We start from the raw sequence: 237,104 nt of genomic DNA, 5'->3' as shown, positions 1-237,104 counted from the left end.
CCATGAGGTGGAGATGAAAGCTTTGGAGATGTTGAGTTTGTACAGGAAGCGGTGAAGCAGCTCGGGGAATGCTCGGCATAAACACACTGACCGGAGCGTTAATGTGCTCGAGCGGTCAGATCTTACAGTCTCAGAACATTGTAAAGCTCTCTTCAGACTGGTTACGCTGCACACATGGAGATCTCCAGGATTTTATTCCCATCTCAATTCATCGTGTCAAGGATGGTGCGAATGAGTGCGTGGAAAGATTACACCATGTTGTACCTGAAGCAGTGGAAATAATCGCAGTAATGTCCTGTCTTTCAAAATCAAAGGTTATTTACAGGATAAAGAGACTCCAGGGAGTCAGACTTAGAGGAGGAGGTGTGGCTTTTTACCTGTCAGTCCTAATGAAGGTGTGGCTTTATACTTGTCAGTCTTAGAGGAGGAGGTGTGGCCATTATACCTGTAATTCTTCAAGAAGGAGGTGTGGCTTTATACCTGTCAGTCCTAGAGGAGGAGGCGTGGCTTTCCCCCTGTCAGTCATAGAGGAGGAGGTGTGGCTTTTTACCTGTTAGTCCTAATGAAGGAGGTGGGGTAACAACAAAACACAAAATAATAAAATTCAGACGATGTTTTAAAGACTCTTCCTGGGTTTTTAGTAGTTTTAGTTTCTCTCACAGGTCAGCTTCAGTTCAGAACTTGTGTAGAAATCATCACGCGATTAACATCATTTTTATCCTCATTAAACCATTCCTGAGGCCTTGAAATGTGGGCAGAGTCATCCAGAAAGAGGCCCTGCCCACCAGGATAGAAATGATGATTCTGTGTGTTGTTGATTTTGTCTTTTGTAGGCGAGTGCGTCCTCCAGAGAGCCGTTCTGGTGAGGAAGAAGCTCTCGCCTAAAGAAGGAGGAGGCTGGCTCTCAGGAACTCTGTTCTGCACACATTTCCGTGTGGCCTTCGTGCCTCAGGACAGCGCCAGACCAGACGTGAGTCGCTTTTACACCTGAAGAAACGTGCAGATCAGTTAGCGTAATCAGCAGCGGGTGGGTTGCGTGACTAGCGTGCATTATGCTAACCAGTCACTGGGTGTGAACACGGATGAATCCTTAATCTTCCTAACAGCTCTGGCCTTTCCCTTATCTTCCTTTCACGTCCCTGATGAAATTTCCCGCTCAGATAACGCTCCACCGATGAACTGTTTTGCATCCCACTGCTGCTCTTTATCTTTATCTGCTTTTCCTTTCTCCTTTTCTTTAGGACAATGCCGATCCAGTGCTGCTCGGAGACCATGATGTCGCTCTGGCATCCATCGAGAAGGTCGTGGCCGGTAAGAAGGCTCCAGGTCAGATTTTTAATCATATTTTTTTCTGCGTGGGTTATGTTTACGTTTCTGGTGCGTTCTCTGTTTCAGTGGGACCGTCCCGAACCAAACTGGTGACCCCTAACTCCTCTCTGAAGTTCACTCCTGAGGAACTGGTGCTGTACTGCAGAGACCTGCGAGTCCTCTGCTTCCTGTTTGACAGACTGACCCCTGACGCTCAGGCTGTGGAGGTGTGTGTTCACTACAGTTACCACATGCTGTTGCTAGCAGTGTATGGTGTCTGGAGAGTTGATACAAGTGTGTTTGTTATTCACAGTTGGTTAAAGACTATGTTTATGTTTAGGTTTAGGTTTAGGTAAGGTCTGGCATGGTCGGGAAGAGTTGGTAGCAAAAAATATACTAATACTTTTTTGTGATATTGTAACCAAATAAACTAATTTTTATTGAGGAAATATGACTGAAAATTTGGGACATTTTGTTTTGGGTAATTTTTCTCACTGTAACGCCTTCAGTGTAACAGATAAATATCAAAAGAATCAGTGTGTAACTGATAAAAAACACTTTCTGCCCTCTTCCGCATACATGAGCTGACGGATGGCTGTGATTGGCTAGTGCTGCTGTGATTGACAGGGAAGAGAGAGTTTGTCCCTCCCCCCCACAAAACACAGAGTCTGCTACAACTGTTATATGTCATTTTCTGAATATATTTGACGACAGAATTTATTATTAAATGAATTCTAATGTGTTTATTAATGAAATCTTAAACACACATTTTTTCCCCGTGTAGATTACGTACACCATCGCCAAGACGTACCAGCCTCTGAAACCCGGTACCATCCTGTCCTTCCAGAACGCGGCGCTTGGGAGCATCGGTGAGTGAAAGTCTGCTCTCGTGATTAACGTTCTCCGATCATCTGACCTCTCTGCTGTTTACACCATGTCGCTCTTAATGCCGAGAGATCCCTGTGAGGTTAAAACGATCCAGACAGATGATCAGAACAGGAAGTCTGTGCCAGGAGCCTCTGAGCTTCCTGAGTGCGCACTGATTGTGTCCTTGTTATCATTTCATATGCAAATAAAATCGTATGAAGACACGTGAGCCGAGCCGAGCAGCTCTCCTCTGAGTCTGAGCGGCTGTTAAGCAGCTGAATAATGCAGAGTAACACGACCTCCTGGCCTTTACTCACCCCCAGGGAGCTGTGTGTGTGTGTGGGGGGTCAGATTCTTCACACTAGTGCCTCCATATTGTCACAGTAGCATCTAATAGATTTCACGCTCAGTCTCTCTCCATCTGCAGAAATGAAACAGTTCTTGAGCAACCGGAGGCGTGACCCGAGCATGAACTGGTACGAGAGTGCGGCAGACTGGGAGCAGGAACTGGAGCGGACCGGAGCCACTGGCTGGAGGGTCAGCGCCGTCAACGACCGCTTCGAAATGTCCACCAGGTAACACAAAACTTCCCCTGAAACCATCTGAGAATAATTCCAATCTGACATGAAATTTGATGGATTAAATAAGAAATAAGTCACTGGTATCTTTTAAGGGATGATGTGTGTGTATTAGCGCCCTCTGCTGCCTGTAAGGTGAATTACAGTGTTATGGGATAAGCAGTGACCAGAAGAAAGAAGGAAGGAAGGAATGAAAGAAGAAAGGAAAGAAAGAAAGAAAGAAAGAAGAATGGAAAAAAAGGAAGTAATTCCATATTTCATTTGTTTTTTTCTCTCCTCCCTGACCTCCAGTCTGTCCAGGTTTAACGTGGTTCCTCAGAAGGTCCTGGACACAGAGCTGAAGAAAACATTCGCACATTTTAATGAGGGTCGCATCCCGGTGAGTGTGAGCTGGACCTGGAGTGTGTGTGTGTGTGTAGGATTTCACAGTGAAATCAGAGTAATGTCTGATCTGATCTGATCTCTGTAGCGCTGGTGTTGGAGGCATCCACGTGGCAGTGACCTGCTCCGTATGGCCAGCTTTCAAAACAACATCTACCACGAGAAGGACGATATCCGGTTTGTAGCTGTTACACACACACACACACACACACACCACAGCCTTAATGCTCTAAATCTACCTTTAAATAAATGTATGTGCTGGACCGTAATAATCTGCTGTCCTGGGCAGGAACTTGGAGCTGATCCTGTTTGGCGGTCAGACGCAGTGTGTGGTGGTGGACCTCGGGGATGAGATGCCTTCTCCTGCAGACGTCCAGCTCGCACACACACGACTGCGGTCACTCTGCCTCGGAGGTGAGGAGTTTACAGAGCTGGGTTAACATCTGATTCTTAAACCAACAAACCAAAGGGAGGGATGGATGGATGGATGGATGGATGGATGGAAGGAAAGGAAAGAAGGAAAGAAAGGAAGGGAGGAAAGAAGGAAGGAAGGAAGGAAGGAAGGAAGGAAGGAAGGAAGGAAGGAAGGAAGGAAAAAAGGCATGCAGAAAGGAAAGCAGGACAGAAGGAAGGAAGTGACAGGGAATAAAGGAAAGAAAGAGGGAATGAAGGAATTAAGGCAGGAAGGAAGGAAGGTAGGAAGGAATGGATGAAAGCATGAAGGAGGAAGTGAATGAAGGAAGGAAAAAAGCAGGGAAGGAAGGAAAGAAGGACGGAATGAAAGCAGGAAGGAAGGAAGGAGGGAAGGAATGGATTAAAGCATGAAGGAGGAAGTGAATGAAGGAAAGAAAAAAGCAGGGAAGGAAGGAAGGAAAGAAGGAAGGAAGCCAGGAAGAAAGGCTCCATGTGTATAGAGATCTTTAAGGACTGGATGATTCTTTCAGACTTATATTTTTTATTATAATTCTATAAGAGGTGTATCATTTTTCTCCATGATCTGTCTTTAGTGTTCCAGCACATGAGCAGTTTCCCGGATTCTTCTAGAAGTTGTTATTGGTCTGAGTGAGAGTGCAGTGTGTTAAGTCAAAGGACATCAGAGATATTAACGGCTGTGGTTTTGTTCTTCTGTCCAGAGCGAGAGTGATTAATGAGGACAGATTTGTTCCTCACGGGTCACTCGGTCTGTTTAAAATCCACACCCAGCTTTCTCACACCGGTGGTGTTGTTGTTGTTGTTTTTGTTTTTGTTGTTGTTCCTCTGTGATTTGGGGTTAAAGAGTGTTTATGAGGTTGAACACATTCTGTTATCTGTTCAAACAAGTGAATGAGCTGTTACTATAGAAACGATAACTTGTGTGTGTGTGTGTGTGTATTAAATGACTCAGTAATTTCGTCTCTTCCTGCAGATATCTCTTCCTCCATGTCCTCCGTGCCGGATGATAAGTGGCTGTCCACTCTGGAGGGAACTCACTGGCTGGACTACACCAGGTACGAGGACTCAGCCCCGACCCGTCTCTAACCTCCGACTCCCTGCGCCGTTAAAAAAACCAAACGTTCACATTTACAGCAAATAACTTCCCTGTAATTAATTCCTGCCTCATGCTCTTTATTAGCTCGAGTCACTAAACGAATTAAGGAATGAAAAGCCAGATGGTCCTGATGGAGCAGTTCTCCACAAACTGCCTGTGAAAATAATTACATTCAATCTGCTCAATGATGATATAATAATATTAGGGAAGTTAAGTGAATTGACCACGTTCTCGGATAATACAGGAAAACTGGTCCAAGTGTGAGATTCCAAACATTTTAAAAGCATCCATGTAGAAAATATATTATTTAATAACTCAGAAATCAGCATTTCTACACCCAGTGTATGAATATTCATGAATATGCAAATTAGATTCCGCCCCTGTCTTCATGCCTTCCCTAGTAGCCTGAAGGAAGGAAGAAAGGAAGAATTCAGTTATACACAGAAAGAAAGAAAGTAGGAAAGAAAATAAGAAAGAAAGAAAGAAGAAAGAAAGAATGAGTGACAGAATGAAGGAAAGAAAGGAAAGAAAGAAGGAAAGAAATAACTGAAGAAAGAAAGAAAGAAAGAAAGAAAGAAAGAAAGAAAGAAAGAAAGAAAGAAAGAAGGAAGAAAAGAAACAAAGAAGGAACGTAAGACAGTCATTACAAACTTGAGCTCCTTTGTAGCCCCGCCCACAATTCAGTTATACAAAGAAGTTTGGAAAGTCTTTGTTTTAAAGTGTGTGTGTGTGTGTGTGTGTATGTGCATGTGTGTGTGTGTACGTGTGTGTGTGTGTGTGTTTTTATTAGGTGCTGTCTGAGAAAAGCTGCAGAAGTGTCCTGTTTGCTGCAGAGAGGTCAATTAACCGTCGTTCTTCAAGGTGCGTCTTCATGGTTTCAATTATTTTTAAGAGATAAACAGAGAGACGTTTAGACTCGTCTCCTCCGCTCCGAGTCACTCAACTCCTAAAAAATACCCTGGTGATTTCAGACATATAAGCGTAATTATTCATTTTCTACGATCTTCAGTAAACCTTTAGAAATGATCAGGTGAGTGAGTGGATGTGAAGGAAAAATAAACACCACGTCATTCCCAAAGCAACCACAAGAGGGCGCCGTGCTACAGGAGGGAGTGTTTCACTGACGAGTTCCACAGCTTTTCATTTCCTTTTGCTTTACTGTTTTCAAATGTTCTTATTACAGCTTGTCAAATATATATATATACACTATTCTCATATCACAACCCATTGTCACTTTTATCATTAACAATCTGCACACGCACACACACACACACACACACACAATTGGTCTGGTTCTGGATAACCAGCAGAATTTTCATGAACACCTGAATGTCTAAACATCTGTTTGAAATGTTTTATAATAAATCTGTTCTTATCCAGCTTCATGAATGAGGTGTAACGACGTACAGATGACATTTCAAGAAAGAAAAAAAGTAGAGGAAGGAAGGAAGGAAAGAAAGAAAGACAGAAAGAAGGAAAGATGAACAGACATCACAAACTCAAGCTCATGTAGCTCCGCCCACAATTAAGTTATACACAGACGTCTAGGAAGTCTTAAAGTCTTCTGTTTTAAAGTGTGTGTGTGTAAACACCTGGTGAACTATATAAGAATAAATCTTTTCATATCCATCTTGATGAATGAGGTGTGTAACGTGTGTAACGTACGGATGACATTTAAACCCTCTGAGTCATTAACACACTGAGCGGTGTTGGGTCCTGCAGAGCCAGAGGATCGGGACATGAACTGCGTGGTGTCCAGTCTGGTGCAGGTGATGTGTGACCCTCACTGCCGCAGCGTTGCTGGATTCCAGAGCCTCGTGCAGAAGGAGTGGGTGATGGCTGGACACAGATTCCTCAGCCGCATCAACTACCACAGAGACAGCGACAAAGAGGAGGTGAATTCGATTAGATTGCCATTCTTTTCAACAAATCTGAATGAAGAGCTGATGTGGAAGAAAATAAGAATGTGTGTGTGTTGTGTGTTCAGGCTCCGATCTTCCTGCTCTTCCTGGACTGTGTGTGGCAGCTGTGGGCTCAGTTTCCAGCCCGTTTCCAGCTGACTGAAGCCTACCTGCTGGCCATTCATGACAGCGTCCAGCTGCCTCTGTTCAACACCTTCCTGGCCAACTGTCAGAGAGAGCGATGTCGCCGATCACAGGTACACACACACACACACACACTAAACCAGGTCACCTACCATTTGCTCAGTTGCTCAGCCTTGCATCTTAGCCCTAAAATTTGGATGTGTGTGGAGTTGAAAGAGAAGGGCTTGTCACTGTAATAGCAGTTCAGCTGATAAAAGTTACTAATGCCCCCTTTAATATATACGAGTATACACTTTTTTCTTTCCAGCACTTGGCTCCGAGCTACACTCCAGTAAATGGGCTGAGAGAGTTGCCCCGAGGCTCGGCCGAGGAGCCGGTGGACCCTCCGTACCCCCCCGTGTGGGACTGGGCCCTGCAGTACAGCAGCCAGAGACGGGCGCTGTTCACCCAGCCTGTGTGCCAACCTGTTTCCCCTGCACCTGTTCTCAACGGCAACCTAAACACCAACCTGGAGCCCGAGTGGGTGAGTCTACAGGTGGTGTGAGGATATTTTGGTGAGGATACATGTAGAGGAGCCTGTAGAGGGCTATATGGGTGAGGATACAGGTCAACCAAAGGATTGTCATGTGGGTGGGCATTTGGATGGGCATGTTGGTGAGAGTACAGGTGGACATGTAGAGGGGTTTGTGGGTGTGGATACAGGTGGACATGTCGAGGGGTTTGGGTATGTAGAGGGGTTTGTGGGTGAAGATACAGGTGGACATGTAGAAGGGTATGGGTATGTAGAGGGGTTTGTGGGTGAGGATACAGGTTACCATGCAGAGGTGTATGGGTATTTAGAGGGGTTTGGGTGAGGATACAAGTGGACTTGTAGAAGTATATGTAGAGGGGTTTGTTGGTTAGGATAGAGGTGGACATGTAGAAGGGTTTGTGGGTATACAGAGGGCTTTGTTGGTGAGGATACAGCTGAACATGTAGAGGGGTATGGGTATGTAGAGGGGTTTGTTGGTGAGGATACATTTGGACATGTGGAGGGGTATGGGTCTGTAGAAGGGTTTGTTGGTGAGGATACAGCTGGACATGTAGAGGGGTATGGGTCTGTAGAGGGGTTTGTTGGTGAGGATACAGCTGGACATGTGGAGGGGTATGGGTCTGTAGAGGGGTTTGTTGGTGAGGATACAGCTGGACATGGGTATGGGTCTGTAGAGGGGTTTGTTGGTGAGGATACAGCTGGACATGTGGAGGGGTATGGGCACGTAGAGGGGTTTGTTGGTGAGGATACAGCTGGACATGGGTATGGGTCTGTAGAGGGGTTTGTTGGTGAGGATACAGCTGGACATGTGGAGGGGTATGGGCATGTAGAGGGATTTGTTGGTGAGGATACAGCTGGACATGGGTATGGGTCTGTAGAGGGGTTTGTTGGTGAGGATACAGCTGGACATGTGGAGGGGTATGGGCATGTAGAGGGATTTGTTGGTGAGGATACAGCTGGACATGGGTATGGATATGTAGATGGGTTTGTGGGTGTGGATACAGCTGGACATGTAGAGGGGTATGGGTCTGTAGAGGGGTTTGTTGGTGAGGATACAGCTGGACATGTAGAGGGGTATGGGTCTGTAGAGGGGTTTGTTGGTGAGGATACAGCTGGACATGTAGAGGGGTATGGGTCTGTAGAGGGGTTTGTGGGTATACAGAGGGGTTTGTTGGTGAGGATACAGCTGGACATGTAGAGGGGTATGGGCATGTAGAGGGATTTGTTGGTGAGGATACAGCTGGACATGTGGAGGGGTATGGGTCTGTAGAGGGGTTTGTGGGTATACAGAGGGGTTTGTTGGTTAGGATACAGGTGGACATGTGGAGGGGTATGGGTCTGTAGAGGGGTTTGTGGGTATACAGAGGGGTTTGTTGGTTAGGATACAGGTGGACATGTGGAGGGGTATGGGTCTGTAGAGGGGTTTGTGGGTATACAGAGGGGTTTGTTGGTTAGGATACAGGTGGACATGTGGAGGGGTATGGGTCTGTAGAGGGGTTTGTGGGTATACAGAGGGGTTTGTTGGTTAGGATACAGGTGGACATGTAGAGGGGTATGGGTCTGTAGAGGGGTTTGTGGGTATACAGAGGGGTTTGTGGGTGAGGAAACAGCTGGACATGGATATGGGTATGTAGATGGGTTTGTGGGTGTGGATACAGCTGGACATGTAGAGGGGTTTGGGTATGTAGAGGGGTTTGTGGGTGAAGATACAAGTGGGCCAGAGGATGGGCATGTGGCGGTTATCTGGGTCATTATTGCTTGTGTTGAGTCATTGGATGCTAATTAAAAATTTTAAACTGTCCTAGTTGGGCAAAGGTGCTCTTTTCAAACCAGGCCAGCTTTAAAAAAAAACAACTGTGCCAAATTTAATTCCCTCTCCTAATTAAATTCTCAGCCTGATTAGAGCACCTCATTTTCTAGTTCATAGTGTAAAGTAGCCTCTCAATGCCTTTCTTTTCACTGTACCCCCACCCCTCTCTCTCTCTCTCTCTCTCTCTCTCTCTCTCTCTCTCTCTGCTCAGAGTGACAGTGCTTTAGGCTCAGTGTTCCTGCTCTCGCGTGGTGTCTTTTCCTGTCCTTCTAACCTGCTGCCGTGGAGAAGTGGAGGAGGTTCAGGTTCCTACAAAAAGAGCCACAACAGAGCTCCATCCTGCGAGGGCCTTCCTGCTCTAGAGCGCCTGATCAGAGCCGAACCGTTACCCTCCAGCCTCCACGAACCCCACGGGCCTCTGCTGCCCCTGCTCCTGGGGCCCTGCGTGCACATCTGGAGGAACTGCTACCTGAGAGGGGCGCTGCATGCGCAGGTACTCACTTTATACTTTATTTAAAATAAGCTGCTTTGGGAGATAATACTGTGAATGTCCAATGAACCTAAACTAGGAGGGTCTTTATAGTGACGTTTAGGTAAATATTAAATATAACTCGGTCAGTGCTACTAGTTAAGCTTAACATGAAGGCTAGTTAAGGCACAAAAGTTAAGCATAATCTACCTATTATCCTAGTTAACATTTCAGATCATGAAACCTGGTCACCATAGCCGAATATTTCAGTGCACATTTGCACCATTTTAGAGAACATAATATTATAAAATGCCATTTTTATAGTTTATAATTATACGTATAATGATATATATTGAGAAGGTTTATTTTAATGGCTGCTTTAAAGAGCAAACTATTACAGATGAAATGTAATACAGACGCTCAACTACAGGAAAACTACATGAAATCTAATTAAATCTGATGGACAGACCTTGAAATATTTGTTTAATATTTACAGTTTGCTTTGTTTTTATTTTACATTTCGATGTTTGGTTTGTGAAGGTTATGTAAAATATCTGGCTTTAGTAAGACGATGAGAAACCCTGGTCTGTTTTTAGGCTTTCACATACCCGATGTCGTCTAACACGAGGCACCCAGTGGAACAGCTGGCATGGGAGGTGGAGAACCTGCGAGAACGCCTGGCCCAGGCCTCTACGGGCCGTCCTCCAAACCGCAAGAGACAGGAACACCGCCGCCTCGGCTCCAACCTCAACCAGAATGCCAACAATGGCACGTTCCTCTTCTCCTCTTCCTCCTCTTCTTCCTCTTCTTCTTCCTCTTCCTCCTCCTCCTCCACTTCCTCCTCCTCGTCCAGAAGCTCTCATCAGGAGAGTCCGGGCCGTGTTTCCGGACGTTCCGGCTACAGCGACGGACCCAAACACACGTTCCTGTTCGGTCGCCCTGCCGCGAGTTCTAGTGCCAAACTGCCCAAGAGTAGTGGCTCGCTGGGGCACAAGCCTCGCTGAGCTTTAGGTAGGAGAATTAAACCATGCACAAGGGATCAGATTTTCTCACAGGACCAAGCGTTAGAAATATTCCACTGAATACAAAGCACTTTCCTTTCCATAATCAGCACACATCTCTGCCATGGGGTAAAATCTCGGTACTCCCATTAGAGGAAAAAAGCACAGCATTCTTTTATCCTGAGTATTTAATACAGAGTAACTTCCATGTATATAGGACTTAATATTATATAACTGCTAGTGGAGTGTGGTAGTGTGTAGTATACACTGCTTTACATAAGTATTCACCCTCTTTGGACTTGTTTCATGAAATGAAGCTCGTGTGAAGCATGCTGATGGTAGCATCATGTTCAGAGCAAACCTCAGACTCTTGGTTGCACCTCACACTTTTGTTGGAAATCCTCCTCTGGTGGTTGTGCCATATTGTTTTCATTTCAAAAAACAGGTCTAATGTTTAATGTTTAAACCCCGATTCATCCTGTTCCAGAACTTTCTCCCAGATCTCTCTTGGGTCTTCTGCTAGGTTAGCTAAATGCTAATTTAGGTGTGTTTATATCCAGATCACATGACCCTTTCATTTCACTGATTTTGCAAATAATGTCAGAGCAACTCAAGCACAACCATCACGTTTTATCTGTAAATAACGCTACTGTTATTTCTCCTTACTTTATGAATTCAGGCCTTTCAGTGTGTTTCGGTTCCTGGTGTAAGTGAAAGGGGGTGAATATTTATGCACGGCACTGTAACAGTGACTATTGTAGACGATTTCAAGCACATTTTCACTCCATGCAGTAGGATGTAAAAGGATTTCATCATCATTCCTCCTAACAGCTGCATGTGAGCTGTGTTCATGAGTTGTGTAGCCTTTTTACCAGTAATTGTGCAGTTCATGCCAAATATCTGCTTCCAAAGGGAATTCTTTTTATCTCCACTAGATGGTGTGTGTGTGTGTGTGTGTGTGTGTGTGTGTGTACGTGTGTGTACGTGTGTGTGTACGTGTGTGTATGTGTGTGTGTGTGTGTGTGTGTACGTGTGTATGTGTGGTCCTTGAGGACTTAACCTGAATAACATGAACAGGTAAGAGGAGGAGGAAGAAGAGAAGGAGGTGTGTGTATACATGAGGTACAATTCAGTGTGTGTGTTTAACGTTATATTACTTTAGTTCCAGTATTAACTATAAAAGGAAACACAAGTTGTCATACATTATGTAAATTATTTATGACTCTGTAATTCATGTTGTTTTTGCGTCAGAGTTCAGTGAGAGCTCCGAGTCCTGTGATCATACCCGGGGTGTGAGGCGGTGTGTGTACGGACCGGACGATCAGACACACACCTTTAACCACCTAATGTTTAACGAGTTTGTTTGTATTGTCATTTTTATATTTGTTCATACTGCACAAAACTTTGGTACTTCGTCTTTCAGTGTCTCAGCATACCTGCGTTTACACACACACACACACACACACACACACACACACATATATATATATATAGAAGAGTCAAAAAGTCTGAGAGCAGCCTGAAAGCACGAAATAAACAGAATTCCAAACATGAGGAAATGTAGAAAGTCTTACAGATTCAGTGTTCTACATTTTTGCTCTGTTTCAAGGTCACTACTTAAACTTGAGAACATTCGCGATATTGACCATATAATCTCCGTCGCACAGAAAGGTCAGATTTACTTCCAGCCTCGTCCTTCGAGGATGCCTTCGATCCGTCCGGTGCGTTACGGCGAACCGAACTGAAGAAATCCATGCAAATATATCTACAGGTTCTGATTTCATAATTGTGGTATTAGTGCTCTACTCTCAGACTTTTGGACTACGCTGTATATTTAAAGAAACAACTAAACATTTGTTTTGATGAAGATGAAGATGAAGGTTGTGTAAAATGCTGCCACTGTGTACAAAGAAAGAATTTGTCACATTTGTATTATCTTAGTTGTACTTGAAATCCAGGAGAAAAGGTACTGGGCACTGTAACTCTTCAATAATGATAATGATAATGTGTTGTAGTAAATATAAAATATAAAAAAACGCAGTGCCCTTTGATCTAAGTGTCTTTAGTACGTGTGTTTACTGCCACGCCTTTGACCCAGCACAGCTTTATCAGATGCCTGACCGTCTGCGCTTACAGACGCAGCTTCCTCTCGGAGGAAATGACCGAGTTGCTCGTTCCTCCTAATTGATCTTCTGCGGCCATTTTTCACAGGCCCGAAAGCCAGCGAGTGAGTTATGGCGGTCGTATTGTGTGGCGTTCCCACACGGCTGGCCGGTTTGTTTATCCCCAGCGCTACAGGAAAGAGAAACTCATTTCCTCTTTTTCCTTTTTCTCTCCGATTCGTATCGGCTCGCCTTAGACGGGCAAATCGAGACCTCTGTGACTGGAAAAATTCAGAGAGCAATTGTAGAAAAAAAAAACAACAAGAAGCTGATAACGTGATGCGATTTGTGACGATTTTATATTTGTATGAAAATAAATATTTACACCATCACTTTACAAGAAGCATGAGGTTCATCATCAAAACTCCAGTGCAAAATTTTCTCAATACGGTCATCCACAGCACAGGGTACGAAACAGTCACAGAAACACTGAGAACCAAAAAAAAGGTCTTCAGGTCATAGAAATCAAGCAGAAAAACACAGAAAATAGACTGTGAGTAAGAATTAAAACACTTTGTCGTGCTGTTGAAGGGAAATAATAAACGACATGATGGTGTGATGAAGAAGCCGAGTCGCTGTTTCGAACCCTGATCGTTTTCCTAACAGCGCTTCCTGAAACCTGAAAAAATACCAAAATATTACATTTTCATTGGCTAACACACAGAACAGTGCACTTTTTATCCCGTTATAGTTACATTTTACTGTTATGGAGCGTCCATGATAAGGAGTTACTCGTGTTCTAGCAGCTATAAACAGACGTTCCCTCACCAGCCTCTGTTTTTATCCTCTCAGTGAAGATCAGACGAAAATGGAGTAACAGAATCAGACCAGGAGATTCAGAGTGAACTCGTGAAGATTACGGCTTTACACCTGATTGCTGAATAAACTTCTGTTTGCCTCTTAATCTGTTTATATATGGAGCATTTGTTCAGAATAAGTCCCTGTGAATGAGCTGTTGCTATAGAAACGGTAACGTAACAGAAACCTGCGCTGCTGTCAGAGCTGCGGTTAAAGGAAATAAATAAACCAATCAGAATCCGGAACTCATCGGCGCTGAGGTCTTAAATGATCTAATAATAAGGCCGTCACTTCACAATGGAAACGCGATACTGATTTCTATATCCGTCATCCGTGACGCCATGGAGGCGGGTACTACGATCAAAACGGGGCGTTCACTTCGGCTGAAACGATCACGAATCACAACATTTTACAGCAAGAAATGTCTTACCACTATTTAAAAAATGTTCCACTAATAATTTCACTATACAGCTCTAACGATTCGTGTCCACGAATGTTCTCCAGCTAGCTAGCTTTGTTTTGTTGTTAGCTTGTTAGCAAAGATCCTGTTGCATATTCAGGATTGCAGAGTAATTACAGTTTGTCCATTCATTGGTCAGTGAATGGGCTTCTGTTTTGCGTTCTCCATGGGGTCCGTTCGCTGTCTGGTGAAAAAAACAAAAAACAAAAGAAAGCTGTGAAGGTTTAGTCCCGCTGGTCGTCTTTGTCCTCGATCAGCCGTCTCTGGCTCCCCGTGGGCGAGTAGTCGAAGCCGTTGAGGTGGCGCAGTGACCTGCAGACGGGGCAGGGGTACTCGGACAGACCCTCAATGTCCTCGAAGGCCATGTTGACGATGCGGACGGTGCAGGGCTCGCAGTACAGATGACCGCAGGAGAGGCGTCTGAGACGGGCAGCGTAGGTGATGCAGCATTGGCAGTGAGGGTCCCGAAGGTCCGAGCCAGGAGAGAGACTGCCGGTCAGAGAGCTGCTCTCCACACTCGACGCCTGGCTCGAGCCCAGCTTCATGGATGACCTGAGAATGGAAAGGTATTTATTTTTTATCACTTTTGCTTTAATTCTAATCCTGATTCCCAGTTTTGTAGTTTTTGAAGAAAAAGAAAGTGAATTTGAGAAGCAGGAACTCTAGTATTTCCTTGACCCCACTGTTAATGGTTTATAAATCCAAACTCTACTGTAGACACAGGCACCGGTATTCCTGGTCTTGAGGAAGCCATTTTGAAAACGTTTCAAGAAGAATTATTCACATGAATTTGGAGTTTTATCTTATAATAAATAAATGTGTTTTTACTCTGACTGAGACCGAGATGAATCCACCTCTGGGGGTCAACCTGCAACCGGGTCTCAGCTCAATATATTCAGGCCTATTTTTAAAGAACAAAGCTTTGTGATCAAATCCAAACACAGTAACACTGGTCTGAGTTTTAAACATGGACAATTACGCAATCTCCTACAGCATGAAACCTCCTACATGGAAGTAAATGTAAAGCACAACAATCACGCTGGTGTCATAAAAATCATCATTATAGTGTAGAGCATGGATTAGCGAAGAGTCGGGCTGCTAAAAAAATCTACTGTGTGCTACGTAGTGAATAAACATGACCAAGAATTGGCTCACAGGGCCGATGACCATCCACAGACCACAGAAGTGCTCAGCGTCAAGCTACAAGATCCTGATGCTTGTGTCCAGAAAAGAGAAAAGACGTTAAGAGACCGCACAACATCAAATAATGAGATTTTTATTAAATTAGGGGCCCAAGTGTTTTGTTGAGATTTGTAATCAATCAATCAGACCTCAAGCAGCTGTAACTCAGGAGCAGTTTCTGAAGAATTTTGGGGGGTGGTCATAGATAAGGTGGTCATAGATAAGGGGCGTGGTTATGTTTAAATAGAACACGTTTCTCAGAAACTGTATTTCCGGCTGAGTTGAACACAGTCACGCCGTATCTTTCTGCTAATCTGTAAACAGTGCTGCCTTTATAAGCTCCAAAACATGGCTGCCATCAGACAATCAGATCTTAGCAGATATGTTTCATATGATCTAGAAAAACGTCACACAACTCTCTGTAGATGTGGAGGACATGTTTGTGAAGGCTGGACCCTGCAGATAGACTGATTATTTATTTTATTATCTAACTTCATGTTCAAAGGTTAGCATGTGAATAGCTGTGAGGGAAAAAAGAAAGCATATTTGAGTGGAAATCCATCGTCACCATAGAAACAGGTTAATGAGGAGAGAGAGAGAGAGACAAGGGAATAAAGTAACCCAGTTCCTAATCCGTATCCTTATTAACCTGCCTCTTTATCTGATATTTAACAAACCCCTCCATGTCCGATCTGACGCGAGATCTGACCGGAAGTTCACGCGCTCACCTCTGAGATGAAGCCGGGGTGCTTTTCAGGCAGTCGAAGCTGAGCGCGGAGAGAATCCTCCAAAACATGGCCATGCCTCTTTCTCTCATCACAGCGAGTGATCCTTGCTTCCCAATTCCAATTCCAGCTCCAGCTGTTCCTGCATCCAGATGTGGGCTAACACTCCTCGCTCACAGAATGCGCCAGATGAGATAGATAGATAGATAGAGAGAGAGAGAGAGAGAGAGAGAGAGAAACGGGTCGTCGGGAAATCAGTTCACGGATGTAGAGCGAGAAAATTCCGGATTCAACCTTGAGAGGCGCGAGGATGACGGAACTCAGAGCTGTGTCTCATTCGCATCAATCTCTCTCTCTCTCTCACACACACAACGTTAAATTCCGGCACGTCTAAAAACACACTCTTACACACACCTGAAAAGTTTATCTTTGTGTTTAAAGGCTCGCGCAAGTGCGCATCCTGCACTCATCATCACCATTCACCGAGAGAAAGATTTCCAAATCTATGAAAAAAAAATCTGATCTCATCCTTCATCTAGCCTATACGCTGGAGGATGCGTAACCATGGCAACCCCGTGAGAACGCGCCCGCTGTCTCTGACTTATGCGCTTTGAGACGCAGCCCAAATCCGTTTGCGCACGAGCCCTCCATCCAAATCCAGGCCTGAATCCGCAGCGCGCCCACGACTACATTATATTTAGCTTCGTCTCTAGAATTTATAGCGAGGCGAGAAACCTGTTCCTCAAGTGCAGCAACACCCAGAACATTTCACAACACTTCCGTCTGGCGCAACATCTCAGACCCGACCTACGAAATGCCTTCACTTCCTCTACCCTAGCTGAGGAGGGTGTACAGGCTGCTGTGGTTCTCTCTCTCTCTCTCTCTCTCTCTCTGTGTGTGTGTGTGCGCGCATGTGCGTCTCAGCATTAGAGCTTAACACTGATGATTAGCTCTAGATACGTGTGTTAGAAATGAAATAATTAATTAATTAATTAATTACGTGTGTGTGTATGTGCGCGCGCGCGTTAAAATGCCTGTTCTGTTCCTATTCATTTTCACCTCTTGAAGGAGGAAGTGCTCCAGTTTCAACATAACAATAAAACTTACACACACACACACACACACACACACACACACACACACACACTGCAAGCACTCTTACACAGTGACGTCAAGTTATACACACGTGTGTATAATAACAAGTTTACACGCGTCTATAACGTGTACTTGTTTCTTTAATAGGTATATTTCTTGAAAATATATCTTTTATAAATATATAGGCTATTAATAGGCCATAATTTAAAAATAGAGGAAAAAAATATGCACATTTTAAAGATCTTGAAAATGTGTTCCTTTTCCTCAGAGTAATTAATACAAATAAATACACGTGTATTTAAAAAGAATCTAATCTAAAAAAAAAACCCTTATCATCCGGCTATTTCTGTTATTATTCTCATAACCGTTTTACATAAGAATGATGTTTATTAAGCAAAGGGAAATGATTTGTCTATTTCTGCCGTGGAAAAATTACACAATGAGTCATCGTCTTTAATGTAGAGTCACGCCGACACAGATCCTTTCGAGGGTGCCAATATTTCTGCACCTTGTGCTCTTACGGTGTAAACACCATTAAATCATGTTCATTTGATATTTACGATGTTTATACTTAATCTTGATTTAAAGTCGTGTCAGATGAACTTTCTTTCTGCATTGTGATTGGATGGTCAGAATAAAGAACACACACACACACACACACACAATGGACAAAAGATGCATAATGAAATTACAAGGAAAGAACCCTGAGGAACAGGGAAACGCAGAAGAACCAGTGAGGAAAGAATCTCGTTTATCGCGTTTGTGACGCAATCTCTTCACCTCAACATCCAATCACACGCTGATATGCAATTGAGTATGCTAATTAGCAAACAAACAAATCCGAATTGTTCACAGAACAAACTTTTTTTCCCCAATTATCCGAAAAACCTGCACGAAAACAGAGCACCATTCAGTAACGTGTTTTTTTTATATCGAGCCTCTTAATTTAGGCTGCAGCCCCCCCTGTTGTTCATCTGCGGAACTGCACCCGCCGATTCCATTAAGATTAATGAGCAGGTTCTGCTTCACAACACTTTATTTGTTTTTCCCGTCATAAAGATACGGCGTTTTCGCCTTTTTCACATGATTTTAGTTATTAGTTTAGAAAATATGAATTATTTCCGGTCACTATGTTTACATTTCATTTGCCTGGACCCCCAGACATGGTGTAGAACGTCAAAATAATGTTTTGATTTTCTTTCACAGTCCGTAAATACTCTGAAAAGCAAAAAAAAAAAGGATTTCACACACTTACATTACGAGACAAACATTACAGAAAAGATCATTACAGTTTATTAGGCACTGCAGAGGATATTCGGGATTATTGTAAAGTGATAAACTGGACATTTCAGACCCAAGCTGTTGCGCAGGCGCAGTAGCACTCAGGCTGTAAGAGCGCGAGAGTTTCTCTAAACCGTCCTGCTTGTTTCCGAACTTCCTGTTTATTCCATCTACAAACTGTATACTCTGTTCCAGTTCATCATCTTTATTAAACATCTGCATGTAGAGGAAGTAACAGCTGCAGGGATTAAACAATAAAATCGAAATTTTGCATCAGAAACCAGTATAAGGAATAGATATTTATTAGATCTTTATTAGACATGTGAATATAGTTGGGTGCAAAAGTTTGTACACCCTTAGGATGAAACGAGGAAGAGGATAACCTTCACCCAGGTTGCTTATATAAGAAAAACATTAAAATATAAATAAATATAAACACAAAGAAAACACTTTTTTTCAGTTTCTTAACATCTCATGTCTTCTCTACCTTGTGCTCTAGCCTCCTAGCTTCTTTCACTGTCCTCATATCCCTTATTTATATCACTTATAAGATCTTCACATGACGAAGGATGGGAATGTTCCAATCTTCCCAAACTCTGTTCCTAAACATCACCAATGAGACACTAGAGAGAGACAGAGAAGCTTAGGACAAAGCTCTGGATTTTGGAATCTGTTGTCTAAGTTGTTAAAGATATATTTCTTTATTTTTTTATTCTCTTAGAAAGTGTGGGATGTGTAAAGCCATAGCTAGCCAGTGTACTGGCTACAGTGTACATATATTTATTTATGTTGTATTTAATAATCTGGCCACTCAGTGTGTGTTCATGTCAGGAGAGAGGTTTAGAAGTATTGTGTTCCTCCTGTACTGTTGTTGGTCTAAACACCAGAGTTGTGATATAAATGTTTTTTATGAGCCCAGAATTGTGATGATGTCAGGTGTGAGCGGCGCAGCAGTGACATGCATGAAGCCTTATTTAAAACCCGGTCACATCGTCTCACAGCCTGTTGCTAAGCAGTGATGAGAGCAGCAGCAGCAGCAGGCTGAATCCGAGCCGAGGCTGAAACACTCGTCCTTCAGCTTCACGTTCACGTCTCTCACCTGTTCACCGTGTCCAACCTCATGCCGAGATGTTAGAGCACCTGCCCTCTTCCCCTCTTCCCCTTTAAACACTAAACACTAATGACTGAGGAAGTGAGGAACTCTGTCTGAATCAGAGGCAGAGAAACAGACCAGGGTTTGATGTGTAACAGCCTTGAGTTCATTCAGCTGAATCATTCCTAATTCCGAATTCAGTCCAAATCTCTACAGATTAATTACCATAAAAGTGCCAGAACCTTCCACAGAATCCTAACCCATGAGTCAAGTGTTCAAGTTGCAACTTCTGGACACAAATATGATATGATATGAATTGTGATCATAAAGATATACAAATCACCAGAACTGACTGGAGGATGTGTGAAGAGTCATGGTTAAAGATCAGCCTGGGTTCATTCTGCTCATGCTGGAACATCTGAGAAAGGATATTAGGCAGCAAGTGAAAATTTTGTCCTCAAAGTTGATGTGTTAGAAGCAGGAGAAATGGATAAGGATTTCATGGAAGTGTAAGGATTTCAGCAAGTTTGACTAAAAGGGTCAAATTGTGATGGCTAGACCACTGGATCAGAGCATCTCTTGTGGGGTGTTCCCGATCTGCAGTGGTCAGTATCTATCAAAAGTATCCTGTAAGCCCTGAGGTGTGGCCCTTGGAGTCCCCAGCTCACAACTTACAGGACTTAAAGGATCTGCTGCTAACATCTTGGTGCCAGATTCCATAGCACACCTTCAGAGGTCTAGTGGGGTCCATGCCTCGACAGGTCAGGGCTGTTTTAGCAGCAAAAGGGGAACCAACACAATAATAGGCAGGTGGTCATAATGTTATGCCTGATCGGTGTATACTGTTTCATGATGCTCCATCCATATTTTTCTATATTCTATATTCCATTATGTTCAGATTTTAGCTTTTCATTTCTCATTTTCTCTGCTTTTCGATTTTTGACAATGATTAGTTTCAGGTTTTGTTTTCAGTTTCAAGCCTCTTGTGTTCCCAATATTTTCGTTCCCAAAGGCAGAATATCACCAAACAAAAACTAAATAAATTAAATAAATGCAATTATTCTTGTCATTGTTACATTTTGTTATTCTGCTCATGAGAATCTATTAAAGCAGAAAATTATCTTAAAACTCTAAAAACATTAGAACAAAGGGGACAGACCCTACTAAACAAACAAGCAAACAAAACAAACAAGCAAACAAAGCAGGCAAACAAATCAGGTAAACAAACAAGCAAACAAAACAAACAAACAAGCAAACAGGTAAACAAAACAAGCAAACAAATAAACAAACAAGCAAACAAACATTGTACTATTACTATTACTTGTTTGATTTTGTTGTTGATCAGATGCATGCTTTATTTATTTTATATTTGTTATTCATTGTTTTATATTTGGATCATGTGCAAGATCATGCTAGCAAAACAAACAAACAAACAGACAGACAGAACAAAAAGCATACTAAGACTACTATTAATACATTATTATTATTATTATTATTATTATTATTATTATTATTTGTAGTAGTAGTGTTGTTGTTATTCTTGTATTATTATTATTTGCTTGCTGCCAATGACTCTGATTTATTAAAACAGAAAATGATGTTATATGAGAATTAGTTTTGTTGCTGTTGATGATATTGAAAATTCTGCTGCTGCTGCTGTTGTTGTTGTTGTTGTTGTGTATGGCTCTGTGATATCTCCAATGCCATTATTATTTTTTTTTATCACACCTAACCAGCTTTACTGTCACGTGCATTTCCCCTGTGCGTGTTTTTTTTATTTCTTTATTTTCTCTCTCAATCACCACACAGAAGGTTCTCCTTCCTTTGAGAGGATGAGGATGTGCCGTGCACGAGACACGATGCCTGCAAAGCCCTGCACCAGCCTCCATGACCAACGATGCGCGCGCGCGCGCGTTACGCATGCACACTACGCAGGGCGCATCATTCAGTGTGCATGTGCACAGAACATGACACTGGTGACGTCGAGCAATGCACACTGCGTAGTATGTTAGTGTGTTATGTATGTAGAACGACAGCACGCCACCAAGTACCAGGACGTAACCATGGCGGCATGTCATAACACCTTTATAATACTTCACACTTTAATTGATTAAGCGAGTGTAGTACAGAAATCTAACAGCACTCAGTTATAAATATTCAACTTCTACAAAATGAAAACGTGTGTGGAATTATTAAACACGAAGCTCTGAATAATGACAATATAATAACATAAATGGAAAAAAAACAACGTTTATTGCGCCTTTGATTCGTCCCCCCCCTCTTCTGTGTCAGAATGGTACAGTCCTACGCTGGAATAGAGGAGGGAGGAGGGAACTCTCGGTGTTGTAGGGGAGCGTTGTTCTCCTGTTACACGGGTAAACTGAGGACCCTAGGCGTTAAGCAGACATCACACATTTGCAAGAAAACACTCCATTTCCAAATAAATCAATCCTCAAAGAGAGATTAACGGGAAGACATAAAGAAAATAAGACACCAAACATCCAGGTAAGTGTTTAATGAAGAGGGTAATTGCTGTCAGATTTCAGCCGCTCGGTCCAGCTAGAATTTCTTTAAATAATAAAATTGGACTCTAGAAATAATGAGAATAGAAATAAAGTACGCGTGTAAAGCATTTCATTTTGGGGTGAAAAAACGTCAAAAAAGAGGGGTCTCTTAATAATAACAACGATTTGTGATTGATTTTTTTTTCCAGATCCTAAAGAATAATTCCGCGGTATTATAATCGATTCATTTCTTCATTATCATTAGCGTTCATTTCAGAGCCGCAGTCCAAACATGTTTACACACCTTTACTGATTGAGAGGATTAATTAAACAGGTTGTTTTATGGCATTAATTGGACAGAGAACCCTGAGCCTCGCCCCTGCCTTCACCTTCGCGCTGGGGCAAAAAATGTCGAGCTGAAATCTCCGAGCTGATGCTCTTTTGTGCATGCATGTTCATAACGGCGTTATAACGCGCGATAAGACGCGTATTTGCGTGTGTCATGCTGGAAAATGCGGCTTTTTTTTCTTGGTTGGTCGTCATGACGCGAGCAATGACCTTGCAGCAGCAGAAGATGAAGATGATGATGAAGAAAATGGATGCATTTTCTCCCTAGACGCAAAAGCAAGTGTTTTATTATTATTTTTATTTATTTATTTATTTTTTAAATGCTGGTCATTTCGGTTTGCAATTGTGTGTGGTGCTTTCAGGAGATGGAGTAGAGGTGTAGAGCTGTAGGGATGGAGTCAGGATGCAGTCACGATTCTTTGGCTGATTGGAGGAATGAATAACGCGCCAGTGGCTTTGCCTTCTGCTGGAGTGGCCTAAATGGATGCACTGCATGTGAATAATGGAGGTTCATGCTTAATGTCACATCATGATGAAATATCAGCTAGTGGTATTTGACAATGGGATTGCACAAACTGGAACGCTTTCCCATTAAGAGCAATTGGATAGTTGTGCAGCCTTTTTTCTTTTTAAACATCTAATCATCATCTTGAAGATGCATCATCAGTCAGCTTGAATCAGGAATCATTCTACATTGAATTCTTTGATTGCAATTTCTGACATTTTCACATAATTGTCATGATTTATCGACTGATTAAATCTCAGGAGGTTTTCTGTATCTCTGCTTTGATGCTTGTTTAAAATCAACCAATAGGAAGACGCTAAACTCACCGTAGCGGCGGCTCCATTGGAGACGATGAAATGCAAACCAAACATGCTAATGGACAGAAGAATATCCTTTTCTCTTCAAGCACACACTCTTTGTATTTCTATGAGCCTGTTTTCTACATGAGAGGATATCCGGATCATGCCGAGTGATGATGTAAAGCGAGAACGTCTCTGTTTTTAGTCGATCGCAGGTCTGTTGGTGGAAGATCTTGGTTGATGTTTCTGGTAAAGAATTGAAATGAGATTTGTTCAGCATCTCAAAAACCACACACAAGTCCATGAAATGTTTTCCTGGAAAGCAATCATTTCATATCTTTAGACTTCACTGACATTTCCATCGTGTCCATATTTGGAGAAGAGAAATTCAGAATAATTAGATGGTCAGACTGATTACATTCATTTTTCTTTATCAACCTGTATGTACAGCCTCAACAACAGGTCTGATTATCAGCTCTGGAAATAAAAACCTAACAGAAATATGCACTATGACATTCTGGTTTCGTGCCTCACTGCTCTCCTTCATGTGATGTATATCTCCCGCTTCTGTACCCCATAAATACACAGTCTTTACCTTCACTTGCTCTTCGTTGTTGGTGAAAATAATCATATTTTTGATCATTAGCATTAAAATTAGAAAAGCTTGGAGCCTGTTTTTTATATAATCCCCAAAACTAGCAGACTCACACAGAACCTTCATCCAAAACCGTGTTCTCAGCAACCTTACAGCTTTCAAAAATAAGCAAAAAGAATCCCTTGGAGGACATAAAGTTCATTACGGCGTTCAGAAGCACTGCTGATGTTTCCCCATATGAACCCTGAATCTCATTACACCTGCTCCTGTTGAACGCTCGTTCCACACATCGATCTGATGAGCTCCGAGAGTACAGAACCGTCCAGCTGTTCGGCAGCTTCCTCGTCTTCCCACTTGAGCTCCTGTGCGCCACAGAGCCCCTCCTGAGATGTTTCAGCTCTCGTGCTCAGAGATTTTGCTCTCACTGTGATGCAGCGCTCGACCGTGTAACCTTGAGAGGAACCCTCGGAGGAGCCATCAGGAGAAAGCATGAGAAAGCTCCTCACAGGCTGAAAGGGCTCTTCTGGATTCTTCCAGAAGGTTCCTGGGGATCATGTGACGCTTGGAGATGTCTGTTGGTTAAAGCTGTTTCATGATCTGGGTAATGTCGGGAGACGGGATGGTATGGGAGATCAGATCTGAGGGATTGGATTTTGTAGGTAACAATATTAGATGGAGATAATCAAAAACAGAACCTTGGTGTTTTTTTTTATGGTTTAGTGCTGTGTTTTTCAGGCAGACTGAATAAAAATCAGGAATTTGTTTTTGCTGAAATGGCTAAAATCAGCTTGAACACTGCATTGGAGAGATTGGTGCTGTTTTATTTCAATCATCTAATCCCTTACACCGTCTCTGTGGCCTATAGCAGATATCAGCTGGATCTTTCTATTACTGTTGACCTTCATGTGACCCTCTTGAACGTTTTAAACTGCCCAGCAAATTGCATGTTGCTCTGAAGACTGCGGGTCTGATTTACCTTCACAATACACAACGTCACAGAGCAGCTTTATAGAAATCCGGGTGAATGTTTCGATCCCTAATGAGCCGCTCAGAGGGGGCGGAGCCGAGTGGTGTTCTGAGCACGCATGTAATCTTTATGGTAACAGCAGCAGCTCTAGAGTGTTTTTGCTAAGAATATTCAGCTATTTTGGGAATGTGAAATGTTTTGGAGCAGGAGGTGAGTCAGAAGAGCTCGAGCTCCAGGCAGAAGTAGAGCATTAAGATGAATCAGGCGAGTCCCGGGGGCGAGAGGAGCCGAAGCCGTTCCCGTGGGTGAAACACGCCGCGCCCTGAGTAAACGCTTCGCTTCTCAGTCTGTGTTGTAACGAGAGCTTGTGTAAGCCTGAGGCTCGCGAAAAAAACCTCGAGAAACCCTCATTTTAAAGATTGTCGAGAAGAAAGCTCGAGCGTCTTCCACGAAACCGTCGATTTCTTACGGCATTATAATCCGTGCTGCTGTGTTGATTCCTGCATCACCTCGCAGTGAAACTCGCAGCAATTTGCAGAACTGAACGTGCGTGAAACACGGGGAATAAAACAGTCGCCTGGGCACCAGGGATAAGCAGATTACGTGTGTGGGTTATTAGCTATTCTGCATTTTCTCAGAGGATTAGTAGGGTCAGTAGACAGGAAGTCACCAGTGATGATGTCTTCTCTCGTTCAACAAGCAGATAAAAACCTGCTCGTTATTAACTTCTTTATTTGGTATGTGTGTATTTCATGGACATCAAAAAATACATGATGTGATGAACGCTAACCCTAGTAAATAATAACGACTGTGACTATTTGCATCTTAATTAATGAGCTACTACGCTGTATATTATTATTATTATTATTATTATTATTATTATTATTATTATTATTATTATTATTATATTACATTAGCTACCGTGTTTTAGATGAATTAGACTAGCTAATGGGTTAGTTAATGAATTTATAAAAAGTTATAAAATGCTTAAACATCCAGAATCTCCCAGATGTTGGAATATTTCCTTCAAATATCGCTATATATATATAATTCATTACCCATTACCTGCAATAAACAATTGTTGTTAGATGTTTTAATATAAATAACGATTTAATAATGCACCCAAAATGGTTAAATTTAGTATTAGGGGCGGAGTTAGACATCATTGCTAACATACTGTAACCTTATGACGTTTTATTTGATTCTGATTAATGTTGTCAGTCCTCTCTCTCTCTTTTTCTGTCTGTCTCTCTCACTCTCTCTGTTTGTCTCTCTCCCCTCCCTCTCTTCCTCTCTCTGACTGTTTCTCTCTTTCTGTCTCTCTGTCTGCCTCTCTTTCTCTGTCTGTCTGTATCTCCCTTCCTTTCCTCTCTTCCACTTTTTCTGTCTCTCCTCCCTGTCTCATGGAATGTTCCTCCATTTCACGATCTATCTCTGTTGGTCTATCTGTCCTTCTCTCTCCCTCCTCTCTCTCTCTCTCTCTCCTCCCTCTCTTACGACATTTCATGATCTATCTATCTATCTATCTATCTATCTATCTATCTATCTATCTATCTATCTATCTATCTATCTATCTATCTGTCTGTCTGTCTGTCAATCTGTCTCTGTGTGTTTCTCAGTCTGTCAGTCTCTCTCTCTGTCTCTCTCTTTCTGTTTCTCTATGTCTATCAATCTCTTTCTCTCTGTCTGTCTATCTGTCTTTCTCTCTTTCTCTGTCTGTCTGTGTGTCCCTCCACTCCCTCTCTTCATCTGTCTCTTTTTGTCTCTCTCTCTCCTCCCTCTCTTACTGTACCTTCCTCCATTTCATGATCTATCTGTCTGTTGGTCTATCTGTCCTTCTCTCTCTCTCTCTCTCTCTCTCTCTCTCATCATCACATCTTTTCTCTATATTAATTCTGCTGTAGTTCCTGAATAACTCAAAACCAGAGCCTCTGGAGAAATAAGAGAAACGGAGTGATAAAAAGTTCAGATCTTTATTTTATTACTCTAACACAGAAAGCTGATTTCAGTCCCGGTTGCATTTCCTCCAGCTTTTATTCCTCACCTCACCTGTGCACACACACCTGCCGCCAGCCGCCTCCCCAAACACGGCCTGGGCTTTTGTGTGGCTTTGTGTCTAATGTAAATAATTGTGACGAAGTTCAGGGAGATTCGATTCGGATTCCAGTTTATTATTCAGGTTTTTTTGGTTGTAAAGCTGGAAGTGCTTTATTCAGAAGCTGATTCAGGAAAGGACCGCTGTGGAGTTCAGAGAAAGACGACGGCGTTAATCTGACTGCTTATACGTTTAAATACTGACCCTGTACCTAATACTCACCTTAAACCATATCAACTACTAGTTATGATTTCAATAAATATGAAAAAGTTCGAGAGTAGACATTATAGCCTTTGTAGTCGTAGCTACATTCACATCACCGTGAAGAAAAACACTTTTTTGTCCATTTTGTGGGCGTCTGACTTTATTTGTGTTTCATAAGATTGATTAAACTACATGACGTTTAGTTTGAGTCGCTTTATGCCTCAATTTCCACTCTTGTCTTTTAATGTATTTTGTGATATTTTTAAGCGAAGATCATTTCCTTGGTGTTTCAGAGCATGGCATCTTGTTAGTAAATTTGAATATTACATATTTAAATGTTTAAATATTGTTATCTACACCACGTAATTGCTCATGCACAAATTGAAAAATTCTCATATTTTTTATTGATTTGAAAACAAAAGCAATCTGTAACCATAATTACGTTTCTTTATTTACGCCAGACATAGCTAGCTTTGGCTGACTAGCCTGCACTATGACTGAATAGCTTAGCTTCATCTCTAGACTAGATTCCTGATTCAGATGAAATAAAGATGAGGAAATTAAGGATTTAAGCGAATCTGCGAATCATGTAAAAATTTTAATAAAAATTAATCAATTTATTTTAAATTAATTTAAAACCTAACCTTCATCTTCAGGTGCTCATCAGATTCATTTTTCTGATTGGTGCAGAGGGGAAAAAAAAGAGCTGCTTGTATGATTATAATCCTCTGAGCCGGATTTTTGGGGAAGTCGAGATGAAAATGAATCCAAAAGGCGTCAGCAGAATATTCAGCGCTAAATCAGTAGAGAGGATGGTCAGGCCGGTCAGGGCGGCGAGCGTTTCCTGGGGTGCGTTGAGTGGAAATGGACGAGCTGTAGTCACCATGACGGAGCGATGGAGCGTGTCCATGGCGACAGCGAGTGCAGAGAGCGATGAGAGACGAGTGCTGCCTCCAAATGTCCTCTCTCTCTATACGAAATCATGACACCGGATTTCTTCCACTCAAGGTCTTTCTGCGCTTTTTCACGGCTGTGCAGGTGAAGCTTCGTTTACAGCAACCTGGACTCCGTCTTTAACATCTCCTGATGTGATGAAGCACCATTTAACCTGGAAACTTTCTTTATAACTCAATGAATCCATGAAAACGTGAATTTATCAGTTGGAAAATGGTTTTAAGGCATTTCAGGAAACAGTGCTTCATTTCTGTGACTTTTATCCGATTTCCACAGTTAGGTTTTTTGTTTTTTACCACCGAATTTTTCAAATACACAAACTAGCGTCCATGCCGATGGCTAACAGACATTAATCAGGTTCGAACAAACCTTCAAAATGATGTCAAACTAAAGGAGCTAAAAAAGAGGATCCCATTTTAGAGGAATATTTAATAAAATAGTGTTAAACATTTATTGCCTTCATTTCTCTGAAGAAATCCAGACGTTTCATTCTGTAGCTGTTGACTGACATCAGACATGTTGTACTGCATGTCGTTTGTAACGCCTTGTCCTCGTGAAGAGTTGTTTCGTTTTTAATCGTGTCGTTATTTTTGGCTGAAAGCTGAAAGTGCTCAGTGCTCGCAGGAGTGAACTGCTCTCGCATGCAGCTGTTTCTCTGCTCTCTCGCTTGTACGTGTTGTGCTGGAAGCTTCTCAGTTTGCCGCCTGTTTGGCTTCATTACATGTGAAATACGATCAAATCTTTATTATTTCGACACCAGGTTTATGTCACATGAGATCATGTTGTGTTGGATGTCGGGCATTTTTACGAGTATACATTCGAATTCAGGTTGTTTCTTACCATGCCATCACTTCCTGCACATTATAGCAGCTTTAAAGGTGAAGTCGTTCCTTCATCTGAAGCTACTTAGACACCACTTAGTATACTCACACAGAAGTAAAGAATGGAAGACGGCTTCGGCGTGTGGTGATGATGTCACAAGTCGTGCCTGGGGTCAAATATGCGTTTCGAAAAACATAAATCATGTAATCAAGTTGGATTAATTTTACTTTCATTTCTGTGATCGCAAAATTGCTGAAGGAACTGATCACAGCTTCGGATCTGACCGTGACAAAGAGCTGACACTGGAGACTCCTTCCATTAGAGTTACATAAACACGTTTAAAGAAGACTATACCATGTCAACAATTACACAGGATTCTTTGTTATATTTAACAAACACAACACATTTCTATTCTGTAGCACGTCTCCGGTACAGGTCTTTGTGAATGAGCTGTTACTATGGTAACGGCAACATATTGAGTTAGGTTGTCTTTATTTGTCACATATACATTACTGCACAGTGAAATCCTTTCTTCGCATATCCCATCTTTGGAGGTTTGGGGTCAGAGCACAGGGTCAACCTTGATACAGCGCCCCTGTAGCAGGTTGGGTTAGGGGCCTTGCTCAGTGGCCCAATGGTGGTAGCTTGGCGGTGGAGCTAGGGCTTGAACTCCGATCTTCCATTCAACAACCCAGAGTCTTAACCTGGGTTATGCCCCCAATACTGTCAGAGCACTGTTTTAGAAAATTAATCAAATTTTGGGTTCAGTTGTGAGACAGTTTGAAGGCGTTTAGAGATGCGTTAGTAGAGAAAGTCAATTAAAATGGACTTTGTGGTGCCGAGGTCCTCTTCTGAAGGACATTTCCATCCAGCTGTGTGGAGGACAAGGAAGATGATCCGGATGGAAGGTGGGCATCAGATGGTGTGTGTGGGTGTGTGATGTGGAGTTGATGGTGGGATGCTGTGACTCATCACAACGCTCCGTTCCAAATGATGTTCGACACCATCGTTCATTATGCGAGTTTTTTTTTTTTTTTTTTTAATGTATACGTAAAGCCTCAAGCATCGCCTTTTCTCCTTTTCGTCCTTCTGGTTTAATTGGTGTGATGTGACTCACCCACCCACACCTACAGTCTGGTGCAGTGTGGAGCTGATCTGTGGTTTTTCGGTCTGAATGACCGTGTGCCTCCACATCCACCCCGTGCATCTGTAACCCCCACCAAACCTCCAACAGCAGGATGATCAGTCTGATTAGCTAGTTCAAAGAGAAAGGCGTCTCTGACCAGGTTAAGCTCTGTGTCCTGTCTGGATTATCCTGTTTGACATTTATGTGCTCGATGGAAGCCAGTACATATTTTATACCGCATAATATCTGATGGAAACATGCGAGTGGCTTCGGATCTGATCTGTCTGTCACGTCGCATTTTACAGAACAGACTGGAAAATTATCGTTTATTAACCAATCAATACATTCTGCTCTTATAGGTGATTATTTTTCAGCATCAGTCTGGGCGCATTTTACCAACAACACACGTAAACATACTGCAGGTCATTTAAAATAAAGCCACATTACGGTTCTACATCCATCCACTGTTTATACCCGCTTTATTCCTAATTAGGGGAGCCTATCCCAGCACACATTGGGCAAAAGGCAGGGGTACACCCTGGACAGGTCACCAGTCCATCACAGGGCCACACATATAGACAGACAACCACACACACTCACACTCACTCCTATGGGCAATTAAGAATTACCAATCAACCTGTACAATGTACGTTTTTGGACTGTGGGAGGAAACCGGAGTACCCGGAGTAAACCCACACAGGCACAGGGAGAACATGCAAACCCCACACTCCCTGCCTGTTCGAACCCACGATCTTCTTGCTGTGAGGCAGCAGTGCTAACCACTAAGCCACCATGCTGCCCTATGGTACTACAGTATACAGTAATACTGAAGTGACGTGAGAAATCAGTCTAGTTTGTAAAATGATCTACAAATAAAAAGCATTGTTAAAAAACGTACTGCTAGTAGTTGTCATGGTTATGCAGAAATCGCTGATGGGTTACTGCATTACCCATCAGCCCCTAGCGTGTCACATGACCATGCCACCCTCCTAATGTCTCCTGATCCTTCATACCTGAGTTCTGATCACTTCACTGTTCTGGTTGTTTGTATTGCACTTTTTTTTAGGATAAAATCTGCACTGTTGTCTAATTTAGAGCGGTGTGCATTTATTGGGATAGACTCTGTAGATCCAGGCTATGTATTTAACAGCCCTTGCTTTGTTTTTTTTGTTTTTCCCCTTTCCTATTGGATTTGGCTTGAGTAAACTCCACTAATTGGGAAATCTCCCCCTGGGTTTCATCCATCTGCCCAGCAAAAACCGACAGATTTCCTGTGTGTGCATTCGGAGGTAAATTTAGCTCAGATTCCTCCGGTGTGGGTCTCATGCTCTCGTCACTAGATTATGATCTTTACCGAGTGGCCATTTAAAAAAATAAATAAAAAATCGCACTTGAATTTTCTCCCACTTTGGCCATTTGTCCATTTCCACCTCCTGGCTGGCTCTCCCCCGGCAGACGACAGCGAGAAAGCCCGGAGTGTGAAGGCTAACACGTGCCTCCTCCGGGACACGTGCAGACGCCGCATGAGACTGAGAGTGTGAATTATCGCTACGGCTAATCTGGAGCGGCTCACGGCGGCGCAGGAACATCGTGTTTTTGTCTTGTAGATTCTTACGTACTGCAGCTTTAAGAGTGCACTCACTCCGCATCCGGAGCATCCGGCATCCGGCTTCGGCTCTGATCGGATGATTCGTCTTTTTTCAGCGTTTTTCCATGAAGAGTTTTCTTGGGTTGTTTGCAACCTATGTTTTATTTATTTATTTATTTGCTTTGATTCAGGGCTCATTCCTGAGGTAAAAGGTGTGTATTAGTGCTGAAAAACATCCCAGCATTCCTATCAGCTGTATTAAGGAGCACTGTGTTTCATGGAGAACCCTTATAGAGTTATATGATGATCACTCTCCGTCTCCGGTTTCCTCGCTCCATGTTGGGAATTCCCGTCTGGCATGGTCTGCTCCCGGATGAGCTCCTCTGAGATCTGTCAGCTGTACCGGTAGCTGATTAATGCACACTTTGGTGCAATGACTCCTTTTTTTCTCCCCTCACCTTCCCCTTGTTTGCATCCAGAAACGTCGATGTCGTGTTCTTCTGTAGCCTGCCGGGCGTCTCAGAGAAGCTCTGCTGCATTCCCAGAGGCGCCATCAATGCAGCTTAAAAAAAAAAAAATTGGATGACATAATTAGGTCTTTAATCAGCGCTAAACGAGAGCTGGCGCTTCCCACCCCAAACACGACCGCTGCTTCACGATCGAGTCAGTCCTAATGAGGCGTGCAGGAGACGCTTCCTCTCCCCGCTGCTGGACTCTGATCAGCTCCAGTCCTCATCACTATCAGCTGGAGGACCACAGAGAGAGAGTCTCCTTTATAACCTGAGGTTTGGCTCAGAAATAATAAAATATTGGAATAAAGTGCTTGACGGAAGCCGGGGCAGAAGCGATCTGACATGATGGCTGCACCGAACGGTCACTGTAGGATCTCTCGCTTTTACTTAGCGGCTCTGATGTGTTTCCTCGAGTCTAATTGAAATGTAAGCGTTCCACTCAGAGGAAGAGGACTGCTCCCTGCTGAGTCATTAACACAGAGGATGTCAGGGAAGCAGCAGAGCTCTCTCTCTCTTTCTCTATCTCTCTCTATCTCTCTCTCTCTCGCTCTCTCTCTCGTTTACGGTTTCACATCATCAGACCTGGATCAATAATGATCAATAATGCATTGGGTGTATAGATCAGACTCTGGCTTGACTTTGCAGGGCATTGAGGGAGATCAATTAAAGTGTCGCTCTGAATCCTGAGATTCGTTTCATTTTAATAACAAGTGCTAACGAAGGATTCAGAAAGATCATTAATCGTCTCTTTCCAGCTTCACTCCAACGTTACATTTCATCCATCAGAATATAGAGTCACAAGAGATAAACTCCTCATGGACATCAGACGCTCAGACATTAAAAGGTACGAGCGCATAAAGAGTAATGCTTTTTTCCTCAGAATGAGTTAAATAGCTCAGGCTGATAATCTAATAGCGTCTGAATTATCTACTCGCTAGCTGCTAACGTTAGCTGCTGAACGTTTGTTTCTTGTGTGTAAGGTTCTGACTAAATTCTCACTGCCTCTGCAGAGATACACGTAAAAAAAGATTTTGGACATAACTTATTAGCGGATTTTGACATGTAGTTAACATTAACTAGCTTGCTAATAAACCTGGCTAGTGAATATCATCACATAACAGATAGTTAACATTAAAAATAAAATCAATTTTACACAAAACACTAGCTACATTGCTAGCAAACCTGTTTTGACTAATAAATGTAGCTGCTGGTTTACACAGTCTATCATTAGCTAGCCTGCTAGCAAACCTGGATAACCTGGATGCTTTCATTAGTTAAAAGCTAGCTTTGACTAATGTTAGCTAGCTTACTATTGTTTGGTTTCAGTTCTCCAGCTAAGGTGAAATAGCTAATAGCTAATGCTGAAGAGATTACTGCTGAGATGCTGACATTAGCGTAGCTTATATTGCTGTTTTCTGGGGTTTAAAGGATACAGAGCCAGAATGTAGCTAATTTTATTTCAGTTTTTATGGAATTATGTTTAAGATGTCTGAAATCCTGTGATTCTGTGTGCGTGTGTTTTTGTCGAATTTGTACTTAAGGGTGCAGATTAGCTGCTTTCTCAGTAATATATCATGATGTTGAAGTAGCTGCTGAACAGCTGCAGTGCGGGTCACACCTGTCGGCCAGGTAACCAGATGGAAAACAAACAGTAGCCTGATAATAAACGGTGTGTGGAGATGAACGTGTGGAGCGTCGGACGTGACGTGTGCAGACCAGCCTGAGGGGTTACGTGAGAGGAAAACCAAACAGAGCTGGACTTCGTAATAAATTATTCATAATCACAACTTTCTCTCTAAACACGAGCGTAAATACCAAACACCATTCCACTTTTTCTTTCTTTCTTTCTTTCTTTCTTTCTTTCTTTTCTTTCTTTCTTTCTTTCTTTCTTATTCAATTTATTCATCTCTTTATGTATTTATGTATTTATTTATCGTAAAGGGGTTTTATTTTAACTATTTTATTATTAATTATTATTTCATAATTTTAAAAAATTATTTAATTTATCCACCCACTGCAGTATGTTTGTTTTTATTTCTTTATGCTAACTGTATTATTATTATTATTATTATTATTATTATTATTAACTATCTATCTATCTATCTATCTATCTATCTATCTATGGTAACTTTATTATTATTATTAGTAGTAGTAGTATTAATTATTGTTAAAATATTTTTCTATTTTTCAATCCACTGCAGTATTTATTATTATTATTTTTATTAATTAATTTTTTTTTCTATTTATCCACTGCAGTACAATGCTTCTATTTTTTTTATTTACCAACACCAGTGCTTTTACATCTTTATGTATTTTGGATTCTATTTATTTATTATTTATTAACGTATACATTGCTATTTGTAATATTTAATTCGAAGGTAAATGTGTTAATAACGATTTATGAAATGGATCTAAATCGATTTAAATAAACAGCTGTGTAGATTTTTCAGTCAACATGTGACGTCACCGTAGCTCAGCGCTGTGAGTTTTCTTCGTTGATAATGGCCGAGGACTTTTCGAGGCATGTTTAATAAAAGCGCAGTGCTGTATTTTGTGTTCAGTTATCAGTGGAACGACACAGGGCCAGTTATCTTAGCGATACGTCCGCTGCTCAAACACACACTCGCTGAAAAGAGCAGCGTCGTCGTGTTGTCCTTTTCTCCCGGAGACGGATGAGGGAATCGTTTGGCCGCCTCGTTATCTCCAGGTGAGTGGAGAATACCCAGCATGCTCACCGAGCTGATGAGCGGTATGTGTGGAGAGGAAGACGGCAGTGACACCATCTCCGGTGACATGAATGAGTGAGAGAACTGAGAGAGAGAGAACAAAAGACAAGCGGAGAGGTTGCATGTACATCACAACAACACCTCGGCGATGAGGCTCTGCTTGTTTTATTCACCAAGAACAAGTTTATCTTCACTTCCCACTGCGAGATTTTTAAATGCTCTGGTTGTTCATGATGAAGCTGTCAGATTCATCCAGTCCTTTAAAGAGTAGAGAGAGAGACTGAGAGAGAGAGAGAGAGAGAGACACACACACAAAGAGAGAGAGAGACATAGAGAGAGGGAGAGAGAGAAGAGCAAGAGACTGGGAGAGAAACACACAAAGAGAGAGAGAGAGAGAGAGACATAGAGAGAGGGAGAGAGACTCAGAGAGAGGGGGGGGCAGAGAGAAAGAGAGAGACAGAGAGAGAGACTGGAAGAGAAAGAGAGACTGAGAAAGAGAGGGACAGACAGACAGACAGAGACTGAGACAGGGAGAGAGAGACAGAGAGACCAAGGTCACATGCAGGACTTCGGCTTGCTCCAAAAAAACAAACAACCAAAAAAAACCATATGCCCAGTCGATGGTCCTCTGAATAATGAGGCTGGATCAGACGCACGACCCTCAGAGATTTGTTTTCACAGCTCACAGCGCTTTAATAACCAACACACACACACACACACACAATTCATCAATTCAGTTAATAACCCTGACCTTTTATTTCACTGAAACCATCATGGATCGTACACAGTGACTGCAGACGCAGCTCCAGATATTCATTCATACACAAGATTTCATTCCGTTATCATAAGCAGCCTCGCTAATGAGTGGCCTTTTAATTAATATGCTGTGTACAGTAATTAATAGCAGGTTGAACCCATTAGCAATGAGATATTTTCTATTATTTGTTACTGAGCTATAATGTTTACATTAACTAACCAGGTTAGCTAGCTAGCCTACTGTGTGCACAAACTTATATGTTTAAAGTGAATCTGGTATCAGCGCTACTTGATAATTAGCATTTTTTTTACTGTCTTAAAGGCAGTGATAGCTCAAGTAGCTTAAGTGGTCCTTAACCCTCTTTACTCCAGGGGGCGCTGTATCATGGCTGACCCTGTGCTCTGACCACAATTTTCAAATTTGGGATAAGCGAAGAAAGAATTTTTCTGTGCTGTAATGTATATGTGACAAAAATAAAGGCTTATGAATGTAAAAAATAATAGATGTGTGTTGTGAAGTGAAAGTAAACACTACAGAAGCCAATTGTGCGTCCTTTCCCCTTCGGTGAATCGCCTTTTCAGCCAGTTCTGTTCTGATGCTTTTTTCCTGAAAGTTCTTTTGTGTCTCGGGTATCAACATAATGAGGAGTCAGAACTAGCATCTCTGTGCATTAGCATCTTAATTTAGCCATGTTTTATTGTTGGGTTCATGCAGTTCAGGAGATAAATAACACACCTTTTGCCTAGACTGTGTATCTGTTTGAAATGGATAGTTCGTTGTATTCAATAATATAGTATTTTGTGTCTTTCTGCAGGTGACCAACGCTGTCGAGGGTTTCCAGCTCCAAAAACTCCTCTGCTACAGGCTAAGGGTCCTTCAGTGACTTGTCACAGCACAGATCTCATCAACATGGACGAGGGCTACCGAGACCGATCGGCCTTCATTAAGGGCGCCAAGGACATCGCCAAGGAAGTGAAGCGGCAGGCAGGGAAGAAAGTGGGCCGTCACGTGGACCGCATGGCTGACGAGTACACCAAGCGCTCGTACACGCGCTTCGAGGAGGATGACGACGACGATTACCCCGTGCAGGCGCAGGATGGGAGCTACTACCGGAGCAACAGCCGCGCCAACGACGACGATGATGCCGCGCACAGTGACTCCACTGAGGGCCATGACGAGGATGATGAGATCTACGAAGGCGAGTACCAAGGCATCCCGCGACAAGACTCGTCAGCTGGCAAGGCCGACGGCCAGGCAGCCGGAGCGGCGCGGGTGCAGCAACGCGACTTGGCGCAGTACGAAGGCGAGAGGCGCAAGGATCAGGAGGAGCTGGCACAGCAGTACGAGACCATCCTGCAGGAGTGCGGGCACGGGCGCTTCCAGTGGACGCTGTACTTCGTGCTGGGCCTGGCGCTCATGGCCGATGGCGTGGAGATCTTCGTGGTCGGCTTCGTGTTGCCCAGCGCTGAGAAGGACATGTGCCTGTCGGAGCCTAATAAAGGCATGCTGGGTAAGTCATCTGTCAGTTCATTTAAGGGAGAGATGGAGAGTGGAAAGATGACCGCAGCATCACACATAACTGAGGAAAAAAACACACTCTTAGGAGGTGATGTTAACGGAAAACTATCAACATGGTTTGATGAATCATTACGGCACCACTCTGTGAGCTAGCTTAGCTGATTTTGTTACCAACGAAATGGGTGGTTGTTATGACAACAGTATATTTCAGTCCCAATTTGTTTGTTATTGTAAATTTGGTTATATTTTGGCTAGAACAGAGCTGTTATGACTGCAATAGGTTTATTTCTGTTACTGAAATCCCTGCGATCTTGAACTAGTGACCTAGCACAAAGCTAGCTGACTAGCTACTGTATGAAATCTAGAAGGGAATTACATTCATGAATATTCATAAATAAATGATGGTAAAGATGTTTCTACAAGGTTTTTAAAAATGTAGCCTGCATTTTTCAGAAGCACAGATGTTCTTTTGCCACATCTGTATGTCATCTGGTACGTCATGTGGTCATATTCTTTACTCTGTGTAAATATAAAAGGCTTTAATTCTGGAATAAAGGGCTGTTAAATTTTATTGGACCAACATGAATAATTATATTTAACTTTAGTCGGTGTAAAATCCTGCTAGAAATGTGTTGTAGCTTGTAGAGGAAAAAAAAACATCATTAGCATACAATTCACAAGCGCTTTTCATTAGCAAGAGGAAATGTGGAAAGCGAGCGTATTTCCTCAAGCTGTTGCAAATTATTATTTATTTATTTATTTTTTGGTAAAACATGTATACCCGCACATATTTATTTATCCGTCCTGTGCCAGCTGAGATCTCAGAGCGTAGTGGACGGTAAATTCCTGCAGGCTGATGTCCGTTCCCATTTCACGCCCAGTACACCATCTGTCAGCTCCATCCAGGGGAGAACACAGAGCGAAGCACACGACTCTCTCTCTCTCTCTCTCTCTCTCTCTCTCTCTCTCTCTCTCTCTCAGTCTCGCCCTCTCTCTCTTTCTTTCCCCCCTTTCTCTCTTTCTTTCTCTCTCTCAGTCTCTCCGTCTCTTCCTCTCTCTCTCAGTATCTCTCTCTCTCTCTCTCTCTTTCTCTCTGTCCCTCTCCCCTTCCTCTTTCTCTCTCTGTCTGTCCCTCTCCCTCTCTTGCTCTCTCTCTCTTCCTCTCATTCTGTCCCCCTCTCTCTCTCCCTTCCCCTCCCTTCCTCTCTCTCTCTCTCTCTCTCTCTCTCTCTCTCTCTCACCCCCCCACCCTCTCTCACCCCCTCTCTCTCTCTCCTCGACAGTATGATGACGCATTTGGAGCTATAATTAACCGGCAGTAGAGGAAACGTTTCACAGAGCCACGGTGCTGCAGTAGGAGAAAATGGAGATTATTTTGTTAACGTCGTCCGTTACGGTATAATTAAACAGAAACGTTTCCTCGCTTTACGTTCATTCATGGGGAACATGTGAATGAATGTGCTTCTGTTCCCCAGCAGAAATTCTTTGTGTTTCTGTGTATCTTGTACGATACGGTCACTAGAGTAATATTCCTGAGGTTTGTGTTGTTTTAATGAATAAACCTTTCACAGTCAGTAGGCAGGAGAGTCGGTATATGAAGACTATCCTGTGATTTTGTTCAGCTTCCTGTATATGTAGTATACAAACTCAACGTCCATTTTATTAGGAACACCTGTACCTTCCAGGTTTTAGCTAATCAATGCAGATGCTTCTCAGAGGATTTCAGTTAATGTTTACTTCTAACTAACATCAGATTGGAGAAAACATTTGGTGCGACTGCTGGTGCCAGATGGGCTGCTCGGAATATTTCAGAAAATCTTCTGGGAATTTTCACACTCTACAGTCTCTAGAGTTTACACAGAACGGCTTGGAGGACAGAAGAACTGCTGACAGGAAGTCAGGATATGGTGACACTATCCAATCAGAACGAGCGAAACGGTCATGCCGGAATTTCCGTCCTCTGCACACACACACACACACAAATCGCTCATCTTCAATTCCACATCATCTCACACACATCCACTGCACTGAGCTCGTTTATTGCCGACTCCTGCTGTTTAGAGATTCATTTATGAGATTAAACTCTGTAGAGGCATCGTGATTCAATTCGTTATTAATTCATGCTTCCAGAATGCATTTCTAAATAAATTCTTTAGCAAATTAATCTTTTATAAACTTCTACGTCTGTGTCCCTTCTCCCAGTGTTTCCCAGCGCTGCTTTTAAAACATAATATTATCATTTCTCTGTAGTATAATGTGCTGTAGGTTTGAATATATTGGTAGGAGAATGTGGGACATGGAGCTTCCAGGCAGGAGGCAAAGAGGAAGGCCAAAGAGGAGGTATATGGATGTAATAAATGAGGATATGTAGCTAGTGGGTGCAAGTGTTGAGGATGCAGAAGATAGGGATAGGTGGAGAGAGATGATTCGCTGTGGAGAAGGGAAAAGCCGAAAGAAGAAGAAGAAGATAATGTTCTGTAGGATGTTGAGGAAATCAAGTGAAAATCTACTGAAATGCAGCTAAATTATTTAGTGGAATAATTAAATGAATAACGGACACTTCTGATTATCTTAGATAGACTTTGGTCAGACCTTTATACACTATATTGCCAAAAGTTTTGGGACACCCCTCCAGATCATTGAGTTCAGGTGTTGTTTTTCAGGGGTTGGGCTCGGCCCCTTAGTTCCAGTGAAAGGAACTCTTAATGCTTCAGCTTCATACCAAGACATTTTGGACAAGTTCATGCTCTTTGGGGATGACCCCTTCCTGTTCCAACATGACTGCACACCAGTGACCAAAGCAAGGTCCATAAAGATATGGATGAGTGAGTTTGGTGTGGAGGAACTTGACTGGCCTGCACAGAGTCCTGACCTCAACCCCATAGAACTAGGTAGATAGATAGATAGATAGATAGATAGATAGATAGATAGATAGATAGATAGATAGACAGACTGTAAATGACTGCAAACCTCAGGACATATTGTTATAGGAAAGCCAGGATCAGTAAAGAGTATTTTTCTCTAACAGCAGGATACAGAGTGTGTATGAGAGCGCTAGGAAGTCATCAGTAAACACATTCTCGTCTTTTCCCTAAACCCTGACACATGAGGAGTGACAGCGAGGTGACACGCCGCTTCAGATGGCTTGTTCTGTTTGTGTTGTCGATGAACGAGTGCAGCACATTTGCTAGGTTACAGAGGTGGAGCAGAGGGAGAGATGGAGGAGCTGCTACAGTTCACCGAGCTCTCTCTCCTCAACCGCAGCCAATTCCCTGCAGAAAGAGAGAGAGAGAGAGAGAGTGCATTTGCAGTACAGAGGAAAAAAAACACTATAAATAGCATTGCACCCTTCTCCCTCCATCTATTTCTCTCTCTCTCTTTTTCGCTTTCTCAGCCTGAAGCCTCCCCAGTTTTCTGTTCAGGAGACTCATCTGCAGTTGTCGCTCGTCCCCACCCTAACCCCCACCCCCCCTCACACACACACACTTTCTCTTTCTCACTGTTGTCCTCTCTTCCTTTTTTTCCTCACACCGGAAGCTCGGCTGTTTCTACACCCTCCTCTCCTTTCTTTCCCTCCGAGACTCAATCAGAATGATGGAAGTAGCCCCACCCATTTTTTGTTTGTTACCAAGCAACAGCTCAGGCTCTGATTGGCTGTGTAGAACCCATCACTGCTGTACTATATATATATAATTATATTATATATATATATAATATGCACAGATTCAGTCTTTTATTTTTCAGTTTAATATTTTCCTGATCCAGTTTTCTTCTTGTTGTACATTTAAAGTAAAAAATTTAGACTTGCAAAATCAGATAATTTACTGCAAATTATATTGAGTGTGATCAGTTATTCCTGTGTTTGTTTTATAGCATGTTTATAGCATGAAATGACTCTGAATTATTCAGCTATAGTGATGCTAGTAGGTGTGTAGGTATGAGAGACACAAGCAGATCGTGTGAACAATATCATTTTAGTGTTTTTTGATGATTTTGGACCAGTCATGTACAAATATTTACAACGTTGTAGATGTGATCACTAACCATTTCATGTTAATTAGTCATTATATTTCTCCTATTTTTTAATTTTTTTTTGTGACACCAACAAAAATATCCATCTATATAAAGTTTTATTTAGGATTCCAAAAAATGTTTCCTTTTCATTGCGGGCTCTAACTATCACCCTTTTAGATTCTTAGGACTCATGTTGGATTCTTTAAATCTTTAAAATATTCATAGATATAGACATTTTCTCAGAATTTATATCAAACCTGGATTCTACTCTACAGAATTTCTCTAAATAATCTTAGCCATAACTTTTATTTTTAAAAGTTTAAACTGCAATAAAATAAAATATTGAACAAATATACAGGAAAAATTGTATAGTGAACAATTTGTAGGTGTCTTTGATATGCTAGTATATTCAGACGGAGGTCCAGATTGTACTCCTTTCCCATTAATATATGCAAAATAGCATGCAATAAGATGAATAACTTCAGAAATTCTGCAGTTAATCTGTCTTTTAATTCAAATTGATGTTGTTCATATGAATGGCGGGGGTTAAAATAACTATAATAAGTAGCCGTGGGTTATAAGAGGTCCTGCGATATGCAAAAATATAAAGACTATTTAAAATATCTGCTGTGTGATTGATTTCCTACAGTGTAACTGTTTATAGAACAGTCATGAGCTGTGTGTGTGTGTGTGTGCTCACGACTGTTCTATAAACAGTCACAGTGTGAGCCCTCAGATAGAACGTGATCTAGTTAAAGCTTCTGTTTTCAAATCTAATATTTAAGCCAATAATCAGACCGGTGCAGTGTATAAAGATGCAGATCTCTCAGACAGATCTACAGTATAGGCTCAAAACCTGCCGTGATGCCTGACAGAAGGCAATCGAAGGACCTCCAGTCAGAACCCACACGACACATCAACACCAGCTTATTGAGCCTTATTGAGCCTTATCTGCGAGAAAAAAGGCCTCTTTGCTGCATTGCGGTGATGGCTATCTCTCTCCTCTTGTCATCCCCGGCTCTCGTAGCCAAGGTGAGAGAATGACAATGTGGTCAGCTGCCGTGCCAGACGAATTCCCAGCTCCACAGCCTTCAGAGTCACCTTCATGATCCTCCCTGTAGCTCTCACTGTGGCTGTAGGACAACAACAGTCTCCAAGACACAATCAGTCTCCTCTATATATATATATATATATATATATATATATATATATATATATATATTATATGTATTATCTCTGAATAATATATAAAACATCACATTACCATTTAAATCAAATGAAAATAGCACTCTAAAGGGGTTTTCAGTTTATACCTGAAGAGGAAAAGGGTTTCCTTTTAAAAATAGGACCCATTATATAAGCTAAAATTGTTAGTAAAACAAAGAAGAAATCATGCTCCTTTTTTCTCACTTATAATGTAATTAATTGCATCCAAACATGTACATATTGATTAGTTTACAAGAACGTATTAAGAGAAGTGCATTTCTTGTTGAGTGAAAGGATATTTGTATTCCTATCTTCCGAAACCTCAGACGAGCAAAATGACCCACAGCAGTGACAACCTGACAAATGCGACTGATTTAAAAGCAGTAAGATTGTCAATAAAACACTCAGCCAGTGAGGCACACTCTGTTAGGGAGGGTGACAGTATGTCGATGGAGATGCTGCTGACCTCTCAGCTGATATGCTGCCTGTGTGACTCACTGCTGGACTTGCACCCCAAATCACACGATCAGCAGGAATCCAAACCACTTAAATGCAGCACCATACTTTCAGCAAAACTTTCAAGAAATCGATGCTCTCCAATGCAGTTTTTTTGAAGTGGACTTGAGGTTTATATTTTTTTACACTGGAGCCTAAAACTTGGGTGTAAGCAAGCAGAGAATATTAATGTCATTACAGAAGCAACTAAGATCTTAGTTGATCTAGGTGCACCAACAGCATTGGTGGTCCAAGTGGTTAAGGCTCTGGGTTGTTGCCCAAAAAGTTGGGGTTCAAGCCCCAGCACCACCAAGCTCCACTGTTGGGCAACTGAGCAAGGGCCTTAACTTTCTCAGCTGGGATATGTGAAGAAAAGAATTCTGCTGTAATGTATGTGTGGTGAAAATAAAGGCTTTGTACCCTCAGTTCTTATTCTTTACAAAGTGGACATCCAGTTCAGTTTGATCCAATATCTGAATTTTCACACCATGGCCTTTAGTTAATGTTCATATAGGTTGCTAGGTAACATTGTGTTATGTTTAATCTAGCCTCTGCTCTCTCTCTCTCTCTCTCTCTCTCTCTCACTCTCAGGACTCATTGTCTACCTGGGCATGATGGTGGGTGCTTTTGTGTGGGGAGGTCTGGCTGATCGGATTGGCCGTAGACAGACTCTGCTCATCTCTCTCTCCATCAACAGCGTCTTTGCTTTCTTCTCCTCTTTTGTCCAAGGATACAGCTCCTTCCTGTTTTGCCGCCTGCTCTCTGGTGTTGGGTAAATATACAACAATCACAAGATCCATTTGAAAGAACTTCATAAGCAATATGTGTTATGACAAAGTAAAGGAGAAACTTTTATATCTGTAGAGCTAATGTTTTTGTACAAGTTTAGAACTGTTTATCCTAATTTTTCCTTCTGAATACAGGATTGGAGGGTCCATCCCTATAGTCTTCTCATACTACTCAGAGTTTCTGGCTCAGGAGAAGCGTGGTGAACATTTGAGTTGGCTCTGCATGTTCTGGATGATTGGGGGAATTTATGCTTCAGCTATGGCCTGGGCCATCATTCCCCACTATGGTAACTATTAAAACCCTTCAAATACCATCAACTCCTACTATGGTAACTATAAAAAGCTGTCAAATACCATCACCCCCACTATGGTAACTATCAAAACCCATCAAAAACCATCACCCCACTATTGTGACTATCAAAAACCATCAAATACCATCACCCCCACTATGGTAACTATCAAAACCCATCAAAAACCATCACCCCACTATTGTGACTATCAAAAACCATCAAATACCGTCATCCCCTCTATGGTAACTATTAAAACCATTCAAATACCATCATCCTGACTATGGTAACTATCAGAACCCATCAAATACCATCATCCCCACTATGGTGACTATCAAAACCCATCAAATACCATCATCCCCTCTATGGTAACTATTAAAACCATTCAAATACCATCATCCTGACTATGCTAACTATCAAAACCCTTTAAATACCATCACCTCCACTATTGTAACTATAAAAACTTTTCAAATACCATCATCCCCCATTATGGTAACTATCAAAATCTTTCAAATGCCATCATCTCCCACTATGATAACTCTCAAAACCCTTTAAATACCCCTGTCTCCCACAACAGTAACAATTAAAATCAATAAAAAATAACCATCCTGACTCTGGTAACTGTCAAAACCCATTAAATCCCATCATCCCTACTATGGTTACTATCAAATACCATCAACCCCTACTGTAGTAAATATAAAACCCCTTCAAATACCATCACTCCCACAAGGCTAAGTATCAGAATAGTAGTTTCCTCTATTAAGGTGACTATGGCAACCCTTTACAAACATCATGCCCCACAACATGATGAGCATATTTTGTACCTTAACATAAAGATCATAGAGGAGGTAGAATACATTAAACATTTTGGGAATACACTTAGACCTCAAGGACTCATATTGTATCACTAAGTATCCACTTGCATTGCAATTCTGCCTCTACTATTTCCACCATCCCGCAATAGGGTCACAGTCTGTTCCTCATCCTCTGAATGCCACCATCACATTGTAATCTGCCACTAAAGTAGCACTCATTAGTAGAATTATCGTAACAGTAAACCCTTTTTCCATTAGGCTGGAGTTTCCAGATGGGCTCGGCCTATCAGTTCCACAGCTGGAGAGTGTTTGTTCTGGTGTGCGCGTTCCCTGCAGTGGCTGCCATCGCTGCCCTCAACACCATGCCAGAGAGTCCACGCTTCTACCTGGAGGTCAGTGACTCAGCTCAGCTTTATTCTAAAAATAACCTTACATTTATGTAAATGCATTGAGTAGAACAGAGTAAAGCAGGTTTCTTTAAATCAGAACTATTTATGTCATTTATATTTTAAGAATAAAAATGTCTTTTTTCATACTAGAATGGGAAACATGACGAAGCCTGGATGATCCTGAAACAAGTTCACGACACCAACATGAGGGCCAAGGGCTACCCAGAGAGGGTCTTCTCTGTACGTACAAGTCACTTGCCTTGAAATGAATGTTTGGGGAATTTTAAATACTTCTAATATTAATTATGCATTCGTTCTAATGAGTTTCCATCTGTCTCTTATGATAGTGATGGAGATCAAAGTGACATATTATGTAAACTTTAACTGGTTATATATTATAATAGTCAAACTGTTGTTTGATGTGAAATATTATGTGTGTTGCCGTGGTTACTGCTTGTGCTTTTTGTGGGTGGCGGAGGCCTGGGGTGAGAGGTTTGTTAAGAAACGCTGTGTTTAAGAAATGCGGTGAGATGAAAATCTGACCATAAATGGATATTCTGATTAATAAAGTGATGAATGCTGCTGTACCTCCAGGTGACCAACATTAAGACCGTGAAGCAGTTGGATGAACTGGTGGATATGGGAGATGATACCACAGCCTGGCACCAGCGCTGGAAGCTCAAACTCATTAATCTGTTTCATCAGGTACAGCACATAAACATAAGATGTATATCACATACACAGGATGAGAACATTAATACAAACATGTGCCTTGTAGCTGCACCATTAAGCTATTGTTAAAGAAAAGTCTACAATGCCACATGTGCTGACCAATCATAATCAACAAAGAAATGAAATATTATAACAGTCGTATGTGCATTTGCACATTGGTCTGTCTTTTATCTAGTTATATTTAGCTAGCGATTATAGACCTAACACAACCCCATAAGCATATTATTCTAGCTGGATAGTTTATCAGTGATTTATGTAACAGAATATCCAGATTGTTTTAATGTCATATCATTGTACTTGTGTAGGTTTGGAGCAACTTCCTGACTGTTTTCAATCCAGAGTACCGCCGTGTCACCTACATGATGATGGCTGTCTGGTTCTCCATGTCATTCAGGTAGAAATTCTGAAACACAAATGGAGATCCATAACCGATCTGTCTGCATGTCCTTTACTGGATGTTTAGTATTTCACTGTTTAACAACTCCCTAATGGTAAAAATTTGCTTAACGCTAGCAGAGGCAGCTTAGTGTGCAAATGTGATAATGCTAATAAGGTGTTTTTTAATGGTTTGCTTACTTTCTTGCACTGTTAGCATTGGCTATTGCTGTTGGTTTGCATTTTGGCTAGTTTGTTTGTTTAAGTTAGCACAACCTTCTATGCTAGTATTAACTGTTAAGGGTATCTTGTTTATCAGTGCCTCGTTCTCCTTCTCAGCTACTATGGCCTGACCGTGTGGTTCCCTGACATGATCAAATACCTTCAAAAGCAGGAGTACAACTCACGCACTAAGGTCTTCATCAAGCAGAAAGTGGAGCACATGACCTTCAACTTCACCCTGGAGAACCAGATCCATCGTCATGGAGAGTACTTCAACACCAAGTAAGCACGGCAAAACCTCAAACTCCACGTAGCTGAAGCTTTTCCCAGATCACAGAGACATTCTTCTGGTTTTATCATAGATTTTTGAATCTCAAGATGAAGTCCATGGTATTCGAGGACTCCCTGTTTGAAGAGTGTTACTTTGAGGACATCACCTCCACTAACACCTTCTTCAAGAACTGCACCTTCATCGCAACCCTCTTCTACAACACAGGTCAGAATGAGGACTTTTTTTTACCCTCAATCTGTCTCTGAAATCCCGTTCACTCTGCTGTAATCACCTGGACAGATATCATACAGAGTAAAACTGATAGATTCAACCCTCGATCTCTGAGGTTCAGAATCGTTGAATAGATGACGGTCAGCTGATGCGCTTCTCCATCAGTCAGAATGACCTCATTCAGTGAAGCCGTGTATTGCAGAGGGAAAGGTTTCAGGTATCCTAGCAACACTGCCTACTTTTCTGTCTGTTAAAGAATGCAAGAGACTGCTGCTGATTCGTTTTCTATCGAGAAAGCAGCTATTTTGATGGAAATTGGAAAGCGTTCTCATCATCAGAGAGCATTTCCAGTTTTTCTAGCACCTCAGGTCAACATTCTGACATACATTAGCTTACCATATATATCCATACTATTTATAGATCTTTCAAGCTAGGCTGGATTTTATTGAGCAAGCTCAATTTACGCTTGACTATCAGCTAATAGCTAGCTAAATCTCACCCAAGTGAGGATGAGGTTCCCTTCTGAGCCCAGTTCCTCTCACGGTTTCTTCCTCATATCAATTCAGGGACTTTTTCCTCGACACCTTTGCCTCAGGTTTCTCATATTTCTGTAAACCTGCATTAAAACAATGTAAATTGTTAAAAGCGCCATACAAATAAACTGATTTAGTGCAAATTAAATTTTATTACTATTGCTTGTGCTTGACTTTAGCTACGATTTAGCTACACAACAGGGTGTATTTACCAAATGTATTTAATTTAAGAGCTGAGTTTTTTCAACGCGCAAAGAAATGATTGAATCATACAGAATATGTTTATGTGACCTTAAGTGTTCATGTTTGGCTATAAATCTGAACACTGGTGCATTTATGTGTATAAGATTTACTCTGTTTTGCTTCTCAAACCCAAGGTCACAATAAAAAACAAAAAGTTTGGAAGCTCTGCTGCCTAACAGGCCATGAAAGCTCATCCTCACTGATATTAGCTTTCCTTTATTGCCCTCGACAGAGGTTTATTGGCAATTCATTGCTAGTCTAATACGGTTCCTTTCTTCTTTTCAGATTTGTTCAAGTACAGGCTGATCGACAGTCGCCTCATCAACAGCACCTTCCTGCATAACAAAGAGGGCTGCCTGCTGGACTTCAGCGATGAGAATAACGCCTACATGATCTACTTTGTCAGTTTCCTGGGCACGCTGGCTGTCCTGCCTGGGAACATCGTGTCCGCTTTGCTCATGGACAAAATTGGACGCCTGAGGATGCTGGGTGAGCGAGAGAGTTTCAGAAATGTGTGTTTTTTAGCATTGTGCGGTGGATGTTAGCTAACTTTCTGCTCTCCTGCAGCCGGCTCCAGCGTGATCTCCTGCGTCAGCTGTTTCTTCCTGTCGTTTGGGAACAGCGAGTCGGCCATGATCGCGCTGCTCTGTCTGTTTGGAGGAATCAGCATTGCGTCGTGGAACGCCCTGGATGTTCTCACAGTAGAACTGTACCCATCTGATAAGAGGTGGGTAAATTAGTTGGTTTGTTTATTTAAATCGCGATTAATAATAGAAGGCTTCCAATGTCATAAAAATATGATTGGGTTTCTAATATGGCACAAGATTTTTTAATTAAGTGTCTATCACAATAGATGCAGATTAAATATCACACATGATCAGATTAATAAGGGCTGTTGGTGTTCTGGCTGCTCCTCATACTCCTCGGTGGGTTTGCTGCAGAGCCTCTGCAGTATCGCTTCCTCTTCACAGCTCTTTGGGGGAATGTCTGAAAATTCTCGTTCAAAACATCTGAAGTCCCAGCAGGCCTGCCACTGAGTAATAGACATTATGAAGTATGAAGATGTGTAATGGCTTGCGGTGCGTTCTGTCTTGTGTTAAACAGCACCCCCTTGTGGCCAAACCGTTTATTAATAATCATTTAACAATTAAAGTAAAGTGTTAAGAATAATTAACATAATATAAAACATTGTATTGATGTGTTTTGTTAATTACCAAGAAATGAAATGACTTATGGTCATAACCAGGTCATCAGGTAACCAGGTTTGTGTAACAAACAAAGCTAAATGGTCAGCAAAACCAGGCTGATTCTCAAAATCTGACCTTTCGGATCACTCACATTCCCAAATATATTGTAATATTATTCCCATTATCCATTTACAGTTAACTATAATGTTGTGGAAAATTTGCGGAACACGCTAGTTCCTGTTCTCAGTTACTTTATAAATCATTCTCTCACATTTTTCTCTCTTAAAGAAAACAAAACAAAACAAAAACACGCAGTTCATGTTACTGAAAAACCGTCAGGTACAGTATAACCTCTTGTGTCATGAAGAGTTTCCTGTCTCAGAAAACTAAAAAGATGACAGGGTTCTGAAGTCACAAATATCCTTCACTTCTACCACTAGCCATTAAGCTAAAAATAATATTTTCCTGACAGGAATTTTATATCAGATTCATAAATGTCCATAGTCACTACGTCTGCTAATCGAATCCAGATAGCTAAATTCAGCTAACCTGACAGGATTCACTGTTAATGCTAGCCTGAGAGCTAACTTAAGATAGCCTGTTAGCTAATCTGAGCTAACCTGACAGGTTAGCTAAGAGAATTTTTTTATTAATTTTCGTAAAGGTTAATAATGTTCACTGTTCATTTTTAAACCGCTAACTAGAGCCTTGTCTTGACAGGTAACATGAACTGTCCTGACAGGATTTCATGCTTTTTAAGTCCCATACGTCCTTTATTGCTAATCCTAGCAAGCTAGCTAATATGTGCTAATCTGACAAGATGACAGAGGGTTTTAATCGTATTTATAAACATTGCTAATATCCACTGCTAACTGTAGTTGGCTAGCTAACATTAACTGACTTGACAGGATTACTGGAAGGATTTTTAATTTATTTACCTCAAGTTTAGTATTTAATTAGCATTTTTATTAACTTATACCACATTAACTAGCATTCATAGATTAGCTTTATAGTTGGTTGCTCCATCTGAAATAATTCCTCAGACAATCTTAATGTTTTTTAAACTTTTAGTGAATTAGCCTGTATGTTTTCTGCACAGCTTTATATTTAACTCTAAACCCTACGTCACGACGGTGTCCCTGTTTTCCACAGAACTACGGCTTTCGGGTTCCTGAATGCCCTGTGCAAGCTCGCCGCTGTGCTGGGGATCAGCATCTTCCAGTCCTTTGTGGGCATCACTAAAGCCGTGCCCATCCTGTTCGCCTCGGGCGCGCTGGCGGCCGGCAGCTTCTTGGCGCTGAAGCTCCCGGAGACAAGGGGTCAGGTGCTTCAATAGTGCAGCCTCCATGCCAGCAGGTGGAAGCCTTGAGTTCGGGAGATTCCCCCTGCAGTGTGATCCAGACCCCCTAAATCAGTCACATTTTGTCAGATTTGGATTTCTAGATGGTCTAAAATTTCCCCTTCGATTTATTCAACATGTTGACGGCACTAATTAAGAGGTTAAATAGTCGGCGAGATGCCAGGAAACATCTTAATCTCGTCTCTCATCCAGTCATCGGAGCGGATCGATGTAAATGTCCATGTATCAGATTCATCACTTTTAAAATCCCCTTTTATTTGACATATCTGTACCTTCAGGTGACGCTAGTCCTGACCCTTATAATCAGCGTCCTTACAGGGAGAACAGAGGTCATGCGTGTGTGTGTGTGTGTTTGTGTGTGTGTGTTGAACAACTGCCATTTTAGCCACATTCCAGGTTGTTTTGTAGTTTGTTTGAGCGTGTTAACTGGACAGTGATGAGTTTGCCCTTTAATTTTCGTCCACGGCGTTACAGTGAGGTGAGAGCGTGTCGTCGGTCAGTCGATGGATCTTTTCTGCACGGACAGTGTTTGCTCTTAGTGTGGTTCTGGTGGTTGTCGTCGTTGTTGGTCGTTGTTGTTGTTTTCTTCCGCTCACAATGTCCTAAGAATTTTATTTTTCGAGCGACTATTGAAATCGTACAAAAAGTCTATGTTAAAAAAATAAGATACATAGCGATACGAAGAGGAATCTTTTTAAATTCTTTTGGAAAGCGTGAGGGCATAATGAAGAGTGGAAGCAACAGTATGGGAAAAGAAGCTCCCCATTCACATCCTAGTGACTTTTTGTGCGTTCACAATATTTACGTTGTCGAATATTTAGTAGTTAGTCATCATTCCTACGTTAAGTTTCTTAAACGTGCACAAATTCTCGTCTGCCAACGTTGAAAGGGTTTTTATTTTAATAAAAAAAAAAATGAATAAAAAAGTTGAAAGGTGAAGGGGAAAAACCATATCAAGCACAAGAAGGTTTGATGAGACTATCAAAAAGGGTTAAGGTTTATTTTAAAAAAACTGGTGTAAATGCTGTACTGAATATAAATATACAGTTTAGTCTGTCTGTCCTGAACACACTAATGGCTCATATTCAATATAGAAATATATATAAATATATAAGGGAAAAATTTTCAGATGCTGAAATGAACTTTCCAGTGAAATAGTACCATAATGTCTTAGCTAGGTTCTACTCGATGTTTGTATATATATATATCTCAGTTTGCTAAGGTAATATTTTTAAACTAGACAAATTCAGACAGTCGATAGTAATGCAATCCGCGCATCACGTGACGTCACGTCGGTGACGCGTCTGTCGTCTTTTCTGTTCTCACAACGATGACGGTCATGATAACGGTGATGCAGTACCCTAGGTGTGTGTGTGTGAGTGAAAGTTCTTGCATGTGAAACATCGAGTGTTCCACAGATTTGTATTTATTTAATGATTTATTTATATGAGAGTTTGATTTTATAGTATTTTTTACTGTGGATGTCTGTAGTCTCACACGCAGGGTGAAGTTTTTACTGTCGTTTAACGTCGTCACAGAGGAAGAAAAAAATAATAATTTACTCGGCGCCGAGGCGACATTTTAATGAACATTCAAATGAGCAAAAAAAAAAAATTAATAAAAAAATAAATAAAAATCCGGGTAAGAGCGAAGAGCACACAAATAACGAACACAGAAACACTTTTTCTCCCCTTTTTAGACCTGAATGAGTTCCATCTGATAATCTCCTTGTAATGACTGCCTTTCCACAGATCGTTTAGCAAAAAAAAAAAAAAACAACAACAACACAAAGACGCTTCTGTTTGCAGGTGACACTCTTCTTTACTGCCATTTTGTAGGATAGCAGCCATATTCTAGATGCACTCAGTAAAAACAACAGGTATAGCGTAAGAGGTAAGACGCTCTCCTTCTTTCCTTCTCTTTTTTTATGAAGCTCATGCTAGCTTTCCGGTATCTGAAGCACAATCTAACATCTCCAGTCCACTGCTTACGACCGGATCACGCTTAAAAATCACACAATTTATACAAAAAAAAAAACGAATCTGCTCTGTCTTTATGCTTAGAACATGGCACAACATGGTACCAAACAAATGAAATGTAGTAAAAATTTCTAGAATAAAGGAATCTCCTCCTCGTCTATATCACATCTTCATCACTTTATGACAAGAACATAATACGAGGCTCAGAAACTCAGAACAAACAGCATTAAACTCTACCTTTCCTTCTCCTTAGGTAAGATTTCCAGCTACACTGCATGCACCATTCAAGCTAAAAGATTTATAGGGTCCACCTGAGCATTGAGGAGAAAACCCTTATCTCTGAGAGCATCAGATGCAGCAGGTTCCTCTTGCGGTGCTGCGTGTTTACATCATCGATTTGCTCATCTTCACTACACGCTTTATCCCGCTCGGGTCACTGAGGGTTAAATGACTCATTAGTTTAGATTCCAGGAACTCCAAGCAACTAAATTCATTAGAAAGTGTGTTTATTAATAAACCCGAGCCGTGTAAATACAAGAGAAAACAAGGTGTGTGTACATCTCTATTAGAAAACTTTATCGGTTTCATTTCATCAGCTCAAAATGGATCAGAGTATTTTCTGTGATCTAGAAATCAACGAGCAGAAGAGCTGAGATACGACTACTCTTACCGAATTATCATCCAAATAAAAAAAAGACTGTTTTTGTTTATGAAATGTAAAAATAAAATGATCAGGGAATCAAATTAATGTGATTTGAGCTTGTGTAGAGAAAAACTGACATCAAGTGACATCATGTGAATGAAAAAAAAACACGTGAAAAAAAACCAAACAAAACACACATGAAAGTGAGAAAACATGAGAAAGTCATATGGAAAAAAACGAATTAAACACGTGAGAAAGTCATGTGGAAAAACCAAATGAAACGTGAGAAAGTCATGTGGAAAAAAACAGAAATAAAACGTGAGAAAGTCATGTGGTAAAAATTTTTATTATACACGTGAGAAAGTCATGTGGAAAAACAAATTAAATATCTGAGAAAGTCATGTAGAAAAAAATCCAGAAATTAAACATGCAAGAAAGTCATGTAGAAAAAATCCAGAAATTAAACATGCAAGAAAGTCATGTGGAAAAAATCCAGAAATTAAACATGCAAGAAAGTCATGTAGAAAAAATCCAGAAATTAAACATGCAAGAAAGTCATGTAGAAAAAATCCAGAAATTAAACATGCAAGAAAGTCATGTAGAAAAAATCCAGAAATTAAACATGCAAGAAAGTCATGTAGAAAAAATCCAGAAATTAAACACGTGATCTGCAAATGAGAAAGTCATGTAGAATAAACAAAAATAAACACGTGAGAAAGTCATATGGAAAAAAAAACTAATTAAACACGTGAGAAAATCATGTAGAAATACTGAATTAAACACGTGAGTCTAAAAACAAAAACCCCAAAACAGAACACGTGAAGCACGTGACATTCTGCACTGGCGTTTTATTCACTGCCACGTTGGCGAAATGATCGAAACATGGATACGTGTTCCTGTACAGCGTGTTCCTCTAAAGCCTCACGTCTTTGCCGTCTCCACACCACCATGTTCGGTGTCGCTGTCGTCCGCTGTCCGCTATCGAATTGCTGAATTAGCCGATCTCAGTGGTGTCATGACCGACCGATTTGTACGTAAAAGAAACAAAACAAAACAAACAACAACAGAAAAGTCCTGTAAATTGTGAATCTCGCCCGTTCAGGTTGTTTCTTTCTTCCTTTTCTTTGGAATGTCTTTTTGTTACAGGGTCTTTTTGTATTTTTCCGGAAAGCGCTCACTTTAGTCGCAGTCGATCGCGTGTGCAAAAAGAACTCAAAGCAATAAGTGACTGACGTGTTTCTCGGCTCCGCCCACGCCCCCTAACCCTGCCCCCTTTCTATGACGATCGGGATGAAGAAAGCACACTGAACACGAAAAGACAGTGACATGACACGTGTAGTGAGTGATTAAAATAAGACGAAGGAAGAAAAAATTAAAAAAGAAGAAGATGGCTGTATAAATCTCGCCTGTACGAGGCCAGTGTCTCTCGTTCTACAGATATACCACAGGTCTTTTGATGCTTTCTTTTGTCGACTCAAACGTATTGCCATCATTTCAATGTGACGGAGTTGATCACCTTATCATCGTACTGTGCCGTAGAGGTTGTAGTTGTTTGTATGTAAAAGTATAAAGATGTGCAACAATAAAAAAGAAAAACACAAATTGAAAAAAAAAGACCAAAAAAATATGGTTTAACGTGAGAAATAGAGTGCTAGTGTATGTTTGTTCATTTTTGTGCTTCGTTCGATTTTTTGTACGTGAGAATGACCATGACGTGAAGACGTTATCATTTAATATGGAGACTATTTCAATGTTACACCAAAATGGTTGTGTATTACGGTGTGTGTGTGTGTGTGTGTGTGAGAGAGAGAGAGAGAGAGACTTTTTCAGTCATGCCGGGAATTTTACTGCAAAGTCATGGCAGTAAACAAATCCTGGCCTTTGATGAAATGAAGACGTGCGTATGAAAAATAAACCTGTGTCATGGAGATGAAATGATTTGCCGTTATTGACTTGACGAAATCAGAGGTTGTGTTTAAAAAGAAAAGGTATTGTTTATGATTATTTATGACTTGATGGTATTAAATTAAAAAGTGCTTTCCGGGTTAAATCGCTATCTTCTGATAGACAGGTGACGATATCGCCTCAGACGGGTGTCATTTTTTCATACTTTCATTTTTCAAATCAATTCAATTTATTGGTATAGCACTTTTAACAATGGACTCAAAGCAGCTTTATAGAGATATAGAAACATAGAGGGAAAAAAAGTTATTTTATGAGGTGACGGTGGTGAGGAAAAACTCCCTGAGATGATATGAGGAAGAAACCTTGAGAGGAACCAGGCTCAGAAGGGAACCTCATCCTCATTTGGGTGACACTGGACAGTAAATAATGTAACTGTAACTGATTAATGTCCTTTCTACAACCACAATCAACGGCCCATTAGGAACTATGAGGTCAGTGTAGTTTCTGAGGTCATTATAGACACTAATTCCTTGCTGTCGTAAGCTGACCGATGCGACAGCAGTTCAGAGATGGTGTGATAGTCTCCAAGTGGTTCTGTCCACAGCAGTCCCCTGGGTCACAGACTGTCCACACAGATCCATCCCCAGCAACAGTGAGCACCACCAAACGACGAGACTCCGACCAGGGGTAGAGCGTCTGGATGGATCGGGCAGGTCCGGAAAGAAGTGGTCACACTGGGAACTCAGAACACTGGGAGCTCGGGAGTGGGATGTTTAGCTCGACAAAGAAAGACAGAAAGAGAGAAAGAAAAATATGTATGCTTGTGATCATGTGATGTTTAAAGACAATGTAGGTTACAGTATGTGTAAAGTGCAGGCAGGGACTCCGGCAAATGAAAGCTGTAAAGAGAAAAACGGAGCTTGAAGCTCGATCAAAGGCAAAGGATGGAGATACAAGTCATTAGGAAAACCTGTACACCTGCACACACATGCAATTATCTAATCAGTCAATTAATGATCTAATCAGTGAATCAATGATCTAATCAACCAATTAATGATCGAATCAGCCAATCAATGATTTAATCAACCAATTAATGATATAATCAGCCAGTTATCTAATCAGCCTATTATTATCTAATCAGTCAATCAAATATTTAATAAGTAAATTAATTATCTAATCAGCCAATCAATTATCTAATCAGCCAATTAATAAGCTGATCAAGAATCAATGATCTAATCAGCCAATCAATGAACTAAACAACCAACTAATGAGAACTGGTTCGAGCTGACTGGACATCTTTGGCAACTCAAATAAACTCAAATAAAAGAGCATCTCAAATCTGCACAACACAGTGAACCTTGATCAGAAAAACATGTCAGCCTTCAATAATCTCTGAGAACAGAAATCTGCGGCCCCAGACGTCACAGACTCACTCAAACTGGTCAATTTCAGATGCACAGCTTGACCATTTTCATGAAAAAAAAAAATGAATTGCTTTCTTATTTTTACACTTGAGTGTCTAATATAGGACACCTAATGCCAGCTAGCTGTATAATTATATTTATTTATCTTCATATTTATGCAACACCTCTTTATATCTTCTGGGATATGATCATATCAGGGGTTTTTTGCGAAATCTGGAAATTTAAGTTTTGAATATTTTAAAAACAAACACTTCAAAGAAATGACCTGGAAATGGCCAAAAATAGATCAAATATTCCTGCAGTTAGAGTAGAGTGTAATCTAGAACATTCTAGATTGGTTCACCATCAGAGCTTGTTTATTTTGTCTTTTATTTTAAAATTATACCTAACCAAAATGGCAAAAAGATATTTGGAATAATTTAACAACAATATAAATTCTTATTTATTTTACAGTAATATTATTATTAATATTATTAATATAATACAATTAATAACAATACAATTATACAATAATATAATAATACAATAATAATAATAATAATACAATAATAATACAATTAATATATTAATATAATACAATTACAATTGTATAATACAATTCAGTTCCGTTGTATGGCCACACGGTGGCAGTGTGTGGGGTTTTTTATTATTATTTTCCGGCACCGCAGCAGCGAAGAATAACAACTGAGTTTGTTGTGCGTGTCCGACTGAGACGACGGACGAAGTGGGTAAAAAAGTCCGGTAAGAATAATATTTATGTTGGGTTTTAATGTTTTATTTAAATAATTTAGGGTCGAAGTTTTTCTCTTCACGGTCAATTTCATTGTCGTTAAAAATGTGAAAGTCGGTGGCTGAGGTGGAAAAACAGAAAGTGACAAATGAAATGAGAAACAATGCAGACCGTCACTACAATAATATAATAAAAAAAATAAAGGCGAATTCCTTATTGAGACTGATTAAATGTGTTTATATGCATATGTTTGTGGTGTTGTTTAGTGATTCTGGTGGTCAGTGTGTCCCGCGCTGACGTCACAGGGTGGACACCGTCTTTACTAGCTTCTTTTCTTACTGCTAAATTTTCAGCGATGTTCAGTGTCAATGTTGGACTCAAATTCCCAGAATTCACTGCAGCTATTATTTATATGGCACAGCTGGACACCACGTGCCCACAGTGGTGTTCCTGCAGAGGCTCTGAGGCTTGATCTTTTCTAGACAGAGACGAAGTAAGAGCTCTAAATCACACTGCAGCTCCATTTGAAGGTAGCCGAACTGCACTGTGGGTAAATGTAGGGAACAACAGCAGAATAAATCTACTGTTTTAATCTTTATGGTCCTTGCAGGTCTGACGTGGTCGTCCTCTCGCTCCCGGTTTTTGCCGATGTTGTCCCATGTTCGCCGTCTCGTCCATTCCTCCTCCGTTGCTCTCTCCTCTTCCAGACATTCATCTGCTTGTCACATGGAAGCCGCGTCCGCTCGGCCGGTCGAGACGTCCATTCGCACCAAACTGACTCAGGCTCTTGCTCCGGAGCACCTGGAGGTGCTGAACGAGAGCCACATGCATGCCGTGCCCCCGGGCTCCGAGTCACACTTCAGGGTTCTGGTGGTGAGCTCTCGCTTCGACGGCTTGTCTCTACTGCAGCGCCACCGACTGGTCAATGAGACCCTGAGCCACGAGCTAAGCACCAGCGTTCACGCTCTTGCCATCCAGGCCAAAACGCCCCAGCAGTGGAGCAGTGACCCGAGCCTGGCCAAGAGCCCGCCCTGCCTCGGAGGATCCAAACACGACAGCACGGTGGCAGAGAAGCTCAAACTGGGATCTGACTGATCTGATCCTGAGAACTTATGGGGAATGGAAACACTTAAAGATTAGTTATTTAATAATGATCCGTTTTAGAGAGCAGTGAGGAGCTGTTGTTTGTGTGTGTGTGTGTGTGTGTGTGTGTCCATGTTTTTTTGGACTTTAAACACACCACACTGAATAAAAGTGTAAATTATTACAATGCTGCTTTCCTTATCAGTCTGTTTTATGTGCTCTTCTTTACGGATATTCGCATAAAACTCAATAAAATATTTGTGGGGAAATATCTATGCATTCCTGAAGTCATGTCTATGTTGTTATCAATGACCTTAAAATAAAATGAATCAAATAAACGGGCGCAAGCCCCACCTACTTTGAGCGAATTGGTTTGATTGACGTGGTAGATGACCAATCAGCGACACACTAGCGCCCCCCCCCCCGTTTAAGTGCTTAACAAAAAACAAAACACCGTCAGTTTTTTAAACAAAATATTCTTTCTTTCAAACCCTTTCTGACCATAAATTAATTTTGATTTATAAAATTCACTTTTTTGTTAGCTGTTAATTCTGAATCATAAACTCTTAGTTATATGACTCTAATCTACTGTTATGAATAGATGTCCCTAATGTTAGCATGCTAACAGCTAGCCCGGCTCACGGTTATATCAGAAAACAAATGAACTCCTGAAGTAATTGAATAATCCTTGTCTAGAGACACTGGGCATCACATTATGTAATCTCTAACATTTCAGATATGTAAAAACTCTTAAAACCCAAGTTTAGGTTTCTATCTTTATTTGTACCGAGGAATTATTACAAACCGGAAATGGAAGCCGCCATAGCAGCGACTGGCATAGTAGCAGAGCTGTGCAGTTTGTCATAACATTTATACTCTGGATTTTATGTTTAATATCACTCTTTTTGTACAGTGTTTATTATTTTGGGTCAAATTGTTGCTTGCGGTAAAGCTGGAAACAGAAAAGTGTACAAAAGTTGTTTTTATCCACTTGCTGTCACCTTTCCCTCCACCAGGAGGCGACATAGACCAAGATTACACACTGATAAAAGAGGCGCTCGAGCGCTGTAACTTCATGAGCTTTATCTTCATGACCAAAGAAAAACCTCATTAATACTACAGGGATTTAATGATGTTTCTATGACAACGAATTTAGTTAATTTACAGACTCTAGGAGGAAGTCTACAGTCCGGGAATGTTGCTTATTTGTGTAGCACCAGTATCTCACACACACACACACCTGATATTTTGTAGGAAATCAAGCACTGTGACCCGGTTGGTTTCTAGTCACCTAATTCCAGGAAATATTTATTCTGAGAAGATAAATCGATAGAAAGTTTTAAATGACCTTTAGTCATTAGAGTTTTGACGTGATCGTGACTACACGTGGAACTTGTTAAGATTCTGTATGAAACTCTACTAAATAGAACTCCTTTTGTAGCTAAGAACCTTTAATTATCAGAAGAAATCTGCAAGAACCATTGAAGAACCCTTTTTTCCTGGTGCAAACCTGCATTTAGACGGTGTAGCTAAATTCAAAAACACTTAGGTTAGCTGTATTAGGAATATAATTAAATACTAGTAATGTAAATAAAAATGTAAGGGGATTTCAGTTGTTTCTCTGGAGGAGCTCTTAAATCTTCTATATAGAAATCAACGCAAAGTGTTCTCCTATTAGAAATTGTTTTAAATAGAACCCTTAAAGGGGTAAGTCTGAGGTACAAACTCCAAATTATGGGTCATTTACTTTCTTAATACGTAGAACATGCAAATTAAAAATGTCTAAACTGTCAGGGTAAGGGTTTATTAGGGTTCTTTATAGAAGGGGGATCTGTGTTTATCCAGGGTACTTTAGGTATTCATTAGATAATAGGTTACTTATAGGCTTCTACCTAGTATACTGTTAGAACAGTGTGTATGTGTGTGTGTGTGGTTAATATTAATCATATGTTTGTTGAAGGAAATAAAGTTTAAAATTAACAATTACAATTACAATTAACCAAAATTTTGTTGTAAAAGGGGAACTAGGTGGAGAACGACAACTGGTGTGGTGGCCTGGCTAGAAAAACAATATTGTGACCATTTTACAGCTTTGTTCATTAGTGAGAGAGAAGGAGAGAGAGAGAGAGAGGGAGGGCCCGGGGCCTGAGGCTGAGCTGACAGGTTAAAGCAGGGAGCCATGAGCACACACACTTCACTCCCCTCAGAAAAATGTCTGATTTGTGTATTCGGTGTCCAGGTGCTGCTGAACGCTCCATCTGGGTGACAGAATCCAGAGCTTTAAACACAGGTGGGCTAATTTTACTGCCCTGATGGATCCATGCAGCCGGACGAGGGGTCACACCGGGGCCGAGGCTGTGCTAAAGAACACTTAGCCATTATCTCACTCACTCACTCACTCACTCACTCACTCACTCACTCACTCACTCACTCACTCACTCACTCACTCACTTATTTATTTATTTATTTATTTATTTATTTATTTACCCATAAGTTTTATTTATTTATCTATCTATCTATCTATCTATCTATCTATCTATCTATCTATCTATCTATCTATCTATCTATCTATCTATCTATTTATTTACCCATAAGTTTTATTTATTTATTTATTTATTTATTTACCTATAAGTTTTTTAATCATTAATTAATTAATTTGTTTTTGTTTACTTGTTTTTTGTTTGCTTATTTACTCATTCAATATGTTTTATTGGTGTGTTTCTTATTTATTTATTTATTTATTTGTTCTTTTGTTAATTTTTTCTTATTTATTTATTTATTTATTTATTTATTTATTTATTTATTTATTATTTTTTATTTATCTATTTTTTTATGTATGTATGTATGTATGTATCTATCTATCTATCTATCTATCTATCTATCTATCTATCTATCTATCTATCTATCTATCTATCTATCGTCTTAAATGTACAACCATTAAGGCTTCTACCATGAATGGTTCCAAATAGAACCCTTTTAAGAGGCTAAGAAGATTGGGTTTTTATTTCTCAAGACAGTATTGCTGAGGTTCTAAAATTTTTTAATATTTACTAAATATAAAAAGTACAAATTTAGAACCTTAAGCAAAGCCCTAAAGGTTCTATGTGCAAACCTTTAAAAACAGGTTCCAGGCAGTGCATAAGTGTGCAGTTTGGGAACCTTTTAGAAGATGAAACCCATAGAAACTTATAGAACCCATTTTTCTGATGCGTTACCTGGGTACTGCACTGGTACTTGCTGCACGCACTCTCTAAAAGGTTCTTTATAGGTTTTAATTAAAAGAGAAATTTCTCCAAGGGTTCTACTCAGGAAACCTTGTGGGTTCTGCACTGCTATGGCTCTATGCTCTGTTTTTGTTTAATTAAGAAGCCGCTTGTGTGTGATTGTGTTCTAGATTTTGGTTTCTGCGGAGTCTCGGCCTGAAGGTTGAAATGAAATGAAATAAAGCCTTGCGGATGGGAACCCAGGCTGGGAACCGGAGCATCAGTGGGGCAGAGTGATGGTGCCAGGGCTGGGATCCTGCCTGGCGTGTCGTTCCCGTGAGCGCCCTGATTTACGGGCCATGCTGCTGGATCTCGGCTCCCCGAGCATCGCTGACCTCCAGGATCAGGAGTCAAAAGGTTAGAGACCGAGGGGGTGAAGGGCACCAAATGGCTGTCTGAAAAAAGCCCCTCCAGGGCCGGGGCCGTCTCCACGGAATTGACGTCTGTAACTTTCCTCGGTCACATGTGCTGCTCGCATGCTGCGGTAGGCCAATGGCTTTAACATTTGCCGCAATCATAAACTCCCGATCTCTGCGATTGTGCTGTTAATTACAAAAGCAGTTTGTTTCTCAGCGTGTCACAAATGGCTCCTGTGTGGGATCCGGGCTGGATTTTGCGTCGTCCTGTTGTGTTTTTTTTAAACAAAGCGATTGCTTGAACCAAACCTGCGTGAGATGTGTTCTTTGTGAACAAAATAATTACATTCTCATGAAAATAACAGCAGAATTCACCGGGGGGGGGGGGGGGGATTCATCAGCGTGGCTGTTTATCTGTTTTGTCTTTTCGTAATCAAAGAAAACAATCAGATTTAAGGTGATGGAAACAGCTCATTAAGTCCTTTAGATTAGAAGGCTTTCTCCCGGTCCGGCTGTTCGGTTAACGAACGCAGCTCCTGAATGAGAGGCCACGAAGAGGAAGACAAAGGCGAAAGGACAGGCGAGACAATATCCTTGTGTGGGAGAATTAGTTACACTCAGTAGTCCAAGTATTCAAAGCAGAGAGAGGATCAGAGAGGATTAGGAGCAAAGTCCACACAGGTGGATGGAGGAAGAGTCACAGGGCACAAGCGTACCTTGTTTAGGATACAGAGGAGTGATGGGGGAGATGCGGACGACCCTCTCGCTCTCACACACACACACACACATACACACACACACACTTGTACACACTCTGATACAAACACTGCTACACACACTCTCATAAAGCTGTGATAATTCACTCATAACACAAAAAAAGTACAACAGCAACAATACACAAAGAAAAACACTTTTTTAATAAGTCTGGAATGCATTTTGTGAATTTTTTAAATTCAAATTAAGATCCAGTTTATCAGTTAATTAGAATTAAAATAAATTTTATTTATTTTATTCAATCATTTACATTTTATTCAATAATTAATTTGTATTTAAATGATTAAATAATTGATTAATTTGTCAATATTTTTTGCATGAAACTTAAAAGTATAAAATGTGAAAGTGTGTAATTGTGCACTGAATCAAACAACCGGCGAATAAACGAATAAAATTCATTCATTCATTCATTTTGGATGAAAGTGTGTAGCATTGATTCATTAAATAACTGATTACTATGTTAATTACTAATTAACAAACTGGGTACTAATTACATTGAACTGGAAATTAAATGAAGTTGTTGGTGAGAAGATAAAAATAAAATTAAATCTAAAAAATAAAATTATATATTTTTTGGAATGCACTTAAAATAAATGATTGCTAGTAATAATAATAATAATAATAATAATAGGAATCGTGTGTTCACCTGTAACTCCCTGGTTCCGGTTGAGGGCGTGTGGGTGCAGTCAGCCTGAGCCAAGGGGTCAAAGGTCACACCCCGAAAGTCGGCCCAAACCCGAGGCTTAATCTCCTGTAGTCCAGATGCATGATCTGCTGAAAAGAGCCCACTTTGGCGGAGACAAAAGCGTGATCTATTGTTTTCTCTGTCAGGCTGTGTGATATATTCTATCCGATGCAACACGGGACAAAAACGGCCCGGCGATTATATAAGCGCCATCGCTCTCCTCCCATGCTGCGTCTGCCGGAGATGTTGCGGACAGCGGGCTGTTTGACCTCGCACTCTTCTGGTCTTTGTTCCAGATGCCCCCTGTTTTTCCACCTCGCCCTGAACCCGCCGCTGCTGTGTTCTCTTTCAAAATAAAGCGTCAGGGGCCCTCCAGTTTATTTTCATTAGGCCTTTGAAACGAGACTTTTCAGAGGGCCGAGGAGAAACCGAAGAACGCCTTAATACGGCGATTAGGAGGCAAATAAAACATTGGAGCTGAAGAAAGACGAGGTCGCCTGAGGGTTTACAGCGTTTTTGCGCTTTAGCTCATCCTGGTGCGGTCAGAGATCAAGCGTGCTGCTTGTTCGATTGACTGATTTGGATTCTCTGCTAAGTGGGTTCTGTGCTCTGTGTGGAGAACTTCAGGAACATTATACAATATTCTAAAGGCATATTACACACACACACACAACCCACTCCACGATTAGCTAAATGATTTGATATTGATCTGTATAACATGATTCGGGATAACATGTCTAAACCCCCCCCCCCCCCACCCCACCCCATCCCATTGCCGTCAAGCTGACAGCTGATAGAAGACAGATCGCGAGCGCAGGGTGATGCACTGACCCCTGACTGGGTCTGTACACACGGCGTGTTTGCTAACATGAAGCTCATGTGATTTCACTTAAGCTTTTCATTTCTTCACATCATCGTCACTGCTGTGTTTCTCCTGCTGTCCTGATCCGACTTCTTCCACTCCGTCTCATAATGTCTGCAGGAAAAGAATTAAAAATCCAGGGACCAGAGAAATCGAAATATTTAAGAAATTTCCAACAGGCTTCTGAGTGAAGTGAAGGTGATGCGTTCTTGGGAAATATATTAGTGTATAAATATAACTATTTATCCTAACATTCACTTAAAACACAGAGATCCTTTTGTGGGTCAGAAATGAAGAAATGACTGCTTTGTTGGAAAAATTTCAAGAGTGTCTCATGTCACATAGGCAGCCATTATAATTATTCACTTATTATTGTTAACCACAGGTTTAGTTTTAGGATTTCAGGTTTAGGCCCTGCCCACTCAGTGCTCTCGAACCACAGGGTCATAATGGTCTGCTGATTATTTTCTCATAACCACACAACCTGGAGTGAATGCAGTTTCTCCAGCGATTCTCCACTAAAGAACAACAGCATCTATTTTATCTGTTTATAAGTAATTCATTTATATTTAACGTTATTCGTTATTCATCCATGAAACGAGCCAGTTCTACTTCTTGCTTTGTTCTAGCGGCTATAAACATTCACACGTTCTGTTTTCTTTCTCTCTCTCTTGAAGTTTAAAGACAAAATAAATAAATAAATAAATCCAGCAGCTTGTCGTCTTACTGAGAAACCGCTGATGAAGACCTGATGAAGGAAAGCTTCTCCTCTAACACTGGAGACTCCTTCCGTAAACACAACATAAATGCTTATCTTCTTATAGAAAACTTCACCTGCTGATCAGAATCAAGAATTTAAAGCGCTGTGGGATAAAAAACATCGCCAAGAGAGTGTATTCTATTCACCTCAAACCCTTCAGTCCCAGCCCTGAGGAAACGATGATCCATGGAATCCTAGTGATTGTCGTATTCCATGAAATTCTATTACACACACACACCCACACACACACACACACACACACAAAAAGAGCTGCGTCTTGTCTTTAACTTCCCTCCAGGTCTCTGTAGTGTGCTTCCTCTCCCGCATTCACATCACAGTAACCAGGCACCACGTCGCTACGCTCCATTGCTCCTGCGGCTCGGATGCCTCTCTCCGTCTCATTCACACTCACATCAGGAATCTCTGGGGTCTGTTTACTAAACACACCAACAAGCTTTCTCAGAGACACACACACACACCACATACACACACACACACACCATACACTTACACAAATACACACCACACACAAATACACACCACACACACATACACACCACACACACACACATTCACACCACACACACAAACGCACAGCACACACACCAACCACACCCACACCCCACACACATACACACGCATCCCACACACATCCCATCTTGGACACTTCCCCTCTCTCTCTCTCAAAACACACACACACACACACCACATATATGCACAGATCCCACCTTGGCCACTTCCCCTTTCAACAGAAAGTCTGTTCATTTTTTCATATTAGCACAGTTCATACAATATGGAAAAAAGTTTTTATATTTTTTTGTGGAAAATTCACTGGTCCACTTTCTTTTTCTTTCTTTCTTTCTTTCTTTCTTTCTTTCTTTCTTTCTTTCTTTCTTTCTTTCTTTCTTTCTTTCTTTCTTTTCTTTTCTTTTCTTCTTTACTCTATACATTGCGTCATTTTCTCCAGGTCTTCATCACTTTTTCTTCTATACTTTCTGTTTGATTTTTTTAAAAATGTTTCTTCCCTGAAATCTGTAAATCTGTACTTTAAATACTAGTTTATGTTTTCTGTGTGTGTGTGTGTGTGTGAAAATGAGAAGCAAATATGATACAGTGGAGTATATTGCCTTATATGGTAGATTATTTTCGTTCATTTGTATTTGTTTTAAAAAATAAATAAATAAAATCTATTGTTTATGGCCCAGAATTTATTTATTTTTTTCCACTAACCAACCGTTCAGCACCCTTCCTGATTCCTTGAGTCCAGCGTGAACATTAAGATTTTTGTCTTTCGTGACTAATTCCTCAGAGCTTTCTTTTATTTCTGCTGTCCACTTCCTTTGGTAAATTTTGGCCTCTTTTTTTTCTCCTGATGTTTACAACACCGAAGCCGTCTCGGAGTCGCCAGCTGAGCGAGAGCGTGCTGAGGAATGACATCTTTCTGCTTTAAGTGCCTTGCTCCAGCACGACCAAGTAGGTCAAGAGAATCGACATGAGGTGAAGAGACTCACGAGAGCGTGAGGAGAAGGTCAACCGTAAAATCCCCCTCACACACTCACACACACTCACACACACACACACACACACATAGCCAGGATCCTGTCTTCCTTCTGGCATCTCTCTCTCTCTCTCTCTCTCTCTCTCTCATGGTGTCCATGGCGTCATCATGGTGGCTGCTCAGATTGTGAATGTTTGTACTGTATCATCTCGTCAGAGACTCTCAGAGACAGTAAGGACGGAAGAGAGGGGAAGAGGGGGGACATCCTTCTACCCCGGACGGGGCGGATGGACGCGTCGACCCTGAATGTCAGATGTCAACAGTGTTTGCTTAATTGCTTCAGTGGGTGCCAGTTTCACTCAGGAGGTGTTGAGTGACGCGTTCGTGGTGGGAAAAGCTGGAAAACTTCAGCGCAATTCAATTAGGGAATACTGACGAGCTGGCATCATGAAAACGCTGCACAGATACACTGTAAAGCAGTGTCATAAAACACTTCTCAGTTGCGTGTTTGCTTTTCTGTAACAGGAAGTGACGGCCTGCTGTTGAAGAGCTTGACTGATTTCACAACAGGAAGAAGAGCTGAAGAATCACCTCACCGGCGCAGGATCTAAACAAACCTTAGCGAAGATTAGCGAACTAACGTAAAGATCAGAGAGGGAATGTTACTGACTCGTACGTGTGTGAAGATCACAGGAAGTGACATATTCCAGCGTATTTCATATTAAAGGGATTGAGATGTGAGATGTTCCAGCCTGCACAAATTTGTCCAAATGAATAAACTCTGGCCGTTTTTTCTTCATCATTTGATGATTAAAACTGGAACTGAGGCAAAAATACACAGACTAATGGATATACTCTACATATACATAAATATCTGGTTCTGAAGGGCACTTAATTGGATGGACGGAAAATTTCATTCATGAGAAACATTTGAGTGATTTTCAGGAAGTGATAAAGAATATAATTTTTCAGCAAGAAGGTCCTGGGTTTGAATCCTGGGTTTGAACAGACAGGGGCCTTTCTGTGTGGAGTTTGCATGTTCTCCCCGTGCCTGTGTGGGTTTACTCCGGGTACTCCGGTTTCCTCCCACAGTCCAAAACTTGATTGGTAATTCTAAATTGCCAATAGGAGTGAGTGTGAGTGTGTGTGGTTGTCTGTCTATAAGTGGCCCTGTGATGGACTGGTGACCTGTCCAGGGTGTACCCCTGCCTTTCACCCAATGTGTGCTGGGATAGGCTCCAGCAGATCCCCGTGACCCTAATTAGGAATAAAGTGGGTGTAGAAAATGGATGGATGTATTGGTGTTTGTTATATAAACTATATAAATAAAAACGGCACTAAGACACCAGTTTTAAGATCAGACGCATGGTAATGAATGAAAAGTTGCTGTTCCATTGCAGATATAAAAATTTGGGACGGAAATGTCTTTGTCTTTGCTGCACACATTGTAAAAGAACATAAAATCACACACCTTTAACACTTCAGCAAAACGTTACTGATTATATTTGTGTTTTTGCTGAAATACAGAAGCCTATCTACCACCGTGTGTAAAGAATCCCAGTGTGTCTGAGGCTGAAGATGAGGCAGGAGACTTACCTCATCGGCTAACGCACTAAAAATACCTGTTGCTGATTTAAAAAATTGTCAGTTATCCCAAATTGGATCTAGCTCGCTAACAAAACAAGGCAGTGAAGCGTATTAGAACAGTTGAATTATCAGTAGAAATAATCTGATTAATGAATAACGTGGAGCGTTTGCTCCTGAACATGCAGCCATGTCACGAAGATAGAATCTTCTGGAAAGGAAGCAGTTTCAGTTTTTTTGTGGGACGATGGAAAAAAAAGTCATTTGCTGTGAAGGAGCTGTCACGTCGAACGGCAGCACATGAGCCAGCATTTTTTTTTTTAAAGAGGGCGTGAAAAGAGGGAGTCGGAGAAAGATGGTGGGTAGAAGCTGCTCCTCCTTTAACTCTGGAGAAAGAGGATGAAACCTGTCATTAGGAAGGTTAAATGAAGAAAGCCCTCGGTAGGGTGGCTATTGTCGCAGGACAGAGAGGAGGGCCAGCTCTTTAGGGCCTTAAATAACATGGCCTGCTGCATTGTCCTGCGCTGAAAAGGCAGAGGTGAAGGGGGGGGTGGCTGAAACAGCAGTCAGCAGCGGGGATGGGCGCTGGCAGGGGATCCACCATCCTTTTTTTTGTTTAATTTTATTTTCATCTCTTGTTGTTCTTTCTTTCTCGACAGCTCATCCAGAACCGGTTTTAGAAAGCTCTCTGAGACGCGCCATCCTGGGGGGAAAATCATCTCTCTTGTCTTTAAAAAAAGGAGTGAATTCACTTGTTCCACATTTAAGCCTCTCCTTAAGGCATGAAGCTCTTCACTTCAGCCTTCCCTTTTGTTTAAGGATAAAGTGACAATTCCAGAGGCTATAAAGGTCATCTCATTATGACAGAAATTATATATATTATACCTATGTAATGATAGTCCTGCTTTAGAAAAAGGTCATGCCTTTAAAACAAAAAAAACCCCAAAAAATCAGATGATAGTAGAGATGTGAACAGGCGCTTGGTTAGTCTGCACTCCTGCCTTTGATCTATGAATAATTACTTGACGGATTACAGACCGACTTTCACTCAGTGACCGCTGATAAGAGCGTGATGAATTCCTGCCATGAGGTTTGCATTTGTAGGTGTCAGGTTTAAGGCGAAAAAAACAAATATGCACAAAATGGCCAAGGAAACGCAGCAGAAATGCTTGAAATGGTTTCCAAATCAACCAAAATAATGGGTGAAATATTCCTAAAAAGTTTTAAAAAAAAAATCCTTCCACTACCAGTGAAGCAATTGGTAAGTATATAAAAAAGGCAGTGAAGATCGGAAACGTGTGTTTTCAGCTCACAGAGGGCAAAATTACGTAAAACTTTCTGATAATTTGTTATAGATGTAACTATAAAGGTAGCTATAAATTGATAAATCAGGGTGTGCTGTTATACAAAAACATTAAACTTTAGGTGATAGCAGTAACTTCATCACACCAGTGCAGTGTTAATTATTTTCCTCTAACAACACAACAGTGTGTTACTGAGTTATTGTTACTCTTTAATTTTTACACATTTTTATTAATCCAATCAAACTAAAGCTATATATTTTTTCTTGCATTTTTTTTGACACCTTAGGTTTATTTTTTTGCTTACACTTACATTGTTTTAAGGAAACGAGAATGTGACCAAAGCAGGATTTTTTTTTCTTTGGAGGACATTGATCAGGTTAAACCACCTGTTAGTGTTTAACTCACCTTGTGTCCACTTTTCGCTTTGTTCACCATGTCTGAATATTAACTCTGGACAGGGGGATGTTTCTGTACCTTAGTTATCCTAACAGAAAATTGTGTGATCAAAGTCTGTATGAAAGCAGAGCAGATTTATATAAATTCTTTACAAAAACCTTGAGGATGTTGGAGAGGTTGTGTATTGAAGAAAGCTTTTAGATTCCTCACTGTTTTTTTTTTTATTTAATTTGAACAGAATGTTGAGAATTAAAAAAAAATACTAAATACAGGGGTGTCAATACTTAAGAAATAGTGGTATGTTTGAAAAAACAAAAAACAAAAAAAAACAACCCAGATATGAGTTTAAAATTTTTATGTATAAATTCCTGTTAATTAATTAATGTTTAAATTACTTATTGCAAAATGTATTTATTTAAATGAATTTATTATTATTATTAATTTTGTTTATAAATATATTGAATATCCAAAGAAATTATTAAACATTTCCTATTATGAGATTATTATCAATTAAATATAAGATTATTTATTAATTTTTTTTTAGAGGTTTTTACATATTTACATGCTTTAAATTTTTCTTCTTTTCAGGCATTCTTACAGATCAGCATTTTTTAAATACATAAAGTTAGAGATAATGTCCAGAAACAGGTTTAATAATTGTATATACATATTTACATATATTTTATATATGTCATTTAATAATTAAGATATTTTTTTCTTTGCTCATATGTCATTTTTTTGCGTCACTCTTTTATTACCTACAATCAAACATGACAATTTTTTAAAAATGTTTTTTATCAAATGTGCCAGTAATTCTGGCATACATTATAAATGAAAGATACTTTTAAACAACTCGAAACCCCTTCACTTCAGCTGTTTTATCCTCACGACAAGCATGACCTTTGTATATTGGGAAATGCTCCTTGGCGAGATATTAATGCGACGCAACGTATGACGTCCTTGAAATTGCGAAACGTTACATTAACCTGCTTTTCAGCGTTTTCCAAATAAGATGCAAAGGTCAAGAAAAGGTCTCCTAATCTGTCTCTGCTGGGAATCTCACAGGCTCACATGGGTTTGTGACAACTTAACACTCTCCAGCTCTACCTGAATAGGCCGTAAACCTATTTGGACAATTAGTGACTCCATTAGAAGGCTTTCTCTCGGTGCTGGCGCTCTAACGGTTCGAGGAGCACAATAAAGTGCAGGCTGAGATTCAGATCCCAATCAGCAGCACCCACGGTTTTCAATAAAGACCCTGAAGTCATCAAAAGCTCATTCTGGAGTCATGCAGATACAGCAGTTTGAGTGTGAACAATAATAATAATAAAAAAGAGAGAGAGAGCAAGTCTTGTGTCCTTCTGGTGTTTATCATTAATGGAAGTCTTTAGTAGATGAATAACTGGATGACAAATTGAGGACGGACTCAGACCTTGTTAATGAGTACAGGGACAAAAATGCAAAATGAAAGAAAGACTTCTGGTTATCTCAGCATTGTGTCAGCCGGCCAGCCGAAGCCATATCCGACAGTCTCGTTTAAAAAGAACAGCAAATACTGTAGCGGGCGTTTAAATAGAGGACGGCTGTGCAGAGGGAGGCTAATCACTTTCCCCGCTGTCTTCTCATGAGCTAGAGTGAAAGATCACAGCGTTAGCAGCAGGGCTAGCCCGCCGTGCCTCACTGCTCCACCCACTCCCATTCAGCGGCTCCTAGGGTGGCTGTTTTGGGCCGCCGCACCATTGATGCGGTGATGGATGGCTTCATAAAGCTGCCCTTCTCTCTGAAGGAATGCCATGGTCCTCTCCCTCCAGGCGGGAGGCAGATGCAGAGGCTTCCCCTTTCCCCAGCTCTTTCCCAGGATTCCCCTGGGAGGGTGTCAGGCAAGAACCTGATGCTCTTATTGTTAGGAGATGTGGGCTCAGGCGGTCTCATCCCACCTCCACACCCACACGGCAATTGGGTTATGCCAATTTGACAATGTGTGTGTCCGGCCAGCTGCAGGTACGTTAGACTTGTGCGTGTGCTTGTGTGCAGAGGCCATGTGTGTTTTCCTGGCACTAACCGAGATTGTGGGTTATTTCTCTCTCTGCCCGGAGGCTGCTGGAGCGACGGCTCACTGCGGTTTGACTCAGAGACTCCATTCAGACCGCGGCTCCGTTAGCACGGGCGTAGAAATCGGCTTTATTGAATCGGACACGGTCAGGGGTTTAGGGAAAAGGATCACGGGGGCCTTTCTCTCATTGATTTGCCACAGTTAAGAATCCACCACGCTGTGGTACCTGGCTTGAAAGGACATCCCTAAACAACAAAATAAGTCAAAACACATGGTGGTCCCGGCATGTTTCGGCTCAAAGATTCTTTAACAAAAAAAAAAAAAAGAACTGCTGCAAGAGAACGCTTGTGGTATCAGAGTGATAAAAAATAATGACACTTTTATATATGCCAAAATCCAGCTGGAAGACACTAGAAGGTCCTGACCGTAATAATTCCAAGCGATACAGGGAGAAGCCACAAAAAGGAAAAAAACAGGCCACCACGACGCGATGACGCAGTATATCAAGTTGCCTGACACTTCCTCAACAGTCAATGTGTTGTCGAGGACATGAATGGAATTAAAAACGCAGCGCGCGGCGGTTAAGCAGGAACTTCTCCGAGCCTGTACAACAGGCCTTTTCAGGCAGCTTGAACACATATAACATTGTAATCTTGCAATCAAAGAAGAAAATGACAGAGTGGCCAGCATGCGCGGGCAGTAATAGTCCGATGGTTCATAAAGCGTTTTAAGAGGCTTTTAAGTTGCGCCGGGCAGCGGGGCAGCTGAATAGAAAGTAGGGGGGGACAATGATTTTAAAGTGCTCCCTTGATGTCACAGACTATTACCCAGATATTACGAGTAATTATGCCGTGTGAGTCTCACAGGAACCAGGGTGTACATGGGTAGAAGCGGTCCAGAGAGAGTTTGTGTGTGGGTGCGTAGGAGGGAGGGTTCACAAGAACAGGAGATTTTTTGTGCTAGAGAAAGAGAGGCTCGGACACTTCATCTTCTCTTCTCTGTGCTGCCAAAAAGGCCAGAGGTCAAATGTCAGGGCGATTGAAGAATTCCAAGCTGCATGCCGACAGATCAGATTTCGGCAGCGGGGGAGGGGAGGGATCTGCCCTAAAGGGATAGGTGCCTGTATATGTGTGAGCTTGTCCTAACAGCTTTTTTGTTTAAGGCATCTCCGTGATCTGGTGACTTCTGAGGTTTCACTCAGAAAGTTGTGAAAGCTTTTCTCAAAGAGCACGAAGTTACCAAGGCTGGGGGGACCGGTTATGACTAGAAGTTCATAGAACTGTTGAAAATAAAACTGGAGAACTTTTTAAAACTTTGGATTGGTTTTCAGTTTAGTGCAAGCAATGACGTATGTGTGATAAAATCTACACTCAAGCCTTTTTTTTATTGTGAACTTGTCTTGTGACTATTACAAGAACAATGAACATGCCCTATTGGAATGATTATTATACTCTATATCACTTCATGTGTTTTCTTTTTCTATGAGAGTCAAAGCTGGTGGAATTTTTGTTTGTTGAGACTCTGAGGTAATATGGTAATATTTTTTTAATGAAGGTGTGGTCACCATGCCAAAGCTGAACCTGATATCTAGATCTTGGTTAAATGTTTGATGGAAATGGAAGAAAAAGTCTCTGCAAATTTGTGTAATGTGACATGGGTTAATAGTATATCCATGTTTCAATGGCAGTGACTCCATTATGTCCTTCGACGTCATTCCAAGTGCACTAAGATTTGGTTCTTGTTGACACAATGATATAATTCAATAGAATTTTTTTTCAATTGAAAAGTCTATTGCGTCTCAGACACACACTTTAACAATAGTTACTACAAGTTATATATCAATTTACCCCAAAACACATGGCAGCACCACAGGTTTTAGTCAGACCAGTTTTTCCTAAATATGACAGATATTAAAGGGATAATGGGATTAAATCTGCTAAGTTTCCATGTTTTGAACCCACAAGTTCCGATGTGCACCGTACGTTTTGACGAAAACACGACTGCCCTTTAGAAGCAGGAATCCCGAAGCTGAACTCTAGAAGAATTATAATGAGTGATGGTGGTTTTATAGGATTTCACACTAAATTAGCTGAATGAAAAGCTACATGCCCTACACCTCCCCCTGTCCTAACCTTAACTCTTCATTACTTTTTATGTCAGCTGCTTTGATGGACTCCACTTTCAAATGGAAACACATACGTTTGTAATTCCTGGTCCTGGATCTTGCTAACGATATCAGTGCAATTTCTTTACATTGTCATTTTAAATGCTTATTTTTTATTGGGTTCAGATGCATTGTTCAGGCTTTAATCCTCTGGGAAAAGAGCATTAGTGAATCCTGACCATAAAAAAGGTCACTATTTTTGACCCAAATGATCTGTGATTCCTCTACATTTAGACTTAATACCTTAATACCAGGCAGTGCATGTTCAAACACACACACACACACACATGTACTGCCAGTGTGCAGTCTGTATAATGAGCCGTTTTACAGTATTGCGTCTTTAGTCTCTTTCATTGGCCATCTGCTCTTTACATGGCTACAGGTCATTAAAGACTAACTGTTGACGAATCCTTGGCTTCTCACCAAAATCCACCAAGTTTTCGAGCTTACTAACTAATAGGACACTTTGTGGAAGTGCAAGGCTTTGATGCTGGTCTATTTAACAACACGGCCTTTCCATGATTGGGGTGAGAATTGGCCAGCATGGTTCCAGGAGGGAAGTGTAAACCATGGATTAGCCGGACTAATGGCCTCTTACTTGTCATTGATGTTAATTGGTGTTAATTAGGGCTTCCAATACACTGTATTTTTCTCTGTATAGCTGTGTTTTTTTCCAGGGGGTTGTTCCACGATGAACCTTTTCATACTTGTGCTACATGAGTGGCGGATCGTCATCTGACAGCATCCTTCTGTTTGTGCTTCTCTCATTGTCAGAGGCAATTTGCTCTCGCCACACTGACTTCCATTTGACAGGTTTGATCTTCACAACCATCCAAGGGGTCACCTTTTAGTCTTTGTTTTTGGGCTTAGATCCCAACCCCCCGAAGCCATTGTACCCATCATCCCTGTTTGTGTTTCTCCTCAGCTGGGTTGCATCGTTTGCTCAAAATCTTTCGCTCCGTAATACAGCGTTTTGTCAGTTTGGTTAACCCCCTCGCCTTCTCCACTGACTTGATGCTTCACAATACACAGTACGATGAATTGATAAACAGGCACCAACAGGCGTGTTTGCTTGTGCAGGGGAATGCAAGCTCTATTTGTTGAATTGCAATTGCTTGCACCAACTCGACAAGGCCTGTTTAGTGGGAAAGGAGGCCCCGGTTTGGTGGATTTCTCTGGTCAACACCTGGTATCACTTTATTAACCCCTCGTCCGTCGCGACCCCTGAACACTCGGGAACAGCAGGGCCATCGGGTCGGCCCCCGTGGACGTCAGGGCTGCCTTTGAAGGGGGGAAATGATGCCCCACATTGGAGCCTCCATGATGACTTTACCAGTACCATGACCTATCTGACCTCTTCCCCCCTCGCCTCTCCCACAGCTGCTGGCCCCCACCAGCCTCCACATTACAGAGAGCCAGAGAAAGACTCAGAGAACATTGGAACGAGCATTGGAAAGGGGGAGAACGGTAAAAGGTCAACCGGTGGTCAGAAGATTTTTATTGGGATTGAGAGGGAGCTGGAGCAAGGGAGGGAGAACACGTTAAAGACCACCGTCTGAGAATTTAACTGCAGGGAATTTAGCTTCGCCCTTCGCTCACCAAGTGAAGTACAGATCAGTTTAACCCTGAACCACGAGGAAGCATCAGAATTTGGCTTGATCCTTTCACCCGATCCCCGGTGTCACAAACACGCTTAGCCGCAGACCAATCAGCTCATTGTTTTTGGTTATTGTGTGTTGATTTATTTATATAAGTCATGGTCATCTCACAGGAACGCTCTTTTGCTCTTCAATCACAGATGGCATAATATTATTAGAAGATAAACTTGACCCAGATAGAATCCCACATCTGAGATCGCAAAGATGAGCAGAAAAGTCATTCTTCCCCATTGTATTCAGGTTCTTACTCATTTCCTGTTCTTGGCCTTGTTATCTCCTGGTGGATACAGGGATGACATTACCAAAGCCACGCTCCTCAAGATGTATCGGTGCTACGTGTTAGCGACAGTCCAGTCCTTGCTGCACTTATAACAGTGAGAAAAACACAAGGTTATCAGCAGACCTGACCCTCGCTGTTGCGACTGCTCACCATGGCTATAGTGCCACAGTCACAAGGCTTTCCCCCTCTGGCAGACCTGCTGGAGAAATTTACAGCCTGATCGCATGACTGCAGTCCTCGGGTAAAAATGCCATAAACACTGCATTATGGTGAAGGAGGAGGGGGACAAAGCAAATCTGTTACAGCCCAGTATTCTTCCTTGTTAAGTTCATTGGTCACAGTCATCTTGCCTGATGATTTATAATGGTATGTTTTTGCTCTTGCGGCCTGCTTGCGGTTTCAAACGTTTGGAGTTTGCACAAGGAAAAGTGAACGCGTTCAAGCACATATACTGTAACTCTTCAGGAAAGGAAAAAAAAAAGTTTTCAGTGACGAGTGAGACTTTTCACAGCTCTGTGGGAACCTTCACCCATCGGTTCGACTAATGATTTCAACATGGGACTTAAAGATCTTAGTTAACAAAAGTAATAACCTCCACCATTTATCTCTCTTCTTTCTTTCACTCGCTCTTAGCTGTCTCTATAGGCATCTTTTTATGGAGCTGACATTCCTGGGTTGGCTGAAACAGAAGCTCTTGTTTAGGAGCCACCCTCCCATCCAAAGCCCCTTTTTTATCATCTTCCTAGTTTTGGAGCTTGGGAGCAAAGGTCAAGACCCCCTCCAGCTTCAGAGACATGTTAGGTCATGCTAGCCACATGCTGTACTGCTCCCTGTTTAGTCCTGAAAACGCCGAGTCCACGCCTTTACCGAGAGCTATGAGTGCACGCATTTACAACAACACGTTAAGAGCACTTTAGTGTCAGCGGGTCAGTGAAACTTACACGTTTTTAATTTTGGTGCTTCATTTGAACAACAAATCATTTTGCCGTGTTAAAATTTCATGTTACTACTAAAAATGGCAGGTTTAATTAATTAATGAATGCAGTCACTGTATAATGGTCTCATTTCTATATTAACAACATTATATTATCTGTGTTTATTCTGCATGTTTGGAAGGAGTCTCCAATATCAGCACAGATAAGTTCTCATCATCTTCAAGAGAACAGGATCTGACCTGCTTCACAGACGTTCCACAACATTAAAGGTGCCTATAAACAAATACAAAGCATACAAAAGGCTAGTTGTGGTATAAGAGGAATAAAGTCATTTAGGTCATGTTTGTAGCTTGAACAATTAATCTACATGATAACTCTTGAATCAATTCGAAAATTGATTCAGTTTAGAATTGAATCAATTCGTCAATCAATTAAAATTCTGTTTGATAATACTGAAAATTTCCTAGCTCCAGATCTTCAATTCTATAATAATAGATAATAATATCCATACATTTTCTCTTATTGTTTTCACCTATTGTGAATATATGCTCTGAGCCAGTGAATGGTGGCCATGGCGTTTAGGTCATTTGACTGCCATTGCTCTAGCTGAATCAGCATCAGCGTCATATCCGCCCTCGCCATGAAATATTATGGATTTGGATGCATAAACAGGAATTTTCCAGAAAAAAAAACTGAAGGGAAGCCTCCTAACCCTAACGCAAGACCCCTCTGAATATACAAACAAATAACTAAATAAATCTGGAGGTTTCTGGCTGGAGGTTAGCATCTCTACAGGAGGTCAGTACAGGAACAGATAAATCTCAGTTAAAGACGCCATGATTCTCGGTGTTTAACCTCTTAATCAACCCCAGTCGAACAAAGGAAGGAGCACACTACGCCTCGAAATACACACTGTGCACGTTCATTCAGAACTTGCCGTCTGTAATTTAAGCTACATTCATGGACTTCATACGATCCTAATTACACCAGAGTGGAACATGTCTGCCTATTGAACAGACATCCGTTACAGCTGATGCGTTAAAGCGCATGGCAGTCGAGGTTACATAGTGTGTGATTGTTGCTTTTATAGCTTCAATCCCATCTCTAGAGGACACGAGCTACATTTCAGTGGTTCGAAAAAACACTGGCTTATTGCATTACAACAGAATTTAACTTGAACTTGTTTACATTGTGTATTTATATAGTTTTCACATCTTTCTCTGCTTTAAAAAAAATATATAATTATTATTTTTACTATTACGGTTACAAGTGGCTTTTTAAAAATATACTCCAATAAATATTCCAGTCTCACACACACAAAAAAATTTACTGATAGCATGTTGCAGTGGCTGCATGGACCAGATGGTAAAGGAAGAATAAGCTGACGCAAACACACACAAAGCGATTAGCTGGAATTAACCACAACAACAGCAGACTCGGCAAATAAAAGACAGATTTATTGTTTATTCTGATATATATATATATATATATACATTCTTATCGAGCTTGTGATGATTAGAAAAAGGATTCAGAATTATTTCAGATTTATTTTTATTATTGCAGTTAGAAAGATAGAATACATCCATTTTCCACTGAGAGGATGACGAGGATGATTTTAGCAACTTTAGAACACAGTCATTAATATCATTCAGTTTGGAACAACAGGTCCAGAAGATGAACTTATGTGCCACGATGGTTGTTCCTAACTCTTCCTTCTGGATCAGGAGAGCGAGCCCTGACTTGCTTGTCATGCAGTGTCAAAGGCTCCATAAATTATCCAGAAAAACCAGTGGCCTTTGCATTTCCTAGGCTGTTCTGTGTGTCCACGTTTACTCCCTGACCCCATTCTTAGCATCAGCGTGCCAGTTGCTGTGGTCATCCGTCACCCCGCAGGTACTAACCGCTCTTCCTGATTCATTCATCATCACGCCATCAACCCTCGGCCTGAGACGCACCTCGGATGACATTTGATTAAAAAACATTTTATCTTTGAATACATTTATCAACGGAGGATTAGAATTCTTGTTGGTTTGTTTGTTTTTGATCCGTACAACTACATTTGCATTTAGTTTACTGTTCGGAATTCTGATTGTTCAGAAAAGAAGGTGTTGATTAATTTAGATTTACTTTAATATTAATGCGCTTGTATCTAATATGTTACTGTTACCATAGTAACATCTCAGCTGATTCACAAAGACTTAAATAAGCAGATTTTGTCAAATGAAATGGTGAAGTTTATGTAACATTTACGGAAGGAGTCTCCAGTGTCAGAGTTAAAGCTGTAACATGAGAAATTCTTCAGGAGAAAGGAATTTGTGGTTTTTCTGTAACAAAAGTTGCAAGGAAAAAAAAGACTGTTGAGGGAACAAGTGTTTCTAGCTGCTATAACATAAGTGATAACAGAAACAATTCCACGACATTAAATGCCAGTATCAATGTATGAAGTGTGTGATGCATTATTGGTTAATAAATTAAAAGTGGAAATGTAATTCTGGGCAAATTGCTGCAGTATAAAAGGAATAAAACACTTTGGTTTGATTAAAACCACTGGTTATTCTACTGGCTGTATTATTCCTGATAATTGATTGTGTGCAAACGATTGCGCTCACTTACATCACTCATCATACATAAGAAATACTCAATATATTAGATGTCAGGAGAAAATCAATCCGAATTTATTTTTGACTTTCTTAGCAGCTTGCACTGTATAGAATTACACTTAATCACTGGCCTCAGCTAAAATAATGCCCTTAGTCAGTACGAGCACAGCCTGCGGAACGACCTAATAGCAAGTCAAGGGGCTAATTGGACAACAGGTAGGGTTACATGTGACAACAATTAAGCCAAGCTAAAGGCCAACAATATAGCCCCTGGCACTAAAAGCTCTGTGCTCAACAGGGGCAGTCGTAAAGTGACATTTTTTCCCCCTCTTCCACTCTTTAACTGGGGCCTGTATGTTCCTTACACACAAGTCGGTTATTTATTTTTCCTTCATTTATTGAGATTGAGCTCTCGGCCTTTATTTGATTTGTAAATTGCAATCTTGTGACAATTGTAATAAATACATGCTGACGTTGTTGAGAATTTACCATGGCCACTAAAATAGGATTGAATGGAGGGGAAAAGAAAAAAGTGCAGAAAGTGCAGAAAGCAGGCCAAAGTACATGGTTCCTGGAGCTTTCCTCGGTGATTTACACGCTTCCAAACAAATTATTCTCTATTGACGTAGTTACCAGAATTTTTTGTATCATAAATTTTGGAGTATTAAACTTTTTTTAGTCAATCGAAATTAGCGGCTATGTTACTCATTTTGTCTCAAATGAGGTTTTTTGCTGACACAATAATTGTGTAATAGCCTCTTAGTTAAGTTTGTCTAAATGCAGAGCAATTATATGACACTTTCTCAGTTCATGAACATTTTCGATTCCATTGCAGTTGGCAAAACTGTAGGATATTTACTTTAAAGCAAAAAAAAAGAAAAAAAAAAGACTAATAATCTCTGTAGAATTAAACTTGGATGTGTCATATGGGTCATTTGAAAATAAATAGACTATTATCTGCATTGCTGTAGTTTAAATTCTTCCCAAAAACTGAGCAATGTTTTATTCAGCATTCATTCTGTATAGGCCTGCTATTGGTTGAGGTGTAAACTCAAGGATATATATGGATAATTATTAGGTAACACATTTACAACACGTTAATCAGTAATTTAGACTTTCTTTCCCCCCTCAAAAACCCGAAGTACTCAGAGATTTCTATCTTGATTCTCGGCTTATTATTTATTAGTTTAAACAGTCGTAGCGTCATTAACAGGCATGGTACTCTTTACAGCGAGCCCTTTGTTGACTAAAGAAGCGTCATAACGTCTCTAAACTTACTGACAAAACCAGCAAGAGGGGTCTGGACTCCTGTCAGGCTCCAGTCTCCCAGGGTGAAAGGTTTATTCACCTCCGTTTGGTCAAAGAAGAGCCTGCGTTACACAAACAAGCGCTTTTGGCAGCAGGACATCGCCTTTTCACCTAAAAAATGAGAGAATAAATCAGGGGGGAAAATGATTTAAAATTACTCCAACACGATCACGTGATTTGATTATTTGATTTAAAAGAATATGTTTTAATTGAAGAGGAGCTCATGGTAAAGAGCTCAAAGTTAGAAACTGGAAAAAAATACAACTATATATATATATATATATATATATATATATATATATATATATATATATATATGAACTATAAATAAGGACCAAGCGTCTATCTTCTACCATCAAATCGCCTGTTATTTTTCAGTCTAATCGTATTAACAGAACTTTAGAAAGCCGCCGCTGTCCAATTGGACAATTCCACTAACACCAACCAATAGCGCATGACTCTTCCATTAGGCCACACCTACTAAACGAGGGCGTCGAACCCTAATATGGTGAGTGCCTCCTTTTTTGGAGCGCAGTGGGCGGGGCTTTGGGCAGCCCCTGCTGTTTAGTGTCACTTTCACCAAACTCGGAACTACGAGAGAGGTGAACTGAACTGACAGCTGGCGGATGAGCTGCGCTGCTCCTGCGAAGAGCTTCTCATTCTTCACGCAGAATCTCAACACTAACGGATGTTTCCATTCCAGCATTCGCGATTTGTGGACTGAAATCTGTTTTTTTTGGGTTTTTTTACATTTTTTCCACGTGCCGGAAAAAATTCCGAGGAGCGCACATGTGAATTTAATTACCTGCTCGTTTCTGGGTGTTTTTTTGCATGCATGTTGGTGTGTTTTTTTCACGCGAAGCTGTTGTTTCCAGATCAGTTCCTTTACCACCTTCATTTGGTGTCATTTTTGTCCGTTTGCGAGTGCAGCGTTTTGGCATAGAGCTTGGACTGAGAGTCACTGAAACTTTTGCGTAAAGTCGCGCTGTGTTTGTGAGAGCCGCGGACACGGACAAGCGACTGAAAGATTTGCGCGTGCTGAGACTGTGTGACTTCCCGCACGGAGCGCGAGCAATCGTTGATCATGTCACCGTCACGCGCGCATTACAAACCTCTCGACAAATAAGCAGATCAAATAAATAAATTCAATAAGAAATAAATACATATCTATAGCTCTTGCGTTTGCATTTGAGTTCTGTGCGGATTTAAATCTTCGAGGGGACGGATTCTTTCCCTCCTGCCCGGGCGTAAAAGGAGTTTCACCGAGACGTGCATCTGTACTTTAACACCCTGCTCTACAGGATAGCATGGCAATGGTAGTAAACCAGTGGCAGGAGAGCATCGCAGCCGACCCCGGCTCTCAGCTGCAGCTGTGCGGCCAGGAGCCCGGCGGCGCACCGGCTACCCCGTCCGCGTCCACGCCGGGTAACGACGCGCTCGGCGCGGACAAGCTGGCCAGCGTGGACTGCATGGTGTGCGGAGACAAGTCGAGCGGCAAGCACTACGGGCAGTTCACGTGTGAGGGCTGCAAGAGCTTCTTCAAGCGATCCGTGCGCCGAAACCTGACCTACAGCTGCCGGGGGAACCGAGACTGCCCCGTGGATCAGCACCACCGCAATCAGTGCCAGTACTGCCGCCTCAAGAAATGCCTCAAGGTCGGCATGAGGAGAGAGGGTGAGTGCTGTCCGAAGCCGCTCTATCACTGCTTAAAATATTAAGCTGTGATAAACAAATCAAATAAATCGCTTCATAATAAGTAAGCAAAGAAATTCACGAAAATATTCTGCACTAGTAGCCTAATAGTGAAATAAAAAAATTCAGTTTTCAGTGACCTTTCTAACAAATCACACTTGCACAATTAGTTCCTTAATTTTTAGTGAATATTTGAACAGTATGAGCTCACAGCCTTTAAGAACTTTTTTAAAAAAACTTTATAAATATAATAAATATATATATAAAAAATCGTTCAAGTTCCGGTTTGCCTGTTAATGATCTTATTATGTTAAATAATGTTAGATGTTATTTCCTGATCCTCTCCAAGCTTTGAAGAGATGCTGTTTGAGTAAATCTGGACTGTATAAATCATGATATTTATACGAATTATAATATTATTAAAACTAATACAAGGTACATGACATCCAAGGGTTCACTAATATGTTCTTAAAACTAAGCATATAACTATATTACTATTTAAAAGAATATTCAGAGTATGATTTAATATATCATAGTATAGTATATATTGTGCTGTAATAGTGATGTCATTTCTAAATGTACTGCATTTTATCCTGTAACACTACATCAGGGCTTATCTGAGCTTACTATCAAGTGCCCTAAAATGCCTCTGTGTAAAGCTTTAAGTGGACAGAAAAGGCACTCTGTGCTGATTAAGTGGAGTGAAATGTCACTAAAAGTGTCTGTCGTGTCAAATCTCCGTCTCTCCACGAGCCACGCAGCTGATGATGACGCATGATGGTTTAGAGATGGAGGTGTTGACTGCGTATGGATCCGGCGTTAAAGTTACTTTAAAACCCAGAAGTATTTTTTTTTCCTCACACAGGGATCCCTTTTGTTTTCGCATTAATTATGCTGTTTTGCTTTCCTGACACTCCAGCTGCTACCAAAGTGCCCCAGCAGGCTCCATTTATTGTATTATGTGTATTATGGATGGCTCAGTTGGAATAAAAGAGACACACATCGCCAGCGACGCACAGATTTCAGCTTCTTTAATAGACTATATTGATTTCAGATAAAAAAATCAACCAGGTGCAGTATGATGTGATAGAAGCTGGCCGGGTTAGATTTCAGTTTGACCTCCAGAACAGATAATTTTTCAGATTATTGTCAATCAGTTTGATTTGGGTGAATTATCCTCATCCTCACGTTCCTTTCTTCTCAGAACATTTATATATATTATTTTCTTTTCTTCTCTTATTGTTTTATATTTTCCACGTTTATACACATGATCTGATTAAGCAATAAAACAGAACCAGATCCAAAACATTCAGCATGCATATATATCTATATATATATATATATATACTTCCCCAATGAACAATGTTTAAGCCAAGATATACTTAGTTCTCAGCTATAGACCACATTTTGCTTCGATCTATATGCAAACTAAAGAGCTTATCATATTACTTATAATAATTAAGATGACCAAAAGTGTGCACAAAAGTTATAAAGAGCTACAAATACACTAAAATCCCTCAGTGTAGAGAAATCTTACAGTTTTGCTTTTGAATATTACACAACAAAAATTAGAAATCTGAACTGATTTTTTTTTTTGTCCCCCCGTACGTACATGACAGTTTTGTGAAAGCAGATTTCTGAACATCGTGCGTTTCGTTCACGGAAGAGGAATTCACGTATTCTAGCCAGAGGGCTAACGTCCACTGAAATTCTCCTCATTTGTCCATTGACATTTCTCAAAGTAGCATTGTTCACTCTCAAATGGTGTTTTTTTTTTTTTGGTGCTTAAGTTTCCATTAACACACCTTTTATACTGTATGTCTTGATATTTATTTATTTTATTTTATTTTTTTTTATTTATTTAAAATAAGGTTAAAGGTTACTTTGGGAAGCAAGCTGTAGAGGACCGAACTGAGAAATGAATTATTTACAGTTCCATCACTTTTGTGCTCACAGGATGCTGTTCCACTAATCCAAATGAATACACATGGCATAAATTTACACAGAATTTAAAATGTAATACATAAACCACTGACTAATGATTGGTGTGTTTAGGAAATCAATAAATAAATAATTAATTCATAAAATCTAGCAATTTCACAAAGTCTGAAGTGTCTATAGTTTATGCAAATCTGATAGCAAAAAAATGCAGGAATAATGATTTCTTAATTATTTTTAAATAGGTCTTGAGAATCTAAAGCACACAGATAAAGCATGCCTACATGATATACATGAATTTGTGTGTAACTGAAGCCACGTAATTCTGCACACACACCAATCCTGAATTTATTACCCAAAAAATCTAGTTTTTATTTTTTTTGTTTATTTATTTTTTTTGGCCAAATGTGTTCTCAAAAGCCAGAAATATTTTAAAAGCAAAAGCCACTTATTTTATATTCCATGACCAGACATTTGATCTTCATAAATGCCTTGCCCACCCACACAGGTAGGGGTACACCATATCCTTCTCACTTTATCTTGGAGTTCATACATAAGTGAAACTCTCATTTGAATTATGCAAACGTTTCCCGATGAGAAACAGGTAGAGAAGCGCCTCGTATCCATGCACTACTAAGTGATCTGTGCTCTGGGTTACTGTGCTATGGTAACTGTTATAGACGCTGCTAAACAAGCCATTACTGTGACTCGTAGGTCAAATTCTACAATCCTGCAAAGACACGTCTGCTACTCGACAAATTCTATTTTATCCTACTGACATTTCGGACGCATGGTCGACCTACTGTATTTAAAAGCGTGACACGTGTCTCCTCGAGGTGCGTTTTAGTTCCTAAATACATTAATGACGTCTTAGGAACATTAGTTGTACTGGGAGAACTGTTACGGGATTGCTTTACAGGCCTAGATCTATTCGAAAAAGGCAAATTTTAGTGAATAATGAAAATCTGGACACAGCGGTGGTGTTTATTAATAGAACCGAACACTACAGATCGTAACTTTATTGATACTAAGCCAAAACCTTTCCCCTTCTATGTGTGTGCATGTGTGTGTGTGTGTGTGTGTGTGTAAGGTTTAACCTCATTCGTAACCTCATTTATCTAATCTAAGCTAACATGTGTAAATAATGCTGCTTGCCCGAGTAGAAGACGGAGGTGTTGACATCAATAGATATGATTAATGGAATATGAAAAAAGGACGTCTTGTCTGATAACTGTTCCTGAAGCGGCTAATTTCACTGAGCCCTTTGTGATGTGGAGTGTTCAGAAATCCCACTCACTACTCCTACTGCCGCGTCACGTGTTCATGCATGAATGAGGCCGAATCATGACGCAGTCTCCATTGTGCTTTACAAAGACCCTCAGTTCATGCTTTTTCCTGGAACGCCATTTTCTGCTAGTATTTTGACATCAGAGGCTTTTCGGACAAAGCGGACGGAACACAAAGTGCTTTTAAACCATTTTTAATTTGGTGAAAATAGGTCAAAGGGCTGATTTTGTGAGAGCTCAAGTTTTCCCCTGGCACTCGGCCAAGCTGCTCAACTGCTCTACCTGTTTTCGCACCTTAGGCTCCTCTTAACATGATTGACATTCCAGCCTGACAAAAGAGTTCATGTGATGGAGAAAGACCAAATGTGACAGTGGTTGTACATGTGTGTGTGTGTGTGTGTATGTGTGTGTGTATGTGTGTGTGTGTGATTGCTGGAATGTCCTGCATGCACTGCCGTGACCTTTGTTAAGGCACGAAATGGATGGATATAGATACGACTAGATAAGAACATTGGCATTCACACACACACACTTACACACACTTTTACTCACACACACACACACACACTTTTACTCACACACACACACACACACACACACAAGGTTGCACTAATTATCTTCCGTAGTACACACAAGGACGCTCGATCACTTGTAAACAGTGTATCAAAGCTCATGAGCATGAACGGGGAGAAAATGGTCAGATCTCAGATCCCAGAGCAGTGGACAATGCACTTAAGCACCGAGATGCCGTGCAACAGCGTGCACAAACACACACACATACACTGCACACTGCTGCCGGAATCTCAGTAGGCACACACGTAGTGGAGCCTCGTCCCGTGACCCGTAACAAAGGGTGAAATATAGGTCACTGGAAGGTAAACATTAATATTAGACCGGTTTAAGACAAAGTCCAAATGTGACAGGTCTTAGCAAGGTTTGGGTAAATATCACCTCGCTGCTCGTGCAGTTGGCTAACTCTTATCCTGCATGTTCTACGTGCACAAACAAAAAAGCATATGTCTTCTTTGTTCTGCCTGCACTTTCGAGCACACAGCAGGGAGATTTGTGCATGCGTTTGATTGCGTTCTCTCTTAAGCGATATAGTCTGCATACCAAAATCACAAGACCTGCACGACTTGAAGAGCGGAGAACTAATTGTATGCAGTTATTATGATAACTGACTCCTCCCAGCCCAGCTGTGGCACTGGCGTGGCTGTTCCTTTAAACATTGCTTTAGGGCTAAAGTAGGTTTGGCAGATATAAATGCATCTTTTGTGTTCGCTAATATGTTTGCATTATCAGCATGGTTTTTGTCAATGGGATATGTCTTTCTTTTTCTTTGGCCTGACCGTATCGGCACCAGTGTTCTCTAAGTTCGGATATATAATACATGGCAAGAGACACTGCGGGTTGGAAAAATGGGGAAATCCAGCTGCTATGACACTTGACCTATAGCTAGAGATTTCCTCCAACTCCCCACCATGTGTTTAGCATATCCCCTTATTAATTCATCAGACCCATGTGACTGGAGCTATTATGGGATGTGTGAAGGACTCTTCCTGTTGCGCAAAGAGAGACCCCTAACAGATTTAACATGTCAAAAAGTCAGTTCCACTAGCTTTCAAAGTTTTGACAGAGCACTTCACTGGCTCATTCAAGAGGAACCATACATTTTTCATATTTCTGTATTTCTCTCACAGCTTTTAGCGCTGAACAAAGTAGTGCTAAAGGTAAGGACGTGTTTGTTTTCTGCATGGCATGGACATCCTTTTCCCTACTTCGTTTGTGTGTTCACGTGAACGTTGTATGAAGAGTCGGGTCAGGGATCGGGTGATAGTGAACTGTCAACACTGCTGGTGTTCAGGGTCAGTCCTATTATGACTCACTGGTCTTTGTTCAGGGACTGGCAAAGGGGAATTTTGTAGCAGGAATGACATCATGTTTACAAGAATTTTGAAAGGTCTAGGTCACCTGAATAGGATATTTGGTAAAATAATCATTTCAATTAATTATCTGCTATGTTGCAAACCTCCAGTGTAAAAGGGTCAAGACCAGCCTAATGGTATGACCAGCTCTAGTGTACAGAGCAGCTTGGATTTCCCCTCAATCACTGAAGGAACAACCAGAGATCAACTCGGTTCAGGCTAGTCACTTCCTCTAAAGTTCCCTGTAAGAGCAGTCTTGCTCAGCTCAGAAAAGCCTTGTTCCATTGGCCACCCACAGCTGATCCTGGATCACGGCCAGCTACTTCCACATTCTCTCTCCCTCTCACAGTCAGTCTTTTTCTTATTCTCTTTTCTTCCTCCATGTACCCTTTGACCTATTCCCCACTTTCTTTCTGAGCCAAGGTCCACATACTAAAGCCCTGCTGTAAACATGGTGCAAGGTTTTTACCCTCCAAAAAGGCACACTGAAATATTGTGGACTCTCTAGATTATAGCATGTAGTTTTCTATGTTGCAGATGTTTTGCTTAACAGATCATCAGTTGTATTATAGAGAGGTGAGAAAAAGTTGAGTTTGGAACGGTTTGATTACAGTGAACCTTATCTTCAAATAAGCCTTATCTTCAGTAGTCATAACCGCCAGTTCTAATCTGTTTAGCTCAAATCATATATTTTAAAGAATATTTTTTTCCCCCCAGTATTACTCAGTGATTGTTGTTGCACATGGTCCTTGTTTCCAGCAACAAGCCATAAAAGTTCTGCATAAGAGTTACTAAGCAGTACAAGTTCTGGTCCTGTTTTTGTCCCAGTGCCATTCCCATTTTGAGGCAAGGCATGGTCCCTAAGACTTCCTCATCCACTGTGGTTATCCATGTGCCACCCTAATCCCTTGAGCCTTCTGACGCCACGGTTGTCTCCTTGGTTCCTCATCTCTGGTTCTCAGTTTCTGGTCCTGTCCCAGTGCCCCATTCCATCCACATCACTTTTCTAAGCCCTTCCTGCAGGCCCTGCTCCAGCATTCCCTGTACCATGGTTCAGGGACCCTTAGGTGGTGTCAGTCCACCACAGATACCAACTAGAAGTCTGGTCCTGTGTGTCAGGTCATTGTCAAGTCTATTAGTTCCTTTGGCTTCCAACACAATTTAAAGCCATTCTTGGACTCCTGAACAGATTGCAGGTTTCCCTAGACTTATCTCACCTGAGGCAACAGTTTTTGGGGCTTATTAATTGATCAGTTGGAGCACTCTTCAGCGTGTCCCCTTGCTCTATAATTTCAAGTGACCTTCTACAGTCTTATAGTCCTGCCTGTGGACTGTCAGATATTCTGGAACAACCCCTAATTTTTTCATTGGTACACTGTCATTAAAACTATTAAGCATGTTCATGGAACCTATATAACCTTGAGAAAAGAAGTTCTCAGTAGTCTGAGTCTAATGTTCTGAGGGCAGAGTGTATATAAGTGGATTTGTTGACCCCAGGTTTTTTCCTTTTGTTCCAGCACAGTATCAATTAAAGTCCATGATATCGGAGAGTAAAACATGATTAAGGATAATATCCACGTTGATTAAGGAGAAGGTCATGACTCTTGCCATACTTTACAATCCTCGAGTAACACAGCTGTTCTATTCTAAGCGCAGGAGACACTGGTTTTTCTTTCCATCCCCAGCACACCTCTCTCTGTCTGTTCTGTCGTGCACATGGTCGTTGTATGTAACAGTAGATGGAGTTATTAGTCAGACAGCGGCATGGCTGAACAGGTGTTTTCCAAATGGGCTTTGAGGGTCATGGTGGCAAAAATGGCCTCTGTTTGGCCCTTGGCCTCTGCTGAGCCATTTGTCAAGAGGAGGTGTGAAAAACCATTCCTCTTTAAGCAGTATCTATTCGCTCATTACTCATTGATGGAGAGCAAAAGATTCTTCTCTGATGGACTCTGCAGATATGTGACAAAAGCAAAGTGTCTATTTTATCCCAGTCTCACAAACCAGTAATGTAGCCAGAACACTGGCAAAACACTTTGGCAAAGTGTCTCACGATATTTACCAAGCAGTGTGATTCGAGTAGGTCAAAAATATAAATGAGCTTATTGACTTTCAGAAGATAGAAGATAAATATAGAAGAAGTCAAACCTCCAGTGCAGTATTATGTAACACTTAATAGTCACTTCTTTTCTAAGACTTTTATGCGAAAAGAATACATTTGAGAATACTTTGTGACAGTTTACTCTTCGTACTGGCTATCAGTCCTCCTTTAACATCAGTTTTCACATTTTTTTCAAACACTTACAAGTTCTCCTTTTGTCCACAGCTGTACAGCGAGGACGTATGTCCAGCTCTCAGACCAGTCCAGGCCAGTACCTGCCCAATGGGACCGACCCGTACAATGGACAACCGTATCTCTCTGGCTTCATCTCTCTGCTTTTGCGGGCGGAGCCGTACCCCACATCCCGCTACGGTGCTCAGTGCATGCAGTCAAACAACCTGATGGGCATCGAGAACATTTGCGAGCTGGCAGCACGTCTGCTCTTTAGCGCTGTAGAGTGGGCCAAGAACATCCCATTCTTTCCAGACCTACAGCTCATGGATCAGGTAAAGCCCTTAGAGACAAGTGAGGCCTTGTGATCGTGCTAAAATGAATAACTAGCTGATTAAATTAATGCCAAATGCATTTTAGCTTCTTTGTTCTTTCAAGGCATATACCCCTGATTCAATAGTGTGTTTTCAGGCATTGGTTTTGGAGGAAATGTACCAGTCATGTGCAGGGAACTGGAAATCAAGACAAATATGATAATGCTTTTATGGGTGCACTTTCTGTGCTTGTCAAAGATAGATAACAATTGCATGAGCAACATTTATTTCTAATTCCTCCAGTAAATCTGTCCGTCTGAGATCAAATGCGCATGTTGGTAGTTCGCTTATACCAGTAGCAGTTAATGAGCCGCTGACCTTAACATGATTAACGCTCTGATCCTCATCACTGAGCTTCTTTATGATGTTGTTGGCTCCTAGGTGGCGTTGTTGCGCATGTCATGGAGTGAGCTGTTTGTGCTGAATGCAGCACAGTGTTCCATGCCTTTGCATGTAGCACCACTGCTAGCCGCCGCTGGCCTGCACGCCTCCCCGATGTCAGCTGAGCGCGTGGTGGCCTTCATGGACCATATCCGTGTGTTCCAGGAGCAGGTAGAGAAGCTGAAAGCCCTGCAGGTGGACACAGCGGAGTATTCCTGCCTCAAGTCCATTGTGCTCTTTACTTCAGGTAGGAAGAGTCTACTGAATTTGTTTTGTGGTTTTAGTGTGGTGTCTGTCCTGTGTGTCCTGTAATCAGAACTCACCTTAAAGGTTCCACTGAGCATTTGGTCATGAGTCGACCTTCAAAAGTTCCTAAACCAGTGTTTAATCGTCAAGTTTTTGTATTGAATGCTTTGTATATTATTCACTCTAATGAAAGTCTAATGAGACTTGATGAAAGGACAATGACTTGTTACCGTAGTTACTGTAAGCTGAGATTGAACTTAAATTGATGTTAGACCTTAAGTGATAGTTCTTAGTCAGAGTGTATGCTTATGAGAACAGCCTTTAACATCAATGGAATATTTCCATTTCTGCAAAAGGTTCTTTGCAGTGAAAGACTATAAAACTATTCTTAATGTCCTTTCTTTACTGAAAGGTTCTATGGGGAACAATAAATAATTCTTCTCTGACATCAATGCAAAAACCTCTTACTGGTTCCTCTTGGTACCTTTATTTTTAAGAGTGTGCCACAAATATATGTTATTGTTTCCAATAAAAACCCAAAAAATTGACATTTAACATATGAACCAGTTTTTGATTCTAGAAGTTTCTTGAAGTTTTAACAAACACAAATTTTGTGAAGTAACTAAGAGTATATGAAGTAACTACAGTTCAGAATTTAGTTTCCCAGAACAGAGGTGTGTGCAAGACTGTTTTTTCAATCCCACTCCCACCAAAGGAATCTTGAAGGAATTCTGACCAATCCCACTCCCTCTCATACTTATTTCTCTTTGTATCAACCTACAGTATGGACCTAGCGATTCCTCGTTGATTTTGCTAATATTTAAACAAGTCGTTTGAACGATAATTACCCTGACCAGTGTCCAGTAAGCTCCCATGTTATTTTTTTCCAATCTCACAACGACAGCAAATCCATCCATTCTTGCGGCTTTGTTGCAGGGTCTCGTGGGAACCCAATCCCAATCCACACCTCTAGCACAGAGTGACGTGTTTTATCATCTGCTGCCAGTTAGTAACACGATCCGGCCTTAAGAGCTAATGCTACATCTGTGATCTTTTCAGTAAATAAGCTAGTGTTTTCTATCCGTTTTGACACGTTTGTACAAATGAAAAAAGTGTTTTCCATCATTATCTTCCATCATTATCACTTATCTGCTGTAATGCTTAGCCTCTGGTGTTTGGATGCACAGGGTTTTAGCAGTTTTTGGTGTAGTTTACTAGGCTGTTCACTAGTCTGCACTAGAATGTAGGGGATCTGGAAGGGATAAAAGATACGACAGCTGCTCTAACACACCTGATGCAACACAGGAAAGGGATACTAATGAGTTGATGGGTTAAATGTCAAGTCTAAAAGTTAGATAAATAGCCCCGCTGTAGCAAATTCAGTATTTTGAATTTGACAGCCCAGCTGTAAAAAACACACTGGCTCAGAAATATATTGCACAGTTTATTTTTCACTGGTTGGAAAAACATATGGAGTTGCTTGGAATGCTATCCAAGCAGCAGGTCCCACAACCTCGGTTAATGTGGCCTGTGGGTACAATGTGATAGGTCACAAGTGACGCTTCACACACGTGTCTGTAACGTTTTCTACACACCTATTTCTTTTCATTTTCCAGCGATTTCCAACGCCAGAAACATCTTCCCAGTCCTTAAATATGACCTAGACTTTCCCAGATGGTCCTCTTGATTCTTCAAACTTCCATCTATTATTGAAACCAGCCAGGCAATCTCTTGCCCCTCCCCCTTTCTCCCACCAGCAGGCCTGAATTATGTATGCTGAGTTACAGTGAGAGGGTTCAACGCAGTCTGACCTACATAACTCGCCGCCTCCTTTCCCAGAGGGGTTTCCACCGCGTCCATGTTGCCCCCAATCTCCCAACTGGAGGGCGAATGCCGTTGGTGCTTCATCTATTTTGCCCGGATTCGCAGCAGTAGGGGGCTTCCCTATGCGTACTCTCACTGTGAGACACAAAGGGAATGAGAGAGTACCTACTGCCCTATACGCAACCTCATGGGAAACTGCACACAGGCACGCAAGTCTCGTCAGCGCTGACATTATTCCCAAGACTGATGCATCACCCAGTCCCCTCAAAACACTTGGTACAGTGACTGATGATATCTTTATATGCCCTAACATGACAAGGTCAGACATGACAGTTGTGTCCCTCCATGTAGCAGGGAAGGGGCGGGGACTTTTCACCCCTGCAGAAATATGAAGCAGTTCATCTTTTGTTCCTCCGAAACAAAACTCAGCATGATAACCTATTAATGATGTGTAAGCTGACTGAGAGAATGAAGATGAGGGGCAAGTCTTTTTTCATCCTTGACCAAAAAAAAATGTTGTTGTAGACAAATTAGTCTTGTCCTTGTCTCTGATGATGGACATCCATGTCTCCATGTCCTTTTCAAATGTCTAGAGGTCCTAAAGGAAAAATCCACCCTGAATGACTTACTTATCTATCTTTAGCGTTATCCTGAGGTACACTGAAGGCCACCTGCTATTTGTTTTAGAAATTTGGTTTTAGTCTTTTAATGACCCGAAATACCATTCGACTACCTGCTGATAGTGGTGCAGTATTTATCTCTCGAACGTATCACCATGTTCATCGCGTTTTAGAGAACTAGCCGAGTCTCTGTGTGCAGCTACTACATTGGATTTCTCATTAATATGATATTGAAAAATTTGTGCACGATCATTTTTTAAAGTTTGACCATTATGAGTAATGTTTGAAATAGTTTCTCCTGTTAAACACCATTGCAATTGCATGAGCAGTGAACACAACCACTAATGTCTCACAGGAATAATAAAATACAGCAAACGAATTAGCACTCAAACCACTAACCATGTCACCAATGTTTAAATATAAATATATTCCAGTGTGTTCCAGGAAGGATTTTTATTCCTTAAAGTGTGATCTTGAGCAATGTTTTGTCCTTCAATCAAATCCCTCAATCGCAGGGTGTTGAATATACACTAACCACAGTCTCTTTGCTTCTTCCAGATGCCATGGGCCTGTCAGATGTGGCTCATGTGGAAAGTATCCAAGAAAAGTCTCAGTGTGCCCTGGAGGAGTATGTAAGGAATCAGTACCCCAATCAGCCCAACCGTTTCGGGCGTCTCTTGCTACGCCTGCCGTCTCTGCGCATCGTCTCGTCACCCGTGATCGAACAACTCTTCTTCGTGCGCCTGGTGGGCAAGACGCCCATCGAGACGCTGCTTAGGGACATGCTGCTGTCTGGCTCCAGCTACAACTGGCCCTACATGCCTGTGCAGAGAGACCGACCTCTGTCGCTCCACTACAACGAGAACGGGCCTTGACCCCATCCGTATCCGCTAAAAGCCACAACATGTAGAACCCATCAGCACCTAATTCGCCATTCTGTGGTCGGGAATGGAACTCTTGAGACGTTCTCGTGCCAAGATTTCTCCTGCAGTTGCTCTACAGTGTTTACAGACATCATGACTGAGTACTTGACTGCATCACCTTGACTGAAAAGGGCAAAGTCCATTCCAGTCCACTGATTTTCAAACAAGCCAGAAGCCATTAAAGCTGATACCAAAGTGGGTGTCTTTCTTTTTGTACCAGGACATTTTGAGAAATTAAAAACTATAGTCCGGACTTTAACGGGGCTTTAAGAGAAACTGTCTGTATGTTAAAGTGGGGAGAAGTGGAGAAATCACGCTAACACCACAGCCTGAAAAGAGACAAGAGGCCAGTAAGACTCTGAATATGTTAAAGCCACTGCCAAAACATAAACGGCAGATGAACTGTATGAGTTGGTGACAAGAACGGTGTAGTGGTTCGTCTCAATGTCATTTTGAGTCTCTGAAGGAGTTTGAAAGAGGCACTTCATATTTGAAACCAGCCAGGCACCCCTTTTTTTCTTTATGCTCTTTTCAGCTGCCACCAAAAATTCAGCACAGCTAGATAGACTTTCTGTAGTTGCCATGTAAGGTCAGTCTATAGAGCTTAATTCGCTCAACGAGGAAAACACTGAAGAGTAAATATCAGGACCTCAGCATATAGTCAGCTCCTGGGGACCGGACGCCATGCTGTACTGTATGTAGCAGCGGATATCAAGTATTTCATTATTCTTCTAGCAGTATGTTTCAGTATGTCACTGTTTTAACATGGCACTACAGCTTTCAAAGGCAACATTTGGGGTCTAGGAAAGCATGACCTGTTATATTAGTTCACAGAATATTTCTATAAGAGTTTTTTTTTCTGTATTTTAGGTTTGAAGAAAAAATGAATCCTTGAAATAAAATTTGTCGTTCACAAAAATTTCTGGTGTTTTGTTGTTTTGTAATTTGTAGAGTCAGTACAATTAAATGCTGATGCCTAAAAATAATGCAGTGCAGTCGGAATATAATTTAATATTCAAACGTGGTAAATGAACAAATTAAATGGAAGACGTTTTCTAAATATATTGAAGAACATTGTTAGTTATAGAGTTAATGTTAGTACTATTGATATTCCCACGCTGGGTGCCATTTATCAACTTTTATCGAAATATATGCGCCGTATTCGGTAGAATCCGATTAGCTGGAAAAATGTTAATATCCTGCCTTTTCTCCTGTCTTTAGAAATGTAATGTAAAGTTCCTGTGATCCTTAGAAGTGAACGTTAATGAGTGTCTGTGGTAAGTGAGTTTTTAGTCTCCTTTAATGGAGTTAGGTGGGCATTGCTTAATGTAATAGCTTTAAACAACAAGCACAATTGAGTATTAAGAAAGTCAGAGAGACTTTTGTTAAACTAACTAATAATATAAAGTACACTTTTAAGGTTTGTTCCCAGTTTTGTTCCTCCTATGTCCCTCTTACTGAAGGTACAACAAAGGTTTTATATTTTTCTATTGTTTTTCTGATGTATTTAGATAACCCAGACCCCACCTCAAGAAAAAAAGGGCAAGCTGTCCAGTTTCTGTCCTTCCCCCACTTTTCTATCACGCCACTCGTCGTCTTGAGCAGCTTATATAAAAATGACTTATGTCTTCATTTCAGAGCTGTCAGTCCCAACCGGACACGGTGACCTCTCCGCTCCCTCCCGTCCCACGATATGTTCACTCCCCATGAATATAAACCACATGTAGTGTGTTCCGTATGTGAAAGAGTGTGTGTGTGTGTGTCTGAAATGTTACCTGATAGCCAAGCGCACATCTACTTTTCGCTGTGTGCCATCAACATTTATGGGAATCTGAATCTATAACTTGGTGTACAGGTTATCCACTGAGGTGCATTCGGATTGTTAAAGGAGACCTGAGCAGGGGCCAAGCCCATGGCTGAAATGACAAATTCACTATCTCTGCCTATAAATCATTCATACTTGGCATTAATAGTCCCAGACTCCACTATCACAGACAAACAGATTGCTGCATTTGCCCCCCGACTAAACAGTCACTCCTGTTTAACCCCGACACCTCAATCTGTTATGACACGGTTTCAATTTGCCAAGAGATGTGGATGGAGCGAAGTGATGCAGAGGGTGGAGGGCATTCTGTATACTAAGTGGATGAATAAAGATGCCCCGTGGCTGTTGCTTTTTAGACGTGAATGCTAGCCGCAAGGGCAAGGCACCCCATGTGAACTCCCCATGCTGCAGTGTCCAGATCAATAGACAAATTGAATTGAGGTCACAGTTTGTCCATAAGGGGTCCCACTTTTCTGGCTGGCTGTCAAAAGCCAGCTGGGATGGGATGGGGGAATTTTTTTCTGCCGATTCCTCCCATGGATAGATGGATGGATGGATGGATGGATGGATAGATGGATGGATAGATAGATAGATAGTAACTGTTACCACCACACAGTTGATTAGTTTCCTGTCACAGCACATCCTGAAGTGTTTTATTCCCTTTTTTTCCAAAGAAAACGGTCCTGAAGATGTTACAAAACATCATAAAGTTTTATCTGAAGCTCTGACACTTCCAAAGATCAGCTCACAGAAAGATTCACTATATTGATGATTACATGCCTTTTAATCCATTAATGTGGTGCAACTACTATACAAGTTCCTGTAAAGAAGCTGTTACTATAGAAATCATAACATCTTAGAACAAGAGATGCACTACTGTCCGAGCTGCTGTTATAGAAAATGAATCAACACCATCTGACCAATCAGAATCAAGCATTCAACAGAGCTGTGGTATAAATGCAAACATCGCACAATATCTACAGAATAATGAATGCAGGCAGTTGGAGGCTTTTTGCTGTCCATGTTTTCAATATAAATCCTTGTTTACTGCAAACACTAGTTTGGCCCAAGTTAGCATCCGCCTTTTCAGCGGCCAAAGTAGGCTGTTCGTGGAAAAGCCTTCCAGCTTTTTCTCTTTAACCAAAAGCCATTTCACGTTCCAGGGCACACAAGACTGAATGATGACAGACTAAGCCGACTTTTCAAGATGAGGACGTGCCTCGTGCGCTTCTTCTCGCGCTCGACTTTCCTCCTGGGAATTCCAAACCTTTCTCAATCCCAAGGCAAACAAGGGGTAAGAGGAAAACTGAGGCCAGAGTAAAGGAAACTCCCCTGCCAGAAAATGTAAAGCCCAAAATTCCACTGCATTTTAATAAAAAAAATGACACGGCCCCGCTTTCCAGCTATAAAATCTTTAAGAGAGGGTCTGACTCCAATGTGCGGCAACCCCATCAATATTAACGTGGGAGAAAGTTCCTCCAAAGCCAGTTAAACCCCACTGCATCAATATTGATGTGCTGTGCTGCGTTCCTGCCACCTACTGGAATTCTCACTGGGCATCGGGTCCAAAAAAAACAACAACTTTAACCTGACTTTAATCTGACTGCTATTACAGAATTTTTGAATTGAGGTTTTTAATGAAATTTGGAGTATATGAGATATTTTTCTGAGTTTCTATGTAAATTTCAGAAGACTGTCCAACGAAGCCTGATTTAAAAACTTCTATCTGAAATAGAAAGAGACATGAGTGGAATGAAATCAATCAAATTAATACACAAGACTAATTTTCTGTAAAGTTAATCACTTAAAACACACCCATCGCTGTAATTCATTTAGTGCTATACTGGAAAAATACATATACGGTATATAGACAAGTGTTTATTAAAAATCAGTCATCTTAAATGGACTGTTTCGACTCTTTTATCTTTTATCTCATGGTCAGAGACAAGAGTGGCTATTTTTATCCCCAAACCGGTTGACATTAATAGATATGAAGCTAATGAGTGCATTCCTGTTTATTCATTTATAAAGGAAAAATTATAAACTTTATATATATATATATATATATATATATATATATATATATATATATATTAAGGAGTGTTCAGCAGTTGCTGTGTGACTGTGTGACTAATCATATCATGGTCTTGCAGCACTGTCTGCTCTGCTGGAGCACCAATACGATCACCCTGCGCATGTTTCTGGGTCAGAACGTTAGATATTTCAGATGGTGTATTTTTAGACACGTCTGTTTCCACTTAGTGTATGTTCTCCTCTTGTGTGGCCTGCATCTCTCTCTCTCTCTCTCTCTCTCCCCCCTCCCTTTCTCTGTCTGTTATGTCCTAAGGCAGCATTTGACCTACTAAGTCATGGCCTGCAGTGGTGTCAGTAGTGTACAGATGGAGAGCCGGAACATCGGTGGAAATCGCCGACCTCATAGAGTAACAGAAAAAATAGGATGTTTGGATTTTGTCGTGTATGTTCAAGCACATTTGATATCAATTTTGCAGTAAAAATAAACAAAACATACGAGAAAATAAAAACAGCAACAGCTTGACTGACAGATGGTGTTTTCAGAATACTACAGTTAAATCAGGCTCATGTGCTAAATCCTGGGTTACTGACCGAGTACCAAAACTGCTGATATTCTTTTATCAAGTAGAAGAACTAAATAAACAAAGCTTTTACAAAATTGACTTAAGATGTGGACGTAAAAACACTGGAAAGATTCACAGAACATAAAGACATAGATACTGATGGATTATTTGTGTTTATCTCACTACAGAGGTAGCTAAATAGTAGCTAAGGCTAACTAGCAAACAGCATTCCTAAGTTAGCATGATAATAACTCTGACCATCTAAACTAGCTGAATGCTAAAAGCTAGTGTACTATACAAACCGACACAATGCAAAAACGAACATACAAACAAACAAACAAACAAACACACAAACAAAAGCAGCTTGTACATTAAAGTGACCGGCTAGATTTGGGTATTAGGTAGATTTAGTGAACTTTTACACCACTTTATAACATATTTATTTTAAAGAAGAGCCTAGTAAAATAAATAAATAAATAAATCTAGTGACTTTGTTAGCCGACAGCAACAGATATGGAATTATAAGTTTTGGAAATATGTACGTTTGTGGCGCCATTACAAGTGACTTGTAAGGATAGGCTACAATCTGTTATTTTCTATTGCGACACACACACACGCACGCGCGCTGTCACATCTGTTTGATTTGTTAGGAATTTAGATCGGCTCATAGATCCTAACCCAGTCTAATCTAATCTAATCTAATGTAATCTAGTGCTGGTGACCTTTTTATATATACGATTATAGAGAAATATAGAGATTTTTTTTTTATGTAAACGTAATGACTGTATTTTTAAAAATATAGCAAAGTGCACGTGACTAAACAGTAACAGATGCATTTGACGTTATTACTTTGCACCTCTGGTTATAAATGCATGAAAACCACCGCAGAAATGTGGTGAATATCATATTAGCTTTAAAAGTAATTTCCGGTCCATACTAAAACATGAATTATAAAACAGACTCTAACTGTTCACGTCTCCAGCTGCAACCGAAAAAAAAATCATCTTCCCATGATGCTCAGCGATAATGGACTACAAACTACGTCACATGACCAGTCACGTGATCATATTATTTATAATCAGTCACACCTGTGCCTAATTGCACACACCGCGATAAATAGGTCTCGCGCTTAATAAACGAGTTTATTCTGTAGCGTTTAGTGATTCTCTGGAGAGTCGTTCTCTGACGAGTCGACTCTTTGAGCCGACTCCTTTAACCCGGTTCTCGTTTCTAAAGAGCCAAAAAAAAAGAGCTGAAAATTCATCAGTATTTTGTATTTATGACACTCCGATGCATTTAATCAGACACAGTGCACCTGTGACCCATGTGCACAGAGAATAATAAGGAACACTTGAGCCCCTAGTGGTGAAGCAGTTCAGTTGTCACTGAAAATCTTTCTCTCAAAGTTCAAGTTCAAGGAAATGACATTAATGTCGTCACTGGAGATGTGACTCAAACGTGAGTCTGTCTCTTGGCTCGTCAGTGTCTTAACAATAACCCCTTTCATACAGCAGAGCTGTTAAATCCTCCGTTCGGATTGGTCAGAGTGTGTTGATTCATTTCTGAGAATGGCTCAGCTCAGAGAGCGGATCAGAATCCAAAGCAAATCACGGGTTTATATTAATGCACTCGTTTATAATACTATATTATATATCTATATTGTAGTAACAAATTACTCAGGGTTTAAAGAAGTGTAATTATCTATCAGGTGAAGTTTGAGGTTTATTTGATATTTTATTTGTTTGAAGAGGTTTATTTGATATTTACAGATGTATTAGTGCTGTGGAGGTTTTCTGACATGGGAATGTTTTCAAGATGGCAGATATGGAAAGAAGAGAGAAAGAAAGAGATGCTAAAACTCAAGTAATATCAGGATGTAACAGCTTTGCACACATTCCACAAGTAAACAATTATAGATTGATAAAATCTACAGTTTAATATAACAAATATAAATTAAACTGTGCAGAAGTAATGCTGCTTCATCTTACCACCCCATCTCTGATCATTTTCCTGAAACAAAAAGACACCATGTATTTTATTCTTACATGATATACTTACATGATGGGGTCGATTCTTGTGTTTCATCGCAGACGTGAGGCCTTCCGATGCCCTTTCATTGTGTGTGTGTGTTGTGTGTGTCGGGGCCTAGCCAAAAGCTTGCTCCAACTTCTCACCTGCAGCATTGTGGCCTGCAGATCTGTATGAAGGGTAATTGGGGACTCACATTCTGGGACCAGCTTTGTCTTTGTTTCCCCGGCTGAATTCACTGACCCGGACGTGTCAGGTCACAGGAGTGTTAAATGGCGCGGGGTGCTGCAGCTGCATGATTCGCAGTGTTTTTTTCGTGTCCTTTTTTTCATTGTGTGCGTGTGTGTGTGTTGAGGGGGTTTAGCTGTGTTATATGCGGGTGAGTGCATATAGTGGTGTATACTGCGTAATTGTAAGTGGCATCTGTGCCCAGAATAAAAAACTGTCCTTGGTGACAGAATGGGAAATGTTAATGAAAACCTCCAGCTGTTATATTTATATTTACTGCATCTTCATGTCAGTTACACTGAACAATAAAGCTAATTGCTCACATTTATACACCACACACATCTCTCTATCTCTCTGCTGGATAATGCATCTAGCCAATGATGTAATTCTCCATGAGATGGCCTCTTCATCTCCATCTTCAAAATCAGATTAAAGCTTTATTTTTTCTTGTCACAGCACTTCCTCTTCCTGTTAATATGATGAGGATGATGATGATGATGATAAAAATAATAATAATTATTATTGTTGTTGTTTTAACAATAATAAATAAATAATATAAATAATATAAATATTTTTTTATAAAATATATAAAAAGAAATTAAAAAAATAATAACCAACAATAAGAATTAATATTATTAATAATTTTATTAATATTATTATTGTTATTATTATTATTGGTGGTGTTGTTATAACAATAATAAATAAATAAATAATACAAATAATATAATTTTTTTATTAAAAAAATAATAAGATTACTAATTAATTATTAAGAAAACACTTAAGAGAACAATAATAATAGTTATTATTATAGATTTTATTATTATTATTATTATTATTATTATTATTATTATTGTTGTTGTTGTTTTTATCATTATAACAGTAATAAATAAATAAAAATAATAAAAATAATAATAGTTTTTAATTTTTATTATTATTATTATTATTATTATGATTATTATTATTACAATTATAGTACTGCAATTAATCAACAAAACACCTGTCTTCATTAGGAAAGAAAAAGGTATCAAGTAAAATAATTAATTATTAATTTTTAATGCATAAGTTATAACGCATAAATACATAGTATAATGAAGAAAAAAGACAAATATATCTATAAATAGTTTTATTATTATTATTATTATATTTGTAATTATTTTTGGATTGTGTTTTCTTATTTTCATGTTCAGTATTAGTAGAATGTCATCCTTCCATCCCCAACGTGTCTCTAGTGCTACACAGAAGTGAAATAGAAATTAATTTGTCATGATGGTTGCTCTTCTTCTTCTTCTTTTTTTTTTTTTACTTCTTCTTATTATTAATAATAGTAGAAGTGGTGCTTAAACACGTGCTCTGCTCTTGTTCTTGACACAAGCGCACGCTCGTCATCCTTTGTGTCTATCTGTAAATCATCTTTACATCTCAAGGCTGTGAATGTCTCTGCCACCCCCAACAACCACCCCCACGCCCACCCCACACCCCCTACGGGTGTTTCTGAAACTTGATTCTGAGGCACGCCACAACCTCTATCGGCTCCTCCACCTGTCCCATGGCTGTTCCCCGTAGAGCTCTGTGTGTGTGTGTGTGTGTAAGTGTGTGTGTGCATGTGTGTCCCTCGGCCCTAACCCACCTGTTTCAATCTCATGGCCACTCCGTCCCCCAGCTGTTGCTCCGCCTGTTTCTACGGAGAGCAGCACATCTCGGCTCTCAGAAGCCTCGGCATGCAGCGAGGACATAATGATTTAAACGACTTTGTCTGATGATAAGGTCAGTTTTTAAAGTAACCGAAACGGCTGATCAAACAACTAAAGCGCCATTGCGAGCTAATTCTGTAGTACATGCATAATGCAGTATGCATAATATGTTGTGTAATAAAGTCAATATATGATGTTTACATATTTAAGTGAAGTATAACAAGCAGTACATTACATTACATTACATATAGTAACTAAATCTCTATCTATTTTTTCATTTAAAGGCCACATGATAGCATGATACACAAGATATTTTGACATACACAGAGGGAAATATTCACATTAGGTGTGTAAAAGGTGTGAATATCACATTGGGTGTGTTCTCATTTATGTGGAAAATAAATAAACAAACAAATATGTGCAAACATTATGAAATTAAAAGATGACAGAGAGAATGAGAGAGAGAGAGAGAGAGAGAGAGAGAGAGAAGAGACAGAATGTACTATGTACTACAGAATTAGTTCGCTGTACAAGTACATTTCAATTTAAAACTTATCATTTCTATGCTGAATTTCTACATTTCTGTAAATCTGTGTCCATTGTTAAAAGTGCTTTACAGACAGCTAACAACCTTCAACACCACACTTTGTGATGGACTTTCGGAAATTTCAGAGCATTCTGTGTGTCAAGTGCTTTACCTAAAGGGCGGGGTTAGCCACAATCCAGAGGTCAGGTTTACAATGAGGGAAGTCCCCTTTTACACCCAAAAAAGACAGACCAAGCCTTTGATCACGACGTCGGTGGCACAGATCTGAGCTCAAGTAGCCTGAAAAAAAAGCAGACATTCCTCTATAGGAAGTGTAGGAACATGCCTGCGCCCTCACAAGGCCTCCAGAGTGAACCTTTGACTCATACACACAGGATCTGGGGGTAGGAGGACCTGCCTAATACTGTTCCTCTGTGCTGAGGACAGAGCTTCCACGCTGCTCATTCTATCCGAGGAGGTCAGAGATGTGGGAGAAGGTTTGGATAAAAAAGCTTTTTATATACATCACTTTGGTGGGAACCAAATATAAAAGAAAGATTCACCGGCAAGAAAGATTCATTCTGAATCTGTTTATTTATTAATTTTTATAAGCAGCAAGTACATTCATCTTAGAAACCGAAAGCTGACCAGCATGACAACATGTTGTGTTCACAAATGAGTCGACTCTTTGAGTCGACTCTTTTAGGTGAATTTTGATTCAGATTCAGACAAATGAGCCAATATTTTTTCCTTTCCCCCTGTTTTTTTGTCACTGTAGGCAATTCCATTAGTCTTGCAGAGTCGTCCATTCAAAAAATAAGCTTTTGTGTAAATTTTCTTTCAACATCTGAGCTCTTTGTTCGTATGAATCATGAGAAAGGTGGAGCCAAAAGGTGGTGAGAAAGATGTACTGTATGGAGTGTGATCGGTTATGATGATTTAAATACATTATCTATTATGTTTTAAGTTTATCTATTATAATTAACTGTGTTGAAGAAATTTGCAGTGAGCTGATTCTTCAAATGACTCACTGACTCACTGAAAAAGGAGGCAGATTTCCCATCTTTAAATCAGACAGATTTGTGCTGGATCATTACACATGGTTGATGTTAATGTTTACTTCCCTTTAAGGTGTCCATCAGTGCAGTACTGATTAACTGACCTGGTGTATATAAATAGTGACATTTCCCAAAAAAGAGGTCGATTTGTTCTAGTTCAGTACATTAAAACATTCAGACTGACACTCGGCTCATTTCCCCAGTGGCATTTTAATAAAATATCAGATTTAACAAGCAAATAAAACGGTTGCGTTTTTTTTGGACTTGACTAACAGAGTCTAAAGAAATATTGAAAACTCCAACAAAAAACCTTCAGTCTAGAATATACCTGAGCTGGCCTCAGAGCGAACGGCGCCATGCATTAATTCATGAACCAGTCCAGTTTTTATTTGGGGAGAAAAGGCCTTTTGATTCTTCTTCTAACCTTTGTGTCATTACTAGAGCAGCAGTTCTACGTTAAAGACTCTAGAATGAATCTACACAATAACTGTATCACACAAACATACTCTTTATCTAACTTATGGAACTTAATCTATTGTGTTTCATGTAAAATATTTCTCAATATTTTGCGCCTAGGACATCGCCAGAGCCTTGTTTAGGGGATTTAATCAGGCTTTGCTTCCCAAACACATCAGCAAGTGGTGTGTGTGTGTGTGTGTCCTCCCTGATGGCATTTTGCAGCCGGATGCCGAGCAGAGATGGGTTAGGTATTTTCGATAATGACCCCTTCATGACCCCTTTGCAGCACTTTACACTCGTCCCAAAGGGTGTGTCTGGGTGGGAGGTGTTAAGCACTGTTGCATGTTGGTTTTGTGTGTGTGTATGAGTTAGAGCGAGAGAGAGAACATTTATATGCTTTGGTGTATGCGTATTTGCGCTGTACTTTGGTATTTATATTCCAGGGGCTTTTAGGTGTGTGTGTGTGTGAGTGTGTGTTTGACACACCTCAGGCTATTATTGAGCGTATGCCAGCGAAGGAACCACCACGCTCGACCTTCAAAGCTGTAGATGAGTCTTTGTTTTCGCAGACGTGTGAGAATGAGCGAGTAAGTGTGTGTAAGTGTGTGTGTAGTGTTTTTTGTATGTGTGTATTACGTGCCTTTGTGTTGCTCTCACGACTGGCTGCCCTTGTTTCAAGCTCCCGGGGAGATCTGTGACCGACGATGCTCAAGTTGAGAGTTCATATCCAGTTCAGAGTGAGGTTCAAGCTCCGGTCAGCACTCCATACTGCTGCTAACGCTCTTGTTCTGCTTCTCTCTCTCTCTTTTTCTTTCTTTCTCTTCCTTTTTTCTCACATGTTAAAGAAAAAAAGACGCTACTTATTTTTGACAGCAGGTCTAAAAACACGTTGCAATTCAGCTACACGGTTTGAGCCGCGTGTTAAAGTGGTTACATCACTCAGCGGTCATGTACACACACACACACACACACACAACAAAATAAAACAAACAAAGTTTAATTCAATTCCTGTTTTTCTTTTTATAGTTAACGGTGTGAGGACACAATAGAGAGAGTGATTCAGTTCAGTGTAATCCAAACAAACACATTCTTCTTCATATCAACAATTTTGTATCAAATTGACCTCTCTCTCTCTCTCTCTCTCTCTCTCTCTCTCACTCACACACACACACACACAAACAAAGGCATTGTAGTTTAAAAAATGCACATCAGACTGTCATGAGATTTGAGAAACCTCAAATAACACAGTATAATGAGTATTATAAAAAAAAATCTCCAATCTGATTGGTCAGAATCACAAGGAGACTTCAGCTGCTGTTGTAAGGAGTCTGCAGTCAGGAGTCAGCACATTGTAACAGTGAGAAGTAAAGCTGTATATTCACATCTTCAGAATATTTTTTCTGTCTTTGAAACATCAACAACGAGAGAAAAACAAGAGAGGGTGAGGTGAGGTGAGGGAACGACTGTTGAACTTGCTTTGTTGAGGTTCCACCATGTTAAATGTAACTACACTATATTGCCAAAAGTTTTTGGACGTCTGCCTTTACATGCACATGAATGTAATATGGAGTTGTCCCGCCCTTTGCAGCTATAACAGCTTCAACTCTTCTGGGAAGGCTTTCCACAAGGTTTAGGAGTGTGTTTATGGGAATTTTTGACCATTCCTCTAAAAGGACATTTGTGAGGTCAGGGACTGATGTTGGACGAGAAGGCCTGGCTCCGCAGTCTCCACTCTAATTCATACCAAAGGTGTTCTATGGGGTTGAGGTCAGGACTCTGTGCAGGCGAGTCAAGTTCCTCCACACCAAACTCACTCATCCACGTCTTTATGGACCTTGCTTTGTGCCCTGGTGTGCAGTCATGTTGGAACAGGAAGGGGTCATCCCCAAACTGTTCCCACAAAGAGCATGAAATTGTCCAAAATGTCTTGGTATGAAGCCGAAGCATTAAGAGTTCCTTTCACTGGAACTAAGGAACTGAGTCCAACCCCTGAAAAACAACACCTGAGGGGTGTCCCAAAACTTTTGGCAATATAGTGTATAAATGGATAAAAAACATAACATGTATCTTTAAGAATTGAAAAATTGCTGGGGGATAAGAGGAATAAAACACTCTTAATAAAACTGGTGGTAGCAGTAAATACACACACACACACACACACACAGACACACACACACACACACACACACATAACTGACGCTAGAGATTCATTTCCTATAACAGCACAACCTATGTTATTACCGCTTTCATATCTGCAAAGGTTTTTTAAGCTTTTGATCATCTTGCTTCATCCAGTAGGTTTTCTTTTTATCTAGCAGTTGATGCACAGTCTTTATTTTCATTATTATTTTGCGAATCGGCTGCTATATAATTAGAAACAGAAGCCGAATACGTGCTGATGGCAATGAATCATCTTCTCAATCAGCCTCATTTCAGTGCTTAATCTCACAGACTTACAGCATTTACCCAAAATATTGATGCAAAATGTTAAATAAATCAGAAAAATGTTCCATGACCTGCAGTGAAAACTGAAAAATATTGCTCACAATATAGCCTGTAGCCATTTACTGCTCTTTAATGTGACTACTTCTGTCGTCATAATGATTCATTTCAGATTATTCTACTACAGTACAGACATTGTAAATTAAGCACCCTGTGAAATACAGTACAAGACAAACAGAAGCCACTTTGTTGAAAACAAAATTAATTTCCATATTTTTTTGTACATTTTTTCAATCAGTGATTCATATTCTCTGATTCCTTTGATCCGTTTATGATTCATGTTCTTAAAGCACTTAAGGCCTCGAGCGCAGACCGAATTGCTCTCCAGGCAAAAATCGTTGATCGAAACGGAGCCGAATCGGTTCGATAACAGCGGCCATGTCGCTGCCGCTGCATTTTCATTCATGAAAAGCCACGCCAGCTTGCAAGCCATACATAATACTGCGAATGTTAACACTGAAAGATTAACCCACGGCTGATTGCAGTGCACCTGACCCATCTTATTTGAATAAGAGGTTGCGGACTTGGCGCTTTGCCCCGGACGCCGGTGTGTGTATTGCTGAGTTTCGTTTCACATGATGGATCGAAGCTGTTCTTTATGCTCGGGATGCGACCTTTGTCAACCCCCCGTGAATTAGCTAGAAGCATATCAGCTGCGCCGGCCCTTTTCTCCGCCGTCCTATTAGCTGAATGAAGCAAAGCGAGGGTCACCTTTAAGCAACCTTATCTTGTAATTGGGTTCAAGGTTAAGTGATCCGGGAGCAGAGAGGTGCAGGGTTAAGGTCGGGGTGACACCAGAAGGGGCAGTGTTTAATCACAGATGGGGAAGAAGGCTCAGGCTTCAGGGACAAAAATCAAGGACACGGCATGGGGTCAAGGGGCTGTTGCTGGGCAACCCGCACCCCAGCCAACGTCTGTGACACTTTTAACCCTGAATCCGTTCAATAAAGACAACAAGGTGAGTGGCTAATATTCGTCTTGCAGATTGGGAGAATTGAGACAGGGCTTCCTGAGAGTTTTGCTTAATTGAAACGTGTGCAGGGGAAAGGGACAGCGAGCGGAACGTGGAACGTGGCCCTGACAGCTTTACACTACAGTGACTACGCCACATTAGGTGAGATGAATGGGTAAGGCCGGCTCGAGTTCAGCCACATGACCTGCAGACGACTTCATGGCCAAGGGCAAGGAAATGACCCGGGATATAGTGACAGTGAGCGATCATAATCATATCATGAGCATCTTCCTTCCTCTTGTATTTCTTTTCCTCTATACCTTTATCTGTTGTTTTTACTTACCGTAAAAATTCAACCTGAACAAGCTAACCCTAGCATGCAATCTTTTAAAATTGTATAATAAACGTTTTTTGTTAACACGTTGCTCAATTTCCAGTTTGGTTAGTGATTATCACTGGTGTCATCTTTATGTTAAGACACCGATGCGGTGGCGCTTTAGTCCTTTCTTTTGTCTAGCTCTTTCACCTCCTCATCTGTACAATCTGCTCAAACTGATCAGCATCTAAAGCTTCAACTTTCACACTAATCATCATTTCATCTCTTAGATATCTAAATTAACCGACTGCATTGCAGAGATGACTGATCCCTGAGACCAACATCTTTACTAATTGTTTGAATATGATTTTAGACATTGCTGGAAAATGGTGAGTGAGAACCGAAGCTCTTGCTCTTTCGTTGTTAGCAGCTAACAGTAAGACATAACCATTTCACCGAATATTATATAATAATAATATATATAATAATAATAATTTCTATTAAATGCTAAAGTAACTGTAGTAGCAACAATAGCGCTCTGGCATCGGAGACAAACACAGCTGCTAACTTCACATAAGAATCGCTAAATTGCTAATAGAAACACATTTAATGTTTTTCAGGGTGGGTTGTTTTTATAGCCTGGGGATAAACACACAGAACCGATAATAAATCACTTTAAATGATCTAATATCAAGCACTTTATAGGAACATTCCTCCTACCGAGACAGTACAATCAGCCACTACATAAAATTATAAATACTACACAAACTACTGAATGTGATCGTTCAGAAGAATTGCCCAAGCAGCACTCAAGCAAACTCAAACTCTGACCTCCAGGCTGCTGCACATTCATCATCTGTCCAGTGTTTAAAAGCCCATTTGACTTCCTATTCTTTCTGCTTCACAGCAAAGTCTTGGCAGAATTCGGTAGGAAATAAATCTGAAAGTCGCTTTTTAATCCTTGTTTGTCAAGCTCTTGCAGATGCTTATTCTGGTAAATTATCAACAGGGCTTCATCAGGATGTCCGATTAGCGATTAAACCTCATTAATGGTGACATCTGGTTCATCTTCCAGCTTTTTTTTTCCACACTATTCTCCCATGACGACACAATCTGCGTACCACATGAACATTCGCTTCAGCCATTCCTCCGTTCCATTACCATAGCTACAGATTTTGTAAACAGTGAAGCAACTCAGTGCTGAACTGAACCGATTCTGGGATCGAGGTTTTTCAGTTTCTTTCTTAAACATGCCTAACTCTAATGTATCATCAGGTGGAGCCATATACTGAAGATGTACTGTACTTTGTATTAATGTATAATTACATTTAATGGAAAACAAGTTCTCACTTACGTTATAGCAGCTTTAAACAGCCTTTATGTCACCAGCCTCTGTTTTTTTCCCTCTTATTAATAATAATAATATACAGAAATGCAGCTTGTCCTGTTACCGATAAACTACTTCTTACTTCTTATATAAACGTTCAGCATATCAACAATTACACATTTGTTCACTAACAGCATCATGTTTAATCTTGATTGTTTATTATTAGGCCCGATGCTCCGCCCTGTAAATTAGCCATAAATGTGTACGTAAAAATGTCTGCTAATAAAATTTAGTCATATGTCATATATGACAGATTATTGGTTGTTCATTTTATCTACAAACTACGTACTGTGTTGTTATTTTTCTCCCTCTGTAATTATTAATATTACAGTATGAACTCCTCTGAATGGACCTTAGAGACTCTCAAGGCAAATTTCTCACAGGCTTTGTCGAGGACAAAAGTTTTTTTTTAAGCGAAGAATGGACATGGGTGAGAGCCAGTTTCATCCCAAACTAACCCTGACCTGTGTCTGTAATGAATAATAACCACTTTTTAGCGCCTGACCCCAACGTTTTTTTTCTCGGAGTTTATTGGCTGCCGTGTCTGACCCAGAGAGTGACCCTGGCCTTAAATACATTTCAGTGGAGCCGACAGATTTATTCTACAATAAATCACAGTGTTGCAAATGACTGCTGCTAGGGGAAGGTCAGTGTCAGGGAATAAGAAATCAAATTATATGAACATAATGAGTCGGCACTAGAGGTAGAGGTGCCATGCAATGTGCATCTTATATTACGTTTCCCTATAAGCCTTCAGAATGCTGATATGACCCACAGTATATTATCTATAGTGTTAGGGGTTAGAATAAAGGGGTGAATTGATTCATTTTAAGGTAGTTCTGCCAGGATATCAGCGTCATTTTAAGTATGTGCTTACAAACTCCATCAAGCAGCTTGATAGGATATCTTTCTAACATTAAAATCTTACATACAGAGTACATAAAGAATGCTAGATGTCCTGTTTTTTGCTTCCTCGGCTAACAGGCAAGTTCACTTGAAAGGCAGGACAGTGCACGGTTAATTTGATTTGTATAAAAAGTCAACCAATGGGGCAGCTTTTCCATGACCTCTGAACCCTCAGCTTTCCAGTTGGCCGGTTGGGGAAGCCACCTTCACTTGACCCTCAACCTTGTATGGTAATTCAGCAGTCATGTGACAGAACAGAATGCTTTTCAAGGCCAATGCTTAATCATGACTGTGTTCCTTCCTGACCTTTATACCTTCATATACTGCTTCATTTGGGGCAATATTCCACACGGGTTCATACGTGTGAAAATAACAGATCTTAACGAGGCAAAACATCAAGATCGAGCCGTAAAAATGAAATAAATGACGCACCATGATCAGATGCTGTGTGTTTTTTTTTTTCTTCGGAAGTGCACTAAGCTGTGGAGGAAATCCGCCTTCGCTTACAGCTGGACGGATTAAAGGAGATCTTTGTCCCGTGGCTGACCTTCAAAGCCAGGCCAGATGTTCCTGCGCTGCTCAAGACAAAACCTTCAGGTGACACTTCTGAACTTGAGCGCCTCTGATCAAAGAAAGAAGACTTGGAGTGGCTCTTAATGACGTATATAAGGAAGAAAAACACAACAGGTTGTTCTGTTATAGGAAAATAATCAGTGACAGTTTTATCAGGCTACCGAGAAACCACGAAAGTCTTCTGTTCGGAAGATGACGGAAAACATGTGCGACTGTTACAAAACGCTGACACTGGAGACGTATTAGAATGACTTAATTCATTTAACCTTTGCAGCTGAACTGGTATCCGAGGTGTTGTACTGTTATAGGAAAATAACCAACACCTTCTGACCAATCAGAATTGATTATACAACAGCGCTGTGTTGCAAGCACCCGTAATATAATCGCTTCAGAAATCTGAGCCGTAAAGGTAAAATTCTAGTGGTAAAACGCTCCAGAACATTCCTAAGGCGTCTTTAAATCAACATATTGCACAACAGAGGCCAGGCCACCCAAATGGCTCCCTACTGAGCGGTGAAACCACATGAGGAGATGCAGGGATTAGGTGCTATTCAGGGTTAGATTTAGAACTGGGCTGGGTTTTTTTTAGTTCCCAGGACCGTATTAAGTTCCATACAGAAAACAAAGAACATATGAACGTATATGAGAGTCGACGTGTCTGAGAACAGACCGCAAGATTTCACTGAATGCTTCGTTCAGGAAAGTCCACTTTATACAAGATTACTCTCAAATATATTTCTTTCAAACGCTCCTTCTCTCTCACACGATGTAACACAATCCGACAGATACAGGAGTTATTGATGTTTTTATTCTTTCACGCGTCTCTGAGTGCTCTTCAGATTCTCCAGCATTTGGTGCCCTAGCCGCTTTGTAACATCCCTTCATTATCCAATCCTCTCTGCGTCCGTTTCTCTCTCACTATCTCTCGGCGGAAGGCTGTCAGAGGTTTTTTAGGAGCCGGTGAGCTGTGAAATCGCACAAATTGCTACTGCTTTACGTCTGGCCCGGCGAATGAGAGAGAGGAAAGACAAAAGCAGCAGAAGAGAGAGAGGGGAGATTTTCTGCTCCAACACTTTTGAACTGTTCATACCTCCACCAGCACTCCAGTCACCCACACACACATGAACACACACAGCTGCAACATGCCATGTCTGCCCTCCTCCTTCCCTCTCTATCTACACTCAACGGCCAAGTCTCCCCCCCAACACACACACACACACCGTTGTTCCCACTCCACAACACCTTCCCCACTTTGCTTTACAATTCAGGTCACTTCACTGAACAACTTGGCAAAGTAGCCTCAAGGGGGACGAAGCTCTCAGAATGCGGCTGATAAAGGGATCACATCCATGCGTGTCACTTGTGTGGGGGGGGGGCACTAATCCCACAACCAAATGTATATTATTGGTTATAATCATTATAGATCTATCATATAATACATAATACATACGTTTTCTCTCATGTGCAACAGTTTTTCTTTTTTTAGGCAGCACATTTGTTCAGACTTAGTATAACTTCTAATTCCTTGATTCCTTTACTTTCCGTCACTCATGCCATAGAAAAGAAACGTTAAAAGTCTAAACCCAAAAAAAAAATTAAAACCAAATGTCTGTAATTAGTCATTTCATGCCATTCACGTGACCGAAAGAACAGCACGAGCTCATGGACTCATCTGCTGTTGTTTACCGGTCAGATAGCGCCCTCTAAAGGACAAATACTAGTGGTGCAAGCAAAAAAATAAATAAAATAAAAAACCACAACACAATGTGGTGAATTTATTCATAAATTTAACCTAAATGTCTTAGACCTTGTCAAACACACTTGTGTGATTCAAAGGTTTCTATGGTAACAGACTTGATTAGGGCGGGGCGATTGGATTAACCCTTGTCAGGGAAAATATAACAGACATTTAATGGTGAGTTGTTGGTTTTATTTTATTATAATTTTTAACCACATGCTTCATATACTGGTCAGTTGGTCAATTTTGTGAACCATTTGTATAAAAACGAACTAAATTTAGGTTCGCTTGAGCGTTGAACTTGGAATGTTCACTAGAGGACGCGGTGACCGCAGTGTAGCCCAGTCAGTGACGTCTAACCGGCGGAAGTAAACAAACCCTTTCATCTGTATGAAGTAGGATACTGATTAGAATACGATTGGCTGTTTTTTCCCCCTTATTATTATTAATAATAATATTAATATTGTGTAAGCAAATCTGTAGGGATTATACGTTTATAAATATATATATTTATTTCAGTTGCCGGTTGTGAGCGGTGTCTGGTGCTGAAGCTGAGCTGGGACACAGTGGACAGTGATATTCACTACGATGAATTTTTCCCTAAACAGAGACACGGCTTTCCTAAACGCAGACGAAGCCTCTGCAGTCGAGACGGCGGTCAGGACGGCGGTCATGTCCATCCTGAAGGTTTTCTGCGAGGTGAATGAGAAGAGGTCGCACTGCTACGAGGCCAAGTTAGCCGAGGCGGAAAGAGAGAACACAGCGCTGAAGATCCAGTTAAAAGCAGCCGAGCAGGAGCTTCAGACCTTACGACAGATCTCTACTAACTATAAAATCTCAGCTGAGGTCACCTTCACCGCAGACGTTGAAGAAACCGGACCAGAACCGGCGTCTTTCCAGAACGTCTCAGAGAGCGACTCTGTCCCGGTGCTAAAGGAAGAAGAAGAGCCTTTTTACCAGAGCAGTTTGTTTATAAAGAGTGAAATGACAGAGGAATATTCAGCGGTGGATTTTGAAAACGCGCAAATTTGCCAACAGACTGCCCAGATCCAGACATATGTGACCCACAACACCCACGCCCACTCACTCCATTCAGATCCAGTTTTAACCGGATCGGAGAAAAGTATGCACGCGCTCAACTCGTTTTCCATCTCGTCAGGAGAGATATTTGCTATGGTTGTTAAAGGAAAGCTCAACCCTGAAGCACATTAAAGATGTTTATTAAAATGTTTGTCATATGTTTCTGCTGGCTGGTGGTGTATTTTCCGTTATACATGTGAGAAGTTAGTTTTAGGTTGTGTGTCTCTCTCTCTGACGTCACACGGGGACATTGCTGTTTATTAATATTGATAGCACTGTTATAAATATTGAAAGCTAGTTGGAAAGCTTGTTTCTCATTTTCATTCTAGTTAGCAGTCTTTAAGATGAACGTGATTGTGTTGCTGGGGGTATTAGTATGAAAGGGGAAGCTTTATAGCAGATTGTACTGATGGACAGACTAAAGCCCTGCTGCATCACTATATTTAGGTCGAGATGAAGTGATTATGATCCATTTAACTAAATCTTGTAACTTGCTCTGAAACTAGGCTTGTAACTTGCTCTGACACCCCCTTAAGAGTTTATAGAAGTAGTTACTTTAGCTCAACCAACACTGTCACTCAGATCTCTAGCACTGACCATGCAGTTCAATATTTAGGCATCCATCTTTTTTCTCCAATTTGTAGCTTGATTACTCTATGTTTGTCGACTCGTCTGAAGACATTTGGCTACACAATAAGGATGTTGGGTCACTATATTTGGATACTTTTTGCCAGAAAATTGTACAGTATTTATCACACGTCTTCTTGTGCTTGCCTACAGAGAGACTGACACGGTATGAGAATGTGAGAAGATACAGAGAAAGGATCCGAGCTGATCCTGTGAAATACCTCGCCTGGAAGGAGAAGAACCACTTGAGGTATGAGGGATTGGCAGTTGTCATAGTAACTGTAATACAAAGAATGTTTAAGTTAGGAGAAGTTATTCTCCTGTTTTTGTAAATCATTCATTTTTACCATTCCAACAGTAATAAATTGGGTGTGTGTTCAGGAATAAAACACTTAGGCCATGCTGTTACAGGAAAATAATCAACTGTGTGTGGTGTGATGAAGTGGAGTTACTGTTACCACCTCAAACTTGATTATTTTCCAATAACGTCACATCCAGAGGTGTTTTATTCCTCGTATACTATATACTACTACAGTTTCACTTCAGTGACAGAAGACATGTGGTTCAAACCTTCACCTTCAAATCATCTCTTTATTTCCTTTATTTGCATCCTCAGAGGGTGGAGCTAAGAAGTAAGAAAGAGAAGAAAAGAAAGGAACTGATTATGAGAAGTATCTACTTCTTTGACGTGTGTATTTGTAAATCATTCAGGTATCTGCAGAACAGAAAGACCATTAATGAACTGCCCGAGCCCATGAAGAACCTGCAGAGGAAGGCCTGGAGAGAAGCTACAAGGAGACATCGAGCAAAAAAGCTGGCTCAAGCTGCTCTTTCTGCTTCGTCCATGTCACAAACCCCCAGTTTATGACCAGGACACTTATTTTTTTATTTTATTTTATCTTAGACTCTGTGCTCTCTGGGCAAAATGTGCCCACTTTGTATATGTGTATTTATGAATGCTTGAGCTGAATGAAAATTGATACCTATGTGGTCATAAACCAGATTGATTTTGTGATGTTTTAAAATGATGTCTATGGTTTTGTTGGTCCAATGCACATGAAGACAAAGATGTGGTTTAGGTATTAAATTGCAGAAATAAATTTCTGTGAATCCGCTTAGTAATTATCTTGGTTTTATTTATTTATTTAATTGATTTATTTATTTTAAATAAGTAATCAGTGAACATACACATTTTGTCAGAAATAGTGAAGTTCCGGATTTGAGTAATACTGATGTCTGGGCATGTTAATGCACAGAGGCTATATTTAGACATAGAAATGCTTAACAGGAAAAGGTAGAAGGTGTCTAGTGATGGGAAATCGGGCTCTTTTCAGTGAGTCAAATCATACGACTCAGCTGAACAAGAAGAGTCGACTCTTTACTCTCCCGACTGCTTTTTAATTTTATTTTTTTACTGATTTCCCCGATTGATTGATTGATTGATTGATTGATTGAATATTTATTTATTTATTTATTTATTTAATTTTATTTTATTATTATTATTATTATTATTATTATTATTACTTACCTAACTTTGATTGATATTGTTTCTTTAAACCTGTAACAATCTAATGTTTAAAAATAGTTCAATCGGGAAGGTAGTACAAATGAGGTATAGTAAGCATCTCTGCGTTAATATAATGATGATTCAGTTTTATTTTATTTTATTTTATCACCAACCCAGTACATGTTAAAGAAAAAAGCAGGATGCTTCGGATCCTCCCTTTACTGTATGCTGCATTATAATACAAACAACTGAGTCATTAATGATAACACACACCTCAGATTTTGGAGGAAAAGGTGTCAGTTGAAATATTTTGTACAAGTAAAGGTACAGATCATAGCACAAGACTAACATCATTGCTTATACCTAGAAATAAATACATATATAATACATTTTAAACAACAACAACAAAAAATGGCTTATTAATGTTAATATAATTTCAACGTTCACCCAAAAGAACCGACTCATGGAGTCGAATCATCAGTGAACCGAATCACTGGAAACTGAATCATTGCTCGTAGTAACACTAACAACAGTTGAGGCGTTAGTATGTTTGCTACTTTATTGTTCATTCCCCATTTAATAGTGTGATATAGAGTGTATTTAATTTTATAAATTAAAAGTTTCTTTCAAATACGTTTGTTTGAGTACGAGTTACTTCACTAGAGAGAGTCAAAGTAGAAAGGAAGCGCTGACCAATGTGACTTCTGACCGGCGGAAGTAAACAGAACCATTTAAACACATGAAGGGGGATGTCTAGAATATGTTCCTTTCTATTTGCAGTATTCTAGTTTATTTATCACCAAACGTAAACATTTTTAAAGGATATATTTAGCGGGCGATTTAGTTGTCTACTTAATAGCTGTTGGGATTTGATGTGAAACTCGGCTGTAGAGATTAAAGGAGCAGCAAGCTAACTGATGCTACGATGAATTTTTCCCTAAACAGAGACACGTGTTTCCTAAACGCAGACGAAGCCTCTGCAGTCGAGACGGCGGTCAGGACGGCGGTCATGTCCATCCTGAAGGTTTTCTGCGAGGTGAATGAGAAGAGGTCGCACTGCTACGAGGCCAAGTTAGCCGAGGCGGAAAGAGAGAACACAGCGCTGAAGATCCAGTTAAAAGCAGCCGAGCAGGAGCTTCAGACCTTACGACAGATCTCTACTAACTATAAAATCTCAGCTGAGGTCACCTTAAGCCACGACCTGAGCTCAGATGTTCCTGAAGAACGACGAGAGGAACCAGCAGACTTCCAGAGCGATGCCAGCCTGGTGATAAAGGAAGAGCCTTCTTTTGAGACCACGTTGTGTTTAAAGAGCGAAGTGGCAGATGAAACATTTGCACCAGAGTGTGATTATCCTGCCATGGACAATGTCCAGATTTGCCCGCAGACTCCAGGAGCAGAGATGTGGAGCATGCAACCGCTGCAAACATTCAGTTCAGCAAGATCCAGCCTTAACCAGAGCAGAGAGAAGTATGCACGAGTGTGTTGTATAGAGCCTTATTCGGACGGGATTAGTTTTACACAGAGATGGTGGGGTCATGTGATTATCACTGGATTATTTCTGGGTTTGTATTCCTGTCCGAGTCTGAATGCCATTTTTATAAAATAAGACCAGTTGAAATATCTCCACATACAGGGCATCCTGTCTGAAGTGACTGAAGGTTGATATAGATTTGATTATATTCTCTGTCTAGAAGAGATTTTGTACTTAGTTTTGGTATAATTGCATTCTTTTCTATCATCTCTAACATAATTCTGCTGATTTCAGTTCGGATTTGCTTTATTTTTTGCTCAGAAATAATACACGTTCATCAGTATTGTGATAATATTTTTTTATCACATACAGAGACGAGGGAGCACTGTTGCCTCCCAGCAAAAAAAAACGATCCTGTCCGAACATTACTTCAGGCTGTCGTGTAATGTGTTGTGTCCTGGAGTGTGTTTTATCAGTTCAAATTTTATTACGTGTCATTACCTGAAAATGTTTTTGTTCGAGGGTGATCGCTCTATCTTCAAGCAGCTGATCTCAAGCTGAACTGAATCTCTTTGCATTTCCAGGTGGATTCCTGGCGATGCTCTTACAGGAAAACTGAAAAGCAGGGAATGTGTGAGAAGATACAGAGAAAGGATCCGCGCTGACCCAGAAAAGTATCACGCTTGGAAGGAGAAGGAACGCTTAAGGTATTTACGTCTTTACGATACACATGAGCGACTGGACATTGATTGATAAAAACCACGACTAAAGACTTTAGACATGGACAATGGGCAGAAACAACAGATCATTAAAGACAGATGAATAATTAATGGAGATAGGAAGGCCTGATTTGCTCTGTGGGTTTCCTGCCCATGGATGGCTGGGATATTATCAGGAGTCAGACTTTCCATTGATATCCCAGAAAGGGAGTCGGTGCCATTTATATGAGCGTTATTTAGTTGGTAATTCAATCCATTACTGAGCGAGGAAACTAAACACCAATGTTGTAAATATTCTGATGCACTACTCCAGTTTATTTCCTTCACTGAAATCATCTGATCTTGCCCGTACTACCTGTTCCAACATGAAATAATCTTATTAACTTTTCATCCATTTCTATCCTTTACATTTGAATGATATTAACATCTACCAAGTAATACAGAAGATTGTGGACAGAAGTATTTCTTTGATACAAGTGTTTGAAATCTTGCTACCGTCCAGGTATCAGCAGAAGAGAAAGACCATTAACGATCTGTCTGAGCCTATGAAGAAGCTGAAGAGGAAGGCTTGGAGAGAGGCTAAGAGACGGAATCGTGCTAGAAAGCAGGTTCAAGCTGCTGCCATGCACGCGATCCAGACAACCGACTCATGAAGAGAAAACATTCTCTCAAAGGCGGAACATTTCCACTTGATTCTAAAGACCCTGTTTTTAAAAATATGGAAATTTCCAAGGTGTAAATCCTGGCATGCGATCAGTCCAGCTTTAACCCGACTGAAAAGAAGTACTGAATGTGCCACCTTGTGGTGATGTTATGACGGGGAGATTAACAGGCAGTACAGAGGAAAGTTCTCTGCGGATCACATGATCTTCTCACCTGCAATGTGAACAAACCCTCACAGCATTCTCTCACTTACTCCTGCACTCACTCCCTCCTGATCACAGTGAATCCGGAGGCTATCCCGGGAATACTGTCTGTGAGGCAGGAATACACCCTGGATGGGCTCATAGTCCATTTCAGAACAACACAGACACATTCACACCTAATTTATTTTGGTAAATTCACCTACCAATGTGGGGGGGAAGCTTGAGAACCTGGAGGAACCAACTTAAACCCCCCATAAAAATCTATGCATGACTGGTTTCCTCACTCAGTAATCGCCAACAAGAATAACAGCTCAAGGTCTTAAAATCAGAGAGTGTGCTCCTTTATCAAAAGTGTATACAAATTCCGAATAATCACATCATGCACCGTTGTCCAGTCCGACAGACATTTAAAAAACAAATACTGCCACATTTTATGTGATGTGTGTTTTGAGAACCTGCTACCCTCCAGATCTCTCCGCAGGAGAAAACGAATCCAGGATCTCCCTGAACCCATGCAGAAGCTGCAGAGGGAAGCCTGGAGAGAAGCTACGAGAAGACACCGCGCAAGAAAGATGGCACAAGCGACCCTCACGGCCACAGACATCACCACAACACTCGACCCCTGACCTCTACACTACAATAATACATATATATATTTATTTATGCTCCAGTCAGTTATCAAGAGCCCTCATTTGTATAGGTACAGTATATCCTGGATTTCTGCTAGAATTATGAAGTGCATACTTTAACGGAAGTCATTAAATATCTGATTAATTTCATCATGAATGATGTCTATTAAAAGCTGCTAAAATATGAAATTTTTTTTTTATTTATTTGTCCTTTCTACACATTCGACACTGATACAAAAAAGAAAGTAAATAATCACAGACAAATTGTTTACAGTTTAATAATTTTATTGAACAGAGAGATAATCACGGACATGACATTGTGTTTAAACACAATCTTGAATCTTGAACAGGAATTCTATCTATCTATCTATCTATCTATCTATCTATCTATCTATCTATCTATCTATCTATCTATCTATCTATCTATCTATCTATCTGTCTGTCTGTCTGTCTGTCTGTCTGTCTGTCTGTCTCCAAGAATTTCCCTCATGGGATCAATAAAGTATCTATCTATCTATCTATCTATCTATCTATCTATCTATCTATCTATCTATCTATCTATCTGTCTGTCTGTCTGTCTGTCTGTCTCTCTCTCTCCAAGAATTTCCCTCATGGGATCAATAAAGTATCTATCTATCTATCTATCTATCTATCTATCTATCTATCTATCTATCTATCTGTCTGTCTGTCTGTCTGTCTGTCTGTCTGTCTGTCTCTCTCTCTCCAAGAATTTCCCTCATGGGATCAATAAAGTATCTATCTATCTATCTATCTATCTATCTATCTATCTATCTGTCTGTCTGTCTGTCTGTCTGTCTGTCCCCAAGAATTTCCCTCATGGGATCAATAAAGTCTATCTATCTATCTATCTATCTATCTATCTATCTATCTATCTATCTATCTATCTATCCATCCATCCATCCATCCATCCATCCATCCATCCATCCATCCATCCATCCATCCATCTATCCAACCATCTGCAGCTCTCATAGAAAGTCATTACATGTGTGTGTCACTCATCTTCCAGACATACCGTATGAATAGAAGAGGGATTTGGCTGAAGGTGTGTGTTGTGATGATGTCACATGACAGGTCTCGGAACATATCTGCAGAAAATCCTTGGCCATTTAGAAAAAAAAATGCAAGCTCCTCTAAATATCCTGGCTTTCGCATGATTCCTGAAGGGACTGACACTTTACTTCCAAAATATAAAGAAATGATAAAAGGACACAAGAAAAGTAACTTGAATGAATAAACTAAATTTATGCTAAATGCAGCTGGAGAATTTTCATTTAAGAGACACAATATTATTAATTAATATGCAATAAATACATTAGTACATATCAGCTTAATAACTTTATGAGCTCTGAAGCCTGAAATCCTACATCATTTGTTCTGAATCTACTTTACCTCAAAGCAGGCATCAGCATCACTCCAGGTCTCTTTTTCTTAACATCTGAATGGAAATACAAAGACACACATGAATTCCAGTGAACACATGAAACCAGTCGACATCGCTTACCTAAATTAGGTCCAATGCAATTGATTTTAAATCCACACGCATGCTGTTGACATACACAATAACGTTCACATCTCAAATGTCATAGTTTAGCATTTGTTTTTGTGTTCAGTCCCTCTGCTTGTCCAGGTCTCCCAATGGAGAATTGAACACTTTTTTAGTCTTCCAAAATTATTCATACTTACATTTGTGGCATGCACACTTAACCAGATTGACTTACATTTGATCTGTATTCCATGCCAACTTAAGCAATTGAGGGTTAAGGGCCTTGCTTAAGGGTCCAGCAGTGGCAGCTTGGTGAACCTGGGATTCGAACTCACAACCTTCTAGTCAGTAGTCACTTTAACCATTAAGCTTCCACATCCCCATTAGTTTCTATGATGCATATTTTTTCAGACAGCCTTTAAGGATGCCTTTGACTTAAGGAGAATGAATTGGTTTACCAAGAAATGATACAAAGGAACAGCAGAGGTCATCATGAGAGAGAGAGAGAGAGAGAGAGAGATAGAAAGAAAGAGAAAGAGGACTAAACGTTTGTTTACTACAAAATAGCAATCATGCAACTTCATGGCAAACTTTCTGGACATACCAACATCAAACCCTCAAGCGGTGCTCCTTCCAAGAAAAGGCATTTCCCAGTATTTCAGCTCATGGATGCTTGTTCTTCTCGTTACCTGTCAATCTTCCTGTAAATTCAGAACATGAACCTGTAAGCGTAACAGACTACATCTGCCATTTCTCCACCTGCTATTCACACACAGTTCCAAAGATGTAATACTTGATTTAGAAAAATAAAGGAGTTGTGGAGCTGCGGAGAGTGGAATCAGTTTACAGCTTTTTGCAATCTAACTACAATATCAGATTCCTGAGATTGATTCACAGACCTGCAGGAAAGCATGCTTAAACTGTCGGTTTATTAGGTATGCACCCACCTTCCGTCCCTGTCAAACCTCATTATGATCATTTCGTTTAAATGTGCCATATGTGTTGTGGATCATATTCATTTACTCAGCTGGTTTATTACTGAACCTTTCACTCATCCTGATATAAATTCAAAACACTATGTGTGTCATATTAAAAGAGCTTCCTGTTTTTTTCCTGTATTTTTATTGTGTTTGACATTCATTTTTAAAACAACCAGTCAACAGGCTTACAGATATAATAACTGTATAATAACCAGAACAAACTTTATACATTAAAAAGAATACTTTTAAAATTTTTTTTCATCATCGTATTTACATTAGCACTAAAACCATTTTATTATAATTTATTTATTGCTTTCATTCTTCAGATTTGTACATATATATATTTTATTTACTCTATTATTTATTGTGATTCTTATATCCTTTGTTTCTGATTCTGTATATTAGATATGCATCACAGTCTCATGAATAAAACCTTTGCTGCAGTTGTAATTAATTTAACTAAAACTAAATCAATATACCTTTGTGAAACACACACACACACACACTTTTGTAAGCATGGACTAACCATTAAGTTGACTCAATAGAGGAAGTTCATTTGCATCTTCCTAACGGTCCCTGAATCCGTTAAACCAGCTAGGTGAGTATAAAGCATATATGTTACAGGAATTAGATCAAAACAAACCAGACTGAATACGACAACAATCATCATCATCATCATCATCATCATCATCATATTTTTTAAACTTTTTGTTGTCTGTTAACAATTCAACCAGGCAATATATTTATTAATAATATAACGTTATATTTGTATAAATAAATAAATAAATAAATAAATAAATAAAATACTCACTATTTCTCAACATGCTTAAACAATACGTCTTTTGTCAGGGAAACATTCAACCTGCCAATTAATTTTCGGACAACTAACCAGGTTGCTGAACAAATAAAATATCTAAGATATGACAGGGGCAAATAAACGCGTGTTCTATTGAATCTGATTTCTGTTTTTTTTTTTGTCCCTATGCTAAATATCTAGATGATGCAGCAACATCTGGAGGTTTCTCAATATTGCATATGAAGACTACATGTGTTGGACTGAATCTGGTCACTGGTGTAAATATGAAGCAGCTGTAACAGTCGTGTGCGCGCATCATTACGGTTACACGAACCTTAATGTCATGTTTGCGTTTTGGTTTTCTGATGCCAGATGGTGCATTGATATCTTTCCTTTCTGTAGATGCAGACATGCTTGTTGTGCGTCTAATGTGCATCTATTGTCTGTGAATCCTGAGCCACACGGACATTATATCCGGTTACACCATGCGCGTCGGTTTGCGTTGCGCACGCGGTTGCCTAGCGCCTATTCACGTAGGTGGTTTAAATTGTGTTATCTTAATCTTGCCTGTCTGTTTAGTATACGTGAACAACGCAATAGTATATCTAATAGCTATACTATAATAATAATAATTATTGCGAATTGCATTATTAGGCTTATTAAACAAAAAATCTAAATAACGGGGTGCTTTATTCCTATACAGCTCGGATGTCCATGAAGGCAGCACAAACACTCAGGTTAGAGCTTGCACCTTTTTAAAGTCTAGCCCTTTTTGTTTACTATGTTTAAGTGGGCTGGGGCGAGGGGAGTCTGTGGGGACGTATAGCCTGAAAGACACGTCCAGACTCGTACTTTCCTCTAATGTACCAAAAACTATCCTTGGAATTCCATATGCAGAAAATGTCTGTCAGACCTCCCTGCTGTTTTTAACTTCATCCTATACATGGAAGATATTCCTGGAAAAGGGTTTGTCATGGATCATGACGCGCGCCATGATTCCTCAGTGCGCTGCTCTGTTATATTCTTTATTCATAAATGAATATGTCTTACCTTAACGGAAAAAAACGTAAACGTCTAATATCTCATTTAAAGGTAAATAAAAATATTATACATTTAACCTGTACAAACTGTGCACGAAAAACACAGCAGGTTTAAGCGCGTCATTTTATTTTTAGTGCACCGTCATCACAGCTAACCGCCCTAACGCGTTTAATAGACTAATACACGAATAATCTCCATAAATAAATATCACCCAGCCTACTGTACTTTATTTTATGTTTGAATTATTAATATATGTTTTATCATGAATTTCTTTTGTCAGTGCGCTGCACGATACCCTAAAAAAGAAGACATTTCACCACTGAGTGGTATTATAATAAATAAAAAATAAATAAATCATTTTTTGGCACATATTTTATCAGACGTCTAAAATTACTTTAGGGTTGAGTTTAGAAAACATTTTAACATTTTTACAATGCAAATAGGTCTCTGTGCTGTGCTTATTTTGAGTAATAATTAGGTCTTTATTTGTGGATAAACACCTGCTCCTTTGGAGAGGTGCGTCTGTTCCCTATAGCTCCGGTTCTCTAGTGGATCTCTTATATTTCTGTGACTTTTTCTCTTGATTTATTTCATTAATTTCTACACAAATACACCACTCAGAACTTGAATTTGCCCCACATAATAATTTGTGACTCTTTGGAGCATGTGGGTGCGTCTGTCAAGCTCTCAATAACCCCTTTGACGCTCTATGCGCCACCGGCTGTCTCCACAGAGCCAGCTGTCTCTCTGTATGGGCTATTTGAATGTTGGGAGGCTGGAATATTTGAATGTTACTGGGGGAGGACTGTGTAGTGTGAGGAAGAGACTACATAATGAAGGACTGTATATATACCATTTTTTTGGAGCAGTTGGTGCCTTGAGCTTGTCTAGTGACTAATTGGCCAATTTTGACCCACCAGGGTCTTCCATGGCACAGGAAAATGGTATGGTCCAATATGGACACCCCTACATAGAGATCTAACATGGAAGTGGCCCTTTTGCAGGGATTGCTGGGAAGAAGAAGTACAATCGAGATTTGGACTTTGGAGAGGGAGGTAGCTCTCTGAAGAGGTAAGAAAAGTTATCTTGGCCAATGCCTAGGCCACCAATGGATGGATGGGTTTATTGTGAGGTGTTAAGGCTCATTTTCATGTCAGTGGATGTGTTTTATTGGAATATTATGCCTTGAAAAATAGGATAAAGCTTTTTGCTAAGCACAAACAAGGAAATATGGAGAGGCTGCTAGGGGGAGCTATAGCTGAGCTAGGAAGGAAGCTGGGTGATTGTTTTGCTGTGGAGGTTATGTGGACCTGTTTTCACTACTCACATTGGTCTGTACAGACAGGAAGGCCTCGCTTTACGTTGTTATGACTTCTTAAAGTAGCTTTTCCACTTGATTTTTCATGGTCTTTAATCTTCAGGCCAGTGGAAGTGCTAATATTAGCAACCAGGCTATGCCCTGTGAAAAAAGGAGATAAAAGCATTAAAAAAGTACTAGATAATGAAGCAGAGGCTCTAAAATGGAGGATATCTATGCAAATAATATCTTCTGTGCACGTTGTGTAAGTTTACTAATCAAATAGATTGTATTTACTCCCAGTGTGTGCTGACAGAGAGCTTTAAAGATGGCCGCTCTCTCAGGAGTGAAAGTAGGTGAGGCTGCCTACTTCCTGAACTGACACTCATTCATGCGGGGTTTAACACCATGCTTAAGATTAAAGTTTGTCATAAGAAACTGTCACAAACAATGATTTAATTTAGACTTAATAATAAACATTTCAAGCAGTGAGGGTGTAGTTTGGGATCAGTTAATTCATTCTGGAGAGGAAAAGCTTCAGTCCTCATAGATGACATGGGTTTGACAGGGTGTGTGCATGCGTGTGTGTGCATGCGTGTGTGCATGCGTGTGTGCATGCGTGTGTGTGTGCATGTGTGTGTGTTTGTTTACAAACACTAATTTCCATGATCTAGTTTCCAAAAATGTAAACCTTTAGTGGTCTTTCAGTTTCAAATAGACCTTATTAAACATTTTTTTTTTTTTTTAAATCATTATTTTATATATTGCTAATATTATTTCTTTATAAATAAGGTGGGGTGATTCCTCTGACCGACCCCCCCCCCCCACACACACCAAGAGATATCAAATAATATTGCAAATAATTATTTGTTTGAAAAAAAAAAAATTAGTCATAATATTAAAAACTTTTGCTTTGGTGGAGAAATTCCCATTTTCTAAAAAAAATATTATTTTTTAATTTATTATTATTTATTTTATTTAATACAGAGGCATATTTAAGTATTAACCCTTTAATCGATTACTATATTTTACTTTATTATTATTATTATTATTATTATTATTATTAGTGTTAGTATTATTATCATCATTATCATTATTATTATGTCTCTATCATGGTTTTATTTATTCTATTTTATTTTATATATATATATATATATATATTTTTTTTTTTTGCCTATTTTTTCTATTCATTGTTACACTCTGGGATGAGAAATTAAGAACAATAAAATATGTATGTGATGACCCGGAATATTTCGAATATTTAATTTTTTCAGTCAAATAATTAATTGTTATGAAATAGGAATTATGTCTCAGACACAATACATGGCAACGTAAAAATAAAATAAAAATAAATAAAAGACAAAAGATAGAGAGAAACAAAAAAGAAATGAACTTGATTAGTTCATGTGTTGAAGACAAATGCTAAAAATAATATTACACATTAATCTGAAACCAGATTCTATGCAATTAAAGGATTAATATGAGAATTAAACACTTCCTTAAACAATTAAACAATTAAAGGAATTAAACAATTCCTTACTGAAAAAAAAGTAAAATAAATCAGTAAAATAATGAAATATTACTGTTTCCTGTTCTATAAATCACACTCACTGGATCTTTAGAGGTCATGAATCACCGGATCACATTATTTATTGAGTGTTTAAAAGTATCCGGGATATAAAGGGTTAAATCTGAGCTCAGGCTTTAAGGTGAGATGCCTTTTGTCAACGCGACATTTTGGTCATAAATAAAAAAAACGTAAATCACCGCCCCCTATGGTTTGCTCAGGGAACCGACTTTACTATTTAGAAACGAACAAAGCTGAAAACAAAAAGCGCACTCAACCTGCAGGGGATTAACTTAACGGTTCTGTAGAAATACAGGGCAAGCAGCAACATGGTGCGTCACAGACATGCCCTGAGGCAGTAGGTGTGAAGGATGAGAGGGCGAGAGCGTTGGATTTTAGCCAGAAGCACACATGCTAATGTCCACTTGCATCTGTCCACTGTGCTGTCTTTCACTTCACCTAGTTTGGTGTTAATGGTCTAGAAACCCAAACATTTAAGAAGAAAGACGCCTTTCACTGCATTACTTCAACCATTTGGTCATTTAAACATTTCTGTTATGTTTCAGTCTTGTTTCTTTGGAATTATTTTGAACATACACCTTCATCACTCATACCACAGTCACAAGCCCTTCATGAAGGAATGCAAGCACATCGTAATCGCCCATCGTAAACGTCTCCAGTACCTCTGATTTAATCATGTCAGAGGAACGGCAGAATAATAGCAGATATGATGTCAGAAGTAATTATAGAGTTTCTGTACTGTGACTCATTAATAATGAATTATATACTAATAGTTTCGGATCTGATGGAGTTCATTTTAATAAAGTCTCCAAGCAAAAGTTATAAAAATCAATATAACAGTGTCGGTATACTTCAGATTGAATCTATTGTTTATATATATAAATTTATAGTTATTGTTACACAGACCTTTCCATACAAAGTGCTAGTTTTAAATGACTAAAATATGGCATTATATATAAATTGTCCTGAATCCTAACACTTTATAATAACACAGTGATTTTTGTGTAAATATCTAAAAGCACTTTAGATTTTTCTGGCTGATTATTAGCTATAAAGTAACTCCCTTTTTGTTTTCTTGCAGGATTCATTCTTTCCCAAGAAGACGCTATTACGTTTTGACGCAGGTTTCCTGCCCACACAGCCCAGAGAGGACCGCAACGTAAGGCCCAGCATTTTGCTAACAGAAACTGTTCTTAAAGCTGATAAACAGGATGCAAAGTCAATCGCATTTAATCAAACCTATAATGTGATACTGATGTCTGATCTCTGCATATGATAGACCTGGATATTAAAATCCTGACATGCTCACAGCTAATTGAGAGATTTATTTTCCTGTTAATTTCTCGTGACTTCTTGTTATCATGCAACACGATCGGATTCAAAAATAACTTGAGAGCCAGAGCGTGAACTGTGCCTGTATCAGCCCTCATAATGATGATCAGTGATCTGATCAGTGCAGTCCCGCATCATAACAACCAGAAGACTTTAAATACTTGGTGGAAGAAAAAAAAATCAATTTCACTTTCAGATGCTTTTGTAAACTTTATTATAATATCTAACCCTTTACGGGTTCTTCAAGCTTCCTAATGAGGTTCTAAAGAAACAATCTGAAACGGAAATACTGTAGAGTTCTACACAGAACCCTTTAGGATCAATTAAAAATCTATTGAGTGAGTTTTTCAGAATTTTAACTAAAAGTTCTCCACAGAAGTAATAGTCCATGACAGACTCTAGTCTAAAAACCTATTACGTTCTTTAAAAAAATGAAGGTTTAAAGGTTTTTTAAGGAGTCACTGGATGGTTACAGGTCCAAATGAAGGTTCTACATGAATATATACCGATCAGACATAACATTCTGAGCAGAGCCAGGTGAAGTGAATAAGACTGATGATCTCCTCATCATGGCGCCTGTTAGTGGGTAGGATATATTACGCAGCAAGTGAACATTTTGGGCTGTTTTGGCAGCAAAAGGGGGGCTAACACAATATTAGGCAGGTGGTCATAATGTTATGCCTGATCAGTGTACACCATATCTTTTCTGAACGGAAAATCAAAACTATTTTACTTGTAGCTTCAATGTAATGTTAAGTCATGTAACATTATCATCTTTAAAAATGTGAAGTTCTAAGCTGATGCTGTGATGCACCATTTTACTAGTAGATTATAATCTGTTATAATATGAAATAAAAGTAAAGACTTCATAAACTTCAGTGGAAGTTCAAAACCACTGCACTGTTAACAAAGCAAAAGTCTAATCTCTCTCATTTTCCTCTCTCCTCTGTCACCGTGTAGAACATCTAGCCACAAATTACAGCCATTGGAGTTGTTTTTATTGTGCCATATCACTGAATTCCAGCCTTACAACCTTATAAAAAACTTTAATTCTACATTATTAATGCTTTAAACTAGAATATAAAGTGCAGAAGGAACAGAGTTTATCATGCGCAAAACGAAAGAAGTCGTAATTTTTTTAATGTCATTTCGGTTTCTTTCGTGTTTCTACAGAAATTCTTCGAACAGGTTCATGATTAACATCTGTCATGTCACTCGTACCATAGGTGACAGGAATGGCATGATGAGCACACAAACTGCTCCAGTGCTTAAGTATTTCAGACGAATGATAAAACAGTGTCAGACATTCCCTCGGATGTAATTAAAGGCTAATTGAAGAATCTTGCGTGTGTTCGGTTTTCCCCGAATTACATTCGGAATTCTATTATTTTTGAGATTCAAGCAAAGTGTATTTACCTCCTAAATGCAGTGACCTGTACAGTCAGTGTTACAGATTTAACAAGCAAATGCATCAATATCTCAATTGAACTAATGTCTAAACTCGTTTAGAATAAGAAGTGATGCTAGTCATTTAGTGCTGATGCTGTGGGCAGCCATGTTGATTTGAAATCACTTGGAACTCCTAAGTCGGAATTTAGTCTCGAGGCGTTTGTATTTGCTGTATATTGTAAGAATTCACGTAAATTCGATAGTATAATCAGTCTTTACATTCTTTACTACACGTTTCACACTCTTCAGTCGAAGGGTGTTAATTAGTGGAAGATGCTATTAGTGTATTATTAGACACCGAACATAATTAAAGAGCTAATTAAAGAATTATCAGTCTTATCATTCCTATCAGTACCTTCAGTGGTCTTGTTTAAAGGTCAGAGGCTTGGTCTTATTTAAATTTCAATTGGAGCCACACCCCTTCTGAAACTTTTAAAGGTTCCCAAAGAAATGTCTATAGGATTTTGATAATAGTTTGTCATGCCTTGTGGATGAGTTTCACAGACGAGTTATTGCTCAAATATATTCAGAAAGTCAGCTGATTTTCCTCAGTATAAAAGAAAAAATGCAGATAAGCCGATTGACAAATTTGGCTTTAAAAGGAAAGTTTAATATTTAAAAAAAGATTAAGTAGATTTACAGTATAAAATCTAACAGTATTGCAAGCAGTTAGTTAACTACAGTTTCTATTTTACATAAATATTTTATTTATGAAAGCTCTGTGTCAAAAATGTGAGTTTTTACACCACCGCCATCCTCCTGGGTCTTTCTTCCTGTTCAGGGCTGTTAGGTCTGGTATATATTGTTTTTTTTCCCCCAAATAATATAATATTTTAAATGCAGCTGAAGTGTTCTGTTGTTTAAAAACCTCATCTTTACAAATGGTGAAGTTAGAAGAACTTGATGCACCAGTAAGGATGTTACAATGAATTTTTAAGAAAAAGTAAAAATTAAACTTTAACTTAAGCTTTATAAAAAAGGGTACGGCTGTAAGATCTCTCCTTTTCATCTGTCCACAAAATATATCCGAACAAAGACAGCAACCGGAGTCACTTTTATCATCCTGTACCGATATAAACTAAAAGCACACAGGGACAAACTTTCTTTAAACCTCCTCACAGTTGTTTACATGGGCAGCTGCATAGACTTCGATTACAGTGTGAACAGTTGTGCAGCAGCTGCTTTAACAATGTGAAGAGTGTTACAGCCTTTTAAAGACATTCCTAATTGTCAGCTCTTTGTTTACTATGTGCAGTGAATTTTCCCCTCCTTTTTGTTTTCATATCAGTAATCAGGAAATTCAAGTTCCCTTTCAGTGCCTCCACCAACAATGGCATTTAATTCCTGACATTTTCTATCGACTGCTCATTTCTCATTACGCCCAGGTCTTAAAAAGCGAATACATACTTCTGAATTGCTGCTAACCAATTGCAGCGAGGAGCGTGGCAGCCATTTTCTGAGCTGTGTGAAGGGACTGCGGAACGGCTGCGTTTTTTTCCTTCCTCTTCCTCCCCTCCCTAACCCAATGAGCATTGCTCAGATATGAGTCACTCCCTCACCCTGGCCATATATAGCAGAGAGGCAGGGGCGGTCTCTCCAGCCTGAGGCTGAGATAGTGGCTGCCTGCACGAAAAACACAGCAGCACCATTAGGAAGGGAACAGCTACACACATTACAGCAGGTAAGATCCTTAGCTTGGGCCCATTTTCTGTTTTCCTGTTTGTTGTTTTAGTCAGTAATGCCTCGTGTATATACATATAATCATATTGCGCTGATGTTGCTTTGTTTTGGGGCTGAGGGAGTCGCCATCTGGGCTGTTTTCATTTCAAGCTAACCAGGTTACCCTGGCAATGGGCAGTGCTTCTTCAGTGCTAGATGCAGTTTCTATATTATGCAACAACAGGAATGTATGTAGAAATGTATCGTAAGGGTTTATTTTGGCTCTGTTTTATTATTTCTCCTTATTTACTGAATGTCTGTTTCATGTTAAAACACTAGGAACAAGAAGGCCAGCTAATGGATTGTGGTTTGACATTAAGAAAGACAGAAGGTGGTTTTCAGCATGTGATTCACTGATGTAGGAAAAATCAATCATATGTGAACATGACATTAAAGTAGCCTTTGTTTACACTTTAGGAAAGTGTTAGCTCGCTTCCAGTTGCCTATATGATGCATTATTTATATCCAGCTTCTATAGTTAAAGACGATTGTATAGGCCTCCCTAATGATTCTGAGGTTTTGGGATTTTCAATGCAAAGCCTCAAAAAGCACTAATAACGATCTAACCTAGGGTCAAACCTCAGTCTCTAAAGCTGAGCCGTAATGATCAGCGGATATTGCCATGTTTCTCTCCTCGGATGTTTCAGAACTGGACAGCACCCTTCTACATCTGCATGGATGGTTATGAAAGTGTTTAGATCATAAAAAACGAACAGACGAAGTTGGATCATTTAAATATCTAATTTGCATATTGAATACTGGCTCCGTTGTTGGAAATCGATAAAGCGGAAATCAGTGATCAGTGTTCAGTTCTAGTTTTGTTCTTTGACACATTTTTCCTCCTTTTTTTTTTCAGAACCACAGGGGACCAAGGGCTCGGTAGAGGCAAAGCCAGCGACCCCTCGGCATCAATGGCGGATAAGGAGCAAATCAAACAAACAGCAGCCAAGGTGCTGGGCTACGTCGAGAAAGTGTCCTCCTTTGCTTCCTCCATTGACCCTCTGTTTGGCATCGTCACCTCGCTGGTTGGTGTAGTAAGGAAAGGCCTGGTGGAAGATGAAACCAATGAGCTGGACAAGGACTTCAAGAAGATTCACGACAAGCTGGAGAGCATCTCTCAGCAGAACAAGCAGACGCTGCGCCAGATCCGCATCAACGAAATCAACGAAGTGTTCGGCAAATACGAGGAATACATCAAGCACCAATACGGCGCCTTCAATACCATGGTGGATCGGGTCAGGACGAACCCCGACGATGCCGACCGTTTCATGGAGGATTTCAAGAACATCTATGAAAAGGACAAGAGCGACTTGAGCTTGGACGTGTTCTATCGAGGCGTCATTGGAAAGAACAGCCTTTTTGGGAGGCCGCTGCTGACCGTGTATCTAGACCACTGTGACAGGGACAGAAAGATTATGGAGGCTAGATGCGCTCATCTGGCTCACCTCTTCCAAATCGGCCTCATGGCCCTGATGGCCTACTACGCGGTCACGGAGGATGACGAGGACGAGATCAGGGAAAAGTGGGCTCAAAGGGTCATCGATATTCAGACCAAGATGCAGGAAGCCCTGGACGAGTGTAGTGAGTAGGAGTGATGCCAGATGCACTGAGAGGTTTCTAAACCACAGATGTCTTAGTTTCTACTGCTTTATCATATAGACAATGATAAAGAAAATCAATGCTATTTATATTCTGGGCAATAAGAACTGTGTTTCCATTATTATATATTTTTTTCTATCTCTTTTTGTTGGCTTAGCACTTAAAATTCCAATCTTTCTTATTCACTTTAAACAGCCAAATATCATAGGATATATATATATATATCTAAAAGTGTTGCTGAATGTATAGACAAGCAAGCTGGATATTTTGCACCAACATATTTGTTTATTTTTTATTGTAATTCATTCTGGCTGACTGTTTTCAATACTTTGTATTGTACTGTGGATACTGTTTTTTGTTTGTGCAAAAATAAATATTTGTCCTTTCCAAGTTAAAATTCAGGCTTGGGTTTTATTGATGATCCTGATAACATTTAGCAGTAGTTCAGCAGTAGTTCATATTTAATCAATTTTTTGAAGGCTATAGTTCATACACTCTGCTGTGTTTATAAGGCCATGGCGCTCACTCTTAGCTGTTGGGGTTATACTCACCTCAGAGCAACATGCAAATATGGGTTTTGCATACAGTAGGATACTGAAAGCTGCAGTTTGTACGAAGGATTACGTTAACGTCTCACAACTGATATATCTGAGTAGATTTCTTTGAGAAACAAAGAAATCACCGTATGAGACTTGTGTATATAGTGCGCTATATAAATATTCACCAACTTGGATTGAAATGGATTAAATTTCATAACCCTGCACAAAATAAGACAAGAAGTGTAAATTCTGTTACTAACTGAAGTTAGTTGACACTATGATTAAAGTATTTCTTCTTCTCCCCGTCAGACCAACGTTTCTGTTTTAGGCCATGGATGACATCGAGATCTCGGAGGACCGAGACAAGCTGAAGCGTGGCCTGGTGAAGGCGATGCAGTGTGTAGCCACCATCTCGTCCGCAGCCGCTGTGGTGAACCCCATCTTCGGTGTGGCGGGCTCGCTGATCCGCGTCGTCATTCACCACGTGGATGACGAGGAGATTCAGAAACTTCGACGTGAGTTTGTCAGCGTGAACCGAGCCCTGGATGAGATTTCGAGGCAGAATCAGGGCACCTTGCTCCAGATCAAGAAGGAGACGCTGGACGGGCAATACAGCCAGGTAGAGAACAACCTACGCAACCAGTTCCGTAAGTTCATGGAGGTGGTGAAGGCACGACCCGAGCACGTGGAGAGCAAGCGTGATGATTTTGAGGAAAGCTATGCTAACGACTTGGGCGACCAGAACCTGCACACACTCTACGATGGTGTAATGGGCAAGCCCAAGCTCTTCAGCCAGCCCATCCTCGACGTCTACATGACTTGCTCTAAAGGAGAGCGGAGCGTGATGGAGCGCCTGTGCACACACATCACCTACCTGTTCTGTGTCGGCCTCATCGCTCTGATGGGTTACGCCGCCATCATTGGGGATGACGAAGAGGGCCTGAGAGAGGAGTGGGCTATGAAGATGGAGGAAGTGCAAGAGAAGATGCAGGAGGTGCTCAGGAGGTGCAAGTGATTCCGTTCCCCTGACACACACACACACACACACACACACACACACAGGACTCCTTATGTATTCCGTAGAGGTCTATGCTGTGTCTGTTTTGGTGTCTCGGTCTTCCACTTATGTCTCTTTACCACTTTTTTTTTTTTACTGACTCACTCACCTCATCATCCCCTTTGTTTTTTTTTTTTATATTCTGTCTTACATCATTTCTGTCCAAAACATTGCTCCTGGTAAGAGTAAGAATGCTCAGGTGGCAAATGATACAGTCTCAGTCCACCCACCTGAGGATTCTCACTTTACCATTTAAAGAACTGAAGACTTTAAAGCCAAAGAGCCAACAAATTTCTCATCACAGTGGTCAGTGTTTTAAAACCAGCCACTGTTTCAGTTTCATTCGGCTTGAACTACATTATCATTAGAGGTTCATGCACCATTTTGACTCAAGTGCCATCCTCCACACCTATATTTTAAACCATAAATTTCCCACCTGAATTTAATTTCTTGTGAGATAGGATGCTATATCATTACTACACCCTCGTAGTGTAGAGCTGGTATGCTCAGGTGAGTGTTTTGGGGTTTTTTTTCACATGGATGGAAATAGTTTTAAAAATAGGGGAGTTTAAAGTAGCTGTATACGTGTGGACGTGGCCTACTTGCCAGTTTGGTGTGTAGCTATTACACCAACTCAACAAAATTACTATTCAATGCTAAATGTTAACTGTTACAGATTTTTGCCCCGACATTATAGTTTTTTTTTGCACTTTTAGACCAATGGTTTTTATCATCTGAGGATTCCAGAAATTACAGCTGATGGTAGACTGTTTTTGTCACACACACACACTATATTTCTTTGCAGTACATTACTTTGAATTACAATCAATGTAATTATTCTCTCTCTCCCTGTGTGTTGTGTGTGTGTGTGTGTGTGTGTGTGTGTGCACTTAAAGGTATTGTCACATCACCCAGTTGTTTGTAACTGGTTTTTCCAAATCCACTCATTCAGCAGCACTTCCTGCAGTTCTACTTCAGTATCTTAACCATCTTAAAACAAAAAAAAATGTTACGTATTCGGTCTTGTGAACACTATTTTCTTTCTTTTAAGATCTGGACCACTACTTGGGTTTGAAATGTTGGTTTCAAATGTAGATTTATGAACTAACACTACGCTCTTATGACTGCTGCATGCGTTTGCTCATGGTACCTTAAAATGTAGAAACACTAAAGATAAACACTACAAGCTGTATGAGCATAAACACTATAAACATCCCAAGTTCAGACATTTCTTAAAAGTTTTTTGTGTTTAAAAATCTTAAGGAGATTGTAGGATTACGCAGGATTAAGTCCTATAGTTACATATAACTGACACTAGCTGTCTGATTTGCTTCATAGCTGTTTGTGTTGGAGAACAAAATCTAACTCAATATTATATTTAGACTCGCATTATTATACCTTCTGCATCGATTCAGAACATACTGCTTAAAGTGCACGCTCATCTTCCAGGGGCCTTTTACTGAACCATGCCATTAGTGCCTCCTGCATATACTGTATCGCACACTTAACTGTTCCTTTGATCAAATTTCTCTTTCTTCCATGAATGCATTACTCACTCACTCTCTCTCTCTCTCTTTACTCTTCTCTGTGTAGGATTGAATAAAATGTAGATGGCCTTTAAATAATTATCATGTCTATATATACAATACAAATGTCTATATACATGCTGACTTTCCTTGCACTTTTAAATGGAGTTGGAAATCTTTCTGAGAAATAGTTTATAGTCTCTGGTCAATCCAAAATGTGGTTAATTATTGGTGGGGAATGCTTCAAGGACCAGAGACAATTAGAGGCATTGTATAAGAAATGAAGATGGTTTCGTCATCTGAGTATTTTTTTTTAGTTGCTGATGAATGTTGTATAAAAAATTATGCACTACCAATAAAGACATGAATATATGAATAAATAATGAGGCTTGGATTATTTTTTCCACATATACACATTAAAGTGATAATGCAACCTTATTGGGAATAATAATTTTAATGTGAAATAAATTTCCCTTTGGGATGAATAAAGTATCTATCTATCTATCTATCTATCTATCTATCTATCTATCTATCTATCTATCTATCTATCTATCTATCTATCTATCTATCTATCTACAGTATCTATGAGGAAAGTCACGTCAGCCAGGACTCATAATTCCACATGCTGCCGCTAGATGTCGCCATTGTCTTTTCCTTTTTATCCACGAGACTGTGATATCTTGATTTTAAATGTAAATATAACGTGTGTTTTTCTGATAACATTTACATGTTTATGAATAAAAAAAGAGTGTTGCTGGGTAAAGAAATATTGAATATCTGTTGTCATGCAAAAGGATCAGTACTAGGTAGACAGGAATTCTTATTACCGCTCTAAAATGTCGAAATAATGGATTATGCCACTTAATAATGCATGATGCTATTAAAGAACTACTGTTACAGCCATGTGATCTTATTAAAAATCCTTCACGCGTTCTTAATAAGCCACTAAAGTCTTTAAGAAATCAGATTACTGAAGAAAATACCTTTGTATTGTAAAGTCTTTGAATTAATACCTGTATTGTTAAAGAGCATTTTATCACTATTAATTAATTAATTTGCATTTTACTATCCCCTTTGAAAATGTGAGGTGTGAGGTCGTTGGTAAATATTTTATACTATGTTAAATGTTAAATCAGTTGATTTGTTTCTTTTACTGCTGCTGAGCCTGTAATGAATATTTCTGCCACTAGAGGTCAGTAAAGATAACTTCATTTCCATCAGATTTATGGCAAATTTTTAAAGATATCATTGACACTGCTCTAGGGTCCAGTGTCAAAATCCTGAATTTACCATGTTCCAGATCTTCGTATCAGTTTGCTTGTGATTCTCCAGTTTTCTTCAATTGTAAAAATTAAAAAATAAAATATGATAGAATAAATTTGGGTGGATTTGCTGTGTTATATTGCCCATAAGCGTGAATGGGTGAGTGCATGACGACATGCTATGGATTGGTGTCCCATCTGTTTTGCACTCAGTGTTAAACGATTGGCTCCAGACCCATGGTGACCCTGACCAGGATAAAGCAGCGATGATTAGATGAAAGAATAGCTGATTAATATGGTGAGTATTATCTTACTATGTTCTTGTTTAAAGCAGGTTGTAAGTGTCATCAGTTATGTTTTTGGAAAATTCTTGTTTTCTATGAAACAGATACTCAACTGTAAAATTGCTTACTACAGATGAATAAAAAGTGCTAATAATATTTCAATGACAAATTCCATACTAGGCTCGAGTTAATTTAACTCAGATACTGATTTTAGCAACTGCGTTTTGACTTTGATCATGTGACAGAAATTTAATCTTTTGTCTAACAATCGTATAAATCATTTCACGCTAGATTTTGCAAGTAGTTACAGCGTTTAAACATTTATGAGAACGACTTCTTTTACTTTATATCCTCATTGCAAATGTACAGAAGCTGTCAGTCAAAATGTTACTCAGTTTAAGCTTATTAAGAGACAGGAAGTGGAGTTAAAGGATTTAAAGGATGTAGAGGCCCACATAAGAGGGCAGAGGGGTCAGTTAAATGGAAAAAGGCCCTCAACAATTAATGTCAGTGTCAATTATTTATATTTTAAAAGCAAATAACGCCATCTGTACTGACCTCTAGTGGTGCTTTATGGTTAGATCTCAAGGAAGAGCTTTGTCCTTGAATTATTAATAATATCATTCTTCTCGGTTTGACTATAATAAAGTCCAGGACATAATGCAAACACAACACAACACAACACAGCTAAGAGATTTACCAACATACACGTGTACGACTACTGTATATAAGGAATAATCAACACAGGGTTTTTCCTATTGAAATATACGCTGAAATAACTTGTACCAAAGCAATTCTTCCTATTATTGAATTATTTATGAAGTACAACATCTCATACCTTTCTTCCATTTATAATTGTTTGTAATATTATAAATCACTCATCCTCACCAGTCTCTATTTTTCTTTCTCTTAAAGTTAATAAGACAAATACGAAAAATATACCTACAGAATATGAGAGCTTTGTTAAATAATCCTTGTGTAAGTAAACCTTTAACAAAATAATCAACATAAATGAGGAATCTGTCAAACTACACTGTGACAGCCACAAGGTTTTGTGGGAACCACATCATCATATAATGTGTTCATACTTGTCACAATCAATTCCAAGGTCATGGAGCTGAGCAAGTGAATGCTCCTCAGATCGTTTCTATTTTTTGTCTTTTTAATGACTGATTGACTCTTTGTTTTACAATATGACTTTAATGTTGAACCAAATATCAATCAGAAACCTGAATCAGACTTCCAAAAGATATAACCCATTCAGAAATACGTTTCTTTTTTGAATAAAGTGTAAAAATATGTGATGTAGTGCTGGATTGTGTTCAGTGCTGCTTTAATTAGGTACATAATTAACTCTGCCATTGTCATTGACATCCAAGTTGTTTCAGTATCAAGCCCCGCCCCTTCGCTAGGAAATAAATGGATTCATTATTATCATTATTATAGTGTCCATAGTGTCACACTTAACTTTTAATGTAACTTAAGATTTACTTAAGACACTTTTAGACCCCTTTGGCCACTTTATTTCAGAAAAGATGCAAATTAGGATATAAGAGGCTAATGGTTATAGGACTTATATAGAAAGCAAGATCAACTGACTTGCCACCAGTGCATAAAGCTTGGCTGAGCTGCATTGTGCGATCCTGTGTTCCCAATGATCACTTGCCTATTTTGGTGTGTAGCTATCACAATACCAACTGATGTTCAATGTTAGTTTATGTTAAATGTTATGGATCCTCACCTTGAAATTATATTTTTTGCACTTTTCACTTATCACTGATCATTATTGTTACTACTAGTGACCAATCACAGATGAGCACTGATCATCAACCAACCCCTGATAAACATTAGCACTGGCCAATCACTGATCACCATTGTTAGCACTGACCAATCCCAGATCATTATTATTCTCATTGACTAATCCCAGATCACAATTATTCTCGTTGACCAATCCCAGATCACAATTATTCTCATTAACCAAACGTGAATCACCATTTTCCCAATGACTAATCACTGATCACTGTCCATCTACACACTTTCCTGTTTTCCATTTTATAAATTCTATTACTGGTGATATTTACAGTACTAACAGCTAATCCATCTGTGTTCTTTGATAGAAATAATCATTTTGTAAATTTGTAAATAGCTAAGTATAAGAATAAGTAAGTAGCTGTCATTTTCTCTTCTAATTACAGCAAATCAATGCTCTCCGGTCATACAGGAGTTGGCTACTAGCTGTGAAGGCCAGAAAATGCTTCGTTGAAACTTGACAACTTGCCAGGCTAATTACACAATACCCCCCCACCCAAACAATTTCAACCTGGAATTATTCAAAAAATAACACAACTCAACCCTCTCAACCAGGCTGACAGCTCGGATACATGCTTTAAACCCCCTAACATTCCTCTCAAAGCAAGTAGAACAGGTTTAGGGGCCTGACTTGAGAGAAGGAAACACAGAAAGCTATTGTAGTTTAAAAAGAGAAATTTGATTTTAATCAGTCTGTTTTCCTCCAAATGCTGATTTATTGATGTTGATCCTAAATCACAGAGGATAATCAGACGTCTAAATCCCATACTAATTTACTAAAGCCACTGTAAAATCATCTGGTGGTGTAATATTTGGAAATACTCGCTGCTATGGTAGTAGGTGTAGCATCATGATTTCATTAATGAGATTGTATACTCCATATGCCCAAAGGCTCTCAGCATTTTTTAAAAAATAATATAAAACTGTCTTTCTTCACTGCAAGGCTGACATACTGACATTTAGATATAAAACTGCATGATTTGATGTCTGACAATAATTTAAAATCCTATTTAATGTCTTTAAATATGATTTGTTCTGTGTACACAGCTTGTGTTATACAGAAATCGAGGCCACGGCGATGAGACTAGATCCTGTCGCAGGTTAAATAAATAATTGAGGCGTGACCTTTATGTGAATACAATGTTTTAGAAATGAATTTCAGTCGATTTTAATGATTTCTGATTGATTCTCAGCTCATCGACAGTGATCAGAGACAAAAAGGCAAGTCTCGTATACATAGCCTTTCCAAAATCCAACCACACTGAATATTACCACGATTACTAAACCTAAGCATGCCTGGAATTATGACGTCAGCTTTCTGATTTTTCTACATAAATACTTTATAAAGCACTCACCTTTAGTGATGGTGGGAATAGTGTAAATGGAAATGCGGCCGGTGGATCGGATAAATGCTGCGCACCATGCGTAAATTTTCTCCTCTCCAAAGATCACGACACAACTAAAAGAGATTGTTTCAAATAAAAAACTGTGAAGTAGACAGAAGAAATAAGTAGACATCGCGTTTTAGTCAAGTGTAATTAAACAGAAAGAGATTTTACCCGACTGTCACGAAGAGCTTCCCAAAAATGGCTCATGGCTCAGCGCGCACGACTCTCTCTCTCTCGCTCGCTCCCCACCACTCTCTCTCTCTCTCTCTCTCTCTCTCTTTCCAGATGCATCATTCACTCGATGCTTTAACATCATCACACGACTACATCTGAAAAACTTGAGGGACATTTGGTGAATTTTGGAACGTTTTTCCTAAAGGCTCCTCCTGAAGGATTTTGTGGCTCTTCATCATTTTCAGGTACTGACATCTGTCTTTATATTCACACCCGTCCTTGCATTACATTTTAAAGGGTATTTAAAGGTGTGTCTCGTTGCAGGGGCCCTTAAATTATACCTGTGAGGATTATAAACACGTGCGCCATCGGCAATCGATTCGATATTGTTTCTTATTTGGATCTCATTTGGGTTGCTTTATTGCGCGAGCTAAAAATAGCACGTTTCACAGCCGAGACCAAAAGGTGGCTTTTCTATGCGTCATTATTTATTTATTTATTTGTCTAATTTTAAAACCAGTTGGAAACCAGTTGATGAGTCCTGTTAAATGGGTGGCTTTTGTATGTTTATAATATTGACGAAATAAATAAGTAAATAAATAACACCCTAAACAATAAAGTGTAAACTTCATATTATTTTTAATATTTTGATATTTTTTCTTTCTCCTTCTAGGCTGTGCTGTGCTGCTATGTTTCCAAAAAAAATTGAGGAATATATTATCCTACTGATCATTTCAGATGAAGTTGCAAACAAAAGATATCCCTGTGACAGTATGATTGTCAGGACTGCATGTTCCTAATTGTCTTTGCATGTTTGATTTTAGCCATGCCTAGTCCACTGGAGAGAGTGGTGGCACAGAAGAAGGAGGCCATCGAGGCTGTAATGGAGCTGTTCGAGAGAGGATCCGAGGCCTTGGCTAGCGCAGTCGGAGAGATTTTTCCCCTGTGTGAAGCTGCAGCTCCAGTTCTGAAACTAGCTTTGGATAATGTCGAAAGTAAGGAGGTAGTCTTTGTCAAAGAGCAGTTCCTAGTCGTGAGGAATAGGCTTGACGTGATCTCGTCCCAGCTTGAAGACATCAACTCTGAGATACAGAAGGGACGTGTTGATTCTCAATACTTTACTGTGGAGGAGAACATACGCAACCAGTTCCGCAAATATCTCGACATCTTGGAAGCCAAGCCCCAGTTTCAGGAAGTCAAACAACGTTTGTTCTTGGATCATTTCAGCAAGACGGGTGGTGAGAAGAACCTCTATGTGCTATATGATGCTCTGATGGGCAGAAACACTTTTGGGGAGTCCATCCTGGATGTGGTGGAGAGATATGAGGCGAGGAACAGAAGGGTGCTAGAAGACTTCTGTGTCCGGATGAAAGAACTCTTCTGCCTGGGGTTGATCGTCTTGCTAGGTCACTGTGCCCTCACTCAAGGGGAAGATATGGAGCAAGAGAAGCTCTCTGAATGGAGTGTGAGTATTCAAGAGGTCGAGACCAAGATGAAGGCAGTCATTGAAGAATGTGTGAAGTCATTTCCAGAGCAGGCATGTCTGGATGTCCAGAAGCTAGTTCACGAGAAAGAGGGAGGTAATCTCCAGGACATGGCCCAGGAGCTGCTCAGTTTCCTGGAGAAGAAGTATGATTGGGTGAAGTGGTCTGTTCGCATTATTAACCACTCTGGAAGCAGCAACTGGCGCATCTGGCGCAACTGGCGTACCAGAGACAACTTCCAGTATGTTAAAGGACAGAACTGGTTTGATGTGCTGCAGGTAGAAGACAACAATATAGTCGTGTCCTATAGCAGCAATCCACAGCCTCTTTCCAAGGACACCATCCAGCTGCTGATGGATGGTCCGGGTAAGAAGGGGGATGCCGAAGCTGTGGTGGAGAATCTGGAGAAACCTCTGTCTGGTTTTATGGTCCATGCTGTCAGCAGACGTAAACAGAGCTTCGCAGCTTGGAACTTCCCAGAAGACTGCCATTACTGGGAGATACATAAAAATGTGGCCCTGTGTGTGCATTCAGATGAGTAACAAGGCCAAAAGAAGAAACTAGACGCCTTATTAGTTTGTGTTCATTATATATTGGACATGTTTAATCATGTTTCATCACTTTTAATCTATTTAGCCAGACATGATTATATGTCACATTTTAACCTTCTTATATCTTATGTCTTAATCTCCATGACATGCCTTAATAACTAATAATGTCAAAATCCAAAGTATGCACTTTAGCCATAACTATAGACCTCTACTTGCCTGATTAATCAGAATTAATTGCATGGCTTGCTATTTCCACTATACAGGCCACTTAGACTCTTTCTTGAATGCTTTTCTGACCACAAGCTACAGCATCTTGAAATCTTCTCTTGGTACACACATGTATATTAATATATAATGGTGTTTTCTGACAACTTTTGAACACTGTGACACAGTAAGACCCTGGTCTCAATCTTATTCCAAGGATTTTGATGTTCAGTTATTTGTAATATCAATCAAGCAGCATCTTCCTGAGAACATAGATGGTTTATTGACAAAATGTACCAGATGTTCAAGTGTAAACTTGTGAGATCAAAAGTCACACTTTATATTAAAATGATATAATGAGTATCTGCAATTGGGCGATAAGGTACATATTATGACAGTGTACTGCAGTGATTTAGGAGAAAATGATAACACTGACTATTTTAGTTAACATCTTGCGGACTAAGCATCATAAATATTGATTTTGTTGAACAGTATGGCAAGAAACATAGCTTTAGACATTACATGGACACGCTTGCCAAAGTGCTGTCCTATTTATTCTGTGCAAGATTGCTGTCTCAGGATGCCCTATATGAGCTGGCCTGAAAATGATATCAGCTATGAAAAGATCCAGCAGATCACAATTTCAATCCAACTTTCATTGTTCTGCTGCAAACCCTGTGCCTAATTATGAAAATAAAATTAAACCCTGAGGAATTCTGCAGTCTACGTCTACTTTGATCATAAAACCAAAAAACTCAACAAAAAAACAAATGGCCTGATTTAATCAGTATAACTTCAGAAACTGAGCTGCTGTCAGTACACATCAGAATGTTCTTAGGTACACATAATTGCATTTTCTGTATCCTGTTGTTACACAATATCACGATTAACAAACCACGGGCTGACGTCGATTGCTGTTAAGTCTGTACGGTGGACACGTACACCACTCACAGCCAAGTTTAATTTAATTTAGGGATTTGCACACAAGTCAGCATTTCCCACCGTGCAGGTCTGTTGGTGCAGAGCAGATGAGGGCTGGAATGCTGAACTCAGCTCAATAAAGCTGGACATTAACTTCGCTGGGTTGGCCAGCTAGGGAACCATCCATCATTTCCACCAGGAAAAAGAGCTAGAATAAGGGCTTAAGCTAACGTAATCATAAATCAATGTAGCCAAAACTACAGCCTTAAGGTCTAAACTGTGTGCTGTGCAAAGTACAGCCCAACTTTGTTAAAATTACTAGAATAAACAGACACACATATGAATTATGTTACCTGGGAATTAATACAAGTGTAATATTAACAGGTAATCATTATTTTAATAATTCTTCATTACAGTTTATTTTCACTTACTCACACACACACTCAGATTTATTGTATTAGCATGTAAAACAATTTGAACGGTTCCTTCTAAAACCCAAAGCTCAGCCAATGGAAACTCTTGTATTCATTAGTGGTTGAGTGGCTTCTGTCCTGGTCAGCGCTATTGATCTGGAAAGCTATTATCTCTGATAAAGCTTTTGTTGTGGCTTACTTTAAGCCTCAGTGCCACTGTGGGAAAACCTGCGCTTTTCTGATCCACCTGATCAACTGTTTCACATCCTCCGTCCTCCTTTACGCAGGATGTGCATCGGTAAGTTTGTCTGTTCTGGTGGCAGGTGGCGCTAGTCACACATTTATTGCAGAAAGAAATTTCTCACTCTGTGTGCTTGTGTGTGTGTATGTGTGTGTATGTGTGTGTGTGTCCTTCACTGGCTTGACTACTTCCTCTAAGACAATGTGAGTGTTACTATTTAAAATGTTTGACAAGATATGAAGGATGAAACCCAGAACACAAAACAGGAAAGAATTCCCAGCTCTATATACATTCTTATCTACGAACTCCGGCCTTCTCCAGGAAGAGATATCAGCCAATATCAATATTTCATAAACAAATGAGTGATTTTACGTCGGCTAGCATTAGAGTACTGATGGAGGAGGGCGATCAATCCCAGAATGCCTCGGTCCGGCTGCATCTGCCAATCGCAGCCAGAGCTAATGACATTACCCGTCAGTCAGAGTGGACCATCGACCCACTCACTACTCCCTAAGTGGCCTGATCTGATAAAAAGCATTAAAACATTTGTTCAGCGACACACAGGAGCTCACCGTGAACAGCCATATAGATTGACTTTAAGATGTCTGGCAGCGTTTTTGTTCAGAGGTAATATCTGTGGGACCATTAAAAATGTTTACAATTTTTTTTCCAGGGAAAACTCATATTCTATAAATCATATGCATTTTAAATTTCTAACATATCCATTACATTTCGGGAAAAGTTTTATGATAATAAATTATTATAAAAAATTTTTTTCTTGTTATCACACTTTAAAGTAGTTACTTTCGGTTTATCATTGTGAAAAATAATTATGTTTGAATAAAAAAAAAATTCCTTAGGGCACAAAAGTGCAGGACAAGGAACTAAAGAATAAATTCAATACCCCTGCTTTAAATCAGTAGATGTTTCAAAGAAACTAAAGTGAAATCCAGCACCTGAAAGACGAAAGACATTCACATGGGGGAGGAAAGTTACAGCTCTACTTCTGACTGTTACAAAGTCCTTTATATATATGTATAATATATATATATATATATATATATATATATATATATATATATATATATATATATATATGCAGAGAAATGTGCAGAGAATGTATATATATATATGAACATACAGAATACATATGAATGCAGTTTTCTGTGAGGAGATGTTTGTTTAGATTAGATTAGATTAGATTAGATTAGATTAGATTAGATTAGATTAGATTAGATTAGATTAGATTAGATTAGACATCAACTTTATTGTCAATGCACATAGGTACATATATAGTATGTATATCTGCATGTATGTTTATATTTCACTACTTCTGGTAAGATGCATTTCATTGCCTTGTACCTATGTGCAATGACAATAAAGTTGCTCTCTAATCTAATCTAATCTAATCTAATCTAATCTAATCTAATCTAATCTAATCTAATCTAATCTAATCTAATCTAATCTTATTTAAACAAATGTCTCCTCATGGAAAACTGCACTGTAAAACTGCATCATTGATGTTTTTTGTTGTTAAATGTTACACTATTACTAGAATTTTTAATATTGAATATTATTAGATATGGGTAACATGGATTGATGACAATCCGAGGGTCTATGAATTCACTATTACTATAAGAATGATAATGTATTAAGTTTTTTCAGTGCTAGGACAAGCACATTAATACAGACATGTGCTTTGCCTTTCAGCCAGCACTACTGTCTGATCTGCTGTTATATTCAATTAATCAACACTGGTCAGAAGATTTTAGTGATAATGAACTGGGAAAAGGTTAAACCTGGTGATATATGAAGCTGTGTGTATACACTTGCAGTCTTCTCTCTCAGCAGTCTTATTATCATTCACTGCCTGTCTCCTACGAACACGTCAGCACCGAGGAATCTCTGTCTCTCTCTCCGTCCGCCTCTCTCTCTCTCTCTCTCTCTCTCTCTCTCTGCTTCTCACTCCCACACGTTCTCACGATGAGATAAGCCCCCCTCTTTCGCTTCTGCTGACTCCAAACACAGTGAGAGTCTTCTCAGTGTTGCAATATATGAGCCTGCCATATATCTCTTCACCAATCGCACACACCACAATCTCTTTCAATCCATCACTGCATTAAATGGAGCTTCTGAAACTTGGGGAGTTTATACCACCAGAACATTGAACAAATTCCCTTCCCCCAGCAAATACACCCCCAACTTGCCTTATAGTGTTGCCTTTTTTAGGGGGCCAAGCACCAAAGCCGCACAGACAGTCCATTATTATTCCACCTCTTCTTCTACTGGCTAGTGTGTCTAAGTTGTGAAATTTGGCACACTGATTGGGAAGGGTCTAAGGAATATTCTGACCCAATATGGGCCAATTGCTGCTACAGCTCTAGCACCACCACTGGGTCAAATTCGGGTGTAATTTGGAAGTATGTTTTTGGTCATAACTTTTAAACCACGTGTGCAAACTTTCAAAGCCGACACATTGTACCTAATTAGATTGTCCAGCATTTTGGATTTTGTCAACAGTTTTTTCAATGATCCTACTGGAAATTTTGTCCATATGCCAACAACTTTGGTGCACATCATCTTTAGAGTAAGGCTGACAAAAGTTATTAAAAGAATTTGTAATATTCCAGACGGTTTCCTTGTAATTATCCAATGAATCAGGATTGAGTCTGTATCTTAGCAACAAGAAATTCAGAGACAAGACCTGAGGTTATAAAACAGATTTTGTTACTATAACATGCTAAAGATTCTTACATATAACTGCCATTTGTCCATCATTACATCATCTTGATGTTCAGAACCGTTAACCATTAACTCAAAAACATGATGTAGGGGTGTATCTCAGCAATGCATCTATACATCATCATGAAACTCCAAAACTATCTTCAGGACCACATCCTGAATGAACCCAAGAGGTTTTGTGACTGCGCCACCTTGTGGTCAAAACCTGCTACAATTAAAATTTCTTTCCTTATCTCATTTGAAGAATCTGTGCTAAAGTAACAGTTCTTTTTGTTCACATCTAACATCCTTCACAGTTTCCAGATCAGAAAGAGCTCCAAAAGGAAGCTAATAATAATAATGACACCCTAATCCCCTTGAAGCAAACCATCAGCACAATCACAAACACTGCTTAAAGCTTATCATGGAAATGAAGATGATTTCAGGTTAGCAGAGCTGCAGTTAACCCTGAAGCTGATCTGTAGACAAATGAGACAGCAAATTAGGGATCCTGTTCCAAAGACATTTAATTAAGACAGCTCTGCTCTCTCATCCCCAGAGGCACTGTGCAGTGAAAGTGCGTGGGATTGGCTGGGTTTTCATTCATAACTCAGAATGAGAGAGAGAGGGAGCGAGAGAGAGAGAGAGAGAGAGAGAGAGTGAGAGAGAGAGAGAGAGAGAGAGAGAGAGAGAGAGAGAGAGAGAGAATAAGGAAATGAAAGTCAGGAAGCATCACAGGAAGCATTCGAGTCCAAATATTGTTTCTAAGATTTTAAGTGATGAACTTACAGTACTAAAGCCACTAGCAAGTTATGCACCAAAAATAAACATAGTGCAGACAGCGGAGAGCCATGGCTGACAGCTATATAGATTGATTAATTTCATGCTTCACTATAATGTGCAGTAAAGTGCACAGGGCATGAACTAATGGCTTTTACACTGTAAGTAGTGCACTCTGTGTCAAACTGGGAGCCATCTTGGTTTTGCGCCATGAGTATTAACTTTTTACTTGCGACTTACGTCTAGCCAGGAAACATGATTAAATGTGTGTGTGTGTGTGTGTGTGTGGTGAGAGAGAGAGAGAGAGAGAGAGAAATCATTTTGACCAAACCAAAACAGCCACTCTTGACCTTGTTACCACTAAACACTAGAAATGTCCTTCAGAGAGAAGAAGCTTACAGCCATAACACAGACTTGTTTTCTAAGAAGCCTGCATTTATTATCCTTAGAGCCACTGTAGAGGAGAACACTGAATAGCAACAAGCTATGTTTCAGTGACAAACAATCATAAATCACAATGACCTACACTGCTCAGAGAAAGGTGACATTTAATTATAAACCAGGGCTTCATCTTGAATCAGTGTCTGCATTGTAATTGAATTTGCTTTTTTGCTTGGGATCTGTCACAGGAAATGGTCAGACATGTGCTTAGACAACCGAGTGACCTTACTGTCCAAAGCAAACCTCTGGGCATTTTATTTATTTGTTTGTTTGCTTGGTTGAGGGCTGGTTTTGTTCCACCACAGAGATACTGATCAGGACCTTATCAGGATCGTCCATGAATAAATGAACTAATTCGGAAAGAATGTGGGGCGTAAAAGATGTACACTTGTTTTTGGTCGTGGCTATGTTTACTTATCTAAGTGACCTTGGGCTTATGAATTAGCAGAACTTTGACTTTAATTAAAGCCAAAAGAAATCAAAAGGGTGGACCAAACTTTAGTCTGTAAAAAATGGAGCTGCTTTTTATTAAATACTGCTCACACCAGATGTTCATCTCTCTGTTTTCTTAACAATGCTTTGCACTTATTAGCGTCTTATCCACTTGTATACTCCAGAGTCTTTCCTGCTTTTTATCTCAGATTTTTTCATCACCAGTGATGGCACTTCTGTCATTGATGTTTGACAGGGGGGTCAGGAGTGGTAGCTCAAGTGGTTAAGGCTCTGGGTTGTTGACTGGAAGATCAGGATCAAGCCCCAGCACCACCAAGGCCCCCAACCCTCCCTGCCCCATGGGTGCCGCATCATGGCTGACCCTGCGTGCTGACCCCAACCTCCAACCATAGGAGATGCGAAGAAAGAATTTCACTGTGCAATAATGTACATGTGACAAATAAAACTGCTTAATATGATAATAGGGGATTTCCACACACCTAGGAAATTTTGCGCTTTTACCTTCACATCATTTAAAAAGTACTGTTTTAACACATTTGGAAAATCAGAGTCAAAATCTGGAATTCACTTTAGAGCAAAAAGTGAAATTTTAAGCCTGGATGTTCAACTTCTGTTTTCCCCAGGGCTTTCACTAATTTTGCAAACATCATTTAGTATATGTAAATAAGTTAAAAAAGCATTCCCTAAAACAAAGTAAGTAACTTTTCTGGTCCGCTTTAAACCGGCAAATCAGGAAAATCACATCTGTCATCAAAACATTATTTCTCAGGGTCAGTGCACTGGAAAATGTCGAGCCATGGTTTTTTTTGCCAAACACCTACATTTAAGTGTCAAACACACACACACACACACACACACACATACGCACACACACATTCTGGTTTAGCTGTTCTCTTAAAAAAAAACCCTCATGTTTGCATGTATTTGCATCATGACTGTAATATTAGATATATTTACATTAAACATTACAGCCACACCTGTTTCTATTCATAATCACAATTGTAATTAAATAATAATGTTGAGACACCAACATGAAATTATACAATTCATTTTTGAGTAATATTTCTGATTAAATTGTGTTTTATTTGTGGTAGTGCTGACCCGAAAAGTGACCTGATATGAAAACCTCACAAATTCAAACCATGAGGCAATGTAAAAAAGGTTAATAAATAAATAAATAAATAAATAAAATCAACCCTAACATATTAGTTCAGTCCCATTTGTGTGCATGTGTGTACTAATGCACGAGTAGCACTGAGTAATCTTGTGTCCCTTGCTTTTCTTGCACATGATGTTTTTTTAAAGATGTTAACTTATCTTTTTACTTTTCTTTCACAGCCGGGGTCAAAATTACAACTATGGTCAAAACTTTCCAGAATGACTACAACATTACTGCACATTACGAGCCTGAACTAGCCTTTTATCAGTCATTGCATAAGAAACAGTGTTCACTGAGTATCACAGAATTCTTTTATTCTCGTTATCTGCAGTATCTTTGCCCAGTTCAGATATTATCCTCTCCTTAATCCCTCGTTCTCTATTCCAGTCTTTACAGTATTACTTGCTAGAAAAAAGGTTCTGTATTCAATTCAATTTAATTCCATTCAAAAAACTTTATTTATCCCCAAGGGGCAATTTATGGCACGCATAACCCTCATAATCTAGATTATTATTAAGTCATGCCATTGTGTGTGTGTGTGTGTGTTTAGACACGTAGTCTAGACAAAATGATAAAGCTTTCTGTCAGTCACTTAAAAGGAATCATCAAACACTAAAGAAGCCACAACACAACACAACCTTGAACACAACTGGCAAAATTTATTTTCCTAAATATATAAGAGCAATATAATAAGAAAACGCTAACAAACGCAGGGTAACATGCACTGTCATGTTATGTCACGTCATGGGCATACATGGCGTTGAACTCCAGTTCCCAGAATGCACTGCATACTACAAACATGGCCGCCACAGACTGCATCTCCAACACACATGTTATGCGTCATGATCCAATTCGCCTGATTATTAACTGTTTACACCTGGATTCAATCACACAGGTTCAAAACACACACTATATAAACTACTCTCATAGAACTTTAAGGTGTTTTTGTTGTTTATTTGCTTTACTGCTGAAATACTGACCCTTATTGAACTTATAAGGATATATATATATAGAGAGAGAGAGAGCGCGCGCAAGAGAGAGAGTTTTTATCTCCCAATTCAGTGTTTATTCATTGCCTGACCCTTGCCTTCTCATCACTCTTTTGTGTTTATTATTTACTTTCTGTCATTCTGAAAGAATGTGTAAGTCTTTAAAAAAAAGCACAAACCATATAACAGGAGAAACTGACTTTAGTACCTTGTTCCTCTTTGGCATGTATCTGAACCAGCGGAAGCTGTAAAATTCACATCTGTCATTAAATCAGTATTCCTCTGATGTGTTGAAGACCATGTTTGACCTTGTCTTCCCCCGATGTGGTGTGAGCCATCTTCTGATTCAGTGAGGCGGAAACAGCTGCACATCCCAGTGTCTGTTTATAAATGAACAAGTTTCCAGGATGTAAGCTCAGATTCGGCTACAAGCGCATGAAAATAGTTTACTTCTTATTGCTGAGAATATTTTGGTGGCTGTGTATCATACAATCACAAGAATCACACCTCAAGATTAATTATTATCCCCAGAGCCAGGTCAGGCTTTATCAGCTTAATATTGATGTCAAGTTTGGGAAAATTTGGATTAAAACTAAAATGCAGTATGCAATATAATCATCAGTTTGATTAAAAGAAATGATGGCATTGACCGGGTGATGGAGCGGAGTAACTGTTACCACCATAAAGTTTAAATCTTATTTTCCTCCAAGAGCAAAATAAGAACATGGAATATATTTCAGTTATGGCACAGATAAACACTAACACATTATGCATTTTTGTCTGTTTATAGTTCATTTTAATGCCATGGAACATCCAGAAAATATCACAGTATCAAATATTCCAGACATTTTTAATTTGGAGCATTAGTCATAGACTTTTATTAGACATTCTTTGGAAGGTATCATCATTAAATTTAAAAAGAAGAAAAACAAAATAACCTTAATTTTGTTCTAATGTAATACTAGAATCCTGTGCATCCAGAGAAGACAAACGTTTCTGATTATCTAAAAGTCCCGAAGCTAATTCTCTAATGACACTTCACTCACACGAGGCTTGTCTGTGCCTGTCTGCACTCAGATATAGTCTAGATATACAGTATGACTTATTCCACATAAGCTAAAAAAAAACATATCAAGTGCACAGTCACTACATGCTCATCTGTTGCCAAAAACTGCACTTAACGTATTGTATTTTATCTGAAACCTCCACAGAAATGAAAATGTCATCTGAAGTAGTAATGGATAACGTGCTTAATTGAACGAGGGCCTGAGGTCAAGTGCTGGATGCTGTCTGTGGTCAATACGTGTAGCATCAGCAGCTTCTGCATTAGCGCTGATATATTCCCTGCAGTGAAACGTTATTTAAACACATTATTTTTGTAATTCTGCTCCGTTTATACCTTCAGTGCTGCAATGACATGGTTCAGTGGTGTAGATTTTTTTTACTTAATTACAGTGCTGCAGGAAATATTTAGCATGCTAAATCTGACACACAAATTAGCTCAATTGTTTTTTTTAATGGGGTTGTTATACACAATTCACTAAAACACCAAAGAAAACAGAGCTCCATTGCAGACACACAACACACTCGCCTGTCTGGCTCACCTTGCTAATCTGGTAACAATTAGAGTAACGGCTTTTCCATTGTATGGATTTAATAAAGCTGAATGCTGCTGATGAAGCAGCTCTAGAAAACCTACTCTACGATCAAAGCTTCGGTTTATTTGGTGTCCTAATTGTCTAGTTTTTAATAGAAAAAAACATTGCACTTGCATAATACTATATACTGTGGCTGCTTGGCATGCACTGTCTGCTTCATTTTTGACTTTTATTTGTGATTTTGGATATATGGAACTTGAAATATTCAACAGCATTTCGTTGCTATGTACCTGTACTTTGCAAGGACAATAAAGTTGTATATCTATCTATCTATCTATCTATCTATCTATCTATCTATCTATCTATCTATCTATCTATCTATCTATCTATCTATCTATCTATCTATCTATCTATCTATCTATCTATATTTGCTGGTGAGTGTGGTTGGAAGACGTAGTAAGAAGCCAAGCACAACCAATCAGGGTGTCCATCCGTAGCCGTAAACTTTCTCGACCCATCACGCCACATACCATTATGGTACTGTGAGAATATTCTTGTGCTTTGGCCTCTATCAGGTTAGCAAAGTGCAAGATCTCGCAGCGACACGATGAAGCAAAAACGCTAGCTGGCTATTGCTTTATGGTTTGGATCTCCGTAGTTCACCAGAGTCGTTTTAATTCGCCACTAGCGAAGTGGGTCACAAGAAGAGCACAAAGGCTCCCGGTCAGCCTCCCTAACAGGCCGCTTGGGAAAACAGAGGAGCCTTTCACCGCATTGTCGAGCAGTCTGATTATAAATGTGTAAAAGCTCAGGGCCAGCATTCGTGCCACGTTGTTTTGTCTTCTGACGCTCATCTAGCCTTCACATGCATAGAAAAGTATATTACGATAAGATAAATCTAATTTTAAGGTTTTTTTTCTCCTAAGTAGTCTGTAATACATTGTAAACGAGCATGCCTCTTATCACAGGGACTTTTTGTGGTATTTTTTGTGATCTGGTACTGCCCCAAGATATTTCCCAGAGCTAAGTAGACCCCCATGAATGGATGAAAGGGGCAATGTTTACAGGATGTTACCCATCCCTCTCAGAGTGGGCTCCTAGGAATGCGTGCATGAGATGGAGTCCATCCAAAGGGGAGTGTCACAAAGCAGCGAGGCTATAAATACACATCGAGCCACGGAGGCTGTAGCTCTTCAGCACAGCTGGGCTTCACTGGAACACCACAGAGGGCACCTCTGCACATTTCACCGACTAAACTGTAAGCCCTTTTTTTTCTTCTCTCAGCCTTTTGTTGCGTTCTTTTTTTTTTTTTTGGTTATGCTTCTTTGCTTTGCTTCGTCATATGTGCTTTGATTTGCTCTGCTATTTTTAATACACAAAAGAAAGTTCAGAGAACACTGGCATGAAAAAGAGATCTGAAGACCAAAATGACCTGGATTGTGTTTGATAATTCCAGGCTTATAATAGATACAATAAGAAAAGGTTCTTTTGAGGGAATTTCAGATGGCCGGATCTTGTGCTTAAGTAAATATTGACCTGAATAAGACTTTGTCTGCAATGTCAGTGTAGCAGGATTAGTAACCAAGGATGTGGTTTTCAGAGGAGGGAAAAAAAAACACTTTGATATACAAAAAAAAGCAATCAAATGCAATTTTTGTCATAATAATTAAATAATAATTTTGGTGCTGACAATTTAATGTGATTTTATTAAAATGTTTAACTATTGGAAAAGAATTGAAGATTTTTTTTTGTCTAATTTGGATTGAAGTTGTAATTAGAAAATCAATCTGTTTTCATACATTTCTCGAAAAGGGAAAAAGAAAAATGACAAGCGTCTGATTTTAAATGCATTTTAAATAACCGTGCTTTGATGAGGCAAATTGAGTCACGAGTGTTGAGTCAGAACTGGATCCCTCTAAATGGAACTTTACATTATTATTTGTTTGTTTGTTAGACATCAAAGTCATACTTTCATTCTACATAATCATGTGAAATATTATAATATATATAAATTGTTCTTGTCCTGTACTAATAAGTGGGCTGGATGCACTTTATTTACATTAACCAAAGATTAGATTTTGTCCTAATTTGCATGTTGCATAATTTTCTGTTTGGTTACAATGGTTTTGTTGGTTAGACAAAATCCTATCTTATACATTGCTGAACAAGTGGAATGGTTACACATTTTCTCAGATCTGGGTGTGCCTTTTTTGCCGTAGTATACGCAGGGTCTTGGGAAATAAGATATATGTGTGAGCTCATCTCCCCCGTGTAATGAAACTGCCCAGAAATACCCTGAAATGTTCAACAGCTCTGCTATTTAAACATCTTTCCTAGCAAATGCATGTTGAAAACAGATGTTTTATAGTTTGTCACTAGTGCTGGAATTAGCCCCCGTTATTGTCTGGCATCATTTCGCAACTCTTCCCGTCATTCCAAGACACGCTCATGATTTACGTTCCGATGTTTATTGTGAACAGTGTTAAACTTTCAGTATGTTTGTTCTCATTCAATCCTGGGAGACACCTGATATTTCCCAAGCCTCGCAATCAGAAGGTGTGGCATATTATGACTCTGGGCATGTCTGTACAAGTCCAGAATTTAACTTTCCCACATTTTGCTGGCTTCGGCTTATGAGGAAACTGAAAAACTGACTCTGAAACAAAATGTACAGTAATACTCCCATACTTGTTTGGTCTCTGTGATCAAAGTCTCTGATTTTGTCTCAGGTTACCTCAAGGAACTCATGTTGGGGAAATAAGTGTGACCTTTAGAGGTGGCCACATTGATTCTGCCATTGATTTTGATATCACTTCACTAAAAGAGGGTTTTTAAATGACTTATCTTGCTATGTTACAGAGAGAGCACTTGCTTCAATTAAAGGATTAAGACAGGACCTCTTTCCCGGCATCCACTATGAGTCGTGTGGAAGAATGGGTTCTGGAGAACAAGGACAAGATCGAAAAGGGAGTGGAGATCATGAGCCAAGGCTGTGAGATCCTGGCAGCCACTGTTGGCCAGTTCCATCCCATCCTGGAGGCAGTTTTTGTGGCCTCAGCTGAGCTCCTAAGCAACCCAGAGGGCAAAGAGGCAAAGTATCTTGCAGAGCAGTTTGAGAAGGTCAACCAGAAGTTGGAAGGGATTCAGGATGAGATTGAAAAAATAGCTCTGGAACTGCAAAGAACATCACTGAACAAACAAAACTTTGACCGTGAGGCACAGATGATCAGTCAGTATGAAAAGTTTCAAGAGTTCGTCATCGCCAAACCCAAGTTCAAGGAGAAGAAGAAGGAGAAGTTCCTGAGCCATTATGAGAACACGGATCTTGATGTGAACCTTGATGGCTTGTACAACGCCATCACTGGTGAGAACACCTCTGGTGATGCAATGCTAGACGTCATACTGGCCACTGAGGAGCGGAGCAGGAGGCCGGTGGAGGAATTCTGTGCTCGCCTGAAGAAGCTGTTCGTGGTTGGGATCATAGCAGTGATGGGCTATACAGCTCTAAAGGAAGGCACTGTTGGAGAGGATATGGTGAAGAAATGGCAATTCCGCATGGAGGATGTGGAGAAGCGCATGAAGGCGGCAGTGGATGAATGTGTGAACAACTTTCCTGCACAAGCCAAGTTGGATGTAGAACACAAGCTCGTGGAGAGGCAGAGCCATGTCGACCCCGAGTTTACTAAATTCCTATTGGATGCTCTGGCCAAGAAGTATGACTGGGTCTCCTGGTCAGTTAGAGTGTTCAATCACGGTGGCATTTTTTTCTGGAATTGGCTGGCTGGCAAACGGTACCATGGAAGTGGAGGAGGTATCAATTATTTTGACCTTTTGACGAAAAACAAAATAAGGATTGTGGTATCTTTCACGGCAGACCCTAAACCACTCCACAAGGTCCAGATAAAGGATCAAATAGAGAATGAGAGGCTGAAAGGTGACATGATGTCTGTGGCTGAGTCTCTGTGCAAGAGTCTTCCCAACTGCCTTGTGCATGCTGTAAGTCGCTATAAACGAGTGGAGGAAGCCAACAATTTTGACCCAGAGTGCTATTATTATGCGGTTCACAAAAGGGCACACATTTGTATCCACTCAGAATAGTGAAATGATCAAACTAAATATATCGATGGCAATCAGTCTTATATTTTTTTGCAATTTCTTTCGTCTTAACACTACACAGTGCAATGATACGATGGCAAGTGTGTCAGTATGTCCAGTTTTTTTTTTTATGGCTTCTTATTCTGTGTAAACTGTAAAAGCGCATATGTGACAACCTTATAAGATGTATGGATTTTAGTCAAACATGTTTAATCAAGAGAATATTGCATACGCTGTATGTGCCTGAGAACTTTTGTATTCTGTCGATCACATTGAAGACCAAATGGTAGTGTGTTTATAAACAACATTTGTACCATATGCTGTTGAACATGCTGGTAGAATCGTTATTAATGATTAACCTAAACGTTTTATCAATTACATTAAAATGTATTCACAATATTATCTAGCTAACTGTTGATTTATTAACCCATGCTGTGTCTTTTATATGAGTTCATATCATTCAGACAAAATACTACACTGCAAAAGAAACAACAACACAAAGACATACAAATTTTAATAAAACAAGCCATTATATAAGTATCTGTAGCTTCAAAATCTTGAATATGTGCTTCTGAAAATAAATTCAACACAGTGTCATCCCCAGGAAGGGTTAAATGTGAAGGATTTAAACTTTGGTGTTTCTGAGCATGGGTGTGTCTCTCATTCAGCTGTAATAAGGGAAACTACATGACGTCGGGTTTAAGCGGAGATCTGTTTGTCTTTCGTGTATACTTCCGCGACTTTAAGGTGAGTTTATGGTCATAATAACATAGGAAAAATAATAACATAACGTCTTATAAAGTAAACTGGAGTAACTTCAGGGAGTTGTTGTTAGGACAGAAGTTTAGCAGCCTCTAGGGCGTTCCTCAGTTTTCAACGAAACGGCTGGAAGTTATTCACGGTGTAAAAAAGGACACAAATGAAATGAGCTTCTTTCAACTGTATAATGTATCTACCAAAACTTTACTCGATCATACAAATCGCTTACGGGAACATTAATATTCCAAAAGGGAGTCCTCGAAAAGAACTTTTTGTTTGGTCTTCAGCCAACCAGGAAGTACGTTCCTGTCGGACAGCTTACCTCAGCGCGCGCCTCCATTCTTTATGAGCATGAGCGCGAGCCTTTATAATTTCTATACTACATTTTAGTGAGCTTCATATATTAAATATAAGTACTGTACACGTCATTGAGCTGCATGTCGTATAACTTCCTCATCTAATTATGTTCGTTATGTTTAGTGACTTCTGTGCTTTATGTATGTGCTATAGCACATACATAACTGTGTGCATGATCCTCTAATGAACTGCATTTATTCCGCGTTATAAACGCAATGCATCATACTTTACTGACCTTCATGCGTTATGGTGAGCTTCATTATAAATGATTGAGCTTTATGCATTATAGCTATGTACTTTACCGAGCTACATTCACTACATAGACTTATTAAAATACGCACAATAAATATAGCTATATACTACTGTGTTCATTGCATTATATATGGTTAAACTGTATGTTATAGCTGAATGTCACAGCTGTGCATGATACAGACTGGAATTTGTGCATTACATATGTTATAATATGTTGTAGTCTACTTTACTAAGCAGTATCTTCTTGGCTGAATGGCTCAGATATATCTGTAAACACCTTATAATTGTATGCATCATACTTTACCTAACCTCTATGTTGTGTAGGTGTATGCATTATAAATTATAAATACATATGGATAGTTTGATTGTTGAGAATCAAAATGTAATGGCTCAATTATAAAAAAAAAAAACCTATAGAATTGTACAAGTGGTACTTTATAATTCCAGTGTCTCAGCATGCACTATAGTGATCTATACATGCCAAATATGCATTTATATTCATTTAGTATGTATGTATTGTAGATGTATGTATTACCTCACCCAGCTTTATACATTATAGTTGTATAGATCATACCTGACTAAGCTGTATCTATCCCTGTCACACCTTGCTGCCCACACCTCCTAAAGTCTGAACATCTTTTACATCTATGTATAATACAATATCAACATAACTCTATTAAAAGATGGAACTTCTTCCAAATATGTATATTTTTTCTCCTGTGGTAATTCTGTACAAAGGAAAATCAACTGGAAAGCTACACTAAGGGTCAGCTGTTGCTGTGAAAAATGTTTGCGTCACATTCTCTGAATATTTCGCTGTCAGTTGTTTATCGTCTCCTCTTTTTTCTGCTCCTTGCTCAAGTGGAATTCATTTATCCAGGCAGGAACATCCACATGAGTCTCTATACTGCAGAATAATGATTTTAGACCTCGGATTTAAGAAGTCTTAAACCTCAGCCAATATCCGATATGTTAACACTGCATTAGTGGTATGTTATACAGCAAATCCCGATTCTCTCAAGTGCTGCAGTAACCCAGGGGAGGGAGAATGATGAGGCAGTCTGTAATGTTCTGTCTGATCTGTTCTAGTGCTTTCTGGTGCAGAAAAAAACAGCATAGGAACATTTTCAGGAGAAAAGCAGCACAATAGATTTGTACACATTGTACTTTTTAGTTCCTGTTATCAAATACATTACTGTCATTAAGTCAATAAGATATGCTTGTTATTGAAAAGACTTTGCTGAGGCAGAAAACTGCTTGTTACAAAACACTGACTCTGGAGACTCCTTCCATAAAGGGTGAATAAATACCTCCTTAAAAATATGTTTGCTGTTAGCCTTAGTTTATGTGAGGCTGCCATACAAGTCCTTGTGAATTAGCCGTTAGTGTAGAAATGATAACGCAATAGAACTGTGTGTTAGTATAAACAGCACGACTGTCAGAGCTCGTCTTATAGAAAATGAATCACTGCCACCTGACCAGAACCAGAACCCAGAACTAATCAGCACTCTGGGATATTTTGGATCAAATACACAATTATTATTTTTTTTACTAGCTAATGCATTCACAGAACAAAATGCGTATGGAAATCATTGAAATTCTATTCAGTCTGTGTGCATGTGGATGGAAGAAAAAAAAAAGCTGTTGAAAAAGTAAGCACCGAGTAAACTGGCGAGGAGGTTCATCAAAATGTAACTGACAGCCTCGTTTTTCTTTTGTCTGGTTTCCATAGAAACTGTCAGGGTTGCTTTGGAAAATGTGCTCCAGCCCAGCGAGTCCAACTACCTTATTAACTGTTTGTCCTCCCACGATGGCACACACTGAAAACGGAAAATACCCTACATTCTAACTGCTTTATGGATATTAAGAAGATATCATGTTTCCATTTCTTTTTAGCCACATCTCATTTGTAGTTTCGAATTTAATTACATGGCCAGTACTTAGCCTGTGTTTTACGATCTGAAGCTGATGTTTACAATGCTGGTCTGTGTAAAAAAAAAAAAGCCTATGCATAATGATTACAAAGATTTCTGAGATTGCTTTTCTTCTTCTTCTTCTTCTTCTTCTTCTTCTTATTATTATTATTATTATTATTATGAGGTTAATCCATGTTTCAAGCAGGTGATTGAAGTCCTGAGTATTAATGTATTCCTTCACTATAAATCTGCTCAGTTATACAGACCAGTGCTTATATATTTTTTATGGATTTTTATGGTGAATGATGAAAGCAACACAGTTAAATGCCAAATTGTCCTTGTAATGTGGCATGTGGAGAGCCTTTTCTCCCTCTCTGTGACTTCCTAGTGCATTGTTGGCTCATTAGCTCACGGGTGGGACGTTACTGAGTGGCTCTTTTCTCTGATAGCTGAGCTGACGCACGTTTCTTTCTTTCTCTCACACAGTGATCTCAACATTTTCCACATAGACAAAGCAAAAAAGGCTGACAATCATACCACAATCCAGGTGTAAGCTGTGTAAGTTCTCTGTTTACTACCTTCTGCGATTGTAAAATGATGCTTAATCAGTCGATCATAACACTATATCCTGAAATATTTCATGTTTTGGTTCTTTGCCACCTGATTAATTATTTACGGTATTAGCAGTGAGATGATTTGTAACCTGACCTTTTGTGCTTTCTTTTTACACAGATTGATTTTCAAAGAGATTAAAAAAATGGCGGAAAACCTGCAGCAACTTATTGCATCCAAGAAGGATGTGGTGGAGAATGTGATGGAGGTGTTTGAGCAGGGAGCAGAGGTGTTGGCCAGCATCGCTGGGGATTTTTTCCCCATTTTTTCCATCGCTGCTCCCATTGTGAAGCTAGCAATAGATAATGTGGAGAGCAAAGAAGCAGAATACATGAAGGAGCAGTTTCAGAGGGTCCGTGAGCGTCTGGAGGTCATATCAGAGGAGATCCAGCGCATAAACGATGAGGTGAGAAAAAGTGGCATGGATGCAACTTACTTCTCAGTAGAAGAGAATGTAACTAACCAGTTTCGCAAGTACATGGACATCCTCACTGCCAAGCCAAAGTTTCGAGACGCCAAGAAGAAACAATTCCTGGACCACTTTAACAAGACTGGTGGAGACAAAAACTTACACACGCTTTACGGTGCTGTAACAGGAGAGAGCTTCTCTGGAGAGTCCGTGCTGGAGATCACTCTCAACTACGAACAAAAGAGCCGGAGGCCGGTGGAGGACTTCTGCGCCAGACTGAAAAAGTTGTTCTGCATAGGTCTCATCGCTTTGATGGGACACACAGCTCTGAAAGGCTGCGATGATGAAGAGGAGCTGCTCCAAGATTGGGCCACAAAGATGCAGGTGGTCCAGTCAAAAATGAACGCAGTCATTGAAGACTGCATCAACAGCTTTCCCAGTCAGGCTGAGATCGATATCAAGCGCCTAGTGAGGGACCACAAGGACAAAAGCAACCAGCAGCTGGCCAACATGATCATCGAGAAACTGAAAGGGAAGTATGACTGGGTGAGCTGGTCAGTCCGTGTCTTTAACTCACCCAAGGGCTTGTTCACCAGCAAGAAGGACTTCCAGTGTGCCACAGGCAAGAGCAGGTTTCAGGTGCCTTCAGATGAGAATTTGAACGTCGTGATATCCTACAGTGCCTCTCCTGAACCCCTTGACAAAGCTCAGATCCAGCAGTTGGTGCAGGACCAGAAGAAAGTCACAGTTCCAGGGATTGCAGAGCTTGTCTTTGAAATGATCCCTAAGTGTACGGTCCATGCTGTCAAGACGTCATGCAAAGAAATGGCTTACTCATGGAGCTTTCAGGATGAGCTTCACTTCTTTGAGGAGTTCAAGAACTTTTACTTGTTTGTTCATTCTTCTTAAGTCAATGACCGCAGTTAAGAAGAGCAACCACAGAATAGACCTGTAGTAGAGTCAAAAAACCTTTATCTACCGTAAAGAAAATACTGACTATTTTGCTAAGCCACTAACCATGTTGTCTTTTAATGCAGAGTATTTTTGAATGCTGTGTGAAAATCAGTCTTTGTCAGTTATAATCACTGCATTTGCAGTTTTAAAGTGCCTTGACTTGTAGTGGGTAATTTTCTATGTCTTGGGTGGGGGAAATATGAGTGTTTAGCTGTATCAGGCCATCCTGAAATAAATCATAAGTATGAAATGAAGTTCAACACATTGTTCAAGATGCAATAACACTGCCCAATAATTTTGTTTTCCGTCTTGTTTTTTTCTAAGCTCTTTGTCCCTATCTGTATGTGTGTAGGTGTGTTTTCCGTCACAGAGTTGGGTTCTGACACTATCAGACCCTTTTCACCAAAACGTGTACATGTAGGAACACGTCATAAAGGGAAAAAAAGAAGCTGTTTCGTTATGAACCTTGTACAGGCGGTTGGACTGTTTCAGTTTTTTCTATTGCACAATGATTAAAATATGCCTCCATATTTACTTAATTAAAATAAAAACCCAGAATGATCCAGATTTGTTTATCCTGGATTGCGATATATGAATAAAATGTAATATTTTGACCTATCATGATTTAAAACATCGGACACAGGAGTACACAATCTTTATCTGTACTCCAAAAGAAATATTCGGTTTCTATTCAGATGCTTAACACTGATAAAAGATGGTCATGAGAAAGAACCAATTTCTTTCCATTTCACTACAGCATTACACATGTATTACATATTCAATCCATAATAACACTATAGTTATAGTCAAGCATTATATATATTTTTTGCCTTAAGTGACCAATATAAATGTTTTATTTGTTTGTTTTCTTTTAAAGGGGAAGGTAAACAGCATTTATGTCTGATTAAGCTGGAATTTCATTTCTAGTTCAGCGCTAATCTGATCTAGTTGAGCAGGTTATACACCTGAATGCACCTTTGATTAATTACCAAAACACTGACATTTTATACCATACATTCAGACTGGTTCTCTTTTGTTTGTTTTTCTTTCTCTGGCTCTATTACAGTGTTCCTTATTTCTTTGGAAAGACTTTTTTTCCCTTCAATTGTCCAACATATCCTTTAATGGCTGATTTCAGCAGACTTTATGAGGTTTGGTATTTTCAAACCTCTCATACCTTTTCATGATATAAACATCTTATTGCACAATCAGAGTCTGGTTGTCTTTATTTAATCGTTCATATTCACTACACATATATAAATAAGCGGATTATTATATGGCGGGTGCCATGTTGAATGATCTGGGTTACAGGTAAGGGTATTTTCACATTGGTTTCCGCAGATCATGAAAGCTCTGAGTGGAACAGCAGTAGAGGAATTAGAGACACAGTTCAGTGGAAATAGATGTGGTTGTGCACTGGGTGAAACACCCTTACTACTCTGTAATTATGCACAGAAACAGCAGACTGTTGGGGTTCTATATAAAGCTCTGTGCCACTGCAAAAAACATGTTTATAAATACATTACCACAGAAATACATGTTAAACATCATGACGAAAAACAAGGCAGTCACAGGCAAAGATTGAAAGAGAGAAATTCACAGATTGTTATTTCATTTAGAGTTTCTGAAAATGTTAATTATGTTGTTGAAACAAGTGCATCAGATGTTTGTGGTAGGGCTCTTGCCTGCCATGTGGAAGGCCAGGGTTTCATTCTCAGTCAGTGCCCAAACCCCAGCCACGCCGGTCCCAAGCCCAGATAAAAATGGGAGGGTTGCGTCAGGACGGACATCCGGCGTAAAAAGTTGTTGTGGCGACCAGTTGGTCCGCTGTGGCGACCCCTCATACACCTAGGGAGCAGCCGAAAGATCAACAACAACAGTGTGCTAACAGATTCTCCTTTGTAAACAAATTATTAAAAAGAGTGTATAATTTTAATTAAAAGTTATTTGTTATCTCTAGGTAAAGCTGCAGCTTTAATTTTCTGACATTAACATATGTTATAATGTGCTATAAAGTGATAAGAAAATAACTTATTTCCACAACATTAAACTAAACATGACTGTAAATTGACAGTTTTTTGGTTGTCTAAATATTATATATGCTCAACAGTTGGCAGTTAAGAACTGACTGAAGATAATTAGGAGGAGATGACAGGAAAGCAGTATGACCTAGTATGGTTTGGTTTTATCCATATCCAAGTGAAGAAGAGAAGTCACATCTGGTCTGATCACTGAAGTGTAATTTGCGCACCTTGAGAGTATCAGTACTATACAGAACACAGCACCTTGTTCCACCAGACGACTAACGTGAAATAATTTCCTCAAGTCGTGACTGTGTGTGCTGGTGATAAATCTGTTCTACACAGCAGTCTGGCAGCCAGCGGTTGGTGAACTTTATCTGATTCATTTACACTGACCACTAAAAAAAGAGGAACACACTTATGGTGAGTTTTTTGTCATTTTTTAAAATAAGTCCAATGTAACCACCAGTATAGCTGATTCTCTGTTTTTATTTCCTCTTCTTGAGAAACGGGGCAGAGCTCAGGACCTGCGGAACATCTTCCTGAAACTAAGGAACTAGGCAAATTTAGAACTGTTTTATGGTATTTATTAGTATTATTATTAGATTATTTTAAATTCCACATATTCCACCATCCAGGGTTATTCTCTAACATGCCCTATTGAGTTTCTCTAACCCTTTCCTCTTTTACTTATGAGAATCTCTCTTGGAGGCCAAAGAGATCAAATTTTCATAACTCCAATGTTCTGGAGGAATCAAAACTTCAGGCCTCCTGCAAATGTCAGGAGTTAAATCTCGCCAGAAGGCAATGCAATCTGCTGCAGTTTCAGTTTCATAATGATGTATGAAACTTTCCATTTTAACCAAAGCAACAAAATACTTAATGTTTCATAAAAATATAATATCTTAAACTGGGCGTGCCTGGAGCAATTTCACACCAAAATCAAGCTTTATAGTCTGTTCACTTCATTAACTCTTACCTCAACCACCAACATATGATGGTTGAGCTAGGATCTTAATATTTGTCAGGATTTAGTTGCTTTTAGTTGCTCCTAGAGCCAGTGGATCTGATTACAGAGTACATGGACAATAAATGAAGTCTGCAAAGCCTGAGAAATCAGACAATGACAATATAGACAGATAAGATTTGGGAGATTTTCCAATCCCAAGCTCAGAGATTTTGGTTGCTTCTCTGGTGAAGGTTAATGTATTTTTGTTACATACTTGAATCACAAAGAGCGCAGAAGCATTGGAGAGTTATCTATACTGTGTGTGAGTTTGGCCTGAACATACCCAGTTGAATAGCTTAAGAATTTTTTTTTTTTTTTAAATCAGACCAGAATTACTTTTCCAGAAATACGATTTGGTCAGACAGCCCTGCATTGAGTCCGGCCCCATCAGGTGATCTCAGGAACGCAGAAAAACATCACGTGGCGTGGAAACATTTTCGCTCTGGATGCAGGAATACATTGTGCTGCCATTTATCCCCGAAATGTTACCCTGTCTACTGCTTAATTCAGTCTCTTTAGAAATAATTTCATTTTAGTGTCCAAAAAAGGATGGTTTTTATGAGAAGACTGGCTCCAGTGGAGCACATGCAGGGCCACCAGGCCTTTAAACAAGGACCTGATACAACCATAGAAAATCTGTGTATATATCATCCCAAGGACATTTTTTGAAGAAAACTATAAAATATTTTTAATCATGTGGAATATAATCAAGCAATTAATTTACAAAAATGATCCTAATATTTACCCTAAATTTGTAGGGGGCGGGGCACTGCACCTCAAAATGTGATGACATCATCTATACCAGTATACTTTAATGTAAACAGTTAAATTTCAGGTTTTTATATCCAGTTAGACCAGTATATCACCACGCCCCTAATGTGAGCCGGGTTTTTAAGAGACTCAGTGATTCACTGAAAATAATCCTACTAAAGTAGAGAGAAAGAGCAAACCCAACACAAACAATGGCATAAGAATACAGACATGTCTGTGGTATTAAGAGAAAAGTCTTTGTTATCTGCTTTTGTTTGCAAATTGCTTGTTGATTCTCAGTATCGGACCACCTGTACGTAGCAACTATAACAGAAACACCTCTGTAAATCATCTAGAGCCACTCACTACACCGGCTTTTAACTCCATGTGCCCTTATTCTTATTTATATACATTATTCATGTACTTTAGTTAACACACTATACAGTTGAACTAGCCGAAGTGTAATTTAAAGATGATATTATTCTGCAACAACATCATAGGGACGTTTTCTTCACAGGAGAGCACACTGAACAAACAAAAACATTTTATTAATTCCAATTAAAATACAGCACATATGCCTCTTGATTATTTTTTCATCATATCTCTTCTAATAGCAAAAGAAAAAATGAACTATTTTATTCTTCAGTCCATATTTTCAGGTTTAAAACCAATTTTTCTCGTGTTTAAAAGTGTTGGTCTAGACACTATTGAAAAACCCTGACTAAAAATTATTCATAATAAAATAAATCTGTTAATTTGAATATGTTTATTCTGAACTGAGGGCCGAGACAATCAACATAAGTACCTGAGTAACAAAACTCATAATACTCATAATTCAGACAAATTATGCAAAATTTCTGCCTTTTCTCTCACTTTTTTTTTTGGCAAAATGACTGTCTTTACTCTCTTTCATTAATCTCTTTTAAATTGGTCACTTCCTAATAAGCTATTTAAGTGTGCTAACTAGCTACATTGCTAACTAGTTTGACCCAATAACCCATAAATATACACACAATATAGAAAATCAGTATTTTTTTTTAGCTTAAAAAGTTTTTTTTATTACATTGTCAGTCATTATTTTTTAAATAGAAATTAGATGTGATTGAATGTTTTCTGTGTGCACTCGTGTTGTCTTGACCTCCACGGGGGTCAGTGAACAGCCTCTGCTGGAGTACAGCCTTCATTTTCTCTTCATTTCTCTCTCAAAATGGCTACTGCTGTCCAGACGAAAACCACACAGCTGAAGACGAGTGGAGTTCTCAGCGCCATCTGGTGGTGGATGACTGTAAACACACACGGATTACACGGAGAGCTTGAAAATACATGGAATCTATTAACATTTCCAGAACTGGGAATATTTGGAAATGATGAATAAGATCTACTTATACTTATTTCTGTTGCTAAAGTCATCTTTAGACAGAATTACTAGCAAAACAGCTTCTCTGGTGCATGTTATCAGCAGAAAGAATGCTTGTATATTTCCCATTATTACCCTAAATTATGTTTAGTAATCACCTATGTCAAGTTGTTAGTGCTTTTCTTATAATGAACTATGTAATATAGCTCATTAGGGGCGGTGGTGGCTCAAGTGGTTAAGGCTCTGGCTCGTTGACTGGAAGATCGGGTTTCCGCCAAGTTGCCACTGTTGGGCCCTTGAGCAAGGCCCTTAACCCTCTCTGCTCTAGGCACGCTGTATCATGGCTGACCCTGCGCTCTGACCCCAACCTCCAAGGATGGGATATGCGAAAAAAGAATTTCACTGTGCTGTAATGTATATGTGACAAATAAAGGCTACTTCTGACGGCCACTGGTAACAAAATGCAGATTTTATTTACCTTTATTGCTGTTTTAGTAAACATGTGCACAGCGTTGGTTGATAAAACAGGTGAAGAAAATACATCTATAGTGCAAATCAAGCAAACATCATGCAAATGAACACTGATTTTAAAAACAATGTGGAAAAGTGTATTTAAATGACACAGAGGAATTACTGGTGTGGTTGTTTCTAACACCCAAAATCTGGATTTTCCTCCTCTAGGAGAGATTTGCGAAGTTCTGGATCCTCCAGGTCCTGAAAAATTGAACACAGATCAGCTTTAAGCCCTCTGTTTTGTTCTGTTGTGCTGTCAGGAGTCCAGCCTCGGCTCTCAGGACTCGTTATATCGGCTCATTTATTTTATCTCTCAAAAGACGGTTATACCTGAGCATCTGCATGCTTCTTGCACAGCGCCTTTATGCTCAGAACACACCAGCTGATCGCGATGCAGAGATGAAGAACACTGAGGACAATCATCATGATGTCCAGGCCTCTGAAGAGTTTCTGGTTGTAGAAATTGAATTTGTTTTGGTTACACAGGTGATTAGATCATCTAGAGTGTATACATTCTAATTAGGACAACTTATATTTAGTACTGAAATCTAATATAAATCTGATATAATAATCAGATCAGAAGTCACATGATTGTGTATCAGTGGGAATTTATCCCAGATGAAAAGTGTTGTTCTTGGTCTTGAGGTACTAGATTATGCAGGAATAATCTGCATTGTTTGAGAGCATAGAAATGACCTCATCACTCTATATGTAAATTAGACAAAGAGATTCAATATTAATTAAAATTAATTCATAAAAATGAAAATGATTGCTCACGGGTAAAGAAAATTTTTCATAGCATAACGTTATTAAATGTGAGAAAAGCCGAGCGGCTGAATACCTATACAGGGAACTGTAGTCCCTCCGACTAATTAATCACATCATATAACTCCAGCATCATCATTTCAGAGACTCGGCCTTACAGATCAAAAACTACTTTCTTCTGAAATCATTAATAAGTCATTACCTGTATAATCTGCTTGTTTTCCTCACAAACTCTGTACATCTCTAGTCTTTTCTTAAAGACTTCATCCCACATAGCTATTTTAGAGGGAGACGGAGTTGTCCAGGAATACAGATAGTCCTGACGGCCAGGAGGATCACATGTGTCCCAGAAACGTTTGCCTGCCAAATCCATGGAATAATTCACGATGGAGGTTATGGCTAATGCAGCGCTCGCTATGTTCATCAGTACAGCCAGGAAAACCTACATGTACAGAGTGAGTAAGGACAGGATTTTATTACACAGTGGATTATTTAATAGTCCGATTCGGATTAATACCGGACCTGATATTTATGTAAGGATCCAAACATTCTGTCTCACACTCTGTTATAGTCAAATAATCACTGATGTTCATTCTCCTCAGAGGAAATTTCACAGTTTCAACAATTACATGCTCTTCTTTGTTAAATAATGTTATGTATTTTTTTATATTAAATGGCTTTGATTGAAGTCGTTGTAGTGTTACTATGGAAACGATAACATACTAGAATAAGATCATTCACATAAGTCTATGATTTGCAAAAAACTGCACTATTCCCAGAGTGACTCATATAGAAAACTAACAGTGTTGTGTTATAAGTTTATTTGATATTCAGTGGAACTGGATATTATATAAGCCTGTGGTGTGTTGTGTTGTGCTCATTCAGCTTTGTTTGATATTCCTCAGCTGGAACTCTTTATATACCCACAGGGCGCATGTCGTATCCTAAATTGTGACGTACCGAGACGATTTCTTATGTATGGATTACAAGAAATGGCGGCACCGTGGCTTAGTGGTTAGCACGTTCGCCTCACACCTCCAGCGTCCTGGGCAGGGGCGATTCTAGGATTTTCATTTAAGGGGGGTATAACAGTAAAAAATAAAAAAATAAAATATAAAGGTTTGACTAACAGGGTAGGATGGTAAACTTATTGCAGCATTTCACTGTATTGCATAGATGTGTATAACATTTGAGTACTGAACAAGCCAAATACGAGTCTTCCTGATCACACACACACACACACACACACACTTACACACACACACACACACACTTACACTTGTCCTCTGATCCTCGCTCTGCGACGCCGCGGTCTGCGGATTAAAGAATGAGCTGAAAGACGGTGAAGAGCCGAAGTCTTTATATGAAATTGCCACCGTTTTTATATGAAATTTAAAGTGGACTGAGGAGATCACCAATTTGTGTACAGTTTATGGAGAATCGCAGAATTTTTAGGGGGGCTGAGTCGAAATGTTGGCCTAGCGACGCCCATGGTCCTGGGTTCGAGTCTCGCTCCCGCTCACTGTGTGTGTGGAGTTTGCATGCCCCGTGCTTGGTGGGTTTCCTCCGGGTGCTCTGGTTTCCTCCCACAGTACAAAGACATGCTTCTAGGCTGACTGGAGTCTCTAAATTGCCCATAGTGTGTGATTGCGTGAGTGTGTGTGCCCTGCAATGGGTTGGCACTCTGTCCAGGGTGTATCCTGCCTTGATGCCCGATGACGCCTGAAATAGGCACAGGCTCCCCATGACCCGAGGATAGATTGGATAAGTGATAATGGAAATGAAACTGGGTTTAAGATAAAATGGCAGTGATCTGTTTGATAGTCGACTCGTATGGATCAGTCAAATGAGCTGACTCAATGAGCTAGAATACAGCAACAGCATGCTTCAAGAAAGGAAACTCACCAGACATGGGCTCGGAAACTTTTCTGTTAGGATACACATTATTCCAATTGCAATAATCTGAAAAAAAAAAAAAAAAGATCATTTATTGACCACAATAATGCATGTTTATCCACCACGTCATATGTGAAACATAAGAAGGTCACATTAATCTGAATAAAACAATTATGTTTTCACAAAAAAATTAATCTCACCACGCCTCCTATCCAAAGGGAAATAGACTCAAAATAACGGACATAGTAAATGGCTGAACTTAAAGACCCGAAGCCCAGATTCATTATTCCAACCATGATCTGTATAGTCTGTGAGAAGAGAGAAGGTGGTCATTACTCTTCTGAGAAAACAGATAAATTTATTATAATCACAGTGCATGACATTATCTTCATTCAAGTCCTAAAATATCAGACAATATCAGACAGCGATATGGACAAAATGCATGAATATATCATTATATGATGATATTTTGATTTTTAGTAGAAGCAGTACTGTTTGTCCATTGTGCAATGATGATTTTTGATTTATTAAATGAGTTCTCAAACATGAAAACCCCTTGAGTAGTGTCTGAATGCATAACAAACCGCCAGTGCTGTGAGCGTGCAGCTAAGCTCCTGCTTCAGTCTCTGAGACACAGAGTACACGGGGCTGTAGCACATGGTACCCAGGATCTGACAGATGAGCGGCCATTTACTTTTGTGGTTGGAGTGGAGGGTGTACACCGTCACCCCCTCGGCCCTGCTGATTGTCAGGGACATTCTGAAGCACTACGAAACACACAAGTGATATTATTATCTGTATTTTATTCATAACTTTTACATGTGTATATTATTATTTAATAAATAGCTTAATAAATACAAACAATTTAAAAAATGTATATTTAACTAGCGTGTTTTGTTTCCCTGTTCCACGCCTTTAAAAAAACGTTTTTGCGAATGAGTTAATACCATGTCTGGCCACTAGGAGGCGAATGTGAAAGAGGAAAAAAAGTGGATTAATACCGTACGTGGTCACCAGGTGGCGCTTATAGCAACGAAATATTATAGCGTTAATACCTTATATATCCACTAGATGGCACATGGCGTGGCGAATAATTACAGATTAATACCGAATTTGACCACAAGGCGGCGCCTGTAATGCAGAATTAATCATAATAAGCGCATAATAATACATTAGATATCCACTAGATGGCGCCTGTATGAACGTGAATTACCAGAACTCGCGTCCAGTTTCGCTTTCGCTCTTAAAAAATAATCCTAAAAATAAATTAACAAAATTTATGAAATTCCTAAGTGCAAGGAATTGATTTTATTTAGGTGAAAAATTAAATAAATAAAGTTATTACCAGCACAGTACAAGGAATTTATTTCGTTTATAAATATGCGGTGGTCAGCTACAGTTGTACTTAAGCCTAAATTGGTCGTTTTCCATTCGAATTTCGTGATACTGGTTTTGTTTAGTTGTTTTTGTTTTGTTTTTTTTTTACATGTAAACCCATTTCCATGAAGCTACACTTAACAAACACATCATGTAAATTTTCCCCGGGCCTGGAAAAAAACCACGCAGAAACGGCCCTAGGCATAAACAAACTAAAAAATAAAGTAATATATGACTTAGCAATATGTGGCTGTAAATGTCCGAAAAATCCTTTATCTTTGATCCAAAAATACTACTTAGAAATAACCTTTCTACTTCATTTCACAGGAAAATGCTGGTGTTGACGGCGAGATGTATGTACAAGGACAGGGAAGCAACATCGCGTTATTTCCAGGAAAATATCGTGTGTCAAAAGATCCGTTTATATCAGAAAATTCATGTTTTAAAATAAATTAAAGATGATCAGATCTCTAACTCACCTTTTTTTCCAGTAGACTTCTGCTGCCAAGTTTCAGTGCAGAGCTGCTCAGTCTTTAAGAAATGAAGCGTGGCGTTTACTGAACTAACCACCAGAGGGCGCTCTACTTCTCCTGCAGTACCATAGAGCACCACACAGCACACAACAACAACAATAATAATAATAATAATAATAATAATCATCATCATCATGATTATTATTATTATTATTATTATTATTATTATTATTATTATTATTATTATTTATTTATTTATTTTTTTTTACTTTTAGTATTATCTTTTTTAATTAAATAATACTAAATGCCATGGTATCATTAAAATTGATCAATTATTTCTATTTCAACTGTGTTAACTGAAGCAAACATTATCAATGTTTACATTGCATATCATAAAATAATATTTGTTTTTTATTCTATATATCAGATTTGTAACATTTTTGAGGTCTCTAATGCTCTCTGCCATAATTCCATAATTGATCCTTGATTTCTCTGTGAATTTTCTTGCTACCCCCTATTGTTTATTAGATATTTAAACTGAGTTAATAATTTATTTATTTACACAACAGAAATGTTATTTTACTGATATTACTTCCAGAATGCAATATGATCACAGTTAAACACAGTGTAAAAAAAAATATGTGTATTTATTATCAGATGCTTTTACTCGCCTCAGAGCTTCAGGACAAAATTAAAGAGGCAGAATTGTGTCTGGATCACTAATACATTTAAGTTTAATGTGTAAATTTAATTTTACTTTCCAGATTAATCGAATGAATCTTACTCTTAATATTTTAGAATTATTTAGTAATGTTTTTATAAAATTTATGCAATATTTAACATTTATATATGAAATTCATACCCAATATATTTTCAGTGTAAGTGGAAAAAAAAAAAAAGAATTACAGCGCAATCCACAATTATTGGCACCCCTGGTTATGATGTGTTCTTAGGCTTCTAATAAATTTATTTTTTATTGCAGAAGCATAATCTCACACTGAAAATTGTAGAAAAATCTAAACTTAAAAAAAAACAAAAAAAAAACAAATACATGACTAAAAAATAATTGTTTTTTTATATATAAAATCACCTGTTCCACAATTATTGGCACCCCTAACAATTCCTATAAAATAAATGTAATTGAAGCATTTTTGTAATTTTTACTGTAGTTTTTAAAGTTTATCAGAGTATCCAGAAACTAATTTTAATATTATTTTAATTAATAATTCATGACTTCCTGTTTCCCTGGGGTATAAATATGACGTGACACAGAAGCCTTTCTCTTATCCACTCCTCAACATGGGAAAGACAAGAGAACACCCCATTCAAGTAAGGCAGATGTGTGTCAACCTTCATAAGTCAGGCAATGGCTACAAGAAAATAGATACTTGCCTAAACTTGCCCATATCTCCAGTCAGAGGAATCATTAAGAAGTTTAAAACAACTGGAACAGTGACAAACAAGGCTGGACGAGGACCCGAGTTTATCTTGCCACCACGCACAGTGAGGAGGATGGTAAGAGAAGTAAAAAAATCTCCAAAGCTCACTGTTAGAGAACTGCATCAAACAATCATCAGATTCTATCTACATGCCAACACGCAGTTTGGGAGGCATGCAAGGGAAAAGCCTTTTCTCATCTACAATCACAAACATAAACGTCTGGAGTTTGCTAAGCGGTACTGGGACTTCAACTGGGACCGTGTGCTTTGGTCAGATGAGACTAAGATAGAGCTTTTTGCCAACAAACACCCTAAGTGGGTCTGGCGTAAAACAAAAGATGAGTATGCGGAAAAGCACCTCATGCCCACTGTGAAGTGTGGTGGAGGGTCTGTGATGCTGTGGGCCTCTTTCTCTTCCAAAGGCCCTGGGAACCTGGCATGAGTGCATGGCATCATGAACGCTTTGAAATACCAGGACATTATAAATCAAAAGCCTCTGTCAGAAAAATGAAGATGGGTCGTCATTGGGTCTTTCAGCAGGATAATGACCCAAAACGTGGCGAAATCTACACAAAAATGGTTCAGCAGACACAATGACCATGATCATGACCATCTCAGTCCCCAGACCTCAACCCAATTGAAAACCTGTGGGGTGAGCTGAAGAGGAGAATGCAAAAGAGAGGACCCAGGACTCTGGATGATCTAGAAAGATTGGGCAAAGATGAATGGTCAATCCCTCTCTGTGTATTCTCCAGTCTTGTGAAATGTTATGGGAGGAGATCAAGTGCTGTCTTGTTGGCAAAAGGGGGTTGTACGAAGTATTAACATCAGGGGTGCCAATAAAAAGCCAATTGTGGCACACATGATTTCATTAAAAAAAAAAAAATCCTTAATGTGGGATATTTTTTTCCACTGAATAATTGTACTTCAATTAAAGGATGAATTTTTCTCTCTTTTTTTGCATTGTGGTTCTATATTGTTTAAAAAAATGAATATATTTGAAGCATAAGAACACATCTTAACCAGGGGTGCCAATAATGGTGGAGGGCGCTGTAATTTTCTTAAATGAAAGCCTTAATTGAGCCATTTTTTATTGAACTGTATCAATCATTTTAACATTACAGCCTTTAACTGTGTCTTCCACATGATTCATGCTCAGAACTAGATTAGAAAGTGCAGTCAGTTTTGGGTAAACAGAGGCGACAGGCTTTAATTACACCCAAATCTACACAGTATAAATATAGAAATGTTTCAGTTTCTTTCCTGTTTCTTTGGAAACGAGGCTGATGACTCTTATCTGTCACATCATTAATACCACAGAGAAACTGCATGAAGATGAAGGCCTGCATCCGAAACACACAAACTAATCACAAACTTCACTCTTTCAATATTTCAGACAAAAATAAAGGCAGAAATGACCTCAGATTAAATTTAAAAAAGGGCTATTTAATAAATCTTCTTATTCTTATTCAAAAACAAAAGCATGACCTTTTACATGATTTCTGTTGCCAGGTTGCACCTTTTGTTTTTTTTTTCTGGAAAATATAAACCATATTTCGTCAAAAATGACATTTTCATAGTGGAAAATTTCCAGTAGCGGTTTTTATAGCAATACATTTTTTCCCCTCGTCCTCCTGTTCAACCCAGCGAGCATGACTCTGATAAGAGTCCCACCCTCACACTGTCCACAGGACGAGGAACCCGACAGACATTAACGTAGGTAAGATCCTCATGCCCTCGGACCCTCTTTCTTTTTTCTGTTTCCTCTGGTAGTCATTATACCTCGTGTAAAGTCTCTATATTTTGATCATGGTGTTGGATAGGGTTGAGTCGCCATTTGTTTGTTCTGTTTTTTTAACCTGATGAGTCGATCCTGATAGCAGGCGGTGTTTCATTGCTTGACGCAGTCTTTATATTAGGCAGCTGCATAAATTTATGTGTAAATCAAATCTTTTTTTCTGAAAGTCTGGCTCATGATAAAGCATTGTTTAATGCTTTATCACGTCTTAAACACGTCTGAGGAGTCAAAAATAAAATAACCTTACCAGGGAAAGAGGATCAAAGAGGACCAGTCAAGAAGGTTGAGATAAAAATGTAAATTTAATGATTTAATCCAAAAAGTAATCCAGATTGTAATAGAATAAGAATTGTAAGAGGCAATCAAAAATAAACCGAAGGATAACCTAAGAATACTCCAAATAAATTCAATATTACGTCCAAAAGCGTACCAAAATTACAATTGCCAAAGTTAAAACTTGACCTTTAAGCCTAAAGCAGCTACCTGTGTTAATTTTATTTGTAAATTCATACACCTTTGCTCTACGTTAGCTCTGTCTGCTCTAGTGTGAAATGTCAGTCATCAAGACACAGGAAGTTAACTTTTCACTCTGCTGCTTGAAAGCTCTTTGTGGTTTTACTTCCTCCAAAGCTGCATTGACACTATTTTTTCAATTCAGCCGTTGAAAAAACGTTCTTCTCCATCAGTTCTCACACTTCAGCTGTTTTCTTTCTGCTGAATTCCTCCAGTTAGTGTCTGAAAAAAGAGATTAACAAACAACTACAATTTATTTAATTTCATCTTTGTAAATAACACTCATGTAGGTCAATCTCTATAAGAGTCTAATCCTTTAACTAGAAACAAAGTGCTCTGAATGAAGGTTAGTTGACTTTATTCTTCTGCCCATCAGACCAACTTTTCTGTTTTAGGCCATGGATGACATCGAGATCTCGGAGGACCGAGACAAGCTGAAGCGTGGCCTGGTGAAGGCGCTGCAGTGTGTAGCCACCATCTCGTCCGCAGCCGCTGTGGTGAACCCCATCTTCGGTGTGGCGGGCTCGCTGATCCGCATCATCATTCACCATGTGGACGACGAAGAGATTCAGAAACTCCGAGGTGAGTTTGTCAGCGTGAACCGAGCCCTGGATGAGATTTCGAGGCAGAACCAGAGCACGTTGCTCCAGATCAAGAAGGAGACGCTGGACGGGCAATACAGCCAGGTAGAGAACAACCTACGCAACCAGTTCCGTAAGTTCATGGAGGTGGTGAAGGCACGACCCGAGCACGTGGAGAGAAAGCGTGATGATTTTGAGGAAAGCTATGCTAACGACTTGGGTGACCAGAACCTGCACACACTCTACGATGGTGTAATGGGCAAGCCCAAGCTCTTCAGCCAGCCCATCCTCGACGTCTACATGACTTACTCTAAAGGAGAGCGGAGCGTGATGGAGCGCCTGTGCACACACATCACCTACCTCTTCTGCGTCGGCCTCATCGCTCTGATGGGTTACGCCGCCATCATTGGGGATGACGAAGAGGGCCTGAGAGAGGAGTGGGCTATGAAGATGGAGGAAGTGCAAGAGAAGATGCAGGAGGTGCTCAGCAGGTGCAAGTGATTCCGTTCCCCTGATTCACACAAGTTTAATAAAAGGGACAAAATTATATTTTGCTACACAGATTTTAAAATTGGTACACAAAACAACTCAAAATGTAAAGACAAATGTGACAAAAGGTTATGCTCTGTTGTTCCACAAGAGGGCTAAGTAGACCAATCAACTTTATTGATCGGGGTCAAAACCACATCTCTTTCAAAAAGAGCTCTTTTAGGTGACTCACAGTAACGGGGTGTTAGGTGTGTTTTTAAAACTTTTATGTTTGTAAATTATTTTACAGGGTATATATAAATATTGTTGGATGCTTATGCAAGGTATTGTGCATACACTGTATGAATATATTTGGTTAAAAAAAACATATTTTTGTAATGATTTGCAGTTTGTTTTGTTTTGTATGTAATGAAACATTTACTTGCACATGAAACAGTGACTTTTAATCAGCCATGTTTTAACATTTAAGGGAAAATGTCATGTTCTTGCTACCTTCATGCTTTGGTTGGTCAATAAACCTGCTGAGAAACCTGCTGCATTTCTGTCATTGTAGCCTAACTATTAGAATTATTATTACTGAATTATCTTCAACATGGTATGGGGAATAAATGACTTCAAAAAGCAATTTTAATTTTTTGCCAATTACTTTGAAAAGTCATTATTTAACAAGTCTGAAATAAACATTTGGCCCAACAGGATCATTTATACCATAAACCATGTTGTGAGAAGTTCAACAAGCTGGAGAAGGAATTCCAGCAGATTGATGACAAGTTGGAGAGCATCTCTGTACAGAACAAGCAGCTGCTGGACCAGATCCTCATTCAAGAGATCAACACAAACTATGGTCAGCTGGAACAGAACATCGAGACCCAGTACAAAGCCTTCAAGAACATGGTAGACAGGATCAGGAAGAACCCCGACAATGAGATGGTTTACAAAGAGGATTTCAAGGATATCTATAGAAAGCAAGGCAGCTTTCAGATTTTGCTAATGTACTATAACTCCGTCATGGAAAAGCAGGGTCCATTTGAGAGGCCACTACTGAAATATTATCTAGAGCAGTCCGAGAGGAACAAGAAGTTTATGGAGGCAAAATGCGCTCATCTGACCAACCTCTTCTACATCGGCCTCATAGCTCTGATGGCCTACTATGTAGTCACTGGGGATGATGAGGAGGAGTTCAAGAAAGAATGGGGCCAAAAGGTCTTGGAAATTCAGACCAAGATGCAAGAAGTCCTGGCTGAGTGTAATTAGAAGAAGTGATGCCAAATTCTCATTCTGTATTGTTTCTATGCCTTGTTATTTGATCAGCACCTAAAACTACACTATTAATTCACTTTAAGCAGATTACACAACATTTTTATGACTGTATAAATCATACATGTTGATGAATATATATAGTAAAGCTGAAGACATATTTGTGTATTATGATCAGAGTTATTGATTTGATTTAAAATAAAAAAAATTGTCTTTTCCAACAAAAAAAAATTTATTGACAATTAGCTTGCATCATTTTATCTTTAGCATATATTTAAAATCACAGAACTTTAGATTAAATCCTATAATTAATCTCATCACTGTAAAAGTCTTTTTTGTGGATATTCTTGGGATATTTTTGGATCTCTCAGGATGCAATAAACACAGGAGTGATTATATGGCAAGAAAATGATTGTACCGCTTATCTAAATGGCATGTGGTTCATCCAAACTTTCATTTAGCACAGCAGTATAAAACTTTACTGCACAATAAAGATGTACCCACAATAAAGACATATCCTTATTCTCTGGAAGACTTGTGGCATGTTTAAAGTTTGAGATATTATTTGGAAATCCTGACTGATACATTTCTAGGAAATTGCTTTCATTTTTGCTTTTGTTTTTAAAAGTTTGTGCATGGCAACCAAAGTCTATATTTTATCAATTTTTGGTGAAAACAAGTAAACCACTGCAGCAAACTACATTTTATTGACGATTAGCTTGCATTATTTTATTACATTTATTCAATTCAATTCAATTCAATTTTATTTGTATAGCACTTTTAATAAAGAACATTGTCTCAAATCAGCTTTACATAAGAAACAACATAACAAAACAACAAACATATAACAGACAAACAGTCCTAGATGTTATCCCAAGTGAGCAAGCCTGAGGTGACTGAGGCAACTGTGGTAAGAAAAAACTCCCTTAGATGGTATGAGGAAGAAACCACAGAGAGTGTGATTATATTGTGCATTTATGTATAGTCAATTGTGTGATACAGCATGTGTAAATTAAAAAGGAGGTTGTTGTCGTCTACATAAGGTTGACAGTGTTTATGATAGATAAATACCAGAGCTGATCTATAAAACCTTCTCCAAAGCAAGACCGGCTGAATTTTAATTTTTCTTTCTTGTTTATAACTGTTTTTGTTTTTAATTAAAAAATGATTATTACTGTTATTACATAGATTTTTTTTTAATTCTTGGGGAAAAGCAAAAACTCTCTGTTTATCAGGACAGTGGCTGTCATCCCAAAGCATTTCACAAAGCATAGCAGAAGTCAAAAATTGAACAAATAAACAGTAAAAAAAAATTGACAGGTCGTTTCCCATTCCTTCCCCTCCATCCAAAGTGGGAGTGCTGCCAAGATTCAGGATATAAATGTGCATTGAGCCACGAAGGCTGCAGCTCTTCACTGGACCACACAGGGCACCTCTGCACATAACTGTACAGTAAGCCTTTTTCATCCTCTCAGCTTTGGTTGATTTCTGTCCTTTTGCTACTTTTCCTATTTATTTTAAACTTTCAAAAAGGAGGTTCAACAAAGAGTGGCATACAAAAGAGATATTTGTACCTGTCAAAATGTGGATGTGTTTGGTAAATTCTGGGTTATAATAGATACAAGAAAGAAAGGTCTTGTGCTTGCGGAACTTGTGCTTAAGTAAATACTGACCGGAGATTCTGTCTGCAATGTCAATATAGCAGGTTTTTGAGACCTTACAAAGATGCACAATTTCTCCATGAAACTCCTCCATAATGGAGACGTGACCTGGTTTTCCAGGATGCAGAAAGTAAAGAAACACTTGATTTTAAAGGCAGATATGTGTAAAGGAACTGTGTGTAGGTACCTGGAAAACTGTCCATGTTCACCATAATAACAGTTTGGCTAAGTGATGGGGGAAGGTTGGTTATGAAATGTATGGCTAGGACAGTTTACATCAGAGAAATCTGTGTTTTAATAAATGTGACTTTACATGAGGCTACATTGATTCTGGAGATGATTTTGATATCACTTGCATCTGTGTTACAGAAAGAACGTCTGTCTCCGCTAACAGATTAAGAACCTTTTTCATCACCTGACATCAAATATGACTGATGTGGCAGAATGGCTTATGGAGAACAGGGAGAAGATAGAAAATGGAGTGGAGATCCTAGGCCAAGGCTGTAAGATCCTGGCAGCCACTGTAGGCCAGTTCAATCCCATCCTGGAGGCAGTATTTAATGTCTCGGCTGAGCTCCTAAGCAACCCAGAGGGCAAAGAGGCTAAGTATCTTGCTAAGCAGTTTGACAAGGTCAATCAGAATTTGGAAAATGTCCAGAGTGAGATCAAGAAAACAGAGCTGGCGATGCAGCGATCATTGTTGAACATCCAGAACTTCAAGTTTAATGCAAACATTATCTGCCAGTATGAAAAGTTTAAATATATTTTCACAGCTAAACCTGAGTTTAAGAAGTTGAAGAAAGAAGAGTTTCTCATCCACTTTGAGCAGTATGAGAGAGACAAGAACCTTGATTGCTTGTATGATGCTATCGTGAAAGAGAATCTGGAATCTGGACAGACAATGCTGGACACTATAGTGGCCACTGAGGAGCGGAGCAGGAGGGCAGTGGAGGAATTCTGTGCTAGCCTGAAGAAGGTGCTTGTGGTTGGGATCATTTCACTGATGGGCTACGCTGCACTAAAGGAAGGCACCGTGGAAGAGGAATTGGCGAAGAAATGGCTCGCACGCATGGAGGAGGTGGAGACGCGCATGAAGGCAGCAGTGGGTGAATGTGTGAACAACTTCTCTGAGCAAGCCAAGATTGATATAGATGAGAAAGTCAAGGAGAAGCAGAGCAGTGACGACCCTGACCCTCAATTCATACTGGATGCTCTTGTGGAGAAGTATTACTGGGTCTCCTGGTCAGTCCGGGTGTTTAAAGATGATGAAACCAAATTTGGGAAGTTTCTGTTTGGCAAGCAGCACCATGTAAATGGTGGAAGTGACAATTATTTTGAATATTTCTGCAACGATAATATAAGGATTGTGGTGTCTTTCACTGCAGACCCTAAACCACTCAACAAGAACCAGATAAAGGATCAAATAGAGAATGAGAAAGGTGGCGTGGAGGCTGTGGCTGAGTCCCTGAGCAAGAGTTTTCCCAACTGCTTTGTCCATACCATCAGTCGCTCTAAGAAAGTGGAGGAAGCCAATAATTTCAATCCTGATGACTTTTATTATATTTCTCACAAAAATGCCCACATTTGTATCCACTCAGAATAATGGAATGTAGATCAGGCAAAATATATTGCTGCCAATCAGAGTTTATAATACGAGCTCACACTGGATTCTCCAGGCTTCTATTAATGAATGAGTTCTACATTTTTTCTGTTTATTGAAATTTGATTATTTACAAATGTATGATAATTATTGTTGTTGTTAATGACAGTTTTAAAGAAGACTTTTAGGTAGGAAACAAGGCCTTAGATTTGTTCTGTATTTCTGTCTCTGTCTTATTCAGTTAATCATTGCATCATTTAATCACAGTGTCATGCATTACCTACATAACACTCTTTTACTCGAACTAAACTGTCTCAAAAACTTTTGTGCAAATTATAAACATAAAATTATTTGTAAATCATTTACAAATAGTAACATGGATCTTTTTATTTTTTTTAAAATTTTTTTTAGAGTAGCATGTCATTTGTATGCACATAAGCATCATGGGATTTTGTGTGAAAGTGTGAGAGAAATGTTGAGGTGTCTGAGGTCCAAGGGAATTTTTTATTACTATTTTCCTTCCATTATAACCTAAATTAAACCTAAATATATATTTTTTAATTTTGCTTTGATTTGCAAATTCTGAAATACTGTAACCGTTATCTTTTCTCACTCTGTGACTGCACTTCAGTCGAAAGATAAACATTAAAATACTACAAAAAGGATTCTTTTGGTGCATTAGCATTATTATTACTTTGCACAGCCATCATTTGTTCAGAAATAATTCATTTTAAATAAAAAAAAAACCCAGTTACATACCCAGAATACATTCACCCCTGTTAAATGTGTGGAATATTCCACATATCACATGTTCCACAGGAAGTGACATCGTCTTAAATTACTGAATGCCATGAGAAGACAAAGGCAAGTTTGCCCTTTCTTATTTTTTTCTATATTTTTTAGTTATATTAGGATTCTTACTGAGGAAAAACTGTTCACATTTCAACAGTGTTACCTAAATTATAGATTCAAATATTAATTTCAAGTAAATAGAATTTGTCTGAGTCTGTAGAATGTTCTGTATGTCCACATGGCATTAGCATGGAGCCCTTTTCAGGTGTTTGCTTATTATATGCTTAAGATCTCAACCTTGCTCATTTTGACCCTATTACACATTTAAGAGTAACAGTGTTGAGTAACAGTAACAGGATTAAATGTGTTTTGGTTTGTAGAATATAATAGATATGTATGAATTATAAATTACTCATAAACAACTGAAAACACTGAGTTATTTGCAAATTATATAAGCAGAAGGGTTACACAATAGACTTTAGTGTAAAAATGCATAGCATTAATGAAACTAATCCAGCATTAAGTGCTGCAGAGTTACAGAGATGTTAGAGCTACTATATATACTATAATATACTTAAATTATTTTTTATAACTTACACCATAACAGAAAACTCTATATAACCTGGATTATGGACCAGGAAGACTGAGCAGTTACTTTTGAGATTGCTTCAAGTTGAAAAATAATGGATTGCACCCTAAGTGCGTTGAGAAAATATAAATCTTTGTCAAATATAGATATTTAGATCTTTGTTAAATTTCATGTTTTTTTTCCTAAGCATTCCAGACCTGTGTGTGTGTGTTTACAGTTCTACAACACCAGAGGTCGCTCTGAGAGCTCCAGTCATCTCACAGCCATTTTGAGAGAGAAATACTCAGAAAATGAAGGCTGATTAACATAATATACTTATTATCATTAACCTGGCCCTTAGGCTAGTTAGCAAGGCAGCTGGTTATCACACTAAATATTTATTTAGCTTATTAGAAAATAATACAGTCCACAAAAATGGCCAAAGCATGCTGGTGTGTTAATTTTTTTTTCCTTACTCACTATGTAGAGCTGGATTCAGAGTTGGTGAATTCCCAAAGTTGCTTGAATATACTGTGAAATATGTGTCTGAATTCTACATATGCATAGGTACATATGTCAATATTCCCTCGGTTCAGATTATGGGTGTTTAGATCAATTGTGTGTAGGTCACACCTCCAAGGTTGCCAGATTTGTCAAAAGCGTCACAGCCACCACCTTAAAACATGACTTGCCTTTACACTAGGGGGAAAATCAGGGATAGAAAACATATAGTGTAGAAGGAATTTTTTTCTTTCCTGTTCAAAGTAGAAGCACAAAGCAATTTAAAATAAAAGTCTAGAATATTGCCAGTATATTTCCGCATTAACAGTCCAAGACTTTTCTCTTAATACCACAAAGAAAAAACTAAAATAATTAGTGTTTAGATTAAAGTATATTGTTAATGATGTAATTACAAAAATTCCCCATTCGCTCCATATACAAGTTTTAGGATAGATTTTTAAAGAAAAAAAAAACTCATTGTTTTGATCATTCATAGTTTCTATAAGCAGGTAATCATATAGGTGCAGTCGCTGTTTTTTTCTGGTAGCAGGAAATAATTATAAATCTACACTATATTGCCAAAAGTATTCGCTCACCCATCCAAATAATCAGAATCAGGTGTTCCAATCACTTCCATGGCCACAGGTGTATAAAATCAAGCACCTAGGCATGCAGACTGTTTTTACAAACATTTGTGAAAGAATGGGTCGCTCTGAGGAGCTCAGTGAATTCCAGCGTGGAACTGTGATAGGATGCCACCTGTGCAACAAATCCAGTTGTGAAATTTCCTCGCTCCTAAATATTCCACAGTCAACTGTCAGCTGTATGATAAGAATGTGGAAGTGTTTGGGAACGACAGCAACTCGGCCACGAAGTGGTAGGTCACGTAAACTGACGGGGCGGGGTCAGCGGATGCTGAGGCGCATAGTGCGAAGAGGTCGCCAACTTTCTGCAGAGTCAATCGCTACAGACCTCCAAACTTCATGTGGCCTTCAGATTAGCTCAAGAACAGTGCGCAGAGAGCTTCATGGAATGGGTTTCCATGGCCGAGCAGCTGCATCCAAGCCATACATCACCAAGTGCAATGCAAAGCGTCGGATGCAGTGGTGTAAAGCACGCCGCCACTGGACTCTAGAGCAGTAGAGACGCGTTCTCTGGAGTGACGAATCACGCTTCTCCATCTGGCAATCTGATGGACGAGTCTGGGTTTGGCGGTTGCCAGGAGAACGGTACTTGTCTGACTGCATTGTGCCAAGTGTAAAGTTTGGTGGAGGGGGGATTATGGTGTGGGGTTGTTTTTCAGGAGCTGGGCTTGGCCCCTTAGTTCCAGTGAAAGGAACTCTGAATGCTTCAGCATACCAAGACATTTTGGACAATTCCATGCTCCCAACTTTGTGGGAACAGTCTGGAGCTGGCCCCTTCCTCTTCCAACATGACTGTGCACCAGTGCACAAAGCAAGGTTCATAAAGACATGGATGACAGAGTCTGGTGTGGATGAACTTGACTGGCCTGCACAGAGTCCTGACCTCAACCCGATAGAACACCTTTGGGATGAATTAGAGCGGAGACTGAGAGCCAGGCCTTCTCGTCCAACATCAGTGTGTGACCTCACAAATGCGCTTCTGGAAGAATGGTCAAAAATTCCCATAAACACACTCCTAAACCTTGTGGACAGCCTTCCCAGAAGAGTTGAAGCTGTTATAGCTGCAAAGGGTGGACCAACGTCATATTGAACCCTATGGATTAGGAATGGGATGTCACTTAAGTTCATATGCGAGTCAAGGCAGGTGAGCGAATACTTTTGGCAATATAGTGTATATAACAAAAACTATATACTTCTAGGTTTTTAGTTAAATAAAACTAAAACAATATTTTAGTCAGCATACAATAGCAAAGAGAGACAAAAACCTTGTAACAAATAGTCCATCAGGCTGGAAACAACAATTAATTTTCCCTCAACTTCTTGTTCTTACATATCCAGGTTTTGTTGAAGTCAAAAGTAATTCCATGTAAGATGCACCCTAATATACACTTTGGGTGACAGCAGGATAACGTACCTATTCTCAGAAACTTGGCACACTAGTTTATTTTTTGTTTGGCTTCTCATTTTAAATGAGAACCATCATGTTGTATGTTATCAGTGTAGGAAATCTTACACTGGGAGTTGTTTCTTGGAAGTTGTGCATGTTTGTGTAGCTCTGTGTTTGTGCACTGCTGTGTGTCTCTGTCATGTTTAATCAGGGAGGAAAATCAATAATAATCATTTTGCTTTTCATTTGTATTCCACAGGCAGGTCCAGCTCAACAAAATCCTGGGTACAAGTTAAAAGAAGAAAACGCCTGAAATGAAATTCCTAGAGGAAATGTTGAAACACCTTAAGAATGAGTGAGAGTTCCAATAGAGTCTTCTCAACAATGGTAAGATTCTAATCTTATCATTTGTCAGTCTATGGTAATGAATACATTACTGAGTTTCTGACGTAAGTATTAAATTAATCCTAAATCCTAAAATTAATCCTAAATCTAAATTTTTTCACTGTCACGTCAGTGAATATGAATATGCCTACATCATTCAGTTTAAACAGATAATGTTTTGCAGAAGTATAAAAATACAGATACACATGGTATATGTTCTATTTGTTTATTTGAAAGTTTGCCATAAATATTCACATACCTGGTTGAGATACGGAGACTAGAGATATGAATTGTATAAGACTGGAATCCACAGATAGAGGAAACAGAGGGGAAAATGTGAGTGACTGCTTAGCTAACAGGCTTGAATAAAAAAGTATATTCATTAAAATAAACATGTCTCAGTCCTTTAGGCAGGTTGTTCATTTATTGAGAAGTTAAAGCAAACGAGTTCGTTAGAAAAGATTGTGGGCAGGTAGGAACAAAAATAATAACCATAAGAGCAGGATTAAAATTCGGTTCCTTCGCCAATGAGACAAGTTGTAACTGTGAGCAATAAGAGGAATTCACTCACTATGACACTTTGTTGTTCCTGCCTCTGAAGTTTTTTTTCCAGTGTATGCACGGTCACTTTTAAGTAGAATAAGATAAAACATGGCAGGAGAAACAACGCCAACTTCAGATTAAAGTCATTAATCAAATCCAGGTAAAGGGAGAGGCATGGCATTACCTGGTTTGATCTAAATTACATTTGTTAATAAGCAACAATTTGCAAGACTCAAGTATTAACACTTCTAAATATCCAGATTACAGTTAATATTCAGAATCTTTCTTATAATCTCATATTTTTTCTTATATGAACCAAATCCAACCATGTTGCCTCAGGCATTTAAGTGAATTTGTTCAGATTTCTTGCCTTTGGTGCAGAAGAATCCCTGATTTCTACTATAAGAAGCAGTACACAAAGCTGAACTTAAGAACCCTTTGCATGACAGCAGGATAAAGTACCTGTATTCTCAGGAACAGTTTTCTAAGGAAATTCTTCTAAGCATTCAGAAACTTGGCACACTAGTTACACTATATTGCCAAAAGTATTCGCTCACCCATCCAAATAATCAGAATCGGGTGTTCCAATCACTTCCATGGCCACAGGTGTATAAAATCAAGCACCTAGGCATGCAGACTGTTTTTACAAACATTTGTGAAAGAATGGGTCGCTCTCAGGAGCTCAGTGAATTCCAGCGTGGAACTGTGATAGGATGCCACCTGTGCAACAAATCCAGTCGTGAAATATCCTTGCTCCTAAATATTCCACAGTCAACTGTCAGCTGTATTATAAGAACGTGGAAGTGTTTGGGAACGACAGCAACTCAGCCACGAAGTGGTAGGCCACGTAAACTGACGGAGCGGGGTCAGCGGATGCTGAGGCGCATAGTGCGAAGAGGTCACCAACTTTCTGCAAAGTCAATCGCTACAGACCTCCAAACTTCATGTGGCCTTCAGATTAGCTCAAGAACAGTGTGCAGAGAGCTTCATGGAATGGGTTTCCATGGCCGAGCAGCTGCATCCAAGCCATACATCACCAAGTGCAATGCAAAGCGTCGGATGCAGTGGTGTAAAGCACGCCGCCACTGGACTCTAGAGCAGTGGAGACGCGTTCTCTGGAGTGACCAATCGCGCTTCTCCATCTGGCAATCTGATGGACGAGTCTGGGTTTGGCGGTTGCCAGGAGAACGGTACTTGTCTGACTGCACTGTGCCAAGTGTAAAGTTTGGTGGAGGGGGGATTATGGTGTGGGGTTGTTTTTCAGGAGCTGGGCTTGGCCCCTTAGTTCCAGTGAAAGGAACTCTGAATGCTTCAGCATACCAAGACATTTTGGACAATTCCATGCTCCCAACTTTGTGGGAACAGTTTGGAGCTGGCCCCTTCCTCTTCCAACATGACTGTGCACCAGTGACCAAAGCAAGGTCCATAAAGACATGGATGACAGAGTCTGGTGTGGATGAACTTGACTGGCCTGCACAGAGTCCTGAACTCAACCCGATAGAACACCTTTGGGATGAATTAGAGCGGAGACTGAGAGCCAGGCCTTCTCGTCCAACATCAGTGTGTGACCTCACAAATGCGCTTCTGGAAGAATGGTCAAAAATTCCCATAAACACACTCCTAAACCTTGTGGACAGCCTTCCCAGAAGAGTTGAAGCTGTTATAGCTGCAAAGGGTGGACCGACGTCATATTGAACCCTATGGATTAGGAATGGGATGTCACTTAAGTTCATATGCGAGTCAAGGCAGGTGAGCGAATACTTTTGGCAATATAGTGTATGTTGGCTTGAAAAAATTTGGAGGTTTATAACACTGTGGGCTTTTGAGATATCGACACCAAACTTGGCCAGCTCCTTCAGAATCTTGGGTCAGATGAAGCCATAAAATTTGGATCCGATCGGAATTTCGGTTTTCCGGTATAGCCCCGCCCCAAAATTGGCAATATCCCAAAACTACCCCAACATACACGTGACACATCAAAACACTCAGAACAATGAGCGGAACTTTGTGATGTGTGCAGCGTGACATCACATGACATCACATGCGTGCCACACCCCCAAAATAAGCAGAATTGCAAAATTACTCCAACATACTCATGTGACATATCAAAACACTCAGCACAATGAGGGGAACTTCGTGACACGTGTCCAAGTGACGTCACATGCTCGCCACGCCCCCAACATAAGTGGAATTGCAAAATCTAACAAACACATGTGACGTATCAAAACATGCAGCACAATGAGGGGAACTGTGTGATGTCCTGGTTTCCGTACGGACATTTAAGGAGAGCGCACACACTAGTTCGGTTTTTCACTGAGATTATCGGTAGATGCCGTAAAACATGTATGTAAAACATTACTCCACTTATCTCGGTGGTATTATAAGCTGCAGTTTAGTTTATTTGTTAGCGCGTCCGCCTCCCATGCTGGAGACCCACTCGGAGTTGTATTTATATATTATTGAGAATTTCTTGCAATAGTTTAAGCAACATATCACTTATACGATAATAGCTAGAAACATGGTTCCAATGCTAAAATGCTGCTTAGGTGTGCTATTACTTTTCATGCTGATAAGTATTTTTAGTTTATTTTATATGGATTTCAGACTGCTACTGTGTGTGTGACATCAGCTAGAGTGAGGGAAGAGTTTTTTTTTAAGGACACATCGTCTTTAAACTGTTCCTACAGCTTGAATTCTTACTCTACAGCCACATACTACCTTAAACTTTTCGAACTGTGACTTTTTAGCTTGTATATACTATTTCATAATGTTTTGCAATAGTTTAAGAAACATATTGCTTTGCTTTTTGCATTCACATGCATTTTCTTCTGGAAATGCAAAATTCTAGTTAAGCTTATTATGTTGACTTGAAAAAGCCAACATGTTTTTCTTCATAGGATTTTTTTTTTTAGACAAATATCAAGAGTAACTCCTCCTAGAGCTTTAAAGCTACATGCACCAAACTCGACAAATTTGTTGGGCCTGGTCTGAAGTTTGTTGCTATTACTTTTTAAGCAATTGGAATTCCGGTATTCCCGGTATGGAAGCTCAAATTGGCCTTTTTGCAGATAGAATCCCATTCAAAACTTTGGAGGTTTATAACTCGGTGGGCTTTCAAGATATTGACACCAAACTCGGCCAGCTCCTTCAGAATCTTGGTCCGGATGAAGCCCTAAATTTTGAATCCGATCAGAATTTCAATTTTCCGGTATAGCCCCGCCCCAAAATTGGCAAAATCCCAAAACTGCTGCAACATAGACATGTGACACATAAAAACACTCAGCATAATGAGGGGGACTTCATGACATGTGTTGGGTGACATCATGTGATGTCACGTGCGTGCCACACCCCCAAAATAAGTGGAATTGCAAAATTACTCCAACATACACGTGACATATCAAAACGTTCAGCACAATGAGGGGAACTGCGTGACATGTGTCCGGGTGACATCACATCATGTGTACTTGCTTCGTCAAGCCAACATCAAAGTTTTCATGACGAACTTTAAAAATCTAGTTTCTTTTTTGTTTTGCTTTTCATTTAAAATAAGAACTATCATGTTGTATGTTGTATTATCAGTTTAGGAAATCTGATTGACCATCACATGCAGGCCGACTTTAGGTTGTATAGGTTCTAGGTAGTTGCTTCTGGAAGCATTTGTCCTGCAACTTAGTGAAGTCTTTGAAGTACAGCTCTTGTTCTTAGTGAAGGTAAAGCAGAGCAAGGTTTCTGTAGCTGTGTATTGTACCTCCTCCCAGGTTTTGGCACCACTCACATATTCTGCTGCAGCTTGGCCTACAGTTTCTTTTTAGATGAGTTCTTGCTCTCTTTACTTTTCAGTTCTCTATCACTCTCATTTCCTCATTGGTGATTGCTCGGTAAGCTCCCTAACAGCTACCCCAAGCTCCCTCACAGCTCCCCCAAGATCTCTCATAACTCCCTCACAGCTCCCCCAAGCTCCATCTCAACTCCCTCACAGCTCCCCCAAGCTCCATCTCAACTCCCTCACAGCTCCCCCAAGCTCCATCTCAACTCCCTTACAGCTCACTCACAGCTCCCCCAAGCTCCCTCACAGCTCCCCCAAGCTCCATCTCAGCTCTCCCCAAGCTTCCCTCCAAGCTCCTTCACAGCTCCCTCCAAGCCTCAAGCACTGTTTAACCCACCATCTTTCAGGGTACAAGGAAGACAAGCATCAAGGCTCTTCTCTGAGTCTTTAAATGAAGAAAATCCATCTCTACACAAAGCTTAGAAAAAAAACCTTGTCTTTTGTTTCTTACTATACTTACCTCAACAGCAGGTTTTTAGACTTTAGGCATGTTCACACACTTCTCTGTGGAAGTTGTGTGTGTTTGTGTAGCTCTGTGTTTGTGCACTGCTCTGACTGGGTCGAGTCATGGCATTGTATACCTGGTTTGATCTAAAGTATTAACAGTTCTGAACATCCAGATTACAGTTAGCATTCAGATAACCTCATATTTTTCTTGTATGAACGAAATCCAACCATGGTGCCTCAGGCATTTAAATGAATTTGTTCAGATTTCTTGCCTTTGGTGCAGATGAATTCCTGATTTTTGTCTCGAGGTGTGTTGGTTCTATTCAGCCAACATTGCAAGGTGGGGCCCATGTGGGCCCCATATGGGCTTGTCCACGGGTTCCACGTGGGCCCCATCTAAATTAGCCCATATGAATCCCACGTATATTCTGACTGGGGCAAATGTGGGGCCCAACTGGGCAACATACATGAGGCCCATATTGGTCCCACTTTGTGAAGCCCATGTGTTATATATAAGGGCCCATTGTAGGTTTATCAGTGGGTACTGGACTAGCACCACATGGGTGTGTGTGTGTGTGTGTTTTAAGGCATCTTACCTGGACAGTATAGTTATTTATATTCAAACAGTTTTGTGCTTAATTCTTATTTTTAATTTACCTGTGATTTTTACATTCTGGTGCTATCCCAAACATATTCTTTTATTAAGTGATAAAAGCAACATCAGGATTTTACTTTGGTAAATGTCTAAATGTAAAAGCCTATAAAGAAAAAACATGAAAAGGGTGAAATTTTAAAAATCAGAAATTAAAATGCAGTAAAGGTTCTGTATATCAAATACTTTATTATCATCTTTATTATCTGACACATTCAATCAAAATTTTCAGCCTTTTGTAAAATGTTGAACATCAACAGTAAAACTCAAGTATAATACTCTACCAGCATCTGGTCTTATGTAACCAATGGTACATAACATTTGGGGAAAAAGAAATAAACAGTCAAAAGTTAAAGTGATATTTCTCCCAAAAATGAAAATTCTGTCATCTCACCTGCATGTCGCTCCAAACCCACAAGAAATTTTTTCAGCACACAAATGAAGACATTTTTAATGAAATCTGAGATTTCAGTCCTTCTGTTGAAAGTTTATTTCCCCAAAACTTGGACACTTCAAAAAATTCATAAAAAGATTGTAAAATAAATTCATATGCATCAAGAAGTTTAATCACAGTCTTCTGAAAAGACATGATCGCTTTATCTGATAGAATTAATTAAGGTTTTATTTACATATAAATGTTAAACAACTAATATAAACAGAATCAAGCATGTTTGTGCTTCTATTTACCGAAACTGAATGCTGTAAACATTGTTATCTGATCGATGTTTATATGTAAATAAAAGCCTAAATTCGATCTGTTCATCATATAAAGTCATAATGACTTTTCAGAAGACTCGGATTAAACCGCTGGATTCATTTTGATTTATTTTTGATCTCTTTACAAATATTCTGAAGCATCAGAATTTTGGGGGAATAAACTTTCAACAGAGGGACATAAATCTTGCAGATATCATTAAAAATAACTTAATTTGTGATCCAAAGATGAACGAAAGTCTTAAGGGTTTAGAAAGACATGAGGGTGAGTCAGTGATGACAGAATGTTCATTTTTGGGTGAACTGCCCCTTTTTAGAAACATCAGTGCTCTTTTAATTGAACTACACAAACAATGCAGAAGTACCAAAAAAATAAATAAACTTGTTGAATAAGTATTAAAACATTTGGACTCAAACAACTCATCACACTCCTGGAGATGGTCTTCTCCCCTGCTGTGCTCTAATGGCCCTCTTTTCACCCCTGTCTCTTGCCCCAGTGAACCATTTGGAGAGCCTTTTCAGCCTCTTCAGTCATTAGGTGCGTTTACATGGACACTTTTTAATCAGATCGGACTGAATTCAATCAGATTGATGAATCCAATCGCAGCGTTTACATGAACATGGTATAAAGTAATCAGATTGTTATGCGCGTTTACATGACACATGATTAGAATCGGATTAGATCTTTTGACATGCGCACAGTCCACGAAAACAGGATTCCCGCCATTCCAGGATGGATGTACTAGCCGTCCATCCGTACGCCATACGTCAATCTTGCGTCATTGTACATGTGCAGAACTTTCCAGGAACATATTCCATCCAATTAAGCGTTTATATGTCCTCTCGATCAGACTAAAAATGGTTTAAACCACCCCTTCCCATCCGATTGGAATTTTTAATCGGATGTAGCAAATTCCATCCGATTTACGTGTTTACATGACACTTTTTCAATCTGATTGTGCTTCTAGTCCTGTTACGATCGGATTACAAGTGTCCATTAAAACACACCCATTGTGCTCTTTTTCAGTCCACCTGTAAAAGCACATACGAAACGAAACGAACGAAACGAACATTAACATGCACATTAACATCTGAAATGTCCAGCTGCATATTATGGTAACACTTTATTTTTTGTGTCCCTGTTCCAGTGTCATTGTACATTCAAGTACTCAGTGATATTAATGATGAAAATCTACTTACAGGGTAAAAGGTCAGTTTACCCCAAAATCAAAATGTGCGTGCGCTCTGACGAAAGAAAACGGTCTCATTATGCGCTGATTTAGATCCAAATATAGTGTAATTAGTGTACTTAGCAGTCACACACAATAACTTAAACACATATACAGTTTTCTGTGTATGTGGAAAAAATCTGGCGAGTCGCTGCCCTGTTATAAGCAGGATAGAGCTGACCACCGGGAATCCCCCGGTTCACCTGATGACCACTCCGGGCCTGGTCTCAGAACTGTCTGAAATTCACCCTAAATGACCTCGCCTCCGAAAGCAGCACATTACGCTTCTAGATGCCTGATCGGATACCTCAGAATTCAGAAGTATGCTAAATGTGCTAATTATTATAAATTGGCGCTCCGTTCGTTCCTCATCAGCAGCTGGCTGTACGGTAAAGTCAAATTTACTTCAGGTGAAAAAATGGCGGCTAACCTTACACAGCCACAAAATACACAAGGAAAGCATAAAATAAACAAAAATGTGCTCAAAGTCTGGAAACAAAAACCTCTACACATTACTATCAACACATATAACCATATTTTAATCCTCACACACACTTAAGTGATTATAACTGTTTCACGCTTCTCCCCAACCCCCCACAGAAAAGTTTTTAACATTAGTTTAGCAGTTTTAAAGATCATTTAAACTGTCAAAACAAAGTTCCCGATGCTTGAGACCACAGATAATAAAGAAATCTTTAGAAAATATTCATTTACCCGCTTATTTCGCTCCACATCCACGTCCTTCAGCCGCCTTCAACAGATGAAGTGATCTCCCTCCCGCCTGTCAGTCACTGGGTCTGGAAGAAACTGTATCCTTACGCCATGGCGGGATTTCCTCTACTTCGAATATTTAAAATCTTCACAGTTGTCATTTTTAAATGTCTGCTTATTTTCAACTAAGATCACATGATACATCATATTATGATATAATGTTATAAGAAGAAATTCGTAAGGAAACATTCAAAGCAGTAGGACTACTTTGTCAAGCGGAAGGTGTCGTCAGTTAGCGAGTAGGTCTTATTGAACAGGTAGGTCCAGTGAGACCCATTTAAATGTCTTCCTTTCCGATTTCCCCTCATTCCCAGTTAAATACATTTTGATAAATGCACAGGCAAGTGAACACTGTAATGCTGAACATTCAAACAAAGAAACAAAATAAAATAAAATAATGGAAATATACCATGGAACACAATGGAAAATAATGCATTTTAATTTAAAAAGTAGCTATACCAAAAATCTGTGATATTCGTTGTTTTAAAGTGATTAGTAACCACATTTCATTATTTCAAAACGATTAAAGGTATTTTAGGTGTGAAATCATTTTGCCCACTTAGATCCTACATGGGACCCACTTAAATTGCCCATTTTCAGCCCATGCCCACTTGGAGCCCATGCCACCTGGATACAGCCCATATGGGGCCCACATATACATGTTGGCTGGGTAGTGTCTGTACCCAAAAAAGCGTTCACCAAATACAAACGGTGATTGACTGTAAGTTTAAAATAAGGGTCTGAATATTTTTTCTGCATAAAAGTCTACTATAAGAAGCAGTACACCAAGATGAACTTAAAAACCCTTTGCTTGACAGCAGGATAAAGTACCTGTATTCTCAGGAACAGTTTTCTAATGAAATTCTTCCAAGCATTCAGAAACTTGGCACACTAATTTATTTTTTTTTTGGCTTCTCATTTGAAATAAGAACCATCATGTTGTATGTTATCAGTGTAGGAAATCTTACACTGGGAGTTGTTACTTGGAAGTTGTGCATGTTTGTGCACTGCTCTGACTGTGTGGGTGTCTGTCATGCTTATTCAGGGAGGAAAATTAATAGTAATCATTTTGCTTTTCATTTGTATTCCACAGGCAGGTCTAGCTCAACAAAATCCTGGGTACAAGTTAAAAGAAGAAAAAAATGAATATGCCTACATCATTCAGTTTAAAAAAATGTTTTGCAGAAGTATAAAAATACAGATACACATGGTATGTGTTCTATTTGTTTATTTGAAAGTTTGCCATAAATATTCACATACCTGGTTGAGATACGGAGACTAGAGATATGAATTGTATAAGACTGGAATCCACAGATAGAGGAAACAGAGGGGAAAATGTGAGTGACTGCTTAGCTAACAGGCTTGAATAAAAAAGTATTTTTAATGAATATAAACATGTCTCAGTCCTTTAGGCAGGTTGTTCATTTATTGAGAAGTTAAAGCAAACGAGTTCGTTAGAAAAGATTGTAGGCAGGTAGGAACAAAAATAATAACCATAAGAGCAGGATTAAAATTCGGTTCCTTTGCCAATGAGACAAGTTGTAACTGTGAGCAATGAGAGGAATTCACTCACTATGACACTTTGTTGTTCCTGCCTCTGAAGTTTTTTTCCAGTGTATGCACGGTCACTTTTAAGTAGAATAAGATAAAACATGGCAGGAGAAACAACGCCAACTTCAGATTAAAGTCGTTAATCAAATCCAGGTAAAGGTTGAGGCATGGCATTACCTGGTTTGATCTAAATTACATTTGTTAATTAGGAACAATTTGCAAGACTCAAGTATTAACACTTCTAAATATCCAGATTACAGTTAGCATTCAGAATCTTTCTTATAATCTCATATTTTTCTTATATGAACCAAATCCAACCATGTTGCCTCAGGCATTTAAGTGAATTTGTTCAGATTTCTTGCCTTTGGTGCAGAAGAATCCCTGATTTCTACTATAAGAAGCAGTACACAAAGCTGAACTTAAGAACCCTTTGCATGACAGCAGGATAAAGTACCTGTATTCTCAGGAACAGTTTTCTAAGGAAATTCTTCCAAGCATCCAGAAACTTGGCACACTAGTTTCTTTTTTGTTTGGCTATTCATTTGAAATAAGAACCATCATGTTGTATGTTATCAGTGTAGGAAATCTTATTGACCATCACATGCAGGCCGACTTTAAGTTGTACAGGTTCTAGGAGGTTGGCCTGTGGAAGCATTTGTCCTGCAACTTAGTGAAGTCTTTGAAGTACAGCTCTTGTTCTTAGTGAAGGTAAAGCAGAGGTTTCTGTAGTTGTGTATTGTATCTCCTTCCAGGTTTTGGTACCACTCACATTCTGCTGCTGCTTGGCCTACAGTTTCTTTTTAGAGGAGTTCTTGCTCTCTTTACTTTCAGTTCTCTATCAATCACTCTCATTTCCTCATTGGTGATTGCTTGGAAAGCTCTTTTCTTCAGTGCAATCTTACTGTCCCAAATTACAAAACTTTGGTACAATATCATTTTCACTTTCTGTTTTTATATATTAAGGTCACATGGACATATGCAGACTGTATCAATCTGTAAGAGTTGTGGGTTGATCTAATGTTTCAAATCCAAAATAGTTCAATATAATTGTAAAAAAAAAGAAAAAAAAGAAACATAGATATTTAGTTGTTTTAGTTGTTTCATGACACTAAATACGCAAGATTCTGTTTGATCAGGGATGTCAGATCTACAGCACATGTTCTATGGAGCCACATACGTCTGTTCAATTTCCATATTTTTGTTTGTTTTTAGGTTCTGAATTGGGGCCTATTACAAAACTTAGAGGGAAAAAAATCTTTTGCACAACTTTTAGGCAACTATTTAACCCAAATGATCACAAGCAGCTTGGGACCCAATCTTGACAAATGCACTGATTTAAGAAAAGATTATTTCTTTGGGGTATTTTCAGGGAGTGAATGAATTGAATTAGCTAGCAGACTGGACAAGAAGGCACTGGTGGGCCATCAGGGCCAGCAAGGCCTTCTCTGCTGGCCTAAACAGCAGTGATCTGAATCACTGACTTGCATGTTAATATATTTAATATATTTTTCCATGAATGTGTATTAAATTATTCCCAATAGTCTGTTCTTTACATTTCATAGCTTTTCTTTTGGTTGTGCTGCTTCCAGTAGTGTCTCATTTGGGTCTTTTTTGAGAAAATTAACCGTAATAAAACTGACACTTCCTTGTGAGGTATGAAATACTGTAAACTTATTTATTTTTTACTTTGCTATTTAATGGTTAATTAGTATATATTGCAGTGGCGTCATAATGATGCTATAGATGTGGATTAATTCAGGAAGGACACCAGTGAAGGCCTAGGTGTGAAATGCATGGCCCGTCACTGAAAGAAAGTATATACTGTCCATATGTGTTGGTATAAAACTATTACTTATAGGGATATGCTGGGTGCTAAGAACTGACTGCTAATCTCCACACTGCAACAAATCCTAGCTTAGTTAGATAATGAATCAACCCCCCCCCCTTTTTTAAAAAAACAGTATCAGAAATGAACCTTATTGTTTTTTTTTTTTCAAATTACCACTTTACTTGGATGCCTAATATTGCTTTTATTTCATTTGTTTAGTCCAGTTGTTTAGGGAGGGTGACATCACAGGGATCTGCTCTTAAAAAAAAACACTCGCTCGCCATCTCCTGGTCAAAAAAGTGGTATATGTTGAAATATGTTCAACATACCCCATTAGATTTTGAGTGTACTGATACAGCACTACTACTAGTATAGAAATATCACACAAAACCTACCATTGTTTAATAAATAATGGTGTTCCTGTGCTTTTTTTGTGAGCTAAGCTAATTGTTATGAGCTAAATTAATTATACTGTTTTTCAATTACGAATTTTCTTCTTTGCTGATGCTCTTCTCTGCTGTTGTAGGAGACCGAAGAAGTGGCAGGACCAGTAGAGGAAGATGAAGCAATTGGCTCTTCAGGATGTTCACAGGTGAGAAGTCAAAGTTGGGGTTTAGTTTTGTATCTGTATATTCTCACGTATAAAACTCCTGGTTATAGAGTGATGTTTTTAGGATGTTTGTCAGGGTGTGTCTCTTCAGGATGGTGTGGATGAGTTAAATTTGGACAGCTATATCCCTGTGTCTGAATATGTCACGTAGAGTCCTCTGGTCTGACTAGAGTAGTTTAGGAACCTGGAATTCACCAAAATGACAGTTAGGCCTGTTATTTTGTCAAAGAAACTTTCAGAGTCTCAGGGTTTTGACTGCAAAAGTAGATTTTGAGAAACAACAAAGCCAAGGTGGTCCATGGAGCGCTTCCCAAATTCAGTCTCAGTAGATTAAACTCCTTCTCAACAGACCCTTTAGCTGTCTGATACACTTATCTTTTTAGTTATGGATTCTTTCTCGCTCCATTATTTTTAAAAACACATTTACACACATAAATCCTATAGTCCTAGCACAAATATAGTTATGTGAAAGTCATTTTTATTTTCACTGTGGCCAAACATTTGAAAATGGAATACGTAAAAATGCGAGTCTTGTAGACTTTAAGAACAGTCTTTATTGAAGCCTGAATAGAATATGACATAACCTCAACTCCTAGCAGTGCACCAAAAGTCGGTGACTGGACAAAGAGTCAAGAAGCAACTAAAATTCCCCCATTTCGGTTTGTATAGGTTCATAACACAACATGCCAAGTTCTTTGAGGCTAACATGCTAGTGTAATTCTTTGTACAACCTGCATGTGTCACTAGACTAATGATACAAAACACACTAATTTGCATATTTCTCTATTGTGAGTACCTTAATGTTTAGAGTAAGCTACTAAATGACTGTTAATGGTATCAAATTATGCCTTTTATTGGAACTAAAAACAATAAAACTGTTCAATAATCATCGACCATTAATCATAAAATCATAAAATTTATTCCCATCCATAGTTTTTCCCCAAGATCTTGTATTGATGATGGGAGAGTCAGACTGCTGTGCAAAGTCTTCTCCAGCACATCCCAAAGATTCTCAATGGGGTTAAGGTCTGGACTCTGTGGGGGCCAATCCATGGGTGAAACTCTTTCACAATTTGATCCATTGATGGAATAACCTGGTCATTCAGTACATTCAGGTAGTCAGCTGACCTCATTCTTTTGGCACAAAATGTTGCTGCACCTAGACCTGACCAACTGCAGCAACCCCAGATCATAGCACTGCCCCCACAGGCTTGTACGGTAGGCACTAGGCATGATAGGTGCATCACTTCATCTGCCTCTCTTTTTACCCTGATGCACCCATCACTGTGGAACAGGGTAAATCTGGATTCATCAGACCACATGACCTTAGAGAAAGAATTATCTTCCATACACTGTAACTTTAATTGGTTTTGACAGCTCAGGTCAAAGGTCAAATGATGTAATTAAAAGTAATTATCAAAAAGGTCAAAGGTCAATGACTAATGAGTGTGTAATGACTTCCACATGGCGGTCAACAAAGTGGTCAACAAAATGCTACAGAATCCGGAAACAATTATAACTTGAATAGCCCCACTACAGAGACACCAACTGATTAATGATTTGTCATTAAGAGTAAGTATTAAAAAGGTCAAAGGTTAATAATTAATGAGTGTGTAATGACTTCCGAACATTGGTCATATAATCAAATAATATAATTCGGATTTCTGGTTAAAACATCATAGAGGTCTAAAGTAAAATTAGAAAAATAAGGACACACCCACCATTTTCCCCTTGTGAAATATTGGTGATTCTTTGAGCACAACTATGGCCACTTGTCCTGATGCACTGAAGAAGTTGAAATCTACTTTGGGGAGATTTGCAAAAACTTTTAGAGCATGAAAACATTCAGTATTGGTCGTTGTCAAACAGTTGTACAGCCAGGTTTTTTTTTCAATGCAGAGTCAGCAGTCATATCGCTTTTCAGGTTATCTGGACCAGGTCACATCCACTGGAGCAGCACTACTGAGACCGTAACTTTTGATCAGTGTGACTGGGAAAAGTTTTGTAAATGGTGTAAGGACTTTGACTACATTGTTAGAATGGATTTCTTTTCACCAGAAACCTACAAACGGAAATGGAAAAACAGTACATCTCCACAACAGACATACCACATCAGAACAACAAATTTCTCCAAGGACCAGGTTTCACTGCATATTTCCACTTCTACTACCAGTGACTGCCCATCTGATAACAAAAAGAACTGCGGAGTGAGATATGATCGGGTCAGCTGGCATGATCTACAATGTTACTTTAAACAAATCGACAAATTATTTCAAGAAGTGAAGAGAACAGATAAAATAAGAGTAAAACTAGAAGAGTTCTTTTGACATTGTTTTTCCTAATCTTTCAATACTGAGCAGAAACCACACCTTCTCCCGACTCCACCCAAACGATGTATATATGAGACAGACTACATTTCTGAGTTAAAACATTCTGAGCATCGACAACATTGTCAGCAAGGAATAAGGAATACAAGCCTTATTTTTACAGCTTGGTCACTACCGTGGATAAAGATGCGACCTGTTCTGGATGTAAAGACGATGAAAACATTGAATCTCTAGGAAAAAGAAATCTGTCCCATCTGCCTACGAACGACGAAGCTGACGTGTGCATATCAAACACTGTGCTAGCCGTCATCTGTGCTGTGACAGGAGAACTGCTGGACAGAATTATTGATCAAGATCTCAAAGACAACTGCAATGGCTGTGCGATTGATCACCCGAGCCAACTCCAACACTCGTGCTTATTCGATCCCGATGAGTACTATCTACACATGAACTCCTACAGATTGATGAAAAAAGCTATTTAAACCGTGGTTGAAATACACGGTGGCTAGAGGACTGAAAATGTGTGGTATCAAGCAAACTCCATCCTTGGAAAAAAATTCAGGCAATCGCCGAGGCAACCATTTGTGATTGGAAAGACGAGCCTTACATCAAAACTGTTCTGAGTGAGGCTAAAGAGAAAACGAAGGAAATCTGCGGTGACCAGGTGTATGAAGACGTTGTGGACTATTGGACCTTTCACTCGTCTCTGGAAGCCCCTGACCCACCACATACATGGAAAAATTCAAAGCATGCCACGTCGATTCTGACCCCGAGAAAGATCATCTGAGATTGTCTCCGCTCTCCAACAAATCATTGAGCTGAGAGTCAATGACTCGAGAATTTTTACTAACCATATTTCCGTCAATAAAGAAGTTGTTTTTCGACTAGAAATGTTCATGAACAGAGTGCGAGATTTTAGTAAAAATTGGGAGTAAAGACTGTTGTTCCTTTCCACACTCATGTGCAAGGAGTTTTATCTGCTATGTTTGCTGAACCATTCGATTGTAAAACTAGTCATGTATTATGCATCTTAACCTATGTATCAGATATTTGTCTTTTACAATTGCTTAGAAAGGAAAATGTTGATATAGTAAAAGTCTTTGGTTATCTGACTGAATATTTGACGTATAAAAATGTAAACCTTACTCACGTGATAAGTGTTCTGAAATAAAATCAATAATCCGTATCTATATTTGACCATTTTTGTTCCATTACTCGGAAATGACTGAACGATTGATGAAGAACATATACTATACAGTGTCAGACCCAGGGTCATACGGTGGTACTGAGAGTTTGGAAAGAGCTATCGTTGAGAAAGTTGGTAAGAGAGTTAATGATGCAGAAATGCAAACTGGCTAGCGGAGCAAGATGCGTACATAGTCGATATGACCAACGTGTCAGAGAGTAATGACAACGCAAAATTTCTGATAACCAATTCCTTCAGTGTATTTAAAACCCTTTACGGATTATTTTCACTGAAAATAAAGAAACTAAAATATAAGTTTAAAGTCGGTGATGTTAGAATTTCCCATTTACAAAGACAGTTTGAAAAGGTCTATGAACAAAATTTCACAGATGAATACTTTACAAAATCTGAACGGTTACCAAGAGATCCCCCGGTATATAAATTGAAAGACTGTGATGGTGAAAAAATTGAGAGAATCTTTTATGAACCAGAGTTACAAAAGATTATTCTTCGCAAGGACAGGACGTTCAAAATAGAGAAAATCTCGTCTGAATAGATCCGAAACCGGAAAAAATCTGTCTGGTGAAATGGGTGGGGTGGCCTGATAAATTTAATTCCTGGGTTCCTGCCAAAGAAGTAGTTGACATCGCGCATTAGAACTTAAAATATTGTCACGAACAAAACGGAAATCTATAATTCTTTAACCATGGAAGAGAGCGGATTCTATTAAACTCTTCTAAGTAATGCACCGCTGGATATATACCCTAAAAATAAGATCGAATAGTATACTACTAAATTAGCCAAACCAATTGATTTGAAAGGAGAATGGGAGATTTCACTCGTGGAGGTTCAAAATGTCCATAGTTGGCACTCAGTAACCCAGCAAGAATGTCAATTTCATGTGGTTCTATTGACCGGATCAAAGAAAATAAAATACTAAGTCTGTCAAATCACTAAAGCGTATTATGAAAGTATTGAAAACCTGGTTAGTGAAATCAACCAAATGATGAAAAACCATAATATTGACATGGAGTTATCCTATAGCCCCATAAAAAATAAAATACATATGGTATGCCAAAAAACGTACAGCGCTAATGGAAACTTGCATATATGCTAGGTCTGCACCCCAGTGATCTGTTAACGTTTGACAACCCGGAAGCTCCTTATCTGGCTGATATTCGTGCCAGCTTTAACACAACATACGTGTATACTGACGTCATTGAGCATCAGCGAATTGGTGACAGCTTATCCCTTTGTTGAGATGTGTACATATAACAAGGGAAAACAATAAAGTGATCACAATATCTTAGGACAAGCCGCAATATGTGTCTCTGACCAAGAATCACATAACCGATATAGTAATCGAAGTTAAATTGGACCAGAACAGACGAATTCTGTTTACTTACGGGAAATTTATAGCTAAACTACACTTCAGACCCATTAAACATTCATTCCGATTGTAAAAAAAAAAAAAGATGGATAGGCGGTACACTGATCCCCAGTCCTATGTGAATTATTACGTCAATCAGGCCGGAAATGGCCTCCCGTGGTTTCCCGGAGCCCCCACGATGTATGGGGCGGGTCTCAAGGGTCTTTTTAGAATGGCTGTTCCATTCCTCAAAAGAAGATTTGCTATTGCAAAACCTCATTTAAAAACTGCTCCCAAAGTAAGCGATGTAGTGAGCAACAGGGGACACACTCAGAATCAGGATGGATCAGGTCTTGATTGTGCGCAGAAAATCTAAAAGACCCCCAGGACACCGACATATGATTCTGAATAAAAATGGCAAGGTAACTAAAATTATGACCAATGTGTAAAAGACCAAGCAGAGAGGCACGATCTCCCATCTCTCACAAAAGAAAGCGGCGGAACATTTTCTAACATCATGGCTTTTTTACACAGTCTATCCTCAGAGTGTACTAAGTCGGAATTTGATATTTTTACACTACCTTATACCCAAACGAGTATCGAAAAGTACACTTATGTTGAAATAGCTCCACTTTCTGCTCTGATGGACAACGGACCATGGGAGTTCTTTGTGCCCGGAAATGGTGAGGATTACCTGGACTTGAACAACACTTTTACACCTAACCTGCAAAATCCTGAATGCTGATGGTACCAACATAGCTAACGATGCAAAGGTTGGGGTTGTTAACTACCCAATAGCATCGCTTTTCTCACAAGTAGATGTGATGCTAGGGGATGGTCTTATTTCTCAATCTAGCAGTACATACCCATACCGTGCTACCTTCGAATGTCTCCTCAACTATGGAAAAGAAACCCTTGAAACACAATTTTGCACCGGATTATTCCACAAAGACACAGCAAGACATGGATATATGGCCACTGAACCTGATGGTCGAAACAATGGTCTTAAACAAAGGGCCTGGTTTAGTGCTGAAAGCAACACCTTTGACCTGATTGGACATATTCACTTGGATATATTTTTTCAAGATAAATTTTTACTTAATGGCATCAATCTGAGGATTAAAATGATTTGCAGTAAAGATGAATTTTGCTTGATGATGGAAGGAAGTACCAATTTTGTTCTAAAAATGCTCAATGCTTCTCTTTTTGTGAAGAAAGTATCCATCTCACTGGCTGTAAAACATGCGCTAGTGCTACTTACAGCCACTGCCAAGTATCCCATCGAAAGAGTTTGCATGAAGACTTTCAGCATGGCTGTGGGGAGTCACATTTGCTCACTAGAGAATCTTTTTCTTTGGGCTACCTAAAACCATTATCTTTGGAATGGTAGACAATGCCTTACACATTAAACATTACGATACAGAGTTTGTAGCGCTCTACGTAGACGGTACTTGATATCCTGCAAAACCGTTTCAACCGGATTTCCAGTACAGAAATGATATAGAGATAGATAGATACTTTATTCATCCCAAAGGGAAATTCACAGTTTCCAGCAGTATCCACAAACACAGATAATAGATAGGAATAGAAATAGGAAGGAATATAACACAAAATACTAAAATTAATTTTAATTAAGGTACAAAAATATAACAAAATATATCAAATAACAAAATATAAAATATTACAAAATATAGCAGAAAAATACTAAATACAGAGATTTAGGAATAAATATGGATAATGAGATGAAAAACAAGATAAGTAATGTGCAAAACAAGTGATTAAGGTTACACACCTAGTCAATGTGCAAAAACTGCATGTTTGAGTCCTGTGCAAATCTCAGTTTATTGAGAGTTCTGTATAAACCGGAGTGTATTGTGTATAGTGTGTGTTTTATTGTACAGTCCAGTACAGAGAGAAGAGTCGTGTCAGCACTGACTTCTCCCACCCCGTGTTGAATTAAAGAGTCACATGGCATGGGGGAGGAACGACCTCCTCAGTCTGTCAGTGGAGCAGGGCAGTGACAACAACCTGTCACTGAAGCTGCTTCTCTGTCTGGAGATGATGTTGTACAGTGGATGCAGTGGATTGTCCATGATGGACAGGAGCCTGCTTAGCGCCCTCCTCTCTGCCAGGCTGTCCAGTTCTGAGCCTACAATCGAGCCCGCCTTCCTCACCAGCTTGTCCTTCTTCTTTATGCTGCCTCCCCAGCACACAGAAGAGGGCACCACCATCTCCCTGGTCTTTGTAGTGTTGAGGTGCAGATGGTTAACGTCACACCATGAAACGAAATGTGGTCCGTGAATTACACTCTTTAATTTTAACATTGGGAAGGCAGTTAAAGGATCAGGCGTTGTCGATTAACAGAGATGAGTATATGCACGGTTATACTTTATTCGCATTTAACTTGAACCCCGATGATGACTGCGGCCGACATTTGATAGTCAGGGAATATGCGTTTGGAACTCAGATTTCGACAAGCCCTTCCGTGAACCGTGAATCTAATTGTGTACGCTAGTTTTGACAGCATTCTAGAAATAAACAATAGATGAAATGTGCTCATCGATTACCACTAACAAATGGACACCAGAGAACTGACGGATGTTATGAGAAGTTGTCCTGAAATAGCTAAAATATTCTGTAGTGTACTGGCCAGCGATGATTTACCTACGAACAACCTGACAAGTTTTCCTGCCTTTTTTCATCGTAAATCATCCGAGACACATGCAGTGCGAGCATTGGCAAGCTTTGTCTTAATGATGAAACGTCCGGGGAATTTTTTGACTCATCCGGAAACCCGCCAGATTACGAACTCTTTCCTGATTCTATCTATTATTTTTTGAGGAAAAATCGTAGCAAAATAAAATGTAACCCTGTATAAGTTCAAAGTTTTACCTCAGTATGCTGCGGACAACACAGGTTTTTTTTTTTGTGTCATAGAGCTAAAGGTTATTCCTTTAACTGCATTATGTCTATGTATGGTAAAGATTTAAATAGAAACGATAATGCTGCTGTATCTTTTGTGAAAAAACATTCATTTAGGTGTGTACAATGTGTTAAATCTCTGGACACGTTTCATTTGCGTGTGTAACGTAATTAATCATGATGCTTCACAAGAAAATTCTCGATGCAGAATAACTTTATTGAAATAAACATTATCAAAATACAATGCAACATTAGTAGTCCCTTGTCAGTCAATTAAAAAATCATACCAGGCAGATCGTTTAAAAACGGGTGATTTAAAAACGGGGTTGGGGGTCACGGAATTTTAGCTGATGGAGAAGGGGAATTATGTGGAGAAGGGTGTGGAAGTTTGTTTTGTTGGGGGTAAATAGTTCATCGTCACACAATGAATCAGGGATTCCTTGAAGAAATTTTATATTTATTTTGGACAACAATTCATTGTACAGAGGTTGCCAACAAGAAGAAATCCACACAATATTTTCAGGGACTTTTGAAAATACCTCTTTACAGTTTTCCAGCAGCAGCTTGATAAAATATGATTTACCGCTATTACTAGGTCCGCACACGATACATGAAAACGGTAATTGCATCCTGGCATCAAAAGCATTCACATTCATATTTTCCATGACTAATGACATGTCAAATCAACAGAAACAAGCAAAATAAACTATACATACATACATATAAACATGAACAGCCTTAGTACCTGTAAGGGAGAGTTGTGAAATCAAATAATAAAACTCGCTTATCATATACAACCCTAAACCTTTTCAACTGTGGTTGGTTACTCAAATGAAACCCCTTTTTATCTCTCACAATTTGATTTTGTGAGGTTATAAGCTGACTGGATTTTTCACATGACTTTCCACCAGCTCTGTCAGAGATTTTAAAATAAACAATTTCAGAATTGGTGTAATTTAAAGTGATACCTTTAGCTTTCATTGTTGTTTTTCCTTTTATTGTTTTGTATCCATATGTTTTAGGGCTGGCACGTATGCATTCAAATATTTGGATTCATCTAGTTCGCTGGTAAGACCGCCCAAATAATCGCTCAGAGGCAGCATCCAGTCACCTTCCTTACTTTTAAAAATGATGCTGTTGGTGTACAAACAGTCAGTTGGTCCACCAGATTGTATAGCGCAAGTCAAGCATATGCAGTAGTGAAGATTCCTATGAATACATTAGCATTCCTGGGCTTAATAAGTCTATCATCTGCATAACACCACTGCACAAGTGCTACCTTGTCATTCAAAAAAGCAAACTGGTTAATGTTGTACACATCCGAGAATGTGAACTGTAAAAACTCAGCAGGTTCGCTAATCAGAGTTGTGTTTGATCTGTCAGGTCTTTGACACATCTTACCCCACAATGAATTTAATGCGAGTTTAGCCACTGATCTTTTGGCAGGATTAACTTTAATGTTATTTGGGTCTAGCTTAATTCCTTTGTTCCCTTCATAATTTTTCATGTACTCATGTTTAGTGGCTTCATCAACTACCCATTTTGGATATCCTGAACTTTCCTGCTTGGTCTTGAAGAACATTTTAATGTAGTCGGTAAAAAGATTGTCACACTTATTGGGGAAGTGCCAGGCATCAAACACTTTTAAAATTTTGTATCCTTTTTCTACGGCTTTTGCTATTTCAATCAAAGCCCATGTCCATGTGAGAGATCTATCTTGATCTCTGTGATCGCATTGTTTTTGTTGCAGCTCGCAGCATGCACTACATAGAGGAAAGAGGAGTTTGCTATTTACACGTAACGGGAGAACGGGTGCCCACAGACCTCTAGGTGGCAGCACTTTCACTCTAATTATACCGAAATAATTTTCCAGAGGCTCAAAGTCACGGAAAATGATGGTTGGGTGGCCGATTGGGTACGTTTTTGTTTTATTTACATACAAGTATAGAGAGGTGAGCTCCCCGGGTTGAGCTAGGTAGTGTAAATGTAATGCGTTTGTTTGCCCACCATAAAGCTCATCTCGAGGGTTTAAACGTTTGGGGAAGTGAAACTCTCTTAGAAAGTTTATCACGCGGCTGTCACTTTTCTTCATTTCACACCACTTGTGCTCCCACATCGTTGTGACTTGCAAATTGTGGGTCACTTGCAAATATTTAATCCTTTCCATGGTTTTTTGATGGACATCTCCAAAGCTAATGCTAGAACAGTTAAGAGGATGTGGGGCATTTTGGGGAAAACACTTCACAACCGTGATAAAAGCATGTTGAATGCTTTTTTGTGTGGTGGAAATGTATTCGAGCCACTGAATGGAGGGTGTTGAGAGAGATTTCTGTCTGTTGATGTAATTGTCAAGCGGTGGAATAGCTAGCGTGTTTTGGGGGAGAAACATACTTCTAAAGATTTTCATACACACAGAAGTGATTGATATGCATTTAAAAGGGTCGACCTTCGTACTTTGCAGAATTTCATTTCTGAAAGCTAAACACCCCTTTCTCAAAATGTCGACGTCGTTTATACAGTATTCAGCCATCTCATTCTTAAAATCAAAGATTTTGCCATATACCATTGCATACCATTTGAAAAATTCTTCCCTGTTTTTAGGCATCATGTTATCCACGCCGTAAAACTTTGGCTCAGGGTATGGACCCACGTAGTTTTGATGTTCTAGGGTGTTCCAGAAATGGGGGAAATGACCTTTCTTTTCTTCCGAGAAGCCCATGGCTTTAGGCTGCTAAGCTTCATGGGTAGGAAAGACAGGCTATCGATGTAGGACTGGCGAAACTCGGAATCGGTAAAACACAATCTTACCACCTTGCGCAATGATTTCAGGAGTGATTCCTTCCTTCACTAAATGATTTAACAATATATATGAATCAAATTCTCGTGGATTATGAGCGATAAATGTATAACTGGTGTATTTGTTATGTCAGTATTTCTTAAAAAACTCAGCGACGCACCCGTCCCCTTCGGACACCCACTCCCTTCCGTAAAAGTCAATACAGCATAAGTAATTAGCTATACGAGTTCCTGTTTCCTGTCTGGTCTCGAAATCATAAATGATGTATTTCCTGTTTCTCGATTCTTTCTTTATCGGTTGTATAAAGCAGTTGTGTTCAGTGTCTGGATCAAATTTTTCGCCACAGATTTTACATGTAGCAGTAGCACATGTTTTTTATTGTTAAATGGGTTCTGATGCATCACATTATTGCATTCTCCACAGTAGAACCCCGATTCACACAAAGAATACTCACTCAACCTCAACCTCGCTTTATGTTTGTCAAAACAATATTTTGACCTACAGAACCTCAAACATATGGATACGTTTTTAGAGTGTTTGTAGCAATCTGGATCATGGCAAACGTTACAACTAAATTCACACTGGTGTTTGTGCAAATCGTTAAACCCTGAATGACAAAAACTACAGACATGACTAGTTCCCAAAAGACCCGTGATGCTTTTAACCCCATAATAGTGGTTATTGTGTAAAAACAAGTAAATTGCTTTTTCATGGGGAGTTTTGGTGGTTTGAAAGAAAGTGTGTTGGATCTGCTTAGCAACCTGTTCGACTTGAAAATCGTTTTTTTCCAGGGTTCAAAAGCTGTGCCACGCATAATGCAAAGCACACGTTGTCTTTGTTCTGAAAGATGTACAGATGTCTCATTTTTTTCTAAACAACTTCTGAACTGAACATTTTACCAATTTTTCTCCTACCTGTACCACCGTGAGGTGGTCAAACTATTTGGATTACTAATTCTAGTGAATTGTCTGTAAAAATTTCACGTTTACTTTGAAGTGAATTTTCGAGCATTGTTAGAAAAGACTGCAAATCGATGGACCCATTGACTAATTGAATGCGCGACGACAAATTGAGTGTGTCACCTCTAATTTCAACAGTGACGGCATCCGTCGGTGAAATGACTTCACTTGCCACTTCTATTAAACTGTTTAGAATCTCTAAAATATAATTATAAAATTCTGCAAAACTGCTGACAGAAAAATTAACTCTTCTCCTAATCTGTTATTGAACCTGTCACGGTTGATTATTGTAATATTAGGATCTACACCATTACCGATCTGAGCATTAGGATCTACACCATTACCGATTTGAGCATTAGGATCATCAACATCTCTCTGAGCATTTGGATCAGCAACATCTATTTGAGCATTTGCATCATTGACATCTATCTGAGCATTTGGATCAGCGACATATTTGCATCATTGACACCTATTTGAGCATTTAGATCAATGACATCTATTTGAGCATTTGGATCAGCAACATCTATTTGAGCATTTGCATCATTGACATCTATCTGAGTAACAAGCCTGTAGTTTAACATGAGAAGACTTTCATTTAGATCATGAAACAGATCTTGAGGAGTTAATGGGCTGTGTTGAGGGGGTTCAGGAGTTGAGACGACATTAATGCTGTGATCAGTAGATAAGGTCAAACTTTCGTTCAGCCGATTCACAGCATCTATTAAGGCGGGGTTCAACTGCATAGAATGACCTTCATTCAGAGTTCAGGGTTTAATTTGTATAATAAGTCATGTGGAGACGATGGTGTGTTTATCACGATTTGACCAGGATTTTGACTGGAATTTTTATTATGACTAATGATCTTGTCTGAAGTCCTTAGATTTTAATTTAGTTCATTTACTGCATCAATTAAGGTAGGGTTTAATTGTACGGAGTGTTGGAAATCATTTATACCATTCTGTAATCTTAACAGACTTTGGTTTAGTTGGTAGAATATTTCGCACGGAGCCACCGGTGCAGTTGATGCAATGTCATCTATACTAGGACTGGTGTGATTGAATCAAACTTTCGTTCAACGCATTAACCGATTCAGTTAAATACTGGTTCAGGTTTGTGTTTGGGTCATATTGTAACAGACTATTTGAAGAATTTTCAAAACTGAAATCACATGGTGATGTTGGGGTATCTTCAATTCTAATTTTTTTACCTTCTGAACATGAAATGTTACTCAGACGCTTCTGTGCCATTGTTATTACTAGTCTCGGGAGAGAATTCTTATCAACTGATCATTCACCGTCAAACATCTATATAAGTACTCACGATTGATAATCAAAAATGCAACAAGATCCTTACCTGGTTGGTTTTCAAGTGAATAATATAGATGATCAAAGTTCTCCAGTAATCCTAGTCTTGTTTGAAATAATTCCACTATTGCATCATTAAACTCCTCAAGGTTTTGTTCTCGACCAAAGTTATATTCCCGTATTGTTCGATCTCCTCTTGAATGTTTATAGGAGCATGTAAGAAATAACCCTCTTGAGTGTTTTCTTCTGCATCTGTGTTATATTCTGGTATAAAATCCTCTTGAACATTTTCTTCTCGATCCAAGTTAAATTCCTCTATTTGTTCAATCTCCTCTTGTTCTCCTTGTGGCACATCTAAAAGAAGACAAATTTAAAAGAGGTTTATGCACTGAATGAGTAGATGAAAATAGAATAAAATGATTTATAAATCACATATCAACCCACTGGAATCACTAGAATCACCACCGACAGTTGAAGTGTTCTTGAATTCTGATTATGACACAAACAAAATATAAACATATGACATATGAAAGGTTTTACAGAGTATTCATGCTTTTATGACGTGACTTACGTGAAGTTTGTTGGATTGGTCTAGGCTGCGGTAATACTACAGCTGTAGGTCTTTGGAAAGGCTGGGGGTCTTGATGCTCCGGCCCTCTTAGATTCTTAGGGGCTTGTGCGGCGGTTTGAGGAAACTCGTCGTCAGAAATGATCACAATGTCGTTTTTTTAATAATCAGTAAATCATATAAAATATTTACTTAACACGTATGATACTTTTTAACTCACAAAACACTTCTAAAAGGGTGTTTTTATCTGAAACAAAAGAAGGGGGGTGTGATGGTTAATTCATCATTGTGTCATTGAGGATATCTTATTGGGGGTGTTGGGTGCTGGTGGATGGGTTGGGAGTATTGCTCAGGGGTATCATTGGTTAATTGTTAAATGTTAAATTTGTTGGTCTGATGTGGTATGTCTGTTACGGAGATGTACTGTTTTTCCATTTCCATTTGTAGGCCTCTGGTGAAAAAAAAAAATCCATTCTAACAATGTAGTCATTGTTGGTCTTTACACCATTTACGAAACTTTTAACAGTCACACTGATAAAAAGTTACAGTCTCAGTAGCGCTGCTCCAGTGGATGTGACCGGGTCCAGATAACCTGAAAAGCACTACGACTGCTGATTCTGCATTGAAAAAAAACCTGGCTATACAACCGTTTGACAACGACCAATACTGAATGTTTTCATGCTCTAAAATTTTTGCAAATATCCCCAAAGTAGATTTCAGCTTCTTCAGTGCATCAGGACAAGTGGCCATAGTTGTGCTCAAAGAATCACCAATATTTCACATGTAGAGACAGAGTATTTCAAGGGGAAAATGGTGGGTGTGTCTTTATTTTTCAAATTTTGTGTGCGTGTATGTGTGTTTGGCTGTAAATTCAATTAAAGTAATGACTTTAGACCTCTATGACGTTTTAACTGGAAATCCGAATTATTATTTGATTATATGACCAATGTATGGAAGTCATTACACACTCATTAGTCAGTAACCTTTGACCTTTTTAATACTTACTTTTAATGACATATCATTAATCATTTGGTGTCTCTGTATTGGGGCTATTCAAGTTATAACTGTTTCCTGGATTCTGTAGCATTTTGTTGACCGCCATGTGGAAGGTATTACACACTCATTAATCATTGACCTTTGACCTTTTTGATAAATACTTTTAATAACATATCAATCGTTTGACCTGACTTATTTTTGGGACGGGCATTGTATATTACTATATCACTTATAATAATTAGCATAATCTTTTGAAAATGAACCAAAAAGGACTAGAACTAGAAGTGCTAATTCAACAAAGAGACATAAAAACAATTCGGAAAGAGAAATAGTTGTTTTTTTTTTGCTCATGATACAAAAAGCATTGATTTTGTCTCTGTTAATTCTACATCTTGGTCTGAATCTTGAGGACCCTTTGCTATGAAGCCAATTGGAATAGAAAAGCCAGATGAGAGCATCTAGCCACCATTACCTTCTTGTTCCTGTTGTGGTGCTTTTTATAATCATTCATCTAATGGTGGATGAAAAAATGAGTCATATTTTTTATATGTAATTTTATTTACTTTGCCCCATTTTCTCACTAATTTGGTATTGGCCAATTCCCAGCTACCACCTAGCTCTCTACCAGACAGGGAGGGTAAATGTGTAAGGACTCGTCAGGTGCCAGTGTATTAGAATCCATCAGCAGATTTATTGAAGAACAGAAGACAGGTAATCGTAGTCAAGGAAACGTAATCAAGGGTCAAATACCAGAAAACTAACACTCAGCAAACTAGTCAAATACGCAAATCCGAAACTCGTAGCAAAGAGAGTAAACAGGCAAGGTCATACACGAAGTAGCTAAACAGGAACTGAATCAAGGCTTGGCAAGTAACGCTAAACGGAAACAATGCTTCGCAACTGAGTGAAGGTGGCGTGCTGCTTAAATACACCTCTGTACCGGAAGTGGGCAGAGATGATTAATATTCGGGCAATGGCTCCCTCTGGTGTTCAGGCCCAGGCTGCCTAGTGACAGAACCCTCCCGTCTAGAAACACCTCCAGGTGTTCGTCGTCGAGGGCGCCCCCTCGGGCAAGGAGCAGGTCTGTGGGGAAAGTTTTGGTGAAACTCCTCTATGAGTCCAGGATGTCGCGAGCATTGACCCAGCAGCGCTCCTCGGGGCCGTACCCCTCCCAGTCCACCAAGTATTGGAGGCGACTGCCCTGGCGACGTGAGTTTAAAATGGTGTTAACTCGGTAGGCGAGGGAGCCGTCTACATCCAGGGGAGGGGGCGGTTTGTGAGTATTGGGGTTCATTGTCTGGGGTCCGTGATAAGGCTTGAGTAGAGACACATGAAATGTGGGCGAGATGCGATATGAGGCGGGCAGTTCAAGGCGATAAGAGACCGGGTTTATCTGGCGAACAATTTTGAAAGGGCCTATGAATTTCAGGCTGAGTTTACGGCAGGGTAGTTTCAGTTTCAGGTTACGTGTGGACAACCAAACCCTTTGCCCCACCTGGTAGGCTGGGTGAGGCTGACGTCAGCGGTTGGCTTGAATAACCTGCCGTCGAATCACCCTCTGTAGGTGAACATGGGCTCTTTCCCAGGTCTTCTGAACGGCGTTAGTCCTGTGGAGGAATGAGTCAAAGAGTTCTGGGCATATTCGGCCCATGGGAGGAACTCGCTCCACCTGTGTTGTTCTTTGCTGCAGTATGCTCTCAGGAACCTTCCCAGCTCTTGATTCAGGCGTTCGGCTTGACCGTTGGATTGGGGATGATACCCAGAGCTCAGACTAACCTTGATCCCCAATTGTTTGCAGAACTCCTGCCAGACTCTGGAGGTAAACCGGGTGCCGCGGTCCGACACTATGTCCTCCAGGAGGCCAAAATTACGGAACACGTTCTGAAAGATGGCCACGGTGGTTTCCATGGATGTAGGTAAGCCTCTCATGGGGACGAGTTTACATGCCTTGGAGAACCGGTCAATGACTACCATGATGGTTGTGAAACCCTGCGAATCGGGGAGGTCGGTGAGGAAATCTATGGAAATGTGAGACCAGGGACGGCGTGGGATGGGTAATGGTTCCAACAGGCCCTCAGGCAAATGGCGGCCGGTCCGAGACTGGGCACAAACGGAGCATGAGCGTACAAACCCCTCCACATCCTGGTTAAGAGAAGGCCACCAAAAGGTTTGACGTAGCAACCGGGTCATGTGGTGTATGCCTGGGTGGCCTGTACTGGGGCTTTCATGGGTCCACCTGATCAGTCTCTGACGGAGAGCTCTGGGCACGAAACGCTTGGAAGGAGGACAGTTCGGGGGTGGTGCCTCTGAGGTGTAGGCCTGTTCGATTTCCCTCATGAAATCCCAACGTATGGGGGCTACTAGAACAGAAGGTGGGAGGATGTTATCCGGGTGTGAGGGAGACTCGCTGACCTCAAGGATTCTGGAGAGTGCGTCAGCTTTACCGTTCTTGGACCCCGGACGATAGCTGACTGTGAACTTGAATCGTGAGAAGAATAGTGCCCACCTGGCTTGGCGTGAGTTCAGGCGTTTAGCTTCACGAAGATACACAAGGTTCTGGTGATCAGTGAGAATGAGAAATGGGTGAATAGCCCCCTCCAACCAATGTCTCCACTCCTCTAGGGCAGACTTCATGGCTAGCAGTTCCTTGTTGCCCACATCATAATTCATCTCTGCTGGTGTGAGTTTGCGGGAGATGAAGGCGCATGGGTGCAGTTTGCCCGACTCTGGCTGGCGTTGAGAAAGTACTGCCCCTACTCCACAGTTAGAGGCATCCACCTCCACGGTAAAAGGCAGGTCAGGTCGTGGGTGTCGGAGTATGGGGGCGGAGGAGAAGCTCTGCTTGAGCCTATTGAAGGCTGTCCTGGCTTGGTCAGTCCACCTTAATTTCCGTGGGTTTCCTTTCAGCAACGAGGTTAAAGGACTGGCTATGGTGCTATAATTCCGGATGAAACGGCGGTAAAAGTTTGCAAACCCCAGGAATCATTGTAGCTCCTTAATACTGGTAGGTTCCAGCCAAGATGTGATAGCTGCCACTTTGGACTGGTCCATTTCCACTCCCTTTTGAGAAATCACATACCCCAGAAACGTTATGGAGGATCAGTGGAATACACACTTTTCCAGTTTTACAAAGAGGTTGTGGTCTGCAAGACGGTGAAGGACGGCTCGAACGTGAGAAATGTGTTGGTCATGGTCAGATGAGTAAATCAGTATGTCGTCGATGTAAGCTATAACGTGACTGTGGAGCATGTCTCTGAATATTTCGTTAATCATGGATTGAAAAACTGCGGGGGCATTGGTAAGTCCATACGGCATGACTAAATACTCAGTGTCCATTTGTCGTGTGAAAAGCAGTCTTCCATTCATCTCCCTCCTTTATCCTGATCAGGTTATAGGCGCTGCACAGATCGAGCTTAGTAAATACTTTAGCTCCTTGTAGCTGTTCGAGGGCAGCTGGAACTAACGGGAGAGGATAGGGGTAAGGCACGGTGATGGCGTTCAAACCTCGGTAGTCAATGCATGGCCGGAGACCTCCGTCCTTTTTCTCCACAAAGAAGAAACCTGCAGCAGCCGGTGATGTAGAGGGTCGGATATATCCAGCCGTGAGGGCCTCTTCGATGTAGTCCTCCATGGCCTTTTTTTCCGGAATGGAGAGGGGGTAGACTCGACTCTTGGGTGGTGTGGTGTTGGGGAGGAGCTCAATGGCGCAATCCCATGGTCTGTGCGGTGGGAGCCTGGTCGCCTTTTCCTTACTGAAAACCTCTCGCAGATCGTAATATTCCTGAGGGAGTGAACTAAGGTTAGATGTACCTGGGCTTTCAACAGACGTAGCGAGGCATGGTCGAGGTGTGTGCTTCAGAAAACAATTCTTTATACAGAAAGGGGCCCACCTACGGATGTCACCGTCCCTCCAGGAGATAACAGGGTCATGACGCTGCAGCCAGGGTAGGCCCAGGACTATGGGGTTGGATGGGGAAGAGATGACAAAGAACAATAACTGTTCACGATGGAATAATCCGAGTTGGAACTCAATGGGTTGTGTTTGAAGAGAGATGAGGCCTCCTCCGATGGGTTGGTCGTTAATGGCGGTCACTCGGAGTGGAGATATGCATGGGACCGTGGGCATGTGGAGATCGCGCACCAGACTACAGTCCATGAGGTTGACTGCCGAACCAGAGTCAATTAGCGCTGTGACATAGAACTGAGAATTAGCGAGAAGCAAGAAAACAGGAAGAGAAACCTTGGAAAATCGTTCTATAGCCTCTACCTGTGATGTGGCTGGCTTCTCTGGGCATCGGAACACTCTGTGGCCTGGTTTTCTGCAGTAAAAGCAGAGGTTGAGCCTGGTGCGTCGTTCCTGCTCTTCCTCAGTAACTCGAGCCCTTCCCAGTTGCATGGGTTCAGAGAAATCCACTGTGTGTTGTTGAGCCTCCATCATACGGCGCGGCATGACACGTGGGGCGGTGGCTGTGAGTCGGTGTTGGCGGCACAGGTTGCCTAGGCGGATGGCTGTGGAGATGTATTGAGACAGCGTCACGTTGGTGTCACGGCATGCCATCTCAGCTTGTAACTCCGGGTTGAGTCCTTCGCGGAACATGAGAGCTATCGCATTCCATCCAGACTGCGCGGCCAGCGTGCGGAATTTAATGGCGTAATCCGCTGCCGTATCCATTCCCTGGCGCAACTCCAGCAGCTGTACGGAAACATCCTTGCCTCCAGCCGGGTATTCGAATACCTCCTTGATTAAGTTCGCGAAATAATCCGCAGACATTTTGACTTGAGGATCGGAGTCCCAAACCGCTGCTGCCCAGTCTAGCGCTCTACCGGTAAGCAGGGATAAACGCGCACCTGGTTCTCTTGTCGCCGTACACCTCTGGTTGATGAGCAAAGTAGTTGTCACATTGACGTAGAAATCCCCGGCAGTGATCGGCAGATCCGTCGAACTTTTCCAGCAGGGCGAAACGGGGAAGTTCACTGCGCACATAGAGTGCCGGCGTAGCGGCGGCTGCTTGGTCTTGTGGCTGTTGCTGGAGTTGCTGATTGGCGGCTCTCAGAGAGTCAACTTCCTCTTGATACGCTCGGATGAGGACTCGCTGTCGCCATAACGCCGCTTGCATATCCGCTGGATTCATCTCAGGCGAAGCATTCTGTAAGGACTCGTCAGGCGCCGGTGTATTAGAATCCATCAGCAGATTTATTGAAGAACAGAAGACAGGTAAACGTAAGCAAGGGTCAAATACCAGAAAACTAACACTCAGCAAACTAGTCAAAAACGCAAATCCGAAACTCGTAGCAAAGAGAGTAAACAGGCAAGGTCATACACGAAGTAGCTAAACAGGAACTGAATCAAGTCTTGGCAAGTAACACTAAACGGAAACAATGCTTCGCAACTGAGTGAAGGTGGCGTGCTGCTTAAATACACCTCTGTACCAGAAGTGGGCAGAGATGGTTAATATTCGGGCGATGGCTCCCTCTGGTGTTCAGACCCAGGCTGCCTAGTGACAAAATGCTATCATTTGCTCCCCCAAAGTCACATGAAGCCAGCCAACTGCATCTTATTGAACTGCTGTAGCACATGGCAGTGTAACACTATCAGGAAAGCGGTGTCTGCTTTCTTTTGTAATATATCTCATAGACGCCAGGATTGAACCAAAAAAATCCACCCCAACAATTGTGTGGTGTGTCTGTGTGTGGTACGTCTGCCATTTTTCCTTAGCTATTTTGCCTTGTACTCTTCTGCAGACAACACACACATGCCCTATGCCCTAATGTTAAATTAAGTTGTATTTATTTGTCACATATACATTACTGCAGAGTAAATTCTTTTCTTCTTTTTTTCCTTGGGGGTTGCGGTCAGAGTGTGGGGTCAGCCATGATGCAGCACCCCTGGATGGGGATTGGGGGGGCTTGCTCAAGGGCTGAACGGTGGCAGTTTGTCAGTGCTAGAGGTTGAAACCTGATGTTCTGGTCAACGACCCACAGCCTTAACCACTTGAGCTACCACCACACCATGTTTGACATATAGACAATACTATAGGAAGCAATTTATGCTCCTTTGGCAGAATAACTTGATAACTTTTTCCACACCTGTTCACTTCTTAAAAACCAGTTGTGGGTGAATTGGTGGGGTTACTTATTCAGGGGAAAAAGGGAAGCAGTGCGGAAGGCTCAAAGACTAAGTTGGCTCATAGTCATTGAGGTGTGGGTAGTGGAAGAAGTGGCACAGTGCAGTGCCATGGTGACCCGTATGGGTATGGGTCCCTATCTAATAATTTGTCTCAGAAGGAGGGTGGTACAAGCTTCTTTCCTACTGGGCTCTGTCTGGGGTTTCCAATTTCTCTCTGAGTCCCAAGTCAGGGCCCCTGTAACTTCACAAAGGGGAGTCAGGTATACCTGGGGCAAGGAATCAGCCTTGGTGTGCTTGGAGCCAGGGTGGTAAGACAGGGTGAAAGCACATGAAGAATACAGTCCAGTATGCTTGACGGGAGTTCAGACTCTTGGTAGTCTTCATCTACTTAAGATTCTTGTGATCAGTATAGATGGGGAATGGGTGTCAGGCTCCCTTCAACCAGTGTCACCAAGTGGAGTTTGGGTTTGTCTCTGATTTGCTGGGAGGGCCTGACTGTCTGTTTCTGAGGCATCTGCCTCCACAGTGAAGGGCTTTGATGGATCTCTGTGTTTGTTCTGTTTGGAGCTGACATGAATGCTTATTTTTCCATGTGTTTTGTGTACCTATTCAACTCAACTATCTCAGCTTTTTGGCAACTCTGTGCTGCACTATGACCGCCAAACCCTTATCAGCATTCGGACATCCATGTTGGCGTTGGGATCTCGGGACACTGGTCGATGTGGTTTTGCGCATCCAGTGCTTTTACTTTCGGCTTCCGTGGAGCTGCTACGGCGGCGATGTTCCCAGCAGAGAAAGAAAGGCCGTAAGAAATGTGGAAAGGTGTTGCAATAGGTGGTGGTGGTGTGTATAAAAATCTTTTTAAATGTTGTCAACTGCTGTTTGGATATTATACTAGTTTTGAACTGCAGTTATTTAGGGTTGATTGAAGTTTTCTGAAATTTTGTCTGGCATAGTTACTTTATAGTGATTTTTTTTTTATAACTGATTGATTCCTTTAATTTTACTCTGTTTGTGACTGGAGCTACTCATAGGGGTGGATATACCCTTGATCTTGTATCGTCTTTGGGTCTCTCTGTCACAAATGTTGTTGTTTGTTTATCTGATCATTTATTTGTTTGTTTCAATGCTGTACTTCCTTTGTTAAATATTGTCAACAGAAGGGCTGGCCATTACTCTTGTTCTATAAACACTTCTACATCTGCTAGGCTTTCATAGGCCTTTTTAGCTTCGATATGTTACCACAATTTAGAGTTTTTTAACCCTGTTAGTGTGGATGAGTTTTTGTGGATTGTGTGGATTCTGTTTGCACTGATATTTTAGATGAGATTGCACCTTTAATGTATTGTGAATTAAAAACTCAGCCCCAGCCTTAGATGAATATTAAAATTCATATTTCTAGACAAGCCAGTCGAAGGGTCGAGCGAAGATGGAAGAATTATAGGCTGCAAGTATCATTTGAGATTTTAAGAGAAGCCCTGTCATGTTTTCAGTCTACTGTAAAGACTGCAAAAGCAAATTATTTTTCAAATATTATTAATCATAATTCAAAGAAGCCTAATATTTTATTTAAAACAATTATTAAAGTGATTTTAACTGCTCCTGTTAATTCTGTTGAGGGTGATCAAAAGATGTGTGAGGACGTTTTACAATTTATTGTAAATAAAATTGATCATTTCTGGGCACAGATTATTCCTTGAAAAACTGATGGTTTCCATTTAAATTCCTCAAATTCCTTTATTAGTTTTGAACCAATTTCCTTAGTACAGTTGGAACGTATCTTAAATCATACTACACCAGCGATCCTATCCCCCCTCGTTTGGTGTTAAATTTGTTTAATCTTTTAGGCACCACTATTCAATCTCTTTTCAACAATAGTTTAATTAGTGGAGTTGTTCCAGCCTGTTTTAAACATGCAGTAGTGCAGCTGCTTTTGAAGAAGGCTAATTTAGATTGTACAGTTTTAAATAATTACTGACCAATATCCAAATAACCTTTTTTGTCAAAAGTTTTAGAGAAAATTGTTTTATCTCAACTACGTCCATATCTAATTGCAAATGCTGTTATAGACATGTTTCAGTCAGGCTTCATATCTTGTCATAGTACAGAAACTGCCCTTCTTAAAGTTTTTTAATGATATTTTATTAGCAGTTGATTCCGGAAAGATAGTTATCCTCATTCTACTTGATCTTACAGCAGCTTTTGATACCATTGACCATGGTATTTTATTGAGCCATTTGGAGTACGTTGATATTAAGGGTACTGCCTTAGATGAAGAAGCAGGACTAAAATTGAGATGCAGCCTTGGTCCGAAGCTAAAAGCAAGTCATTTGTGATTTTAACTAGTGCAGTTTCTGTACTATGATGGGGCCTAAAACCTGACTGAAATTCTTCAAGGATATTGTTTTCCTGTAGGAAGGAGCATAATTGAGCTGACACCACTTTTTCTAGTATTTTTTATATAAACGGAGGGTTTGAAGTAAGTCTGTAATTTGATATTTCATTAGGGTCTAGTTTTGATTTCTTAAGAAGAGGCTTAATAACTTGAGAGATTTTGGGACATGACCTAGATATACCCGAGGAGTTAATAATATTGAGAAGAGGCTCTCCAGCTGCATGTATCACTTCTTTCAGCAATCTAGTTGGAATTGGATCTAACAAACACATTGATTTAGCCGTGGTGATAAGTTTAAATAGCTCTTCCTGCCCTATACTGGTAAAGCATTGTAGCTTTAAATGTGGAGCTTTAGGCTGGTCTAGATCACCGGATGCTGTCAAAGGTTGAACATCCAATATTTTGTTCCTAATATTATCAATTTTTTCAGTCAAGAAATTCATAAAGTCCTCACTACTAAACTGTGCTGAAATACTCTCTTCAGAAATCTGATGTTTTGTTAGTCTAGCCACTGTACTAAATAAGAATCTGGGATTGTTCTGGTTTATTTCTATCAGTTTGCTCTGATGCTCACCTTTTTTAATCAGATGGGGGCAACAATGTCTAGTGTGCTGATGAAAATAGTGCCTATGCTGTTAGTTACTTCATCTAGTGCATCTGCATTTAGGGGTCTAGTAAGAAGTTGAGACAGATCTGGCAGATTGCTTGTAAATCTGTCTTTAGTGGTTGGAGTTATAGTTCTACCAAGTTGATAACGTGGAGAGACGTGTCGAATGTTCTACAGGTAGAGTGTACACTAAGAGGTGATGGTCAGTGATGTCATCGCTTTGAGGTAGAATGGCTATATCAGTAACATCAGTCCCATGTGATATAACTAAGTCTAGTGTATGATTAAAATGATGAGTTGGTCTATTAATGTTTTGTTTAACCCCAAAGGAATTTAGTAAATCTATAAATGTGAGTCCTAACACATCGTTAGCATCGTCTACATCAATGTTAAAGTCTCCTACAATTAACACTTTGTCAAAACTGATCAAAAGACCTGAGAGTAAATGTGCAATCTCATTAAGAAAATCAGTGTAGGGCCCCCGGGGTCTATACATGGTGGCCAGAGCAAGATATAGTCTGATGGGGCTCATGCTTATATGAATATCCTGACAGAGTAGACTCATTCAGACCAATGTATTCATTTGGTCTAAGCCAGGTTTCGGGAAGTGGTCCTGACACGATGATCCTCACCAGGCCCTGAAGTCCTTCTTTAGGATCTCTGTCTGATCGTCTGCCTCAGCCTGATGTCGTTCGTGCCAACATGGAGGACCACAGCTCCGATGTTCTTGTTCAGGATTGCGGGTACCTGTGTAGTGAAATCAACAACACGAGCACCAGGAAAACAGCGAGTGCGCACCTTACCTTTAGCCGCGGTAGCACGGACATGCCCGGACGATGGAGTCTCCGATGATCACCACTTTTCTCCCCTTTGTGAGACGGTGTGCGACGCTGTGATCATCGGAGACTCCATCGTCTGGCACGTCCGTGCTAGGGTCGAGATCTCGAAAATGGGTGGTAGCGGAGGGGGAGAGGTCCTCGCCCGGGACTTGGCTTGTGTCTTCCGCTGCTGCTGAATCCATCCTCCATGGTACCCTGGCGCTGGAGTGAACGAAACCTGGGCGGGCTGCATCCTGGGTGCGCTGGGCCTGGGCAGAGAAACATGCAGAGTTGAGGTTGTGGGAGTGTTTGTTTCACGCTGCGGATTTCCCTGGGACAGGGAAGATTCCAGCACGGCTTTCCGCTGTCGCAGCTGGGCCTGCTTCACCTGTAGGTCACAAATCTGCTTCTCCACGGCCTCCAGCTCCAAGTCCACCAAGTGCAGCTCGAAAGAATCCTCACCTGCACTCAAAGGCAAACCCACAACCGACATAGTGTTACAAAGCAGTAGTACAACAGAGATAATTGGTGTGAAAAACGTAAACAAACTTGTGGTAGCCGGGCTAACAGGTTAGCGTGCTAATGGGGTAACCGGCTGTAAGCAGGTGATCTGGAAAACAAATAAAACTAGTGACATAAAAAGTGTTTGAAATGAGAATGTTATGGGATACTATTGGCTAATAAAGATATTATAAAAAGTTATAATATGGGACAGGATTTAGGAAAAAAATCTAGAAAACTTGGTGAAATTTTAGGTTAGCTAGGCTCAGAAAAACACATCTCCTTCTTCTTATTACATTACACTGGTTGCCCGTCAAATTTAGAATTGACTTTAAGGTTTTGTTAATGGCTTTCAAGCACTGCATGGTATTGCACCAAAATATATTTCCAATCTTCTAGTACCCCATCAAAATTCAAGAAACATGAGATCTAGCCAGATGATTCTTCATGTTCCTAAAACAAGGCTAAGATCAAAGGGTGATAGGGCTTTTTCGGTGGCTGCTCAACGCTTATGGGACCCTCTTCCTATGCACATTAAATCTGCTCCTTCTATAGATGCTTATAAGTCGAGCTTGAAGTCTTATGTTTTTAGTTTGGCTTTTAATACTGGCTAGAGTGTTTAGGTTTATACTGACTTTGTGATTGTTTATTATTTATGTGTTTTAATGTTGCCTGGAAAGCACTTTGGTCAACAGTTGTTGTTTTAAATGTGCTATAGAAATAAAGTTTTGGATTATTTGAGGGTTTTTTTAGCAGCGGTCTTTTCTTACCCTTTTCAACAAGGGGACACTAACGGGAATGCCATGATGCTAAATCTTCTGATGAAGTGTAAATAAATTGAGAGATTCTGCAGGGTTTATTTAAGGTGCATGTGTAATGCACAATATGGACCCATATTGGAACTCTGCTTCACCTGCCACCATCACATGTGTGTGGGCATTAGAGGAAACTAACGAAAAAATGAAAGAAATGTTCATCCGCATATATTCACTTAGGTTTTTATGCAGGAATTCTGGAGTTGTGGCTTTTAGCTCAGCGTGCAGATGAACCATTAGTCTAGCAGGATCAATAACCTTTATGGTTTACAAGATCAAAATTAACTGTACTATAATACATTATGCCCTTGAAAATTAATCAATCATGCTATTCAAAAACGCTTAAGCAAACAAAAAAAGATTCAGTCATGCAGAATAAGTAGACTTGGTAAAATATAATAAGATAAGATAAAAATTAAAAAAACTCCTGATCCCACAGTGGGGAAATTCAATTGTCACAGCAGTTCAACAGACAGTTACTGTGCAAGTATTTAGCCTAAAACTAGAAAGAAATAAATTTAAAAAGACAAAAAAAATATATTGCACAATACAAACAAATACAAGATTCAAGATTCAAGAAGCTTTATTGTCATTTCAACCACGTATAGCTGACGCAGTACATAGTGAAATGAAACAACGTTTCTCCAGGACCTGGTGCTACATAAACATACAACAACAAAGTTCAACATAAAAACAACACCACAGAGCTAGGACAGAAGATTGTCTTAGCCACGTAAAGTGCACAGTGTGCAGCTCGGTGCAAACAGAGCATAGACAAGACAGTGCACAAGACAATAAATACAAGAAAGACAACACAAAAGAACACAGGACACTTAGCGCCAAAAAGAAAGAAAAGAACATGTGTAATGGAATGTAAGTGAAATAAGATAAGATAAAGTGAGATGATGTAAAAAAAAGTATTGTGCAAAAAAATTGTGCAAAAATACACAGCAGCGGTTGAGGTAGTGCAAATAGAAATAAACATAAATATAACTATAGCAGCGGATGACAGGTTGAGGTAGTGCAATAAGTAATGAACAATATAAATTGTGTGTGCGCGTGTTCACACAGTCAAGAGAGAGTGTGTGTATCTGTGTGTGAGAGAGACAGAGAGTTGATTCCTGAGTGAGAGTGTGTGTGTGTGTGTGTGTGTGTGTGTGAGAGAGAGAGTGTGAGAGAGTGTAGAACAGTTCTGTCCTGGGTGTTGAGGAGCCTGATGGCTTGAGGAAAGAAACTGTTACACAGTCTGGTTGTGAGGGCCCGAATGCTCCGGTACCTCTTTCCAGATGGCAGGAGGGTGAAGAGTGTGTGTGAGGGGTGTGTGGGGTCGTCCACAATGCTGTTGTAAAATAGTAAAAGAAAGTAAGATTATATAAAATTGTAAAATATAAAAATATTGCACATTTGAACATCACCGTAATGCAATGTTGTAAAGTCTGACAGCCGCTGGTATGAATGACCTGCGGTAGCACTCCTTCCTGCACTGGGGGTGTAGCAGTCTGCTGCTGAAGGAACTACACAGGATCTCCACAGTCCCATACAGGGGGTGAGGGGTGTTGTTCATGATAGATCTCAGCTTGGCTAACATCCTCCTCTCACCCACCTCCTCCACCAGAATATATATATCAATAATTTCTGTGCTATTCACTGCATTTGTGGGAGTGGCTATTAATTCATTACTTCCATAGAAATGACAAGCTAAGCAAAATCACATATATTGCCATAGTGAATGATGGAGATGAGCCCTTACACAGGCCATAAGCAAACAGTGTAATTAAAAACTCTGTTAACAGTTGTACTGTTAACTTTTAATTGTAGCAGGGTGGGCTGATAAACCTGCTGAGAAAATTTCATCATTGTATTTGAGGCAAACAGCTTCAGGGCATTATTTTCAGACGCCGGGGATGGAAGCCACCAAAACACCCCCCCTTTAAAAAAAAAACAAAAACCAATGAGCATTTCTCGAACATGAGTCACTCCCTTAGCCTGCCTATATAGCACAGTGGTAAGGACGCTTCATCTTCAGCCTGTGGTTGATATAGTAGCTGCACACAGCAGGACCATTAGGAAGGAAGCAGGTACAAAAATATAGCAGGTAAGATACTTAGCCTGGGTCCATTTTCCTTTGTCCTGGTTGCTGTATGCCTCATGCCATTTTAGACTTATGTTTTTTGCTTGATGTGGTTGAGGGTCATGTGTTTGGGTTATTTTTATTTTAAGTTAAGCAGTTACCCTGATAATTGGCAGTGATGTAGTCTCTATATTTTGTGTATATCTGGGTTTTTACATGTAATGTATCTTGTGTGAATAGACAACTTGCTTCCAGCAGCCTTTATTAAATAGCTACAGCATTTACCTAATATTCCAGCTTATTCATGAAAACTATTTTGGTTTCCCAAACGTTTTATGCTGAGATCTTTAGCTGGGAACCACAACAAGACTTTTTCAATGTTACATAATTCTCCTTTGGTGGTTTAAAAACGTTTGTCAGCAACCTACTACACATACAGCAGTGATATTAAGGAATTGTGAAATGTTTATGGTACAGATGAGATGATGAAACTGATTTAAACAGGAAGTGTCTTTGCTTAAATCAGATATCTAACATGCAGATTGTCCATAACCTGGATAATGAACACAATGAGATTAAAATAATCTTATTCCTGCATCCCATTATTTTTGTGTCACATGGACACAACTTTTTTAATATAAAACATTATTAAACATTACCCAAAAAAACAATAGTGATTTCTGAAGCCATTGTGAAACACACTCCACCCAGTGTTTGGCTTTAAACTACTTCCTCTAGTTACCAGGAGGATTTCTATAGTAAAGTTCCTAGAAATGAGGTAGATAGTGTATGACTGGAGGTCTTTGTGTGTCAAAGGCAGGAAGCAGTGATTGCAGTGTTTAATAACTTTCCCCCTTTTTTTCAGAACCCCACATAACCAAAGGCTAGCTGAACTAGCAACCACTCTGCATCAATGGAAGACAAGGAGCAAATCAAACACACTGCAGCCATAGTGCTGGGTTGCTTGGAGTCAGTGTCCTCCTTTGCCTCAACCTTCAACCCTCTGTTTGGTATCGTCACCAAACTGGTTGGTGCAGTGAGGAAAGGCTTGGTGGAAGATGACACCCACAAGCTGGAGAAGGACTTCCAGCAAATTCATGACAAGTTGGAGAGCATCTCTGTGCAGAACAAGCAGCTGCTGGACCAGACCCGCATCTCTGAGATCAACGCAAACTACGGTCAGTTGGAAAAGAACATCGAGACCCAGTACAAAGCCTTCAAGAACATGGTAGACAGCATCAGGAAGAACCCTGACAACGACGAGGTTTACAAAGAGGATTTCAAGAATATCTATAGAATTCAAGGCAGCTTTCAGAATTTGCTAATGTACTATAACTCCATCATGGAAAAGCAGGGTTCATTTGAGAGGCCACTACTGAAATATTACCTAGAGGAGTCCAAGAAAGTTTATGGAGAAAGGAACAAGAAGTTTATGGAGGCAAAATGCGCTCATCTGACCAACCTCTTCTACATCGGCCTCATAGCTCTGATGGCCTACTATGTAGTCACTGGGGATGATGAGGAGGAGTTCCAGAAAGAATGGGGCCAAAAGGTCTTGGAAATTCAGACCAAGATGCAAGAAGTCCTGGCTGAGTGTAATTAGAAGAAGTGATGCCAAATTCTCATCCTGTATTGTTTCTATGCCTTATTTGATCAGCACCTAAAACTACACTTTTAATTCACTTTAAGCAGATTACACAACATTTTCATGACTGTTTAAGTCATACATATTGTTAAATATATATAGTACAGCTGAAGACATACTTGTGTATTATGATCAGAGTTATTGATTATTTGATTATTTTCCAACAAATAAATAGATTTTGTTGACAATTAGCTTGCATCATTTTATCTTTAGCATACGTGTTAAATCACAGAACCTTAGATTAAATCATATAATTAATATGGTCACTGTAAAAGTCTTTTTTGTGGATATTTTTGGATCTCTCAGGATGCAATAAACACCAGAGTGATTGTATGGCAATAAAATGATTGTACTGCTTCTAAATGATCTAAATGGCATGTAGTTCATCCAAACTTTCATTTAGCACAGCAGTATAAAAATTTACTGCACAATAAAGATGAATCCTTAATATCTGGAAGACTTGGGGCATGTTTAAAGTTTGAGATATTATTTGGACTGATACATTTCTAGGAAATTGCTTTCATTTTTGCAGAAGTACAGTTTTTAAAAGTTTGTGCATGGCAACCAAAGTCCATATTTTATCAATTTTTGGAGAAAATAAGTAAACCACTGCAGCAAACTACAGTGTGCCTGAAAAGTCTCCAAATATATGGGAAATCACCATTTTATATCGAAAAGCAAAAAAAAAAGTTTTTTTAAAAAAACATCCTTTATATGATTGCTCTTTCTTTGCGCACAATGTCATCTCTCTCTGGCTTACGATGATATTGGGCGGGACTTCATTCCTGAATTCATTTCTTTAAGTCATAGGTGTCAAACCCGATCCACAAAGGGCCGGTGTGGGTGCAAGTTTTCATTCCAACTGAGCAGAGAAAGTGTCAGAGTCAAAGAAAGAGTCAAAGAAGCTTTGTTGTCACTTGGACCATATATAGCTGATGCGGTACACAGTGAAATGAAACAATGTTCCTCCTAGACTGAAGGTGCTACAGACAAAGTACAGTGACGCAAACAAACATAGAGCTAAACGTAGAGATAAAGCTAAACTATACTTAAGGTGAAATCTTTAGTAAAACTAGACATACAACAGAATGCACAGGAAGTGCACAGGATAGCAAGACAAGACAGTGCAGACAAACAACATATAGACCGACTCTGTGCAAAAGATGAGTGTTGACAATGAATGCAAATAATAAAGTTAACATGTAAACAGGATCAATATCAAGTGTAAAGTGTAACGTAAAGTGACATATGCGTGCAAACAGGACAATTTGTGTGTGTGTGTGTGTGTGTGTCCAGCACAGTATAGTTCTCTGTTGAGTGCAGTTTTCAGTTGTGTGTGTCCAGCACAGTATAGTTCTCTGTTGAGTGCAGTTTTCAGTTGTGTGTGTGTGTCTGTGTCCAGCACAGTTCAGTTCTCGTTGGGAACACAGTTCTCAGTTTTTGTGCGTGTGTGTGTTGTGTGTGTGTCCGTGTCCAGCACAGTTCAGTTTCTCTGTTATCAGATCTCGGTTGTGTGTGTGTCCATGTCCAGCTCAGTTCAGTTCTCTGTTGAGAAAGATAAATTTAAAGAAAAATAGAAATATATATATATATTTAAATCAGTGAGATATAGGATATTGGATATACAAATACAAATATATATACAGCTCTGGAAAAAAAATAAGAGACCACTGCACAATCTCCAGATTTGAACCCTATTGAAAACCTCTGGAATGTCATCAATGTCACAAACCATCAAGCAAAGCTGAGCTGTTTGCTTTTTCGCAAAAAGAGTGGTATAAAGTTCCCCAACAGCAATGTGATAAACTGGTGGAGAGCATGGAGCCAAAACACATGCAAATCGGGGTTATTCCACCAAATACTGATTTCTTAATGTTATTTAGCCAAAGCATTAACACAATTTGTTTACAAATTATTTGCATTTTGTTTTATTAGAGTTATTAAAGCTCTGCATGATCTTGGGTTATTTTGATGTGGTGTTGTCATTTCTGTTAAATATACACTCTAAATAACAATAGTTAAATTTGCTGTCCCCTCAAAATAACTCAACACACAGCCATTAATGTCTGTGTTTACACTACACTAAATTTACACTGTTATACAGGCTGTACACTCACTACTTTACATTGGAGCATTGTGTCATTTCTTCAGTGTTGTCACATGAAAAGATATAATAAAATATTTACAAAAACATGAGGGGTGTACTCACTTTTGTGAGATACTGTATGTAGACAGTGCAATGCACTAAATGACCGCTGACAGGTATTGTAAGCGCTGCTTGAAGAACCAAGCTCAGGGTAGGAAACATGTCGGGCTCAAGGAGTTTGTAAGCACTGGCCATGTCAGATATAACTCCCTCTTTCTTCTTTTTTGCCAGAAACTGTTTCGCTACCAGAATTTCCTCTTTACAAAGTTGGATTTTGTAATGTGTCACAATGAGGTTTAGAGATTCCTCACTAAGAAAGTCACCTGCTGGATTGCAAGCTTGAATACCCTTCATGAGCTTTTCACCAACACCAGAAAATCTGTTGCTCAGCTCACTTATCATGTGGTCTAGACATGGATACCAAAGATGACGTTTAAGCTGGTTGGAGCTATCACATGGAGCCCTAGTGCCCAAAGTGGAATCCACTGGGTAATCATCCATCCGTCTCTGCATACGGCAGGGACCAGACAGGATCTCTGAGATGTTATTGGACTTGCAAATTACTTTTGTCTCCTCTTAGAGCTGTTCTGCTGTTTCTTCACTGCTCCGGATTAAGGTCAGTGTTTCAAGAACAGCATCTTTGTAGAGTGTTGCTTGGGCCAGGTCCACAGATTCTTTCTGGAGATACTTATGGAGCCCCTCTGTAGCAGCCCAGGCAACATTGCAAGGTGGGGCCCATGTGGGCCCCATATGGGCTTGAAACATGGGCCCTAGATGGGATTGTCCGCGGGTTCCACGTGGGCCCCATCTAAATTAGCCCATATGAATCCCATGTATATTCTGACTGGGGAAAATGTGGGGCCCAACTGGGCAACATACATGAGGCCCATATTGGTCCCACTTTGTGAAGCCCATGTGGTATATACAAGGGCCCATTGTAGGTTTATCAGTGGGTACTGGACTAGCACCACATGGGTGTGTGTGTGTGTTTTAAGGCATCTTACCTGGACAGTATAGTTATTTATATTCAAACAGTTTTGTGCTTAATTCTTATTTTTAATTTACCTGTGATTTTTACATTCTGGTGCTATCCCAAACATATTCTTTTATTAAGTGATAAAAGCATCAGGATTTTACTTTGGTAAATGTCTAAATGTAAAAGCCTATAAAGAAAAAACATGAAAAGGGTGAAATTTTAAAAATCAGAAATTAAAATGCAGTATAGGTATCTGTATTCAATCAAAATTTTCAGCCTTTTGTAAAATGTTGAACATCAACAGTAAAACTCAAGTATAATACTCTACCAGCATCTGGTCTTATGTAACCAATGGTACATAACATTTGGGGAAAAAGAAATAAACAGTCAAAAGTTAAAGTGATATTTCTCCCAAAAATGAAAATTCTGTCATCATCTCACCTGCATGTCGCTCCAAACCCACAAGAAATTAATTTATTTTCAGCACACAAATGAAGACATTTTTAAAATGAAAGTTTATTTCCCCAAAACTTGGACACTTCAAAAAATTCATAAAAAGATTGTAAAATAAATTCATATGCATCAAGAAGTTTAATCACAGTCTTCTGAAAAGACATGATCGCTTTATCTGATAGATTAAATTAAGGTTTTATTCACATATAAATGCTAAAAAACTAATATAAACAGAATCAAGCATGTTTGTGCTTCTATTTACCGAAACTGAATGCTGTAAACATTGTTGTCTGATCAATGTTTATATGTAAATAAAAGCCTAAATTCGATCTGTTCATCATATGAAGTCATAATGACTTTTCAGAAGACTTGGATTAAACCACTGAATTCATTTTGATTTATTTTTGATCTCTTTACAAATATTCTGAAGCATCAGAATTTTGGGGGAATAAACTTTCAACAGAGGGACATAAATCTTGCAGATATCATTAAAACTTAATTTGTGATCCAAAGATGAATGTAAGTCTTCGTTTGGAAAGACATGAGGGTGAGTCAGTGATGACAGAATGTTCATTTTTGGGTGAACTGCCCCTTTTTAGAAACATCAGTGCTCTTTTAATTGAACTACACTAACAATGTAGAAGTACAAAAAAAATTAAAAAATAAACCTGTTGAACATTACAGCATTAAAATATTTGGACTCAGAAACAACTCATCACACTCCTGGAGATGGTCTTCTCTCCTGCTGTGCTCTAATGGCCCTCTTTCCACCCCTGTCTCTTGCCCCAGTGAACCATTTGGAGATCCTTTTCTGCCTCTTTTTGGTTTACATCTTCAGTCATTGTGTTCTTTTTCAGTCCACCTGTAAAAGCAAATGCACATTAACATCTGAAATGTTCAGCTGCATATTTTGGTAACACTTTATTTTTGGTGTCCCTGTTCCAGTGTCATTGTACATTCAAGTACTCAGTGATATTAATTATAAAAATCTACTTACAGGGTAAAAGGTCAGTTTAGCCCAAAATCAAAACTAGAAAGATTACACTATATTTACAGTTCTGAGCCCACTCAGAGCCTGGTCTCAGAACTGTTTGAAATTCACCCTAAATGACCTCGCCTCCGAAAGCAGCACATTACGCTTCTAGATGCCTGATCGGATAGCTCAGAATTCACAATTATGCTAATTATTTTAAATTGGCGCTCCATTCTGTATTGATGTGTTACTTGCCAGATGCTTACCTGTTAGATGGCCACTAGATGGCAGTATGATGCGGCGTAAGCCAAGTTGATAACAGTCTGTAGGGGAAGAATAAACACTCTCTTATGGCAGAACACAGTGTGTGAGAGCCTCATCAATACATGGTACCAGGATAAAGAAAGAAAGATGATGAATTCCATCCGTTCACCAGATGAATTGAAGTTGACAGGTAATGTCAATGAAAATTGGAAAGCTTTCAAGCAAAGTTTTGAACTTTATGCACTCGCCATTGAGCTGGATGGTAATGAACGGAGGAAAATAGCGTTGTTGCTAACAGTGGCAGGACGCACTGCACTGTCATCTTCACGGAAGATGAAAAAGACAAGTATGAGGCTGTGATTGAAAAATTCGAGCAATACTGCACACCAAGGAAAAATGAGACCGACGAAAGGTATGTCTTCAGAAATAGACTGCAGAAAGAGTCAGAATCTATTGAACAGTATATCACGGATTTAAGATTGAAAAGCCAGTCGTGTAATTTTGGAACACTGTGCGACTCAGTGATTCAAAATCAAATAGGTATTGGAGTACAAGATAAAAAAGTGAGGATGCAGTTGTTAAAAGAGGCTGACCTCACATTAGAAAGGGCAATAAAAATTTGCCAAGCGTCAGAATGTGCGATGGCACAGCTAAAAAAGCGATGTCAAAGAAAAAAAAACAAAAGTCAAGCCAAGAGAGCAGGGGCTGTAGAAAGTGTGGCAACAAACATGCGCCGAGAAAATGCCCAGCTTTTGGGAAGGACTGCAGGAAATGTGGAGGAAAGAATCATTTCGCTGCTATTCAAAGAAAAAAGTACAGCTTCTAGAAAAGAGGAGTGACAGTGAGGATGAAGCAGCAATCTTCGTGGACTCAACTGAAGATGGACAAACTGCATCAGCTGATGAGTGGATAGCACACCTGGATATAAATGGTACAAAGGTTTCATTGAAATTAGACACAGGGGCACAGGTAAACATCCTGCCCATGAAAGACTTTCAAAGACTGAGAATATGTGACAAAAAAGTGAATCTGAAAACCTATGACAACAAGACCATACCCACAAAGGGTGTATGCAGAGTAAGTCTGTCCTGCAATGGGAAAAAGAAGGATGTTTCTTTTGTACTTGTGGAAGGAAATAAACAAGCTATACTGGGACTGAAAATGTGCATGCAGCTCAGGTTAATAAAGAGAGTCCATGTCATAAATAAAGAAGTGACAATACAAGAGAAAAGTAGAGATGCAACTATAAAAGGAGCTTTGCACAGTGACTGAGTAAAGGAATATAAGGAAGTTTGCCAACGGCACAGATACCAGCAACCAAAAGAGCCCATGAAATCATCCATACCTGGCTGTTCTTAACTACAGAGCATCACCATTGGAGAATGGTGACCTTTCACCGGCAGAAATGTTCATGAATAGGAAACTGCAGACAAAGCTTCCATCAGCTAAGCATCACAAGGTACAGAGTACATTGAATTCTGCAAATGAGAGGCAGATGAAGCACTACAACAGGACAGCCAAACCACTGGCTCAGGAAGAAGTGGTAAGGGTGAGATGTGGTGGACAGTGGGGACCACTGGCCAAGGTGGTAAAAGAGACTACACCAAGATCATACGAAGTGTTGACAGAACATGGAAAGATGAGGCGGAACAGAAGAAACCTGCTGAAAGTGCCTCAGAGAGACATAAGAATCATGGAAAGTGACTCACATGACCTGGAAATCTCAAAGCAAAGAGAACAATCAGAATTGCAAGGCAAGTTATCAGAGACTGATAAAGAGAAAGATGTCGAGACAGACAGAACATCTAAAGAGACAAGTAAAAAGACCCAAAAGAAATGTTTTTTTGTGGGGTTAAGAATTGTTTAATGGTTTAAGGAAATATGAAATATAAAGATTGTGTTTTGCTTAAAGGAATGTCAAATATTGTTTGTATATGTTAACTGTTTAAAAAAAAAAGGGAAGCTGTATTGATGGTACTTGCCAGATGCTTACCTGTTAGATGGCCACTAGATGGCAGTATAATGCGGCGTAAGCCAAGTTGATAACGGTCTGTAGGGGAAGAATAAACACTCTCTTATGGCAGTACAGTGTGTGAGAACCTCATCAATACCCGTTCGTTCCTCATCAGCAGCTGGCTGTACGGTAAAGTCAAATTTACTTCAGGTGAAAAAATGGCGGCTAACCTTACACAGCCACAAAATACACAAGGAAAGCATAAAATAAACAAAAATGTGTTCAAAGTCTGGAAACAAAAACCTCTACACATTACTATCAACACATATAACCATATTTTAATCCTCACACACACTTAAGTGATTATAACTGTTTCACGCTTCTCCCCCCACAGAAAAGTTTTTAACATTAGTTTAGCAGTTTTAAAGATCATTTAAACTGTCAAAACAAAGTTCCCGATGCTTGAGACCACAGATAATAAAGAAATCTTTAGAAAATATTCATTTACCCGCTTATTTCGCTCCACATCCACGTCCTTCAGCCGCCTTCAACAGATGAAGTGATCTCCCTCCCGCCTGTCAGTCACTGGGTCTGGAAGAAACTGTATCCTTACGCCATGGCGGGATTTCATCTACTTCCAATATTTAACATCTTCAGTAGTCATTTTTAAATTTCCGCTTATTTTCAACCAAGATCACGTGATACATAATATTATGATATAATGTTATAAGAAGAAATTCGTAAGGAATCATTCAAAGCAGTAGGACTACTTTGTCAAGCGGAAGGTGTCGTCAGTTAGCGAGTAGGTCTTATTGAACAGGTAGGTCCAGTGAGACCCATTTAAATGTCTTCCTTTCCGATTTCCCCTCATTCCCAGTTAAATACATTTTGATAAATGCACAGGCAAGTGAACACTGTAATGCTGAACATTCAAACAAAGAAACAAAATAAAATAATGGAAATATACCATGGAACACAATGGAAAATAATGCATTTTAATTTAAAAAGTAGCTATACCAAAAATCTGTGATATTCGTTGTTTTAAAGTGATTAGTAACCACATTTCATTATTTCAAAACGATTAAAGGTATAAAGATGTATTTTAGGTGTGAAATCATTTTGCCCACTTAGATCCTACATGGGACCCACTTAAATTGCCCATTTTCAGCCCATGCCCACTTGGAGCCCATGCCACCTGGATACAGCCCATATGGGGCCCACATATACATGTTGGCTGGGAGATAGCAAACTCTTGAACATTACAAGCATGTACACACTGGAAAACCTGGACAGTTTTGACAGCAGCCCAATTGCTATGGGTGTGGCACATTTTTCCAGGCATCTTAACAAAGCAGTCAGATTTTCAAGCACAGCTTTGACTGAATTGAGTTGGCATTCCCATCTAGTTTTAGAGAGCTGGACAAATTCACTGTTCTCTAAACCTAATTGCTTCTGTGTGTCATGAAATGCTTGATGATTGACCACTGAAGGGCTAATATCTCAAAAAAAATTGTCTGCCTCTGGTACAGCCCTATAAGTGTGGCAAAGTACCAAATTCAGTTCATGAGCATAACAGTGTATGTAAACTGCTTCAGGGTGCTTTTCACGAAAACGAGCTTGAATTCTGTGAAAATATTCACGTCTCTCAGCAATGTCACTGATTTGTGCTACATTCATTTTCTCAACACCCCCCCCTTCTATTAAGCTGGCCTTACAATTCCTCCAAGCAAGCACAGAAGCCTTGTGTCCTGAACTTGCTTCATGCTCTCTGAAACTGTCCAGAGCTCGTTTCCAATATGAAAAGCCTCCAGTGCTGATCAGAGAATCTTTATTATTTCGTGCTGGAAGCTTTCCATATATCCTGCAAGCATAGCAGAATGTGGCATCTCTTTTAACAGAGTACTCCAGCCATTCAAAAGAGTCAAACCATCTCTGCTGAAAGGTTCTTTTTTGTAGACCAATCCTGGTGACTGGATAATTTATGAGATTAATTTGTTTTGGTCCTGATTGCAAAGTCCCTAAATCATCTTCTTTCTCACTGTCTTCTATGCCTGGCTGCTTGTTTGCGTTCCCTAATTAATCTGCAATACAAAAGTAAAATACGGAGGATAATGCATGCATTTGTATGTAAACAGAGAGCTTCTGACAACAAAAATATGCTATATTATGCATAGTTAATCTAGTCCTAGTAAAATATTTAAAATGTTAAAATAAACTAAACTTTACACACACACACACACACACACACACACACACACACACACACACACACACACACACTGTACCAGTGTCCAATTCTAACTGATCCTGTTGCAGCTCATTTCTGATGCCATCTATGCCACTGCCTTCTTAAAAAAAGATTGAGAATAATAGAACAAAACAGTGCTGGTTCCATATATAAAAAAACAGTACAAAACAATTTGACATTGAAATAATAGTTGTATATATATATATATACAATATATATATGTATGTGTGTGTGTGTGTATGTTTGACTTAAAGCGGTGCTGCGCAGACCGATAGGTGTGTAACATCAAAGTATCGCGAGAGCAGTTCTAGAGCATATTCGAGCATTTATTTAATTTCTATGACATTTCCTCTAAACTCCTGGGCAAAATTCGGGATAAAACATTCGGGGCTAGATAAAAAAAGCCCTAGCGACGCCCCTGGTGGGAGCCATGATTTAAGTCAATCAGCTTGGTTCAACAGCTCACTAAAGGCCTGGTCACACTACAAGACTTTAACCGTCAGCAGATCGCTTTGCTGTTCAGACCACATGACTTTACTGTATGTCTTTTTGTCCTTGTGGTGTTCACACTACGCGACGCTTCGTAAATGATCCACAAGAGGGCGTCGCACACCACACCATCTGACAACAACTCTTGTCACTCAACGCCTCAACGGTATCCCCAAACCACGTTTTGTCACGAAAACACACG

General features: G+C 39.7%; 14 protein-coding genes and 1 long non-coding RNA gene across 35 annotated transcripts in view; 13 read left to right on the top strand and 2 right to left on the bottom strand.

Moving 5' to 3' along the window:
- Nucleotides 1-12,559, top strand: part of mtmr11 (myotubularin related protein 11) — a 28,073-nt gene extending 15,514 nt beyond the window's left edge. For both annotated transcript variants that reach the window (XM_058376439.1, XM_058376440.1), the window contains exons 3-17: nucleotides 834-970; nucleotides 1,242-1,311; nucleotides 1,396-1,535; nucleotides 2,093-2,177; nucleotides 2,603-2,750; nucleotides 3,045-3,132; nucleotides 3,223-3,311; nucleotides 3,424-3,548; nucleotides 4,540-4,621; nucleotides 5,453-5,523; nucleotides 6,385-6,557; nucleotides 6,650-6,820; nucleotides 7,015-7,230; nucleotides 9,261-9,542; nucleotides 10,115-12,559. In XM_058376439.1, coding sequence (XP_058232422.1) covers nucleotides 834-970; nucleotides 1,242-1,311; nucleotides 1,396-1,535; nucleotides 2,093-2,177; nucleotides 2,603-2,750; nucleotides 3,045-3,132; nucleotides 3,223-3,311; nucleotides 3,424-3,548; nucleotides 4,540-4,621; nucleotides 5,453-5,523; nucleotides 6,385-6,557; nucleotides 6,650-6,820; nucleotides 7,015-7,230; nucleotides 9,261-9,542; nucleotides 10,115-10,522 — 2,285 coding nt within the window. In that variant the 3' untranslated portion in view covers nucleotides 10,523-12,559. The remainder of the gene's footprint in view (nucleotides 1-833; nucleotides 971-1,241; nucleotides 1,312-1,395; nucleotides 1,536-2,092; nucleotides 2,178-2,602; nucleotides 2,751-3,044; nucleotides 3,133-3,222; nucleotides 3,312-3,423; nucleotides 3,549-4,539; nucleotides 4,622-5,452; nucleotides 5,524-6,384; nucleotides 6,558-6,649; nucleotides 6,821-7,014; nucleotides 7,231-9,260; nucleotides 9,543-10,114) is intronic.
- A 9,079-nt stretch (nucleotides 12,560-21,638) lies between these two features.
- On the top strand, nucleotides 21,639-54,540 carry sv2a (synaptic vesicle glycoprotein 2A). Its single transcript, XM_058376755.1, has 13 exons — nucleotides 21,639-21,820; nucleotides 36,132-36,827; nucleotides 43,142-43,322; nucleotides 43,474-43,625; nucleotides 44,699-44,832; nucleotides 44,980-45,069; nucleotides 45,424-45,534; nucleotides 45,867-45,955; nucleotides 46,276-46,440; nucleotides 46,521-46,654; nucleotides 47,722-47,925; nucleotides 48,004-48,163; nucleotides 49,776-54,540. The coding sequence occupies exons 2-13, from the start codon at nucleotides 36,227-36,229 to the stop codon at nucleotides 49,957-49,959; spliced, it is 2,205 nt and encodes a 734-aa protein (XP_058232738.1). The 5' UTR covers nucleotides 21,639-21,820; nucleotides 36,132-36,226; the 3' UTR covers nucleotides 49,960-54,540.
- A 2,006-nt stretch (nucleotides 54,541-56,546) lies between these two features.
- On the top strand, nucleotides 56,547-58,110 carry bola1 (bolA family member 1). Of its 3 annotated transcripts, none has more exons than XM_058376756.1 (2): nucleotides 56,547-56,675; nucleotides 57,275-58,110. In XM_058376756.1, exon 2 carries the CDS (start codon nucleotides 57,313-57,315, stop codon nucleotides 57,757-57,759), a length of 447 nt encoding a protein of 148 aa, XP_058232739.1. In that variant the 5' UTR covers nucleotides 56,547-56,675; nucleotides 57,275-57,312; the 3' UTR covers nucleotides 57,760-58,110. The 3 variants fall into 3 exon arrangements, with proteins under 3 accessions (XP_058232739.1, XP_058232742.1, XP_058232741.1); XM_058376759.1 differs by lacking the exon at nucleotides 56,547-56,675 and adding an exon at nucleotides 56,701-57,157; XM_058376758.1 differs by lacking the exon at nucleotides 56,547-56,675 and adding an exon at nucleotides 56,701-57,194.
- A 22,692-nt stretch (nucleotides 58,111-80,802) lies between these two features.
- nr2f5 (nuclear receptor subfamily 2, group F, member 5) lies at nucleotides 80,803-94,638 on the top strand. Its single transcript, XM_058376692.1, has 4 exons — nucleotides 80,803-81,901; nucleotides 89,392-89,672; nucleotides 90,093-90,339; nucleotides 93,341-94,638. The coding sequence occupies exons 1-4, from the start codon at nucleotides 81,535-81,537 to the stop codon at nucleotides 93,655-93,657; spliced, it is 1,212 nt and encodes a 403-aa protein (XP_058232675.1). The 5' UTR covers nucleotides 80,803-81,534; the 3' UTR covers nucleotides 93,658-94,638.
- An 18,119-nt stretch (nucleotides 94,639-112,757) lies between these two features.
- Nucleotides 112,758-116,339, top strand: LOC131344054 (uncharacterized). Of its 3 annotated transcripts, XM_058375997.1 has the most exons (4): nucleotides 112,758-112,886; nucleotides 113,011-113,614; nucleotides 114,352-114,448; nucleotides 114,910-116,339. In XM_058375997.1, the coding sequence occupies exons 2-4, from the start codon at nucleotides 113,080-113,082 to the stop codon at nucleotides 115,064-115,066; spliced, it is 789 nt and encodes a 262-aa protein (XP_058231980.1). In that variant the 5' UTR covers nucleotides 112,758-112,886; nucleotides 113,011-113,079; the 3' UTR covers nucleotides 115,067-116,339. The 3 variants fall into 3 exon arrangements, with proteins under 3 accessions (XP_058231980.1, XP_058231979.1, XP_058231981.1); XM_058375996.1 differs by lacking the exon at nucleotides 112,758-112,886 and having other exon boundaries at nucleotides 112,893-113,614; XM_058375998.1 differs by lacking the exon at nucleotides 112,758-112,886 and having other exon boundaries at nucleotides 112,893-113,614; nucleotides 114,815-115,052.
- An 80-nt stretch (nucleotides 116,340-116,419) lies between these two features.
- On the top strand, nucleotides 116,420-119,626 carry LOC131344053 (uncharacterized). 3 transcript variants are annotated; one of them, XM_058375993.1, is made up of 3 exons: nucleotides 116,420-117,175; nucleotides 117,764-117,886; nucleotides 118,401-119,376. In XM_058375993.1, the coding sequence occupies exons 1-3, from the start codon at nucleotides 116,631-116,633 to the stop codon at nucleotides 118,549-118,551; spliced, it is 819 nt and encodes a 272-aa protein (XP_058231976.1). In that variant the 5' UTR covers nucleotides 116,420-116,630; the 3' UTR covers nucleotides 118,552-119,376. The 3 variants fall into 3 exon arrangements, with proteins under 3 accessions (XP_058231976.1, XP_058231975.1, XP_058231977.1); XM_058375992.1 differs by having other exon boundaries at nucleotides 116,422-117,175; nucleotides 119,234-119,626; XM_058375994.1 differs by having other exon boundaries at nucleotides 116,423-117,175; nucleotides 119,246-119,619.
- Nucleotides 119,627-119,680: 54 nt separating this feature from the next.
- Nucleotides 119,681-140,839, bottom strand: LOC131344056 (uncharacterized). 2 transcript variants are annotated; one of them, XR_009203278.1, is made up of 5 exons: nucleotides 140,735-140,839; nucleotides 140,531-140,634; nucleotides 125,042-125,173; nucleotides 122,404-122,471; nucleotides 119,681-121,598 (listed from the first exon to the last, which is right to left on the bottom strand). It is a non-coding gene; the product is annotated as an uncharacterized LOC131344056 (long non-coding RNA). The 2 variants fall into 2 exon arrangements; XR_009203277.1 differs by lacking the exon at nucleotides 122,404-122,471 and having other exon boundaries at nucleotides 119,682-121,598.
- Nucleotides 123,393-135,608, top strand: LOC131344055 (protein rapunzel-like). 4 transcript variants are annotated; one of them, XM_058375999.1, is made up of 4 exons: nucleotides 123,393-123,410; nucleotides 124,719-124,785; nucleotides 127,681-127,758; nucleotides 133,547-135,608. In XM_058375999.1, the coding sequence occupies exon 4, from the start codon at nucleotides 133,569-133,571 to the stop codon at nucleotides 134,250-134,252; it is 684 nt and encodes a 227-aa protein (XP_058231982.1). In that variant the 5' UTR covers nucleotides 123,393-123,410; nucleotides 124,719-124,785; nucleotides 127,681-127,758; nucleotides 133,547-133,568; the 3' UTR covers nucleotides 134,253-135,608. The 4 variants fall into 4 exon arrangements, with proteins under 4 accessions (XP_058231982.1, XP_058231985.1, XP_058231983.1 ...); XM_058376002.1 differs by lacking the exon at nucleotides 133,547-135,608 and adding an exon at nucleotides 131,956-133,095; XM_058376000.1 differs by lacking the exon at nucleotides 123,393-123,410 and having other exon boundaries at nucleotides 124,701-124,785.
- On the top strand, nucleotides 140,825-143,682 carry LOC131344052 (uncharacterized). The gene is made up of 2 exons (XM_058375991.1): nucleotides 140,825-140,982; nucleotides 141,562-143,682. Exon 2 carries the CDS (start codon nucleotides 141,564-141,566, stop codon nucleotides 142,761-142,763), a length of 1,200 nt encoding a protein of 399 aa, XP_058231974.1. The 5' UTR covers nucleotides 140,825-140,982; nucleotides 141,562-141,563; the 3' UTR covers nucleotides 142,764-143,682.
- Nucleotides 143,683-153,812: 10,130 nt separating this feature from the next.
- On the top strand, nucleotides 153,813-163,254 carry rpz5 (rapunzel 5). Of its 4 annotated transcripts, none has more exons than XM_058376263.1 (3): nucleotides 153,862-153,950; nucleotides 160,558-160,629; nucleotides 160,804-163,254. In XM_058376263.1, exon 3 carries the CDS (start codon nucleotides 160,829-160,831, stop codon nucleotides 161,999-162,001), a length of 1,173 nt encoding a protein of 390 aa, XP_058232246.1. In that variant the 5' UTR covers nucleotides 153,862-153,950; nucleotides 160,558-160,629; nucleotides 160,804-160,828; the 3' UTR covers nucleotides 162,002-163,254. The 4 variants fall into 4 exon arrangements, with proteins under 4 accessions (XP_058232244.1, XP_058232246.1, XP_058232245.1 ...); XM_058376262.1 differs by lacking the exon at nucleotides 153,862-153,950 and adding an exon at nucleotides 156,791-157,534; XM_058376261.1 differs by lacking the exons at nucleotides 160,558-160,629; nucleotides 160,804-163,254 and adding an exon at nucleotides 155,552-157,186 and having other exon boundaries at nucleotides 153,813-153,950.
- A 4,383-nt stretch (nucleotides 163,255-167,637) lies between these two features.
- On the bottom strand, nucleotides 167,638-172,324 carry tmem176l.1 (transmembrane protein 176l.1). Of its 2 annotated transcripts, none has more exons than XM_058376972.1 (7): nucleotides 172,214-172,324; nucleotides 170,942-171,124; nucleotides 170,558-170,665; nucleotides 170,367-170,423; nucleotides 168,664-168,903; nucleotides 168,027-168,146; nucleotides 167,638-167,897 (listed from the first exon to the last, which is right to left on the bottom strand). In XM_058376972.1, the coding sequence occupies exons 2-7, from the start codon at nucleotides 171,113-171,115 to the stop codon at nucleotides 167,832-167,834; spliced, it is 765 nt and encodes a 254-aa protein (XP_058232955.1). In that variant the 5' UTR covers nucleotides 171,116-171,124; nucleotides 172,214-172,324; the 3' UTR covers nucleotides 167,638-167,831. The 2 variants fall into 2 exon arrangements, with proteins under 2 accessions (XP_058232955.1, XP_058232957.1); XM_058376974.1 differs by having other exon boundaries at nucleotides 170,942-171,126; nucleotides 172,217-172,318.
- A 2,970-nt stretch (nucleotides 172,325-175,294) lies between these two features.
- LOC131344580 (protein rapunzel-like) lies at nucleotides 175,295-177,513 on the top strand. Of its 5 annotated transcripts, none has more exons than XM_058376975.1 (2): nucleotides 175,295-175,366; nucleotides 176,334-177,512. In XM_058376975.1, exon 2 carries the CDS (start codon nucleotides 176,356-176,358, stop codon nucleotides 177,037-177,039), a length of 684 nt encoding a protein of 227 aa, XP_058232958.1. In that variant the 5' UTR covers nucleotides 175,295-175,366; nucleotides 176,334-176,355; the 3' UTR covers nucleotides 177,040-177,512. The 5 variants fall into 5 exon arrangements, with proteins under 5 accessions (XP_058232958.1, XP_058232959.1, XP_058232960.1 ...); XM_058376976.1 differs by having other exon boundaries at nucleotides 175,298-175,366; nucleotides 176,353-177,512; XM_058376977.1 differs by having other exon boundaries at nucleotides 175,300-175,362; nucleotides 176,334-177,513.
- LOC131343965 (protein rapunzel-like) lies at nucleotides 177,502-178,769 on the top strand. The gene is made up of 2 exons (XM_058375855.1): nucleotides 177,502-177,531; nucleotides 177,757-178,769. Exons 1-2 carry the CDS (start codon nucleotides 177,502-177,504, stop codon nucleotides 178,279-178,281), a joined length of 555 nt encoding a protein of 184 aa, XP_058231838.1. The 3' UTR covers nucleotides 178,282-178,769.
- A 1,587-nt stretch (nucleotides 178,770-180,356) lies between these two features.
- Nucleotides 180,357-181,577, top strand: LOC131344491 (protein rapunzel-like). Its single transcript, XM_058376828.1, has one exon. The coding sequence runs from the start codon at nucleotides 180,373-180,375 to the stop codon at nucleotides 181,546-181,548; it is 1,176 nt and encodes a 391-aa protein (XP_058232811.1). The 5' UTR covers nucleotides 180,357-180,372; the 3' UTR covers nucleotides 181,549-181,577.
- Nucleotides 181,578-182,335: 758 nt separating this feature from the next.
- On the top strand, nucleotides 182,336-229,523 carry LOC131344614 (protein rapunzel-like). 2 transcript variants are annotated; one of them, XM_058377045.1, is made up of 4 exons: nucleotides 182,336-182,413; nucleotides 185,701-185,824; nucleotides 197,909-197,974; nucleotides 226,620-228,834. In XM_058377045.1, the coding sequence occupies exon 4, from the start codon at nucleotides 226,668-226,670 to the stop codon at nucleotides 227,355-227,357; it is 690 nt and encodes a 229-aa protein (XP_058233028.1). In that variant the 5' UTR covers nucleotides 182,336-182,413; nucleotides 185,701-185,824; nucleotides 197,909-197,974; nucleotides 226,620-226,667; the 3' UTR covers nucleotides 227,358-228,834. The 2 variants fall into 2 exon arrangements, with proteins under 2 accessions (XP_058233028.1, XP_058233029.1); XM_058377046.1 differs by lacking the exons at nucleotides 182,336-182,413; nucleotides 185,701-185,824; nucleotides 197,909-197,974 and adding an exon at nucleotides 225,664-225,778 and having other exon boundaries at nucleotides 226,620-229,523.
- Nucleotides 229,524-237,104: the final 7,581 nt, after the last annotated feature.

Source organism: Hemibagrus wyckioides, linkage group LG23 (genome assembly GCF_019097595.1).
Source record: "Hemibagrus wyckioides isolate EC202008001 linkage group LG23, SWU_Hwy_1.0, whole genome shotgun sequence".
Taxonomy (NCBI): Eukaryota; Metazoa; Chordata; class Actinopteri; order Siluriformes; family Bagridae; genus Hemibagrus; species Hemibagrus wyckioides.
This window is presented reverse-complemented; position numbering and strand designations above follow the sequence as displayed.

Bases quoted from the DNA above. Each gene is read 5' to 3' on its own strand.
- sv2a (XM_058376755.1), top strand. From the start codon at position 36,227: ATGGACGAGGGCTACCGAGACCGATCGGCCTTCATTAAGGGCGCCAAG. The intron at 44,833-44,979 runs GTCAGTGACTCA...TTTTCATACTAG, and splicing joins GTCCACGCTTCTACCTGGAG to AATGGGAAACATGACGAAGC. The intron at 46,441-46,520 runs GTAAGCACGGCA...GTTTTATCATAG, and splicing joins GGAGAGTACTTCAACACCAA to ATTTTTGAATCTCAAGATGA.
- bola1 (XM_058376756.1), top strand. From the start codon at position 57,313: ATGTTGTCCCATGTTCGCCGTCTCGTCCATTCCTCCTCCGTTGCTCTC.
- nr2f5 (XM_058376692.1), top strand. From the start codon at position 81,535: ATGGCAATGGTAGTAAACCAGTGGCAGGAGAGCATCGCAGCCGACCCC. The intron at 81,902-89,391 runs GTGAGTGCTGTC...TTTTGTCCACAG, and splicing joins GGTCGGCATGAGGAGAGAGG to CTGTACAGCGAGGACGTATG. The intron at 89,673-90,092 runs GTAAAGCCCTTA...GTTGGCTCCTAG, and splicing joins ACCTACAGCTCATGGATCAG to GTGGCGTTGTTGCGCATGTC.
- LOC131344054 (XM_058375997.1), top strand. From the start codon at position 113,080: ATGAATTTTTCCCTAAACAGAGACACGGCTTTCCTAAACGCAGACGAA. The intron at 113,615-114,351 runs GTATGCACGCGC...GCTTGCCTACAG, and splicing joins TTTAACCGGATCGGAGAAAA to AGAGACTGACACGGTATGAG. The intron at 114,449-114,909 runs GTATGAGGGATT...TAAATCATTCAG, and splicing joins AAGGAGAAGAACCACTTGAG to GTATCTGCAGAACAGAAAGA.
- LOC131344053 (XM_058375992.1), top strand. From the start codon at position 116,631: ATGAATTTTTCCCTAAACAGAGACACGTGTTTCCTAAACGCAGACGAA. The intron at 117,176-117,763 runs GTATGCACGAGT...TTGCATTTCCAG, and splicing joins CTTAACCAGAGCAGAGAGAA to GTGGATTCCTGGCGATGCTC. The intron at 117,887-119,233 runs GTATTTACGTCT...GCTACCCTCCAG, and splicing joins AAGGAGAAGGAACGCTTAAG to ATCTCTCCGCAGGAGAAAAC.
- LOC131344055 (XM_058375999.1), top strand. From the start codon at position 133,569: ATGGATGACATCGAGATCTCGGAGGACCGAGACAAGCTGAAGCGTGGC.
- LOC131344052 (XM_058375991.1), top strand. From the start codon at position 141,564: ATGCCTAGTCCACTGGAGAGAGTGGTGGCACAGAAGAAGGAGGCCATC.
- rpz5 (XM_058376261.1), top strand. From the start codon at position 155,609: ATGAGTCGTGTGGAAGAATGGGTTCTGGAGAACAAGGACAAGATCGAA.
- tmem176l.1 (XM_058376972.1), bottom strand. From the start codon at position 171,115: ATGTCCCTGACAATCAGCAGGGCCGAGGGGGTGACGGTGTACACCCTC. The intron at 170,424-170,557 runs GTGAGATTAATT...TTTTTTTTTCAG, and splicing joins CCCTTTGGATAGGAGGCGTG to ATTATTGCAATTGGAATAAT. The intron at 168,904-170,366 runs GTGAGTTTCCTT...CTGTACATGTAG, and splicing joins AGTTTCCGAGCCCATGTCTG to GTTTTCCTGGCTGTACTGAT.
- LOC131344580 (XM_058376977.1), top strand. From the start codon at position 176,356: ATGGATGACATCGAGATCTCGGAGGACCGAGACAAGCTGAAGCGTGGC.
- LOC131343965 (XM_058375855.1), top strand. From the start codon at position 177,502: ATGTCATGTTCTTGCTACCTTCATGCTTTG. The intron at 177,532-177,756 runs GTTGGTCAATAA...TGTTGTGAGAAG, and splicing joins CTTGCTACCTTCATGCTTTG to TTCAACAAGCTGGAGAAGGA.
- LOC131344491 (XM_058376828.1), top strand. From the start codon at position 180,373: ATGACTGATGTGGCAGAATGGCTTATGGAGAACAGGGAGAAGATAGAA.
- LOC131344614 (XM_058377046.1), top strand. From the start codon at position 226,668: ATGGAAGACAAGGAGCAAATCAAACACACTGCAGCCATAGTGCTGGGT.